Source organism: Pipistrellus kuhlii, unplaced genomic scaffold (assembly GCF_014108245.1).
Source record: "Pipistrellus kuhlii isolate mPipKuh1 unplaced genomic scaffold, mPipKuh1.p scaffold_m20_p_64, whole genome shotgun sequence".
Lineage (NCBI taxonomy): Eukaryota > Metazoa > Chordata > Mammalia > Chiroptera > Vespertilionidae > Pipistrellus > Pipistrellus kuhlii.
This window is the reverse complement of record NW_023425567.1, coordinates 675,283-934,084: the sequence shown is the minus strand read 5'-3', so window position 1 is coordinate 934,084 and position 258,802 is coordinate 675,283. Positions and strand designations below refer to the sequence as shown.

The 258,802-nt window shown below is 57.7% G+C and overlaps 7 protein-coding genes and 1 long non-coding RNA gene across 11 annotated transcripts in view; 5 read left to right on the top strand and 3 right to left on the bottom strand.

The window, feature by feature from the left end:
- Nucleotides 1-4,641: 4,641 nt before the first annotated feature.
- On the bottom strand, nt 4,642-33,501 carry KIAA0930 (KIAA0930 ortholog). 2 transcript variants are annotated; one of them, XM_045575101.1, is made up of 11 exons: nt 33,418-33,501; nt 33,046-33,196; nt 15,769-15,920; nt 11,796-11,927; nt 11,634-11,711; nt 11,420-11,521; nt 10,853-10,993; nt 10,337-10,528; nt 8,065-8,227; nt 6,076-6,234; nt 4,642-5,773 (listed from the first exon to the last, which is right to left on the bottom strand). In XM_045575101.1, the coding sequence occupies exons 2-11, from the start codon at nt 33,194-33,196 to the stop codon at nt 5,733-5,735; spliced, it is 1,311 nt and encodes a 436-aa protein (XP_045431057.1). In that variant the 5' UTR covers nt 33,418-33,501; the 3' UTR covers nt 4,642-5,732. The 2 variants fall into 2 exon arrangements, with proteins under 2 accessions (XP_045431057.1, XP_036276123.1); XM_036420230.2 differs by lacking the exons at nt 33,046-33,196; nt 33,418-33,501 and adding an exon at nt 31,684-32,033.
- Nucleotides 33,502-43,548: 10,047 nt separating this feature from the next.
- On the top strand, nt 43,549-53,270 carry UPK3A (uroplakin 3A). The gene is made up of 6 exons (XM_036420235.2): nt 43,549-43,697; nt 45,050-45,205; nt 46,505-46,784; nt 47,691-47,773; nt 50,871-51,003; nt 53,078-53,270. The coding sequence occupies exons 1-6, from the start codon at nt 43,646-43,648 to the stop codon at nt 53,235-53,237; spliced, it is 864 nt and encodes a 287-aa protein (XP_036276128.1). The 5' UTR covers nt 43,549-43,645; the 3' UTR covers nt 53,238-53,270.
- A 6,906-nt stretch (nt 53,271-60,176) lies between these two features.
- On the top strand, nt 60,177-80,037 carry FAM118A (family with sequence similarity 118 member A). 2 transcript variants are annotated; one of them, XM_045575082.1, is made up of 10 exons: nt 60,177-60,360; nt 66,490-66,545; nt 67,164-67,416; nt 70,160-70,381; nt 73,120-73,248; nt 74,482-74,767; nt 75,969-75,998; nt 76,495-76,572; nt 76,834-77,061; nt 77,232-80,037. In XM_045575082.1, exons 2-10 carry the CDS (start codon nt 66,499-66,501, stop codon nt 77,249-77,251), a joined length of 1,293 nt encoding a protein of 430 aa, XP_045431038.1. In that variant the 5' UTR covers nt 60,177-60,360; nt 66,490-66,498; the 3' UTR covers nt 77,252-80,037. The 2 variants fall into 2 exon arrangements, with proteins under 2 accessions (XP_045431038.1, XP_036276125.1); XM_036420232.2 differs by lacking the exon at nt 76,834-77,061 and having other exon boundaries at nt 60,255-60,360; nt 67,161-67,416.
- A 208-nt stretch (nt 80,038-80,245) lies between these two features.
- On the bottom strand, nt 80,246-126,230 carry SMC1B (structural maintenance of chromosomes 1B). The gene is made up of 25 exons (XM_036420261.1): nt 126,122-126,230; nt 124,117-124,305; nt 119,473-119,585; nt 119,181-119,384; nt 116,501-116,739; nt 114,992-115,247; nt 113,790-113,930; nt 109,530-109,612; nt 108,739-108,946; nt 106,424-106,609; nt 104,607-104,786; nt 102,845-102,991; nt 100,600-100,737; nt 100,191-100,307; nt 98,017-98,123; nt 97,013-97,154; nt 96,022-96,167; nt 91,973-92,126; nt 89,134-89,232; nt 87,542-87,698; nt 86,930-87,084; nt 85,767-85,918; nt 83,900-83,969; nt 81,413-81,523; nt 80,246-80,347 (listed from the first exon to the last, which is right to left on the bottom strand). Exons 1-25 carry the CDS (start codon nt 126,228-126,230, stop codon nt 80,246-80,248), a joined length of 3,705 nt encoding a protein of 1,234 aa, XP_036276154.1.
- A 179-nt stretch (nt 126,231-126,409) lies between these two features.
- RIBC2 (RIB43A domain with coiled-coils 2) lies at nt 126,410-138,276 on the top strand. The gene is made up of 7 exons (XM_036420260.2): nt 126,410-126,657; nt 127,398-127,479; nt 129,787-130,131; nt 132,819-132,937; nt 134,869-135,096; nt 136,925-137,091; nt 138,125-138,276. The coding sequence occupies exons 1-7, from the start codon at nt 126,544-126,546 to the stop codon at nt 138,201-138,203; spliced, it is 1,134 nt and encodes a 377-aa protein (XP_036276153.1). The 5' UTR covers nt 126,410-126,543; the 3' UTR covers nt 138,204-138,276.
- Nucleotides 138,277-165,257: 26,981 nt separating this feature from the next.
- On the top strand, nt 165,258-218,710 carry FBLN1 (fibulin 1). 2 transcript variants are annotated; one of them, XM_045575083.1, is made up of 17 exons: nt 165,258-165,477; nt 173,523-173,628; nt 178,267-178,399; nt 180,050-180,221; nt 182,968-183,027; nt 184,116-184,217; nt 184,725-184,862; nt 185,968-186,105; nt 190,038-190,181; nt 191,260-191,388; nt 191,850-191,975; nt 192,090-192,209; nt 192,818-192,949; nt 194,529-194,652; nt 208,733-208,875; nt 209,972-210,103; nt 218,364-218,710. In XM_045575083.1, the coding sequence occupies exons 1-17, from the start codon at nt 165,408-165,410 to the stop codon at nt 218,501-218,503; spliced, it is 2,109 nt and encodes a 702-aa protein (XP_045431039.1). In that variant the 5' UTR covers nt 165,258-165,407; the 3' UTR covers nt 218,504-218,710. The 2 variants fall into 2 exon arrangements, with proteins under 2 accessions (XP_045431039.1, XP_045431040.1); XM_045575084.1 differs by lacking the exons at nt 208,733-208,875; nt 209,972-210,103; nt 218,364-218,710 and adding an exon at nt 200,895-201,338 and having other exon boundaries at nt 165,260-165,477.
- On the bottom strand, nt 196,542-200,236 carry LOC123651595. Its single transcript, XR_006740415.1, has 3 exons — nt 200,152-200,236; nt 199,903-200,120; nt 196,542-199,752 (listed from the first exon to the last, which is right to left on the bottom strand). It is a non-coding gene; the product is annotated as an uncharacterized LOC123651595 (long non-coding RNA).
- Nucleotides 218,711-245,864: 27,154 nt separating the features above from the next.
- ATXN10 (ataxin 10) overlaps nt 245,865-258,802 on the top strand; it is a 110,865-nt gene continuing 97,927 nt past the window's right edge. Inside the window, exon 1 of the mRNA XM_036420242.2 lies at nt 245,865-246,109. Within this exon, the coding sequence (XP_036276135.1) occupies nt 245,994-246,109 (116 nt within the window). The 5' untranslated portion in view covers nt 245,865-245,993. The remainder of the gene's footprint in view (nt 246,110-258,802) is intronic.

Here is a 258,802-nt window from a genome sequence, read left to right as displayed (position 1 = left end):
CTGGTCTAGTCTTCGCAGCAGGCCTCCGGGCTTGGGCCTGGGTGGGTTTTCCAAAGAAACGAGTGCGGGCAGCTTCAGTTACTCAGATAAGCAACTGGAGTTTCGATCTGTGTTAGATCCATCTCAGCCAAAAGTCCGAGCTCTTAAGGACATTTTAAAACTAAGGACCAAAAGGATCAAGAAAAAATGTTTGGAGTCCCAGAACTGTCACGTTCCAGTGCTTTAGGAGACACCAGAAAGGCCTGACCGAGTTGTGTTTGGAGTCAGGTGCCTGTCCAGCCTGTTGGGCATGGGGCCGGACTGAGAGAGGTGCCCGGGGACGAACACACTGTCCAGACTCGCTCGCCCGCCAGTGCCTTCCCCGAGTGGGCAGCCTCCGGGGCGGTGCTGACTCTCGGGGGGGCTGGGCAGGGCACCGTCCAGTGCGGCCCTGGGTGCACAGCCGCCCGAAGGCCTGGGACACGGGGTAGCTCGCATTCTGTAACAGCCACTCTGTCCAGTCCAGCAGGTTAGTGTGTTCACAGCTGTGCGGCCTCACAGTGACGTGTTTGAAGATAACCTGTGGCCCACTCTTCGGGCACATTCCAGCGAGGGAGGGGGCGGAGGGCTGGCAGAGCCGTGGCAGCCTGGCACTGGCCTCACAGGAATGTAGCTGGCAGTTTTGCCTCTGGGAAGCCCAGCCCAGGCTGGCAGCAGCCCGCAGGGTCCATGCAGCCCAAGGAGGGCCAGACCCGCACGGCCCAGCCAAGGGCTCAGCTGGGCTGGTTTCTGGAACTGAGTTGCCTAAAATCCTTTGAACAAAAGAGTTTACCCAAAATACAGTCATTAAAGTTCACTAACAGCCATGGTTATTCACACAGAGCAATCGGATGGTTTTATTCAAGTTAGATTCCAAGATGAAGGGCCTTAGCCACAGACAGGGGGGACACCTTGTTAGCCCTGTTGGCTCCTGTGCGGCCGGGGTGGCAGGGAATCCCACAGGCTGTGGGCAGAGAACACACAGTCATCCCCAACACAGACACAAAGCTTCCCTTCCCACACGCGGGTCCCAGGGGTCCGGCTGCGCCAACAGCCACACACAGAGCACAGCGCGCTTACACACCACGACCACGTCTATGTACAACGGACGCAGGGTCGGATGGCCTTCATGTCCCCCTCCTCCCCGTGTGGCAGTCCCAAAGGCCCCCCCTCGTGACTGCTTTTCTAGGCAAGCGCACGACAGTGCTTCCTCAGAGGCCATCTGGGTCAGCATTAACCACAAGTGACCAAGCGTCAGCCATGCATAGCAACGAGGTCCTTCTAGGAGCTTCCCGGAGACTCAGCTAACCGTTGTCCGGTGACCGCTTTCCAGGGGCCTGATCACTGACCTCGTCTGTGGCGAGGGCGTCTGTGACCCCCCTCCCCCCCACCCCAAGCAGCCTCCTCCGTACCCACCATCTCAGTCCGCCCAGGTTCCCAGGCGTCACCTGGATGGGCTGCCCTTCCCCTTTCTAGATGTTTCCGGCCTGCGCCCGGACCCCGTTTCCCAGCCTATAACTCCCTGCAGTGTCTTAGCCCTCCGCACACCATGGCCTCATGACGGCCTCGTCTGACCCTGGAGATAAACAGAGGCTCCAGCAGCTAGCGAACGTAGTCCCGTGCTCAGTGCCAGCTTGAATCATCGCAGAGCAAGGCAGCAGAGAGCTGGGGTCAGAGACAGCTTCTCCAGGCCAGGGGCTGGGTGCGAGCCGGCCACTTCCCTCCAGGGCATGAGGCGGCGGACCTGCCTCTCTTGGACTTGGCTTTGCAAACACAGCATTTGACCGGACTGCAGCGGTGCACCGCCCTGGTGGGCCCTTCCGTCAGTGCCCAGCAACAGATCAAAATGCAGCTTGTTTTAGTACCGTTTTCCTGAAAATAAGACAGTGTCTTATATTAAATTTTTCTCCCAAAGATGCGCTAGGTCTTATTTTCAGGGGATGTCTTATTTCCGGGGAAACACGGCAGCTGTGTCAGTCCTCCAAATGGAGAAATCTTCGGGGCAAAAGAAAGTTCAGTCACCAAGTCACCACAAGGCTGTAGCATCCGCTTTTCACCCGAGACGCCCTAGTGGAGAACAGAAACGGATTCCGGAGAGGAAGACACGGGAGGAAAAATAAACGTAATGTTCGCCATACAAATCAACTTCCAACAGAAATGAGAGCCACGCAGGCCCGGCTGAGACGCGACTTCCGGGGTGCAGACGGTGCCGACCGGGAGCCTCCGACCTGCAGGTGTGGGGGTCGCCATCAGGTGGCTGCCTTTGCTAAGATGGACTTTGCAGAAATCACTTCCATGACGGCTTCAAAGTGAGAAAACCTCCACAGGTTTCCTTGTGGGTCTCAGCAGAGAATTTGTTTGGGAAGAAAGCCCAGAAGATGTGGATTTTCACCCAAATCGCCCCACCTTCTGTGACGTGGGGACCCAACGGGCCGGGAGGTGAAGGCTCTGGATCCGCTGCCCCAGGACGGGACGCGGGCTGTGGACACGCCCTCACGTCTGGCGACCTCCCCTTCGGAGGTTCTGTCTGCTGAACTGGACCGGCCCAGGCCACTCGGTGGTCAAGTGGTTTGGCTTCTGCGTGTGGGGCTCCAAGCTCTCCGGGCCGAGTCGGGGCGGCAGGGTCCAGTCCGGGTCACGTCCGTAAGGAAAAGGGAAGAGGACGTGACAGCGAGCACCTTCCCCCTCCCACAGGCGCTCTCTGAGGGACAGGCTGGAGCCCCGCCGCCTGGCTCCAGAGCACACGCCCAGGCCGGCCCTGACCTGGCAGGGGCTGCAGGCTCCAGGGCAGAGGCGCCAGCACCGCCCTGCAGGCCTGCAGCTGCGTCCCCCACGGTGGGTTCTTAAAGGGACACTTGTTTTATGGCTCCAAGATGAGAGGAGGCCTGGACAGGAAGTCAGTGTCATGTCAACAGATCCTGGTGTTTGAAGCTGAATATAAAACTAAGTTCTGGCTGAACTGGAAAGCGGAACAGAATATTTGTATGTATGTATGTATACGTATATTCCCAAAAAACGTACATACATTTCAACAGCTGCTAGCTCGGGTTTCTTTTCAGATTTAACTCACTGGAATGACTAATTATTCAAAGTGTGTATACTTTTTTTTTTGAGACAACTTGTATGTATGTGTGAAACCTATTGAGTCTCATTAAAAAGCTAGCAGACTTGTAACATGTAAGCCTTTAAAGGGTTTTGGACCGATTTAAAACCACCATATTATGATAATGCCGAAGATTTTTCAGGTCATTAGAATATCCCAGCTGTGTAGGGACTACCCCATGGGATGTGTTTTAATGGAAAAAAATCTTTTATTTCATTCTTAAAATGCCTCCTGACTAGCCCGGCCGGGGTGGCTCAGTTGGCGGGGCATGTCCCATGCACCGAAGGTCGCGAGTTCGGTTCCCCGTCAGGGCACAAGCCCGGGTGGTGGGCTTGATGAATGTGACACATAGGTTTCTTCAAAGAAAACTAGACTTTCAATTCCGATTCCCATTCAAGAAGCGTACGCACACGTCGTCATCCCTGCATCGCCGAGACGGGCGTGTCCCCGGGTATTAAAGATCCTCGGGGACGGGTTCCGGTCCTGCCGCTCATTCCGGAGGCCATTTGTCACTGCAAAACCAAACTCGGCGTCACAGCTCGCTGCGTAGTCCCCAGCGCGCGGAGTGGGTGTTCAGTTCAGTGCACAGGACCTTTCGGGTTAAAGACCAAGGTCAGCACCACCAGACGTCCCTCCGTCTGTCCTGGCAGCGGGGTCAGGGCTGTGGGGCCGGCGATGCCACGTGGGCCTCCTGCCCGCTGTGCTTGCGGTGCGGTCTTGGGCGGTTTCCTCGTCAGTGAGACGGGACGGTAACTGCTGGAGGTGCTGCCTGCCTGCGTGGGGACAGCCAGCCGCGGCCTGCGCGCAAGGTGTGGCTCAGAGCCCAGCCGCACGGGCCCCACCGCCCCCACCGCCAGTGTCCGAGTTCAGTAGCGTCTTCCTGTTACTGCTCGGGCCCTCAGGACCCCACGCCGTCCCCAGGAGCCTGACTCGCCTGGAACCAGGAGCGGTGGCCAGGCCTTAGGAGCTGGCCGACCGCTGGCTTCAGCTCACCTCTGAGGACGGGGGGCTGCCTCCCACACGTGCCAAACTAGCTCACCCCCCACGGAATCCACGTCGTGTCTCCAAGAACCGAGTTCCCGACGCCTGGGAGAGGGCGGTCACCGCAGAGCCACCTGGGACGCAAGCTCCACCTGCGATCGGCCCCCAACACCCCCACGGCGCCTGCAGACTGGCCATGGGGCTCACCCCGAGGCGCGGCTCCCCGCCCGGCTGCTGCCCTGCCACCCTGCGTCAGACGCTGCTTCAAACTCGAAATCGTGCAGAACGAGGCACCGCTGAGCACGAGCTGGGACCAGAGAACACAGAATGCTCCAACTCAACCCCATCGAACACTTCGGGGTGGGGAGGGGGTGACAGGACGACGGGAGGGGAGATTCGCTTCCAGACTCTGACCCCTGGCCCCAGAGGTGCAGAATGCCTGGCGATCGCACCTGACCCAGTTGTGTACTGGAACTTGGAGACGTCAGTGAGGTAGGTGGTATCAGCCCCATTTTACAGGTGGGCAAACTGAGGCAGAATGAAATGCAACAGCTCGCTTTTAATAACAGCATACAAAATGTAGAGAAAGCCCCAAGGAGTCCCTGTTCCGGAGCCAGCGCACACCCTGGAGCACAGAATGGAAACCGATGGAACAAGCCCTCCATTCCTTTCCTGCCCCGGGGCCTCTGCCGCCAGCAGGACCAGCACGTGTTTCCAGAGACTTTAGACTCAGCCACGCGGCAGCAGAGGCCAGTGACTGCCGCCAGGGCTGGCCGGCTCTCCCAGAGGGCTCGGCTCAGAGCACGTGGTCCTCACAGGCGGAGGTCCTGGCTGGCACCAGGCCAGGGCAAACCCGGGGCTCGTGTGCCACCCACACCTGACCGTACTGGCCGCATGGAAGCCGGTTCCCCTCGGCCTCAGTGAGCTGGTCTGAGAAACGGGCGGCCATCTCCAGAGAGCCCGAGGTGGAACCCTTCCTGGGGGCAGGCCACCCCCACCCACCGGCCACTCCTGCCGGGGCCGAGCCCCCCCCTGTCCGCGGCCGCGTTCTGGGCTCTCCCGGCGGGAGCGGTGGGCGGTGCTCTTTGGCTGGAAGCGAAGGCCGTTCTGGCGGGATCCGGGCCTGTCTGCCGAGCTCGAGGCCTCCCGGGAGCGGGTGTGGGTGACGTTCCCGGCCCAGGGGGCACCGTCCACCTCCCCAGGGGGCCCCGTTAGGACCACGCTGGGGAGGACAGACACGGGACCAATGTGGACGCTGAGGTTCATGGCACGGAACTGCAAAATCTTAGCTGCTTCCTTCGGAAGCGCGGACTGTGGGCACAGGGGCGCCCGCTGGGCGGTCTCCGCCTCTGAGCGGTCAGCGGGTCTGGACGCACTGGCCGCTCCTTGGCGCTCTCTGGCCTCGGGCGTCTGCGGTTCTTTGGGTGCAGAGGGCTCTCCAGGGTCGGGCTGGGCGGTGGGCGGGTGCAGGGCAGGAGCAGAGCCAGCGGGGAGAGGAAGAGGCACTTCAGTTTGGGCTGGTGTTCGTGGAGTGGCCCTGGCTCAGCGCTGGCTGTCGGACCCCGGTGCGGTGGACAGCGAGGCACTTGGCAGTACTTCCAGGGCCGGGCTCTGCGCGCGCTCCGCGCGGCTAGGTCATCAGGATGGGCTTCTGCCGGACTTCCAGGATGTCTGGGAGGCGGAGCACAGGACAGGAAGTCAGGAAGAAGGCCCGCCGCGTCCTCCCCAGCCTTCCCGCTTCCCGCCTCGCCGGCTGCAGGGCTGTCAGCCGGGTCAGGGCGGGGACGCGGGGTGTGGCCAGGCCCCGTCAGCGGGGACAGGGACACCTCTCCCAGAGGCCCCAGCGGGTGTGAACAGGGGCCTGACTTGAAATGAGGGGACAGGGTGGGTCACCCCTGAAGTGGCCTCAGGAACCCGGGCCCAGGAGTCAGCTGGCTGAGAGAAGTGAGGCCCGTGCTGCCCGGCAGGGGTACCTGTGAGGATCCGATGCAGCGGCAACATGACGTAGGTGAGGTGTGCATAGAGGAGGAAGTTCCCATCCGCTCTGTTCAGCTTCAGCCAGGACCCGACCAGGGAGCGCCCCGTGCCGGACAGGGACCGCGACCGCAGGTTGGTGGCGGTGTGCAGGTCCGCTGCGGGCAGGAGGCTGGGTCAGGCGTGGGACCCCCTGCGCCCTCTGCGGCGATTGATTACCCTGGCCTGCGGCCTCTGCCCCCCCCAACTCTCCCACCCCCTTCTCTGTCCGGGAGCCTCCTCCGTGGGGTCCTGCACCCCGCACACAGCTCCTCTGCTCCCGGGGTCCTGCCTGTCACTGGAATGAGGTGCCACAGGCCTGAAGGGCCGGGGCGAGGCTGGGATGAGGGGCACTGTCGCCCAGGGAGGACACAGGGCGGTCAAGGCCAGCGCTGGAGTCTCCGGGTCTGCGGGCAGGGCCACTCAACACCAGCCCTAGGCTCCCATGGCCACATGACTGCCCTCTGGCTGCACGGTCCCTGCCGGGGGCTGACACCACGGAGGCACAGGAGCGCTGCCAGGGACTGGAACTGTGTGGCCAAACCCAGGCCTCTGCCAGGCAGGCGGGAGGCCTGGACCCACTGAAGGCTCCAGAGCGGGTGAAGGTCTGGAAGCCACCCGCAAAGCCCCTGGGCCGGCCTTGCCACGGCACTGGGGGCGCGGTACGGAAATGCTGACCGAGCGCCGCGGCTGGTTCTCCTTTGCCGCAGGCTGACGTTTAAGTTCAGGGAGAGGGACCCTGTGCATGGCCCCGGAGGATAAAGGCTGCCCACCGGCTCTCGAGAAGGCTGAGGGGCCAGCGACAGCGCCGGGGGAAAGCCGTGAAGTCACAAAACGCACGGACGAGCCAGAGCCCACTCCCTCCTGCGGTGCGCACTTCCGGCCACGGTGGCGACAGACCATCGCATCGGCAAGCACAGGGACCCCTCGCACTGCACACCGGGACCCTCACACTGCACTCAAGAGACCCTCACACTGCACACCGGGACCCTCACACTGCGCTCCGGGACCCTCACACTGCACTCAAGAGACCCTCACACTGCGCTCCGGGACCCTCACACCGCACACACCCCTCACACTGCACACACCCCTCACACCGCACACTGGGACCCTCACACCGCACACCGGGACCCTCACACTGCACACCCCCCTCACACTGCACACCGGGACCCTCACACTGCACTCAGAGACCCTCACACTGCACACTGGGACCCTCACACTGCACTCCGGGACCCCTCACACTGCACACCGGGACCCTCACACTGCACACACCCCTCACACTGCACACACCCCTCACACTGCACTCAGAGACCCTCACACTGCACACTGGGACCCTCACACTGCACTCCGGGACCCCTCACACTGCACACCGGGACCCTCACACTGCACACCAGGACCCTCACACCGCACACTGGGACCCTCACACTGCACACCCCCCTCACACTGCACACCGGGACCCTCACACTGCACTCAGGGACCCTCACACTGCACACTGGGACCCTCACACTGCACTCCGGGACCCCTCACACTGCACACCGGGACCCTCACACTGCACACACCCCTCACACTGCACACACCCCTCACACTGCACTCAGAGACCCTCACACTGCACTCCGGGACCCCTCACACTGCACACCGGGACCCCTCACACTGCACACCGGGACCCTCACACTGCACACCGGGACCCTCACACCGCACACCGGGACCCTCACACCGCACACTGGGACCCTCACACTGCACACTGGGACCCTCACACTGCACACACCCCTCGCACTGCGCTCCGGGACCCCTGACACTGCAAACCGCCACTCGTCCTCACGTTCTGAAGACCCAGAGGAAGGGGCCCTGCGGCAGGGATCTGTCTGCTCAGCCCCTCCCCGGACAGGCACCCTTTAAGAGGAACGAATGAGGAAGGAATGATGAGCCGAGAGGCACCGGGGCCCGGTCACCTGCATCGTCGTCCTCCCGGAAGAACTCCTCGCTGTCGTTGGCGGAGTGCGACTTCTTCATCTCGGCGATGCGGCTGTGGGGCACCTTCCTCTTGAGGGACGGGGAGAAGAAGGTGGGCCGGTTGTTCCGCTCCGGCGTGGGGGGGGTGCTGAAGGAGGCCATCTGGGGACAAAGCCGGAGTCACAGCGCAGCCCGCCGACCAGGGGCCCAAAGCCACTCCCTTCCCCAACGAACCCGCCCCCGCGCTCCACGGGGAGCACCTGCCGGAGGAGGGGCCCGCCGTGGCACCGTACTGAGCCCACCCTCTGAGGCCCAGCGGGCACTAGGACATGGTTTCAGCTCAGGGGCCAGCAGGGCGGCCTGGCTGCCAGCTCTGCCCTCAAGCCCTGGCAGGGGCCGGGCTGAGTGCGAAGACTGGCCGATGACGCTGCTCAAGCACCTGCCACAGCACCTGAGTCCACGGAACTCCCACGAGACGGGCCCGGCACTGACCCCGCGGGCAAGTGAGGACACGAAGGTGGACAGCAGCTTTAACGGGACCAACGTGAACTCTCACAGCATCCGGAAGGATGACAGCCAAACGATGGCGACTCAGGTCCTCCCCCCTCACTCTGGCTAACGTCCCCCCACCCCCCGCATTCTCCCATACACTTGCTATGGCCAGGTCGCCCATGCTTCTGTCCCCTCCTCTCCTCTCTTCTAACCACTCTGTTCAGTTCACTAAACATTCTCACACCCACTTGGGGCCTGGTGGACGCAGCACTGAGCACAGACAGGCATGTTGTGACACTGGTCCCTGCCCTCAAGGAGCTCACAGTCTGCTGGGGGCAACAGACTCAGAGAGAGACAACAACAGCATGATGGCTGCTGAGACAGGTGAGGAGAGGCAGAGCATACAGGGGGGCACAGAGGCAAAAGCCCGAGAAATCAGGGAAGGCTTCCTGGAGGAGATGCCGCTGGAGCCGGGTCGTGAAGGACGAGTAGGAGTTCGCCAGGTGAAGAAGGGGGGGAAGGGCGTTCCAGGCAGAGGGAACGTGGCCCCTCTCCTCCCTCCTCCCCATGCAAACAAGAATCTGAGAATAAGATGAGCTGGGACCCAGACTTGCGGAGCCCCGTCAGCCTCTTCATCATGGCTCTGACGTCCGGCGGCCGCTGGCTCCAGGTGGTCCTCCCACAGTCAGGGAAGGTTTTTAAAAGATAAAAACAAACACCAGAAACCACAGAACACACAGAATCTGCATTTATCATCGCTGGTTACAGTGACCCCCTGGAAAAGGAGGGTAAGCAACAGTGAGCACAGAGGTGGCGGGGCCTGAAAGGTCCCCAGGAGGTCAGGCCCTGCACTCACAGCTGCGTGGCCCCGGCAAGTCCCTCCCCTGGACCCCAGAACCCTCCTGCTGAGAGAGGCCCTGCTGAGAATTCTCACCATCCTTACAAAAAATACTGATTATTTTATTCTGCTTATAAAACACATTCAAGGCAGAAGATGCACAACATGAAAGGTAGGAAGGAGATAAACAAAACGCCCTCTGGCTCCTGGAGGTGCGCCTGGTTGGCATCATTTGACAGAAGTGAAAGGACGGCAAACACTCTCCGCACCTCAGCGCACAAACACTGTTTACGTTCTTAGGGGTCACTTCCAAGCGGTCACCAGCGAAGCCACTGCAGTGGCCCCTCCCTGGACACCTGTGGGCCGAGCCCTGTGCAGGCGCTTGGGTGCAGCGGCTCCTCTGAGCCTCCCAATCCTGAGGGACAGGCGTTGCACCCCATTTCTGGGTGAGCACCCTGAGGCGGAGCAGCTCGGGAACACCCAAGCCGGAGCGGCCAGTGGGCAGCAGGGGAGACCTCCTCCTCCGAGCCCAGCCGGAGGCTGAGTACAGCCGCCCTGACCTGGGTTCCCGCCCGGAAAGGTTCCCAGCGCTGCAGACAGGAAGGCCCTGCCCGGTGCGGGCGGTCCCCGGGGAAACACGGGGCGGCAGAGAGCAGAGCTGATGCTCAGGGTATAGGACGAGGCAGCTCCTCACGTCCCCACCTCACTCCCGGGGAGGCTGTCCCCGGCCTGCGCTCGCCCAGCAGGTCCACTGAGGCAGGCCCAGTGCCCGGTAAACACCCGGCTGCACTGACCGCTCGGGAGCAGACAAGGCTCTGGCCTAGGCGTTACTTGCCCTCTGAGCCTCGGCCTCGGCACCAGAGAGTGGGACTGCAGCATCGGGGAGACGGTGGGAGGCAGAATCAAGGGGCAGCAGCCCTGCCCGAGCGGGCAGCCCTTACCCGCTCGTGCATGGGCGAAGCCGGGCTGGAGTCCTCCGTCCCGCAGGGGGACGTGTCGCCCGTGGACACACGGCTCACCGCCATCTCCGCGTGGCCCTTGCCCTGGGGCCCCTTCATGCGCACGAACTCCATGTTGTTGTACTTGTAGAAGCCGAAGGACATCTTCTGCGCCATGCGGGCGGCCACACTCACCTGTGGGCGGCGGGAAGGCTGAGCAGGACGGTGGGCAGGGGTCCTCCCTGGGACACGAGCTGCCTGGACAGTCCTCCCTCCCGGAGCAGCCGCAGCAGGCCCAGGGCCAGGCTGGGTACAGAACTGCAGCCCAGGACCCGGCCGGCCTCCCCACACCCACCAGGCTCCAAGGAGAGCGCCTCGGCCGCCCCTGTCCCTCAGGTCAGTCCTGGGAGTTCTGCTTGCAGGGGCCGTGGGAAGGTCACCAGGGCTGGCCCTGAGCTGGGCGCGGCAGGTGCTGTGAGGAGGGCGGCCCGGTGGGCGGGGCCCGGCCGCTGCGCTCACCCGGTTGTCGTACACCTTCTTGAGCGCCTCGTAGCGGATGGAGCCCTGGAAGATGACCCCTTGGAACATGTTGGTTTTGTCACTGGCCACCAGCTCCACACAGACCATCTCTCCCTCCCCCACGGTCATGTCGCTGAACACCTGGGGGGAGCAAGCGGAGAGAAGACGCCAACTATCAGCTGCCACCCCTCACTCGCCCTGAAAACCCCATTTAGCAGTGAGAACCTGCCATACCTGTGGCCACCCAGCCCTCCCACCCTCCGCCGACCCAGCGCAGCCCAACTCGGCATGGGTGGAGGCACGCGTTTAGTTTATGGCGATAATAACAACCCTCCATTCGGGCGCCCCTCTGACCTCCGACCCCGAGGGTAAGTAGGACGATGAGCACGACTTTACAGGTGGGAGAACTGAGGCTCCCAGCTGGGGGGCACCCTTGCTCCTCGCCCAACACCGGGAAGAGGGGGGGCCACATTGGTAGAGTCCAGACCCGTCTGCTCCTAGCCCTGCCCACCCGCCTCCCGCCTTTCTGCACGGGCGTGGCTGCGGGAGCCTGTGGGAGACACGCACCTCCTCGAAGCTGTCGATCATGAAGAAGATGTTGGGGTAGCTCATCTTAGACTCCTCCCCCTTGCTGTCCATGGGGTGTTTGCTGGGGGACGCAAACACTTGCTGGAAGGAAGGAGATGGAAGGCGCAGTGAGCCCCGCACCCAGGCGAGCCTGCAAACACACCTCCCCCAGCGCCGGGCGGCCGCGGCCGCCTGGGCCCGGGCGGCGGCTCACCTGGGACTTCTTCTTGTGGATGTGGATGTCGCCCCCCTCGGAGCGCGTGCACACGGCGCAGGTCACCATGTAGTCCAGCTGGAAGAGGGGAGGGTGCGTGGAGGGCTCGGCTGCCCCTCAGGCCACCCTCCCGGCTGCTGGAGCCCGCCCCGCCGCCCCTACCTTCTGGAGGATGAGGTTCAGGCAGACGCTCTCCTCCCAGTCAATGTCAGGGTCGCCCAAGCCTGGCAGCTTCTTGGAGTCCCGCCGGTACACCTCCACCTCCACCTCCACCTCGGCCTCGGCCTCGGGCGGCTGCGAGCGCAGTGCGGAGCGAGTGGGTGCCCCTGTGCCACCGCAGGGGCAGGTTCCAGCCCTGCCTCAGCCTCTAGCTGAGACCCTGAGTCCATCAGGAGCTGAACCTCCCAGGCTGTCACCCTTTTAGGGTGAGGTGACCAGACGTCCCGTTTTTGGCGGGACAACCCCAATTTTCAACAATGTGTCCCGCGGCGTTTTAAAACAGTCCCGATTTTTGGAAAGAATCTTTGTTAAAACGCCAAGGACGCGGGACACATTGTTAGAAATCGGGACTGTCCCGCTGGTCACCTTATTTTAGGGGGCTGCACGAGGGTGGGGGAACCCAGCCTCCTGTTCCGCCCACACTCTGCTCCCCAAACCACAAGCAGACAGCCCATCCACCCAGCCACCCTCCCCCTCAGCGCAGGTAGCCCGCAGGTTGCTATGGCGACTGGCCGCTCTGCAGGCTGCAGGATGGAAGGGGCGGAAGCAGCCTGGGCTTGCCGCAGAGGACACACACTGCGCAGGCGCCCCAGAGGCCCGCAGTGCGCAGGCGCCCCAGAGGCCCGCAGTGCGCAGGCGCTGCACCTGCCAAGCTTTTCTTCCCATTCTTTTGTGTTTTTTCTTCCTATTCCTTTGTGTGTTTTTTCTTCCTATTCCTTTGTGTGTGTTTTCTTCCCATTCCTTTGTGTGTGTTTTCTTCCCATTCTTTTGAATGGGGGGGGGGGGGCAGGAAGCCACCTGGGAAGCTGCCACCCGGTTTCCCCACATCCCCTCCCGCCCGCCCTGCACCCCCTGGGCCCATGGGGCTCCGATCGCTGCCCGCCCCTGCCCTTCACACACCCACCCGGCAGCCCCTCCCGCTGCGCGCGTGCGCTCCCTCCACAGGAAGGTCTCAGCTCCCTGCGGTCCCCGCTGTCCTACAACGCGGCGGAGGCCGCCTCCTCTCTGTGGGCCCCGCCTGCCACCATCGCAGCTGTGTCCCTGGCTACGCCCTGTCCCAGCAGATGGGGGCTCCCCAAGGCCAGGGCCAGGGCTGATTCACTCTGCACACAGCTCACAGTGGGTGGTCGATGGAACATTCTAGCACACGAACAGCTGGACACAGGCTCCCATGGACTCAGGCTCCCTCGCTGACCTCACACCCCCCTCCCCCCCATCGATTTTCAGGAGCGTTTATACCGGGCTCTGCCCCCTCCTCCACAGGCCAGCGCCCTGGCCGGCGGACCTCCCTCCCCTCATCCCACCTGGCCTCTCCCCTCGCCTCCGGGAGGGAGAATGGAGGCTGAGGCGGTCAAGAACACTCCCTGGGGGGAGGGGGCGCCGGGGAGAGGTCAATGGGGGAAAAGGAGACTTATGTAATACTTTAGACAACAAAGAATTTAAACATAAAAAGATAACAATAATAACAATAACGGGATTTACGAGAAAGCTAAAACCTGAATGCTAATCTTAGCTTTGCTGCCAACTAATTGGGTTCTTTCGTGTGTGAAACGGGACCTGTGCGACTGGACTGCAAAGGCCCGTCACCACGGCCGGATCTCTTCCTCTCACGGTTAGTCTCAGCTCCAAGGCCTTTCCAGCCCAACAACGGGAGAACTCCCGGGTGGTGTATGCAGCGGGAACCGGCCGTCACCTCGCCGTGCAATTCTGGAAACTTTCATCGCTGCTTGGGAACTGGACAGTATTCAAGGCCCACAGGCCGCACGCACGCACGCACGCACGCCCCTCCCCTCACCAGAGCTGGGGCCTCGCCGGCACTGAGATTCCAGAAACAGCGGAGTGTGTCAGGGCCTAACCTTCCCCTCGGCTGCAGCGGACTGACTGCCTTTGGAAAGACCCGTCTACAATCCCAATAGGGCCAGGGTGACCCCACCGCCGGCCAATCGCTCGTTGTCTCCTGCTGCTCCCTCCAGCATCGGGCTCCGTCCGAGGCCTCCTGTCTCCCTCCTCCTCCCACGGGCTCCCGGAGCCCAAACCTCTACCTCTGTCCCTGACCTCCCAGCCGAGTTTCAGACAGCGATCCAGGCACCTCGGACCAACTCAGACCGTCCAACACCACTCCCCGCCTGCAGTGAGGGCACCACGCTCCCCTGCCCAGTCCAGTCACCCGAGGCCCTGCTGGGCTGAGCCCACGTCCTGAGCGCCAGCGGACCACCCTCCACCGCTCCCTCTCCCTGGTGCAGCCGCCAGCACCCGCCCAAGCAGCCCTGCCTCTGCCCTATCCTCCCCCGGCCACCCGCCGCCGGGCACTTGCTGGAAGGACCTCTGACCGCATCCCTTCCTCTGTCTGCGCTCCTGGGCGTGACCTGCACGGCCCTGTGCCCGGCCTGCCCCTGGGTTTCCCGAGTCCCTCTCCTCCAGGCAGCTGCCCAACACAGCGGCCCCGGACGCCGGGTCTCCGCACTGTCAGGCCCCCTGCGCTGCCGGGAACACCTTTCCCTTCAAGACGCCTCTCACCAGGCTCTGCTCCCCTTCCCTCTGGTCACTAAACATGCCAACCACGTGTATGCGCGGTCCCGGTGACAACAGCCCACAGCCAGCTGCCTGCACGCCAGCCGAATGCCGGGGACCAGGCCAGCCCCGGGGTTAGCTCTGTGCCCCGCACGTCACGAAGCCCAGCCAGACCAGCTGCATTGGCGCCGGCGTGCGGAGGGCCAGCGCGGCAAGACGTCACCGTGTCTCCTTTGCAGGGGGTGCCAGCCTGTGCGTTTGTAGAAAAGCCTCCTCTGCACGCGTCAGGCCCAAGAGCAGGCACACGGCAGGGCGAGGCCTCCAGGGGCTCCAAACACACCCCGGCTAACGGGCCCGGCCCGCAGCGGGCAGGGCCCCGGACCCAGAGCCAGGCCGGCTGCCCAGGCCCGGGCTGCTCCCCAGCCTCCCCCGTCTGTGCTTAAAAGAAAGCCAGGTCTGGCGCACAGGTGGCTTCAACATTTCAAGACGAAAGCTTCCGAAAAGGGCAGGAAACATGCAGTTCGCTGCGTTAACCCCTCCACGCACTGAAACGCGGGGACGAGAAGCCTGGGGGAGTCTGGTCCTCGGAGCGCAGCTTCTGCCCGCCGAGGCGTGGGACGAGGCCAGGAGGCGGAGCGCTCCGCTGGGCGGCCCTGGCCTGGGCTCAGTGTGCGCTCATCGCCATCACCGCCGTCACGGGCCCGGCGCCTGTCCACGGGCAGGGAGGAGCTGGACTCTGGGTCTAAGCTTCGCTCTACATCTTATTCACTAATATGGGAGGCTGGCCAAGCCACTCGCCTCCGAACCTGTTTGCTCAAAGGTACAATAATGATAACACTGCTGCCGTTCTGGGTCACGATGACGGTTAACAATAATGCATACCACCCCAGCAAGCATGTGTGGCTGTGTCCCAGGGCTCCGCACACAGTAGGTGCTCAGTGACCTCCCAGGGCTCCGCACACAGCAGGCGCTCAGTGACCTCCCAGGGCTCTGCACACAGTAGGCGCTCAGTGACCTCCCAGGGCTCCGCACACAGCAGGCGCTCAGCGGACCTCCCAGGGCTCCGCACACAGTAGGCTCTCGTGAACCTCCCAGGGCTCCGCACACAGTAGGCTCTCGTGAACCTCCCAGGGCTCCGCACACAGCAGGCGCTCAGTGACCTCCCAGGGCTCTGCACACAGCAGGCGCTCAGTGACCTCCCAGGGCTCCGCACACAGCAGGCGCTCAGTGACCTCCCAGGGCTCCGCACACAGTAGGTGCTCAGTGACCTCCCAGGGCTCCGCACACAGCAGGCGCTCAGTGACCTCGTTCCCCCTCGGACATGCACGGGGACCGCCGGGACGGCCGCCTCGCTCGCCCAGAGCAGACCCTGCGGGACCGCGGCCAGGCCGGCGAGGGCACGCACCTTCCTCCCGTCGCCCCCGCTCTCGGCGCCGGCGAACGCCAGCCTCCGGCGCACGTAGAAGAGCATGTCGTCCTGCCGCGGCGCCCACTTCTCCATGAAGTAGGTGGAGAACATCCAGGTCCAGAAGGCGATGCGGTCATCCTTCAAGCAGCCTGCAGGGGGCCAGACGGCAGTGAGGAGACGGTCAGCCTGGCCCTCGCCATGTGACCTTGGCCAGCCCTGTCCCCGGCGCCCCCTCCCTGCCCCCTCCCTGCCCCCACCCTGCATCTCTGGACAGAAATCTGCCAGGGTCTGTGCTGTCCAGAGCCCCCTTCCCCTCCTCCCCATGGGGCGGCCACTGGGGCTCAGGGACCCTCCTGGAGGCCCGACTCTCCACCCAGAGGCCCAGCGCCCAGCCCACAGCTGCGCGAACTCCAGCCCGAGGGTCAGGGTGAGTCAGCAGCGCCGTGGTGGCCGGGAAAGACCAAGGAGAGGAACCGGCAGGGGCTGGGCTGCGCTGGTGCTGGCGCTGGAGCAGGAAGGCTCTGCAGGGAGACCTTCGTCACCAGACAAGCACCACCCTCATCCCCCCACCCCAGGCTGCGGCAAGCCCCAGAGAACAGATTTAAAGGAACAGCTGCCCCTTTGCCAAGGAGTCTCGGCTGCGGGCAGAAAGCAGCGAAGCCGTGCCCGGCCCCCACCCTGCGCTGCGGCCTTTCACCAGCCGGTCTGCTCCTGCCGGGCTTCAGGGGCCCTGCTCTCTGACAAGCACTATTTCTTGAAGGCAATTCATCTGTCACAATCATCTGCCTCTGCACAAGGAGAAACGCCCCTCTCAGAGGCGGGAAACCGCTCCACGCACTCCCCCTGCGGTGACAGCAGGCACACAGCCTGGCTGATGCCCAGGCCCCCGTGTGAGTGCGGGCTGACGGAGCCCTGGGCACAGAGAGAGAGGACCAGAGCAGGCGTCTGCCTTCCTAGACAGATGCAGGAGACGGCAGGATCCGCGCCAGAGCGGCCGCGTGAACTCAGGGCATCCTCGCTGCTGGTTCCTTTCTCCCTGGCCCAGCAGAGCCAGCCCCGTTGGCGCCTCGGGCCTACTCGGTGCAGGAAGGGCCTGACCTAACCCTGCACATACAGACGGGAACCATGCCACGTGGGGACCTCCCTCACCCTCACAGGCAGTGCAGTGGCCCGACCAGGACTGCAGCTGCCCTGGGGGTCAGCCACCAGGCTCTGGAAGGCTGAGCCACATGCAGAAACCCCGGCCTCAGTTTACCTCAGCCACAGCGCGCCAGTGACCCAGGCTCCCACCAGCTCCCTCCCCCGCAACTCTGCTCAGGGAGGAAACGAGGGGTCTTCTCGGGCAGAGTCTAGGTCAGCCTGATCAACATCAACGCAGCCTGTCAGCCGGGGGGGCGGGGAGCAAAGGCGGAGCCTCAGGCACCAGGGGGACCAGGCGGGCTGTCTGCACCACGGATCTGAAATTCCTGCCACATTTCCACAACAGGCAACGCCTGGCTCACGCCTCTGCAGACCCCTGCGAGGTTAAGCAAAGGCACTGTGCTTACCTATACATATAAAGGGCTAATATACAAAGTGTCCCCTCGGGAGTTCGACCTGGAGTTCGATTGCTTGCTATGATGTGCGCTGACCACCAGGGGGCAGCACGGAATGAAGGAAGGCCCCAGTGGCCCTGCTCGCCGGCCAGGCCTAGGGACCCTAGCCATACACGAATTCATGCCCTGCGCCTCCAATGCCTGGGTAAAACCCGCACTCCTGCCGGCCGGTGTGGCTCAGTGGTCGAGCACTGACCCATGGACCAGGAGGTCACGTTTCGATTCCCCGTCAGGGTACATGCCCAGGTTGCAGGTTCAATCCCCAGTCGGGAGAGTGTAGGAGGCAACCAATTGGTGTTTTTCTCTCTTTCTCCCTCTCCCTTCCCCTCTTTCTCAAGTTAATAAAAACATATATTTTTTATAAATGCAAGAAGAAACAGCACAAACATCAAGAGCTGCCCTCCTGAACATTCAAAGCTTCATGCCCAAGAAAGCAAAAGGAAGAGGGAAACCAACACATGAGCGAGGCCGTACAGAAAGAGGTCACATCACAGCCGTTATGAAAGAAAGTGCGTAACTCCCATGGACAAATGTGTGAACTGCCCACACAGGGAACAGACCAAGAGGGAAATACAAGTGCTTACCCAAAATGTGGGAAAATACTCATCTCCCGAGTAATCAAAATTTCATATTAAAAGAACAGGTGGTCATTTTAAGAGGGCAAATTTGATAGTATTTATTTTTAATTTTAAAAAATATATATTTTTATTGATTTCGGAGATGAAGGGGGAGAGAGAGAGAGAGAGAGAGAGAGAGAGAGAGAGAGAGAGAGAGGGAGGGAGGGAGGGAGGGAGGGAGGGAGGGAGGGAAAGAGAGGGAGAGAAACATCAATGATGAGAGAGAATCATGGATCAGCTGCCTCCTGCACACCCCACACTGGAGATCGAGCCCACAACCTGAGTATGTGCCCTGACTGGAATTCGAATTGTGACCTCCTGGTTCACAGATGGATGCTCAACCCCTGAGCCATGCCAGCCGGGCCCAATCTGGTGGTATTAGAAAACACCGCTCAGGAAAAGGGCAGATTCTCACAAGCTAACCATAGTGACCACCGATGTGCCCCCTCTAGGCGCTTACCCCAAAGAAATGAAGCCTGTGCCTACCACATGGGTACCCACACGTTCCTGAAAGCTTTGTTCATAACAGTCCTGAACTGGGAACCAGAACAGACACACGAAATGTGACACGGCCCACCCATGGGAGATCACGGGCAATACAAGCAAACCGCTGCCCCACCGCACAGCGGATAAACCTCAAACCCGTCCTGCTGAGCAGGGGCCCTCAAAGGCTGCGCACTGTCAGGTGGCAGCCAGTGATGTTCCGGAAAGACAGCCAGAGTGACAAGAGCACGGCAGCTTCTGATGGCGGTGGGTCTCACAGGCTCCCGCCGCCATCCCCCGGCTCCCTCTCCGGTGGGTGCAGTTATCTTACACAAACCAGACTCTACTGAAGGTGATAAAGCATGGAAATTATGGAAGCTGGCAAGGGGGCATGAGCTGGGAACTCTCATATGTGCAAGAGAACAAAAATCATTATATTCTTGGTGACAATCAAATGAGCACTCTCCTATTTCTAGGACTCTGTCTTATGGAACAGAAACAAAGCCCGACGCACATTTCTGCGTTATAATGACCGCGCCGCGCCATGGGTCCGGGACGGCCTGCCTGCCCCTTTCCGTGTCTCTGTCGGGGTGTGGCCTGCTTGGAGGCGGCCACTGGATCCCCAACTCCCCAAGGTCGCGTGGCGCAGTGACTGTGTGTGCATAAACACACGAGGGGTGACTGGACCCTGCGTGGCCTGGGAATCAGTGCTGTCTTTCTCCCACAGGTAAACCCTTCTCCGAGGCCTGACCAGCAGGCGGCCCCCTGGGGGCCGGCCCTGGAGCTGCCTCGCCGGCAGAGCTCCCCCATCTGCAGACGCCCTCTGCCCCGTCTGCCTGACCCCGGCCTCGGGCAGAGGGTCTCCTGGCCCCGGAGCCAGTGGGTCCAGTGGAGGACGTGGCCAGTCTGGACGCCGAGCCGCTGGCTGGGGCAGCACCATGGACAGCTCCACGCCGCAGGCCTGCCTCCCCGGCTGGCCCGGGTCCCAGGAATCAGCCTTTTCCAGTCCCTTCTCATTCCTGGAGGTTCTGTTGGATCACGTGGCCACAAAGGCTGCATTAGCCAACACCAAACACACCAGAGCCACGTGGAGAAATGCAGGGCTGGTTCCTTCAAGCCTCTGGTCACAGAATGCTCTGTCCGCCAACCAGCACGTGACCCGGCTTTCTGTGTGTCTGAACAAAGGCGCCTTCTTTAGCATCCGGCTGGCTCACTGACACCCAGCTCCAGCCAACGGCCATCACCGGCCTGGATGAGGTCAGCCGACCTGCATCGCCCCCACAAGCCCCTAGCAGCCTCGGCTTGCCGGGGGCCGGCCAGCGCCTTAGCACTGTGCTTGGGGCCGGTTCAAACGGCAAGTCACCGCCACAAAGCACACAAATGCACTAAGGCCGTGGTCGGCAAACTGCGGCTCGCGAGCCACATGCGGCTCTTTGGACCCTTGAGTGTGGCTCTTCCACAAAATGCCACGAGGGAATGTGAGCGCCACGAAGTCTGAATACCTTTCCTCTGCTTTTGTTCCCGGGTGAGTTCTCCGTCCCTAGCCCGCTGTCTGGCCCGCAGGAAACAGGAAGTCCTGGCTGGGTGCACGGATAATGAAGTGAGCTCAGTGATTAACCACAGCGAGGGGTACTGGCCCGTCATTACACTGATCAATGGGACCGAGAGTAAAGGCCAGAAATAGAACTAAAACACGTGGTCACCTAATTCACACAAAGACGCCGCGTCAGCTGGCTGAGAGGAAGGTGACTGTGGTTACTTCGCACTGGACAGCAGGGAACTGAGGAGAGAGGCTGAGTCCTGCTCAGGCCTACACAAACCCAAGGAGATCGCAACTTTTAAACGTTACGACTAAAACCATTTAAAAAATAAGCCATGAGTGAATGTTTCTATCCTCTCAGAGAAAAGCCTTTCTAGGTAAAGCACAAAAGCCATTAAAGAAAACAATGGTAAGCCACATGAGAAATCTCTACAGAGATAAAAACCCACACACCATGAACGGGGAAATGCGGAAACCCTTCGTGAGGGCTGAGCGCCTTAACAGCACCCCATTCCATACCACGCCTGAGAGCACGGAGCAGAGTGAAAGCAGAGAGGCACACGAGGGCTTTTACAACAGGAGCCACGCTCACCGTCCTACAACTAGAGAAATGTAAAGGAAAACTATTTTTCCCCCTCCCCAAACACCTGACCACACTCCAGGTTCAAGAGGGCGTGAATGGACTGGATGTCACACCTGACAGTGGAAGGTGGACTGATAAAATCCCTATGGAGCGCTAGCTGGTGTGGTTCAGTGGTTAGAGCACTGACTGGCCTGCACATCGAAGGGTTTGATTCCTAGTCAAGGGCATGTACGTGTTTTTCTGGGGAGGGAGGAGAAAATGGTGGTCAAATAGGCAGATCTTTCTTGCACCTTCTCGCAAGGACAGACTGGAAATGAACTAAAGTGGAGAAACACACACCCAGAATTACCAACTGAGGTCCAGTCTCTTCAATAAATGGTGTTGAGAAAATTGGACGGGTACATGCAAAAAAAAAAAAAAAAAAAGAAAAAAAGAAAAAGAAAGAAAGAAAGAAAGGAACTAGACCATCAACTTACACCACACACAAGAGTGAACTCAAAATAGATAAAAGACTTAAATGTGAGACATGAAACCATAAAAATTTTAGAAAAAAACACAGGCAGCAAAATCTCAAACATCTCTCATGGCAATATGTTCGCCAATACCTCTCCTAGGGCAAAGGGAACTAAGGAGAAGATAAACAAATGGGACCACATCAAAATAAAAAGCTTCTGCTCAGCAGAAGAAACCATCAACACCAGAAAGCCCACTGCCTGGGAGAACATATTTGGCAATGATATGTCTGATAAGGGGTTAATTTCCAAAATACATGAGGAACAGTCATACAACTTAACAAAAGGAAGACAAACAATCCCAATAAAAAATGGCCAGAGGGCCAATAAACAGACATTTCTCCAAAGAGGACATACAGATGGCCAAGAGACAGAGGAAAACATGCTCAAAGTCTCTAATCATCTGAGAGGTGCAGACTAAAAACAATGAGGGACCTATCTCCTCACAGCTGTCAGAATGGCTGTCATCAACAAACGACAAGTGCTGGCGAGGACGCAGAGAAAAGGGAGCCCTCGTGTGCTGCTGGTGGGATGCAGATGGTGCAGCCGCTGTGGGAGACAGTATGGAGCTTCCTTCAAAAAACTGAAAGTGGAACTCCCATTGGACCCAGTGATCCCACTTCTAGGAATATATCCTTAGAAACCCGGAACGCTACCAGAAAGAATGTACGCACCCGTGTTCACAGCAGCACACTTCACCATAGCTAAGATCTGGAAACAGCAGATGAGGGGTAAAAAGCTGTGGGACACTTACACAACGGAATACTACACAGCAGTGAAAAAAGAAGGTTCTCTTACTATTTGCAACAGCATGGAGGGACCTGGAGAGTATTATGCTAAGCGAAATAAGCCAGTCAGAGAAAGACAAGTATCCCATGATCTCACTCACATGTGGAATCTAATGAACAAAATAAACTGATCCAGAGACATGGGAGCATGGAACAGACTGACGAATATCAGAGGGAAGACGGGGTTGGGTGGGGAGAAATTAACAGGGGAACTTATATGGGTACTAGAGGCCCAGGGCATGAATACATGCAGAAGTGGGGTCCCTCGGCCTGGCTGGTGGGACTGGGCTAAAACCGGCTCTCCATCATCCCTTGAGGGGTTCTGGATTGCCAGAGGCCAGGCTGAGAGACCCCACCAATACACGATCGGGGGGGGGGACGGGGGGACGCAGGAGGCTGGCCAGCTGGGGAGGAACCGTGGGAGGCTCCAGGGCGTGTCTGGCCTGTCTTGCTCAGTCCCGATGGGCTGGACCCCAGCAGCAAGCTAACCTACTGGTTGGAACATTTACCCCCTGGTGGTCAGTGCACGTCATAGACACTGGTTGACCAGTCCACTGTCTGCCCCCTTGGGGTCAGTGCACATCATAGCAAGCAGCTGAGCGGCCTTAGCATATCATTAGCATAATACACTTTGATTGGCTGAATGGATAACTGGACACTTAGCATATTAAGCTTTTATTAGACAACTAGAGGCCTGGCCTGCCACCAGGGCCATCTTCCCCAGCTGCCCACAGCCAGACCTGCCCCTGCTGCCACCCACCCCGGTTCCCTGTCCGCCATCGGGCGATCGGTGCCTGAGGGCCGGGGGAAGGGACAGAGGTAGTCAGTGCACCTCGTAGTGACTGGTCCAGCGGTTGTGCTGGTCGTTCTGCTATTAGGGTCAATTTGGGTATTACCTTTTATTCATAGGATAGTGTGGTGAAGGCCTAGGAAGGACAGGTGTGCGGTGGAGGGGAGTCAATGGGGAAAAAAGCAAAGGAAACTTCTGTAATACTTTCAACAATAAAGGTCAAAAAACACACAAACAAACAAACAAAAAGCATGGGCCCCAGGTCATGGCCCATGGGGGAGGCAACCAATCTCTCTTCCTTCTCCCCCTCCCCACTATCTCTAAAAAAATTAATGGAAAAAATAAACTCGGGTGAGAATTAACAACAAAAATCCCTAGAGGGACTCTGCAACACCCACAAATGCGTACACCTTGACCCAGCTGTTCCACTCGGGCCTTCCCGCGTCTCACTCCCACTCTGAGGGCAGTTACGTAATGACCATGGCACGTCCGCAGCCACAAGACCCCACGCAACATGGACTCAGCGGGAACGCAAGCTCAGCAGCCAGAGGCCGGCCTGGCCTGGGCTTAGCGTGGAGAGAGCCTCTGGGCAGCGACCTCTCCCCCTGCCCTGCTGGCGGCGAGCCTGGGACGGAGGGAAATGTGAACTGGAAACTCAGGTTCAAGTCCGTGAAAACATAAATTCCTCCTCCACGTGAGTCTCAGCTAACTCCTCTCCCTGCGACATCTCAAGAACTCCACCTCCTCCAACAACAGACAGGGCCCGGAGGGCACCCGTGACAACATCGCCCTCTGAGAACATCGCCCTCCGACAACCTCACCCTCCGACATCGCCCTCCGACAACATCGCCCTCCGACAACCTCACCCTCCGACATCGCCCTCTGACAACATTGCCCTCCCACATCGCCACTCCCAGAAACAGGTTTGTTCACCCATCGCCCGGGGCGCCCAGCTGGCTGGAGCTGGGACCGGAAGCCGCTGGCCCACACGTCCTGCCAGCCGGGCACCCATCTGAATGCCACTGTTAGAGGCGGGCTCGGGCTGGGTGGTGAGGGGACCGGCACTAGCACGTCCCTGACCCTGAGTGCGCCAGCACGCAGGGCAGCGCCTGGGCCATGGCAGGAGCGCAGCTGTGTGCCCTGAGCCACATGCATGTCAGGGTGTCAGAGTGTCAGGGTGTCAGGGTGCCTGAGGAGGGGGTTCACTGAGGGCCCATAACTACCGGTTCAGTGGGCCCCGCGTGGGGCTCCGAGGCGAGGGCAGGCCAGGGCCCAGGGTGCTGAGCGAGAGCCGAGCTGGGGCCCACCCACCCGCAGGCCTCCTCGCTGGTGGGGGCCGTGTGGGGGTCTCAGAGGACTCGGGACCCTCAGGGTGTGGCGGGGAGGGCTTGAGGGAAGCCTCTGGGGTGTGGAGAACAGACGGAGAACCCCTGACCCACATAAGTAGGTGCCCGGTGCCTCCAGCCTGGCCCTGCACCCAAAATGGGGGTCAAGTGTCCTCTTTGGGGAGCGTCCAAGGCAGCGCTGGCCTTCCCGCGGGCAGCCAGGGCCAGTGAATAGGCCTCTGTGCCCCTCAATGGCCCTTTCAGAACCCGTGCCTCAGTGCCCGTTGCTGCCGCAGCCCCTCCCCCGCACAAAGCCCAAGGAGCGCCGGGGCCAGGACTGCCCGAGGAGGCCTGGGCGGGGCGGGGGGCGGGCCCCAGGGGTCCCCACGTGAGCACCCACAGGCCGCGGGTCCTCTGCGCCGGCCTAAGGGCGAGGGGTTTCAGCGACACAAAGTGGCAGAACCAGGACCAGCTCCCGCCCCTGCCGTGCCTGCCTTCTTTAGGGCAGAGTCCTGGCTCCCCTGCCAGGCCCAGCACTCCGGCCTGCGGGGGCCCAGCACCCAGGCCTGCAGGGGCCCAGCACCCAGGCCTGCAGGGGCCCAGCACCCACGCCTGCGGGGGAGCCGGTGAGGACAGGAAAGAGCCTCTCCACCAGCCCCCTGAACGCCGGGGGGTGCCCCAGGCTCCAGCCCCGCCTCCCTCCCTGACGGAGGCCCCGGGACCTGCCTGTGACAGCTCAGCTGCCACCTCCCAGGACGGGAGGGGAAGGGTCCCTTCCCGAGCCCTGCGCATCCTGTCCCCAAGCACTCCAGCCCTCCCCTGCTGGGCACCCGCCGCCTGCTGAACCTGCTTTCATCGTCGCCAAATCCACGCGATGAAATTACTACCTCCGTTTACCTGGTGAGGAAGCCGAGCTGCGGGCCTGAGTCACTGTGATGTCACTGCGGGAGCGGCTGCCCACACCTCAACCAAACCTGCCCCAAACCTGCTGCACGGAGCTCGTCACACGGTCCACCCACTGGCTCAGCGCCCTGCGTCCAGGTGACCTCTGACCCCGCCCAGGCAGGGCCACCGCAGGGAGCCCGTGGGACAAACATGTGACTGACACGTCCAGCTGTCCGCTTGCTCAGGGAGTGATGGGGCCGCTTCGAATCTCACCCCAGAGCCCTCACCAGCCCTCACCTCACCCCCACTCCGTCCCTCCATGCGCACGCTGCTGCGAAATTCCCCAAGTGCTCCCAGTCCTCGCCTCCCACTGGGATCTCCCTAATTAGCAAGAGGAGATGGGAGCGGGGTCAGGAGGGGTCAGGAATGCGGGCCGGTGCAGCCAGCACTGCCCAGCGCCAGGCCCTGCGTGAGGCCCCGGGCCCAGGAGGAAGCCGGACCCTGACCTCGAGGCTGCTTCCATGGGGAGGGGCTTGGGCCCCGGCAGGTTCCGAAAGCAATCCCGCAGACTCTGCAAACAGCGATGCCCGCCCCTGCACGGCTCCCTGTCACCTGCCAGTGTCTCCCGCTCCAAGTCCTCTCCTGGGAGCCCTCCTCCTGTGGCCCATTCACACTCCTGACTCACCGCTTCGCTCTGACACACCAAGGCCTCCAAAGAGCTGCTTCCTCCTGAGCAATCTCCGGCTTCCTCAGACACGCGCACTGGGGCCCCACCAGACAGGAGCGGAGACCCGGCCACCTCAACGCCCGCCTCCCCTCCGCTCCCAACTGCCTGAGGTCACCGGCCAGTCAACCTCCCGCTCCGCCCCCTTCACCGCCACGGCGAGTGGCAGGAGGCAGCTCGCAGAACCCCGGAAGCTGCAAGAGGTGCTGCCACCTGCTCATGGATGGGGAGACGCGGAGCCCCGTCAGACACTGAACACCACGCACTCATTTCTGCTCGCCTCCTCCCTGAGCCAGGCTTGGACCCAGCCCGACCCACCGCCCAGCTCTGGGCCCGCCACAGGGACTGCCGCCCTGCTCACTGCCTGCCTGGCACCCAGCGCCCGCGGGCTCTCGGGTCAGGCAGGGGGCGAAGCACTAGGTCCTCCCATCACCGGAGGGATGCAAGCTGACAGCACGCTGCAGGGAGCGAGGGCACAGCGCCCTGGCCAGGCACCGAGGACAACAGGCCCTCCGTGTGCTCCCTCCACAGTCACCGACATCCTTCCTCTGGAAACCAGACATCCCTACCCCCACCCCCAGAGGCTGCTCTCGCGCCCCCCCCCCCTATGAGGAACTGGGCCCTCGGGCCCTCGGCTGCGCGGTGGTCTCAGAAGCGCCCAGCCCCCACCCCCTCCACCCTCTGCCCCGCCGCCTCCTCTTTCCACCGCTACAACCTCCTTCCCTGGGAAGAGCCGGGGCTGGGGAGGCCGCACAGACGGCAAGGCGTCCTGGGCCAGGTGGGCAGGGGAGTGGGATGGACAGGCAGCTGCCACACGTGTGGGCCCCAGCCCGGCTCTGGGCCTGACTTACAACCTCAATCTCTCTCGAGTCTCATCGTCCTCACTGGCCAGCGGGCATGTGCCCTCGGTCACAGGGTGGCCGCGGGAAGGACACAATGCCAGGTGTGCAGTAACAGGAGGAGGGGCTCTCCGGCCCCAGCCGGCCCGGAGAGAAGCGGCCTCGCTGGGCTCAGGGCAGTCGCTGGGCTCAGGGCAGACGCCGGGCGCAGAGCCCCGGGCAGCACGCAGCTGGCACGTCTGGCTCTCAGGCTGTGCTCCGGGAGCAGGACCCAGGGACTGAGCAACAGCTAGTGCGCTGCTGGGAGGGTGGGAGGTGGGGGGAGAGAAAGGGGGCAGGAGGAACCTGCAATACTTAGCCCCACCTCCCTGGCAGGTGGCACAGCCTCCAGATCGCCTGGGTGGCATCAGCCATCACAGGTAAACGGGCACCGGGAGGACGGACCCGGGCAGGGCTGGGGCTCGGCGGGTGTGGACCTACAGCCCAGGCTGCTACAGGAAGCCTGCACTGCACAGACTGCAAATGAAGAGGCTTGTTGCAAAGGATTCTTAATAGTGAAATACTAAGCTGTTTCCCCAGACCCGACCCATTAGGAAGTACGGCTCATCCACCCGCCGCCTCGCAGTCACTTAGACGTGTGGAGGTCTGAACCACATGGACTGTGTTAGGAAGCCTGAGTAACAAGGCATGACTAAGAAACTATGCGTGTAGAATACCAAGGGTTTGTTAAACAGCTTCATAAAGACCGGAAAGCAAGATTTTGCAAAGTTCATAAGCAGTGTGCCTCTGGGTGATTGGAACTATGAGTAATTTTCCCCCCATTTCTTATATTTTCCAGTTTCAGCTATGTGCACGTGACTTTTTGAATTGGAAAAAATTGAGGGTTTTTTTTTTATAATGTATTTTTATTGATTTTAGAGAGGAAGAGAGAGGGATAAAAACATCAGTGTTAAGAGAGAACCATTGATTGCTGCCTGCACGTCCCCCCATGGGGACCATACCCTCCACCCAGAATCGAACCCAGGACCCCTCAGTCCACAGGCCAACGCTCTCTCCACTGAGCCGAACCAGGCAGGGCGAAATTGGGGGTTTTGAGGCTGTTTTTTAACAAGTGGCTCACAGCCTGTCTGATCTCAGGAGCCTGTCCAGCGCAAGAAGCGAGTTTACGTGGAGCAGGCCTGGAGGCCAGCCTGGGGGAGGGGGCACGGGGCGGTACCAGCACAGCTGACCACCGTCTCACCCTGCAGGGTGTCCCTGCAGCTGTGACCTTGTTTCTTGAAGGTGTGAGGTCTGCGTCCTCAGGTTTCCTGCTCCGGAGAGACCCACGCTGGCAGATGGAGCCGGAACCCAGAGGCCTTTAAATAGGCAGGAACCGAAAGAGGCCCCCTCCGCACCCACACTTCCTCCCCGGCCACTGGCCCGGAACCGCTCTGCCTCCCGGGGGCCCCAAACTGTCCCAGAGACGCAGAGCGGTCTGAGCTCGTGTGAATCCAGGCCTAGTTCCGGGTGCGGGCGCGTCTGGTGCCCTTTACGACGACAGCACCATCGGGGGGACCCTTCCTCCTCGGCTGCCAGGGGCTGAGCTGGCACTTCTCCACAACCCAGCAGCTCTAGCCGTCGCGTGTCCACTCCACTTTACAGGTGACGACACGGAGGCCTGGAAGGGCCACATGTCTGGGCCACACCCGCCGCTGCTACCCAGCGCCGCTGCACCCAGCACCAGGGCCCGGCCGACGGGGTGTCCTTTTCCCAGTTCACAGGGTGCTGGCAGGTGCTCAGCACCCAGGAGAGGCCATGGGGGGCAGTTCCCCCCTCATTCCTCTGGCTCACTCCATGAGCTCTGCAAGATGGCTCTTCGCACCTGACCGGCCTGTGGGAGCCTCCCGGCTACCTGCCGTGGTGAGGCACTGCCTCTGAAGCCTGCCTTTCTCATCCGCAGGATGGGTGAGAATGGACGCTCCCCGCGCGGGGACCTGCCGCAGACATGGAGCGGCTGGCACGCAGGCGGGCAGCGTCCTCGGTGCTCACGGCCCCTCTGATTCTGGACACCCTCAGGTTCGGTTCCGGTCAAGGGCAAATGCCCAGCGTTGCGGGCCCGATCCCCAGTTTGGGGCAAGCAGGAGGCAGCCAATCAATGATTCTCTCTCATCATTGATGTTTCTATCTCTCTCTCCCTCTCCCTTCTTCTCTGGAATCAATAAAAATACGTATTTTTTATAAAAAAGAGTGGAGTACCCTGGTACCTACCGGGTAGGGTTATTTTGAGGACAAAAGGAAGTAGTGGCCATAGAGCACACCTGCCCCACAGCTTTTCAAACCGAGAATCTCCGGGCTGCCTCACCAGAGGGGACAGCCCCGCAATGCCCACCTGCCCGGAGGCCCGCCTCACGCTGTGGCCAGGCCGTGTCCACGGGCCTGCTGCCCTGCCGGAAGGGAGCCGCTGCCCAGCACGCCCGGACTGACGCCCAGGCCCAGGAGAAGGCCAGCCCCCAGAGGGGTCGGGGACAGCCTCCTTGGTCCGATGTCTGCGTCGCATCTGGGCACTGGCCCCTCATGCTTCCCGGCTCAGGTCCCGAAGGCCCACAGAGCCCCCTCCGCCGGCCGGCGGCTCCCCGCTCCCCGGAATGACAAGCAGCTCCCGGTGGACAAACCACTGAGATCCGGCCAGCAGCGCCTTTCCTCCGGGGTCCCCTGTGCGCCTGGCTGCTCCCCGGCTCTGTGCCCTCCACCAGGCGGGTCAGGGCCAACCCCGCCCGGCAGGCACGCACGGGGCGAGTGCTCCAAACTGCTGTGCCGGCCGGCCGGGTCCGGTTGGCTCCACAAGGTGCCTTTCATCCTGGCGGCCAGCGGCGGGCGGCCTCCTCCGCTCACACACACTGTGACTCAGACCCACGGCCTGTCCAGCGCGTCCCCACCATCCTCCCCGACACTCCAAACCGCCCGCGGGCCCGGCGCGGCTCGGAAGGCCCTGTGCCCGCGGTAACCACCACCACCTGCGAGGAACGGAACAGGTGGCCACAGCTGTGGCGTGAAGACAGGGTTTCCTGAGCCACTGGACGCACACGTGGCTGGTCCCGGGGTCACAGCGGGTGCTCGGGCCAGCCCTCAGGCCCTCTCTCTGAACACCCGTCTCATCTGGAGAGAGCCGGGAACATGAGCCCTACGAGGGGGCTAGATTCCCTTCTCCTTGACCCATCCCCTTTGTTTCCCAGCCCAGAGCACTGTGCTGAGTGCTCACCGGGCCCCTGCCCTGCATGTGCCTGTGCGGACCGAGGAGGTGGCAGACTGGGCAGTGCCCGCACGGCCCCTTGCTAACTAGGAAGAAGCCACACAGAGACAGCGCCGCCAGCACCTGAGCATCCAGCGGACACGCACCCTGTCCCCAGGCGCAGGCGGTAGGGGGGTGGGGGGCAGGGAGGGGCAGAAGGGCTCCCCCAGGCTGGAGGGGAGACCTGAGGCGTGTGCAGGGCAGGTGAGCAGGGGTGGTCTTTCGGGCGGAGAAAACGGGAGGCCTAAGGGTGCAGCGCCTCAGAGCAGGGCCGAGTTCAGGCGAGTGTGGGAAGGGGAGGGTAAGACGGAGACCTGTGAGGAGGGAGGACTGGGACAGGAAACGGAGGAATAGCGTGACCAGCAGGCTCTGCCCTCGGCCTACGACCAGGGGCCAGTTCTCCCAGGTGCAGCTCAGTAGGTGCAGCCAGGCCCGGCTGGGACATGGGGGAGGGGGCGGGATCCGGGTGACTGGCTGTCCCTGGAACCTCAGGCAAGATTCCGGCAGCGAGCTGACAGCACACAGAAGGCACCTGGCACACAGTAGGGACTCAGCGAATGCCAGCTGCTGGAGCAAACTGTTACTGCTCTCCGGGGCTGGCCCTCGGGCTCCTGGGGGGGGGGGGGTGCTCAGGGGTCAGAGGGCAGCGGGAGCATGTGGACAGGGGTGAGGGGAGGGGCTGCCCGGAGCAGCTGAGCAAAGGGCGGAAGGGCTAGAGCAGATGGCCCCTCAGACCCCTCCCATGTCAGACACTCTGTGCCAGGTGACAGGTGGGCACACAGCCTGGCACACAGTAGTGCTCAGTGAACGTCCACTGAATGAATGAATGCAGATCCTTTCATTTCTGCTCAGAGCTCAGCTGTGACCCTTCTCAGAAAAGACACCTATGTCCGTGTCCACCGCCGCCCAGGACCTGCTCCCAGGGGAGGGCCTGGGGCTCAGCCTGCCCTCACACAAAGAACAGGCATGAGTCCTCTCCGTCCACCCTCCAGGGCGTGGCTGCGGAGGGCCTGGCCCCGGGGCTGCCGTGTCCCTGCTGCCCTGTGCCTCTAAGGGGAGGCGTGGGCTCCCGGGACTCAGTTTCCCCGGTGGTGAATGGAGGGTGTGCTGGCTCACGCTCCAAGGCTGACATTCCTTGGAGCCACGCAGAAATCCCAGCCCCGAGGCGGGGAGGGTGGGTGGGGGCGGCAGACGGCGTGCTATGAAGTCATTCCCGCAGGAAGAAGGGAGGGTCTTTCCTGAAGAACAAGGCAAACCCGCACTCAGGGGAGGGGGCTGCTGGGATCCGGCAGCACGGATGACCTCACCCCAGCCAAGCCCACCCACCCACCCCTGCAGCCCCCTCCCGCCGCTGCCCCTGGGGCAGCCGCTCCCTCTGCCAGGGGGTTTGGGGGGAGATGTGTGGGGGCGCAGACACCGTAGCCCAACAGGTCCCCCATCGGAGCGAAGGGCCGGACGAGGGCAGGACAAAGGCTCGGAAGCCAGACGTGTCCCGCGGGGGCCGTGCCCGGGGCACACCTGCCGGGAGGTGGGCCGGAGCCCGGGCCCGGGTCCGCAGTGACAGCCGGGGTCTCCCCGAACCCAGCGCCCGCTCCCTGCGGGCCCCGAGGCCCGAGGACTTCCTGGGGCGGGAAGGGCCGGCGGCGCCCGGGAAGGAAGGAGGAAGCCGCCGGAGAGGACGCCGATGACCCGGGAAATGAAAGCCGCTCCGGGACCGAGATCCGGGACGGGGACGGAGGGGCGCGGGGACCTGGGGGCGAGGGGGGCACACGGCCCGCAGGGGGCCGCACACACGGCAGGGACAGAGACACACAGTCAGAGACACACAGAGACACAGGCACCGAGACACGCTCCGGACGGAGACGCGCAGACACCGGAGAAGCGCCCGGCCCCGCCGCCCCGGCCCCGCCGCCCCGGCCCCGCCGCCCCGGCCCCGCCGCCCCGGCCCCGCCGCCGCACTCACCGAGGCCGCCGACCTCGCGGCGCAGGCTGAGGCGGCCGCGCTCCTCCGCAATGGCGCGCAGCATGCGCTGCAGCGAGCGCTCCTCGGCCTCGGCGCTGCCCGCGGGCTCGGGGGAGGCGGCGGCGGGCGGGACAGGTGGCCCGACCCGGAGCCCCGCGGGCGCGGGCGCCGAGGCGCAGGCCCAGCCCGGCGGCCGCGCAGAGGCCATGCCGGGCCCCGGCTCATCGCCCGCGCCGCGCCCGCGGGGACACCCGGCGTGCCCCGCCGCCCCCGCCCCCGCCCCGGCGCCGCCCGCCGCGAGCACCAGAGAAGCCACAACCGCCTTTGTGCGCGCCGCCGCCGCCGCCGCCGCCCGCTGAGCCGAGGCGAGCGCACCTCCGCCGCCTCCGCCCGCGCGCCTCACGGCCGCCGCCCGCCCTCCAGGCCCCGCCCCGCCCCGCCCCACGCCCCCGCCCCGCCATTAGGCCCCGCCCCTCCTCACGCCCCGCCCTCCAGGCCCCGCCCGGACCGCCAGGCCACGCCCACACCGCTTCCCGCCACTTTCGGACTCACCTCTGGCTTCCCTGACCCGCCCCTGATTCTCCAGGCCCCGCCCCTAATATCCTCCAGCCCCGCCCCACCCACAGGGCCCGCCCCCAGCCCCCGCTTCCTCCGCCCAGAGTCCGCGCCGGCCGGTCTCTTCCCCCTACAACCCTCCCGCCTCCTCCCTCTTTGGCCCCGCCCACTCCCACTCTTCCGCAAATGGCCCTCGTGATCCCGCCTCGAACCCCAGCCCAGGGTCTCCTGACCTTCCCCGGCCCCTCACGCCTGTGGCCGCTCACCTTCTCCAGGCTCCGGCCCCAGGCCCTCTCTGAGACCGCTCTGCTCCTGACCCCTGCGGCCGTGCGAGCCCGCCTGTCTCAGCCTCCTGCCCCTGCTCTCCTCCTCCTGCCCCAGCCAGATGGACTGTCACCCACCCACCCTGCTCCTTGTCAACCTCCCTCTCGCCACCAGGTTGCAAAGACCAGTTTCTCTGAGAACTTCCTCTGAAGAACCCAGAAATGGGTCCCACCCATCCCCCATGACGAGGTCTCAGGCCAAGTCCTAGCCACTGTCGCTCTGTGAATCAGTCCTCATACTGAAGGCTCCTGGGGTTCGATTCCCGTCAAGGGCACATACATTGGTTTCAGGCTGGATTCCTGGCCCTAGTCAGGGTGCGTGCAGGAGGCAACCAATCCGTGTGTCGCTCACACCAATGTTTCTCTGTCCTTTTTCCTTCTACTCACTCTCTCAAAAAAAAAATTAATGGGAAAATATCCTCAGCTGAGGATTAACAACAAAAAAAGGGTCTCAGAGCCCTTCCTGCCCACACTGACTGCCCACCTGGCACCGCGCGGGAGTGACGAAGGGCTTTGTGGGGGTGCGCGAGGGTTGGTAGGTAGGTCTGAGGGGGACGGAGGAGGTAGGAGGTCAGCTGGGCATGTGATCCGATGAAGGTCCAGATCCGGCCTGGCGTCCATCCATGTGCTGGCATCTGCAGACAGGAAGAGCTGGGTGAAGCAGCCAGAGGCCTCCCCCAGACCACGCCCCCGGGCGGCCCACTTCCAAGGACGGGGGAGCGGGGGATGGAGTGACCCAGCTGGGCCCCAGCCAGCTGAGTCTCCAGTCACCCCTGCAGGCACGCTAGCCTCCATTCCTGATCCAGCCGGCCTGCAGGCCCCACCCTGCCCTCCTCCCGTCCCTTGTAAAACTCACTTCCTCAAAGAGCCTTCCTGCTTCAGGCCTCGCCTCTAATTCTGTGCCCCTGTCTGGGTCCCCAGCCCTAGGCTTGGGGTGGGGACCTGCTGGGGGCGGGGCTTGCTCTGTAAAGAGGCGTGGAGTGAGGTGAGGCGTGAGGCGGGATTAGCACCATGAAGGATGGGCTGTGGGTGTATCTCTCTCCTCCAGGCCCGTGTCCCCGCCTGTCAAATGGGACTCTGGCCTGAGGGGTAAGGCTCGTTCTGAGCCTGCACAGCTGAGGCTGGAGCTGGGGCAGAGAGAAGTGGAAATGTCTGCGCGAGGCTCAGAGCCGGCACGCCCAATGGTCACAGCCCGCCTGTTTCCCCAAACTCGTGCGCCCTGTCTGTTCCCGCTTCCATCGCCTGGCTCCGGCTGTCCCCTTGCTCCACACCCTTTGCCTTCACTACTGTCCTCACTGCTGTGCTCACCATCCCAACCCGCTTTCCCCGAGGAGCCAGCTGATTGGGTTTGTCTGCTCACACACTCCCTCCCTGCACCCGCTCACCCCAGCGCTGCCCCCACAGACTCTGTGCCCCTGGACCAGGATCGAATCCACGAGCCTGCATTTCCCAGCCTCCGGCCCCGGCCGGGCGCCAGCACGTTTGCTGAGCGAATACGTGAGCATCTCTCGGGCTCCCTCTTTTCCCCTCCAGAGGGACTGTCTTCCTGTCCGCAAGCCTGGAGTCCTGTTTTGGATGCACAGAGGGCATGAGCAGGGTGCCGGGGGCCACGGGGCATGTTCTGCTTCTGGGTTTGGGTGCTGATTTCATGGGGGGGGGTCAGTTTGTAAAAATCAAGCTGCAACAGCGATTTTTTTAAATTTAAATTCTTTGTTGTTGAAAGTGTTACATATGTCTTCCTTTCCCCCCATTGACCTCTCCCCGGCCACTCCCCCCCCCCCCCCCCCCCGCCTGCAATGGCAGCTTAGGCACCTCTCCATACACAGATAGAAATGGTTTTGCCCTGGCTGGTAAGGATCAGTGGTTAGAGCGCCCGCCTGCAGGGTCTTGGGTTTGATTCCCGATGGAGGGTATGTACCAGGGTTGTGGGTTCACTCCCTAGCCCTGGTTGGAAGAGACAACCAGTTGGTGTGTCTCTCTCACATCAATGTTTCTCTCTCTCTCTCACCCGCTCCTCCCCTCCCTCCCTTTCACTCTCTCTGAAAAGCCATGGAAAAATATCCTCAGGTGAGGATTAACAAAAAATAAAATAAAATAAGATTTCAAAGCCTTGATAAAAACGCTGGCTTAGCCGTATTTGCCATGACGATGAAGATGTCCTTTCCTTCGAAAGCCCCCTGGGAGGAAAAGGGTGTCGCAGACTGATGGCCCCACGGTGCCCACCCCTCACTGAGGGCCCGGGGACCGTACGCCACCTTACCTGGCAACACGGGCTTTTGCAGAAGTGACTTGGGTTTGGCCTTTGAGATGAGACACGATCCTGGGTCGTCCACGGAGGCCCCGTCCAACCACACAAACCGTCCACCCTGGAGGTGGCGTCCCGGCCGAGGTCAGACAGAGGTGACGGCCGGAGGGGAGGGTGCGCTGGTGCTGGCCGCCCAGGTCACGGAGCGCGGGCGGCTTCTAGAAGCGGGAGGAGACAAAGAACAGATTCTCTCCCAGAGCCAGCTCCCCGCCCGAGGTCAGGCCGGGAGACCCGCCTGCAGGACCGCCAGGGGACACGGGTGTGTGTGTGTGTGTGTGTGTGTGTGTGTCAGGGCTGACTTAGTTTTGTGACAGAAAGCCAATTCCGCGAGCAGCCCTGAGATGAAGAGGGCACTGTCTTTCCCTCTCGCTTCCACTTCTCCCCCCACGTCTCCCTGGCCTCACCCCATTGGAGTGGAGGGCCTGGGGCAGAGCGGCCGGCCCAGCGGAGCCCGTGGTGTGGCTTTCCCTGCCTTTGTGGGACCCTTCCTCCACCAAGAATAGTACTAAAGCCCTAACCGGTGTGGCTCAGTGGACAGAGCGTCGGCTTGGGGACTGAGGAGTCCCAGGTTCGATTCTGGTTGAGGGGCATTACCTTGGTTGCGGGCGCATCCCCAGTGGGGGGTGTGCAGGAGGCAGCTGATCGATGTTTCTCTCTCATCGATGTTTCTAACTATCTCTCTCCCCTCCTCTCTGTAAAAATTCAGTAAAAAAAAAAAAAATAATATATATATATATATATAATACTAAAAAACAATTATCGATAGATTAAAGCTATTTTTACGACTGCTTTGATATACAATTATAGTAAAAACAGGTATGTCAGAGTTTTTGCTAGAATGTTTCCTTCTGCATAAAAGTCCATTCTTCTGACTCTTAGTTGTGGTGCATGCGTTCCCATAGAGCCAGCACCGCCCTGCTCTAACCGCCGCGGGGTGCCGCCAGGGGACGCCAGACACCACGCGCGGCCCCACTGGGCAGCTGGCAAGGGAGCTGAACGAGGGCAGCGCATCAGCAAGCAGGGTCCTGCTCTGGAGGCTCCGGCCCGCCCACTGCGGCCCCCAGAAGCCCACTCCATGCGCCTCGCGCCCCTCTGCCCCCTGCAGGGCCCAGCAGAGGTGCCGTGGCCTCCAGGAGGTCTTCCCGACGGCAGCTGGGAGGCGTCTCCCCTGGGCCCACAGCCCCGGGCCCTGCCCGCCGGTCAATGGGCATGGAGTCCCGGGCTGGGATGGGCCTGGGTCCCCAGGGCCCCTGGGAATTGTTGTCAGGTGAGTGACCCAGGGAGCGGGGAGCCCCATGCAGCCTTGCTTAGGGGGACGGCCACAGACGCTCAGTAATGGGGCTCCCACCCCTCCAATTCGTCCTCAGTCTGCACCCCATGAGGACCCCCATTCCTCTGCACCCCCTGAGGACCCCCCATTTCTCTGGAGGCTCAGGACGGGCCCTCCCAGCCTGCAGGAGAGATTCGTCGTCAGACCGTGACAATAGCAAAGTGCTCAGATGTTGGGAATTATTTCCTTACAGTCAGTGAGTCAGAGATTCCGTTAGCCCTGTAATCATCAGTTTCATGCCCGAGTTTTTATTTATTTCCATCACTAGTTATCCCCCATCGCCTTCTCCACTTCTGTCCACCCCCTCCCTCCTGTGTTGTGACCTTGTGGAGGGGTGGGCCTGGCCAACGAGGTCAGAGGTCGTGTGTCTGGCTGAGGTCAGAGGTCGTGTGTCTGGCTGGCAGGCGGTTTGGGGAAGGCTGGATGTGAGCACCCCGCCTCCTGCTCCCCAGGGCCCCCTGCTGGCCTCAGGCTCCAGGGGCACCGTGACTGTGGCTCCTGGCCCAGCCCGGGCTAGCTGTATGACCGGAGGAGAGCTCCCCAGCTGCTCTGTGACTCAGTTTCTTTGTTAGTAAAACGGACTAGGGGCATCAGAGCCGGGCCTCCCCCCATCCTCAGGGAGACTGAGGAGACAATGGCTGCCCAGCACGGAGCGGTGCTGGGAGACGGGCCCATGCCATCCTCCCTTTCCCTTTCGGGTTGGAAGCCGGGATTCTACTCTCACTGGCCCCTCAGCTTTCCCGGGGGATGCGCCTCAGCTGTAAACACAGGGCAGTGGGGACGCTTCCCCCAGGGTCGGCCACGCACACCATTGCCCCAAACCCCTGTGTGCCAGGCACAGCTCCAGGCACCGCGCTGCCCTCAGGGACACAGGTGTCACACCGGTAAGCCTCCGGCAGCCGCCAGCAGGTCAGGCCTGGAGCTCCGGCCCACGTGCTGGCTCGGTCCTTTCTCTGTGGGGCCGTGGCTCTGAGATTGGGGTTCTGCTGGAGCCGCTGCCCGTTCCCCGGGGCTCGGCCAGGGGGCTGGCTGGAGACTGCAGGGGGTGGAGTGGGAGCTCGGGCCCGGCTTCCCTCCTTTGCTGGGTGCAGCTGGCTTCTAGAAGATTCTCTCCTTGCCCCACACAGACCTGGGGCAAACGTGGGTGCTGCCTGCCCGCCAGGGGCCGCCTGCCGCGTGCTGGGCTCCTGACCCCGCAGCAGTCCCCAGGGATGTCTTTCCTGCCGGACCCCACCTCCCTCGGAGCCCGGCAGGCTCCCTCCCCGGCCTTTCCCGCTGCCAGAGAGGCCAAGCTGCTCTGGCCCTCGGAGCCGCTTAGCCGGCCGTGGCTTCCTGTGACCGTGCTGTGAGGTATTGACGGAGATCTCTCTCTCCGTTCCCTCGTGCACGGCGCCCTGCGGACAGGCTGCTCTCCCAGCTGTTGGAGGAGATGGTTCCCAGCACACAGACGGGCTCTTAGGAGGGAGCCCCTCCGTACCCCGGAGCCTGGGAACGGCTGGGGCCGAGCTGGGGTGGGGACCGAACGGGAGGACTCCCTTCAGAGCTGGGCTCCTGGCAGGGGTGCACGGGCAGGCCCTGGCGCCAAGGCAGGGCCAGAACCACCAGGTCAGAGCTGCTTCCCGCCTGCGCTGGGCGGGGAGGGGCAGGGACAGAAACGGGGCCAGGAACAGCGGCCCATGCCCCCCTGCGGGGCCTGCTGGCGGCTGCACCGTGGGGGCGGCCCAGGCTCACAGGGGCCCGCGGGTGGCTAGAAGCCTGGGATGGACAGGGTTGCAGGGAACAGCAGGAGCCCCAGGATCCAGCCACTACCCACGGCCGGGGGTGCCCCACCTGCCCCCTCTGTTTCCAGCGCCCACGGCCCCCAGCCCAGCCCAGAACCCCGAGGCCCACACAGACTGCAGCTGCCGAGGCAGGTTCCGGCCCTGCAGGAGTCGGGCAGTCACGTAGCTCAGAACCCGGTTTTCTCCTCTGTGAAGTGGGGTGGGGCCCGTGGCTCCCAGGCGGCTGTGGGTGAAGGGGAGGAGGGAGGGAGGACTGAGGGCTGACCCATCCAGTGGGGAGGAGGGCTCGGGGGTGGGGGGAGAGCGGTGCTGAGCATTCGGGGCTGGGCAGGAGCGGCCCCAGGCCCAGCCTCCTGATCACACAGATACGGACACAGATACAATCACACAGATAACGGCTTCATTCCAGAGATGGACAAACCGGTTTGCCAGGTTCAACTGGGAAGCCTCGCCTTCCCCCTGACCCTCCTCTGCCCTTTGGCCTTGACACGGGCCTCCAGGAACTGCTCCAGGCCCTGCTGTCGGTGCCCAGACAGCGGGCAGCACCGGGGGGCGCTCTTTAGATTCACGTTGTAAATGGGTCCCCCACCTCCTGCCACCGCTCGGGTGTCACCGGGTGAGAGCTGCCCCCATTCCACAAACTCCCAGAGGCTCGGGTCGGACAGGTCCCTGGTGGGCGCTCCCAGAGGGGAAAGCTCCCAGGGTCTGCCCGCTGCTCTGAGCTGCTGCACAGCTTGGCTCGGCTGCTTCCCTCTCCGGCTGCAGAGCCTCCACCGTAAGAGGAGAAACAGAAGGTCTAAAACCGACCTCCCGCCCGGCCGCGGCGGTCAGTGCTGAGCATAGAACTATGCACCGGGAGGTCACGGTTCGACTCCCAACTGGGGCACGTGCCCTGGTTGCAGGCTCCATCCCAATCATGCAGGAGGCAGCGGGTCAGTGACTCTCATCACTGATGTCCCTCTCTCTTTCTCTCTCTCTCTCTCTCTCTCTCTCTCTCTCTCTCTCTCTCTCTCTCTCTTTCTCTCTCTCTCTCGCCTGCTCCCTTCCTCTCTGAAATCAGTAAGAAATAGTTTTAAAGAGAGAAGCTACGGCGTTGTAAAGGGGCAGGGCCTGGCCCTGGGGGAGCAGCGGGTGCAGGGGGCATGGACAGCCGGCTGCAGCCGGGAGAGAGGCTGGCGGGAGGCCGCTCAGAGCTGGAGGGGGTGTGTGAGCTCGCGGGGCCAGGAGCCTGGGCTTGTTTTGTTTTGTTTTCAAGTGACTGCACCTCAAGGGGCAGAAGCACTTGGCTTCTGAGACTCTCTGACATGGCAAACGCTGAAAGCAAGGGCTTGCTGGGGGCGGGGGAGGGGTGCCCCACCTGCCCTGACTTCTGAGGAGACTCGTGGACAGGGGCTCAGGCCTCTGGCCCTCGGAGGAACATGTCTGGGTCAGGCATGTCCGGCCCACAAACCCGGGTCACGTTCCCGGAGGCCGGCGGCCGGGCTGGCACAGCCTTTCACACAGACGCGCCTCCTGCCCCGCCACCTCGGCCCGGCTTCTGGGCCAGGGTTCAGGGCACCAGGCGGACGGACCGAGACGGACAAACAGGCTGAAGTCACGCAGCTCCGGTCCTAGAGTCAACATTATCAAAGAGGGGGAGACAGTTTCTTGGCAAAAGCCTTTTGGAATGTCCGCGCGGGGGAGGAGCGGGGAGCAGGCCACCGTGGGGAACCCTTTCCAGGCGCCTCCCTCCCTGCTGCCCCCATGGGGTCTCCCAAGGAGCAGTCCCCCCATTCCTTTCTCCCCGATTCCTTTCTCCTGCGCGTCCCCCACGCCGTCAGCATCTGTGCAGGGCCCTTGCTTATAAATGCCAGACCTTATTTTTTTTTTTTTAATGCAGAATGTTTTGGGGCCTCAGCAGATTATTATTGTAACCCGGCTCCCCCCCCCACAGTGTTCCCCACATTTTTGGGTAAAGCCCTGGACGGAGGCCTTTCGCTTGTTTTCTCGTGGCTCTGCCGAGTCTCGGGGAAAGGACAGCTGGCTCCCTGCCGGCTCCCCCTCAGGAGCTCCGGCTGAGCTGGCAAGATCGGCTCTTCGGCCTCCGATAAACTCCGCTCACACGCGGTCGCAGGACCAGAAATGTCAGTCCGCACACATTCTCGGAGGAACGCCTGCCGTTTGCTCAGGGGATTCTTATCTCAGAGCCTTTTCTGTTCCCTGGAGATCGGATCTGATCTCCACGCCTGGCACGTCAGTCACAGAGGGGAAACTGAGGCGCAGAGAGAGGAGCTCAGAATCTCTCACTCCCAACATTTTAAAAAATGAAATGTTTTTATTGATTTCAGAGGGGGCGGTGGAGAGGGAGAAAGGGATAGAAACATCAATGATCAGAGCATCATTGATCGGCAGCCTCCTGCGTGCCCTCTACTGGAGATCCAGCCTACCACACAGGCCTAGGCTCGGACCAGGAATGGAACGGTGACCTCCTGGTTCACAGGTTGAGTTCAACCTCCAAGCCATACCAGCCAGGTCAACATTTTTATTTAAAAATTTTCGAAGCCATAGAAGCATCGGCAGAACAGCACAACGAACGCCCACATTCACCAGCTGCTGACTTCACGCTACGTTCGCTCTGCCGCCTGCTCCCTCTCCATCCCTCCATGTACAGCGCGTGCGTGCCGGCCACGGATGCTGTGACACGTCACCCAGCACGCTCGGCGGCGCCTCTTTCGTAACCACAACGCCAGGGTCATGTGTGGAAAACAACAGGAATCGATACTGTCATCCAGTGCGCATCCCGTCGTTGGGATTCCTCTCGCAGCCACCCCGGCTGTGCCAGTGTTTGTGACGGGAGCGGTGTTAGCTGAGGACGAGCCGAGGCCGCGGGTGCGGCTGGTTCTGTCTCCGAGTCTCCTTCCGTCCACAGCGTTTCCCTTGTCGTCCGGGACACTGACACTCTCTGCGCGCCCAGGAGCTGGCTGGCGGGAAGTCTGCTTCACGTTGATTCGGCTCCAATCGCACTCCTTGGACGAGAACAGCGCTTCTCAGAGCCGTGACCGCGGGAAGCCCCCAAGGCCAGCCGCCGACCATCCCTGTCCTGGTGACGGTAGGCCCATCTCATCAGGCGGGTGCCCCCAGATTCCCGCTTAGCTGGCTCCCCGCAATCCTCTCATCCTGTGGTTCACAGTCTAATGCGCCAGCACCGCTGACCCAGCCTGTGACCCTGCCAGCGCCCCGCTCCTTCCGGCTCTTCTCGACCTTTCCCGAGCCGGTCCTGGGGCCTCCCCTCTCCAAGGGGCCCTGGCGCCTCTCCCTGGGGGTGGGGTTTCGGATCCAAGCGTGCTCAGTGCGCTCATTCATCCCGGCCCTCTCCCCTCCCCCTGCAGACAGAGCTGGGATGTACTGATGTCCTTTTTCTCAGCGACACTTCTCACTAAGAACACCTACTCCCGGGTGTGGCTCAGGGGCTGGGCTGCATCCCACACGTCAGAGAGGTCACCGTGTGACTCCTGGTCAGGGCATGTCCGGCTGCACACTCAGTCCCCAGAAGGCAGCCAACGGATGTTTCTCTCTCATGGATGTTTCTCTCTCTCTCCCTCTCTCTTTAGATATCAATAAAAGTGTAGTTTAAAAAAACAAACAAACAAAAAACAACACAGCCCTAACCGGTTTGGCTCAGTGGATAGAGCCGTCGGTCTGCGACTGAAGGGTCCCAGGTTCGATTCTGGTCAAAGGCATGTACCTTGTTTGCGGGCACATCGCTAGTAGGAGGTATGCAGGAGGCAGCTGATCTCTCTATCCCTCTCCCTTCTTCTCTGTAAAAAAAACCAACACAAGCCAAAACCGGTTTGGCTCAGTGGTAGAGCGTCGGTCTGCGGACTGAAAGGTCCCAGGTTCGATTCCAGTCAAGGGCATGTACATTGGTTGCGGGCATATCCCCGGTAGGGGGTGTGCCAGAGGCAACTGGTCAATGTTTCTCTCTCATTGACGTTTCTAGCTCTCTATCTCTCTCCCTTCCTCTCTGTAAAAGATCAATAAAATATATTTAAAAACACACACACACACAAAACAAAAAACACCAGAGTCCTTCTCCTTCCTCCATCGCAATCCGCTGAGTGAGGCCTGGGTCCCAGCTTCTTCAGCGCGGCTCTGCCTCCCAGTCTGTGGCAGGGCCCCGTCCAGAGCATCTGCCCCAGGCCGCGCAGCACCTTCGCTGGGTCCGGTCCTCTCAGACCGTTTCTCCTCTCGCGTTCCTGCCCGTAGCCGTCACCCACGCAGCCAGGGCCTCCCTGGTTTCTGTCGGGTCCCGGGAACCTATGAAGGGCCTTTCCGGGAGGGCACAGCGTGTATGGGATCGCCCGGGAGGGACAGCTGCTCAGGGTCATGGACTCAGGCAGAACCCGCCTCCTGCTCTTATTGGGGGACAGGCGGCGGCATGTACGGGACAGGGAAGGGGAGCCGTGGGGGAGGCGCTTCTGCTGGTGCAGACAGCGTGGCACAGCGCCACGAGTTCGAACCCTGTTCCTGCCAGTCCGGCAGCCACGGCCCGGCGCTCAGTCACAGCTGCCGCCTGTGACTTGGCAGAGTTCTTCGGGGAGCGGGGGGCTCGGGCCCCCTCCACAGGTCATGCTGCCCCGTTTCCACATTCCGGGGCGTGAGGTCTGGCCCACGCGGGCCGTCCTCTCGGTGGCTGCTCCTCTGGGCGGCAGCTCTGGCTCCGTGGGCAAGGGGCCTCCTTGTAGCACCGTTCGCAGTGCCGGTGCTGCCCCCCCCTCCTGTGGGTCTGCTTTTAGAGCTAAGATGTAAAGTGGCGTCTTGGAGGTGCGCTCCGAGAGGGGCCCGGGTCCTGATTCTGGAAGAGCCGCTAGTCCAGGCGGAGGCTGTTTCCCCCAGAAAGGGGCTACGTCCTGTTCTGTTCGGGCCGAAGCGCCCTGCGTCCCACCAGCGGGGCCTTTGCGGGGAGTCCACGGGCGGCCTTGGCCTTGTGCCGAGCTGAAAGGGTCACGCCACAGATCGCCGGACCGAGCACCCACCCAGGACTTCGAGGCTCCCATCACAGCACTTTAAAAATAACGTCGTTAGAGGAGAGGGGAGCATCGATTTGTTGTGCCGCTTATTTTTGCATTCACTGGTTGAGTCTTGTATGTGCCCTGACTGGGGATCGAACCTGCAACCTGGGCCTGCGGGGATGGGGATGGGGATGGCGATGACGCTCTAACCGCTGAGTGCCCGACCAGCGCCCATGGCAGCGCTTTCACTGGTTAGCCTGGTTCATCTTCACAAGAGCCAGTGAGGGTCTGATACTTAGTAGGGTCTTTATGAACTGTTGGAGGAATTAGCGTCCCCCTTTTACTGGATGGAAACTGAGGCTCGGAGAGGAATGGCACCCCCCCTCTCCTCCCTCCTCAGGTATCAGGTGGGAGACACGCACGGCCCAGGCCTCTGCACTCAGTAGGCACTTTGGTAACTGAGGCCTGATGCCTTGCCCAGGGCACCTTGCAGCCCCGGGGCCCGGGGAGGGGCGTATGCAAATAGCCCGCCAGGCGGCCGCGGATTGGCTGGAGCGGGCGGGCGGGGCGGGGCGGGCGGGGCGGGGCGCGCCGGGAGCTCAGGGCCGGCAGGTGCGCGGCGGGAGTCGCGCGGAGTTGGTTGCACCGGCGCCGCTCCGTTGAGGCTGGTCCGGGCGATGCCTGCGCTCCGGGCCTGGCTGGCCCTCGGCTGCCTGCCGCTGTGCCTGGGTGAGCGGTGGACGGCGGGAGGGGGCCGGCCCCGGAGGGCGGGCAGCGGGGCCCCGGCGTGTCCTGCGCTGGACCCTCCGAGGAGTTGGGGAGGAGCCGGCTGGCCCGGGCGGCGGGAGGGGCTGCATTGGTCCCCGGGAACGCGCGGACCCTGCTCCTCGGGGGGCCGGGGCGGCCCGGGGCCCAGGACTCATCGGCCAGCACTGATGCACCAGCTCCTCTGGGGGCTCCCGGCCAGGACAGCGCCCTGCGGTGGGTGCGGCAGGAGGCAGCCGGAGAGGGGCTGTGGGGGGGCGGAGAAGGCTCTGGACTAGACTCGGGGCTGCCTGGATGGGGATGGAGGGATGTCCGGTGAGGGAGCAGCCCGGCGGCTCAGGAGGAGGCAGGTGGCACGGGCTCTCCTGGGAACCGCTGCGCTGTCCATGCCGGGGCCGGAGCGCGGGGGCCGGAGCGCGGGGGCCGGAGCGCGGGGGCCGGAGCGCGGGGGCTGGAGCTCAGGGGCTGGAGCGCGGGGCCTGGAGCTCAGGGGCTGGAGCGCGGGGCCTGGAGCTCAGGGGCCGGAGCGCGGGGGCTGGAGCGCGGGGGCTGGAGCTCAGGGGCTGGAGCGCGGGGCCTGGAGCTCAGGGGCTGGAGCGCGGGGCCTGGAGCTCAGGGGCCGGAGCGCGGGGGCTGGAGCGCGGGGCCTGGAGCGCGGGGGCTGGAGCGCGGGGCCTGGAGCACGGGGGCTGGAGCGCGGGGGCTGGAGCGCGGGGCCTGGAGCTCAGAGGCTGGAGCTCAGAGGCTGGAGCGCGGGGGCTGGAGCGCGGGGCCTGGAGCTCAGGGGCTGGAGCGCGGGGTGCAGGCTGTGCCTACAGGTGAGGCTGGAGGCCCTGAAGCAAGGCCAGACGCGCAGACCTCGCTGCCCCTCCGGAGCGGACTGCACTGGAGGGCAGTGGGGCAGGGCAGGGCCTGGCGCGGAGGACAGGGTCAGATGGGCACACCGGGCAGAGGATGGGCAGGGCTTGTTACCAGGGCTCAGGTGAAGGGGGGCTCCATGACTGGGCTTCCGGGAGGGGTGCTTAGGAGGGGCAGTGGGGTGAACGTCTGCAGAAGGAGAGGGGGCGGCGGTTCAGCTGGCCCAGCGGGGCCTGGCCAGAGTGGCTGGGTGGGGCAGGGGTGCTGCCCATGTCTGAGGCAGGCAGGTGCCTGGGATGGCCCTGGGGAGGGTGAAGGCAGTGCCTGGCACCCAGCAGGTGCTCAGTCACTGCGTGTGTGTGTGTGTGTGTGTGTGTGTGAGTGAGGAGGACGCTGAGGGTGCCTGCGGCTGTGGACAGTTCTGCGGGGTCAGGTCCTGTCTGTGCTGCTTCCCCCAGGTGTGGCCCTGCAGCCCCAGCTGGCCAGCGTGACCTTTGCCACCAACAACCCCACGCTGAGCACCGTGGCCCTGGAGAAGCCACTCTGCATGTTCGACAGCACGGAGGCCCTCAGCGGCTCCTACGAGATCTACCTCTACGTCCTGCTTGCCTCGGGTGCGGGCTGCTCCCCTCCAGGCTCCGCGGGGACCTGTCCGCGGGGAGGGGGGCAGATGGAGGGGTGCTCCCCCCGCCAGGCTCCGCGGGGACCTGTCCGCGAGGGGAGGGGGCAGATGGAGGGCTGCTCCCCCGCCACGCTCCGTGGGGTGACCTGTCCGCGGGGAGGGGGGCAGGCGGAGCGGTGCGCCCTCCCTGTGAAGCCACCCTGCACCTCACCAGCCTGCTCTGTGTCTGCCGGAGCCGGCGGGGGCTGGGCCTGAGGGACTCCCTGGGTGGGTGGGGGTTATAACAGCACCGGCCCTGGGCACCCACCGCATGCGGGTGCCACACCCGGTGGAGCTGGTATTCCGCCGCCCGTAGGGTGACCAGGTCCCTGAGCAGCAGGGTGGAGCTGCAGGGCCACCAGTGCGGGTTTTCCTCAGTGAACACCGAACTGTTCTCCTATGACAGCGCCTCCCTCCCTTTACTGTAAGAACACAGCCTAGGATCCCCACAACTGGCTGCTGCTGTTACTGATAAGGCTCCCTCCGCAGAGGCTATGGGTTAAGTTTCGGGGGTCGAACGTTATTTGCAGATTTGCCCCCGTGATTACGCCCACCCCCACATTGTCGGGGTCCCGGATGGCGTTGCCCTCCCGGAGCACAGAGGGGCGGCTCGCAGGGGTATGGCTCACCGGGGCCACCGGAGCCGGGCGGCGAGCCAGGCCCTGGTCCTCCGCCAGCTCTCCCGAGGCTCCAGCCGTGTTTCCTGGGGACCTGCTGGCTCCGGCCCGGCCTTCCCGTCACAGAGGAACCCAGGGGCCGCCGCTGACATGTCCACAGCCGGCCCCTCACCAGGGCACCGCTCACTCTCCGGCGAACACTGACGCCTGCCAGGCCCAGCGTGGGGCTGGCGCGCATTTCTCCCCCAGTTCCCAGGCCTCTGTCGCCTGCTGGTCAGGAGGAGGCTGGGAGCCCTCAGGTCTGGCTGCTCCCCTGGACCTGTGACCCTCCTTCCCCTTTCACACAGGTGGAATCAGGGCTCTGGCAAGGAAGGGACCATGTCTGTCAGGGTGGGAGGCTTACAGGCCTGTGACAGGATGGGGCGCATGGGCCCTGCACCCAGGCCGGCACCTCCAATGCACAGGAAGCCCTGGGGGGCGGGGGTGGGAGGGGACTGAGCCTGTAGGTGCTGGCGACCCAGGGTCCCGCACAGCACTGGCTCAGAGGGTGCTGGGGTGGGGGCGCGTTTGATGAATGGCTGAGTGAGTGACAGAGCTGGGTGGCTGGGACCTCACCCCCGGCACCGCCCCCACAGCCAGCTCCAGGAACGCCTCGGTGCAGGACGGTGCCCACACCCCGCTCAGCTCCACGTTCCAGCAGACGGCCGGAGGGAGGACGGGCCCCTACAGGGCCGCCGCCTTCGCGCTGACGCCCTGCAGCGACCTGCCCAGCCTGGACGCCGTGGGGGATGTGGCCCGGGCCTCAGGGATTCTGCATGCGTACCTGGTCAGGGTGGGCGACAATGGGACCTGCCTGTCGGACCCCAACTTCCAGGGCCTCTGCAACCCGCCCCTGGCACCAGCCACCGAGTACAGGTGGGTGTGGGCACCTGTGCCAGCCAGCGTGGTGCCCCGCCCCGCCTGACTCAGGAAGACCCGGGCTGGTGAAGTGTGAGGCCATGTGTCTGCAGAGCCTACTGTGTGCCAAGACCGTCTCCGGTCCCATGGCATAGGGGCTTCGGGGAGCGGCTGTGCACGGGCCCCAGCTCAGAAGGGCCCCCACTTGGCTTGAAAATTCTCAATTTTGTAACAAAGGTCCTGACTTCTCAGTTTGCACAAGTTGTGTTCCGGCCGGTCTCCCAGGTGGCAGTGCCCCACGCACCCCTTCCCTTGGCCGGAAAGAAAATTGTGGTCTGGAGCGGGAGGGCGCCACCTGGTGGAAAGCTGGGGCCCAGCACGACCCGGCAGCCTGGCTGACACCTCGCCAGCACCCAGCCACCCTCTGCTTTCCCTGCTCCCCCAGAGCACCTGGGTGGCCACGCCACCGTGGGTCCCTCAGCCATGCCCTCAGATGGGCGCTCAGCCCTGCCCCACGGCCAGGGCGCTTACCTGGTGCCACAGCCCCTCTCGTTACCATGGAGATGCCTAGCTGGGGGTGTCCGTACCTTCCAGGCTGCACGTAGGGCCAGGCCATCACTTACCTGCCATCCTGTCCCCTCCCTTCCTCTGGCCCCGGCCACCAGGCAGGACAGGCGCCCTGGCCCCTCTGCCCCTCAGCCCTCCCCGCTGCTGACCAGGACCTCGCGCTCAGGAAAGCGTCCGGGCAGTGAAGGAGCTGATGCGGAGCCCAGCCCCGCCCTGCTGCCCAGAGCCCACCGTGGCTGCCAGGATGCCTCTGGGAGTCCCCGCTCCGTCCCCGCTCCGGCCACCCGAGTCCTTCCCCCTCCCCGAGGCCGGGCTCACAGGATGGATGGGAGTCACCCGGGCTCCGTCTCCTTCCAGGTTCAAGTACGTCCTGGTCAATGTGTCCTCGGGCTTGGTGCAGGACCAGACCCTGTGGTCGGACCCCATCCGGACCAACCGGAGTGAGTGGGGGGAGTGGGCCGGGTGGGTGGGGCGGGCGGGAGGACGGCAGTGGATGGGGTGGGTGGGGGGGGGCGGGTGGACGGCAGTGGATGGGGTGGGTGGGGGGTGCGGGTGGACGGCAGTGGATGGGGTGGGTGGGAGGACGGCAGTGGATGGGGTGGGTGGGAGGACGGCAGTGGATGGGGTGGGTGGGGGGGCGGGTGGACGGCAGTGGGTGGGGTGGGGGGGGCGGGTGGACGGCAGTGGATGGGGTGGGTGGGGGCGGGCGGGTGGACGGCAGTGGGTGGCGGTGTGTATGGGGTTCTCAGGGGGACCCGGGAAAGCAGACTGGGGCTGTCACTCTGAGAGCACTCCCAGACACAGGCAGGCCATCGGGTTATGAGGAAAAAGCATTTTAAAACCATGGAACCTTCCCCACACCCACCCCCTTCCCTGAGGCCAGGGGCTGGGACACGAAGGGGGAGGGGCTGGTGTCGCTGGAGCAGTCAGCGCTTCCCCAGCCCTCACGGTGCTTCGGCCTCCATGTGAGAGCCCAGCAGCCCGTGGCTGCCTCCTCACAGCCATGGCTGCCTCCTCACAGCCCGTGGCTGCCTCCTCACAGCCATGGCTGCCTCCTCACAGCCCGTGGCTGCCTCCTCACAGCCCGTGGCTGCCTCCTCACAGCCATGGCTGCCTCCTCACAGCCCGTGGCTGCCTCCTCACAGCCCGTGGCTGCCTCCTCACAGCCCGTGGCTGCCTCCTCACAGCCCGTGGCTGCCTCCTCACAGCCGTGGCTGCCTCCTCACAGCCCGTGGCTGCCTCCTCACAGCCGTGGCTGCCTCCTCACAGCCCGTGGCTGCCTCCTCACAGCCCGTGGCTGCCTCCTCACAGCCCGTGGCTGCCTCCTCACAGCCCGTGGCTGCCTCCTCACAGCCCGTGGCTGCCTCCTCACAGCCCGTGGCTGCCTCCTCACAGCCCGTGGCTGCCTCCTCACAGGACGCGGCATCACCGTGCCCTCAGGGCGGGGCCTGAAGCCCGGAGGCGGTGGGAGCTCTGAGGCCCAGGATCTGCCCGGGTCCCGCCCTGGGCCACCCCCCCCAGCCTCCGTCCCAGTGCTCAGCACTGAGCACGCCTTCGGAATCCTGTCTTTGAGCCTGGGGGCAACAAAAGAGATCGCCCAGGGCAACTCTGATGACCCTGACTTTAGTTTATATTTTTTAAAATGTGTTTTTATTGATTTCAGGAAAAGATAGGGGGGGGAGATGGAACATCGATGATGAGAGAGAATCGTGGAGCAGCTGCCTCCTGCACGCCCCGCCCCCTAAGGGGGATTGAGCCTGCAATGCGGGCATGCCGGGGAATTGAACCAGTGACCTCTTGGTTCATGGACTGATGATGCTCAACCACTGAGCAACACCGGCCGGCAATGACATGTGACCCTAACTTTACAGCTCCCCTCCCACAACACCGTGGACCCCAAGATAAGGCTGCCTGGTCCCCAAGACGGGCCCGGTCCGCAGCAAAACGTTTTTCCTGTGGAGCTTCCCGCCACCCACAGAACCTTAGAGGCAGTCCGCGGCTCTGACAGGCGGCCAAGGTCACACGGCTAGTGAGCGCCACAGGCCGACCTGTGTGTGACCAGGGTGGCTCCCTCCTACTCTTGCTCCCTGCCGGTCCCCACTGAGGCCTGTCCATGCACTGGGGTCCCACCAGGACAACACTGCCCTGGCACCCAGCATCCCCAGTGCAAGCCCAGCCGCTGAGCCTCACGGCAGCGTGAGCCCTGCAGGACCTCAGCTTCCTCCTCTCTGGGCTCGGCCCGGCTGGTGTTGCTCAGTGGATAGAGCGTTAGCCTGTGGACTGAGGGTCCCAGAGTCAATTCCCTAGCAGGCACATGCCAGTATTATGGGCTGGATCCCCAGTAGGGGGCGTGCAGGAGGCAGCTAATCAATGATTCTCTCTCATCATTGCTGTTCCTTTTTTAAAAATATTTTTATTTTTAATTCTCACTTGAGGATATTTTTGCATTGATGTTTAGGGAGAGTGGGCGAGAGAGGGAAAGACAGAAACATCTCACGTCGATTGTTTGCCTCCTGCACATGCCCAGACCAGGGCCTGGGCTAAGGAGGAGCCTGCAACCCAGGTACATTTCCTTGACTGGAATCGAACCCGGGACCCTTTGGTCTGCAGGCCAGTGCTCTATCCACTGAGCCACACCGGCTGGGATTCATGGATGTTTCTATCTCTCCCTTCCTCTCTGAAATATATTTTAAAAATATATATCCGAAAATAAAAATAAAAAAAATATATATATATATCCGGGCTCTGCCTCCCCTGCAGGCTTCCTCTCTGGGCCTGAGGTCAGTCTGTGGGGACAGCAGCAGGCCCTTTGGGACCAGACTGACCTGCAGGCTTGAGGCTGGATCTGAGCGCCTTTGAACAGGAACTCGGCTCCGTGAGCGGCTGTGAGCGAACAGCAGAACGGGTCTGTGGGTCCACAAGGGAGCACAGCCGGGCATGGCCCCTCACGGGAGGGCCTGGGCGCTGTCTGACACTGGCCAGAGCAGGCAGAGCCCTGGGCACCTGCCCCATCGCCCAGGCCCTTCGCTGCTCCTTTAACAGTGTAATCTGCACCCCACCCACCTCGTCCGAAGGCTCAGGCCTGTGTAACGGGAAGCTGTGCACCAGGACAGTTAAGAGAGGGAGAGCCCAGCCGGCATGGCGCAGCGGTTGAGGGTCAACCTAGGAACCAGGAGGTCACGGTTCGATTCCCCGGAGAGCACATGCCTGGGCTCCAGGCTCCATCCCCCGTGTGGGGCATGCAGGAGGCAGCCGATCCATGATCCTCTCTCATCATGGATGCTTCTATCTCTCCCTCTCCCTTCCTCTCTGAAGTCAACAAAAAAATATTTTTAAAAAGGAGGAAGAGACCAGACACACTCAAGAGGAAGTTGGGAATTGGGATGTGGGGACAAGCACCTCAAGGCAGGGGGAGGCAGTCCCGGAACTGGGTCCCCTCGCCCCTGGGACCTGCTGCCACCAGGGCTGGGAGACGCTGTGCATCCTGGGAGGCGGAGGGTGCAGCGTCTGGGGGGTCACGGGCCTGTGTCCTGCCAGTCTCCCCGTACCTGGCGATCGACAGCTGGCCGGGCCGGCGGAGCGGCGGCATGATCGTCATCACGTCCATTCTGGGCTCCCTGCCCTTCTTCCTGCTCCTGGGCTTTGCGGGCGCCATCGCGCTGAGCCTCGTGTGAGTACCCGCAGCTGCAGGCCGGACGCGGGGACGCGCGGGCACGCTCCCCTGGGAGGGTCTTCTGAGGCAGGGGGAGCCCCGCAGGCCGGGGAGCGGCCTTCCACCCTGGGCGGGGTGGGGCCTGGGGGTGGGGGGCTGAGTCCTGGGGCTCCCGAGGCCACTGTCAGCCTGGTAGGAGGGGTTTGCCGGCAGATGGCAGATGGCAGGTCTGACACTCACCGTTGCACACTCTTGGGTTGTGCACTGACCACCAGGGGGCAGTGCTGAACGATGGAAGGCCCCAGCGCCGGGAAAGGGAGGTCCTGACCAGCAGCCAGCAGCTGGCAGCCGCTAGGGACCAAACCGTGCACAAACTTCATGTGATTTTATACAAGTTTATGTGTAAAATCACAGAGGTAGAAAAAGTAATTCCCCGAAGAAATGAGCTTGTTAGTGACAGAGGTAGAGGAGGTGTCCTAGGAGGTGGGATGGGGGAGGTAAAGGTGACTCACCTGGCTGGGGCAGGGCAGGGCGGTGGGGGGGAGGGGCGGGGAGGGAAGGGGAAAGGAAGGGAGAGCTCCCTGGGTCCCTGGTCCCGAGGGTGTTAAGGGTGGACATTTAGGGGAGGACCCAGGGCAGATCCTAATAGAATACCCGTCAGCTTCCAGGTGCCCTCTCAGGGTCCTGGTCCCCCCTGGCTGGTTGGCGGCACCAGGGCAGGGCCCTCAGGCCTTGCGGCTGGTCCTGAGGCTGCCGCGGGGCCCCTGTCTGGTTTTGCGGATTTTCTGGGCCTGGAACTGAGACACAGCTGAGGCCCCGATGTGATCTCCAGGGAGAGAGGTCAGGTGCTCTGAACCTGTGACCCCGGATAGGATTCAGGAGAAAAAGCCACCCCAGGGGTGAGGTCCCACCTGGTGACCTTCTGTGCCTGGCCCGTCGCCGCTGCTCTGCTCACGTCTGTCTGTCTGCCCACCACGCAGAGCCCATGGGGGGGTGGGCACCTGGAGGAGGGAGCGGCAGGCGCTCTGCCAGGGCGGGTGGTGGAAGTCAGGTGTGGGTGCTGCTCGGAGAGAGGGAGCCTGGGGGATGTGGGGATCAGAGGGTGCCCGTCCAGTGGGGTGGACAGCAGGTGGGACAGGTCCGTGGAGCAGGTGAAGCAGGTGGACATCAGCCAGGCTGGCAGGAAGAGATGTGGGAGGGTCAGGGATGGGGATGGGGCTGCTGAAAATCAAGGTTCCTTCTGACATTTAAATTAATAAAGACACAGCCCTAGCTGGTGTGGCTCAGTGCGTAGAGCATCGGCCTGTGGAGTGAAGGGTCCTGGGTTTGATTCCCAGTCAGGACATATGCCTGGGTTGCAGGCTTGATTCCCAGTAAGGAGAGTGCAGGAGGCAGCTGACCAATGATTCTATCTCATCATTGATGTTTCTCTCTCTCTCTCTCTCTCCCTCTCCCTCTCTGAAATCAATAAAAATATATTTTAAAAATTAATTAATGAAAACATAAATAATAGATGAGGTGAGCCTGGGAGCAGTCAGGAGGCGGGGTGCCCCTCCCTCCCTTGGGGCGACGCCCTAACTGGCCACGGCCCTGTCCCCTGACTATAGCCCCGTGTCCCTGCTGTCATCTCTGGCTCCAGCTGCACAGAGCTTGTCGCTTCTGCCCGGCCCCAGCCATTCCTGTCGCTGCCCCAATGCCTTCCTGTACTCTCCCTCCTCTCCTTTGGGGCCAGTGAACTGCCGCCTCCTCCAGGAAGCCCCCCTTGGCTCCCGCCTGGAACTGTCCCTCAGCCTGGTCGTTGCTGTGGTCTGTCTCCCCCTACAGTCTTACTCTTAGTCTTTAGGGACAGGGGCAGGGGCCTCCAGGGTCCCGCTCCAGGTAAACCCTGTAGGAGGCTCACTTAGTTCCCAAAGGGGGCGCTCTCCTCACCCCGGGCAGCACCCCCTGAGGGCCGGGGAAAGATGGCGACTGAACAGACAGGTGAGAAGGCTTCCTGAGAGCAACGCCTGAGTGGGAAGCCCTAGCAGCTCACGGGCCCGGGGCCCGGGCGTGCTCTGCGCCCCTCATCCCGCTCTCTCCCTCCTCTCCGCAGGGACATGGGTGGCTCGGACGCGGAGACCACACACGACTCGCAGATCTCCCAGGAGGCCGGCCCCAAGGCCCTGGGGACCGCGGAGCCTGCGTATGCGGCGGTGAACCGGGGGCTGCAGCTGGACCGGGCCGAGGTCTACGCCAGCAAGCTCCCGGACTGAGCCCCCTGGGGGTGGGTACTGCACCCAGCCTTAGGGCTCTTTGCCGCGGGGCAGGGCCCGTGGTCCAGCTGCAGGAGTGGTTTTGATAAAAGCTCCCCAAGAATTTGAGTTCAATAAAAATTTACAGAAAGAGTGAGCCGGTCAGTGAGTGAATGCATGTGTATCGAGTGCGTGGATGGTGTCTCCCGAGGGTGGGGCCTGATCTCCACTCACAGCGGAGGTGGTGAGGGCTGCATGGGGCTGGGGGCCAGGCGGGCCGCCCTCCCTGTGAGAGGACAGCCAGCCCCGCTGAGATCGCCTCCCGTGAGGTGAGGGGCCTGAGCCGGGCTGTGCGGGCGATGGATGTCCTTTGGGTTTGCTGGCTGCGAGGAGCTGGAAACCTGGAGCCGAAATGCGTCCTGGGTGCAGCCCCGCTGGCAGCTCATCTTGTTCCCTCTGCAGTCACCTCTTTCTCTCTGGACTCAGTTTCCTCATCTGTGAAATGGGCTGATGTAAACCTTCACAGCCTTCCAGGCCCAGAGGGAGGACAGCAGAGGCTGCAGGACACAGAGGAGGGCGCCAAGGTCACTCAGGGGTGAGGGTTTCTCCCGGTCTCTGCTCAGAGGATTCAGTTCTGTCTCTGAGCCAGGTAGCCGGCCCGCCCCCATCCTGGGAGGAGAAGGGGCTTGTCAGAGCGGGGTGGTTAGAGCAGGAGCACAGCCCGCAGGCTGACGGTGCTCGGCGGGGAGAGGGGGCGCGTGGGGCTCCGGGGCACACACACACAGAGGGGCCCCCAAGCTGAAGGGCAGGCAGCAGCGGCCTGAGGAGCAGCCTGGGGGCTGGAGAAGCCAAAGCAGTCGTGGGTCAGTCCGGGTCGGGAGCCACCGGAGCCCGAGGGCCAGTGCCTGGCCCCGGAAGAGGGGCAGGAGTGGTGGGTGCTGTGCCCAGACCAGCTGCTGCTCCTGCAGACCGCCTGGGGCCCAGGAGGCCGGCCTGGGCCCTGAAACCCTCCCCGGAGCCCGGCCAGCTCTCCTGGGGACCCCGCCGCCGAGGGAGGGCGGCGCTTCCTCCAGGTGGGCCCTCGTCAAAACTCACGCAAGCTGGCCTTCCCTTTCACAGCCGGTTAACGGGAGGTGAGTCACAGGACGTAAAATCACCCACTGAGAGTAAGCAGTTCTGTGGCATCGAGCACGTTCTCATCTAGTTCCAACGGTTTCCTCACCAGGAGGCAGTTCCTCCCCATTTCCCCCCAACCCCCCCAGCATCTGTGGAACCGTGTATGCCAACTCTCTTTATTATTATTTTTTATCCTCACCTGAGGGTGCTTTCCTATTGGGTTTTAGAGAGAGTGGGAGGGAGGAGGGAGAGAGAGAAACATCGATGTGAGAGAGACACTTGGGATTGTCTGCCACCCACATTCGCCCCGGGGCTGGGCATTGAAACCCACTTACATGCCCTGGATCAGGAATGGGACCTGGGACCCTTCGGTCAGGCCTGTGCTCTAACCATTGAGCACACGGGCCAGGCTCAACCCTCATTATTGTTCCTCCTGGCATCACCTCCCCCAGCCCTCAGCTGTAATTGTCTAAAGCAGCGTCTAGACCAGGGGTTCCCAGTGAGGAGTGCACGACACAGGGGGGCAATTTGGCATTCAAGGGGCAGTTCGAGAACGAGTTATTAGCAGTGAAGCTTTTGCATTTCTTATGGTTCTGGGGCCTCGTGTACAGCATGTAAATATATATCGTGACGTATTTATGCATTTCAGTTCTCTATTGTTTTGAAACTTTATTTGCTATTTTTTCACATCACTTCATACTACCCTGTTTCCCTGAAAATAAGACAGTGTCTTACATTAATTTTTGCTCCTAAAGATGCGCTAGGTCTTATTTTCAGGGGATGTCTTATTTTTCCATGCGCTAGGTCTTATTCTCGGAGGATGTCTTATTTTCGGGGAAACACGGATATTATTTTTAACAACTTCTTAGTGATTTTTCCTCAGGACTTCACTGTCCTTTCGTTCTTTTGCTTTTCTCTTCCTTGGAGCCGTGTTCTCCGGAAGCCTGTTCGGACCAAGCGAATGCCTCTCGGGAGCTCCATGAATAGGAGTCACTTTGAATGATGAGAATTCCGTGTCACGGCAGGGATGAGGGGACATCAGGACTTAGAGATGCTGGTGGGGGGGGGGCATGGCCAAGACGAGGCTGGGAACCCTGGTCGAGACTGACTGGAGGGCAGGTTCAAGGTCGGATCCTCTTCTGTGATACCTCCCCCACCACCAGCTCAGCACCTGCCATTAGCGGCAGCACCAGCCAGGCCTTCTCTGGCTCACAGGGTGTTTGAAGCCTGGCCCGGCGAGCCCCCTCAGGGTGCCAGCCGAGAGGGCAGAGCCAGGCTCCTCAGCCTCGGGCCTGGCAATGGGGACCCGAAGGCAGGAAGCTCCTTGGGTGACCCCTGACCCCGGCATCTGTTGGCTTCCTCAGACCCAGAACCTCGTTGCCCCTGAGACTCAGTGTCCCCCACCCCACCCCCAGCAGCCCCTCCAGCAACCACCGGTCCCTGTCGCTGGGGCTGCCACTCAGAGGGGCACCGGGAGAGGCGGCACCGCCTTCCGCAGGGGGCGACTGGGCCCTGGGCGGTGGGGAGGAAGCGGGGACAATAGCCTTTGCCGACTTCCAAGCAGCTGTAACCAGCTCTGCAGACTGAGCCAAGCTGGTGGGCGGTGGGTGGGTGGGTGCCAGGCTGGCTGCGCAGGAACGTCTAATTATAAACCCCACAGCGGCCATCGCCGCAGCTCCCGCCCAGGTGCTGAGGCCGCCTCCTCCCGTGCTATCCACTGAGCCAGACGGGCCGGGGCCTGACTCATTTCTTAAAGAAACTGCCAGATTGTTTTCCAACATGACTGCGTCGTTAAAAACAACAACTTGGCTTTGCAGTAGTGATGGGTTCGAAGGAGATTGCAGAAAGTGTGCGGGGGGCGGGGGGCGGGGGGGGGTTCGTGGAGCCTTCACCCCGTCTCCTGACTGTCAACAGTTCTCGTAACCGGAGCTTCAGCTCAGCACAACCAGGAAACCGACCGGCTGCCCACAGGCCTGCTTCCGAGTTCCCTGTTTGCCAACACGCGTGTGTCTCCCTGCAATCTTGCCGCTGTGGTCGGTGTCACCACCACAGGCAAGCACTGACTGGCCCTTCACTGCAAGGCTCACACCCACCCTTCCCCCAGCCCCTGTCCCATCACGGATCCGCCCCCCATCTCTACAATTTCCTCATTTCAAAACGTCACAGAACTGCGGTCACACCGTCCGCAACCTCTGCCCAGCTTCCCCGGGGGCCGTCGAGTGTCGCAAGCATCAGGACGACCTTCCTTTCACGGGTGGGTAGTATCCGGTGACAGACACGCCCGCCCGTGAACCATCGGCTACGGGACAGGCCGGGGGTCTCCAGTGTGGGGCGACCGTGACGGCAGCGCCTGTGAGCAGCCGTGTAAGGCAGTCAGGTGCACACGGGCCCCGTGGTCCTGGGACGGTCCCTGGTGCTGCGACGGCCGGGGCTCGGCACTTAGGAGGGAACTGCAGGCGGTTCCTGGCAGAGGGCCTTCTCCGCTCCTGCCAGCAGCCCCGGCGGCCCGCGGTCCGGCACCCTCACCGCACTGGGCGTCCTCGCTGCTTTGGTCTAGCCCCGTGGTCGGCAAACTGCGGCTCGCGAGCCACATGCGGCTCTTGGGCCCCTTGAGTGTGGCTTTTCCACAAAATACCAGTCTATGTTGAAGAAGTGGCGTTAGAAGGAGTTTAAGTTTAAAAAATGTGGCTCTCCAAAGAGATTTCCATTGTTGAACTGTTGATATTTGGCTCTGTGGACGGATGAGTTTGCCGACCGTGGGTCTAACCCTTCCAATGGGGGGTAGGGGGCCACTTCACGTTCCCACCAGCGGTCCCGCCCAAGCAGGGCTGGGGTGGCCAGACTCCGGCCTTGCAGTGTGTGTGCGAATCGCCTCCCTGGCGTTTAGGGTGCGGTGCCCCCTGTGTACCAACGTTGAGCCTCTTTTCGGGGTCTTATTTGCCATCCTAATGAGAGGGAGTTAGGTAAGCCCGTTGGATACACACACACACACTCACACACACACACACACACACACACACACACACATCCCCTATCACATTTCCGATGCTCCGGGGGCTGGGCAGGCGGCTGGAAGGACTGTGAGGTGGTTGCTGGGCAACAGGTGGGGGTGTGGCATAGCCCAAGGCTTTGCTGGTGGGAGGGGGGGGGGGGGCAGACTCTATGCCCCTTGGATGAGTCTGTAAATTCTCTGATGACTGTGTTCACAGTGTGGCCCGTTTTTACAGGATCGGCTGCCTGTAGTGTTACCCGTGAGGACTTTGCAAACATCTCCCAGGCTGTGTCTTGCCAGGCATCTCCCAAAAGTGTCCGTCCCTCACCCAGCTTTCTCTTTACGGCCTCATCATGCCCGGCACACGTGGGGACTGTGTGCCCCATCTCCACTGTCAGCTGCTGGCACAATGGGCGCTCCTGCCTGTGCCCGGCCTTAGCAAGGCGGGGTGGGGTGGGTGGGTGGGGCAGGCGGGTGCGGGTTGGTGAGCGGAGACCTCCGGGCAGCCTGCTGCAGACCTGCAGGCCCAGTGAGGAGGGCTGAGTTGGAGCGCGGGTGGGCCTGGTGGGCTGGGGTGCGGGCCGACCCGAGGTTGGGGGAGGAGGGCCAGGCAGACTTTCCAAGGGACACAGAGGCTGCCCTCCTCCCTGCCCCTGCCAGCAAGGCCGCTGCCACTTTGCAGCTGGGCCTTGGCATGGTCAGTCCTCTCTGTTCTTCCGTCTGTCCAATGGGAATAACAACCCCTATTGCGCCGAAACCGGTTTGGCTCAGTGGATAGAGCGTCGGCCTGCGGACTGAAAGGTCCCGGTTCGATTCCGGTCAAGGGCATGTACCTTGGTTGCGGGCACATCCCCAGTGGGGGGTGTGAAAGAGGCAGCGGGTCAATGATTCTCTCTCATCGATGTTTCTAACTCTCTATCCCTCTCTGTAAAAAAATCAATAAAATATATATTTAAAAAAACAACACCTATTGCATACAGTGAGGGTGAGGGGGAGGTAAGATGAAGAAGTTAGCACATAGTAGGTGCTCAATAAACACACACAGACACACACACAAGCATGTCATTCCACACACACACACACACACACACACAGCCTCTCTGGGCAGCACACACACATTCACTCTTTGTTCATTCAGGACACGGATAAGAGGCGCTTGTGCCAGCTGGAGGGGGGCTGGGCAGGGACACCTACACCCTCACATTCAGCACCGTGTGCCGCGGCCCCTTATCTCCTCGGAGAGCTCACGGCGGCCAGGTGGCGGGGCCTCTCGGTAATTTTCCACAGCGTGAGAGAAGCTGCGTCTCACGCGGACATGGGGGAGGGGGCGTGTCCCTCAGGCGCCCCTCTGCTGGCTTGTCCTCCATGGCTCTGGCTGAGTGTCTGGGGGAGGGTCAGCCTTCCAGCCTGCGCTGGGGCTGACCGGATTAACCTCCAGCTCTGCCACCTGGGCTGTGCCAGCGCCTGCCACGCTGGGCCATGCTCCCCGAGGCCCACGCGGCAGCCTCCTGCGGGTCTGGGGCCGTGACAGCACAGAGCGGGTGAAGACGATCTACAGTGTACGATCTACACAGCACTCAGGGCACGGCGAGCTGTGTGCAGTGGTGGGTAAATGTGGGGCTGCCTGGGCAGCCTTGCAGGGCCTCAGCCTCCTCCTGTCAATCGGAATAAGGCTGGCACCTTCCTCAGAGGGTCGTCCCAGGACAAAATGAAGGAACACGTGCCAAGTGCGAAGGGAAGAGCCTTGCCCACACAGGAAGCGGGTCTGCCTTGTTCACTACCCAGCCACTGCCCCCCTCAGGGTTCTGGGCTCCAGGCCCCCAGTTTACAGGCTGCCGAAGCTCCCCAGCACAGCTCCCCTCACAAACGGGGGGCTTCCGTGTGAGCTGGGGGTGTTAACAGCCACTTTGTAAGCCAGGCAGGGATGCATGTGCTAAGGAGACAGGAAACAGCCGCGTTCTGCTGGCGGGGCGGGGCGGGAGGGCAGCCCAGGCAGCTGGGCAGAGGAAGTGGCTTCTGATCCAGACCAGGAAGGGCTGCTCCAGGGCGGAGTGGGGGCAGAGGCAGCCACGAGGATGATGGGACCACGGGGCACACTGACCCACCTGCCCGCCCAGCGCCGAGGCCCTCTCCTCTCAGCCTCCGGGGAGGCGGGAACTTGGGCACTGATAGGCGACAGGTCATAGGGTCTGACGGGTCCAGACCCACGCTGACCCCATACCAGCCTGGGAGGGAGAGGATTTTCGAATGAGCGCTGCACACAAGGAGGACACTCACGCTGTCATAAACAGGCACCCGCCTGTGCTCTGCACCCATCCTGTGTGCTCTGCCCCGTCCTGGCCTCTGGGGACCCAGGGGTGGACTTGACGGACAAGATCTCGGCTCCCACTCGAAGGGAGAGAGAAAACCAGTGTACTGCATCCAGAGAAAAGACCTCTGAAAGGAAGGAACGCGGGCTGCGGGAGGGGATGGCAATGTGAGGAGGGCAGGGGTCTGTGGGCAGCCGGGCGGCGCGGGACGCTGCAGAGGGGCGCTCCGGATCGCAACTGATGCCGCCCCCCCTTTGCAGATGAGGAGCCCGATGGGTTGGGCCGGGGAGAGAGGGGGGACGTGGGGCTCACACGCAGGCTCAGACGGCGGGGTCTCTTCGCACGCGGGACGCACCTGCGCCTGTGTCCGAGGGGGCCGGGCGGGCGGCTCGGGGCGGGGCCTCACTGGGGCGGGGCCTCATTGGGCGGGGCCGGCGGCCGGGGGCGGGGCGCGCTCTGGCTCCGCCCCCGCAGGACCGTTGCTGGGGGCGGAACCTTCGCGCGGCGGGCGGACGCGCGGGGGAAGGTTTGCGGCGGCGCCACGGCCGGCACCGTGGGAGTCGCGGCGGAGGGCGGCGCGGCGTCCGCTCCGCGGTGCCCGGGTGCGCGCGCAGCCCCCACCGCGCAGCCGCCCCCGCGCCCCGCCCAGCGCCGGGCGTGCGGCCGCCGGCACCGCCGAGACCCGCCCCGAGGAGACCGGCGCCCGGAGCTGGAGGCGGCGGCGCAGGTGAGGCGGGCGGGGACCAGCCCGGGCCCGGGGCCTGGCTCCCTCTGCCGCTCCCCCTTCCCTCCGAACCCAGCCCGAGCCTCCCGGCGGCCGGGGCCCCCGGCCGCTCCGGACTCGTCGCACCCCGAACCCTGAGGCTTTCCCGAGACTCCGAGGTCCCGGACCTCCCGCCCGTCAGGGCCCGCGGTCCCCGGTCCCTCGGTTCCGGGAACCCCCCAAGGATGCGCTCCGGGCCCCGAGACATTCCCGGCCTCCCGGCCCCGCCCCAGGCCGCCCCGCCGCCCCGGGCTCGGACCCGGGCGTTGTCCGGAGCGGACGTGTGAGCCGGGCTTTGTGATGGAATAAAGGCGGAGGCGTTAATGGGTCACCCGGCCCCCGGTTACCCCGCGGGGCGGCTCTCGGGCCGCCTTTGCCTCCGTGTTTACAGTCGCCGGAGGAGGAGGCCGGAGTGTTTAACTTTTAATGCTCCTGGCGGGGCGTCCCGCCGCCCGGAGGAGCCGGTGAGGGCGTGAGGGTGCGGGAGGCGCCTCCTTTCCTCCGGAGCGAGCTTTGTGGCCGCCGGACAGTGGACTCGGAGGCAGCGCAGCCCCCTCGGGGCCTCTTTGGGGGGCGGGGGGGGAGCAGGTAGTTTTGTGCGGTGATGACGGTGCGGGGAGGGGTGGTCCTCCGGAGGCTGTGGGAGGGCTCCTGGGGGAGCGCGGGTAAGGGGTGAGCTGATGCCTGCAGGTTGCGGGTGAGGAGGTCTGCCGGGGCCCCCCCAGGCGAAGGGGACGGCGGGGCAGGGAGTTGGACACCAGGAAGGAGGTTCGGAGACGGCTCCATCCGGGGTGAGTGCCGGAGCGGGGTGGCCTCCCGAAGGGAAAGGTTCTCCGGGTGGAACTAACGGGGCAGCGTGGTTCCTGAGCCCGTGCCCCGGCCCTTGGTTGAATTGTGGCTTCTACCCCCTGAGCCGGTGGCAGGCCTCAGGGGGAAGGGAGCGGGCTGGCGTGGAGGGGCGAGGGAAGGGTCCGAGGAGAGGCTGCAGACAGGGTGCAGGGGGTGAGGTGGGCCAGGGAGCCAAGACCGGAGGAGGAGGGCTTAGGAGGGGAGTGACGATGGTTCTTGTGTTGTTAATCCTCATCCCAGAATATTTTCCATTGATTTTTAAAGATAGTGGAAGGGTTGGGGGGTGCGGGGTGGGGGACAGAGAGAAACATTTAAGTGAGAGAGAGACATCCATTGGTTATCTCCTGGACACACCCCAACCAGGGCCGGGGACCAGCCTGCACTGTTAGTGCCCTGGACGGGAAATGCACCGGACCCCTCAGCCCTCTGCCCAGCCCTCTGCCCACTGAGCCACGCAGGCCAGGGCGGTGTGGTGCTCCTGTCCGGGTGCAGGGGATGGCCGGAGGGAGCAGGCCCGGGAGAGGCGGCAGTGACCTGGGCAGCGGGGGCCTGGGCTTCAAGGCTCAGCTCAGCGCCAAGTCCGGACCGAGAGGGTGCGTCCTCTCCTGCCTGAGCCCGCAGCGCTCGGCATTGCCACCAGCGTTCGTTCCCCCCGGGTGTCTTTATGCCAGAGGGCCGCCCCAGGGCGACCCCTCACAGGAGGTGCAGGCGCCGGGCAGGGTCCTGAGGCTGCCGGGCCGTTGGGAAAGCCCCGAGGACCTGGGACGTCCCTCCGGAGGCAGGGGGACCGCTGGGGGGCCGGGAGCAGCGGCCGGTGTGGGGCAGGAGACGCCGTCGCCGCGGTGAGGGAGGGGGAGTGGGGTGCTCACGGGGGTGCTCCCGGGATGGAGCTGATGCAGGGCCGGGTCTGCTCCGCGAGGCTCTCACGCGGGAGAAATGTGACCAGCGTGGCTGGGAACGGAATTCTCAAATGCAAAGGGCTTGGGGGAAGCAGGCTGCTCTCGCCTTGTTCTTTTAACGTCCCCTCTTGGTGTCTCCGATCCTCCTGGGAGGGGCAGGGTGTCCGGCTCGTTGAGCTTCTAGGGCCGGGCTCTTTCAAGGAGACCCCACTTCCTGCCCCAGCAGCGGGGGGCTGGCCAGGAGGGCAGCCCCGAGTGCCATTGCTCCCGCCGGCCCCCTCAGTTGTCCCCTGCTGAGGCGCTGGCAATGCGAAGAGCAAACAGAAAACTGTCCGACGCCTCCCCCCTGCCAGCCCCGGGCCTTGCTCAGGTTGGAGAGTGAATGGGACCCAGGGCAGCCAGACCGCGGGCGAGCTGCCAGGTGACGGGCCCCAGAGCTGTCTGTGGGGCCGCGTGGTGGGAAGCGCGTCGGGGGGGCCGCGGGGTGTGTGGGAGGCGCCGGGACCAGGGATGAGTGCCAGCGTGGTGGCAGGTGGCGGGACAGGAGCGAGTGGCCTGACTCCTGGGGGACCAGCGTCCCCTCTGTTGAATGAGGGCAGTTGGCACCCCATCACCTCGGGCTCCGGGACATGCCCCTGTAAGCTGGGTCGGAGGGTACTGGAGCGGCTGAGTGCCGGCCTGAATTGCTGTGTTTGACCCTCATTGGCTTATCGCTCCGGAACGCGTCTGTTTGAACTGTGCGGGCAGAGCCGGCGGACAGGCTGTGAGCGGTTAATGATCTACCGCCTGGCAGGGCGCCTGGTGAACGCCACGGCTTTGTGTGCCGGTCTGCCCGCACCGCACCGGAGAAGCGCGTGGCGGCTCCCGCGTGGTGAGCACTCCCAGGTCCGCAGGGGGCGGGGAGGAGGGAGGCTGGAACCTGCTCAGCGCCTTCTCTTCCCTCCCGCAAGGGCGCCACGTGCCGTAAGCAATGTCGCCTTTTGAACTAAGCCGTGACCTTTACATTTTTTTAGTCATAATTTTGTTATTTTCTTGGTGTGAGCATTTATGCCCAAGCCACTGTGGAGGCACTGGTTTCCAGAAGCAAGTGAGCACATTTCGGTTCTTACAAGATGAGCCCCCCATCATAGTTCATCACTCAGTGACGGGTCAGCTCCGTAGCATGGGTTCAAATTAAGGTTTTGTGTTTTCTGTAAATTGAAGGGGTTACGTTTTACCAGGGCTGTGGTTAAATTTTTTAAAATTGTTTTTCCACCTCCATTTATTCCCCGTGTGCTCTTGCTCCCCCTCCCTCCCGAAAGCGGGTGAACGAGGTAATAGCAGTTCTGGTGACGCCGGAGTTGGAAGTTGGGGTGGGAAGCGGCTGCAGCCGAGGGAGGAGCAGCCGGAGCGGCAGGCGGACGTTTACCTTCAGCCCTACGTCTGCCCACCCGCGTCAGTGATGTGCGCGGCGGACTTCCCGTTGGACAGATTGGGAAACAGGTTCAGAGAGGCTTCCTGCTGTGTCCTCTGGCCCGTTAGCACCTGTTCCCAGCGCAGGTGCAGCCAGTCCTGCTGACCCAAGGCCCTGAAGCTATCCCGTGTCCCGGGGGGTGTGTGTGTGGGGGGGCCCTGGGGGTTGAGAGCGTGCTGGTCGGTGATTGCCGCTTCCGGGCCCCTCCCGAATGGATCGCCTGGAGAAGGCAGTTTGTGGGAATCCAGCCGAGGGATGGGGCGTGGTGTGGAGGCCTGCAGCGTCAGTTGGGGAGGAGGAGCTGCTGGGAAGTGCCTGCTCCATGGCTCCAGGCTTCCCGACCTGGTGGTCCAGTCCAGTTGATGGGCACGGCTCCTTTAAGGACGGAAGGTCACCGGTTACATAGGTCACACTTAAAACTGGTACCTCCCGTGCACATATACTGATAGCAGCATGTGTTCCTCACATGGGCCACTAGCGTGTGTTGACACTCTTGTCTTCCTTCCTCATCCTTCCAGGCCTCAGGGCTGTGGGGTGGGGTGGTGAGTGTCCCCGGCTGGTGGCTGGATGGGTGGTGCCGGCGGTCACCTCTGGCTCACCCTGCCCGGAGGGCAGAGAGCTTATCAAACTTGTGGTTTAATCCTCACCTGAGGATATTTCTCCATTTTTAGAGAGTGAAAGGGAGGGAGGGAGACACATTGATGTGAGAGACACCGTGGCTGGTTGCCTGCCTCCTGCATGCGCTCTGAACAGGCACATGCCCTTGACTGGGAATCGAACCCACGGCCCTTCAGAGCCCAAGCTGACACCTGGGCAAGGCGCTTACCAAACTCTTGCTTCCTTGCTGATGTCCCATTGGCCACAGAGGTCACCTGACCGAGCCTAGTCCGGGTGAGGGGCCCATACCAGGGTGTGGTTTCCAGGCGGTAGTGGTGAGCACTGGGTTAGGGCGTGGAGGGCAGGGCTGGGTTTTGCAGCTGTTACTGACAAGTCTGGGGTTTGTGGTTTACCCTTCTGCTTCGGGGCTCGGTTAGATGAGCATCTGTTTAGTGCTGGAGGCTGGGAATTCCAAGAATGAGGCGATCTTAGGCTGCTTGGAAGCTAGTTCTCAAATACTCACCTCACCAGTGACGCAGGAGGCTCCCTGTTAGACTTATTTGGCCTGAGTGGCTCTGGCAGGAGCTGCTCACGCCGATCTGTGCCGGCCGTGGCGCAGCCGGAAAGGGCCACTGGGTTCTTGGGGAAAGTGGGTTGCTATGATGCTTGGCTCTGGCCCTGCAAGCTGTGGTGACAAGAGGATCACCAAGGAAACCAGAAGATGCAGCTTCGGAAAGTCTCTGGAGGCTTCTGTTACTGTTATCTGGAATCCGAGGCCGAGAGCACTGGATAGGAGCCCATGGCTCGCTGTGCTTCCCGAACGTGGAGTGTCCGGCCCGTTGCGGGGGCGTCTCCTGCTTGGCCTTGGCTTGCAAACCGGAGGTTTGGAGGCTTTCTATGGAGACGCGGCTCTGGCATGGTGCTGCGGGAGGACAGGAAATGAGGTCATGTCTTTAGAGGCCTGTGGGGCGGACTTAATGCCTAAATATGGGCAGCTGAGCCGTTCGGAGCTGAGCTGCGGATAACGGTGCTTCACAGCGGCCCGGAGCCTTCCGGTGACGTCAGTGCGTGTCGGAGAGTCTGAAGCTGAGCCGGCTGCAGCCTCCAGCTCAGGCCCCGGAAGAGGTGGGAGCCGTGCCCCGCAGCCGGCCGGAAGCTCGCCCGCTGGGGGCTCGGCTCTTTTGGGAAACTGGGAATCCAGCCCGTCACAGTTTACATTGTTCGCACCTTTTGGCAGATGCTAAGTGCAGTGTTCAGTTTCTCAGTGTGTCATATAACCATGAATATTTAGACTCGCAGGGGTCCTCAAACTTTTTAAAGTGGGGGCCAGATCACGGTCCCTCAGAGAGCTGGAGGGCCGGACTATATGAACTACTAATTCCTACTGTAACACCTCGGCTGCGCTCACTGCCCAAAAAACCTGGCGGGCCGGATCAGACTCCTCTGCGGGCCGCATGTGGCCCGCGGGCCGTAGTTTGAAGACGCCTGATTTAGAGGATCTAAAGCAGTGGAACAATAATTAAAAGAATTAGAGACATTATTTTTTAATTAATCTTTTATTTTTAAAATCAATCACCTGAATATGTGTGTGTGTGTGTGTGTGTTTACTGATTTTAAAGAGGGGGGAGGAGAGAGAGAAACATTGATGTGAGAGAGAAACAGCTAGTGGTTGCCTCCCATACATACCCTGACTCTGGATCGAATCCATAACCTAAGTATGTGCTCTGACCGAGAATCAAATAAAAATAATTTAAAAACAATTAAATGTTTTATTGATTTTTTTTTTTTTTTTTTACAGAAAGGAAGGGAGAGAGATAGAGAGTTAGAAACATCGATGAGAGAGAAACATCGATCGACTGCCTCCTGCACACCCCACACTGGGGATGTGCCCACAACCAAGATACATGCCCTTGATCAGAATCGAACCTGGGATCCTTCAGTCCGCAGGCCGACGCTCTATCCACTGAGCCAAACCAGTTTCGGCTAAAAACAATTTTTTGTTGTTGATTTTTTAAGAGAGAGAGGAAGGGTGTGTATGTGGGGAGGGTGGAGAAAGAAACATCGATGTGAGAGAGACACATCGACTGGTTGCCTCCTGCATGTACCACAACTGGGGCCGGGCATCAAACCTGCAACCCAGGGCCATGCCCTCAACCGGGAATCGAACCGAGCCCCTGTGGAGTGCGGGCCAGTGCTCTCACCATGTGGCCACACTGGCCAGGCGGCCACAGAAACAGTTTTGGGCATTTTGTCCACCTGGGAACCGGAGCCGCCCTGACTGCCTTCTCTCTTTAGGGTTCACAGATGGATTCACTGGAAAAGACCACCCACCAAAGTGAACAGAAGTCCAGGTAAGCACAGTGGCTCCGCCTGTGCAGGTGTGAGGCTCTGTCGCCAGCAGGCGAGGAGCCGTGTGGGACGGAGTCGCAAGGGCTGTGCAGGCCTCCACTCCAGCGTCAGGGGGTCTCCCAGGAGCAGGTGAGGGGTCCCGGCAGACAGACTGGCGCAGGGAGCAGTGCCCGAGACCCAGGTTGGCCTGTTAAAGGGATTTGCTGGGAATTCTGTCTGCGCAGGGATTGTCTCGTGGTAATTGTTCACGAGCTCTGCCGCTTCGGGGAATTAAAATGGCCCAGCTTTTTGTTGAGAGACACACGTCACTCACATGGGCGCTTAACCCTGGGACTCGAACAAGATGCTGCCGTCCCCAAGTCCTCTGTGGAATAAGGACAGACAGAAAACAGTGCCTCCTGTTGCAGCAGTGGAAACGGGGAAACACGCCTGTGTGTGTGTGTGTGTGTGTGTGTGTGCTTGTGCGTGTATGAATGTGTGCACACACATGTGTGTGCTGGTGCGTGTGCCTGAGCACAGCCGGGCCGACGGGACCACGCGCCGTGCGGGTCTCCCCAGACGCGCCGCCGCTGTCCGGGCGGCCTCTCACCGGCCGGCTCTCCTCTCCCTCGGTCAAGCAGGAAGTTCCTGAAGAGCCTCATCCAGAAGCAGCCGCAGGAGCTGCTGCTGGTGATCGGCACGGGCGTCAGCGCGGCCGCGGCGCCCGGCATCCCCGCGCTGTGCTCCTGGCGCGGCTGCCTGGAGGCCGTCATCGAGACGGCGGAGCAGCTGGACGTGCTGCACCCCGGGGACGCCGCCCAGTTCCGCAGGAAGGTGAAGAAGGACCGCGACCTGCTGGTCGTCGCCCACGACCTCATCCGCAAGATGTCGCCGGTGAGTGCGCGCAGGGCCACGTGGTGAGTCCGCATGTCTCTCGGAAGGGCACTGAGGAGCCATCTCTCCCTCAGAATCCCGCCTCCGCGCGGGGGTGCGGGCAGCGTGGGCCCTGGAGCTGTCCGTGTCGCCGGCTGCTTGGCCGGAGCTTGTGGTTCCGGTCTCGCAGGGAGGGGTGGCCTGAGGCTCTGGGCCGGGCTGGCCCCGTGTCCGCGGGGACGGCGGTTCCCAGAAGCAAGTCAGGTGGAGCCTGCAGGTGGGCGGGACCGTGGAGAGCGCTGGGTGCTGCAGGAGGCTGCGCCGAGTGGTGGCCAGAGGCAGGGTCACCCTGCTCAGCTGTGTGGCCCGGTCACCATCATACGGGCCAGCTGCAGGGCCAGGGCAGGCTCCGCTCCCCCCGTGTCTATGGAGATGCACAGCTGTCATCTGGGAACTGGGTCAGAGGAGGAGGAGGACGAGGAGGAGGAGGAGGGGGAGGAGGAGGAGGAGGCCCGGCACAGGAGAAGGGGCATCAGGAGCGTGAGGCTGCTGTGGAGGGGGCCCAGCCACGGGCTTAGCGGGCTCACTCCTGGTTTCTCACCTGGAAACCTGCGGGCAGCCCGGCTGCAGGGCTGCTCCCCACGCCAGTGGCCACGCCCATTTTCCCAGCCTCCGGGGAGTGTTCCCAATAGTGTCTGCTGAATGTGGGTTCTGTGTGAGGGGCACCGGGGGGGGGGGGGGGCCCCCACTTTCTGTCTGAGCACGGCTCCAGGGGCCCCGCTGTGCGCAGAGCCCGGCCGTGGCCCAGAGCCCGGCCGTGGCGCCGGCGTGGCCCCCCTGGTCCTTAGGGCCAGTGGCCAGGCCTGTCGTGGGCAGAAGGGGGCACTGAGAGGGGCAGGGCTGCTGGCAGACGGGGCCGTCCAGGGAGGGTGCATGTGAGGCGAGGCCAGGTGGGCTGCTGCTGGTTTAGGCCGGGCGGTGAGCTTTATTCTTCTCTTCCCTTCACTTTTGAAAACTTCGTGAAGATTTACAGAGCCTGTGTTTCCAGCCGGTTGGGAGTCAGTTGGGAGTCGGGCTGGGGTTTGCTGGGGCAGGGGGTGGAAGCTCCTGCAGGAGGTGGTTGTAGTGATGTGGGATCTGAGCTGCTCCTGCAGAAGCTGGCTGGCGAGGGAGAGACAGGCCGGTGGGGGCAGGGGCCCGCCTGCAGGTCTGGATGGCTGGACGTCCTGGGAGCTGCCGGGGCCAGAGAGCGGGCAGGCGGAGGGAGAGGCTGAGCAGAGGTTCTGGAGAGGGTAGTGGTGAGGCTGGGGCAGTGGCCATGGTGGGATGGGCCAGCTCATGGCAGGAGAGATGGAGTGTGTTGAGGCCTGGGGCCGTAGAATCCCTGGGCACAAGCTGAAGGAGGAGCAGGAGGTGACAGTGACCGGGAGCCACCCACCCCCTGGGTCAGGGAGTGGGAGAGCCCGTTGTCAGTGGGGAAGGCGGTGAGGATGGAGGCGTGGGGCGCAGTGAGGGCAGACCCCCAGAATAGTGGAAGGGTTTTCAGAACTGGGGAGGGGGTCAGACAGGGGAGTGCCCAGATGTGCCGTGCCAGCACGGGCAAGGGTGAGCCTGAGGAGGGGCGGGAAGGATCAAAGAAGACAGACGAGAATACAGCGGGGGCCCGGTGGATCTCCGTGCTGGGTGAGGACAGACCCAGCCTGCAAGCCGAGGCTGTATTTTATGGTCAAGCACACAAAGCAAAACACCGGAAGTGGTCACATTTCACCCAGCTTTGGCAGCACCTGCTGCACCTCCCCCAGCCGTTAGTGACCCAGCAGGGAACTGGGAGAGCTAGAAGATTAAGCTTGCTTATGCTAAGAGGGCTGTGCCCTCCAGCCGGGTCTTGTTTGGGGCCCTGCCTCAGGTCAGTCCGAGGCTTGACCCTACAGCCGCTCCCTACCCCCGGAGCCACGGGACAGGAGATAACCCGAGTCTGACAGCTGACCTCAGCGGGCTCAGCGGGAGGGACAGGTGAATTCTGAGGGACAGCGGGAGCAGGAGGCGATGGAGAGGCGGGGGGGGGCAGAGGGTTCCGTACGCAGGCACAGCCCGCTCCATTGCCCGCGGCCACCCTGCGCAGGTGGCTGGCGAGGGCGGTCTTCCTGGGAGGGCACCCTCCTGGCCCACAGCACAGCCTTTCACGGCCTCGTTTGCTTTCCTGCCGCCAGCTGCTCGCTTCTCCCCACACCCATTCCACCGGCTCCGCTGCGGCAGCTCGGTCACGGCCACGCCACCCTTGGTGCCACCCCAGGGCCACGCGCCATCCTGGTCCTGTTGAGCCCTCCACTGCCTGTGCCACCCCGACTCCCCTGAGCGAGGAGGCCACCGAGACACCGTTTCTAGACCCCAACGAAGAGCACCCCGTGTGGGCGGCTCTGAGGGGAGCTCTTTACCTGGTCTCCCAGCCCCCCCGCGGTCTGGCTCCGGGTCAGCTGACCGCACCTGCTGACAGCCCCTCACTCCGGTGCGGGCTCCTTGCTCACCTGTGGACCCACCTGTGCTGCCACCTCAGGGCCTGCGCGTGTGCTCCCCTCGCTGGGATGTCTCCAGAGGCCCCTCTGCCAGATGCCCCCCAGCCTGCGGCCCACCTACCCTGTGCCCCAGCGTAGCTGCCCCGGAGCATGTAGTGTCACGTGCGGTCAGGGCCCCTCCCTTCTCCCGGAGTGCTGCTGTGGGCGCTCGGGCTGAGGCTGCTGTGGTAACTCCGGCCTCCTTTCCGCAGCGGACGGGCGACACCAAGCCCAACTTCTTCCAGGACTGCCTGATGGAGATCTTCGACAGCCTGGAGCAGCACCTCCAGCGGCCGCAGGTGCTGCAGCCCATCCTCAGCCTCATGGACCGCGGCACCATGGTGCTCACCACCAACTACGACAACCTGCTGGAGCTCTTCGGGCGCCAGCAGAACCGGCCCATGGAGTCCCTGGACCTGAAGGACAAGGCCAAGGTGAGCGAGGGCCGCCGGGAGCGACGGGGGGAGAGGCCGGGGTCAGCGCCGTGTGCAGAGGCCTCGCTGGGCCTGGCCATGCGCCGGCCCCTCGGCACGCAGCTCCCCAGGGCTCCGCCCGCCTCCCCGAGCTCCACCCGCGCTTGTCTTTGCCTCCGTCCTGCTGGGGTCTCCCTCAGTCGTTCATCGGCGTAGGAAGTCACTAAGGGAAGCAGAAGCACGCAGGCCTACTGCTGTGAATTTCAGTTAATTTGTTTTAAAAACCCCGCCAATTGGGATTGCAACATACAAAATGATCCTGATTTCTCCCCTGAATGGTATACTCTGAGCATTTTTCTGTCATTGGCTTTTTACATTTTGTAAATTAAGTAATTGTTTGCCTCTGAGGTCATATTTCTTTGGGGCATGGTCTCGCCATGGCGGCTGCTCTGTATCCTTGGCTCAGCGAGTCTGCAGGTGGCTCTCCGGCTGTGGCTGTGGAGTTGAGCTGTAATTTATATGTGGTCGTGGGAGGTGGCGAGCAGTGTTTATCTCCTCTGCCCTCCTGACCAGAACTCCATTAAGCTGTTTTTAAAAGCATGACTTTGAAGAACAATATAATTGTAAAACCAAAGTATAATTGCTGCATTCCTCTCTTACTAGAGTAGGGGTGTCGAACTCAATCAGAGAAGGGGCCAAAATCTAAAATCCAGCCTAAATTGTGGGCCGAATGGTTTACTGAACAGTCATAAACTGTCATTGTGATGGAAACGCAGCGGAGTGCAGTGATGACAGCGCGGTGCGGGCCACATTGCAAGGCCTGGCGGGACGGATTTGGCCCGCGGGCCTTGTGTTTGACACATGTGTACTAGAGTGTATTTCACGCTGGTGAATAATGCTGCAATGACGATCCTGTACTACTGTGCCACTGTTTATTTCTTCAGCATAAGTCCCTAGAAGAGGTTCAGGGTCAAAGGGTATGACCTTTTTTGTTAATCCTCACCTGAAGGTTTTTAATGTTGTTTTTCAGAGAGAGGCACGAGGGTGGGGGCAGAGAGAGAGAAACATCGATAGAGGGAGACCCATTAACTGGTTGCCTCCCCCATGCGCCCTGTCCAGGGGTGGGAGGGAACCTGCCAGGTATGTACCCTTGGCTGGGACTGGAACCCAAGACCCTTGGGTCAACCGCTGCCACTAACCACGGAACACGCTGGCCACGGGGGTGTGGCGAGGTTAAGACAGGTGACCTAAGTCACGGAATGGTTTTCTGCAAGGTCACCGGGTTCCGTCCCACGCTCTCCGCGGAGGGCGGGCAGACCTCACCCCTGCGCCCGGCAGGTTTGCTCTTTACCAGGTGAAGGCAGGGCCCAGTAGAGAGGACGACTCGCTTTATTGCGGCGCCGTGCGTGGGGGCGCTGTGCGTGGGGGCGCCGTGCCGTGGGGGCGCCGTGCGTGGGGGCGCTGTGCGTGGGGGCGCTGTGCGTGGGGGCGCTGTGCGTGGGGGCGCTGTGCGTGGGCGCTGTGCGTGGGCGCTGTGCGTGGGCGCGCTGTGCGTGGGGGCGCTGTGCGTGGGGGCGCTGTGCGGGGGCGCTGTGCGTGGGGGCGCTGTGCGGGGGCGCTGTGCGTGGGGGCGCTGTGCGTGGGCGCTGTGCGTGGGCGCGCTGTGCGTGGGGGCGCCGTGCGTGGGGGCGCCGTGCGTGGGGGCGCCGTGCCGTGGGGGCGCCGTGTCGTGGCGGCGCTGTGTCGTTGCGCGCTGTGCTATCGCAGCCAAACCCGCGGAACGTCCGAGGGACGCCTGGTTCTGTTTCTCGTATCTGCCGGTGCTAGTTACTCAGAAGCAAGAGGAATGCCCTCCCCCGTGGGCAGTGAGCAGGTGGCATGTTTGTTTCCTGTCACGCAGGCTGAACGTAGCCCGTTCAGCGACTTGTCCGGACGCCGTGTCCTTGGCGTGTGCGCAGGCTCACAGTGTGGCTGTGGCCAGGATGGCCGCTGTGCTGTCTGGTCGCTTTGGGAGGGAAGGGTGGGCCCCTCGTGCTCAGGAAGCTGGAGGTCTCGGCCCAGTCAGGCCTGAGCTTCCCTTTGGGGGCCTTTCTCCCCCAGCTGGGCCGAGTCAGTGGCCGGGCGGCCGGGCACCGGGGCTGGGCACAGGCTGACCGCCCCCGTGTGCTGCACCCTCCCGGTGCCCTGGCCCCTCGGGACAGACCACCTGCTGCGTCCCAGCCACCAGGCCCCCTGGCGGCCTGCTCGCTGAGCATGGTGTCTGGGATGAAGGAGGGCAGGCAGCGGAGATTGGCCGCCCATCGGCTCGTGCTGGGTCGGAGCGGTTACTGTCTGTCCGTCTGTCTGGGTCATCAGCAGTGCCTGCTGCGGAGAAAGCCCGGCACAGCTGGAGCGAGCAGGCCGTGGGCTGTCGAGGACCTTTGTTCGGAGCCCTGGGTGGACTCGCTGTGGCTGGTGCTCGTCGTTTCTCTGTTCACTTCTTTGGGGAGGGGACGGCAGGGCCAGGGCACGGAAAGGTCCCGGCCACAGAGCCGGGCCTCCGCGCCCGGCCCCGTCAGCCCTGTGTGACGAGGGGGAGGTGCTTTCTGAGGCGGAGGGCAGGGGACTAGCACACGCAGCAGAGTAGCGTCAGGCTTTAAAGGTACAGTCAGTGCGAACACCTCCCTCTTCCAAGTGGGTTGGGAGACCACGGATCCAGCTCAGCCACTTCCCTCACGCCGTTCTGTGACACCACTTCTCCCTGTCGCCATGTCTGGCAGGTCCTCCAGTGGGCACGAGGGCACATCAAGTACGGCGTGCTCCACATCCACGGCCTCTACACGGACCCCTGCGGGATGGTCCTGGACCCCTCAGGGTACAAGGACGTCACACAAGACCCGGAAGTGATGGTACGGCCCTGGGACTCCCGTGGCCGCGGCCTGGTCTCCAGACCTCCAGGCTTCCCTGCCTCTGGGACCTCAGGCTGCGGGGTGGGCCTGGCTCCCGCCTGTGCGGTCCGGGGCCTGGCCGGGCGGCCACGGCACAGGCTCGGGGGGCTCGGTGAGGGCTCATAACAGCGCCCACCCTGACCCCCCTTTCTCCCCCACTGTCCTCGACGCTGCTCAGGGACGCAGTTGAGTTTTTTCCCATTGACGGTGCAGGCCTGCAGGGTCTATGATGCTCTTCTCTGGCCACTGTTCCTCCCTCCCTTCTGTCCCTCCCCTCCTTCCCTCCCTTCCCTCCATTTCCTTCTTCCCTTCCTTCCCTCCCTCTCCTCCTTCCCTCCCTTCCCTCCATTTCCTTCTTCCCTCCCTTCCCTCCCTCTCCTCCTTCCCTCCCTTCCCTCCCTTCCCTCCCTCCCCTCCTTCCCTCCCTTCCCTCCATTTCCTTCTTTCCCTCCCTCCCCTCCTTCCCTCCCTTCCCTCCATTTCCTTCTTCCTTTCCTTCCCTCCCTTCCTTCCCTCCCTCCATTTCCTTCTTTCCCTCCCTCCTTCCCTCCATTCCCTCCCTCTTTCCCCCCTCCCTTCTCTCCATTCCTTCCCTCCCACTCTCCCTCCCTCCCTTCTTCCTTTGGTTTAAATATATTCTTGATTTCAGAGAGGAAGGGAGAGAGAGAGAGAGAAACATCAACGAGAGAGAAGCATTGGTTGGCCGCCTCCTGCACCTCCCACACTGGGCCTGGGCGCCCTGCAGGCCCGAGTGACTCCGTGCAGCCTTCCTTCCCCTGTGCCCACGCCCTGGGCCACTGTCACTGGCCGCTCCTCAGCACTGCTGCCCTCACTCCCCAAACCCTGGTCCCCTGGTGCCAGCCTCCTGGCCCCCGAAGTGTCTGTCTGTGATCCATCCAGACACGTTAATTCCAGGTGTGGCATGTGCAGATGTGAAGGGCAACATGTCATGTCCTTATTTTGTGTTTTAGAATTGTGCACGATTTAGAAAATGGGCAGTGAGTGGGCGGGCGCTCAGCTCAGAATTGGTGGCAGGGTGGGCCGCCGGCTGTGCCGACTTCGGCTCATGTGCCCTGGACGTTGCCGGGGCCTGGCGAGGGGCTGCCTCTGCCCGTCCTCAGGGCCCCGGGAGGCTCCGAGCGGGTGACTTGGGCGCAGCGGTGGGCCTTCCCGAGCTCGCCCCGCTGTCCGCAGGAGGTGTTCCAGAGCCTGTACCGCACCCGGTCCTTCCTGTTCGTGGGCTGCGGGGAGACGCTGCGCGACCAGATCTTCCAGGCGCTCTTCCTGTACTCGGTGCCCAACAAGGTGGAGCTGGAGCACTACATGGTGGTGCTCAAGGAGAGCGAGGACCTCTTCTTCAAGCACCAGGCCGACATGCTGCTGCACGGCATCAAGGTGGTGTCCTACGGCGCCTGCTTCGACCACTTCCCGGGCTACGTGCAGGACCTGGCCACGCAGATCTGCCGGCAGCGCAGCCCAGGTACCGCCTTCTCCGCGGGAGCCGGCCGGCCCCCTGCCCTTTTCTCAGACGTAATCCACATGCCCCCAATACAATGGAGGCTTTGAGTTCTTATTTTACATGCCGTTAAGTTCACCAGTTTTAGTATTTCCCCAACTGTCCCCTGCACTTCAGTCCGGAGGACCGGGTGACGGTGCAGTGTGCGGAGCCGACAGTGTGCGGGGAGCCGGCACACCGGCTCCGGCAGGTGCCACGCTTCGGGGGCCACGTCCGCAGATGCTGCCACCTGCCCAGTCAGATGGGCAGTGCGCCCAGGACGGTGGTTCCTTTCCCGTCAGCCTTCCTGAGCTCCTTAGCTGGCTCCCCTTGGCCTTCCCCAATGCCGGAGGGACCGAGGAGCCAGTGACTCTCGGTCAGCTCACACAGGCAGCTGCCAGCTTATAAGTCAGGGGTGACGGCGACTGTCACTGAAGGGTAACGGAGACCCAGGCACCGCATGGCCTTGGGCGCAGCACAGGGGCGGTGGCAGGTGGAACAGTTGTCAGTGGGGACTGGAGACGCCGAGACCATGGCAACGGTGCGGGCGGCACCGGAGTTCCCACCAGCCCTTTCCGTAGACAGCCCGCAAAGGGGCCACTGAGGGCGTCGCCATCGTGCCCGAGTCGAGCTGACCGCTGGGGAGTGGGTTTCCTCCCGAGGAGCAGGGAGCCGCGCTGTGGCCGTGCTGTGAATTGCACATTCATGGTGCTGCTTCCTGGTGGCTCACAGTCCCCATGCGGCCGGCAGCTGGCCGGAGCCGTGGCCGAGCTCAGAGTGAGCCGTGTGCCTGGCTGGCCCAGGCGTTCTGAAGCTGGAACGGGGTCCTGGACTGAGCAGGGCTCTGCTGGCTCTGGAGAGGGACGGTGTGGTCGCCACCTCTGCCCCTGCCCGCCGCCTTGCCTCCCCGTGCACAGGCACCGGGCACCAGGACCGCTGCACGCACTCGGCTCTGGAGAGCGCTCCCGGGTCTGTGCTCGCTGGTGCGGTGCCTCCCTGGCCAGGGAGGGCGGCACACGGTGATGACAGGAGTGACAGCCGGGCCCTCCGCTCCCCCGCAGGGAGATGGGGAGGAAGGACACTAACCGGCCTGGGGCTGGCGATGGCCGAGCCGTGCAGCCGCCTCGCATCCCCCCAGCTGGAGGGGTGCACGTGGCATGGCTTCTGACGTTTTCCTTTCTTCCAGATGCCGACCGGGCAGACAGCACCACGCTGGGTAAGGAGGGTTCCTTGTCTTCTCGCCGTGAGCTGTAAATCAGACGTGGCCTCAGGTGGACACTGGCCGGAGAGGACACAGCGGGGCGGGACAGGCTGCCTCTGGGAAGGGGGACAGCGCCCCCTGTGCCCGGAGCACAGTGTAGTGGCATGTGGCCCGAGGACACCGCTGGCCCCTTCGGAGTTTAACTGGAGAGGCTCTAAGCGTTCGTAGAAAATGGCCAATTTAACGTGTTTGACCTGGGAACAGGGCAGCCTCCCTACCACTGGGCTCAGCAGCCAGACGCGGGTGTGCCAGGGGTGGGCTCCATGCAGGAAGGAAAGCGGGTCAGGAATGGCAGCCCCGTGTGCACGGCCCCCTGCCCTGCGTGCCTGAGGGACACAGTTGTGCGGCTTCCTCCTCCCCGAGCACTGCCTCCTGAAAACGGGGAGCCCATGGACGCCCCTGGCCGGGCCTGGAGGGTGCCCGGGAGCTTCTAACAGACGTCTCCTCTCAGGGGGCGGCTGCCAGGACTGCGCCAAGAGGAAGCTGGAGGAGAACGGCATCGAAGCTTCCAAACAGCTCCGGCCCTCAGGTACCGGCTTCCCGGGGCGCCCTCAGGGTGCTGCTGTGTCCCTCCACCGCCCCGGGGACCCCTCCAGACACTGGTGCTCATTCTCATTCGCGTGCTGCTGAAAAACACGCAGAGAACATGTGAGTCAGCAGTGAATGCTCACAAGGTGAATGTACCATGTGTCCCATGCGGGGCACCCGCAGAGCGGTGTGGGGACCCCTCCCCCCACACTGTCAGTCACCCACCCACCACCCAAGGGTGACCGCCGTCTTAGGCGTCCAGGTTTCCTGTCCAGCATTGGTGCCACCCCGTTCCCAGGGCCGCAGCGCCCACCGCCTGCTTCTCCCAGCGGCTTCGGCCCGACAGGCCTCGGTCTCGTGGCAAGCGGGCCCCGCCCTGCGTGGGGTGCGGCCACCGTCATCTCGGCGCTGCTGGCCGTCCTGCAGGCGGGGCGCCATCACGCGGGTTCCGGCGGGTTCCACGGCTCCGCCAGAGCCCAGGGCCCTGGTGGTACGTGACCCACAGCCACTTCCGGACAGCGGCCACTGCTCCCCAAGATGGAAGCGTTTTCCGAGTCCTCAGCACCTGAGAAAAACTGAGTTTTCTGAAATAGAAATCTGATGGCAAATACTTTTCCGAGCCGAACCTCACATCTTGTATTCCTTTCTTTGTTTAAACAGACGATGCTGACACATCTTGAAATCTTTAAAACCAACCAAACCTGCAACTTGAAAACCAGCCTTCTGTGACCGCAGTGCCGCCCCGGGATGAGGAATGCTCGAGAACTCACACGGCCCCACGCTGCCGTCCTGTCACCTGTGGGTGCGGCCAGAGGCTGGGGAGTCCCATTGTGTGTCTAACTGTCGGGGTGAAGTGCTCACCTCGGACCCGCTGCCAGGACGGGCGGACAACTACCTCAGCCGGTGGCGGGAGGGAGCTCCCCAGCGCCCTGTCCGGTGGCTGTTCTAATAAAGGGACAGTGGAGACTGCAAGCAACAGTAGTTGCCAAAGAAAAGTGAGAAACTAGACTCTTAAATTTTGTAATTTTTATGCGGAAACATGTTACTAGAGAAGAAACTTTTAACGTATGTTGGTTACGTTGTTTGATAGTAAAGAATATTCGAGGTGTTGAATCTGCCAGTGAGAGTGACGTCTTAACAGAATGACTGGATCAAAGGGCTTCTTTGGAACGCAGTAGTTTCAGTGACTTAGTTCCAGAGAACTGCAGGTCTACCCCTGAGCATTAGAGCATCATCGCGAAGAACCAGAGGGCCTCTTTTTATAGAGCGTGAGGGAGGTGGGGAGAACAGCTGTTTGCCTTCTGTGAGTGCAATTAATAGGGACTGAACCTGCAAGCTTCTGGTGCACAGGATGGTGCACTAACCATTGAGCAGCCCGTCAGGGCAGAGGGCCCTGTCAACCGTGCTGTACAGGGTGGTCCAAGCCCGGCTTGAGGCTGATGAGAAGTTAAAAGTGGAGCAGAGCTGTTCTAAACTTAGAGTATCCCAAGCTTTCCAAGTCTCCCCTCCCAGCATTTTCCGCCATGGCACGTGATGGGCACAGCGTCAGGCAGGCAGGCAGGCAGAGGGCGTGGTGGGTGGCTGCTCTGTGGTGTGTTTTAGCGGCTGCCTACTTTCATGTGATGTCTCGCCAAGCACCATGACACTCCCCATGGATGGCGCTGGAGCTCCCGCAGGCACCGGGAACTAGAAGCGTCAGGTGGGAGGTGTGGGCAGAAGCTGCACCTGCTTCAGACCTGTCTGCTCTCCAAGCAGGAAACCAATCGTTTATGCTCCTCTGGCCGTGAAGTTTGAACTGCAGCTCTGCATGCTCAGTCTTTCTCTGTGATGATGAGGCTTGTTTTATTTCTGAGAATTCTTACCGTGAGTTGCCACTCAACTGTGAAATCCAGTGAGCACTTGAACGTGTTCAGTGTTTGAACAGCAGACAGTTTTTAAGGACTCACAGTGTGCGATCAGGGACGGATGTGTGTGAAGGCTGGGCAGCAGTGTGGCCACGTCACAGCAGGAGAGTGACGGGGAGGGAAGCCGGGAAAGCGTAGCAGGCTGCTCAGGACCAGCTCCGAGCGCTGCTGAGTGCCACGCCGGGCGGAGGCCTTGCTGTGAGGAGCGAGCAGTCTGTAGTCAGCCCCGCGCTTGTTTAAGATGCAGACTGAAAGCAGCGTGACAGGAGTGGGGAACAGTTCGAGCACACCTGATATGCATAACGCTCTGTCCCTGAGAAACCAGGTCGGGGACATCCTGGCCGTTGTTACTGCAGCTGCAATGCTCTGACGTTTTTAAATGGTATTTTAAGTGGTTATACGGGCACCTACACAATAGCCTCTGTGCTGCCTCACCAAAGCCTGAACTACTGTCTCCGCCATAAAGAGGTTGCTGACCTGCTAGTGAAGTAGGCGAGCTGTGCCCAGTGGGACAGCTGCACCGACCAACAGACACCTTGGGCCCGCAGCCCGGCACTGCCAGCGCCCTCAGACCCCCTCCACCCCTGGGCCCGGCGCCGCCCACTACACAAGCCGACTTCTGGGCATTTTCAAGATAAGTGCCACATGTGCTGTAACGTCTGTGTAGTTCTTAACGGGGTGATGAGTGTAAACCAGCTGTTATTGTTATCAGGTTCCTGCTTTGTTTTTGGAGTGTGGCGTTCCAACTGGTTCCTGTTGCTTGTGGTTTGCACAGAGGTGGTTTCAGGAACGCGAGGAAGCTGCCTTAGGACTGCCTTGAGTCCGAGTCCTGAGAGAACAGGCAGCCGGGAAGAGGAAGGGACAGGTCAGGTGGCACTGAGGGGACATTCCAGTGTTAAGCCAATGTCTTTCAAGGAGGGGAAGTCAGAGATTGAGGTGAGACTGCCGGCACGGAAACAAGGAACCAGGGAGACTGAGCGGCCTCTGAGCAGGGAGCGAGGCTGGGACTTATGGTGCAGCGCCCGTTTACCTGCGCTGTGAGTGCAGCTCGGGGGCGAGTCCGCTACATCCGGAGCTGCTCCTCGGTGCCACTGGGCCACCAGGCCAGCAGCCCCTCCACACGCGCTGTTCCGTCCTGCGATGGAAATAGGCCTGCTGACAACGCTGCACCTTCTGTCCCGCCCGGAACAAGGCTCTGAAGTGGAAAGCCCGTTGTTTGTTTCCTTCTTAACAGAAATGACATTTAGGAAAATGCAGATTGCATTGAAGCAGACATTCCTTTTCACCTTAAACTTTTTTGGTTTATAAAACTGTAAATTGGAAACATTTGAAATTAGAATATTTTTATTGATATTTTCATACTGACAAAATTTCCTCTGAAATAATTTCTCAAAACCAAGGTTCAGCACCTTACAATTAGCAATTCAGAAATCAAGACTGTCATTTAAATGTTCCTTAAATGGACAAGGCAAGACCAGAGGAAAGAGGATGTAGAATTCAACGTATTTCTGGCTGGGTTTCAAAATGGAACTTGAAACTATGGAAACAAAACTGTACCTTTTTAAAAATTGTTCAAAGCTAACTCTCCCAGGAAACCTTCCCAAACACCCCTCCCGGCAGTGAGCGGCCAGCGTTCTCAGACGGCACCCAGGCTGGCTGGCTCCAGAAGGTGGTCACTCAACAGTTTGAACATGAGAGAGAACTGAGCGTGGTGCCCTGACCACAGCTAACGATCCGCTCTGAGAACCTACAGCCACGCTGGCACGGACCCTAGCGGGCCTCGCGCTGTCTCCTGCTGCCTTCTTCGCCTTCCGTGTCGGGATACTGAGAAAGATCTAAAGTCAGAACTCGGCTGAACATGTAGTCATCTTGCTGAAATGGAGAGCAGACAGTCAGAAGTTAGTCCTTCTATGTAGAAAAAAAGTGCTATTAAGCCTAAAACAAGAGCCAGGAGTGAATCTGGATTTGCATTTAAAAGGAAACTTAGGGCCACCTCAGAAGCTATCAATGGTTGCATTTACATCAGCTTTCTTAGCTGATTCTCTGTAATACCTGGTACAGGGTATCAGGATGTGCCCCCCAAAGCATGGCTGTGGCATATGGACTGTGAGCTACTGAGATGCAGGAAAAGCTCTCAGCACTGGCCACAAGTCTTCCTTTTTGCATTCATCCTTCCCTGCTCTTAACGAAAGGCACCTGTGTGATCTGCAGAGCAAACCTGGTTTGTTCGCACACTTTCCAGGTCACCTTCCACCTAGGCGCCCCCCCCCCCCCCTTTCCTCAGGCCAGCCTAAGACTGGAGAGGAGCCAAGTGCTAGCCACCCTTTGGCTCCTCAGCCACGAGGCCAGTCTGACTCACAGGCCCCGCCAGAGCCCCGAGGACATTCAGATGGTTTCCCTCACACCGCGAGAGAGTTCACTGCTTGCTGCAGCCCGTTTCCAGGGGTCCCTCCCCCAACAATCTGCAGGCACAGGAAGGGAAACTACTTTTATCTTAGCAACTCATGTCTAGAAGTGGAATGACCAGGAATACTCCGTTACCTCGTGTGTTTGAATGGCTTAAGAAAGATTGTTCACTTTCTAAAAGTTACTGTACAACTGGGAACTTTCAGTCAATTTCTTTGTTTCTTCCCGCTGGTACTTTTGGAAGATGAATGGTTCCTTGTTAGTTCTACCACGTGCATTTGCTTTTGCCTAGAACCTTCCAACATTACAGAAATAATACAATAGTACAGCTTACTCTGTGTAAATATGTACTACTTTATAAAGAAAATTCTGTAATTTTCCATTTGCTTTTTCTGATCTTAAATCTCTTTGTACCGTCACAGAAAAACCCCTGAGTAGTTACTTTTAAGTCTTATTTCCTTAAACAACAATGTGAGCCTGAGCACTCCCGCAGCAGCTCGTCCCAGGAGAGACGGACGGGGTGTGCGTTACCTCTGGGTAGATGCCGATAAGGGCGTCAGCCTTGGCGTAGAACTCCTCCTTCAGGGAGATGACGATCATCTGAAACTGCTCTTGAGTTTGCTCTTTGATGTAACTTGCTACCTGGGAGGAAGTAAACAGCACACGTCACCCCAAGACAGGCCTCGGGTGACAGGCCTAGTTCCTGAGCCTGGGGAGTGATCCTGCAAGCTGTTTGCCCTTTTAGGTGACGGGCACTTACTAGCTCCCTGGGAACTTGGTAAACCCACTACAACCACAGAAATAGCTCAGATTCTAAAATAAGAGGTTAGGAAAGGTACCTCATTAAATCTATGATCTAAAACTTGAAGGATATTTTTAAGGATAAAACTCGACCTTATCTACAATGTGGTATAAACAGTCTTTATAACAGTATAAAACTATCACTCAGATATTTTATGAGGGTGGTATTTAAACTTCCAACTTCCTGTTTTGCCAACTCAGAGCCTGAAGGGGGGGGGACGATGGCAATGACATGCATTCGTAACTCAGTCGTCAGGTTGGAGGTCGTCTTCAGGAAGGCCACTGCCCAGGACTGAGAACAGAACCGTCTGCACAGAAGTGGCCTTAGCGAGCACCTGCTCAGAGCCTGAGATGCCATGAATACATCTGTCGATACGTTTGCCAGAAGATATGGACATGCTAAATGCCACTGAGAAGATGCAGTGCACCAAAATAAACTGCCCCTTCCTTCCCTCCCCTGAAACAAAGAGCAGGGGATACGAGGTGCCCAAGTTCACCAAAGGGGCAGTTTTTCTTATGAGTCCGGCCCGGGGTCCAGGTAGTCGAGGCAGGCTGGTTGGCATTGAGGGTGTTTTGTCCCAAGCATTCTATCCGAAGTCTGGCAGGTCACAGAATGTGGCGCCTGCCTGTCCTCTACCAGGTTCAGGGGCCAGTTTGTGGGGCTGAGGCTGTGCTGTCCACGGTGATGTGCTCAGAGAGCAAGCTCCCAGAGATGGGTGAGACGAGTGCCCCTTGGGAAATGCTGAGACAACCTCATGCCATTCAGGGGCCTCAGGCTGCAGCTCCTGAAAGTCCCACTCCCAAGCCTTTCACAGAGACTCGGAGAAGTCGGAGGTCAGCTCCAGACTCAACCCGAATAGCACCCCAGGATCAAATGCACCTCGCAAAGGGGGGCTCATTACTCAAGCTCACAAGACTCAGGTGTGGACCAAGACGCCAGTTTGCCAGTTACTGATGAGAAACTCATGGGACGGCAGGGCCAGGGCAGCCTCTGGTCAGTCAGAGCCGTAAAGCAAAGCCCAGTGTTTCTGGAGGAAGAGGTGCTGGGATCGGAAGCAGGAGTACCGTTCACCCAGGCTCAAGAGTGGGTTTTCTCTGCAAGAAGGCGTCTGCAGGCCAGAGACCACCCCCGCCCCCCAGGGAGTGATGGGTGCTGCAGCTTGTGCCTCTGTCCTGTGGCCGTGCTTCCCGGCTGAACCATTCTCATGTCAAAAAGTCAGGATGTGTGGCCGAGAGCCTCTTCCCATGGCTGTGTCTATGCACCGATCTTCTAGGCGGACCTGAGACTGACTCCCAGGAGCTGGCTGTTCCTTCGTCCCCTCATTGTCTAAACACTGACAACAGGACCCTGCACAAGGGCAGCCGCTGGACAAAGGTTAGGAAGTACATGGGAGGAGCACAGTTTAAACTTCAATTCCTCTGGAATTTTAGTTAGAGACGTTGGTTTGGGACTTTTTTTTTTTTTTTTTTAATATATTTTATTGACTTTTTTCATAGAGAGGAAGAGAGAGGAACAAAGAGCCAGAAACATCGGCGAGGCCGAAACTGATTTGGCTCAATGGATAGAGCGTCAGCTTGGGGACTGAAAGGTCCCGGGTTTGATTCCGGTCAAGGGCATGTGCCTTGGTTGCGGGTATATCCCCAGTGGCGGGTGTGCAGGAGGCAGCTGATCAATGACTCTCTCTCATCGATGTTTCTAACTATCTCTCTTCCTCTCTGTACAAAATCAATAAAAAATATATTTAAAAAAAATAAAATAAAACCCCCAAAACATTGACGAGAGAGAATTATCGATCAGCTGCCTCCTGCATCCCCCCCCACTGGGGATGTGCCTGCAACCAAGGTACATGCCCTTGACTGGAATTGAACCCGGGACCCTTCAGTCCGCAGGCCGACGCTCTATCCACTGAGCCACAACCGTTTCAGCAGGTTTGGGACTTTTATTAAACAACTAAATTGGTTCTGTTTGCCACGGCGTCTGTTAGTGACCCTCATGTCCCGACCTCTAGATCAGGAGAGAGGCCAGCACCGTAATCTTCTCTCGACTCCATGCAGACTCCCCAAGAACTCTGAGGCTCCCCGAGGCCTTGAATGAAACTCTCTTGTCTGTAGATATTGAATTTAGATTTGATTTTTAACCAACAGTTAAACAATTTTTGCTCAGGTACACTGAATCACAGGCATTCTGTGGGGAATTAAAAGCAGAAAGAAACTTACTTTGCCAATGTTAGTGTTGTCCAGGGCTGCATCCACTTCATCCAGAACAAAGAATGGAGCGGGCCGAAAACTGGAAAAAAGGACAAGTTACCACTCCCGTTGGTTTACAAAGATCGGAGGAGGGTTCACCGTACGCAGACACAGCCTCTGTCCAGGTCACCGATGACCAATTCTCAGTCCTGTTCCAAGTGTGCTTTGCAGGTAGTGCCTGGGTGGTGCTCTCGCCTGTTCCTCTGATGTCAAGGGTGACAGGGTCTCCCCCTCCCCCTCACTGCTCCTTCCCGGTCTGGCCTGCCACCTCCTGGCCTCCCTATTGAGCACTGCGGGACCATGGGCTCAGTGCTCAGAGTGCTCCTCCACCTGATTAGCTCCCGTGGTGGTCTCACCTGATCCCAGGTGTCAATGACATCCACGTGTGACAGCTCCCACATTCTCCCAAAGAACTCACTGCAATTACAGCTTACTCAGCAATTCCACATGGTGTCTAATGAACAGCTCAAACTCATCCACAAACTCCTCACCTGCCGCCCAAACCCAATCCCTTCTGTGGTGTCCCTGGCCTGTTCATGGCAGCTGTCATCACTCCAGCTGGTTAGGCCAGAACCCTGAGCCATCCTCACTCCTCCATGCCCCATGCCTATCTGACTCTTCTGTTCTCACCCTGGCCCCACAAGAGCTCCCTCCCCGTGCCTGCCGCTGCTGCAGTCTCCTCTACAGAAGCCAGGCTCACTGCCATGCTGGGCCTTTGCACTTGCTGATCGTCGTGTCTACAACATTCCTGCTCCCCTAATTCCCTTAGATCTTTGCTCAGCTGTTACCTTCTCAAAGAGCCTTCCCAATGACTCTAATATTGCAAACCCTTCCCTACCACTGTCACCATCCCTCGCTTTAATTTCTCTCCCTACAGCATTGGCTATTTTGTTCGTCTCCGCCTTAGAGAATTCATTTGTTAATCCATCCTGTTTATCATCTGTCTTCCCCGCCCAGGATGAAGTATCTTTGAGACGGATTTTGCTTTGTTCTCTGCTCTCTCTCCAGTGCACAGTAAATATATGATGCTTCTCTGTTGAATAAGTGGGTGGGGATGAGACTTAGAAACCATCTTATTCGGGCAAGATTTACTCAACACACGCTCCTCAGGCCCTGTGTGGCTTTCCCTCAGCCCCCTGCATTAACGGCATTTCTTTGCTGTGATGGCCCCTTCCTTTTCCTTCTGGAGATCAATAAAACCCGCTGTGGACTGTCAGGCCGCTCTTCCCGACTCGAGAAAAGCGGCAGCATCCTCTCCTGAGATCTTCACCGAGTGCTCTGGATGTTGCAAGCTAATTGCCTTCATGTTAGCTAACTTCTCGGTTTATTTTATAAACAGTACCACCACCACCAGTGGAAGTGAGAGGTGAAACATTTTTTTCAGGAGAAATAATTTGCTTAACATTCTTTACCAAACAGCCGATCTCTAAATGTGGACTAGGAAAATAATGTACAAGTTTCTTGTTTTTGTTTGGGGTTTGTTATTGTTTTTCTTGCAATTCTGATGTCACATCTGGCCATTCCAAGTATTTTTTCTTCTTTCCATAAATCTAAAATATCAGAAGCTACCGATAATAAAAATTTAATAAAAATCTGAATTTTCTGCCTAAATTGTTATAGACATAAAACATCATCTGAATTCTCTGACTGGAGAAAACAGTCTTGTATTCACATTGCTAAGCAAAAACAAGCAATTAACAGGATTCTGGAGGACAAGCATGTCAAACTCAAAGGCTAACACGAACCGGACAAACAAGGCACACGGCGTGGCAGGCCTGCGGAGGAGGCCCGCTCGGTGTCTGGCTGATGCAAAGCCCACAGCTCCCGGGGGCCTTACCTGTGCACGGCGAACAGGAGCGCCAGGGCTGCCACACACTTCTCTCCCCCCGACAGGTTGTCCATTGGCATGAACCGTTTGCCTGGGGCCACGCAGTTATAGCCAATCCCCTCCAGGTAAGGCTCTTCCGGGTTCTCTGGGCTAAGGAATGCCTGTAACACATGTTACTTCTTTAGCAAAACCAGAAAGGCAATTAGTAAATTCTAACTTGGATTTGCAACAGGCTTAGCTCCAAAATATTCTATTGGTTAGGCTTTCCTCCATTTTTTTGGAAAAATATCAATCACAGCCAACAGGGTTGTCGGGTGGGAGGAGAGGGAAAGCATTCTAACACGTGAAGAATCAGGCCTTCCCCACACGCCATTCCCGCCACGGAAATATGCCCGTCTTCAAACAGTCTCCATTCAGACCACTCACTGAGCCGTTCCTTCACCGCTTATGGAACACCTATTTGGGCCATGTACTGCAGACTCCGAGATGAATCCTGCCCTCCAAGAGTTAATGGGACTTTTATGGTCCTACTTTACTGACACTTAAGTAAATTATTTCTGGTTGGAATTTAAATATCTACTCTAGGATCAGCTGTCAGGCATAAAGGAACATCTTAAGAGTAAAGCAGGTACCTAAGACCCAATCTACACCTTTATTCCACATTCAGCACGGTAGTGTTTGCTGTGGATTTTGACAACGGAAGGAGTGTTTATAGCAGAAACCACTGTGACAACAGACATATCTGGATTTGAATCGGCCTTCTGCTCTTTCCTTCCCTTTGTTACTCAGGTCAACTTCCTAAGCCCAGATCAACCATCTACCAAGACCCCCACATTCCCCTGCCTACACTTCAGGGACCACTGGCAGCTCTCTAAAATTAGATTAGTACTAGCCAACAATTCCGGAAGTAAAGGGAACTTGGAAACCAAATGATTGAAGCCATTTTGCAGATGGAGAAACAGGGCGAGAGAGAGCCGGACGTGTCCAGGCTGGCGATGCTAGAGTCGGGGGAACCTAGCACAGCCCAATGTGATAACCAGTCTTCGTCAGCGGACTCTGTCCTGTCAGGGGGCCACTCCAATTATGTGGTGAGGAGTAGTTTCCCATCAGAAAAAAAAGCACTACCAGTAACACAAAGTTCTTACTAACATTTTGGGGTAAAAGATACATACTTGGGCACTGGTGTTTCTGCAGAGCTTCTTGTAGATTTGATCAATTGAGACTGAGATGTGCTCAAAACACTGGCTGAAAAGATCATATCTCCTTTTTTTCACCTGCTCAAACTCTTGCCTACATATTCTGGCTTCCTTTCTGCTGGCCTCAAAAGCTAAGAGAGAATCAGTGTTGTTTACTTTAGAGACCAGGGAGCGACTCTTCCAACTTAAAGCATACATTATTTTTTAAATTAGATTTTGATTGTCTTGAATAAAATCTACACGGAAAATAACTCAATTATTAACTCCATGAATATGGCTTTAAAAACTGACAAGCCCTTTTTCTGATAGGGGTGAATTTTAAAATAAAGACAGGTTCTAACACAGTATCTAATATGCCTATTATGCTAATATAAAATATATTACCTGTTCAAAAATAACCAATAAACTTGTTTTTAAATTAAAGTAGAACACTTTTCAAAAGGGAAGCAATTGGTGACTCAGTATTAAGACAACAGAGAAAAGTAGACACATAATAAAAACAAATGCACAATCCAGGGTGGGACTGCCGAGAAGTGCTATAGAAATCAGAGCCCAAACCCCTGGGAGTATGATCGTGCTGAAGTTCACCGTCTGTGGACTCCTGAAACTTGTCTCGAACAGTCTTTAGGTTCTCCAAGGCTCTGAGGTTTGGGGCCGCTGTCCTCAACAGGATGTCTTCTTGCGATGCTACTTGTTGCAGAAGGAGTCTAAGCTGGGCCTCAACTTCTTTATCCGATTGTAGAGCCTGTTAGCGGCAGAGAGAGCAATAGTTAGCACACCTCTTAGATCCCAGCTGCTCAGGGGTCAGGCAGAGCCCTGTGTGTGGCTTCCAGAATGGGCTGCGCCCTCACTGGCTTTAGCTGGTGTTAGAGACACTGCTCTCTTGGAATGTGCTTCACCTCCGTTTTTTTAATCTGCCGAGAAGGCACAATGCAGCTGCCACCTTCACATTCTCTTTCATTAAAGATACTGACCAGCTGTTAGGCACGAGGATGCAATGATAAAACCTTGCCCTTCAGGAGCTCACAGGGAAGTCGGACACCAGGCATCTACAGCAGTGTGAGGCCCTAGCAGGCAGCACAGGGACCAAAGGGCAGGGACGGGGTGGTGCAGGCATGGCCTTCCAGGAAAATCACCTTCCCCTTCAGAGGGCGTCAATGAATAAATGATACAGATGACAACTTATTGGGAGGAGAATGATTTGAAAAACATGGAGTAAATTGTTTAATTTAGGTACCTTGTTAAAAATAGATTATTTCATACCTTATGCTAAAATCAATTTCAGATGAATTAAAACCATAAACAGGAAAATATATTTATTCACTAATGAAGTGGGAAGGGCTTTTTAAATAATAAATCACTAAACAGACTATAGAAAAGACAAAAGCTTTTTTTTCTGATTTCCTGAAGATATCACAGTAGATTGGAGCACAACAAATGTAACAAAACATGAACACATGAGAGGAAAAGCTGTGGAGGATACTGCTCTCTGCATTCACCATGTCCCCCCTTCACAAGCCCACGGGGACCATTTCTCCCCCATAGGACCATGTACCGGGGGTTGGGGGGTGGGATGGTGGCTGGTCAGGAATGAACACGTGTCCCAATTCAGGCCACTGTGATGAGGGGACGATTACTGAAGCGCCGGAGGAAAAGCCTGCCAAGGACAGCGCCACTGCAAAAGGCCTCTCTCCTCTGAAGAATGGCGGCCATCGCTCTGTTCTCCTGAGAGAAGCAGCCTCAGGCCAGTCAGACGCCAGGGCAGAGAGCACATGCCCACAGGTGACTGAGCACCCAGCTGCTAAGCTAGAGGCCTGGTCTGTGCTCCACAGCGGGCAGGCGCCACCTACTGGGGAGACTCCGGGTGCGGAGCACGTGGCTCCTTTGGCCACCGCAGGACTCTCCAAGCCTCTCGGCTCACTGGGACCTCCGGAAGGGGCTGGCCTTTCACACAGCTGTGCCGCACACTCCTTTCTGCTTTGGCAGAATGGTTCACGGCGAGTGTCCTGCAGAGCATTCGGGGAGAGAGGCTGATGCACATTTAAAATGTAGCCCATCTCTACCACTTCATCAGCCATTAGGAAATCTCCCCTCCAGCACTATGCTCCATGGACTAAATTATTCCGCTCCCTTTAGATTTTCCATATTCTGTTGGCCACAGCCAAGGAACTTTGGATTACCTTCAAGTCCTCTCTCAGGGAGCTGTAGTCTATCTCAATGGCTGCCTCTCTTTCATAGATGTCCGTGGTGGCCTGGGTACTTTCCGCTTCAGTTCCCAACTGAAAGACACCGGAGCCGTCCTCTTACCTCAATGGTGGTCTCCGCGCAGTCTGCTCCCGCCCCAGCGGACGGCCCTCGCCCTCAGACTGGAAGCTGAGATCTGGATGAGGCCTCAGGCCAGTGTCCCGCGCTCACTGCTCCGGCCGCACAGGGCAGCTCCCAGCCACAGGGCCGGCCCGCTGACCTCCCCCTGAACACTGTCCCCGAGATCTGTGTCACTTCGCCACTCACCTACTTTCCAACCGCCTTTGCTTAGGCCACCAAGCCTCTCCATCTGAGATGCAAACCTCCCCACCAGTGCTCTGGATTCTCTTTCCTGCTTTATTTCTCAGCCCGCACCCAACACAGAGTGCTGTCCGTTTGCCATTTTGTGTGTGTGTCAGTCTGTCCCCCACTCGAAGGTGAAGGAAGGGATTTGGCATATGTGTTCACTGTGACTGCCTAGTGCAACCCCTGGCAACACTCACTCCAGTGTCAGTGTGTATTCCTCTCGGGAGGAAAAGAGGGAGGGAGGGAGGGAGGAAAAAGAAGGAACACATAAATGAGCACTTATTCAGCTGCAGGCTTCCTGTTCCTGTAATGCTGACACCAAACACGAAGATTCACAAATGAAGAGAGAAAACCTTTGTCACCATTTCTTTCTAGATATTCTCTGAAAAACAAATGAGACTATTTTGGGAATTATGCCTACACTTTATGTAACATGTTAAAATAGTTCACACAGAAGTTGAACCTGAATACAAAACGTGATGCTGAATTCCTGAATCTCTCCATCCATTATCTAACTTGACACTGAATTTTGTATTCAACTTCCATGAACCCTCTGGTGCCTGGCCACGCAAACCCTGGTCACAGGGCAGCGCCACCGGGAGCCATGACACCTGAGGCTCCTGCGCAACAAGCTCCCAGAACCCCCGGCACAGTGATCTGTGAGGCTCCCACAGCCCAGCACCTCCTGAGAGCCTGGCAGGCGCCGGTGACCCTCTGTCTGAGCACACGAGGGAAGGGCAATCAGGTCCTTCCTCACCACCGGACAAGACAATTCCTCCTGCCCAGGCTCCTGCTCCCCCCGGGCGGGACGGGTATGCTGCGTGCCTCTCCCGTGTGCAGCCACCACCAGGTGTGCTGACGACATTTAACCAGGGACTCGCCACGACAGTCGCCCATCTTTCTAGTAGAACGTGCTCCCCAGCTGCAGACACCGACTCTGCCTCCACCACAGCCCGTGTGGCCCTGCTCCTGTGTCAGACACTCCACTGAGGCCTGGCCTCTTCACTCTCCCGGCCACGTTCCTCTTGAAAAGCATCATGCTTTAACAAGGGAATGCCATACTCCAGTGTGGCCTGACCAGCACAAAGTGGGACAAAACGATCCCTTTTAGTAATAATTCAGTGTCAGGCCAGCTTAAGGTCCTCACACCTGCTCTGAAACACCTGTCACTGAACATGAGAGTGTCCAGCTAACACGGCGTCAGTGACCGCGCTCTCCTGGCCCCGGGCCGGCGCAGAGATGGAGTTTGCCAACGGAAAGAGCACCAGGACCCACTATCAGCGCTCACCAGAAGTTGGTCACTGAGTCAGCTCCCTCCTCCTGCTCTGTACCTCCTCTTCTGAAAGGACACTGCCTCTAAGCAGACTGCCTATTGCCTTCCGTCCGCCTGTTAGCAGACCCAGCCCTTCCCTCTCCGCACCCCTAGGAGTGACACAGGACCCGCAGGGAGCCTTTCTGAGGTCAGGAAGCTTCCTTCGCTCTGCCCAAAGCTCGTGGACACGCCGAGCCCCTGGGGAAAGCTGCCTGAGAGAATGAGGCCAACAGATGCCGAGCCAAGGCCAACAGATGCCGAGCCAGAGTGAGCTCTTGACGGTGCTTACATTCCCAGACTGAGTCACGCATGACCACACCCTTCTCCTCCCATCCATTTACCCCCCCACCCAAAGCCGTTGGAAGTGGGTTATGTCATCTGTGGCCAGAAACTGCTGTCTCCTTTCCTTAACTCCCACCTAAAATGTCCTCTCTGCTGAAACAGAGAAAAGACTCTCTGAGTCTATCAGCACCTCAGGTGTGGCTGTAAGAGTGGTCTGTATTAGTGAGAAGCATGGTTTTACAGATGCTTCATTTGGAAGATCCCCAAGGAGGGAGCCTCTTTTGGAGCGGAGCTGGATGGAACCGAACGGACTTGGTCTGAGGGCAGAGCAGAAGGGGGCTGAGGGGAGGAGTGGAGAAAGCGGAGCAGAGACGTGGTTCACTAACTTAGTAAGAACTCAGAGATGACTTAAGAGGCAAAACAAGTAACTATTTCAGTATCTTCTGGATGAGCTAATATTAAGGTAGTCACAGCCACATCTTTCCTAACATGGGAGATGAAACTAAGGTGCATACTTCCAATGACCCTAGAGTCCAGTGATTCAAATGCAGTGCGAAAAAAGCAAACAGATGGCCATCAGCAGACCTTGCTTTAGCTCCTGATTGCTTGGGGTCCATTCTTGCTTCCCTGCCCTCTCACTCTGTGCATGGACTCAGTGAGCATGTTCCTGTGAGAACCACCTGGAGCTGCTGGTGAAGGTGCACATGCAATGCTCCGAGTGAGGGAACTGCCCTGCGGAGGCCTGCGTGCTGCCTGCAGCCCCTGGGGAGTGGATCCCAGCTCTGCTAGAGTCCGCAGAGCTGGGATCCACTAAGCAGCACAGGCTGCAGGAAGTTCCACACCATGTACTCATTTAAAGCCACTGGCGAGGGTACCTCTACTTCAATGATGTCATCCAGTGACCCCAACAGGAGGAGGATTTCAATGTCTTGAACTTTGCAATCAAGCAGCATATTATGCTTTTCTAGCCGTTTCTGTTCCAGAGAAGACTGAACGGTCACAACTTCTTTTAGGCGTTTTCCCACTTCCCTGCAGACACACAGACATGAAAAAGTGATATTTCACTCATCATGGAAAGTTGCACCAAAGGGGAAAAATGTGTTATAAGCTTACATGAAATTACGTTTTCTATGAGTGCTATAAGTTCTCAAGCGATCCACTGATCCTAATGTGATTAGTTAATCCAAGGGAGAATATTCAATAATGAGTCGTCTTCCTTTAATCAGGCTAACAACACACTGTTTTTTCCTGCTTACTTTATTTTTTATTTTTATTTTTTAATATATTTTATTGATTTTTCACAAAGAGGGATAGAGAGTTAGAAACATTGATGAGAGAGACTCATCGATCAGCTGCCTCTTGCACACCCCCTACTGGGGATGTGCCCGATGTTTTTTCCTGCTTACTTTAATTCTAAATCTGTACAAATTCTCAAGCTGCATTTTCTATTTATGTATTTAATTGAATTTCATGGGGTGACAGTGGTTAATACAATTACGTAGGATTCAGGTGTACAATTCTGTATAACTGTACTGTGTGCGCACCACTCCCATCAAGCTGCATTTCCCGAATGTAAGCTCTGCTGAGGCCCAGGGCATGAAATTCCCTCAGCCAGGCCTGGCCCTCTTGCAGTCCAGGCCCCCTCGGGGGATGTCTGCAGTCCGACATCCTTAGGCTGCCCCAGAGGTGGGAGAGGGCCGCCACACCGGCTGTGCTTGCCGGCCTACTTCTGGCTGAGTGGTACCCCCCCTGTGGGAGTGCAGTGACCACCATGGCGCAGCTCCTGTGTTGAGCGTCTGCCCCCTGGTGGTCAGTGCACATCATAGGGGTTCAATTGATTTTCATATTAGTTTATTATATAGAATGTTTCTTTTTGTTGTTGTTAATCCTTTCCCGAGGATGTTTTTTCCCCTCATTGATTTTTAGGAAAAGTAGAAGAGAGGGGGAAAGGGGGGGGAAAGACAGAGAGAAACATCTATGTGACAGAAACACATCAATTGGTTGCCTCCTGCACAAGCCCAACCAGGGCCTGGGCTGGGAAGGAGGCTGCAACTGAGGCACATGCTCTTGATCAGAATTGAACCCGGGACCCTTGGGGCCTCAGGCTGATGCTCTATCTACTGAGCCAAACAGGCTTGGGCTAAGCTCTACATTTTAGAACCTCAAACCAATAAAGTCTCTTAGCAAGAGAAATCTCTTGCCAATTAAGTCCCTGCACAGCTAACAGCCTGAACTTTTTTACTAATGTAATGCCTTTTGTCTTTTTAAAATTGATTTCAGAGAGGAAGGGAGAGGGAAAGATAGAAACATCAATGATGAGAGAGAATCTCTCATCTGCTGCCTCCTGCACATTCCCTACTGGGGATTGAGCCTGCAACCCGAGCATGTGCCCTTGACTGGAATCAAATTCGGAACCCTTCAGTACACAGGCCGACACTCTATCCACTGAGCCATGCTGGCCAGATGTGCCTTCTATCTTAAATAAGGGCTTGGGAATTTCACCAGCTGAAACAATGTATGATTTTAATTTTTTTTAAATCTAGACTAGAGGATATTTTATTGATTTTGTACAGAGAAGAAGGGAGAGAGATACAGAGTTAGAAACATCAATGAGAGAGAGTCATCGATCAGCTGCCTCTTGCACACCCCCTACTGGGGATATGCCCGCAACCAAGGTACATGACCTTGACCGGAATTGAACCCGGGACCCTTCAGTCCCCAAGCCGATGCTCTATCCATTGAGCCAAACCAGTTTCGGCACAATGTATGATTTTAAAGAGAAGATAGAAACAGAACCAAAAAATGAAATAAGAATGATATGATTTTCAAGAATAAAACAACAAACAAAAACGTGGTTCTGTTTAAACTTAAAAATAAATCGAGAGTAAACAAACTTTCACTGCAACCAAGAATCTTGGACAAAAACTTTCTGTCTCTATTTGCGTGGATGAAAAGGGCTCACACACTAAACCTACAAGGCTGCCTTACAGACTCAGACTGAAGTAACAGGTTTTGTGCAGGCTGTGAAATAATTCACACCTTAAACAGAGATGCAGAGAGGAAGTTCATTTTACTTTCCGAAGGGCAGGTGCACTGCCAATCAATACAAGGGTGAAGAACAAAGCTGCTCCCTTTTAAAGCCTTGGCTGCTGCTGCTAGGTGACAAGGAAGGGAGTAGGATTGGGGACTGAAATAGAGCAGATATCAGGGAGTGGGTCTTCGTTAGTTTTTCAGGAGACAGTCCAGGCAGATGTCCTAGGGAGTGTCTTATTAGTATTGTTTCAAAGCTTGTAAAATATACTTAGATCAAAAGTTATGAAGAGTTTAAAAAAGGCTTGTTTGAAGGAGGAGGAGGGAAGGAACTTCCTACCAATTATTCCGGAATTGTACAACAACAAAAACAAAAAACCAGCAAGGAGGAGGATTATGCAAGAATGTAGACTTGAGAGTAATTTATCTTGTCTTGACTAGAGGAGCTATTTGAATTAGAGGAGCTAATAATCTTGAGTTTAATTACCAAGTGTTTTTTATAAATTGTGGAAGGCCACAGCAAAGCAAAAGAAAGGCTCCCCCCTCCCCATCATTACAGTAGCCACACAGGATGTCTGAAAATCAAATTCCAAACTAACAGTGCATCATGGCAGGTAGTCACCACCGAGGCCTATAGCATCCTTGACAAAAGTCAGTCTCTACCTTAATGAGCCGGTCTGTTGTCTTTTCACATCTAAGATAGCACCCCTTGGCATGTCAGAATGTGCCCCTTTCCTCTCAGGGCACAATCTCTACCAGAGCATGAGACCAAAGAACCCTCTTGTTACCCTGTTGCCCACATACCATCTCTGTGTTGTAAATGTTAAATATTAACTGCCCTATACCCACCAATGTAAAAGCATGTGTCTGTCCTTTTACTTCTATTAATCTCAGATATTTCCTTGCTTTGCTTTTTCCCACGCCCTTAATCTACCTCCAATGGATTTTATGTAACCCTCCTCTTCTGATTCCAATGTATAAAATAAGCTGTAAAACCGCTATTTTCTGAGCATTTTCTTCATCGGTTCAGATTTCACTTTCTAACAATTGTCATCAGTTTGGTTCAAATACTGGGTCAATCATACAGGATAGTTGATGTCATATTAGTACAATGAAGCCAACTGATTCAAAGTGTTATCATCATCATCATGGTAAATACACATATTGATCAGGTGGCAGGTACTGTTCTGAGAGCCATATAAACAATCACCCATTTAGCTGAAACCGGTTTGGCTCAGTGGATAGAGTGTCAGCCTGTGGACTAAGGGGTCCCAGGTTCGATTCCTGTCAAGGGCATGTACCTTGGTTGAGGGCACATCTCCTATGGCAGGTATGCAGGAGGCAGCTGATCGATGCTTCTCTCTCATCGATGTTTCTAGCTCTCTATCCCTCTTCCCTTCCTCTCTGTAAAAAATAAATAAAAATATTAAAAACAAACTAAAACCCCCAACAATCACTCAGTTAGTCCTACTATTGAGGTAGGCTCTAGTCTCCCCATTTCACTAGGAGGAAATGAGGACACAGTATTTCAGTAGCGGAGATGGGACATGCAGCCATGTAGTCACAGCCTCACCTGCTGTGCTGTGTCACACACAGACTAGCGGGAGACTCTGCAACAAGAAAACTCCAATGTCAAGAGGAATGTAGGCGAAGGGACTCTCTATGCAGCTTCATGTTTTCATCCACCTAAAAGAACTGCTCGCTATCAACAACTAAGACCTCTCTTGGTTTTCCCCTGAATTAGGATGTCTGAAAGGTGTCATGTGGGACCAAAGTAACAAAGGACACATATTCAAATAATGAAACGCCCTATAATAAATGTCCAATTCAAATTCATAGTAAACATCTTTAAAACTCTGGTATGGCCTTTCAAACTGATAAGCTTTTTAATTACCTGTCAATAGCGAGAAACTTCTTCCGCTCCTCCTCAGTCTGCGCGTGGATCTTCTCAGCACTGGCGTTCTGGGCGGCAAACACGTCCTGCAGCTGCTGCCGCTTCACCATGAGCTCATCCACAGCTTGCAGACAAGCTTCTTCAACCTGAACGGGTGATGTGCATTGTAGATTTACCACCTTTTACATCAATAATGTCAGTAACTCTTCTTCTTTTCTAAATAGCTCACCTTATCAATAACATCAAAACAGTCCTTCTGAGATCCAGCCTATCCCATGTGATTCCTGAAGCTCTCTCACGGAAGGTGACCTCACTGTACACTTCTTAGACATTGGCGATCACAGCCCTGCCTTTGTCCTTCTCTTCGGACTCAGTCCTCACTGACCTGCTTTTCTCTCCCCATCGTCTGGTGAAATGTTCGTGCTACTACGAACTCTTAATTAGTAAACTAGACAGACACAGATTTAACCTTTTAACTAAGTAAATTTTACTTTCATGACTTCCTCCTTCCAGACTCTCTGGGGCTTCAAGGATATCAGCTCTCCCCCTCTTCATAGCAATACATGTGGCCTTATCCCAGATCGCATCCCTGCTCCACTGCCTTCCTCTCTGCCTGGGAGTCTCAGCCACTCATATGTGGCTTCAGTTTACCCGAGACCCAGCCCAGCCTTCCCATTATCTGTGTGCTCTTTAACTAACCGACAGAAATTGCTACCTAGATGTCACATGACAACTCCAGCCCCGCAGGTTCAGAATTTTCTCTCCTTCCCCTGCTTTTCCTACCCACCAGTTGCCCAAGTTAGGACGTCATTTGTGGCATCTCCCACCTACCTTCTCTCCCACTTCAACATCTAATAATGCAGGAAGCTGTGCCTATTTTACTTCGTTATTTCTCCAGTCTGCCCCCGCACTCCATCCCTCTTAGGAGCACAAGATGCATTCAATGAAGGAAGTAATTATTCTGATGATGAGACACTTCATTACTAATTACCTTCTTCAGGTTATCAATGTCTTCTCTACCTTTCTGGATAGTTTCTTTTAATGTGTCGATCTTATTTAGTTCCTTCTTCAGCTGATTGCGACTATATTCTAGTTGAATATTAAGCCGAGTTTTTTGTTTTTCAAATTCTAATCTAGAGTAATAAAGACAAGCATTATAAGTAGCAAACATAGTCCTTCAATTCACTGTTTATTATGGGAAATTTCAAACAAATACAAAAATAGAAGGAGTACTATAATGAATTCCCATATAGCTATCATCCAACTTTAATAATTATCAATTCATGGCATATTACCCCACTCATCACTCCCTCCCCTCACTGGATTATTTGAAGCAGATTTCATACATGTAATTTCATCTGTAAATGTTTTAGTATGTACTATTGTAGTATTTCTAGAGGGCAGAAAAAGTATCTGACAAAACTCAGCACTCCATTATAAAACATTTTAGCAAACTAGAAATAAAACTTCAATTTTTATAGAAGATGCATCTCTCCCTCTTCTGTACTATGAAACAGTTGAACTATTGAAGGGTTTCTTAAATATTAACTGTTGACGTTCCCTATGTCTTTAAAGTTCACTGGGATGTCCTCTGTGGAACCATATGTCCTGGTGAACGTGGGGATGGGAGTAGGTTTTTACTTTCTTTTCTCAGGTAACTGATCTCCTTAGAATTTTCTATCTTAGAAATATATTATTTCTTGAAAAGTACCAATTTTATCTACATATATAAATATTCAGAGAAATAAGTAAATTAGTGTCTTATTATCCTTTTGATAAGCACTGTGTTATTATGTTCCCATTCTCTTATTTTGCATATTTTGTTCTTGCTTTGAAAAATTCTGAAATGAAAGAATTAGATCTCTTTATAAGAATGAGTATTTATTAGCTATTTCTTGACACACTGAAATAAAGACCTCAGGCATCCTTTGAATTATGAAATAATAGTTATTTATATGTGTATACTTTGTTCCCCAACATTTTAAATAAAAATACCTTTTTTGATCAATTTCTTGTTGCTGTTTAACATGTTTTTTCTCAAATTCACGAATATTTTCCACACCAATTTCTTCACAGAAGTGTTGAAAAATATCATCTTCAACCTTTTACATGATTTCAAAACAATTGGTTTAATAATTAATTTTAAGAAAGTATACAGACAATGCTTAAATCTAAATTTTCTCTCCAAGGTTTTCCTGGATTAGGCAAAAACTAACCCAACAAGCATACTGTACTCTGAGGAGCTGTGCTTTCCTGTTCTTCAACTCCATAAACTATACCCATCTATTTTCAAGTCTCTTATTCTAAAGACTAAACAAGAATGTGCAAGATTAGTTTCAAGAGTTTGACTTCATTAAGTGTTTAAAATGAAAAACATTTCAATTACATTAGCCATACCAAAATGTAATTATTACACATAAATATTCTTTTTATGAGTAATACCACGGTGTCTTAGGCAGAATAAAGCCTGATTAGAGAAGATAATTAAGACTAAAAAGATTTGGAAAAACTAGAATAAGCCAAATCCAACAAAATAACATTTAATTTCAATATTTTTAAAGCCCCGCATTTATGTAAAATTACACAACAAGCAGACCTATTTTTTCAGCAAGGCATGTTTAAAACTTTCAGATGTGGGTTGACTATAAGTGAAATATGAACGTGAGTGATGGATGCAATGGTGAGCTGATTTACACAGATCATCATCCAAACCATGAAAGTGACAACTCTGTGTGTGGTGTTCCAGGTGCTCTGTACGGGCAGACAGGGCTTGGACATTATGCTTGTCCTGGGCATTGACAAATAACAGAGCACCCAAGAGGATGGCTACCAGAACTGGTTTAACCTGGAAAGGAGACATTAAGGAGCTGTATGAGTATGACTTCAAATCATGTGATGAAAGCAATGGGTGAAAATTACTGAGTGTTGGTGTGACAACTTCCTAAGGATTGAAGATAAGCAACAGGAGAATGAATTAAATCAGAAAGTTCCTATTAATAAACAGAGGCTAGATGACCAACACCTTGTTTCCCCAGAGCCAACCACTGTGCTGACAAATAAAATAAATATTCCAGAAATAATTACCAAGCAAGTCTTTTGGTTTAAAATCCTCACTCAAGGATATGTTTTATTGATTTTTAGAGAGAGTAGAAGGGAGAGGAGGAGGAGAAGAGAGAAACATCGATGTGAGAGAAACACAGACTGGTTGCCTCCCATACCAGGGATTGAACCTGAAACTTTTTGGTGCACAGAATGATGTTCCAATCAACTGAGCCACCGGTCTAAATAAGTAATCTTGGGAGGGGCGGCAATGGTAAAATATGTACACACATAATAATTTAATTAAAAAAAAGTAATCATTAAAAAATAACCCGAATGGCCAGTACCGGTTTGGCTCAGAGGACAGAGCGTCAGCCTGCGGACTGAAAGGTCCCGGGTTCGATTCCGGGCAAGGGCATGTACCTTGGTTGCGGGCACATCCCCGGTAGGGGGTGTGCAGGAGGCAGCTGATTGATGATTCTCTCTCACTGATGTTTCTAGCTCTCTGTCCCTCTCTCTTCCTCTCTGTGAAAAATCAATAAAATATATATTTTAAAAAAATAACCCGAATGAAGAAGTTCTTTCTTTCCTGATGGTAATGGCAGTGGCAGAGAGAAAGAGGCGGTAACTTTTACAAGGAACAGGAAAGCTGGAGAGCAGAGAGAGTAAATATGCACTGGTCATTGTCCCTTCAGATGGGCAATAGTGGCTCTCAAAAGACCAAGAAAATCAATTTTGCAAACAAGTAAAACTTAGCCCATGTTCAAGAAGCTCTAAATCTGGCAAAGAACTATATTCTACATGCCACTTAATAATAAATATATCGGAAACCAAGATGGCGGCATAGGTAAATGCCTAACTGCAGCCTCACACAACAATTTCAAAAAATACAACTAAAATACAAAATGGACATTATCCAGAACTACAGGAAAGTTGATTGACTGGAAATTCTACAACTAGAACATAAACTGTGCACCTATGGATGAGGACAATGGGGGGTGGGGAAAGGGCAGAGGGGTGGGGTGGAAACCTGGTGGAGGGGAGCAATGGAGGGGGGGGGGGAATGAGGAACATTTGTAATAATATGAATAAAGATTTATTAAAAAAATAATAAATATATCATTCATGACCTTATCTATCTTTTCTTGAAATTCTTCAATCCTTTGTTGCCATTTTTTGATTCCTTCATTCAACATAGAACATTGAGAGTCAATATTTAGCAGTTCACTTTGTAGCTGAGATTGTTCCTAATTACAAGAGAAAAAAATTCTTTTTTAACATGGCTATTTTAGCTTAATATAGTGAAGCAAAAAATGTGACAGGTATCTTTTAGAATAAAAGGGGAATCATGCGGTTGGGTAAATTCAGGTACAACTGTATAAGATCAACAACCATAAAAATAAATTAACTAAAGGACTATAATATAATCTCAAATCATGAAGTAGAGTGTAAAAATCACATGGAGCTATATAAATGTAACTCCTGAAACTCTATGTCCTGGCTCTAATTTCCATAAAATTTTATGTAAGTCTGTATTACCCGGTAAAAGACAGCAAGGTGCTTTTTTTTCATCGTCTCTAGTTCACTTTGTGAATATTTGAGTCGTGTATGAGTTCCTTGTACTAGAGTCTGTATTTGTTTCAAATCTGCTTCCTTTCGAAGCAGCTTCATTAAATCCTAAAGAGGAAGAGGAATATAATGAGAGCATTTTACAGCAGAAAAAGCACTTTCCCTTCCCAAAGTGCTTTCAAAAGCCATACTTTCACTGATGTTTTACATATGGCCACATCCACATTCCATCTTCCCTTCTTCCGGGCTGTTAAAAATATAAGCCGTGTGGAGTAACCAAGATGCCATACAGCATGCTCAAAAACTTACTCACTTCCTAAGAGGAAACGGGAATGAAAATGGCGGAATGGGGTGTGGATTCTACCCAAGGCACATGAATGCAACCTCACGACACATGGTGCCTGGCGTTTAGTGCACCCTGTTGTTCTGTTTCCCTCACCCACTGCCTTCTGCCTTCACTGACCCTCTTACTCAAATTAACTGCCTGTTGTATGTTCTTCTGGATTTTACTCCAACGCCTTACATGAACATGTGTATACATATCTTCCTATATGTTTTTTTCCTTTTTATTTTGCAAATTAGGAATCATATTGAACATGCATTCCTGGCTCTTGCTTCTCTCATTCAGCTACTCATAAGAGTCAACTTAGATAAAGCTCTAAATTCATTCATTCTTTCTTTTTTTTTTTTTTAAAAAATATTTTTTATTGATTTTGTACAGAGAGGAAGGGAGAGAGATAGAGAGCTAGAAACATCGATGAGAGAGAGAGTCATCGACCAGCTGCCTCTTGCACACCCCCTACTGGGGATATGCCCGCAACCAAGGTACATGCCCTTCACCGGAATCGAACCCGGGACCTTTCAGTCCCCAAGCCGACGCTCTATCCATTGAGCCAAACCGGTCTTGGCCTAAATTCATTCTTTCATTAGCCTCGTATTATTCCAGAGTGAGTCTGTACCAAAATTATTTAACTATTCCCTAAATAAGGGCATTCACTTTGTTACCACAAACAACGCTGCGACAACATCCTTATAAATATGCCTTTAAGTACTGGTGCTTCTATTTCCATGCAATAGACTCCCCAGGGTGAGACTGATGGGCCAAAGGCATTCATGTTCTTAAAAGCTGGTACCGATCACTTTCTCCAAGACCGTAACAATTTACATTTCTTTTTTTTTTTTTTTTAAGTATATTTTATTGATTTTTAACAGAGAGAAAGGGAGAGAGATAGAGAGCCAAAAATGTCGATGAGAGAGAAACATCGACCAGCTGCCGCCTGCACCCCCCCCCACCGGGGATGTGCCTCCAACCAAGGTACATGCCCCTGACCGGAATCGAACCTGGGACCTCCTTCCAGTCCACATACCAACGCTCTACCACTGAGTCAAACCAGCCTCAGCAACAATTTACATTTCTATAAGTAATGTATCAGCTCATGTATATATATTTTTCCAAGTCTCTTTGATAGGTATAAAGTAATCTTAATTTAATTTCTATTCCCCTGAGTACTATCTATAACAATGAAAGCATAATGTGCTAATTAGACTGGACGGCTGAATGACCTTCTGGACGAAGCCAGGGCTGTGAGGGCTGAGTCCCTTGCATGAATTTCATGCACTGGGCCTCTAGTTTCTATATTGACATTGTTTCATGTGCATTAGCCATATGGCATTCTTCTTTCTCTGAACTGTTTGATCCTATTCTTTGCCCAGATGTTTCTATCATAATGCTGTTATTCAAGTCAATTTGAGGATGTGAGGGCGATCTGGCTGCGACATCTGTCACCCCATTGATCGCCAGGGTTGATTCGGCTGATCTGGCTGGCTAGGCGGGTGTCCCCCTCCTCCCTCACCGATCCATGTGCGTCCCTCCCGAAGCTGCGCGCTCGGTCGAAGAGGACGACTTTCCCCCAAGAGGAGAGGACCGGTCTTCGGTCAAGGGTATACGAGTAGCTGCGCTCCCCTGCTAGAACCTCCAAACAAGCTCTCAAGTCAATTTGAAAGAAGTTCTTTGATAGTACGGAACCTACAGTATTCATTTTAAACATTAAGAAAACATATATGATGGCTCTTTATCCTTATTAAATTTTAAAAAAATATTCAAGTGGTTTAATCTATCTGAAATTCATTTTTGTATGTTATAATATAGTGCAAATTAGTTTAAAAACATAATTATTCTACTTAGTATTCTATAACTTTCATAATATGGATTTACCTTTAATTCTTGCAATAGATGGGTTCTTCGGTCTCTTAAATTCTTTATCTCTTTCTCATCCCAGCACCGGGCCTTGTATTTTAAGTCACTTGAACCTCCAGAGATCACCCCAGATTTTAAAAACAATGTTCCATCGAGAGCTACTGTCTGTAAAATTGAAAATATTTTACATAGGAGAAATGTACATGAAGAAGATAAAAGTAGGACATAATAAGGCAATTTTTACAGCTGCCTAAAGGGAAAAGGCATCTTTTTTTTTTTTTTTTTTTTTTTTACAGAGAGGAAGGGAGAAGGAGAGAGAGCTAGAAATATCGATGAGAGAGAAACATCGACCAGCTGCCTCCTGCACACCCCTCACCAGGGATGTGCCCGCAACCGAGGTACATGCCCTTGACCGGAATTGAACCCTGGACCCCTCAGTCCACAGGCCGACGCTTTATCCACTGAGCCAACCGATTTTGGTGGAAAAGGCATCTTATGTGAACAGATATAAACCATTAATATTTGTTAAATGAAAGGAATAAACACAGTCTTATCTTCATGGGAGTTCTTTAAAATGACCTCATACATCTTCAAAAATCAATTTTATAAAATATATTTTACAAACATACAAAAATAAAATGTAACATATTTAATTAGGTAGCAAAATAAAGAAGAAATCTTAGCTCATTTATTCCAACTGCTTAAATTTAATATGTAGAAATCAATGACAGCGATTCCTAAGACTGTGATCACATCATCATTAAAATTATTACTGATAGGAGTACTAAAATATGTGAGAAATTATTTGTTAGCCAGTCAATAAAAAACTAAACATTACTATCTTTCATAGTAATAGCATGTTTTGTGTTCATTTGTAATACTGGGCACTCCAGATCAAATATTTTAATTTACTAGTAAATAAAAAAAATGACTAAGATTTCTTGAGAGTTATTTGCCAGGCACTATAATAGTATTTTACATGTTATTACTTAATTTAACCCGTATAACTCTAATAAAATCCTGAAGGTACTGTTATTTCCCCAATTTTAGATGAGAAAACTAAAATTAGAGGTTTAGAAATTTGTCTAAAGTCACATCATTAATTCCTAAGCAGCATCGCTGGTTCTGCTTCATGGCTTATGCCCTAAGGCACTGTATAAGCTTCATTAGAGATTCAGTTTTTTAAAAAAGTATGTCAGATAATCTGAGAAATGAAACATTGTTAACTAAATACAAACTCTATTCAACTGAGATTAAAACAATATTTATTTTTAAAACCTAAATTTCCTTGAAAGATATTTAGTACCCTAATTTTAATTGTGCCATTTCTATAACTTCAAATGTGTAAAACCTTGAATATGTAAGAGTTCTTCCATTAAACTATGGAAGAATTAACCCAGAACATAAAATAAGCACCTACATTTTTTCCTGATTCTCAGAAATACATGTATTAATACTACACAGTTAAATGCAAGGCATATCAAGATTCAGCTGGAACATGTATTGCATATGAGCAAAAAAATAAGCTGCCTTGAAAGTATTATTAAAGTAAATCTAATTTCCAAAATGTAATTTAGGATATAGGGAAATGCTACAGAAGTGAATTTTTTGAAAACTCAACTAAACATTATAAAAACTACTGAAGCCATAACCATTTTAGGTTCTATGTTAGTTTCCTTATTGAAAGAGTAATATGAGAGCATACGTTAATATTTGTGTTATATATTAGTCTTACAAACACTGCTTCAGATTACCCTCAAGTACAATCTAGGCCTCTCACCTTCCGCCTTTCAGGCCCATCGAAGGCAATACGCCTGGCTTCCTCCACAGTCTCACAGACGAGACCATTTCCGCACACAAACTGAATTACTTTCTTCAGTTGAGGAAACTGAGTCTTTATGACATCGATCACCATTTTACAGCCTTTAATCTCCCGTAACCTTTCATTAATTGGCTTGATCTAAAGGGTTTAAAAAAATATTAGATAAACTAAAATAAAAAACCAAGTACAGTACTTAGTACATTCTTTCTCGAAAAGCATATATAAGCATGACAGTAAGAGATTAACAGTTTATACTTATACACAATAAAAGTTTGACAAGCCGGGACCAGTTTGGCTCAATAGATAGAGTGTCGGCTTGGGGACTGAAGGGTCCCAGGGTCGATTCCGGTCAAGGGCATGTACCTTGGTTGTGGGCATATCCCTGGTAGGGGGTGTGCAAGAGGCAGCTGATCGATGACTCTCTCATTGATGTTTCTAACTCTCTATCTCTTTCCCTTCCTCTCTGTATAAAATCAATATATTAAAAAAAAAGTTTGACGAGAACCTGTCAAACTGTATCCTACCATTAGCCTGTGTACTATTTTTTAAAAATACTTCATCAGCCCTCCCCAGTTTTTTTTTAAAATTTTTAATTAAGGTGTTATTTGTGTACATATCGCCCTCCCCAGTTTGCTCAGTGGATAGAGCACAGGCCTGCAGGCTGAAAGGGTCCAGGTTCAATTTCGACCAAGGAGGACACATACCTTAGTTGCAGGCTCAAGGCAACCAATGTGTTTCTCTCTCTCTGTCTCTCCCACTCCTACTCTCTCTCAAAAAAAAAAAAAAAAAAAAAAAAAATCAAAAAATCCTTGGATGAGAATTTAAAAAAAATACACTTCATCAAAATCCAGATTAAATTTCCAGATTCAACTGCATCACTAGCCAGCTGGGACAAAGTAATACATGGTAAATACTCCATGTTTTCACAATCATAAAATCCAGTGAGAGATAATGCCCATTTATGTGTGTGTGTGTCAAAAGAGTGGCACAGCATTGTGGAGCTAAAAAAAAAATAAGGAAAAAGTCACTCTAGGTTTAAAGGATCAGGAAAGCCATCAGACCTTCTTTGACTTTTGAGTCTACCAACAGCTTAAAAAAAAAAGTACCTGCAATGTACTACTGGAAACCAGGAAGAATGGTCTCATTTTTATAAAACACACACACCTGGAAGTGTATGTTTATATACAATGAGTGTTCGTTGGTGCTTCTTGTACTGCTCTGCCCGGAGCTGGGAGCTGCAACCTTGGCACACAGACTGGGGCGATGCTCTCACCAACCGAGCTGCCCGGCAGGGAAAGACCGATCTTGAAATGACAGAGTTGAGTTCCTGCCTCAGGATTTAGACTCGGGTACTCAAGGCCTCTCACACATGCCCCAAGGCTCCACCCTCGCCAGCTCTACCAAGACTGTGCATATTTACTGGATCACGTTTACAATTGAGACTCTGTTTGGCATTCTCCAACAGACCTTATGTCTTACCATCTCTTACACTTTGCTTTTGAATAAAAACATTGCTGTCTAGTAGGCGAAACAATGTCCTCAAAATCATCAAGACAGAGTCATGGCAAACTAGCTATGGGAGAAACGATGTGAAGTCAGAGAAGACAGCACCCATTGATACCATCCCGGCCTGCCAATACCTGCCCACCACCCATCTGAACGACTGACTGGCACACAGGCTGGTTTTTTCAATCACTACCATGGTGTTAGGCAATAAAGACATACTTTAAACACGATTTTATCACTACTAAATACTAACATTATACATTTCTTACATCAAGGTAATCTAGAGCAAGGAACGTCTCAGGTTCGGCTCTTTCCTCCTTCAGAAATCGAATACAATCTCTTGCTACCTTTTCAGAGGTCACAACAATGGCGACTATGTACCGGCCAAAAAGCTTAGTAACAGCCAGCTGGTACTTCTTATGAATAGGATGACACAGATCAAGCAGTCTTCCAAACTTATCAGGTTTCAAAAAAGGAGAGCAAAAAATACATTCATGAGGAACATATAATTCATTGTTTTCTAATGTAACAAAGCAGCATAAACCAAAACTAATCTTATAAAATTATAAACATCAGATTTTCATGGAGTCTCATTTAAATGGACATAGGTTTTGTTATGAAATATTCATTTAGGTGTGCCATATTTCACTTAAAAGAAGAATAATGAGGGGGGGTAGGCTTACCAAGGTATTAAGATATTTTTTACAAAGCCACAGTGATTAAATGGTATTCATCCATTCCCTCATTTACTAAGAAAGAATCCTGAGGACCTTTATTTCATCAGCATATGCAGGTACTGAGCTAGGCACTGAACAAAGCAGATACATTCTGATCTCACAGAGCTGTCAGTCTAGTAGGGAAGATGAATAATCAATGACTAGACACATGTACAAAATAGACTCATAATAGACACTGTGATAAAGCACAGGATGCTCTGAGAATGTATTACGCGGACTAGGTTGACCTGAGATGTCAGGGGTGGCTCCCCACAAAGTGCTATTTGCGATCTGAAGGGCGGTCAAGAATTAATTAGATTCAATTTAATAAGTTTTCTTAAAAATGTCAGAACATCAACCATACTATAGCAATGCTTCCTAGACTATCTGAAGATTCAATTTTGTGTCTTAGACTCTTTTTTCATTTGCTTGGTTCTACTTCAGGAATACTAATTTCTTTATGATAGATCATGATTGTTAATACTTAGTATCCTGCTCTTTGTTTTTTCCTTCTCCTTTCACCTTTTGACTATTAAAAATTCTTGCAGTACACTAGTTGAAAACTGTTGACCTAGAGGGTCCTATGCTAAGTGAAATAAGCCAGTCAGAGAAAAGATAAATAACATACGCTTTCACTTAAGTGTGGAATCTAATGAACAAAATAGAGAGCAGACACATAGAGAACAGACTGACAGCTGTCAAAGAGGAGGGGTCTGAGGGGCTGGGTGAAATAGGGATAAACAAAGAAACCAAACCTCACAGACACAGGCAACAGTAACTGATTATCAGAGGGAGAGGGGGTGGGCAGGTGGAATAGGATAAAAGGGGATAAATGGTGATGAAAGGAGACTGGTCTTTGGGTGGTGAGCAAACAATGTATGTGCAGATGACATATTGTAGAATGTACACTTCAAACTTATATAATGTTATTGACCAATGTAAGCCCAATAAGTCCAATAACAAAAATAAATGCTTTTAAAAGATATACTTCAATTAAAAAATCCTGGACTATGACATTTTCTGAAGTTTATGGCATTAGATGTATATGAGCCTTTGTTGGCTAGTTTTTGCTTTTTTTTAAACTAGTTTTTGTCATTTTGTTTGATACTGGGGGGAAAATTCTATGACCAGGACTTACTTCTTCATCATTATCCAAAAGTTAAGACCAACGATTAAAAGTGAGAAAGTAAAAAAGGATGACATGAAGGAGAAGAAGCTGGGGTGGCCAGAGATAGGAGGAAAATCATGAGACTGGTATCACAGAACCAATGGGTAGGGGTTTCAAAACAGTGCAAGTGGTGAACAGTGTCAAGTGCTGAAAACAGGCCATCATAAAATAAGGACTGGGCAGTGAACACTGGTGTCAGGGACCAAAGAGTGAAATGCCAGACCCTAATACCAAAGCAATAATTTCATGAAGTTGACACTCTAAGCACAGATTAGATATTGTTGTATTTGGACTAATAAAATAATAGCAAAACTGGATGCAGGTCAGATTTAGTAAGTGAAAGTTCACTGTTACAAAAGTATACCAATGATGTCTACTGAAAATATAATTAAAAAATCAAACCAGGAAGAAATGCGAGCTGTGCTTTGGGGAGAGAAACTACCTCATGGCCACCAAGTCCGTGGGGACAGTGGCCAGAGCGTGGGCTTGCTGGTGATGTGCTCATGGAAATGTTCCTCCCCAAATCACTTCTCTGCAGACACTACTGGAAGTTGTTCACATTCCTACCCCAAATATTTACTACATTTTAAAAATAAAGAATAAAACAAAGATTTATAACTTTTCTTTCAAATAATGGTAACATTTCAATCCCAAATAAGAAAGCTTAGCCTTTTGTTTGAATTAACTGTGCATCCATTACCACAGCTTCTGGGAAAAGTTTTTTAAGGTGCTCCAGGATCTCTGCTCTCTTTTGCTGACGTCTTCCCTCGTGGTTATCAATCCCAGCATTCTCCAGTTCACTTCTAATAAGACTCATCTCTTCATTAATTTCCGAAATTCTTGATTTTGTTTTTTCAATTTCATCAACTAGTATTTCCTCTTGCTGTTTTTTCTCTTTCAAGCAATCTCTACATAAAATAGCAAAAATAAATTATATAGCAAAAAGTAAAACAAAAAATTTAGAAATTACAAGATACAATATACTCAGGTCTGGAATTGCAGGGGAATGGAATAGTGCTCTATCAATTTTAAGTGATAAAAAATGCAATAAAATAAACCTAGCACCAAAGTTGGGCAAAAGAGATTTTGATCATTCTTTATTGATTCAAAAGATACATATCTTTTCAATATCTGGATATTGAAAAAGATAGATCAATATAACCAGAACAATCATCATGAACTTAATAATAAGTAAACACCAATTTAAAAATTTCTTAGAGGGAGAATACTTAGATTGTACTACTTTTCATGACATAACTCTTGTTTTAAAATATTAATACATACTAAAAGAAAGTTTTAAGTTTCACTACTGATAAACATTTATATTTTCAAAACTTAAATATTTTATTTATGTGCTAAGGAATAATTTTTAATTATAAACAATGGGAGTGTGAAAACATGATACAATGAAAGCATTTACTTAATGAATATACCACAAGTAAACCAGACCCCTGAACTATGACAGCTGCAAAAACCTTTAACAATACCCACATGCATGTTTTAGTATACTCCTCCAACTTCTCTATTCGCTTTTTACGATCTTCTATTTGTTCTTTTACTTGTTTTAGATTTTCCTAAATTAGGAAATGAAAACTAAAGTCAATTATAGCAACTCCAAACAAAATTGATTATTTTTCATGATCTGCTTAGAACTTACTGTAATATCCTTAGTTGTACTGAATTTGAAATATATCAAATATAACCACATGAAAATACTCATAAGAGCAAATTTTAATTATGAAAAGGCAGGCTGGTATAGGCTTTGAGGTTATAAGAATCAGGATTCAAATCCTGGCTCTACCCTTTACTAAATATATGATCTCTACAAAGTTTGTTCTGATAAACTCAAATCCCCTCCAAGTTATTATTTTCAAACTAGAGGCCCGATGCATGAAATTCACGCAAGAGGCTTGGCCCTTGTTGCCGAGGCTTTGTCCAGAAGGTCATCTGGAAGGATGTCCAGTCTAATTAGCATATTACACTTTTATTATTATAGATGATATACAGTTCTTTTCTTTTTCACATCTCTGGAATTTTTTTAGTTGAAATGTTTTAAATTAGTACCAAACTGAGATGGAGTAAATAGGTCATCCACAGAGAACTAAAAAACAATGAAATAACACTAGAATCTAATCTTGAATATTCAACTTAATTAACAACTAAAAGAAACTAAATCTCAGAAAAATAAAAACAAGGTGTCCCTCTGAGCAATTAATAGATCATCCTGCACTATAAAATCAGCTCATAAATGAAAAGGTGCCATTTGATGTTATATGATACAGTATAAATCGAATATTTCATGAGAATATCAATAATTTCTCCTGGGACTTCTGCTTTAATAGAAACTATCTGTGCTTTGTTATATATAATGAATTTTTTAAAATTTACTTTTCAATTACAGCTTACATTCAGTATTCTTCTGTATTGGTTTCAGGTGCACAGCCACGCTGTTAGGAAATCATGTACTTTACAGAGTAGTTCCCTCACTGCTTCAAGGACCCCCTTGGTCTCATACACTCTCATCCCAATATTACTGACTATATTCCCTGCTCGTGCAATAAATACTCACTCACTGGCTACCATGGCTAGGAACTGGAGATACAAAGAGCAGGACACCCGAAGGGATGCGAGACAGAGGGGGTCAGTGGGGGAAAGGGGACATCTGTGACACTTTCCACAATGAAGACAAATAAAAGAACAGGACAGTCTCTGCTCTCGAGGACCAATGCCTCGTGGGAGACTGTACTCAGTAAGTAGCCCCGCAGTGGCCCAGGCTGCAGCAGCACAGGACATAGAAGGCAGCTACAGGCTGTGGAGGAGAGCTTCGCCAAAGGCTTGCTCCATCCATATGCTCGCTAAATCTAAGCACAGTGGCGGTCTCCATTAGCTCACGTCTTTAGCCTCTCCCCTGACTAATTCATCTTGTGCGCCACTCAGCAGACTAATCTCACTCCATTACTAAGTAATGTAAAGCCAGGAGTGTGCAAAAATCAAAAACACAAATCCTTTCCAGTGTACCACACCAGGAAAAGAAGAAATACGGAAGTTTTTGTTTTTTTTAATTAAACTATTATCTGTGTCGGAAGTTTTAAGTGGAAAGGAGCAAACATATTCTTTGAGATGCTGATCTCACTGTGTTCACGTATCACTCAAATTCACTGAACAAACAACTATGCTAGGTGCCAGAGCTGTAAAAGTAAGCAAACACAGCTCATTTTTCTCTAGGACACCATCATTTTTAAATTAGAGCTCCCGTATTGAAATATTAATATCTCACTTAAGAATTCCGTGCAGAGAGACAAAAACAAGATTACTTAACAAAGAACACAAAATTCAGTCAACTAGGAAACCTGCCTCTGCCTTTCCTCTGGCCTCTGCCAAGGTCTGTGCCATGCCAGAGGGTTCCCTGGGTGGGGGCGCTGAGGGATCACTCCGTGACAGAGCCCGGAAGCAGCGTCAGACATGTTTGGCTGAGGAACAGGCTTTCGTGGAGGAAATGGGAAAGACCAGGTCATCACCCCACAGGGAGGGGTCAGGTACTGGGAGCTCTGCTGGACACATAATGGGGCCCAGGCCACCTTGCTAGCAGGCATTCTGCATTCGAGATGCCAGCTGACTGTGTGAGTGTCTGGAAAACCAACTGCTGCCCAGCAGCTGGCCATCTGGTATCTGGAAAGTTACAGCCTATGGGCCACTGAGTGTGAGCACCTATTTCTCCATCGTTCTCCACCTCAATCTATTTCTTCTGTCAGGGTTTTCATATTCAAAAGACAAGAGCAATTCAACCCAAACTTACTGACATGTACTAAGTACAAAATTTATGATGGACACCATTATGAATCCTGCCTTTAAGAAGCTTCCAGTCCAGTAAAGCTGTACAAACTAACTGTACTTTGCCTTCAATCAGATAAAACTCTTTAGATAAGAGATTAAGAATAATGAGTGATTAGATGCAGAAGAAATTATTCTCAGTTTGTATGTTTTTTGTGGGGTAGGGAGAAAAGGCAGGCTAGGTAAGGCTTTGTGCTGTCATAACCATAGAATTTAATATGTAGTGATAAGTTCTTTCAAAATTAGCATGCACAAAAGCAGAAGTGTGCAATGAGAATTTATAGCAACCAGTGTACAATTTTATAATGCAATACAAATTATTCAAATATCTTAAAAGTAATTACTGCTATGTTACTACATTTGCTGTTTTTAAATTTTATTTTAATCCTCACTCGAGGATATATTCATTGATATTATTGCCTCCTGTACACCCAGAGAGGATCAAACCTGTAACCTAGTGTGTGCCCTGACTGGGGATCGAGCCCGCACCTTTTGGCATACGGGACAATGTTCCAACCTATCCACCAGGCCAAGCCTTTTTTCTTAATTAAAAAAAAAAAAATGATTTTAAAGAGAAGGGAGAGGGAGAGCGAGAGAGAAACATCGATGTGAAAGAAAAACATCCATTAGTTGCCTCCCATACACACCCCAACCGGGGACTGAACCCACAACCTGGCTAAGTGCCTGACCGGGAATCAGACTCTCAATCTCTCCATGTGATTACCATGTACTATACCACGAGGCATTAAAGGAAAGATCAGATGCTTGGGGTAGTGTCACACCCCTTTTCATTTTATTCAACCTGCCCATCACTATGAGGTAGACATACCTATCCTCACTGTACAAATGAAGATACCAAAGTCCAGACAAGTTAAATAATTTAATTACCAAGATTACACAGGTCAGTGATAACAAGACTAACTGGAAGCCAGGTCTGTCTTACTCTAAGGCAGACAATTAAAATGCTATTTAAAAAAAATATATTTTATTGATTTTTTACAGAGAGGGATAGAGAGTTAGAAACATCTATGAGAGAGAATCATTGATCAGCTGCCTCTTGCACACCCCCACTGGGGATGTACCTGCAACCGAGGCATATGCCCCTCACGGGAATTGAACCTGGGACCCCTCAGTCCGCAGGCTGACGCTCTATCCACTGAACTAAACCGGTTTTGGTTAAAATGCTATTTTGAGCCGGGACTGGTTTGGCTCAATGGATAGAGCGTCGGCTTGGGGACTGAAGGGGCCCGGGTTCGATTCTGGTCAAGGGCATGTACCTTGGTTGCGGGCATATCCCCAGTAGGGGGTGTGCAAGAGGCAGCTGATCGACAACTCTCTCTCATTGATGTTTCTAACTCTCTATCTCTCTCCCTTCCTCTCTACAAAAATCAATAAAATATATTTTAAAAAAATGCTATTTTGAGCTTTGCGCAGTGGCAGTCTCGTACCAATGAGGTCTATTGGAGGCGCAAGTATTGCTAACAGAAAATAAATAAAATGCTATTTTGATGGCTACTTCCCATGTAGTCTATTACACTTCTCTTGGGCAATGGCCTTCATGTTTCCAAATAATTTTGCATTTACCTCTATTTGATACTTAACTTTTTCCCTTTATCTACCCTCCTCTAACCTCACTGGACTTTGTAATACATATAAGAATAGAGGCTGTATCATCTGTCCATCCCCATCACTATACAGACGCACAGAAAATGCTTTCTGACTATTCGAATGAAAACACTATCTGTACCTTAGACCCTAAAGTGGCACCTAGATGAGACAAGCAGCATAACAGGTAACCAAGAATTTGTTGATTAATCGCTTATGTCTGATGTAAATCCACTTCCACATTGAAAAGCTTATAAAAAGCTAATAAAATTTCACAGAAAATATTTGTAAATCATGAGAGTACAAACCAAGTACCTGAACTTCCCCATGTCTTCTCTTTTCAAATGCCAGTCTTTCTTTCTCGGCCTTCTGTTCCCACTGCAGTTTTTCCAGCTGTTGGGTCATTATAGCCACCTTCTTCCTTACCTGTTCCTTAAGTTCTTTGTAACGATCCAGCTGTGTAAAGAGCATTTAAACATGGCTAACTCCAAGCAGCATGAGAGGAAAGTCTTTATGTGATAGCCTTTACTAACAGATATTTAATCTCATAAAAAGTATGTTTTACATAAATTAGATCAGAATTGGCCATCTTCCCCAGATAAGATATGAACACTAAGTGAATGTTTTACTTAAAACTGTTTAGATACACCAATAAGCTATTCAAAATCAGCTCTATCAGGTCTTTGTAAGAAATGCTTAAAAGAGCAGGGAGATTAAACCTCATTAAATCCAAAAGAAGAACTCAGAGAAAATGATGTACTTTTTCTATTTATATAGTCACAAACTTTTAGCACATATATTGTAATGTTAGACTATTATAAAGTTAATAAAAAAGACAAATGATAAAAATGTAGTGGAATGTTTAAGAACTCTGAATTACAAGGGTTTAAATATCTACCATCAATTTATTGTACATAAACTTTATATACTAAATGGGATATTAATTCATCACTTAATATTTTAAATTATTAATAATCAACTTCCCTGTCAATTAAGTGATCATCTCTCTTCAAAGCCATCTGTATCTGACTTTTAAGGTTTTATAATATTCATTAAAAAGTTATTTTAAAAGCACAAGAATTGCCAAGACCAGTTTGGCTCAGTGGATAGAGTGTCGTCGGCCTGTGGATTGAGGGGTCCCAGGTTCGATTCCAGTCAAAGGCATGTATCTTGGTGTGGGCACATCCCCAGTAGGGGGTGTGTAGGAGGCAGCTGATCAATGTTTCTCTCTCATCAATGTTTCTCTCTCTCTCTCTCTCCCCCTTCCTCTCTGTAAAAAATCAATAATAACAATAATAATGTATATAAAACAAAAACCACCACAAGAATTACCTGATATTACAAAAAGTAGCCTAAAGATTAAATTTAGATTCCATATACAGGCTGAAAATTTTAAATATAATTTAGATTCTGAGGACAATCTCTTAAAGAATCAGAGAGGTCATTCTTCAAACTTTTTTTCTAATTAAAAGATGAAAGACTAGAAATGAAAGATTTTCCACGTGCTGAATTTTCACCTGACTGGCTTCTAATTCAATGTCTCGCACTTTCTGTAGGACTTCTTCCGAATGCTTTTCAAAACTTTTCCATGCAATATCTAAATCAGCCAGCTCTGTCTCTAGGGCTTTTATGTCATCTTCCTGTTTAGAACATTGTTTTTCACTATCCTTCACGGATTTCTTAGCCATATCCAATTTCTTGAGATGGTGAGAAGTGTTTTCTTTGGCTTTAATATATTGGGGCCTCTTCTGACTTAAAAGTGCTTCAAGAGATCTAAAAAGAAAAATCAAGTCTGCTTTAAAGGAAATTAAATGTTGTGATATATAAAGGGAAGTTCTTTTGATTAAATCACACACTTAAAACCAATTTCTAAAAACTCATTTCCAGAGACGGTAAGCAGAGCAGTCGCTGCCAGAGTTAGGAGGAGGGTGGAATAGGTGAACCATAAGGAAACTTTTTGATGGTAAAATACTCTGAATGACACTGTAATGGTGGACACAAGCCATCACACATGTGTAAAAACCTATAGAACTTCACAGCACCAAGAGTGCACTTTAATGTTTGCAAATTTAAAAAATCACTTAGAGGCCAAGACATCCTAGATGTAATATAGAAAATGACAGAGGAATCTAACTGTATTTCACATGCATTAAACCACCTTACTGAAGAGGTGGGATAAAAAGTGCTAACCTAAGTAACGTTAGAAATGAGTGGAATCTGTAAAACTAAAAGCAAAAGAAATTGTACATAAGCATCCGACTCTAGTTGATAAGGGTGCTTCCTAGGAGGGTATGGATGAACAGTTCTGATGCTGCCATACGTGATTACTAGAATAGAACAATTAAGCAAATGACTGGCATTTTGTGAAAGGCAGGTTGCTCACTGTTGGAGTGGGAGGTTATAGATAAGCAAGAAAAGGTCAATATCAAAAGTGATGTCAAGTTGATATGATACATTAGGTATGCCATATAACATCTATGATCTGTTGACATCCCCGATATATCTGATGGGAATGACATTTTACTGCTGTGGTCTTCTTTCCCAAATTCATGAACCCTGTCTAATTATGAAAAACCTATCAGACAAATTCCAATGAAGGGACACTGTACAAAAAAACCCCTGAACAACATGCCTCAAAACTGTCAAGGTCATCACAAACAAGGAGAGTCTGAAAAACTGTCACAGGCAAGAGGAGTCTATGGAGATGTGATAACTAAATATAATACAGTGTTCTGGATTTTAAAAAAGGACAATAGGTAAAAACTAAGAAAATATGAATAAAGCATGGACTTCAACTAATAGTAATGTATCCGCATTGGTTTGTTAATTCTGACAAATGTGTCATACTCACAATGTAAGGTGTAAGTAGGGGAAACCAAGTGTGGGAACTCTGTACTCTATAATTTTTCTGTACATTTAAAGTATTCCAAAGTAAAAAACTTAAAATAATCAACTTTCAAAACATCACTTTTATTTTCTCTATTGATCTACATAAAACCAACTGTTAATTGTCTTTAAAAACTCACTTTAATTCTTTGTCTGTTTGTTGGAGCTGTCTAGTTAGCATCCCATGCTCCTTTTTCTGGGCTTTCACAATGTTTTCATGATGAGAAAGAGATGCTTTTGTGTCACTCAAATTCCTATTCACATTCTCTAACTCAGTGTTCAGAAGTTCAATATTTTTCTCATTATGATATAGCTTGAAAAGCTGCAGTTGAATCTTGTTTATTTTAAGTTCTTCAAGGAGAGTCTGGTAACGTTCTGCCTATGACACAGTATAATTCAACAGGAGTTAAAAGGAAGCATATTTAAGTTGACTTTTCATAGACTCAGCTATAATGCCAACAAACGATTTCATGAAACAAAAAAATCACTAATAAGGAACACATCTACCTCTTATTTCTTCAAATACTTCTTAATTGCCTACTATGTACTAGGCCCTGTTCTTTGTGCTGGGTATAGAGTTAAGAATAAAAAAAATAGTCCCTGGTCTTGTAAATTTAAAATATAGTTATTCTAATGGGGGTTGGGAGGGAAGAGGAGTCGTTGAGTAAACAAGGTATCATATAGAGATATATGCTATAAAAGAAACAAAATAGAGGAATGCATAGCACCAGGGAGTGGGCGCTAATTTAGATGGGGGGCATGGACAGCAAATGCCTGCCTAAGAAAATGGCTCCTTATGAAAACTTGAATGAGAGTATTTACCATGCAAACATCAGGCTTACAATTATCTAGGGCGCAGAGGAACTAGCCAAAGCCCTGGCTAGAATGGAGAGTGGATGTTCAATAGTAACGTGGTAGGAGAGCAGAGGAAGTTAAGGCCTGAGAGGTGAATGGGGGGCCAAGTGAGAAGGCTGGATAGGAGCCCAGGTTCTCAGTGTGGTGGGAAGCACTGCACTGGAAGAGGTGCTCTGGCAGAGGAAGATAAAATCCGATTTGCATTTTTAAAAGATCATTCTAAACACAAACAATTATCAACCATACATCTAGCACTCTACTAGGCATTGTGAAGGGCACCAAGAAAATACCACAGAGAAGCATTTTCAAAGTGTGGCCATGGTTTCTTAGGAATCCCCCCCACTAGTTTAGGGAGTCCCTGAGGTCAAAAGTATTTTCAAAATAATACTAAAACTTGCCTTTTTCTTTGTGTTTAAATCTGCACTGATTGATAGTGCAAAAGCCAATGTTGAATCAAGCTGCTAAGATGTAAGAATTCATGTCTTTTATTAAGCTAGGTATTAAGATTATAAAAATGTAAAACGATGTTACAGTTCTAATTATTAAGTTTTAGAAAAAGACTGTTTTCTGGTGGGAATGTAAACTGGCACAGCCACTATTGAAACAGTATGGCAGTGCCTGAAAAAACTAAGAACAGTTACATGATCCAGCATCTCTCTTCTGTGTATCTACCCGAAAACTTCAAAAACATTTATTCGCAAAAATATATGATCCCTATGTTCACTGTAGCATTATTCACGGTGGCCAAGACATGGAAACAACCAGTGTCCTTCAATAGGTGACTGAAGACACACACACACACCCTATGGACTACTACTCAGCTAGCTATAAGAAAAGATGAAAAACTGCTGCTTGCTGGATATACCTTGAGAATATTATGCTAAGTGAAATAAGTCAGTTAGAAAAAGCTAAGAGCCATATAATTTCACTCATGTGTGGGATATAAAATGAAACTCATAGACATAGACTGTAACAGAGTGCTGGTTACCAGGGGGAGATGAGTGGGGCGGTAGCAGAGGGTAAAGGGGGCCAATTATATGGGGATGGAAGATGATTTGACTTTGGGTGGTGGGCACATAATGCAATATCCAGAATCCTGTATGAACCAATGTCACCCAAATAGAAAAAAGGGGAAAAATGCAGTTTTTCACTAAAATGTTATTTGTTAACATCTAATACATTACTTATACGTTTTTTATTAAAATATATATTTAAAATGTCCGTTTTAATTTGAAATACAATAAATACTGGTAGATAGGTAGGTAGATAGGTATGGACAGAGAGTCTTTGCAGTCTCCAATACGTTTTTTAAAGTCTCATCCGAGGACATGTTGGTTTCTTTTAATTGATTTGAGAGAGAGAGGAAGGGGAAGAGGGAGATAGAGAGAAACATCTGTGAGAGAGAAATATCCGTCGGTCGCTTCCCATATGCACCCTAACTGGAAATAGGACCTGCAAACTTTTGGTGTATGGGATGATACTACACCCACCTGAGCAACCCAGCCAGGGCCCCGGTAATTTTTAAGAAGATAAGGGAAAAAGAAGCACAAGTTTGAGAACCACTGCCATGTAAGGTATAAAATCTTGATGCTTATTTTTAGTTGGGAAAATAATTTTTCTAGTTCACATTGACCTATTTAAGAAAACAAACCCACCCAAATGGTGAAAAACATATAGAAAGTCTTATTTTTTTTTTAATGTTTTTTACTGATTTTTTAGAGAGGAAGGGAGAGGGAGAGAGAAAAGTAGATGAATCTATCGGCTGTCTCCGGCACGCCCCCTACTTGGGACCCAGCCGCAACCCTGGCATGTGCCCACCAGGAACTGCACTGGTGACCTCGTGGTGCATGGGCCGCCACTCAGCCAGAAAGCTTCTCTTCAGTGAACATCGGGCTTTGCTTGTCTGACAGCACTAAGAGTCTCATGCTACCTAGCAATGCTGACAGTTCTATATCCAACACTTACCTCATCCTTCTCTAATTTTGCATGTTTGCGCTCTGCAGCTATGTTTTTTTTCTTATTAAAATTAAACTGTGCATCCTCTTCAGCTTTCAGTAACTTCTTTTTCTTCTCCTCATATTCTCTTATAAGCTCTCCTGAAGTGCTGATTTCCTCAAAAAACTGGGTTCTTTCTTTGGGTTTTTTCATTGAAATCGATTCTACAGTTCCCTTTTAAAAACAGTAAAGCACACCAACTTGTAAAATATAGTGATGTATTTTCAAAATCATGAATCAAATAAACTTTACAACTACTTACTTGAAAAACTAGGCAGTTCCGTGCTTTGACTATTATACCTATCTTTTCCAACTCTGCTATATAAGTGGAACGACTTACAGGATTATCATCAAAACGAAATTCTGAGCATCCCCCTAAAGCAAGTATAAATGTCAGACATATATCAACTGCTTAAAGTTTTATAAAATTATTTTTCTTATTAAAATGCCAGTTATGCAATAATATATGTTAACACATGCATTTAGTCAGTCAACAAATACCGTATACTACATACCAATGAGTTCCCTACAGCAGTCAACAAAACAGACAAAAGTTTGACCTCAAAGAGCTTACATCCCAGTAATGGAGACAAAAACAAGATATGCAAGTAAAATAAATATGAAAGAAATTGGTAAGTGCTATAAGTTAAATAAAATAGAGTTGGGAAGAAGGTAGAAAAGTTTCTGTATGCTGGAATCATGGATTTGCAAATTTAAATAGAATGGTGCTATGATCTGAATATTTATGTTCCTCATAAATTCGTGTTGAAATCTTAACCCCAAAGGAGATGGTATTAGTATCGTGTTTCCCCGAAAATAAGACATCCTCGGTATATATGGGAGGGGGGGGGGCAATGTTAAATTATGTACACAGATAATAAATAAAAAAAATGGGGGGGGACACACATCCTCCAAAAATAAGACCTACTTACAGGTTTCCTTCTGAGTGAAATATAAGGCCCCCCTAAGCTAAACATGAGAGATTTGGTCCACTGATTCTGAAAGAAATGGATTCACAAGAAATTCACCAGGAAATTCAGGAATTGGATTGTTATGATGATGTTCCACAAGGTGATGACATGATTGTTATTGAATAAATGAGTAAATTCTGGATACTGTAGGATTCTCAGTTTGTCTGGTTTATGTTGACAACTACTGTACTACCGTACTGTATACAGGTAATAAATTTCCTTTATTTTCATTTAACAATAAATGTGTACCATATTCTTCTTCATGGAAAAATAAGACATCCCCTGAAAATAAGACCTAGCACATCTTTGGGAGCAAAAATTAATATAAGACACTATCTTATTTTTGGGGAAACAGGTAGGTGGGGCCTTTGGGAGGTGATTGGGTCTTGATGGTGGAGTCCTCATGAATAGTATAGGTGCTCTTTTTTTGTTTGTTAATCCTAACCTGAGATTATATATTTTAGAAAGCATGGGAGGGAGGTGGGGTGGGGGTAAAGAGGGAGAGAAAGAAACACTGTTGTGAGAGAGACACATCAATTGGCTGCCTCCCACACTCGCCCTGACCAGGGCCAGGGATCAAACCTGCAACTCAGGTACGTGCCCTTGCCTGGGAATCGAACCCGTGACCCTTCAATGCGTGGGCCAACACTCTAACCACTGAGTACACCAGCCAGGGCTATGTAAGTGCTCTCATAAAAGGGCTCTCATAGAACTCCTGTGTCCCTTCCTATATGTAAGAATTCAATAAGAAGTCTGCAACCTGGAAGAGAGCGATCATCATGACCATGCTGACATCCTGATCACAGACATCCTGACACCAGAACTATGAAAATAAATTACTATTGTTTATAAGCTATTCCTTCTGTGATATTTTGTTACAGCAGCCCAAATGGACTAAGATGGGCATGGAATAAGAACAAAACTGGAGGAGACATCACACTTCCTGATTTGAAAATATATTACAAAGCTACAGTAATCAAAACAGCATGGTACTGCATCCAAATGAACATATAGAACAATAAAATGGAATAGTGTGTCCAGGAAGAAATTTGTACATCTACTGTCAATTGATCATCGACAAAGGTACCAAAACATATAATGGGGGAAAGATGGTCTCCTCAATAAACAATATTGGGAAAACTGGGTATCTACATGCAAATAAAAAGAAACTGGACCCTTATCTCACCTGACATATGAAAATTAACTCAAGATAAATTAAAAACTTGTAAAACTACTAGAAGAGAATACAGAGAAGGGCTTTTTGACTTTGCTCTGGTCAGTAATTTTTTTGCATCTATCAAAAGCACAAGCAAGCCGAAACTGGTTTGGCTCAGTGGATAGAGCGTCGGCCTTCAGACTGAAAGGTCCCGGGTTTGATTCCGGTCAAGGGCATGTACCTTGGTTGTGGGCACATCCCCAGTAGGGGGTGTGCAAGAGGCAGCTCATCGATGATCCTCTCTCATCGTGTTTCTAACACTATCCCTCTCTCTTCCTCTCCGTAAAAAAATCAATAAAAAAAAAAAATATTAAAAAAAATAGCACAAGCAACAAAAGCAAAAGTAGATAATGGGATTGTATCAAAATAAAAAACGTCTGCACAGAAAAGGAAACAACCAACAGAGTGTTAAACAAAATTGATAGCATGGAAGAAAATCTTTTCAAACCACATATCTGACAAGGGATTAATATCCAAAATATATAAGGAACTCATACAATTCAGTAGCAAAAAACCCCCCAAAATATTATAACCCATTTTAAAATGAGAAAAGAACCTGAATAGATATTTCTAAAAAGATTACAGGCAAATAGCCAACAGGTATATATGAAAAGGTGCTCAATATTAGGAAATATTAGGAAAATGAAAATCAAAACTACAATGAGATATCACCTCAAACCAAAAAGGCAAGTATTGGTGAGGATATGAAGAAAAGGAGAACTTTGTATATTGTTGGTGGGAATATAAATTGGTATAGCCATTATAGAAAACCATATGAAGATTCTTCAAAATTAAAAACAGACATACCTAGCTGGTTTGGCTCAGCAGATTAGAGTGTCAGCCTGTAGGCTGAAGTGTCTCAGGTTTGATTCTGGTCAAGGGCACATGCCCAGGTTGCCCACTCAATCCTCAGTAGGGGGTGTGAAGGAGGCAGTCAATCAACGATTCTCTCTCATCAATGATGTCTCTCTCTCTCTCTCTCTGAAATCAATAAAAATATATATTAAAAAGAAAACAGGCCGGTTCCGGTTTGGCTCAATGGAAAGAGCGTCGGCTTGGGGACTGAAGGGTCCTGGGTTTGATTCTGGTCAAGGGCATGTAGCTTGGTTTCGGGCATATCCCCAGTAGGGGGTGGCAAGAGGCAGCTGATCGATGACTCTCATCGATGTTTCTAACTCTCTATCTCTCTCCCTTCCTCTCTGTATAAAATCAATAAAATATATTAAGAAAAGAAAACAGAACTACCTTGTGATCAAGCAATCCCTTCTGAGTATATATTCAAAAAAAATAAAATCAGTAATCTTGAAGAGATACCTGTACTCCCATGTTCATTGAAGTACTAGTCACAATAGCTAATAATCTAAATGTCTATCAACGGGTAAGTAAAGGAAGAAAACATGAGAATATTATTCAACTTAAAAAAAGGAAATTTTGTCATTTGCAATTTCACAGAGGAATCCAGATGACATTATGCTAAGTGAAATAAACCCATGTACAGAAAGAAAAATACTGCATAACTTTACTTATTTGTGGAATTTAAAATAGTTAAAACTCACTGAAGCAGAGAATAGAATGGTGATTTCCAGGGCTGGGGGGAGAGGAAAATGGGGAAATGGTCAAGGAATGCAAGATGGTAAGCTCTGGAGATCTGGTGCATAGCAATGTGACTGCAGTTACCAATACATATTGCACAAGATGCAAGATGGTAAGTTCTGGAGATCTGGTGCCTAGCAATGTGACTGCAGTTACCAATACATATTGCACACTTTAAATTTGTTAAGAAGGCAGACCTTAAGTGTTCTCACCATACACACAGAGAAGAAAACAGTAACCAAGTGAGGTGATATTTATGTTAGTTAGGTTGATTATGTCGCCTATTTCACAATGTTTATTAAAACATCAAGTTGTATAGCTTAAATATATATACATTTTATCAATTGTACCTTAATAAAGATGGGAAAAATAAATTTATGATGGCTTATTAAAGAGAGTAGACTAAGGACTCCTTAGTGAAGTGGGAAACTTGAGTAAAATCCAAAAGAAAGTGATCAAACTAATGAAGATATTTAGGTAATAAAGTGGTGAAATGCTTAAATTAGATATTAAGGTACAAATATATAAGTATTTCTAAAATTACCTGTGATTAAATTTGGGGAAATAAAACAGCATTTATATATTAGAATATTAAAACCAAATTCTAGTAGGCCAGAATGAAAAAAGCAACAACAAAACCCACCAAGAAACACTTATAGAGGCTCTGTAAACTCCTAGCTTATACATATTACTCAGGAAACAGGGATTTCATGAGTAAATCACAAAATACAAATTCAAATATTTCACTGAAGTTGCTTTTCGATGGTAGAAAAAGCTTTCTATACAAACCAAAAATATGCACATAATTAGTTCACCATTAAGAAAAAGATGAATTTGTGTAAATAACCCCAGGAAGGACTTTTATAACTTCTCTATCTTTAAGGTGGGCTCTCTTTTATTTTAACCTAATAACCAGGTAGAAAAATGCTATTCGACAATGGAGAAGTTTGAACAAATATATCTGCTTAAAGAAGAGTCCCAGTGGAGAACCAAAGAGGTTCTATTACTTGTGAGAATTGTTATCCAAGAGAAAAAAAGACTAGTTCACTATGTTAGTTGAACAGATAATCTGACTTAACTCTGGAAAAATCAAGTAACTCATAAGCAAACATCTACAAAAATATACCTCGAATAATTCTTGCAAATGTTTTCTCTTCTCCATTGTCCTCCACATATACAATTTTTACACTTGCAAAAGAAGAAACAGGCTTTCCAATATGTGCTCCATGAATAAGTTCTTGAATATGTTTCACTCTTAAATTAGCTGTTTTCTCTCCCATTACAAAACTAAGAGCATCCATTACATTAGATTTTCCTGGGGACAAAAAGAGGGGAAAGGAGAGGAGAGAGAGGAGTTAAGTCGCTTAATGATAAAAACAAAAACAAAAAAAACCCCACCTTGTCCAGAGGCAAAGAAGCTAGGCCGCCAAAGGAAGTGAAATATAGCCAGTACACATCTAAAGAGTGCTGTCTTGTCTACATTCAAATTGCATGTGACGGAACTTGACGAAGATCACTGGTTTCTTCCATGCAGCTATGGTCAAGTATTAAGCAGTCTAAATTTAAGAATCTTAATGTGAAGATCTAAACCCCAACTCTCTCCCATTTTTTAAGCATTAAGCCACGGCAAATCATTTAACTTCCCTAACTTCAGTTATACCCATTTTATAAATACCAACTGTCATATTTTTTAAAGGGCTAACTATATCCAGGTTTCTCCCCAGCGCTAGACGAAGGCTGCTAGGAGATTTGTGACTGGTTCGAGTTGATGGTCAAGGAACATTATATCTAAAGTCAGAGGCTGCGGAAGCCAGTTGGGCTCAGTGGATAGAGTGACAGCCTGCGGACTCAAGGGTCACGGGTTCGAATCCGGTCAAGAGCGTGTACCTTGGTCACGGGCACATCCCCAGTAAGGGGGTGTGCAGGAGGCAGCTGGTCGATGTTTCTCTCTCATCGATGTTTCTAACTCTCTATCCCTCTCTCTTCCTCTCTGTAAAAAATCAATAAAATATATTAAAAAAAAAAAAAAAGGGAAGTCGGAGGCTGCCATGCTCTGACAGGCCTGTGGGCACCTGGATTTGCATTGGGGAGGGTTTCCACTCTGACAAGGTCTCACTGTGCCCACACGTGTGTCTAAACATAAAAGCTGTCGGAACGTTTCCGTGATTTTAAGGTTTAAAACAATGACGACAGGCGTTCAGATGAACGTCAGTGGGTCGTCGCTCAGTGAGTTGGGGAAGGGGTCACACCGAGTTTGGGCCTTCACAGGGCACAAGGCGCCCAGCTCCGGGGGACCCCGCGGTGAGTAACCGGGCCGGCTGCCTGCCGGGAGAGGGCCCTGCAGGCTGCACCCACAGTCCGCCACCCGCTCGTGGGTGCGGAAAGGGGTGCAGCCTCCCGGGGATGGGGCCCGGGGGTCCGGGTAAAGGTGTTTTCGCAGTGACCTCAGGATAGGTTGTCAGCTCGCAATGTGCGGTTCGAACTGCGAAAGCGCTGTTTTCTCAGACCCGCCATAACCCGCGCAGGCCGCGCTCCCGCGCAGGCGCCGAGGGCCGAGGTGCGTGTCCCGGGCCGAGGCCGGGGTCCGGCCACCTCCGGCGGCGGGTTCCCGGGGCGAAGAGCGCACAGGGCGCGGCCGGCGGGGGCGCCCCACGTGCCGCCGCTCAGGCCGGGGCCGCGAGGCCCGGGAGCCGTCCCCTCGGCGGCCTCAGCGGTAAACAGGCGGCCACACAGCGGCCTTCCGTGAGGGAAAGCACCGAGGCGCCGGGGTTCGGCCAAAGCGCAGCGAACTGCGTCACCGCCGCCATCGTCCGCGGGACCGGCCTCCCGGTCCGCCCGCCCGCGCCTCCGCGTGAGGAAGGCGGGGCCGCGCGGGCGATGGCGGCGGAGGGCGGCCTGCGGGCCGGGCCGGGGGCCCGGGGTGGGGCCCGCCGGGCCCCGGGGTGGGGCGAGCTCAAGGGTTGGGCCCTGAGTGCTGCTCAGGCCCGGCAGAACCGTGGGGCGGGTGAAGGGGAGGTAGGGGTGCGGGGGTGCCGGGCTGAGACCGAGGCCGGGCCGAGCAGCCCCTCAGGTCCCCTCAGGCCACGGAGGCCCGGACGCCTCGGGCGGGCGGAGGGGCCGGGCCCAGTTACCGGAGCCGTTGGGGCCGATGATGCAGGTGAACCTCTTGAAAGGGCCGATGAGCTGGCGGCCTCGCCAGGACTTGAAGTTCTCCACGAGCAGCAGCTCCAAACGGCCCATGGCTGCGTCCTCCCTCAGCGCCTCAGCGGCGTCCGCACGCGCTCGGCGGGAAAAGAGCGGGAAGGACTTCATAGCGTCTCGCGAGAGGAGAGCGAGAACACGGGGAGCCACGCCGTTCCTTAGCAACCGGGCTGTTTACGTTGCCGAGGAAACGTGGTCGCAGAAGGCTGTGTGGGAGCCTGAGAGCAGGTTCATCACCTCCTAGGGAGCCAGTCTCGATCGACCGATCGGGCTGCAGTTGTTCGATTTCCGTGGTCTTCTTTTTAACTCGTGCGTTTTTAAGGCTCTTAGAGCTTCCTGAGGATTCCCAGTCATGGATATAGTGCAGGACGACGACCTGGCACAGTCCTTTGGCTTGGCCAGGAGGAGACATGCGGAGCTGTGCAGGCAGAACCAGATGTTCAACGCCAGGAACAGGATCCTGGGGGTAAGACGCTCGCTTGTCCCCGCAGGGAAAGGGACCGGGGGGGGGGTGGGGGGCAGGGACTGGGGACGTGGAGGGGCAGGTGGGAGCGAGAGGGGGGTGTGGGAGAGAAGAAGAGATGAATCTCTCGAATGAAACTTGATCCAGGCCCAGCTGCAAATGGCAGCAAGCTGAGGATACATTGACTTTGCTGAAGATGAGAGAAACCTCAATAGAACAGTTATTCTCCCTACCACTTGCCAGACAGGCAAATGGAGTCCTGCAGTGGGAGGGAGTTGCCTGGAGTTTGTGGCCAAGGAGAGACTAGAATGGAGCTCTTCTCTCTCTGGGCCAGATTTTCTACATTGTCAGGGGCTCCTTCCAGTCCATTCATTTGACAAAATTCCCATTTTGTGGCAAGCCTGAGCTAGGGCCCGGAGATGAGGAGTAAGGCAATTCTTGACCGTCAGGGTTTATGGCCCAGTGGAGACATTAAATGTAGTGAAGGAGGGGAGCACAGACTGGGGCTGGAAGAGGGAATCAGAGAGGGCTTCCCAGAGGAGGTGATGTGCTATGAGGATGAGTACCTGTTAACTATGGTAAGAAGGAAGGAAGCTCTGAGGAAAGTTAAGAAGACATGCTGAAAAACCAGCTATAAGCAAAGGCATTCAGGTATGAAAAGACCTGGTGTGAAGCTAAGACAGTGGGGCGAGGATAAAGAGGTAAGTAGGATTGTTAATAATGGGATACATTTTCCGTTCCAGGGAGATAAAAAGACCTGGGATATTCAGGTGTGTGACCAGAAGATAAGAGAAGCAACTGAAAAAGCCAGACATGAGACGTTTGGTGAGCGTTGCCTGAATGTCTGTCTAGCAGTGTAGGGCCTTGTGCCTCAGACTCCAGCCCTCCTTCACCGGTGTGGAAGTTGGTCATTTTTACTCTCTTCCTCCTTTAAAATTTCACAATTGCTTGTGCTCAGCTAACCTAATGCACCAATTCTTCCTCTGTTAAAAGAAAATCAGCTATTGAATTCTTTGTGAGCTCTAAAAATATATATTTTGAGGATGAAGTATGTCTCCTCTCTTAAAAAAAACACAAAACACCCCCACACCAACTGGATATGAAAAACCTTAAACACAAACATTCTCTTCCAAGAGTTCAAGGTCTTCTGCCAGGGACAGCCCTTTACACTAGATGACACACTCAGACTCCCAGCTCGAGCCCCCAAGCTGAGTCAGAAGTAGACATAGTTCAGATAATGGTATTCTAGCTTTTAGATAAAATTTTCACAGCATTCTCATCATGTGCAACACTTTTGAGTTTATTTTAATAAAGCACTGTAAGAATTTTTAAAATAGGGAGAAGAGAGGGCCCCATGTTCTTACAGAACTCCCATATATACATAAGTAATAAATTTGGTTATTTTTTCCTGTTAAAAAATGGGGGGGGGGGAAGGGTACAAAATTTTATATACAGTGGGTACTCAAGTTTTTAAATATATGAAAGATATGCTTAGAAAAAGAAAGCAAATATGCCGAAATGTTGTAATGTGGTAATGTTGGGGTGATTAAATTAGGAGTGAAGTTTATTTTCTTTATACAGTTCTATGTTTTCTTAATATTTTACCTTTTATATTTTTAGTTTAAAAATAAGTCAAACTTACAAAATGATGTGACACACACATATGCACCAACCACTAGATTAGATGTTATCTTTTTGCCAAATGGGCTTTAGATATATTTTAAGAATGTTTTTAAAAGATATTTGTATATTCCCCACCCTGTCATTCTGCTCTTCTCCCCTCTTCAGAGGGGCGCACCATGCCCATGCCTGTGTTTTGTACTGGTGCCATTTATGTATGTACCCACGACCATCAAAAAGTTTTTTGTATGTGTTCACAATTTTACATAACTCATGTAATATTGAATGGATCCTTTTTAACCTTTAAAAATATTCAATTTTGTATTTTTTAAAATCCTCACTCAAGGATATGTTTTTATTGATTTGGGGTTTTATTTTATTTTTTTAGAGAGAGAGGAAGCGGGAGGGAGGGAGGAAGGGAGAAACATCAATCAGTTGCATCCCAAATGAGCTGAGCCCCCACCAGGCTTTGAATCTGAAATCTAGGCATGTTCCCAGACCAGGCACTGGACTCAAAACCTTTTGGCAGTCTAATCAATGCTTCAAACCTCAGAGGGTAGGGGAGGGCGGAGGTAAGGGGAAGAGATCAACCAAAGGACTTGTATGCGTGCATATCAGCCTAGGCAATGGGCACAGACACCAGTGAGGGCATGAGTGAGGGGTAGGGGGGGAGGAAATGGAGGGATACGGACACATATGTAACACCTTAATCAATAAAGAAATTAAAAATAAAACATCTTTTGGTGTATGGGATGACCTTCTAACCAGCCGAGCCAAGGCTTAGTGTTGTATTTTAAAATGTAATCCATGACCTGCATTTTGAATATTCATTTTAATTGTTCTCTGATATTGTTTTATATGAATTAAACAGTTTCTTTGTCCTTTCCCCCCATGGATGGCTGATTTAGATTTATCCTGTTTTGTTGTTGTTGTTGTTTGTTTTTATGTGTGGGGTTTTTTGTTTTTTTGTTTTATAATTGCAAATACCGCTGCAATGACTACCCATGCGTATGTCCCTGGGTACCTGGCTGAAGGGACCTGGGAAGTGAGCTTGTTAGGTCACAGGATAAACGTGTTTTCATTTTTATGGGATATTGGCCAATGGCTCTCCAAAGTCATCAATGAACCAGGTTACACTCCCACAAGCCGTGAATGAGGAATCTCATTTCCCCACATGCGGATACATGCTATTAGCGTTTTTAATATTTTGCCAATTTTGGGGTGTTTCTAACCACCATGTAGAGCTGGTCATCTTTTCACAAGTTTATTGATTATTGGAGTTTCTTTATTTGCCTGTTCCTATCCTTCGCCCATTTTTGGTTGGGCTGCATGCTTTCTCCTGTTGCTTTATAGGTGCGCTTGGTACGTTCAGGATTCTAATCCTTGAGTGGCTGTTACGCTGCAGGAGGGTGGTATTCCTTTTAGGATCACTAGAAACTATTTTTTAAAGTGGAGTCCAATAGATTTTTCCCACCGAACCTGACGCTCGCGGACAATCTGTGTCTCTTCCAGCTGCCGAACGGAGGCACGACGACAAAGCCACGTGCATCCTGGAGAGCCGGGAGCAGAGGGGGCGGCGGGGCCTCCGCAGGGCGCTGGCGGACTTCCAGCGGGGCTCGCAGCGGCCGGAGACGCGCCGGGAGTTCGACCTGTCGGACCCCCTGGCCCGCAAGGGAGAGCTCCCGGCACGGCGGCTGGACAACGACGTGCGGAACTCGGTGTCGGGGATGCAGCGGTTCCTGGGGGAGGATCTGCACTGCCGGGAGCGGCGGAGGCTCCAGCAGGAGCAGAACCGAGAGTGGGCCCTGCAGCAGCGGAGGGCGCGGGAGCAGGCCCGGGCCGACCAGAAGCGCGCAGGTGAGGGAACCGAGCACAGGCGCCGATTTCCACGCAGACCCGCTCCCATTTCTGTTCTCTGAGTTTTACCGTGCGCTGCTGGGGCCGTGGAGGGAGAGAGGCGCCAGGACCTGTGGTCCAGGGCGGACACGTCCCCGGCCACTCGGCTGTCACGCAGGACACACCGCCTGAGCTCCTGGGGGTGCCGGGCCCCTCGTAACTCCAAGCCAGCCCCTGCCCTCGGGCTGTTTACCGTCTGCAGGGAGACCGGGACCCACAGGGTGCAGCCTCTGTCAGGGCGAGTCCGAGTGCGCACCTGGCCTCCCCCCTCTGCCCACGGGGAGTTCTCACACTCGCCCAGGCCCAGCCCCGTCACCTTGACTCTTCGTTACCCCAAAGGCTACCTCGGGCCCAGCAGGCCGCCGCCCAGATCTCACTGCCTTTCCCACCTCAGGGGCCAGCCGTCCCAGCCGGAGTGCTGCCGTGGCCTCTGCCCTCTCCCCGCTGCCGTCCCCTGGGGACCTGTCTCTCCAGCCCCGCCCTCCCACCCCTTTCCTCCTTTACCTCCCACCGCGTTGCTCAGGGCAGGCGTCTGGCTGTGCGTGTGCCATTCCTCTCCCGGTGCCATGTCCCAAGCGCCGTGAAGGCGGGGCTGTGTCGGTTTTGCCTCTGCTCCTTCCTCAGCGCCGGCCCATCGGTAAATATCTGCGGGAATGATGCTCACAGGGCCGTGGGAGGCCCAGCCGTCCCCAGGAGCTCCCTGCGGCCATCTCCGGCTGGGCCTTTGCCTCCGCCTTGGGCCTGGTCCTCGAGCTGGACCCCGGGGCACCACAGCGCACCTCCCACACCCTGGGGACAAACCTGCGTGTCCCCGGACTCCTCCCCCTTCCTCCCTCACACAATGACGCCCCCTCCCTTTAGTCACACAGAGCCTGGGGTCCTCCTGGACCCCGTCTTGTCTCCAGGGCCTCCTCACTGTCCCTCCTCACCTCCCGCAGACATGGACTGTCCACATCTCCCAATCTGCTGTCCCCACGGCCGTGCCAGCCCGCCTCCCTGCCTGCAGGGACCTCACCGAGGCTTTCTCGTTCCCTTCCTGCCTTGCTCCTCTCTGTGCATTCTCACAGCGGAGTGCTGCTTCCTAACAGTGTCCAGCGGACGGTGTCCCCCAGGCCCTCCGCCCGCTGACACCCTCTCGTGGCTCCCACTGCATCTGGAATAGAAGGCAGAGTCTGCCGTAGCCTGCAGAGCCCTGCACGTGGCCCTCCGCCCAGCCCTCTGCTGTCACCTCCCCGGGTCCCAGCCTCTCCGGCCGACTGGCACTTCGGGTCCCGACCAGTGCCTTCCCACTCCCGCCCCTCCGCGCCAGCTCCGTCCCTCAGGGCTGAGCAGTGCCGCCGCCTCCGAGAAGCTGACTCTGCCGTCCACCGCCTGTCCGGGGCTCCCCCGCCCTCCCGGTGGCCTCTCCCTGGCTCGGTAGCGCTGAGCAGTCGGCAGTGATGCATCTGTTCCGGCGCTTGCTTGCTGGTTCCCTGGCTCCTCTCCTGGGCTGTAAGCTCCCGGATGGCACCCCTCCAGCCCGTCTCCCCGCGGGTGTGGGCGGCCCAGGGAAGGGCCGGTGACGCCGGTGAGGGGGGAGCCGGCGGAGAGCCGAGGCCAGCGTTCACCAGGGAGTTTGGTCCTTTTTCCTTTAAGAGAGTTTGTTGGGAGGCCCCAGTGAGGACAGCCAGGTAGGGCTCAGGGGCACAAGTATAACCCATCGCCTGTAGAGGCCTTTGTTTCTGGAGATGCAGAGACCCTCGGGCACACACCGTGGGCAGAACCTCTTTATGACCGACCTTTAAATGTAACAGCCCTGCAGGCAGCACCGCCTGCCTCACAGGAGAGTCTTCCTGGACGGTTGGCTCCTTTTCCTCCTCATCCTCCTCATTGTCCAAGTGCTGCTGCCCCGGCACCCTCCTCCGGAGCCCTGCTGTCCCTACGCAGACTCCCTCTTCACTGGGCTCCCGTCGCCCTGCGGCTGTGAGGAGGTGGTGGCCCGAGACGTGGAGGCCCAGCAGCCCGCTGCTCCCTGTCCAGGACCACAGCCCACACCACCAAGCCACCACAGGCACTGCCCGTCCACGGAGGCGGTGCCCGTCCACGGAGGCGGTGCCCGTCCACGGAGGCGGTGCCCGTCCACGGAGGCGGTGCCCGTCCACGGCAGCCGGTGCCCGTCCACGGAGGCGGTGCCCGTCCACGGAGGCACTGCCCGTCCACGGAGGCGGTGCCCGTCCACAGAGGCGGTGCCCGTCCACGGAGGCGGTGCCCGTCCACGGAGGCGGTGCCCGTCCATGGCAGGCACTGCCCGTCCACGGAGGCACTGCCCGTCCACAGAGGCGGTGCCCGTCCACGGCAGCCGGTGCCCGTCCACAGAGGCGGTGCCCGTCCACGGAGGCGGTGCCCGTCCACGGAGGCGGTGCCCGTCCACGGAGGCGGTGCCCATCCACGGAGGCGGTGCCCGTCCATGGCAGGCGGTGCCCGTCCAGTAGTGCTGGCAGCACTCGGGGCCAGGCACTGAGGGGGAGCTTTACTGAATGAACTCCTGGGGTGTCCCTGGGCCGCAGGCACCGGGGTCTGTGGGTGCGGGCGGATGGGGGGCGGACACGGGCACCGCACCCCCGGGGGCAGTGGGGTGGAAGCAGCCGCAGCTCTCCGCCTGCTTGCAGAGGAGCTGTACACGGAGACCCGGCTGCAGTTCGACCAGACGGCCAAGGACTTGCAGAACCAGGAGCTGGCTGCCAGGAAGGCGGTCTGCGCCGCCGTGAAGGAGTTCAACAAGATGCAGGTGACCGGGCTGGGGGGCAGCCCCACCGCCGCCCAGCTCCCCTGTCCCGGGCGCAGCCCGTTCACACAAACCGGAACCCGACAGGAAGGGGGCGCCCAGCCACAGAGACGGACTGGGGGGCCTGTGCCCTGGGGTGGTGTCAGCTCATCTCGAGGGCGGCGACCTCTGCCCAGACGGTGCCCGCGGGCACTGCCCGCCCCGTCTGGTTCGGTTCTTCCCCAGCCTCGGGTCCCTCCTCACCAGCAGCAGGCGCACAGCACTCGGGAGGGGGTCTCCTGACAGCCCCTCGCCCTCAGCGCTGCCAGATCCTCACAACACTCCCCTCCCCGCCTGCCCCATGCTGAGGGGCTTCGGTTCTCCGTTCCTTTTGAAAATCAGACTTCCCTAAGGTTTTCTTTTCTTTTCTTTTTTAATTGATCTCAGAGAGGAAGGGAGAGGGGGAGAGAGAGAAACATCACTGATGAGACAGAATCATGGATCGGCTGCCTCTTGCACACTCCCCACTGGGGATCGAGCCTGTAACCCAGGCAGGTGCCCTGACCAGGAATCAAACCCGGGACCCTTCAGTCCGCAGGCCAATGCTCCATCCATTGAGCCACACCGGCTGGGGCCAGGTTTTCTTTTCAAACGCAGCTCTGTTCCTGGGTGGGAGGGAGGATGAGCTGCATGAGCAGGCCGCCGTCTGCAGTGGGACATGGGAGATGGTCCCGGCAAGAAGGAGGGGGAAGCGGAGCGCTGCTCACATGGATTCTCAACTCGTCTTTTAATCTGTTGTTTGGTTAAGCCTCACCCAGTGAGATTTTTTCAGTGATTTTCAGAGAGGGCGGAGGGGGGAAGGGGAGGGAGGAAGAGGAGAGAGAGACACGTCAATGTGTTGCCTCCAGTACATGCCCAAGCCAGGGTGGGGCTTGAACCTGCAACCCAGGTATGTGCCCTTGGCGGGGATTGAACCCGAAACTCTTCGGTGTGTGGGCTGCCGCTCTAACTACTGAGCCATGCTGGCCAGGACAACCTGGTCATTGTTTTACACGTGTGTGCACGCCTGAGTGTGATTATGAAGCACAGGCTAGTTTATGGTCTCCTGGCACCGTTCTGTAGACGGGAGGGGGTGGGATTAAGCCCGGTATCCTGGCCACAGGCAGCTGCCCTCCGTCACTGTGCTCAGCAGCCCTGCAGAGGGGCGGGCCAGCACACGCAGCTGAGAGAGAGGGTCTTGGGGGGCCTGCCTCGTAGGGAGCCCAGCACTGATTGGGCCTGCTCTGGCCAGTCCGGACACGGGCCCCCAAACCAGCAAGCCCAGGGTCTGATCAGCCTTCCCTGAGCAGCAGGTGCTCATGTGGTGCATCCAGCTGCCACCTCATGGGCGCCCCCCGCCCTGCCGAGTGCCCGCCTGCCCATCACCGAGAGACCTGGTAACGCTGAGGAAGGTCCAGTCCTCCTGATTGGCAGAGAAAGGACGGCAGCCCGGAGTGGGGAGCGGCTCCAGGTGGCAGGGCTGCCCGGCCCCTCCTTCCGAGGGGAGCAGGGGTCTGGCCAGGCGCTTACAGGTGCCCGGGCCTGTGGTGGGCCGCGCCGGGAGTTCTGAGGGGGCAGTGTGTGTTCACCTTTGAGGCACTGCTGCTGCTGGCACTCAGGGGTGTTCTTTGTGGCCTGTGGCCACATCAGGGTGACAGGCCACAGGGTGGGGCTCAGAGCCCGTCCATTGAGTGAGGCCCAGCCAACGTGCAGCAGAACAGTGCAAGGCCTGAAGCAACTCTGCACACGACCAGCAGGTGGCGCCGCTGAGCCAAGCCCGCAGGCCTAGTGCTGGCAGCATGTCCTGTCCCTGCTCCCTGGCGCCTGTAGCTGTCCTCCCTGCTTGGCCCCGGGGCCATGGGCGGTGCCTCTCCCTGGGTCACTCGGAGCATCTTCCCTGATGTCTCCCCGCCCAGGCCTTGGAGTCAGCGGAGAGGAAAAGTCTGGAGAAAAAGCAGGAACAAGAGGACGACATGGCCCAGATCGTCAACCTGCTGCGCGGGGACCTGCTCTCCGAGGACCCGGAGCAGGCGGCCAGCTCCTTCGGGCCCCACCGCGTGGTCCCCGACCGCTGGAAGGGCATGAGCCGGGACCAGCTGGGCCGCATCCGCCTGGAGCAGCAGCAGCAGATGCAGGAGAAGATGGTGCTGCCTGGCGCCCCCTTTTTCCCCCCAGCCCCTCCCTCTCCCCCCCAGCCCCTCCCTCCTCCCCTGTCCCCTCTCCCCCCAGCCCTTCCCTCCTCTCGTCCCCTCTCCCCACAGCCCCTCCCTCCTCCCCTGTCCCCTCTCCCCCCCAGCCCTCCCTCCTCCCTGTCCCCTCCCTCCTCTCCCCCACAGCCCCTCCCTCCTCCCCTGTCCTCTCTCCCTCAGCCCCTCCCTCCTCCCCTGTCCCCTCTCCCCCCCAGCCCCTCCCTCCTCCCGTCCCCTCTCCCCCACAGCCCCTCCCTCCTCCCCTGTCCCCTCTCCCCCACAGCCCCTCCCTCCTCCCCTGTCCCCTCTCCCCCACAGCCCCTCCCTCCTCCCCTGTCCCCTCTCCCCCACAGCCCCTCCCTCCTCCCCTGTCCCCTCTCCCCCACAGCCCCTCCCTCCTCCCCTGTCCCCTCTCCTCCACAGCCCCTCCTCCCCTGTCCCCTCTCTCCCACAGCCCCTCCCTCTCTCCCACAGCCCCCCCCACCCCACCCCTTCCCTCCCAGGTGCCAGCACAGCTGCCCTCCAGGGGTTCACGTTGCAGGAGGGCGGTGACAAGGGCCAGATGCTAGGGTGGTGGGTGCTGGGGAGGAAGTGAGGCTGGGAGCGGGCTGCTGGGCCCAGTGGGTCGCCAGGAGCCTGAGGGGTGACACTGGAACGGAGACCGGAGTGGGAGGAGTGAGCGAGCCATGTGAACTCTGGGGAAGGACACCGGGCAGCTGAGCGGCCGGGGCCAGGGCCACTTCCACAGCCCAGCCGCCTGGCAGGAAGGCGGCCACTGTCCTGAAAGCAGCAATTTGCACTGATTTCTGTGAAAAATGGGCAATCAGGAAAGCACAAAAGGGAAAACACACACGTTAAGTCTCACCACACAGAACACCCCGCCCCAGCCCTCCGCCCCTCCGCAGGGAGCTGGGGGTGAAGCGTCTGAGCCAGGCCCCGGGCGGGAGTGGCCTCGTGCAGGTGAGGGAACAGGTGCAGTGGCCACCGTCCTCGCCCTGCGGCTGGCCACGCCGGGCTCCGCCTGCCTCCGTCCCTGGGGGGGCCTGGGCCCTGTGGCCGCGGACCGCCCTGCCCCTCTGCAGGAGGGGCCCCCCGAGCCTAGGGAGGGAGGAGGGCTCGCTGCAGGCCCAGGTCCCCCAGCCCTTGCCAGCGGGGCTGACGAAGTAACTCAGGTTGGCACGTCTGAGTGCAAACCAAGCGCAGGGTTTGGCACCCCCCAGCTGCATTACCAGTTTCCTCTCCTCGGAGCCAGTGGGCCTTAGAGAAGGCCTGGCAGGCAGTGAGGAATGAGAGCCCTCGCTGGTGTGGCTCCGTGGATAGGGAGTCAGCCTGCGGACCCAAGGGCCCAGGGTTCGATTCCTGTCAAGGGTACGACCTCGAGGCAGGCTCCTCCCCAGGCCTGGGCCCTCATTATGGCTCGTTTAGGAGGCAACCAATCGATGTTTCTCTCTCTCTCTCTCCCGCTCTCTAAAAAGCCATGGAAAAATGACCTCGGGTGAGGATTAAAGATAAAAATGAGCTAAGATTCAGAAATTTACCCCTGAGGTCATGATCTCATTGTAGCTTCAGAAAGTTCTAGAAGCGACCAGGTGGTCCCAGTGCTCAGCCAGGAGCAGCAGCCCGCCCACCTGTGTGCCTCCCAAGTGTGGGAAGGGCCGGGCACCTGGGCTGAATGGGGGAGGGCAGCCGCCCCGGAGCCTCAGTTTCCCCGTCTGTCCAGTGAGAGGCAGTTCTCCGGTTCCGGGCCCCCTGGGGACGGTGGGAACGCCTCACCTCTCTCCAGCGGCTCCAGGAGGAAGAGCGCCAGCGGGACGAGGACTGGGACCGGCAGAGGGTGGAGAAGGCCCGCGCCGACCTGCTGTGCGAGCGGCAGCAGCTGCGGCAGCAGCGCCTCCTGCGCAGAGCCCTGGACGGCAGCAACCGCAGCCTGGCCGCCGAGCAGCGCCTGCAGTGGGTGCCCGGCTGCAGGGCGGGGTGCCGGGCGGGGCGGGGGGCAGGGTGCTGAGCAGCAGAGCATGGAGCAGGCTCTGTGCTCCCCGGGCTCCTGTCCCCCGTCTCCTTCCCCCCCCCCCCCCCCGCCCCAGATCTTTCCCCAGAGGGTCTGGGTCTGAGATGCGTCCTCCACAGGAGGCTCCTGGTGGCGGTGGCAGCTTGGCTGTGGCACGGCCTCCTGGCACAGAGTGCCAACCGCAAGGGGGACAGGCCCAGAGCGGAAGCCAGAAATTCAGGGCTTGGGAAGCACAGGCCCCACAGACCATCCTGCCGACACCCCTCCCCGGGGTCCTCGCCTGGGCCCGGGACCCCCGGTGGCTGGCACAGGCGCTGGTGATGGGTCCTGGGAGGGTGCCAGGAGCCCAGGGCGGGGTGCTGGGAGAGTCTGAGACATGGAGGAGGCAGTGCCCGCCGCCCACTGAGGGGAGGGCTCCTCTGGGCACAGACAGGCCACGAGGGTGGCTCAGGGACTGTCCCCAAACCCAGTGCCGATGACTGGTCTCTGCCCTCCACGCTCCTGGCTTGCACTCAGAAGGGACCCCGCCCGTGTTCCTCCAGTCAGACCTGGGGGTCCCTCTGTCGCTTCTGTGGCTGACAGGGCGGGGAGACACGTGCTCCCCAGCCACGCCGTGGAGAGGGGACCCTGGGATCAGCGAGGGCCCATAGTCTGGATGCTCCTGGATGACCAGACGCAGTGGCAGCCAGCCCGGAGGCAGCCTGGGCTTAAAAAGAGGGTGGGCTCTGCCTTAGCTGGGTTTGCTCAGTGGTTAGAGCGCTGGCCCTCAGACTGGAAGGTCACAGGTTGGATCCCTGTCCCAGTCCAGTTGGGGCGTGTGCAGGAGGCAGCCAGTCTGGATGTCTCTCTCACATCGATGTTTCTCTCTGACTCTCCCCCTCCCGCCCACCCTCTCGGGGTGAGGATTAACAAGGGCGGCTCTGTCACAGAGGGGGCGCCAGGCCTGTGCTGAGGTTCCCCCTGTTCCATCACCAGGAGGCAGTACATGAAGGAGGTCTGTACGAACCGGGCCTCGGATGACTTCTTCACCCAGTTCAACACCCGGAGTCGATGAGAAAGACACCCCCCCCCCCCCCCCCGCATTCATATAAACGCCGTCACCCTGGAGAGTCGTTTATTAAAAAATACACTCGTTGCCAAAATCGGTGTGGCTCAGTGGATAGAGCGTCGGCCTGCGGACTGAAGGGTCCCAGGTTCGATTCCGGTCAAGGGCATGTACCTTGGTTGTGGGCACATCCCCAGTGGGGGGTGTGCAGGAGGCAGCTGATCGATGTTTCTCAGCGATGTTTCTGGCTCTCTATCCCTCTCCCTTCCTCTCTGTAAAAAATCAATAAAATATATATTTTAAAAAAACACACTCACCCTGCCAGGTGGCTCGCTGGGTTGGAGGGTGGTCCCGTACCCCAAAAGGCTGCAGGGTTGACTAATTGTCAGGGCATATACCTAGGTTGAGGGTTCGATCCCTGATGTTTCTCTGGTGTTTTTTCTCTTTTCTCTCTCAAAAAATAAAAACAATCCCAGGCGAGGGCTAGCAAACACTGCTTTTCCAGAGTCCCCGTAGCTTCCCCTCCCTGCCTTCCCCAGGAGGGGGGAGCGATGGTTCGGGTCAGTGCGGCTCCGAGCTCCAGAGCGCGCTGGGCGAGGGGAGCCGGGATGGGCGTGGCCTCCCCCCTTGGGGCCCCTCCTTGGGGGCCCCTCCCCGGGAACCCCTCCCAGGGGGGCCCTCCCTAAGGACCCCTCCCCGGGGACTCCTCCCCGGGGACCCCGCCCTGGGGACCCTCCGTGGGAGCCGGACAGCCCGGGGTAGGACCGGACTCCCCCGCGCTCCAGGGGCGGAGCCGGAGATGCGTGTCGGGTGATGGCCAAGCTCAGGCCTCGCGCTGCGGGGCCCTGGGGTGAGCCCTCCACCCACCCCACCCACCCCTCCCCGGTGACACCACAGCGGGAGCGGGTCAGTTTCTGACCCCCCAAGGGGAGCGGCCACCGCCCCGGGAAGGGGCTGCCCGCCCGGGCGCTCGGCAGCAGGGAGGATGAGGGGTCTGCCTCCCGCGGTGAGACCTGGGCAGTGTCCCTTCGTCACACCCACTGGCGGCATCCCGTCACGTGACCGCGCCGCGGTGCAGGCTGGGAGACCGCCGCGGTGCAGGCTGGGAGACCGCCGCGGTGCAGGCTGGGAGACCGCCGCGGTGCAGGCTGGGAGACCGCCGCGGTGCAGGCTGGGAGACCGCCGCGGTGCAGGCTGGGAGACCGCCGCGGTGCAGGCTGGGAGACCGCCGCGGTGCAGGCTGGGAGACCGCCGCGGTGCAGGCTGGGAGACCGCCGCGGTGCAGGCTGGGAGACCGCCGCGGTGCAGGCTGGGAGACCGCCGCGGTGCAGGCTGGGAGACCGCCGCGGTGCAGGCTGGGAGACTGCGGGCAGCTGCCCCGACAGTGAGTGTGTAACGGGGTGGAAGATGGACGAGTGCATTTCAGGGGACCACTAGCCGTGGCTAGTCCTGAGGAGCGACTTGGGGTTTGCCAGAGGGCGGGGAGGGAGGTGCTTTGCACTGGGGTGTGTGTGTGTGTGTGTGTGTGTGTCTGCAGTAATGGGGGGCGGGGAGGGAGGTGCTTTGCACTGGGGTGTGTGTGTGTGTGTGGGGTGTCTGCAGTAATGGGGGGCGGGGAGGGAGGTGCTTTGCACTGGGGTGTGTGTGTGTGTGTGTGTGTGTGTCTGCAGTAATGGGGGGCGGGGAGGGAGGTGCTTTGCACTGGGGTGTGTGTGTGTGTGTGTGTGTGTGTGTGTCTGCAGTCATGGGGTCTCAGCTCCAAGGCCCAGGATGACTGGGTTCTGCCGGGCACCTCTCCTCCACGGGTTCCTGAGGGCCCGCAGGCACAGGGCTGGTGCCTGGGACAGCCGATAGGCCAGTGCTGGCCACTCAGCGCCCCACCCCCTGACCCCATCCCCATCCCCCATCCTCCCACCTCCCCACCCCCGTCTCAGCGCCGCTCTGGTCCTGCCCTGCGCACCCCCGGGCGCTGGCCGGGCCTGAGGGGGGAGCACAGAGACGCTGAGGCCGCTGCGGGCGCCAGGAACCCCGTCCCCCCGGGATCCCCGGACCCGGACCCGGGATCGTTGGCCGGCTAGTGGGGTGAGGCTTGCTGCCCCCGGGAAGGTTGCATCCTTATAAAAAAGGCTCCAAAGGAAAGCCAGGCTTGAACACCGGCCCTCTGCGAGGCGCCCCCTGCTGGTCACTGAGGTTCTGGGCATTAAACCCCCGCCCAGGCCGGTGCTGGGCGGCTCGGCCACTCCGGGAGGGACCGCGCGTGGCTGGCTGCAGAGCCGGCGCCCGGTGTTCGCCCTCCCCATCCTCCTCGGGTCGCCCCGTTACGGTTTGACACAGACACGCCGCCCAGAGGCTCCGTTTGTTTCACTTTTTATTTTTTACATTTTATTACAAGAAGTTTCACTCCTACAGGAAAACGGAAAGAATCGCACAGTCTATGCCCAAACACCCACTCCCCGGATGGCGCAGTGAATATTTGCTTCGTTGCTGTCTCTGCAGACGGGCCCCTTTAAGATTCCAGGCATGCTCTGCTTACAAAGGACGCCTAAACCAGTGGTCGGCAAACTGCGGCTCGAGAGCCACGGTTTGCCGCTCTGTTGACTAATGAATTTGCCGACCACTGACCTAAGCAAGGCGGCACAAAATCCGTGTTTCCCCTCCTTTCCCAGGAGGAGGCTGGAGCGAGGGCAGTTCCTGGCTCCGAGGTCACGCGGCTGGGAGTGGGGCTGATTTACAAGGAGAAACCGAGTCCAACCCCGTTCATCCCCACCCCCAGTGAGCACCCCAGCACCCGCCAGCCAGCCCCATGGCAGGAATCAGAGACAAGGCGCCTGCCCCCAGGCGCACAGGACACTTCTGTGGGTGCCGCTGAAGGGCTTGCTGGGACCGGGTGGGGGGCTGACTGCATGGAGCATGAGGTAACTCGCAGGGGCCGATGGGGATGTGCAGGAAAAAGCACAGATGCTTCCCCCATCCCCTCACGAGTCCTGACAGCAAAGGCCGGCCTAACACCCCTGCAACCAGCAAGTGTCTCTGCCTGCCGTGCCCTCGTCCACCAGCAGGTGGCGTCTCCGCCTTGCGTGCACCCGCCTCTGAGGCCCGAGTCCCAGCCATCCAGCTTGCACGGGCGCCTCCGGCTTCTGCAGGCGGAGAGGAGGCCTGCGTGGAGGAGGCTGTAGCTGCTGCCAGGGCCCCGAGTGTCCTGCAGGGAGGCGGCCGGGCCCACGCTGCTCTCATGTCACGTGTGGGGACATCGGGTGGGGTGGGGTGGGGGAATGGAGAGTGCATTTTCCAGAAGAGGCATCTCCCCGCCATCTGCACCGATTTGGGTCCCAGAAGACTGGGGTAAAGGGAGCTGGAGGAAGCCCAGGGGGAGGTGGAGGGAGAGGCGGCAGGGGGCCCTCCCCTCTGGGCTCACCCCGCCCAGCAGCGGCCCAGGCCTGCCCCACGCTCTGCCCACCCCTTCCCCAGGTTCGTGCTGCCCCCTCGCTGAAACCTGGCCACCCCGCTGCCGGAGCTGGCATGTCCGTGTCACCGTCCTGTGCCCAGCGGCCCGCCTTCCGTACCTGCTGCCAAATGAAGGAGGGTGACCTGAGCGCGGGCAGCTGGGGTGCCGCCATTCTGTGGGCCTTTTTGTCTGGCCTCTCATGCACCCGCCTCTGCCCTGGAGAGGGGGCAGGAGAGACTGAGCTGAGCACGTCTGCCCTGACAGGGCCAGAGGACCCACCGCGACCCACCCCTGGGGATAGGGCAGCCCAGAGCCCCCGGGAGAGTGCCTGCCGGGCCCTCCCTCCAGCGGAGGAATCGGCCCAGGTCCCGGGGCTCAGCAAACACTGGGAGGACAGGCCTGGCCCCATGGGCCTTCCAGGGACGGCCCGCGTTCTCTCTCACTCTGGGCCGTGCTGTCTTCGGCTTGCTCAGCTTGTGTTTCTCTCACTTCGACGTTTCTCTCTCTGTCTCCCTCTCTCTCCCCCACTCTCACTAAAAGTCAATAGGTAACCGCCCTCGGGTGAGGGTTAGTGATGGGGTGGGGGTGGGGGGCCTCAGCGACACCCAGCAGGCCCAGCCCCTGTGGCAGCGGCTCACCGCCCAGCTCCGGACTCTGTGTGCCTGTGACCGAGCCCAGCTCTGCGATGTGCCATTGCCCCTCTCCTCCCAGACGAGGGCCGGAACGCAAGAACAGAGCCACCTTTCCCACGGAGCCGGAGCCCACCGGGCTCAGAGAGCCCAGGGCATCTGGACAGCAAGGGGCCGGACCTGGCCCTGTGATGACGGAGGAGCTGCCAGGGAGAAGTACCCGGGGGCACTGTCAGTGGAGGCCTCCGGGGCCTGTAGTCGGACCCGGACCTGGGCCTGTACCAGGACCCGCCAGACAAGCCAGCCCGGGGGAGGGCAGGATGGGGCGCAGGGGCTGCGGGAGATGGGGAAGGGCATCGGTGTCGGCCCTGGGCTTCCTGCAGGGACGCAGCCGCACGTGCTCAGTGCCCTGCCCCTCTCCAGGGCCCAGAGCCATGCTGGCGCAGCCACAACCTCACCGGGGTCCGCAGAGGCTCCGGGGCTGGGACTGCCGGGACCGGACGGAGACCTGCTTGTTGAGGGTCGAACCCTGGGTTCAAAATAAGGCCACCGGAGGCCGATGGTTAAAAAGAGCAGGCAGGGGTTCATTGGACGGCCAGGACGGTCGGGAGAGCACCACACGCAGGTGGAGTCCACACGGCCGCGCCGCCATGGGGAGGCAGTCCTTTTAAAGGCCCAAACCACAGGAATTCTCCTTTGTTCCAAATTCTAAATTCTGCCGGACCTTGGACTGTGGCCCTATCTTGCGATAGTAGATAGCACGGAAGCAGAGCTCAGCGGTTAATCTCTAAAGGTTATCTGCAGTTCCTGCTCCTGGAGCTGCTGAGTCAGAGGGAGTCAGTCTCCTGTGGTCCCGGTCCCAGGCCCAGGAAAACTGCCTTAGCCTCCGGGTCTCCACCTGGAAGCTGAGGCATCTACCCTATTGTTTAAGCGAGTCAGCGAGTGCCGGAGCCAGAACAGCGGGTTAAAATTCAAACAGCGGTTTTTACCTCAGTCTGCTTGCTACCATACTTCACTGCAGTCTGTCCTCGCTGTGTGTCCCATGCCCGGGTGGGGCGGGGCCGCAGAGGGAAGAGCAGGCCGGGCCTGGGGGGTCAGAGGGCAGAGTCTTGCACCCTCTCCCGCCCAGGCTCGGCGGGTGGCCCTCCCCGGACGGCAGACAGGCTTTTCGTTGGTGAGGCTTGTTCCCCCGCTGTGACGGGGCCGTGCACTGAGCTGCCCTCAGGGCTCCCGGGAGGAGTGGGCGCGTGGGCACAGGTAGGGGCCCAGCCCAGCAGCCTGGCTCGGCTCAGAAGGACTCAGGAATCGTGGGCAGGGGTGCGTGGCCACATCCCGGGCCCAGCTCCCCGCTCTGCCCTCACTAGCTGTCTCCCGAGGCCCCATCTCCACGTCTATAAACCGGGGATAGTAAGAGCATTCTCATCCCAGAATCATGAGAATTAAACGAGATAATTGGTTAAAGTGCTTGGCATACAAGATGACCTTCCTAAATGTCCACTACTCATGTGCAAACGATGCACATTCGGGGCCACCCAGGACTCCCGAGGGGAGAGCCCTACCCGGCAATGTTATCCGAAAGGCTCCAGGCCCCGGCGTGCACCCTGCCCCGGGGGAGGAGGGTGCGAGCCGCTCCAGCGCAGCTCAGAGGGGCAGCTCTGCGGGGCGTCTCCGTTCCCGCTCAGAGAAGCCTGTCGCCGGGACACCCCGGCCAGTGAGGAAACCTCGTGTGTCGTCCTCGTGACACTCGGCTCGTGACATCCCCTCACCCATGGGTGAGCTCCGTCCGTGAGCCTGGCCGGAGGGGCGCCCGGGGCTTTGTCCCTGAGGCTTTGTCCATCAGGAGGCCCTGGGCCGTCCCTCGGCAGGCCCCGTGGCAGGTACCCAGTGGCCGGCTCTCCGCCCCGACCGTACTGAGAGCTCCCGGGGGCCAGCGCTCCGGGGGCGGCCACAGCCAGTTCTTGGAGCCGTGACCAGCCGGGCGGCTGCGATCCCTCCGCTGAGCCAGTTTCTCTCCGGGAGGCTGAGGGCTGATGCTGCATCTGGGTGAGCAGTGGGGTAACGAGAACCACATGTTGCCGGGGGAAATGACTGGAAATTGCGCCGAGGACGAGAATGTGGGGTTTTGAATTGCCTCCTGGAAGGCAGGCCGAGAAGCAAACACAGGACGTCCTGCCATAAATCTCCCCGGTCGATGTTGCAACACTCGGTCTCCCAGCCCCTCTCCAGGCCCCTCTCCAGGCCCCTCTCCAGGCATGGGGGCGGGGGCAGGGGAAGGGGGGGGCGGGGGGAGCTGGGGCAGCAGCAGTGAGGCCCCCAGCACACCCCTTCTCCGTGCGCCCCTCCCGCTGCTGGAATCCCCACCTGGATGTCCTCGGGCATCGGGACTCAGCGTGCCCGAACTGCTCTCACATCTCCCCGCGCCCGCTCCCCGCACATTCCACCGCGAAGAGAGGCCCCACCGGCCTCAATCAAGTGCGGACCCTTCTCCCCTGAGGTTCTGGCATCCGCGTGCCGGGCCCTGTCCCCGTTCCGGGGCCTCCTCCGAGTCTGGTCACTCCCAGCGGCCTCTTGCCGCCCGCCCCAGATGGCCCACTCCCCTCCCTCAGCCGCTGGGACCCGGAGAAGCCAGCGCGCCCCCCCCCCTCCCGGGCTGTGGCCCGTTTGGGGCCTGAATTGGAGCCCAAACCCACCATTTCTCCACCGAACTCCCCCTTTATTTGCCAAGAAAACGCACATAACAACAATGTAAACCCAATCTAGGGTCTAGTGAGAGGAGTGACCGCCCAGGGCCTGCCCGACAGCAGGGCATCCGGTGGGACTGTGCCCCTCCCTCTATCCACCTCCTCCCGGTCATGAGACTGAGGCGGCCAAGGCCGGAGGCATGGAGGTGACTCAGACGCAGCCCCAGCCCTGGGGCTCTGAGGTGATAGTTAGCAAGGAGAAGGGAACGTTACCAGCAGGAGGGACGGGAGGGGCGGGGCCCCCAGAGGAGCACCCTGAGCCCAGGGAGGCCCGTGGGGGGCGGAGCCTTCCCAGAACCACGGTGGGCACAGCCGGGCATTAGGCCCCTAAAGCAGGCCCCACGCTCCCCCGCACCTGTTCCAAAGGCTGGGAATCCCGATGGGGGGACACCCTGGGTGCACCCCATCACCGGGGACGGCGCTGGGCCCAGGCACCTCTGTGTGGGCGGGCGGCGCTGGGAGGCCGGCTGGGCCAGGGCCGGTGAATGGCAGTCAGTGTGTGTTTGCTGTGCCCTCTCTGCTCCTCCGAGGCCCCGGGAAGTAAACATTTGCTGGGTGAGCGCAGACGCTCCTTTCCCTAGCAAAGCACCCCCTAGCCTGCCCCTTCCCTAGCACAGCGCCCCCCAGCCTGCCCCCCATCCTGCCCATCAGCCTGCCCCCCAGCCTGCCCTTTCCCTAGCACAGCGCCCCCCAGCCTGCCCCCCAGCCTGCCCGCCAGCCCCCCAGTCTGCCCCCAGCCCGTCCCGGGCGCCAAAGGGAGCACTGACAGCGCTCAGCGGGCATCACGCTCCTCAAAGGGCATCAGCGGGCATGGGCTGGCTGTGTCCTGCTCGGCCCTGTAATCCCCACGCCGGGAGCTGGTCAGCGGGGACCAGGCAGGGCAGGCCGAGCACATGTGAGTCCTGTGTGGCCTCCAGTGCAGGGAGTGTGCGCTGCCCATTCTCCTGTCCCAGCCCTGCAGGCCCGACCTGAGCCTTCCTCCCTGGGACGGAGACTGCATGGGGTCACAGGGCCCAGCAGGAGGTCACGGGGCCCGGCAGGAGGTCACAGGGCCCGGCACGGGGTCACAGGGCCCGGCAGGAGGTCACAGGGCCCGGCACGAGGTCACAGGGCCCGGCACGGGGTCACGGGGCCCGGCACGGGGTCACGGGGCCCGGCAGGGGGTCACGGGGCCCGGCACGGGGTCACGGGGCCCGGCAGGAGGTCACGGGGCCCGGCAGGAGGTCACGGGGCCCGGCAGGAGGTCACGGGGCCCGGCAGGAGGTCACGGGGCCCGGCACGGGGTCACAGGGCCCGGCAGGAGGTCACGGGGCCCGGCACGGGGTCACGGGGCCCGGCAGGAGGTCACAGGGCCCGGCAGGAGGTCACAGGGCCCAGCAGGAGGTCACAAGCCTGCCAGGTCGGGATCCTCGGGCACTCTGCAGACTTCTGCTGAAAGCTAGGATGCGCATTACACAGACCCCGACCGTCTCCCCGCCCCCCAATAGCTGCCCTCCCCAGAGCCGGCACCAGGGCCCTGGGTGGCACAGAGCCGTGCCTGGAGGAGCAGCCTCGCCCCCTCTCCATGTGCTGTGAGCGGACCCTCACCCTTCCCTAAGCTCACACGGGCTCCGCTCCCCGGGCAGTGACTTCTGGGACACCCAGGACACGCTGGGACCTTCCCGTGAACTCAGGATAAACGGTGGGTTTGTGTGGGGCAGGCAGGCGCGGGCGCAGGCGGTCTCCGGGCGCCCCATCCCCTCTCCCCTCCCCCGTTCACAGAGCAGCCTCCCGGCCCCGCGGAGGCCCGGGAGGGGTGTAATTGGTTCTGCATGGAGCCGAGCTGGTTTATGTCCACGTCCAGGAAAGAATGCGGGGAGGCCCGCAGGCGGGGATCACGTGGCCCTCCCCGCGGACGCCCCTCCACACCTGGTCCCAATTAGGCCGCTTCCTGCCACCAAACCCCGGCTCCGCCATGGCGGGCCCTGCTCGCGCTTCCTTTGTGAACGTGCACCCAGCCAGGCCCTGGAGGCGGGGGAGTGCGAGGCCGGGGGGGCTGGGGGCCGGGGCTGGGTGGACTGGAGGGCTGGGGGCCGGGGCCTGGGTGGACGGGGAGGGCTCAGGGCCGGGGCCTGGGTGGACTGGAGGGCTGGGGGCCGGGGCCTGGGTGGATGGGGAGGGCTCAGGGCCGGGGCCTGGGTGGATGGGGAGGGCTGGGTGGCCGGGGCTGGGGGCCGGGGCCTGGGTGGACGGGGAGGGCTGGGGGGACGGGGAGGGCTGAGAACACTGAGTCTGTCCCTCCGCACCTCAAGCCTCGGCGCCAGGCGCCTGGGTTTATGGGGCGACACCCCCTCAGCGGGCGCCTCCGGGCGACGGGCCACCTGGATCCAGAGCCGGCGGGTGCCCTGGGCCGAAGCCGTGTTTTCCTCGGGCCGGGCGGGCAGGCGGGCGGCGGGAGCCAACAGACGGGCCCGCGGCTATTTTTAGGCTGAGCCTCTCCGTCCCGGGACCCTCCTCTCCCTCCGGCCGCGGGGCCCGGTGTGCTGTTTCCTCGTTCCCTTTGGCCCAGGAGCCTCAGGCACTCACACCCCGAACCCACTCTTCCCGCCACCGCCGAGTCTCATGGTGGCCTTTCGGGGTGTCGGCTCTGTGCCTCACTAGCGGCCCCCGAGGCCCGTTCCCCCAGCTCCGTGGCCGGAGTCATCGCCGCCCAGGGAGACGGGCACAGGCTGCAGCCCGGCCAGGTCGCAGGCTGGCTCTGGGTCACTGTGGTGACACCACGGGAGTGGATCTCGGCTCCTCTCTGGTCTGGCTGCGGCCGGTGGGGTCTGGCACAGGCGGGGGCATGGCGGGGGCACCGGGAGGGGAGCCGGTGCGGGGAAGCTGGCCACACGGCGTGTAGACGCTGTCCCTCCCTGTGCCCTCACGGGGGCGCCCTCCGTGCCCCTCCTCTTCCTATGAGGACGCCGGGCAGGGCTGATTCAGGTTCCCCCCAGGAGGCCCCCCCCCCCCCACACACACACCGCGCCCGCTGAGGTCCTGGGCTGGGGCCTGGGCTGGGGTGGGGTGTCCAGCTCAGCCCCGACCAGAATGCATTGCAGTGTGAGGAGGGCGAGTCCTGAGAACCCCAAAACCCCGAGAGGCGACGCTGGACATGTGTCGGGATGCAGGGAGGGGCTCTGCTGGGGCTGGGGAGACGGGGGCAGAGATGAGAAGTGGAGCCCCAGGCGCGGGGGAGTCGGTCCAGGAGAGGGGGTGGGCGAGAAGAGCAGAGGTCCAGGACCAAGCACCCGGAACCCGACCTGGGGAGGGGCAGGAGGGGGGCCCGGGGAGCGTGGGTCCCCCAGGGCCTCCGGGAAGGGGTGGCATGGAGCCCAGGGCATGGCCTCCGCCTGGGGGTGCCTTTTCCCATCGGGGTGACCCTGTTTCTTGATGCCGCAGGACAGCGGGCGTCGGACTGGAGGCTTCGCGATGCTCTGCCCGCGTCCCGGGCACCACCCGGGCGGGTTCCGGGTTCGGGCGCGGAAGAGACAGGTGGGTGAGAATCTGTCTCCAGGAGTCAGCCGCCCTCTGGGATTAAGCACGGTGACTGTCCTGTGATTGCAAAAGCCTGCCCCCCCCCCCCCCCCCCGCCAGGCCCACAGGGGGGAGCGAACACCGGACGCCCGCCCGCCCGCCCGCCCGCCCGGACGGGGAGCAGCCGCCTGGCGTCTCGCTGGCTTTGTCTGGCTCTGGACGCGGATTGGCGGGAGGATGATGCTTTCCAGATGGGCCTCCCCGCAGCCAGGGCCCCTCTCCTGCGGCCTCCCCCCCTCTGCTCGCTTCCTGCTGGGCCCCGGGCCAGGCGGAGGGGCCCGGCCCTCCCTCCGGCTCCAGCATTCCACATGTGCTGGGGCGTGCGAGGCCCTGAATCAAAGCCAGGCCCGGAGCCCCCCACTCCCCTCCCTCCCCCCAGCTGCCCGGCTCCCCCCGGCCAGCCGCTCTGAGCCTCCAATTTGAAAAGTGCTTCATAATCTTCAGAAACACCCACGGGTCTGTCCAGGCTGCCTGCCAGCCCCAGCTCTCCGAGTTGCTGCGGGGGGGGGGGGGGGGGTCCGCTGCTATTGGTTCCAGCTGCCTTGATACCCCTCACGGGGAGGCCAGCACGAACCCCCAACACACCACCCGCCCCCCCCCCCCCCCCGATCTGACCCCCTCCCCCGCCCGCCCCTGCCTGTGGGTAAACACCCTCCTCGGACGCTGATACTGGAACAAAGAGGTGGGACACTGGGGGAGATACTGATGTTGTGACTTCGCTTGACCTTTGAACTGCAGCGGTTCAAAGGTCAAGCGAAGTCACAACATCAGTATCTCCCCCAGTGTCCCACCTCTTTGTTCCAGTATCAGCGTCCGAGGAGGGTCCGTTTCCGGCCAGAAGTCCCTTCCCTCTCCTCCCTCCGGCACAGCAGGAAGTCTGCACACTTTGTACAAAACAAATGGAAGAAGGTTCTGGAAGGCGGAGAGAAGCGGGTGGGCTGACTCCAGGCCCTCAGAGCGGGCTCGGGGCGTCTGGGGTGCCCGCTGCCCCAGGGGGCCGGTCGGGGGCTGAGGACCTGCTGCCGGGCGCCCGCAGGCGGGTGAGCAGCAGCCGGGGGCCCCGGGACGGCCCAGCGGGACCCTAGCTCAGGACAGCTTCGGGGCACACACAGGAGGGCCCCATCCCCTCCGGGCAGGGTGCTGCGTGGGGAGCCGGGCGCGCGGCCCCTCCCCCACGGCTCAGCAGAGATGCGGGGGAGGGGAGACTGTACCCAGCGTGGCCGTGGCACCCCCACCCCCACGGGGTCAGCGGAGGCCCAGGTCCCCGAGGCCCAGCTGTCACCTCCCCTGCCCGCGGTTCAGGTCGCAGCAGTGACAAAGCACTTCTGTCTCTCCCGCCGGGGGTCAGGGGGCCCCTGGGGGAGCCAGACCCCACCTCACCCCACCCCTCCCGGAGTGCAGCGGCCGGAGGACACCCGCCTCCGGCGTCCCCGCAGGAGGCAGGGCCGCGTCCGCCAGAGCGCGGGCGGAAGAGGGCCAGGGGGACCGCGTCTCAGTCCTCGGAGAACGTCCGGTCTCGGCGGCTAGAAATCACTCATCGCACCGAGGACCGGCAGGTCTCCGCCGGAGGGAATGGGACAATGAGCAGACCTCGGCGGGAGGACGGCGGGAGAGGGTCTGCCGGACCGAGACCCCGGAGCAGCCGCGGGAAGCTGGGGGAGAAAGCGCCAGTCTCAGGAGACCCGGGAGAGGAAGCGGGAGAATCCGTGCGCCCAGGATGGAACAGCAGGAAGTGCTGCCCGCAAACAGCCCGGACACAACCCCGGGGAGAAGGGACAGGGCCTCGGACCCGGCCACAGCCTGAGAGCCGATGTGTGTGATGTCAGGCTCTGGAAGGAGGCAGAATGCGGTGGAGCTGGAAGCAGAACAAAAAACTCCCGAGTTTGGCGAAAGACAGAAACCTATAGCGTCGAGAAGCTGAGAAAATCCCAAGAATCATAAACCCATTGACCCCCCTGACACCTCAGAGCCCAAATTCCGAACACGAGAGACAGAATAAAACCCTGAAAGCAGCAAGAGAGGGGAGCAGTGATGGTGACAGCAGATTGCTCCTCGGCAATCCTGGAGGGCGGCAGGAAGTGGTGACATTTCACCAGGGCTGGGGGAGGGGAACTCAGACTTCCAGACTCGGAAACTCTCCTTTAGAGAATAAAAGGAAAGCAGGCACATTATCACATTAAGGGAAACGGAGAGATGTTGTCAGTAGCTCTGTCCTTAAAAATTACTAAAGTTTTCTGAACAGAAAGGAAACAATAAAAGAAGGAACCTTATAAGTCAGGGAAATAAGCAAAAATATGGGGAAATTGCCCTAGCCGGTTTGGCTCAGCGAATAGAGCGTCGGCCTGCAGACCAAAGGGTCCCAGGTTTGATTCTGGTTTCGGGCTCGATCCCCAGTGGGGGGTGTGCAAGAGGCAGCCAATCCATGATTCTCTCTCATCATCGATGTCTCCTCTCTCTCCCTCTCCCTTCCTCTCTGAAATAAAATAAAAAAATACGTAGCCCGGCCGGTGTTGCTCAGTGGTTGAGCGTTAACCTGGGAACCAGGAGATCGCTGTTCGATTCCCAGTCAGGGCACGTGCCTGGGGTTGCGGGCGTGGTCACACAGTGTGTGGGGCATGCAGGAGGCAGCCGATCCATGATTCTGTCTTGTCAGTGATGTTTTTATCTCTCCCTCTCCCTTCCTCTCTGAAGACAGTAAAAATATATTTTTTTAAAAAAGAAAGAAACCACGCAAGGAAAGAGGGAGGCAGACAGCGCACACCCTGTCCCTGGAGGCTGGGAATGCCTCCACGTTTTGGAACTTCCCACCCAAAACTGTCAAAATGAGAAAAAGAGGGCCCGTTGCTGGCAGGACGAGCCTCAGCCTCGGGGAGAAATCGGGTGTAGCGGGAGGCCTCCCGCGGCCGCTCTGTCCGGCTCAGGGGCCCGGGCCTCGGCCGCAGACCGCCTCCAGGACGCCGGCTCCGCAGCCCCATGAGCCCTGTGACCGGGAGCCAAGCCGCTGGGCCCTCCGCAGCGCACCTCTCGCACGGGCCGTTTCCTCCTCCCAGCGAAGCGTAAAGAGGGTTTTTGCGTTTCCCCGGCCCCACGGGGGTCGTAAGACCCGGGCATGGCCAGCAGACGCGCCGGCGACCGTGCGCGGGGGGCGGCTTTCCCGCGGGGCGGGGGGGGGGGGGGCCGTGCCCGGAGGAAGGTCAGCCGCGTGGGGCGTGAGCAGCACCCGCCGTTCCGGGGCCCCTCGGACTGGGCCTGGGGCTCAGTTTTGCTTTGCTACAGACCTTCCTACGCACACACATCCCCCCTTTTTAGTGGGGCCTGTTTCCCGCTGGCTCGGCCTCTGTCCCCGCCAGGACGCTGAACTGCCAGAACCGAAACCTGGGAAACGGCTTCCCTTGAAATGAGGCGTCGAAGGAGGAGCTTGGATGCCAGTTTTGTGTCGTGCATTTCGGATCTCCCTGGTTCCAACGCTGCTGTTTACATTGCTTTTGATTTATTTATTTTAATATGTGTGTGTGTTTTATTAATTTCAGAGAGGAAGGAAGAGGTAGAGAGATAGGAACATCAACAATGAGAGAGAATCATTGATGGATCGGCTGTCTCCTGCACGTCCCCCTCCTCCCCCCGCTGGGGATGGAGCCTGCACCCCAGGCATGTGCCCTTGGCCAGAATCGAACCCGGGACCCTTCAGTCTGCAGGCCGACGCTCTATCCACTGAGCCAAGCTGGCTAGGACTAGACTGCTTTTTATTGATCAGAGAAGGAGAGAAACATCGATTTGCGGTCCCACTTATGTATGCATTGAATGGTCGCTGCTTGTGTGTGTCCTGACCCGGGATCCGACCTGCAACCCTGGTGTCCAGGGGGAGGATGCTCTAACCACCAGACTACCCGCAGGGCCCGTGCTCTTTCATCAGGACGATGAGCCCCTCCCGAGCGGGACAGGCTGGGCGAGGGGAGCGGGGTGGGGAGCCTGTGGTGCGGTCAGCCCTGCGGGGAGGAGACAAAGGAAGGTCTTTGCAGAAGCCCCCGGCCCGCGGGGGCCCAGATCCCTCTCAGGAAACACCTCCATGGCGGTCAGCTACAGGCTCCTCTGGGGCGGCCTGGCGGTCAGAGGTGTGACACTGACGGCTCCCGGAGCCCGGCCCGCGCCTCCGGGCCAAGGATGCCGCCGCCCGCCTCCGCTTCCAAAGTCAACCGCGGGGACTCAGCGCAGGGCCGGCCCCCGAGCCAGGAGCTGCCTGCTGCAGCCAGAGCCAGAGCCGGAGGAGAGGGCTCTGGGCTGTGCCGGCGGGCGGTGCCTCCTCCCTCTCCCGCAGAGCTGGCTGGGGGCCATGGCTTCCCAGGGGACATTCTGGGGAGTCCCCAGCAAAGGGGCCTTCTGCTCTGGGGGCCCCGGGCTGCCGGGCGGAGGGGGCAATCTGGGGGGCATTGGTGGTGTGGGTCGGGGCACCCTCTCTCTGCCCAGGTGACCCTCACCCGCTCCTCAAAACTCCAGGCAGAGGCTTGCTGTGGGAAGACTATACTGCTCCCCAGTATTCTGCACCCCACTCTTCTCTCCTCCTGTGGGTCTCCTTGTCCCCGTGTGTCCACCTGGCGTGAACTCACCACAAGAAAGGCAGCTCTGCCAAAACCGGTTTGGCTCAGTGGATAGAGCGTCGGCTTGTGGACTGAAAGGTCCCGGGTTCGATTCCGGTCAAGGGCATGTACCTTGGTGGCGGGCACATCCTCAGTAGGGGATGTGCAGGAGGCAGCTGATTGATGTTTCTCTCTCATCAGTGTTTCTAACTCTCTATTCCTCTCCTGTTCTCTCTGTAAAAAATCAATAAAATATATTTTTTTAAAAAGAACGGCAGCCGTTTTGTTCCTCGCCTGTGAGCTCCCATGGGAGGGACCGTGTCTGAAGCATCTTCGTGTCCCTGTGGTGTCCTTGTCCCCACGGCGCCCCCCGCCCTGCCTGTGCCCCCCACCCCAGGGCCACCCTCGGGTGGGGGCTTTTGCAAAGTTTCTTTGAAGAGAAAGCATTTTCCTCACCCCCCTCCCACCCGCAGCTGCTTTTAAGGTTTTCTGTATGTTTGTTTTTCTGCTCGTCTGTGCTTAAAACGCGGTTTTCTTTGTGTTTATCCTGTTTGGGAGCAATGGAGCTTCTTGAATCTGCGGGTTGGCCTCTTTCATTGTTTGGGGAAAATTCTTGGCCATAATCTGAGTGTTGCTTTTGTCCCCTCTGCACCTCTTTTTCTGAGGCCACGATGATATGTATCCCAGTTAGGCCTTTTGATTATGTCCTACAAGTCTTTTAGCCTCTGGTTGTAGTTGTTTTTTTTAATCCATTTTTTTTTTCTTCTGTTTCAAGATACACACACACACACACACACACATATATATATTTAAATATATTTTATTGATTTTGTACAGAGAAGAAGGGAGAGAGAGAGTTAGAAACATCAATGAGAGAGAGTCATCGATCAGCTGCCTCTTGCACACCCCCTACTGGGGATGAGCCCGCAACCAAGGTACATGCCCTTGACTGGAATCGAACCTTTCAGTCCCCAAGCCGACGCTCTATCCATTGAGCCAAACCAGCCTCGGCGAAGATACATATATTTTTATTGACTTCGCTTTGAGTTCATTTTTCTTGTGTTCTGCTGTGTCTGAATCTGTTGCTAACCCTCTCCACTGGGTTCTAAATTTTTCATTTCTGAAATGTCCGTTTGGTTATTTGGTTCTTTTTTCTCTGAATATTCCAATTTCCAATTGGAAAAAACTACCTTTCATTATTTTGCTTACACTTTCCTTTATTCCCTTTGACATATGAGTCATTATTATTTCAGAGCCTTAGTCTGCTCACTGCAGCATCTGGGTTGGCTGTGATTGTGCATCCTTCCTGTCTTTCTCTTCATCACTTGTCATAGTTCCTAGACTCCTTTCATGTCTAGTAATTTTGTTTGAACGCTGGACATTGTGCACAGAAAATGGGAGGCTTCGGTGACCCTCTTCCCCTCTGGAGCTGGTACTTCCTTACCTCCTGAAAATATTCCCGCTTAAGTGACAAAAACCTAAACACAACACTGTCCCCGTGAATAAATCACTTGAGGGGCTTCTCATCTCAATGCAACCAGAAATGCAGTGGGGGAGGGGCTTGGTGCAGCTACAGGCATACTTGTCTGTCTCTGGGGCACCCCTGTCCCCAGGTGTAGAGAGGGTCTGGGAAGACCCCTGAGCTGATTGTCATCTGAATGCAGCGGTGCCCAGCAGAGCCATACCCTGCAAACACACCTTGCCAGAGGCAGGTCTGTTGTCAGCCTGACCTTCAGCTCGGTCGCCGGAGTGTGTGTGTGTGTGTGTGTGTGTGTGTATGTGTGTGTGTGTGTTTCATAATCTAAATCCAGCCAAGCACCAGGAACAAGCACGATTATCCAGGCCCACCCAGAAGTGACCATTACAAAGAAGTCACAAGATTGCACATAATCTCCTTTATCTTGACCTTTAGTAAAACTTCCTGGTTTTTGCTGTGTAAAATAAACGTGCTGTATCGGCTGGGTCTCTGTCTCTCATCCGTTTTCCTTCTATCTCTGTGTCTGTCTCTTTCTTTCATTTTCTCAATCCCCAGCCGCCCCTTACTCAGGAACTGGACTGCTCTTCAGCCACGCTGGACCTGGAAAAGAGAGAAATATTTATACCCGGACAGTGCCCTCCTGAGCTTTTTATTGAGAACTTGGGGGGACTTGGTTTCCTCATCCCTGACAGAGGAGAGGAGAGCCAGCTCTGTCCTCCAGAGATCCCCCCTGGCTCTCCCGACTCCTGTCCACGTAGCTTCAACATCTGGCAGATATATGGAGAGGCAACTGGCCATGGGTTTGAGGCAGGTCTCCTCCCAGGCTGGTCTCCTGTGCCTGAAGCCCCATTCTGCCTTTCTGCCGTCCCCCTGGCTCCCAGGTCCCTGCACAGCACCAGGACCAGCAACTGCGCCCCCAGGAACAGGGGCCGTGCGTCCGGACCCCCTCTTGTTCCTGCCACACTGCCGTGTGCCCACATAGGTCACTGCCGCCTTCTCTTTTCCCGGCAGAGGCTCCTGGCCCAGAGCAGCCCAGGCCTCAGCGCTCAGAACAAGCCATGGCTGGAGGGTGTCTGCTCAGCTCAGGGTCATCCCACACTAGAATGTCGCCTACCCTAGTCCCAGGTGCCTCCACAGCTCTGTGCAGCTGTAACATAGGGTGTTTGCCACGGACCCAGGTTTATCTAATGGATAGGACGGGAATATTGACCTGGGATGGGTGATCTGCTGCTTACTCCAATTTGAAAAGTAGGAAAATGCCCTCACCGTTTGGCTCAATGGATAGAGCGTCGGCCTGTGGACTGAAAGGTCCCAGGTTCGATTCTGGTCAGGGGCATCAAGGGCATGTACCTTGGTTGCGGGCACATTCCCAGTGAGGGGTGTGCAGGAGGCAGCTGATCGATGTTTCTCTCTCATCGATGTTTCTAGCTCTTTATCCCTCTCCCTTCTTCTCTGTAAAAAAAATCAATAAAACATATATATATATATATATGTTATTTTTTTTAATCTTTTTTTAAGGTGGGTGGCACCATCCTCGTGGTTTTGCTTCCTTTTATGTGATCACTGTGAGGTTTACCGCATTTCCACAAACGTCACTCTGGAAACCCGGGCCTGCAGAGCGGTGTCAGGTCCTGGTTGAGGGGCTACTGGCCCCTACTCCCCACTGTGCACCCTGAGTCACCCCCGTGATGCCCTGCTCTCGAGAGAGTCCCACACCCGGGCTGGCCCGCCCGGCCCGCCTCCCTCCTCGCTGAGGTCTTACACGGGAGGTTTAACCCGGACCCAGGCCAGCCTCCCGGCCACTCCGTGCTTCAGCGGGCTGAACGCCAGACGTGGAGCTCGGAGGCCGGGAGGGGAGCAGGCCTGACCTCAAACCTGCCCCCACGGCGTCAGGGCCGTGGGAGGCCTCCGAGCGGGTCTGCATTGAGCCTGGCGTCCCCGGTGTGAGCCCACGGCGGCTTCGGGAGCCAGGCCGCTGCTGGAGGGACACGCGTGTGGCCGGGCAGGCCGTGATCTGATCAGACACGTGCACGGGGCAGGCCTGCAGCATTCCCCACGCGTGACCGGGACACCCTGTGTGGGTGCACACAGGACCAAGGCGCTCCTTCCCAGGCGAGCCCAGCTGGGGCCCGAGTGGAAAGGGGGCCTGGCTGAGAGAGAGAGAGAGAGAGAGAGAGACGTGCGAGAGCCGGGGAGAGGGCCCGCAGGGACCAGACGGGCTGACGGGAGGGGAGGCCAGCAGCCGACGTGCCCACAGACCACCCAGCCGGGCCCGAGGGCGGGAGAGGTGTCGGTGATGGGAACACGAGAGCAGGGAATGTGGTCCCGCTGAAGTCAGCCTCGTAAACCGAAACCCAAGACACGGCCGCCCTCCCCGGCTCAGGGGCACCTGTGCTGAGAGACCCCCGCTCCCCCCGCCCCCCGATCCAGCCCCAGAACGAGGCCCAGAGCAGGCGAGGGACCGGCCTACGGTCCCCGCCGGAGCAGAGGCTTCTGAGGGCTGAGCTCAGCCACCAGGAGAGCCAGGGGCCACCCAGGAGGCGAGGCCCTGGCTCCGTGCGCACAGGGAGGCCTGGTCAGGCTCCTTCGGGTGCTCACGCCGGCCTGACCGCACCGCAGGCCCCCGTCCTGCCCGCTCCTTTCCTGCCGCCGGGCGCACTCCCACGGCCACACGGAGAGACCAGCTCCCGCGGCCCTCGGCCTCCCTGGCACCGGCCGGCCGGTGTCGTCTCCCCGACTCTGAGCTCCTGGAGGGTCTGCCACCTGCAAGTCTCTTCCCTGCTTTGGGACACGGTTTTCTCTCGTCTGTAGAACGGGGCCACGTGAGGCCCAGAGCCACGGGGCACCCCATAGACTCCCGGTGCCGCGCTGTGGGCGGAGGGCGGCCCCCAAACCCCAGTCCGGGAGGCCCGGCCCGCTCCCCGCGAAGCACAGCAGACGCTTCGTCAGGCTCCCAGCGACGCAGACTTTCCTAAAACATGACTCAACGCGAAAGACTGCGAGCTCCTCCTACAAAACACCGCCCCGGGGCCTCCCTGCCCGCCTGCGCTTCACAGGGCGGGCGGCTCCCGCCGCCTCAGGGCTGGACCGAGGGGCCTTTGGCCGCTGGGAGAGCCCGGTCCATCCAGGAGGCCGGTGGCTGAGCGACTGAGCGACTGAGCGAGGCGCCCCGGGAGCCGCACCTGCCCTCTGACCCGCTCGCCCCACTCCGGGACCCGGTCCTAAAGGAATGGCCCCAGTGGAGGGGCTCAGGACGAACACACGGTCCGGGCAGCGTTTCCTCTGAGGACCCTGAGCGCACACCCTCTCCCGGCTGCGCAGAGGCCCCCCGCCGCTGGGTGATTTATCGGCCCCGGAGCAGCTCCTGGCCGGATGTCAGGGACGAAGTCGGGATGCTGTGGGCCCTGCGTCAGGCTGTGTGACGCTGCACGTGTAATACCGCGACTCGGCGGCCACGGCTGCAGCTACGGCCGAGGACCGGGTGACGGCACCTCGCTCTCCCTCCCCCGTCGGCTCTCCGCACCTGGTTACGGCTAAAAGCGGGTCAGACGCCCCACGGTGGGAACAAAGGGACGACGGCCGGTTGTACAAACGCGCTCTGTGCGGCCTTGGTTAGATCCTTTTCCCTGTACGAGCCAGTGAGGCTGGCAGAGAGCAAAACACACGCAGGCGGAAAGGTCAGACCTTCCCCTCCCCACGGACTCTGCCTTCTCCCACCCGCTCCGCTCCGCGCAGTTTGTGTTTGACCAGCGCTGGTCTTCGGCGACGCTGCGCCTCGCTCTCGTTGTTAGTTTGTGGGGGAAACAAGCACCTCTGAGGCCACAGCCGTCGTGTTTACGGATGTGAGGCGAGACGGGACATTCCGCCCAGGGCCGGGCCTTCTGGCTCCTCCGCGTCCCTCCGCGTCGTACGCTAGCTGCTGTGTTGCCACGGGCCTGCGTGTCTCCGTCATAAATCTCCGGGCGATACATGGAATTGTACACACAGCACCCATGGCCGTGCACAGAGTCTGGAGAATCTTCTAGCTTTCCCGTCTCCCAGCATTCACAGCTGAAGAGAACGGATGCTCCATTCACTTACAATAAGAAATAGAAAGCGCTTAGGACTAAATAAGATGCAAAAGGTCTGTACTTTATTTTTAAAAATCTATTTGCCCTAGCTGGTGTGGCTCAGTGGATAGAGCGTCAGCTTGTGGAGTGAAGGGTCCACGGTTCCATTCTGGTCAAGGGCACATACCCGGATTGCAGGCTCGATCCCCAGTAGGGGGAGTGCAGGAGGCAACCGATCCATGATTCTCTTTCATCATTGATCTTTCTGCCTCTGACAGTCTCCCGTACGCCGGGGCCCTCAGCTGTGAGCACCGGAAACCGCTCTGCAGCACGTAATCGGCAAGAAGCGTCCTGAAATGGCGTTGGGCAGCCGGGAGCGAACTCGGGAACACTGCAGACCAGGCCTGGACCTGGGCTAGCACAGGGGTGTCTGGAGGAGCCAGGGCCACAGCCCAACTCAGGCCACAAAGCCATCTGGTGGTACCACTGCCACGTGCCACGTGCCACTCAACACCGATGCCACGGCTTGCTCGGCCGCCAGCACAGACCCCGGGAATCCCACGTGTTGGCTGCCGTTGCTTCTAACCAGCAGCAAACCGATTCGCCACCGGCCCTGCCTCGGGCGGTCACCGCTCCCTCTCCGCAGCCTGCGGCCAGCGCCCGGGGGCCGGCCAGCGCCAGGGGGTGGAGGAGGGAGACTCTGGATTCGGGGAGGCTCCCAGGCGGGAATTCTTCACACAGAGCGGGAAAACGGGGAGCCGCTCACTGTCCGTGTCGGCTGTCCCCCGGCCTCCTTCCCGCACGCTGGGCGGACACCGGAGGGAAGGGAGCGAACGGGAGCCCAGACACACGTGGCCGTCCCCGCCCCGGGCTCGGGCAGCGTCTCCGGAACCAGAGCAGAGGGCTCTCCTTCCGTCAAAACAGCGTGACTCTCCCTTCAGCTATGCGACCGTTTCTTCTCCTCACCCAGGAGCGCCAATGCTTTCCCTAAAAAAAAAAAAAAAAAGGGTGTGTGTGTTTAATTGATTTCAGAGAGGGAGGAGGGGACAGGGAGAGAGGGAGAGACACATCCATGACGAGAGAATCATGGATCGGCTGCCTCCTGCACGCCCCACGCTGGGGATCCAGCCCGTGACCTGGGCCTGCGCCCTCGACTGGGAATGGAACCCTGATCTCCTGGTTCATGGGTCGGACGCTCCGCCCCGGAGCCACGCCAGACAGACGGTGCTTTTCACCTTTTTGTCAGCCACGTTTGCCGTGCCCACGGGACTCAGGACAGCCGAGCCGTGTGCCCTCCCCGGGTCAGCTCCACCCACGGCCGCCCCTGTGGGGAGTGGAGGGGGCTGGCTCTCAGCCCTGGGCCAGCTCTGGGGCCGGCAGAGGGCAGGGCCCGGGGACACCTGGGTGCCGGGAACGGCTGGCTCTGCCCTCCCTAAGCCAGGCTCCTCCGAGGGGGTGTGCGAGCCCTGCGCTTGTCACTGCACCGCCCGCCCGCACTCCACGAGGACAGCTGCCACCACAGGGGCGGGGACTGCCCTTCCCCCTGGCAGCCCAGAGCCCCGGGGCTGAGGGACGCCAGCTCCTTAACAAAGAGAGAGAGGGCCCTGGCACAGGCAGCCGGCTGGGTGTCCGGGAGCCGTGGCAGGCCTGGGGCTGCCCGGTGAGCCGGGGGTGTGGGTGGCACGGGCCAGGGCAGCCCCTGCCCCGAGGACCACCCACGGCGCCGCAGCCGCACACCGAGCCCGCAGGAAGCCCGCCCCCCAGGCGGTGGCACCACAGCCATTTGTCTTCTGGGGAAAAACAGGCCCCGGAGCCAAGAGCCAGCCTTCACACAGACAGAGGCTGCTTGTCCGGAGGCCGGCGGGGCCCCGGGGAGAGGGGCAGCTGGGCTGTCACGCGGGACGTGACGGACGGCCTCCTGCTCGGAAATGAAGCCGAGGCCCGGGGGGTCCCCTGGCCCCGACCGGGGTGCAGAGGGCGGGGGCCTCTCTGAGCATCAGTCCGCCTCTGCACACGCAGGCAGAGGGGCCTCGAGGCTCAGACTGCCACGCAGAGCTGCCGAGGCGCGGAGCCGGGGGACCCTTGCACCCAGGGAATCAGAGCACGATTCACCTTTGGCTGACAAGAGAGTCAGGGTCAAGTTTGGGCGCAGGAGCCCTCTCCCTCCCTCAGCCTTCTGGTCCACATATTCCTCCCGTCTCAACTGCTCCCCAGAAAAGAAGACATGAAAGAGAAAACGAAAAATTTCACCAAACAACACCCACTGCCATTTAGTTCCTTTTGATCTTTTTATTTTTATTTTTTAAAATATATTTTATTGATTTTCTTTAAAATATATTTTATTGATTTTTTACAGAGAGGAAGGGAGAGAGATAGAGAGCTAGAAACGTTGATGAGAGAGAAACATTGACCAGCTGCCTCTTGCACACCCCCTACCGGAAATGTGCCCGCAACCAACGTACATGCCCCTGCCCGGAATCGAACCTGGGACCTTTCAGTCCGCAGACGGACGCTCTATGACTGAGCCAAACCGGTTTCGGCTTTTATTGATTTTTTACAGAGAGGAAGAGAGAGGGATAGAGTTAGAAACATCAATGAGAGAGAATTATCAATCAGCTGCCTCTTGCACACCCCCTATTGGGGATGTGCCCGCAACCACTGTACATGCCCTTGACTGGAATTGAACCTGGGACCTTTCAGTCCGCACACCGATGCTCTATCCACTGAGCCAAACCGGTTTTGGCTGATTTTTTGTTTTTTAATATATTTTTTATAGATTTTTTTACAGAGAGGAATGGAGAGGGATAGTTAGAAACATCGATGAAAGAGAAACATCGATCAGCTGCCTCCTACACACCACCTACTGGGGATGTGCTCGCAACCCAGGTACATGCCCCTGACCGGAATCGAACCTGGGACCCCTCAGTCCGCAGACCGACGCTCTACCACTGAGCCAAACCAGTCAGGGTCCTCCTGACCTTTAGTTACAGGAATACGGCTCCTACCGTGACCGCTGTGTGGACCCGTGCACTCATGTGCCGTTTTGTTTTCCTCTTTTCTTTCTGTTATTTTTCTTTCCGCGACATCAGGTCACGAAGGTCATATTTCTACTTCGGCCTCCTACTCTGTCTTTTCCACAAGGGCCCCATCGCACGGACCGCAACCGGCCATGGCTGGAGCGGCTTTTTGTCTTCTGTTTGCATTTCCCCTGCGATAAACAGTGCTGCTGTTATGGAAACACACGAGTGCAGGTCACGAGAGAATCACAGAGACGGCGAGGCAACCGCTCACAGGCGCGTGGGGAGCGCGCGGGCCGCCTGGGCGGCGATTAACGAGGCGCTGGAGCCCCGAGACGCCTTTCCTTTGCCCGTGAAACGGCCCAGATTAACCGGGACGCGGCCGGGAGCCGGGGGAAGGCGAGGGCCGCCCGCCAGCGCGGCGGGCCAGTCCTGGGCAGCGGTTCTCCGGGCGCAGCCACGCCGGGCGGAGCGGAGCTGGGCGCCTGAGCCAGAGCCGGAGCCGCAGCCCGGGGCCGCAGAGCCCGCCTGCGCACAGCTCTGGTGCGGTCCCCGGGCCAGGCGTGCAAGGCCGCCTCCTCACGGACGGGGGACGTGCCTGCCGTGGGGTCCCTGACGAACAGAGCCCCCACAGGCGCCCGGGACCGGGAGACCCACGTCCTGGACTCAAACCCCAGGTCCGCCCGTCGTGAGAGTCTGCCCGTGACCTCGCCTCTCTGAGCCCCGGTTCCTCCCCTGAGAGGGTCACAGGCCTCCGGGAGCCGCGTGCGTGCGGAGGACATAAGGTCTGAGCGCCTCCCGCTCCCTCTCGGACATGCCGGCCTCCTCACTGGCCAAAAGCACAGCTGACAGCCGGCACAGACAGTCTGTCTCCATCCCACAGCCAGCTGCCCGCAGGGCCTCACCCCCCTGGGACCCTAGGCCACACCCCACCCCGTCACAACGGCCCGCGCTGCCCGGGGCCTCTGCCACCCTCCCCTTCGCAGATGCTGTTCCCTCTGCCAGGAAGCCCTTCCCGCCCTTCTGCTCGCCTTCAGGGGCCAGGCGGGGCCTCCTCTTTGGGAAGCGCCTCCCCCCAGGAGGCAGGTAGCAGGGCGCCCCAGAGGGAGCCCCGAGGTTCTGAGGCTCCTGTGGGGAGAGGAGCTGTTTGTCTTTGGCTTTGGCGGCTGTTTTGTTAATCCTCACTCGAGGGTATTTTTCCATGGAATGTTCGGAGAAAGTGGAAGGGAGAGAAGGAGGGGGAAAGAGAGAGAGAAACATTGATGTGGGAGAGGTACATGAGTTGGTTGCCTCCCTCCACCGGGGCAGGGATCAAACCTGGAAACCAGGGCGTGCCCGTGACCAGCAATCTAACCTGTGGCCCTTCCGTGCGCGGGGCGACGCTCTAACCACTTGGCTGCACTAGCCAGGACTTGCCTTTGATTTTTAAATCTAACATGCATCCAGGAAAGGGCACTGCGCTTCCCGGGTTTCGGGTTCGATCTCCAGTGTGGGGCATGCAGGAGGCAGCCGATCCATGATTCTCTCTTCACTGACGTTTCTATCTCTCCTCCCTTCCTCTCTGAAATCAATAAAAATGTATTTTAAAAAAATAAAAAGAAGAGGGATAGCCCTAGCCGGTGTGGCTCAGTGGATAGAGCGTCAGCCTCTGGACTGAAGGGTCCTGGGTTCGATTCCGGTCAAGGGCATGTACCTTAGTTGCGGGCACATCCCTAGCAGGGGGTGTGCAAGAGGCAGCTAATCGGTGATTCTCTCTCATCGATATTTCTAACTCTATCCATCTCTCTTCCTCTCTGTAAAAAATCAATAAAATATATTTAAAGAAGAAGAAGAAGAAGAAGAAGAAGAAGAAGAAGAAGAAGAAGGGGGACATACCATATGTGAACAGCTTGATACATTCTCAATGGTAACCAACAGCCAGAGTTAAAAAGGACAGACCCTAGCTCCTCCTCTCCCCAGCTTCCTTATGCAGGTCAACCCAGCCACGGCCACACTGCGCTGGCGTGGCACCTGTCTGTCCTCAGAGACGGAATTCCACTGGGAGTTCTTTCTCGCGGGCTGTGCGGTGACACGGAGCCTGAGGGCCACGCTGAGGCTGTGCGGGGGGAGGAGCTGTGGCTCCAGAGCCGTGGGCGCTCCGCGGTGCGTGCCGTGAGCCACCGAGGCCCCGGAAAAAGCCACTGCACCCGCGGGGGCTGTCCAGTGCCGGGTGCGAGGGGAGGCCTCGGGGAAGGCAGTGGGGGGGGGGGGGACAGCAGCAGCGGAGTGAGTGTCTGGCGCGACGTCTGGGTCCCAGGCGGGTCCAGGCGGGTCCACAGGTGGCGGAGGGTGGGTCTCACCTGCCTGTGGGGGGAAGCCGGCTGAGGTCGGGGTGCGCCTGGGGACACAGCCTCGCTCCAGCGTGGTTTGGGGCGTTCCTGTCACACCCCAGCTCAGGCCTGACAGCCCTGGACACAGTGACTCCATGTTGGAGCCTCCGAGGTGTCCAGGAGGCCGCCCCGCTCTCGCTCTGCGCAGTGTCACTGCCTGTTTTCCTCCTTAATTTGTTTTCACTGATGTCAGAGAGGAAGGGAGCGGGAGAGACATCAATGAGGAGAGAGAGAGTCACGGCTGGGCTGCCTCCTGCACACCCTCCACTGGGGATGGAGCCCACCACCCGGGCCTGTGCCCTGACCGGAATCGGACCGGAAGGCTGAGGCTCTGTCCACTGAGCACAGGGCCGGCTGCCTCACCCCACCCCGCCCCGCCCTCCCGCCTCCACCCCACCGCCTGACGCTGGGCCGGGGGACACAGTGTGAGCGCCTGGGACAGGCCCTGCCCTCCTGCACTCGCCGCCTCTCTCCGGCCGGGGACCCACACATTGGGGGGGGGGGGGGGCTCCTGTGGGACACACCCCTCACTCCGCACCTTCACTGCACTCCTTTCCTGTTTGTGTGTTTTTAAATAAATCTGTGCATGGCCTCACAGACGTCACCCCCGGAGGCTGCAGCCGTGGATTCCTACCCAAAGCAGTGGCCCTCCTGGGTGCCAGGCAGGCTGCTCCCTCACCAATGCAGCCCTTTTCCCGCGGGCGGGGCTCCCCCCGGCTCCTGGGGGTGTGCCAGCCAGTCTGCCTGCCTCTCCGGGCACCGTCCCACCGTCCGTCCAGGGAGCACCTGGGGCCCCGCCCTGCAGACCTGGGGCGATCAGACCTGGGGCGATCAGACCTGGGGCGATCAGACCTGGGGGCGATGGCACAGGGGCCGGGGGCGGGAACCAGCAGACACAGACGGGGTGCGTGAGGACCTGTCCTGCCCTGCGGGGAGCCCCCAGGGAACACCGCCCCTATCCCCTCCCCAAAGGGCGCCTCCACCCGGGACCCGCCCTTCCCACCAGCCCCGGTGCTGACCTTCGACCGGAGGGTGGGGGCTGCACCGGGGCGGGGGGGCCTCCTCAGTGCGTCCCCCCTTGGCCCTCCGGGAGGAAGTTTGGGGTCCTCGCCCCTCCAGCAGGGCCCGCGCCCCTGGGCACCGGTGGGGGTGCGGGGGGAGGAGGGGCCGCCCGCAGCCCCGCCCCGCCCGCCTCCTCGGGGCGGGATAATTGAACGGCGGCTCCGGGCAGGAGGCTCCGGGAGGAGTGAGGACCGCGCCGTCCTGTCCCCGCACCGTCTCCACCCCCTGCGTCCCCGCGCTCAGTCCCCGCTCAGTCCCCGCGCCGCCCGAGCCCGCGCCTCCGCCCGCCGGCCCCATGGAGCGCCCGGCCCCGCGGCCGCTGCTGCCGCTGCTCGCCGGCCTCTGGCTGCTGGCCGCCGCCGCAGGTAGGAGGGGGGCCGGGAGCGCCCCTCGTGAGTGTCCCCCAACTCAGCCCGCGCCCTGGGCGGTTCCGGAGCTGCCGGCGCCCAGCTGGTGCGCCCTGCGCGGTGCCCTGCGCGGTGCCCTGCGCGGTGCCCGGGCCCCTCCCTCCCCACACTCACCCCAGCTCTTCCCCACACCCAGCTGTCTGAGGGGCACCCCCTCCCGCAGGCCAGCTGGCACCCACAACGCCCACCCTGTGCCAGTGCCACCCACCGGCCGGCTCGGAGCGGGTGGGGAGAGGAGGCCCAGCGGGTTGCCCGCGCCCTGGCTCCCTGGGTGCCAAGCTCTCGGGGCTGGAGGGCACGAGGCATATCTTGGGCACTGCGCCCGCCTCCACCAGCTGAGGGCGGTTGTACCCAGTTTGCTGATGAGAACACTGAGCCGGAGGTGGAGAACAGGGACATGTCCAACTGACGAAACCTGTGTGTGTGTGGGTGAGGGGGGTAGAGGTGACGGGGGTGGGGGTGGGGGTGGGTGGAGGTGACAGGGGGTGGGGGGCGGGTGGAGGTGACAGAAGGGGCCTGAAGACGTCAGAGAGGAAGGGCGATCGGGGGTGTCAGGGTGACAGCTGTGTGTGGGGGAACCCCCGCCCGCCCTCCCTGGGCACCGCCCCAGACGGAGGCTCTGCCAGCTCCCTCTCAGCCCGGCTGGCACCTGATGCCAAGCCCACGCGACGCCCGTGGGTGGCGTCTCCAGCAGCAGGCCCCTGGCTCAGAGGCCCCCAGGGCGGGCACCCTAGGGATGGGAGCGCGCTGCGGTGCCCTCATCTCTCCTGGATTCCTCTAGGCCTCGCTCCTGAGGGTAGGGGTGGGGGTGGGGAACCACCCATCAGAGCCATGACCTCTGACCTCTCTACTGAGTTATCAGTGATCAGCCAGGCCTGCCTCCCAGCAGCTTGTTCCCGGAGCCAGGCCCAGGCCGTCCCCGCCCCCCACCCCGGACCAGGCCCTTATCTCGGGCTCGGACCCAGGCCCCTTATCTCGGGGGCTGAGCTGTGGGGCTCTGGGGGCCGCCCCAGCCCTCCCGAGTCAGAGGCCACCGAGTCCCAGAGTCCTCACTTCTGAGTGTGCCGAGTTCCTTGTAACTCTCAGGTGACCGCCCTGTCCTAGGTCAAAGGTCATTGGCCCCAGCTGTGCTGGCCTGGGGCGCAGGGAGGGCTGGAGGGGGGACGCTTGGCAGGAGTGTCTTGGCTCACTAACTGTCCGACCTTCGACCTCTGGGAGCGCTGGCTGCTGGGCACCAGCTCCGCCCTGGGCGTGAACTGGGCAGCTGCGGGGGAGATGGCGCAGGAGGAGCCAGGCAGAGCCGTCCGGTCAGGGGCCTCTCGGAGGAGCCGGGCGGGCAGGCGTGCGCGGCAGGCGGGCAGGCGGGCAGGCGGGCAGGCGGGCGTCCGGGACCGCCGGCTGCAGTGATGCACACCGGGCGGGGCTCGGATTGGGGGCCCCGGGAGCCTCCAGTGGGAGGGGGAGGGGCCTGAGGCGCCTGTGTTACAGGCGAGGCCCCGCCTCCACCGCCGCGCCCCTGCTGCGGTGCCCGGGCACCCCCGCGGCCTGGCCGTGCCCGTGCGGAGGGCACAGGCTCTGAGGCTGGGGTGGCACAGTGGCCCTGACCTCCGTGGGCAGGGAGCCCTCTCCGTGGCCCCCATGAGGACCCCTGGCTGCTGCCGCTGTGCCCCGGGGGGCGGGGGGCTCTGTGTTTAGAGGTGTGCGCTGGCTGGGGGACAGGGGGCACTGGGCGGCCGGGGACCGGGCCCCATTCCTCTCTGAAGCTGCAATCGCGGAGCTGGGGGGGTCCCGGGGCCTGGGAGGGGCAGGTGACACTGTCCACGCCCCCCCTCCCTTCTCCCCCCCCCCCCCCCCCAGCCCAGAGCAGTTTAAAAGCAATCGCAGGCAAAGCCAGCAGGTCTGAGTCCTTTTGCCCATCTGCTGAGACTCATGGGTGACCTGGCCACATGACAAAGGTCATGCCCAAGGGCACGAGACTACCTCCCTCCCCCTCCCCCCCCCCCGCTCCTCCTCGTGGGGATTTTCCCAGAGAGAGTGGGTGGGAGGGAGGGGAGGGGGGGGCTGTGCTTTTTCCAAGACTTTCCTGGCCTTTGGCCCCACTGATTACAGAGCAGGTCCTTAATCAGCGCCGGGAAGGAGAACAAAGGAGCAGGGCCTGGCTCCACACACGGGGCGGCCCCTGCTGATCCTGGACGGCTCCCGGGGGGGGGGGGGTGGCGAGCGGGCCGTGGGTGCCCCAGGAGCACCGAGTGCATGGAGAGGAGACGGGGCCTGTGGGGCAGCCCAGGATCTCTGCTGTGAGGCTCACAGCTCCAAGCACGCCCCTCCCGGCACTGCCCGGCCTCCCCAGCTGGGGACTCCGGTTGGGGGAGGGCATGGCTCCCCTGTCCGGGTGCTGGCGGGCACCACGGGGCGGTTTGGAGGTTTTCTCTGGTTCACGGAGAGGAAGGAAACTAGAGTCACAGGCAGCCTGGGCAGGAGGGGACGGGGGTGCCGCCCGCCTGGGGCCGCGTTATTATTCCGCTGTGTGGTCCCCTTTCCTGGGAGGGGAGCGTCCTGCCCCCCAGCTGGCTCTGACGGCGCTCACACTGACCTTCTCCAGCCATGAAAAGAGGCCCACGGGCCACTGAACTGGCAGCTGTCAATGCCACAGCCACACAAAGCCCCCCTGTCGCTAAATACCCACCGAGGACCAGCTCTGTGCCAGACGCCATCCTAGGTCTAGGGCCGTGGTCAGCAAACTGCAGCTCGCAAGCCACCTGCAGCTCTTTGGCCCCTTGAGTGTGGCTCTTCCACAAAACACCACGGCCTGGGCCAGTCTGTGTTGAAGAAGTGGCGTTAGAAGAAGTTTAAGTTTAAACAGTGGCTCTCCAAAGAAATGTTCATCGTTGAGCTGTTGGTATTTGGCTCTGTGGACGGATGAGTTTGCCGACCACTGGTCTAGAGCACATGTGTCAAACACAAGGCCCGCGGGCCAAATCCGTCCCGCCAGGCCTTGCAATGTGGCCCGCACCGCGCTGTCATCACTGCACTCCGCTGCGTTTCCATCACAATGACAGTTTATGACTGTTCAGTAAACCATTCGGCCCGCGATTTAGGCTGGATTTTAGATTTTGGCCCCTTCTCTGATTGAGTTCGACACCCCTAGTCTAGAGGATGAGCAGGGGAGAGGCCAGGCCTGGCCCTTCCTCCCAGGGGCGCATCCAGATAATTACAAATCCAGTCTAACTGGCTTGTCAGGGAGGACTTCCTGGAGGAAGCAGCCTGCCAGCGGGGGTGTGGGGAGCAGAGGCAGTGGCTGGGTTGGTGGGTAGAGGCGGGAGGAGGGTGCTCCAGGCAGAGGGGATGGCATGGACAAAGGCCCAGAGTGGAGAGAGAGAGAGCGTGGGACTCCCGGAAGCTTCCAGAAGCTCTCCCCCTCCTGAAGCCCAGGGAGCACTCAGTGCTGAGGGCGGCACCAGCAGCCCCTTCCTTCAAGGCGTTGGGTGAGCGATGGGTGCGGGCAGCTTTGCCGGTGAGGTTTTATGGAGCCAGTTCTCCTCGGGGCAGTTACTTTGCCAGTCAGTGTGTTTCGTACAATGAGAGCTTTTCCAGCCCTGACCGGTGTGGCTCAGTGGATAGAGCGTCAGCCTGCGAACTGAAAGGTCCCAGGTTTGATTCCGGTCAAGGGCATGTACCTTGGTTGCGGGCACATCCCCAGTGGGAGGTGTGCAGGAGGCAGCTGACCGATGTCTCATTGATGTTTCCAGCTCTCTACCCCTCTCCCTTCCTCTCTGTGAAGAACCAATACATTATATATGTATAAAAAGAAAGCTTTTGCTTTTGCAAAACAGTGAACTATCAGAGTTTCATGAACAAGTGCTCTTGTGGGTGGTATGGCTTCTGGTCATGATCAGCAGTGTGGCCGCAGAATGCAGTGCGGGGAGGGCACCCGTTTTGTCGTTTTTCTGGGACCCGAGACCCCGGGGGGAGCTCAGAGGAGAGGGGGTGCGGCTGGAGGCTAAGTCATCAGTCCCACGACACTCGGTGCCGCAGGTAGGGGGCCAGGGCTGGCGTCTTCTGGCCGCCACTCCCCCCCCGGCCCGCCTCCTCCACCCCCAGGGGCCTCGGCCGTCCGAGGTCCTGCACTCCAGGGGCTGGAGACAGCCACTCTCAGGGTGACGGGAGAGAGCCTGCCCTCCCCACGCCCTCTGCTCCCGGTTCCTGGGACACGGAGGGACCGTGCTCCGTGCGGGGATGCCAGACAGCCTCGGCGGTCACCCGTGGGCTCTCGGCGCCGCCGGAAGCAGGAGCACGGCCTCTCCTTGTCACAGGCCCCGACACCGAGGCCCAGCGTGTCACACAGCTTCCCGGCCACCGCGAGGCGAAAACAGGGACCAGGACACGGGACCTGGGCTCCTGAGCCGTGGCTGACAGCACGTGGTCCCACCGGCCGGGGGGCTGCCTGCGGCAGCTGGCCTGGCGGGTCTCCCAGGGTGGCGGCACCTGCCGGTCCTGTGCTGGTGGGAGGGCGGCTGGCGGGGCATCCAGCCCGGCACTGGGCTCGGCCTGCCTCTCCTCAGTGTGGCCTGGGGCGGCCCTCCTCGCTGCCGCTTGGGGCGGACCAAGCCCCCCACCCTCACCCCAAGGACCCGGAGGCTGCAGTGTGCCTCCTGGGCACGTGGCCTCCTGGGCACGTGGGCCTCCTGGGCACGTGGCCTCCTGGGCACGTGGACCTCCCGGGCATGGGCCTCCTGGGCACGTGGGCCTCCTGGGCACGTGGCTTCATGGGCATGTGGGCCTCCCGGGCATGTGGCTTCATGGGCATGTGGGCCTCCCAGGCACGTGGCTTCATGGGCACGTGGGCTTCCCGGGCATGTGGCTTCATGGGCATGTGGGCCTCCCAGGCACGTGGCTTCATGGGCACGTGGGCCTCCCGGGCATGTGGCTTCATGGGCATGTGGGCCTCCCAGGCACGTGGCTTCATGGGCACGTGGGCTTCCCGGGCACGTGGCTTCATGGGCATATGGGCCTCCCGGGCATGTGGCTTCATGGGCATATGGGCCTCCCGGGCACGTGGCTTCCTGAGCACGTGGGCCTCCCGGGCATGTGGCCTCCCGGGCACGTGGCTTCCTGGGCACGTGGGCCTCCCGGGCACGTGGCTTCATGGGCATATGGGCCTCCCGGGCATGTGGCTTCCTGAGCACGTGGGCCTCCCGGGCACGTGGCCTCCCGGGCATGTGGCTTCCTGGGCACGTGGGCCTCCCGGGCACGTGGCCTCCCGGCACATGGACCTCCCGGGCATGTGGCCCCCCGGGCACGTGGGCTGCTGGCTCTGGAACTGCCCACGGGTAGAGTCACCCTTTCCTGGCGCCTCCGTGGAGAGGGTGCGCTTGGCCGTCAGGGTCCGGGTGCAGCAGGGCCGGCCCAGCTCCTGATGCAGACGCCCGGGTGTTGCTCAGGTCTTGTTCCTGCTCGTTCCTGGGGACGGGCCCCGGCCCTTTGCCCTGAGAGGAGGGGCTGGGACGTGTGCTGTGCGCGACGGCCAGCTCCCGGCCACTCCGCGGGGACACCATCGGGCAGGGTGGAGGCCGGGTCCTGGTTCGCGGCAAAGACCCCAGAACCAGCCTCGGGGCCCAGGGGCCCGGGTTCGTGGCGGCAGGAGGAGCACTTGGGGGGATGACTCCTCTCTCGGGATTCGACACGGAAGACCAGCGGCCCGGGGGAGCGGAGGGAGCAGAGGGAGCGGAGCGGGGGCGGCCAGGGGCTGAAGCGTCGGTGAGACCGTGGGCTGCACGGGAGCACCGGGCCTCACGCAGGGAGGAGTCCCTGGCCTGCGTGTGGGTGGGTCCCAGGGAGACGAGAAGCAGAGGGAGGCCCCGGGCCAACAGGCCCTGGCGGAGCGGCAGGGGGGCCGGTGAGGAGTGGGCAGATCTACTGGCGGGAGAATGGGCAGGACATGCCGAGGGGCTGGGTGTGGGGGTGCGGAGGGGGAGGAAGGGTTCAGGCTGACCCCGCTGTTTTGGCCTGAGCGCTGGTGGGTGGTGGCCACTGGTTGCGTTTCAGGCCTCCGCCGGGAAGGGCTGGGCGGGTGGGCTCATCAGAGCTTCGTGGGGACCCTCAGCGTGGGGACCCCCGTGGGGACCCCCGTGGGGACCCCCCCGGAGCTGTGCTGCTCTCATGCGTGCTGACTCTTCTCTGTGCTGGACCCCGTCTGCCTGGGGCAGGTGCCGGCTCCCGGGTGCGAGGGCCCCGCGCCTCCGACCCCTGCCCCCTCCTGGGTGCCCTCACGTTAGGCCTGCGAGGGATGAAGACGCACCAGGCACAGCCAGCGCTGATGGCCCCGCGTCTCCCTGGCCGGGCTCCCCGTCTCCGCTGCGTCCCTCCCCCTCCGAGCCTGGGGCTGTGAACGGACGGGAGCCGGGCAGCGCGGGGGGTGGGGCGCGGGAAGGCCCAGGCTGGCCCGCCGGCCGCCCAGGCTCTGCATGCCGCCCGGTTCTGTTCGGTTAGGCTTTCCCGTCGGCATCTCTGGGTGTGGTGCCCCGTTGCCTCTCAGGCCTCCTGGCTGTGTGGTGCTGGCACCGGGGGGGCCCTCTGGCTTTTGGCTGCCGCTTTAGACAGTGCTCCGTGGGGCAGCGGGGGCCGGAGCCCGCAGGACACGCCCTCTGGACACACGGGTGCAGCCACTGGCCCAAACCCAGCCTGGCCTGGAGGTCCGAGCTGGAGCCGAAACCCCCCAGGCGCTGGCCGTGGTCTCCGGGTCTCCTCCACCCGAGGGACCAGCCGTGGCGTGGACCGCAGGGGGTCCCGGCCAGGGCTCCCGGGGCTGTGCCTCCTGCTAAGCCCAGGAATGACCCTCCTCCGGGGCCACCCGAGGGCCGGGCCTCAGAGGACAAATGGGCCCCTGGCAGTTCTTGCCCCTCGTCTCTCAGAGCCCGGGGCCCCCTGACCGCACAGGCTGCGGTGCCAACTGCTCCCCCGCTCCTCCCCGCACGGTGGGGGCGGTGGCCCGAGGGGGCGCAGAGCCGGGCTGGGGGCCCGAGAGCCCTGTCCCATCGCCGCCAAGTCCTGGTCCAGCCGTGAGGGCCGTCCTCCATTGTCCCACATTTTGGCACCAGCCCCGCTGGGCCCCCATCTCTCCCCTCCTCCATTCTGCACCAGCCATGTTTCCTGGCACGGACCATCTCTGGCCTGGAGGGGGCCAGTCGTGGGCGGCTCAGTCAGGCCTCTGTCAGCGGCACCCGTCCTCCTCGCCCTCTGGCCGTGGAGCCAGGGCCCCCGCCCGGGCAGGTCCCTGTCTGCGTGTCCAGCGTGTGGGCGGGGCCCTCAGAGCCGGGTTCGGGAGGTCCTAGTTGGGGTTTAGGCCTTTCAGGGAGGGAGTGGGGGGGGGGGTGCTTCTGGCCGGGGGTCCAGTGTGTTTCTAGTATGAGTTGTCGAGTGACTAAAGAAATGGACATGGCCCTGCTGGTGTGGCTCAGTGGTTGGCACGTCCTGTGAATGCAGAGGTCACCAGTTCGATTCCCAGTCAGGGTGCATGCCTGGCTTGTGGGCTCAGTCCCCAGTAGGAAGCGTGCAGGAGGCAGCGGTCAATGATTCTCTCTTCTCAATGTTTCTCTCTCTCTCCCTTTCCCTTCCTCTCTCTAAAAATCAGAGGAAAAAGAAGAAAAAAAAGAAAAAAAAATAGCCCTAGCCGGTTTGGCTCTGGACAGAGCTTTGGCCTGTGGACTGAAGGATTCTGGTTTTGATTCTGGTTAAGGGCACTTGCTTGAGTTTCGGGCTCAATCTCCAGTGGGGGGCATGCAGGAGGCAGCCGATCCACGGTGCTGTCATCATTGATGTTTCCATCCCTCTCTCCCTCTCCCTCCCTCTCTGACACCAATAAAAATATATTTAAAAAGAGAGAGACATGGACGTGCCACGGCGTCTCAGAGCAGCTGGTGCTGGCGTGGGGACTGGAGGAGCCTCCGGGGGGCGCTGTGGGGGCCGCACGGGGTGGGGGTCTTCACCAGCCCCTCTCCCCGCAGCGCGCGCAGATGTCCCCCTGGAGGCCTGCTGTGCGGACGGACACCGCACGGCCACACAGCACCGGGACTGCTCGCTGCCCTACGCCTCCGAGTCCCAGGAGTGCAGGTGCGTCCTGGGGAGGAGCCCACCGCCCCCGCCCGCCCCCGCCCGCCCCCGCCCGCCCCCCCCCGCCCGACGGCCTCGCTGCCCCCTGCACCCTGTGGTGTGTGTGTGTGTGTGTTTGTGTGTGTGTGGTGTATGTCTGTCAGGGTGAGGGTGTGTGTGTGTGTTGGGTGGGGAGGTGTGTGTGTGTGTGTGTGTGGTGTGTGTGTTGGGGTGAGTGTGTGTTGGGGTGAGTGTGTGTGTGTGTTGGGGTGAGGGTATGTGTGTGGTGTGTGTGTGTGTGTGTGTGTGTCAGGGTGAGGGTGTGTGTGTGTCAGGGTGAGGATGTGTGTGTGTCAGGGTGAGGGTGTGTGTCTGTCAGGGTGTGTGTGTGTGTATGAGTGTCGGGTGAGGGTATGGTGTGTGTGTGTGTGTCAGGGTGAGGGTGTGGTGTGTGTGTCTGTCTGTTGGGGTGAGGGTGTGTGTGTGTGTCTGTCTGTCGGGGTGAGGGTGTGTGTGTGTGTCTGTCGGGGTGAGGGTGTGTGTGTGTGTCTGTCTGTCGGGGTGTGTGTGTCTGTCAGGGTGTGGTGAGGGTGTGGGTGTGTGTGAGGGTGTGTGTGTGTCTGTCTGTCGGGGTGAGGGTGTGTGTGTGTGTCTGTCTGTCGGGGTGAGGGTGTGGGTGTGGGTGTGTCTGTCGGGGTGAGGGTGTGTGTGTGTGTGTGTGTGTGTGTGTGTGTCTGTCGGGGTGAGGGTGTGTGTGTGTGTGTGTCTGTCGGGTGAGGGTGTGTGTGTGTGTGTGTGTGTGTCTGTCTGTCGGGGTGAGGGTGTGTGTGTGTGTGTGTGTCTGTCTGTCGGGGTGAGGGTGTGTGTGTGTGTCTGTCGGGGTGTGTGTGTCTGTCTGTCGGGGTGAGGGTGTGTGTGTGTGTCTGTCTGTCGGGGTGAGGGTGTGTGTGTGTGTCTGTCTGTCGGGGTGAGGGTGTGTGTGTCTGTCTGTCGGGGTGAGGGTGTGTGTGTGTGTGTGTCTGTCTGTCGGGGTGAGGGTGTGTGTGTCTGTCTGTTGGGGTGAGGGTGTGTGTGTGTGTCTATCTGTCGGGGTGAGGGTGTGTGTGTGTGTCTGTCTGTCGGGGTGAGGGTGTGTGTGTGTGTCTGTCTGTCGGGGTGAGGGTGTGTGTGTGTGTGTGTCTGTTGGGGTGAGGGTGTGTGTGTGTGTCTGTCTGTCGGGGTGAGGGTGTGTGTGTGTGTCTGTCTGTCGGGGTGAGGGTGTGTGTGTCTGTTGGGGTGAGGGTGTGTGTGTGTGTGTCTGTCGGGGTGAGGGTGTGGGTGTGGGTGTGTCTGTCGGGGTGAGGGTGTGTGTGTGTGTGTGTGTCTGTCTGTCGGGGTGAGGGTGTGTGTGTGTGTGTGTCTGTCGGGGTGAGGGTGTGTGTGTGTGTCTGTCTGTCGGGGTGAGGGTGTGTGTGTGTGTCTGTCTGTCGGGGTGAGGGTGTGTGTGTGTGTGTGTGTGTGTGTGTCTGTCGGGGTGAGGGTGTGTGTGTGTGTCTGTCTGTCGGGGTGAGGGTGTGTGTGTGTGTGTGTCTGTCTGTCGGGGTGAGGGTGTGTGTGTGTGTCTGTCTGTCGGGGTGAGGGTGTGTGTGTGTGTGTGTCTGTCTGTCGGGGTGAGGGTGTGTGTGTGTGTGTCTGTCGGGGTGAGGGTGTGTGTGTGTGTGTGTGTGTCTGTCGGGGTGAGGGTGTGTGTGTGTGTGTGTGTGTCTGTCGGGGTGAGGGTGTGGGTGTGGGTGTGTCTGTCGGGGTGAGGGTGTGTGTGTGTGTCTGTCTGTCGGGGTGAGGGTGTGTGTGTGTGTCTGTCGGGGTGAGGGTGTGTGTCTGTCTGTCGGGGTGAGGGTGTGTGTGTGTGTGTCTGTCGGGGTGAGGGTGAGGGTGTGTGTGTGTGTGTGTGTGTCTGTCGGGGTGAGGGTGTGTGTGTGTGTGTGTGTGTGTGTCTGTCGGGGTGAGGGTGTGGGTGTGGGTGTCTGTCTGTCGGGGTGAGGGTGTGTGTGTGTGTGTGTGTGTCTGTCTGTCGGGGTGAGGGTGTGGGTGTGGGTGTCTGTCTGTCGGGGTGAGGGTGTGTGTGTGTGTGTGTGTGTGTCTGTCTGTCGGGGTGAGGGTGTGGGTGTGTGTGTGTGTGTCTGTCGGGGTGAGGGTGAGGGTGTGTGTGTGTGTGTGTGTGTGTCTGTCGGGGTGAGGGTGTGTGTGTGTGTGTGTGTGTCTGTCGGGGTGAGGGTGTGGGTGTGGGTGTCTGTCTGTCGGGGTGAGGGTGTGTGTGTGTGTGTGTCTGTCTGTCGGGGTGAGGGTGTGGGTGTGTGTGTGTGTGTCTGTCGGGGTGAGGGTGAGGGTGTGTGTGTGTGTGTGTGTGTCTGTCGGGGTGAGGGTGTGTGTGTGTGTGTGTGTGTGTGTGTGTGTCTGTCGGGGTGAGGGTGTGGGTGTGGGTGTCTGTCTGTCGGGGTGAGGGTGTGTGTGTGTGTGTGTGTGTCTGTCTGTCGGGGTGAGGGTGTGGGTGTGTGTGTGTGTGTCTGTCGGGGTGAGGGTGAGGGTGTGTGTGTGTGTGTGTGTGTGTCTGTCGGGGTGAGGGTGTGTGTGTGTGTGTGTGTGTGTCTGTCGGGGTGAGGGGTGTGGGTGTGGGTGTCTGTCTGTCGGGGTGAGGGTGTGTGTGTGTGTGTGTCTGTCTGTCGGGGTGAGGGTGTGTGTGTGTGTGTGTGTCTGTCTGTCGGGGTGAGGGTGAGGGTGTGTGTGTGTGTGTGTGTGTGTCTGTCGGGGTGAGGGTGTGTGTGTGTGTGTGTGTGTGTCTGTCGGGGTGAGGGTGTGGGTGTGGGTGTCTGTCTGTCGGGGTGAGGGTGTGTGTGTGTGTGTGTGTGTCTGTCGGGGTGAGGGTGTGGGTGTGGGTGTGTCTGTCGGGGTGAGGGTGTGTGTGTGTGTCTGTCTGTCGGGGTGAGGGTGTGTGTGTGTGTCTGTCGGGGTGAGGGTGTGTGTGTGTGTGTGTCTGTCTGTCGGGGTGAGGGTGTGTGTGTGTGTCTGTCTGTCGGGGTGAGGGTGTGTGTGTGTGTGGGGGTGAGGGTGTGTGTGTGTGTGTCTGTCTGTCGGGGTGAGGGTGTGTGTGTGTGTGTGTCTGTCTGTCGGGGTGAGGGTGTGTGTGTGTGTGTCTGTCTGTCGGGGTGAGGGTGGGGGGGTGTGTGTGTGTCTGTCGGGGTGAGGGTGTGTGTGTGTGTGTGTCTGTCTGTCGGGGTGAGGGTGTGTGTGTGTGTCTGTCTGTCGGGGTGAGGGTGTGGGTGTGGGTGTGTCTGTCGGGGTGAGGGTGTGTGTGTGTGTCTGTCTGTCGGGGTGAGGGTGTGTGTGTGTGTCTGTCGGGGTGAGGGTGTGTGTGTGTGTCTGTCGGGGTGAGGGTGTGTGTGTGTGTCTGTCTGTCGGGTGAGGGTGTGTGTGTGTGTCTGTCTGTCGGGTGAGGGTGTGTGTGTGTGTCTGTCTGTCGGGGTGAGGGTGTGTGTGTGTGTCTGTCTGTCGGGGTGAGGGTGTGTGTCTGTCTGTCGGGGTGAGGGTGTGTGTGTGTGTCTGTCTGTCGGGGTGAGGGTGTGGGTGTGTGTGTCTGTCGGGGTGAGGGTGTGTGTGTGTGTGTCTGTCTGTCGGGGTGAGGGTGTGTGTGTGTGTGTGTGTGTCTGTCTGTCGGGGTGAGGGTGTGGGTGTGTGTGTCTGTCGGGGTGAGGGTGTGTGTGTGTGTGTCTGTCTGTCGGGTGAGGGTGTGTGTGTGTGTCTGTCTGTCGGGGTGAGGGTGTGTGTGTGTGTCTGTCTGTCGGGGTGAGGGTGTGGGTGTGTGTGTCTGTCGGGGTGAGGGTGTGTGTGTGTGTGTGTGTGTCTGTCGGGGTGAGGGTGTGGGTGTGGGTGTGTCTGTCGGGGTGAGGGTGTGTGTGTGTGTCTGTCTGTCGGGGTGAGGGTGTGTGTGTGTCTGTCTGTCGGGGTGAGGGTGAGGGTGAGGGTGTGTCTGTCTGTCGGGGTGAGGGTGTGTGTGTGTGTCTGTCTGTCGGGGTGAGGGTGTGTGTGTGTGTGTGTGTCTGTCTGTCGGGGTGAGGGTGTGTGTGTGTCTGTCTGTCGGGGTGAGGGTGTGTGTGGGTGTGTCTGTCTGTCGGGGTGAGGGTGAGGGTGTGTGTGACTGTCTGTCGGGGTGAGGGTGTGTGTGTGTCTGTCTGTCGGGGTGAGGGTGAGGGTGAGGGTGAGGGTGAGGGTGTGGGTGAGGGTGTGTGTGTGTGTCTGTCTGTCGGGGTGAGGGTGAGGGTGAGGGTGGGGGTGTGGGTGAGGGTGTGTGTGTGTCTGTCTGTCGGGGTGAGGGTGTGGGTGTGTGTGTGTCTGTCGGGGTGAGGGTGTGTGTGTGTGTCTGTCGGGGTGTGGTGAGGGTGTGTGTGTGTGTGTCTGTCTGTCTGTCGGGGTGAGGGTGTGTGTGTGTCTGTCGGGGTGTGGTGAGGGTGTGTGTGTGTGTGTGTCTGTCTGTCGGGGTGAGGGTGTGTGTGTGTGTGTGTCTGTCGGGGTGAGGGTGTGTGTGTGTGTGTGTGTCTGTCTGTCGGGGTGAGGGTGAGGGTGAGGGTGTGGGTGAGGGTGAGGGTGGGGGAGCCCCGGCAGAGCAGTCCAGCGCCCTCTTGGCAGGATGGTGCGGGAGCAGTGCTGCCACAGCCAGCTGGAGGAGCTGCACTGCGCCACGGGCATCAACCTGGCCAACGAGCAGGACGGCTGCGTGGTGCCCGCCGCCAACGGCAGCCTGGAGGCCGTGTTTGTGAAGGTGAGCCTCCGCCCGCGGGCCCCCGCTGGGCGCCGTGCCGTCAGCGGAGGCCGGGCACCCCACACCCCCGCCGCGGCCCCCTCTGGAGCAGCAGGGACCGCCCGGGAGGGAGGGCCCAGCCCGGCTCCCGGCAGCGGTTGGGGGGACCGGCTTGCCCTGAGGACTAGTCCTGGGCCTTCAGGCAGAGGCCGGGGTCACCGGGGCTCCGGGCCTTCAGAACCTCCTCTCAGTTCTAGGCCGTCCCCTCACCCCCCCCCCCACGGGATCCTCAAGCTTCTGTCCCTCCAGCTTATGGCCCAGCGCCCTAACGGCCCCCAGGCGGCCTCCGATAATGTGACCTTCGTAACCACCGGAAGAGGATACTGAGGGTCACAGAGGACCACATTCCAAAGGCTTCTCAGCCCCCGGAGGGCTGGTGAGGCAGAGCGGGAAGGGGTCCCTCAGGCCCAGAGGGCTGGCGCTGAGCGGACACTCAGCTGGGCGTGGACGTGGAGACCTCCCGGGCTGCAGGCCGGAAGGGGCACCTCTGCCTGGGCTGGGCGCTCCATAGACGAATGCTGCCCAGGCTGCCCCCGCCCTCCCCGCTCCCGAGGGTGGGGCCCAGGCTGGCCCTGAGCTGGGCTGGGGAGTTGCTGGCCAGGGGGCACGGCTGGAGTGCCCGGGGAGGAACTGAGTGCCCTGGAAAAGGCATTTCCTGCTCCCCGCTAGGAGGGAGGGGTGGGGAGCCAGCTGGAAATGGGGCCTGCGCCCGCGGGGAGCTGTGTGGGCCGCTGCACACGGACTGGGCCGGCGCCCCTCTGTCCGCCCAGCCTGTCGGCCCCGCGCGCTTTCCTGGGCGGAGGCTCTGTGTGAGGGAGGCGGGGGTGCGGTCTGGCCGGGCCCTCCCGGGGCAGGGCCGTCTGCCTGGCAGATGGAGGCAGCTCGCTGTGTCCCCAGACGGAAAGGGAGGTCCAAAGAGAGCATGGAACATTCTAGCGGGAGCGGAACAGGCCGGCTGGCGGATGAGGGATGTGTGTTTCTGGGAGGGTGATTGACGCGGCACCAGGTGGAGGAGGGGCCGCCCGTCTGCGGGGCCCCCCCCGCCCCCCCCCCCCCCCCCCCCCCCCGCTGTGGAGGCCCCGCCCCTCCTGGAGGCCCCGCCCGCCCCTCGTGGGCCTCTGGAAAGGGGCTCCTCTGGAAGTGAAGACTGAGGGGCCCTCCCTCCGTCAGGGGCCTTGTCCCCGGGCTCAGGTGTGACTCTGGCGACTCTGCCTCTCCCCTGACGCTTGTTTGGGTTCCTGGGCTTTTCAAATGAGTTGCTTCCTGCCCCCCCCCCCCCCCCCCCCGGGAGACGTGCACATTCCCGCTCCGGCCCCAGCTCCGGCCCAGGGGAGATCTCAGACCCTCAGGAGCTGCGGGAGCCCCGTGTGACCTCTCCCTGGAGGCGTGGGGCCAGGGAAGCAGCCTGGGTGCAGCCCCGTGAGGGTCCCTTTCAGGAGGGGGCCCGGGAGATGTCTGGGCTCGGCCTGCCTCACTGTCTGCTGCCACTTAGAAGAGGTGGTCAGCACGTGCCCTGCAGCCCGGGAGGGGCATGGGAACGGGAGGGGGGGCACCAGAGGCCGAGAGGACTCGGTGTGGGGTCTGACTGCTCCTCCGTCCCGCCCTTTGCAGAGGTGCTGCCACTGCTGCCTGCTGGGCCGGGCGGCCCAGGCCCAGGGCCAGAGCTGCGAGTACAACCTCATGGTCGGCTACCAGTGCGGCCTGGTCTTCCGGGCCTGCTGCGTCAAGGGCCAGGAGGCCCCGGACGTGGCCCCCGCAGACAACGGGCACCTCCAGGACCCAGGTAACGACCCCTGCCCTCGCCCCGCCAGGGCCGCCAGACGAACAGGCGGGGGTGCGTGTGTGCGTGCGCAGAGGAGAGCGAGGGAGAGGCTGAGTCACTGCCGGATTGCCCCGCTCGGCGTGGGCGCGGGCGGTGCCGGTGCAGGGGGGCCGAAGGCAGGCACCCGGAGCGCCGCTGGCCATGCAGCTCAGGTCCGAAGGCTGCCGGCCGGCAGAATTCCCTCTTGTGGGGGAGGCTAGGCGTCCCCTATGTCCTTCACCTGATGAGACCAGGCCCGCCCACGTGACAGAGAGCCATCTGCTTTACTGAACGTCTGCCCGTTTGAATGCCAGTCTCATCTGGAAACACCGGCACGGTGTTTGACCACATACCTGGTGTCACGGCCCCACCGAGCTGACACATACAATGAAACGTCACTGTAGGCTGGGTCCGAGCACACTTCTCCGGTGCCTGTGACTCCGCGGCAGACAGATTAGGTTGTCCGAGCCGGATCATGTTTGTTTCCTCCTCTGAGACCCCCTGCCCTGCCCTGGAGCAAGACGGCGGGCTTGGTTTTTAGTCTCTTTTTCTGTAAGTTCACTGTTGGTGTATAGAAAGGCTGTAGATTTCTTGGGGTTATTTTTGTATCCTGCTTCATTGCCAAATTCATTTATTAAGTCTATTAGTTTTTTGATGGAGTCTTTTGGGTTTTTTATGTACAATGTCATGTCATCTGCAAATAAGGACAACTTTATTTCTTCTTTTCCAATTTGGATGCCTTTTATTTCCTCTTCTTATCTAATTGCAATGGCTAGTACTTCCAGTACTATGTCAAACAGGAGTGGTGAGAGTGGGCATCCCTGTCTTGTTCCTGTTCTTAGAGGGAATGGTTTTAGTTTTAAGACGGAGGGCTTGAGATCGGGTTCATGTCCCTGTCCTAACCTGCATTTTCAGCAAACTGCTTTCTCTGGTCTCAGTTTCCTCATCTGTGAAATGGGGACAACGACAGCCCCGCTCCCTGAGGCTGCTGGGAGGAGGAAAAGGGAGAATGTGCCTGCCCGGCTCCATACACATTGGCTGTCACAGATCTCCCGGCCCCTCCAGCAGCCCGGGGCAGGGGGAGTGGCCGGCCTGGCTCTTGTTTCCCGGGTGAGGACCTGATGCTCAGGGTCACGTGGCCGACAGGCAGAGGAGCAAGGACTGGCCTCTCCCTCCATCTGGACGCGATGGACAGGCCGGGGTGCCACTGGCCAATAGGCTGTGCTCTTTCAAATGACAGACACGCACTCGGTGGAGGGCCAGTGAGCAGGGAGCAGCTGTGAGGGGGCTCCCTGCCCCATGCCCACCGGTTCTGTCTCTCCGCCGGCCATCCGTCCCGGCCAGGCAAGCCCTGCTGCCTCCGCCTGGAGCTGCCTGATCTCTTCCTGATGCAGTGATTTCCCGGGAGGCGAATGCCCAGACCGGCTTCCTTCTCACCCTGAGCCCCCTCCCCCGGGCCCCAGTGAGAAGTGGGAGAGGCAGGAAGGAGGGAGGAAAGAGGACTCAGCCCAAGGACGCTGACTGGGTCACCCATCGCTGGGCTTTCGGAGCCTGCGGCCCGGGTGCTGGGAGACAGGCCTGTCTTCCATTCTTACGGGGCAGCGGGTTCCTCTCTCCTCGCTGCCCGGGGCTGATCTCCTCGTAAAGACAGACCGCATTCCAGCCGCTCCCTGGCTTTTGAAATCAGAGAGGACTTTTTCCTTTAAACCGGAACCCTTCCTGGGGGGGAGGGGGGGATTCCTCTGGCCTCTGGGGAGGCTGTTGTTGGTCTGAGTCTCGTTTCGATAAACATCTCCGGCTCTGCTGCTGCCCCAGACGGCCCCCGTCTCTGCGCTCAGCGCCGGCCCCAGAGCAGACGCTCAGAGCCCTCATTGCCTGAATCGAGGGGGAGGCGGGTGCTGCCCCCGGTGGAGCTTTGCAGGCGGACGGCCGTAGAGGAGTCTCCATGTCCGGGACGGCAGTAACCGCGCCCGGCGTGTCTCCCTGTCTGTGTCGTGCCCACACCCCCTCTTTATGAGGCGCAGTCGTTGGATTGGGGCCCACCCCAGCGACCTCATCCTCCTTGGTCATCGCAGAGACCCTTCCCCAGGGAGTCCGCTCGGGCGGGTTAGGGCTCCGGCCCCGGGGCACCGTCCCCGCAGCAGTGGGCCGAGGTGCCTTTGCTGGATGTCCCAGTCATTTGGACAGCGTGACAGGCGGCGAGCTCAGCGGGAGGCCCAGGCCCTCGGCCCATGCTGCTTCTGGGGACAGCTCTGCTGGAGATCTGGTCGCCTGTTTGGCCAAATCTGAGCGCCATTCCCTCTCTCTCTCTCTCTTTAAATATATATTTATTGATTTCAGAGAGGAAGGAAGAGGGAGAGAGAGAAAGGAACATCAATGATGGGAGAGAATTATTGATTGGCTGCCTCCTGCACGCCCCCCACTGGGGATTGAGCCTGCAACCTGAGCATGTGTCCCTGACCGGAATCGAACCTGAGACCTTCCAGTCCACAGTCCAACGCTCTATCCACTGAGCCAAACCAGCCAAGGCTGCCATTCTCTTTTTAAAGGAAAAAGTGAATACTGAGCTGTTATGGGTGGTACCGAGGGGCGTTACTGCCTGATGTCTCCAGAAGACAAACTTCTCAGTGTCTGAGAGAAGGCGGGCCGCTGGGGTGGGTTAACGGGGCGCTGGGGCGGGTTAACGGGGTGCTGGGTGGTCACGTGTCTGTGCCTGTCCTGCCCGCAGCTAAGCTCACGGAGGCGGAAGAGGAGCAGGAGGACCCGTACCTGAATGACCGCTGCCGAGGTGAGCCGTCCCCCAGGCCGCATGGCCGGCCGGCGAGCAGAGCCAGCACAGTCTCCTGAGGAGCTGACCCCGGGCAGGGGCGGGGGGAGGAGGAGGAGGAGGGGTGCTGGGGTTAGAACCCTCCGCCCACGGCGCCCGCCTGCACCTGAGCCACCTCCCAGGTCTCAGCAGGCGCAGCAGGCACACAGCTGCCCTGAGGCTGGGAGCCCTCCGGGGAGCGGGGTCCCTGGGCCCCGCGGAGCCATCGCTAGCACCCACTTGCCTCCCGGGAGACACTTGCAGACTCAGAGCTGCCGGCCGGCCGTGCAGGCTGTTTTCCCGCTGCACGTGCTGTATCCTCTCTCCTGGACCGTTAGGCAGGTCGCCTCCCGGCTCACACAGCGGCAGCCCCGAGGCCGGGGCGCTGATGAGGGAGCCAGCGCACCGCCAAGGGGTGCAGTCTCTGTACAGGGGTGGGGGGTGGGGACCGGGCCCCAGGCAGCCTGAGATCTGCTGGGGGCATCGGAGGGTCTGGAGGGGGAGCTGCTCTGGGTGAGGGTAGGTTAGAGGGGAAGGAGCATCGCCAGGGGGCTGGGGCGTCGGCGTGGAGACGGGTGGGGGAGGCTGGCGCAGTGGTGGCCCCAGGTGCCGGGCAGTCAGACGTACGGGACCATCTGTCCCTGGTCCAGGGTCGTCCTCAGGAGACTTGCTCTGGGGCCTCCTGCTGGCGGAGGCGGTCCGGGCTCAGGGCTGGGGTCTGACAGCGGGACTGAGCTCAGGGGGGTGGGACCGGGGCCTGGCTGGCCTCGGAGATGTGGGGGCCTCTCCAGGGTCCGCCCCCTGTGTGGCCTGGGCCCTGGATATCCTTGCCCGGGGTGGGGGGCCAGTGCCCCCTCTTGTCTGCCCTGCCCCTCCCAGCTCTGCTGCAGCCACAGAGCCTGCCCTGGAGGCACCTGGGCTGGGACCTGGAGCAGCGGCCTGGGGGTGCCCAGAGCCAGACCCCGGGGTGCCCCGTGGGGAGGCGGTGGCTGCAGTCTGCCTGTCTGCCAGGCGCCGAGGGCAGAGCTGGGAGGCGGGTCTGGCTCGGCCGCTCAGTCTGTCCGTTGCAGGCGGCGGGCCGTGCAAGCAGCAGTGCCGGGACACGGGCGAGGAGGTGGTCTGCTCCTGCTTCGTGGGCTACCAGCTGCTGGCCGACGGCGTCTCCTGTGAAGGTAACCCTGCCCGGGGCCTCTGCTCCTCCCACACCCGGCAGGTCCCACTCTGCAGCTCAGGCCGGGCCCGGGGAGCAGCCCGACCGGCTTCCCCGCATTTTACCACGTGCCAGGCGAACATCAACCCCTGCTGGGAACGGGGTTGGTGTGGGGTCTGATCAGGCTCTGAATCTGGGTTCTGTCAGCCCCCCTCAGCCCCCTGCAGCCCCCTCAGCCGCCATTACCCCCCTCAGCCTCCCACAGCCCCCTAGCCCCCCTCCGCCCCCCAGCCTCCCTTAGCTCCCCCCTCAGGAGCCGGCCCCGTCTGCGGTCTGAAGGCGCACAGGCCACCTCCTGGCCTGGTCTTTGCTCAGAACTCGCCAGGGAGGACACGGCTTTGTTCCGTGGGGTGGGGGTTCCCGCTCCGAGTGCAGGCGTGGGGACTGGGTGGAGGCGGGGACCCCCACACGCACTCTGCCTCCTGGCACTTCCTCCCTGCCCGCCGCTGACCGGCGCCGTCTCCCCTAGACGTGAACGAGTGCATCACAGGCACCCACAGCTGCCGGCTCGGCGAGTCCTGCGTCAACACCGTGGGCTCCTTCCGCTGCCAGCGCGACAGCAGCTGCGGGACGGGCTACGAGCTCACGGAGGACAATGACTGCAAAGGTGCGGCTCGGCCCGTGGCGCCCCCTGTCCCGGGGCGGGGGGAGGGGGGGGGCGGGGGAGGGGGGACGCGGCCCTGGGCGCCCGGGGCCGGGCTGGGGTGCTGGGCCCCGGGTCACCTCCTGGCCCTGGCGCTCATGCGTCAACGACAGCGCCCGGGTTCTGAACCCGCTCAGCGCGCTCCCCTCAGATCAAGGCCAGGGGTGCGTTCCAGGCGCTCACATGTGCTGGTTCCCAAGCCCGAGCCTGCCTCTCCCCGCAGCTGGCTCCCATCTGAGCTCGGGCTGCCTTGAAGTTCAAAGCACCTCCCCGGGAATAAAAAACATGACATTCCTGGCCGCCAGCCTCCCCCCGCGGAGCGCAGGCTTTGATGGGGACCTGCCGGAGCATAGTTTAGTGCTGAGGGCTTCCAGCCCTCCAGACGGCAAACCGCGTGTGTCAAAACGGCGGCTGAATTATGAGGGCGGCTCAAAAGCGGGGCGCGCCCTCCCGGATGGAGGCGGAGGCCGCGGCCCCCTGGAGGCCGCCCGCCCACGCCACCCCCCTCCCCCCCGCAGGCGCGCTGGGTGGCTCGGAGCCTGAGAACCCAGGGGCTTGGCCGGCTGGAGCACACACTTCTGAGCGTTTGACAGCCTTGAACTTCAGGGGAGGGCAGCCAGCGCTCAGATCCCGAGCCTCCCCATCGCTCATGTTTGTCATATTATGACAAGCCCGGGATGGATGGGCGCGGAGAGACGGTGTTTATTGCCACGGGGATCATCGCGTTATGATCTAAGCAGAACATGTGTGCAGCCTGAAACGAAACCAACGGCCACATGTGGCCAGGAGGGCGGCCGGGCTATTTATTCTGTAACAGAACGTTTGTCTCCCAAGGGCCCCAGGGAGGCAGCGTTTCTTTAAGCCCTGAGCCGAGCCAGCACCGCCTGGCTGACCCCGGCCCTTGTAGCATGTGACCGACCGCCCTATCGGAATGTCCCGGGGTAGAGCCTGAGTAATGAGCGTTTTTGTGTGTGTGTTTTTTTTAAACTTGCTTGTGATTTTAAAGTGTTTTGTGAGATGCTTCTGGCAGGACTCTTGCTAACCATTTCCTTTTTTTATGACGCACCAGATATTGACGAGTGTGAGAGTGGTATTCATAACTGCCTCCCCGATTTTATCTGTCAGAATACTCTGGGATCCTTCCGCTGCCGACCCAAGCTACAGTGCAAGAGCGGCTTTATACAAGATGCTCTAGGCAACTGTATTGGTAAGACTGCCGCCAGGCTGCCGGGGCCGCAGGCGGGCGAGCCACCGGTGCTGGGCCCCCCGAGAATGTGGGGGCTCCGGTGGATAGCACAGAGGTCGGCCGGCTTTGTCTGGAAAGGGCCACGTGGCAAACGTGTCCGGCACTGCAGGCCAGACTGTCTCTGCTGCAACTGTGGGAAAGCAGCAACGCATATGCCAACCAAGGGGCAGGGCTGTGTCCCAATAAAACTTTATTGTCAAAAGCCATTGTCCGTCTGGGCTTGGCCCCAGGGCCAAAGCACTTGAGTTTTAGAGTCAGGTTTGAACTAAGGCAGTGGTCAGCAAACTCATCGGTCCAAAAAGCCAAATATCGATAGCACAACGATTGAAATTTCTTGGGAAAGCCACATTTTTTAAACTTAAAACTTTTTCCAATGCCACGTCGCCAAAATAGACTTGCCCAGGCCGGGGCATTTTGTGGAAGAGCCACGCTCAAGGAGCCAAAGAGCCGTGTGTGGCTCGAGAGCCGCAGTTTGCCGACCACGGCGCCAAGGGACCTGAGTCGCTTCACTTTCTCCCTTCGACCCTCCATTCCTCCTGGGTCACATGGGGGTGATGGTGTCTGGCTGTGGCGTGGGGCCAGGCCTCAGCAAGGTGGCTGAGCTCTGCAGCAGACGCTCTGGGCAGTGTGGCCAGAGGGGCAGCCCATGGGCTCCCAAGGTGCATTGTGGGTACAGGAAAGGTGGCTGAAGGTCTGGTCTCTTAAAAAAAAATGTTTAAAAAATCGTCTGCGTTCATCGTCAGATTCAGAGACGCGGGGTGGAAGGCGGGGGCTGGGGCACAGTCGCAGCCGGGGACGGTGGTGGTGGCCTCACAGCAGTTGTTACGTGTTCAGTGCCACCGCCCTGTGCACTCAGACGTGGTGAAGTGGTGCCTGTTGTTACGCGTGTTTCACCAGGAGAGAAGCCCGTGCTGCTATCGGGCGAGACGCGGGGGGCATGCAAGGCGATCCGTGCGAGCTTAGAGCGAGGAGGAGGAGATGGAGAAGCTGCGGGGGGCGGAGGGGGGGGAGGAGGGAGGAGGGAGCGGGGGAAGAGGCTGCTGAGCCACCTGCCCAGGTGGACACCCGCTCGGTCACTGTCGGCACCTGAGCCCAGCTCGGCTGCCTGCCCTTGGCTTCTGCGGGTCGGACCCTGCTCCCCTATCCGAGCGCAGACGCCGCTGGTCACAGCCCACCCCCGGCTGCCCCTTCCCCTGAGCGAAGGCTGCACGTCTGGCTCACTCCATCCCCCTCCCTGATGAAGCTGAGCCGGTCGGTGTGGGAGTGGTGGTTTGCATGGAAAGCCGTTTTATTTCACTGCCTTCCCCTCCGGATGTGTCAGGAAATGGAGCGGCAGCCCCTTAGGACAGGGCCTCCCGGAATCCGGCCCGGTCGTTCCGAAAGCTCCCTCCCTCCTGTGGGCCCCCGGCCAGTCCAGCTGTGGCGGCTGAGGGGGTGGGAGAGGCCCCTCTCCGGGGCGGCTCCAGGGTGGAAACCCTGACTCCGGCAAGGCCAGCCGAGTCCCACAGGGCAGGGTCTGTCCGGGGCTCCGCGTACCTGCTTTCCCTCCAGGGAGCAGCGCGGTCCAGGGGCCGGGGGGCGGTGGGGGGACAGTCACGGGGGCGCCCGGGCGAGGGGGCGCAGAGCCTCGCAGGGCCCAGGGCCCAGGACGGGGCCCAGGCCCCAGGTTAGCATCCGTTTTAAAACGGTGTTTTATGGTGACAGCCGTGTGCACGCTCACAGACCAAAGAGCAAGCCCGCCCGCAGGAGGGCGGCTGCTCTGTGTGTGTGGGACGGGCCAGCGTCCGCACGTGCTCCCCGTGGGCAGGCTGGGCGTCCTGTGTCCGGCCTCCGTCTCTCACAGGGGACGGAAGCGCCAGCAAAGCGCAGAGGTTTGGAGGCCCTGAGCCTCCTGCTCGCACACCCCCGCCCACGGCGCTCCCTCCCCTGCCCCGTCAGTGCGGCCACGGTGGGAGCATTGGCCTCTTGTACCCACAATGCATCCTGGGAGCCCATGGGCCGCCCCTCCGGCCGCACAGCCCAGAGCGTCCGCTGCGGAGCTGGGCCCGCGGGCCAGGGCACAGGGCGGGCGGACAGCCCTGGGGAGCAGGGGCCGCTTTCCCTAGAGCAGAGCCTAGAATGTTCTAGGACCGTGAGGCTGGGTCTCTGTGGGGTCGGTCTCCTTTCCTTCCCGGCCCTCCACACGCTCGCCATCTGTCTCTGCTCCGTGAGGCGGGGGAAGGGCCGGGGAAGGGGCCGGGCAGGCGGGTCTCTGATGGTCCTGGATCCGGGGGGCGGGGTGGGGAGAGAACAGAGAAAGGCTCCAAGGTCTTAGGGTTGAACAGAGTGAACAGGCCCTTTCCCTCTGAGCCTGGGCCTGGGGGGAGGGAGGGGAGCGGCAGAGCATGCCGAAGCGGCTCAGATGTTTTCCACGTGTCGGGTCTTTGTTCGCTCACTCTCCCGCTCACTCACTCACTCGGGGGCCGCCGGGTCCTCTGTCCTGGAGCTCACAGGCTGGGACCCCCTCTCTGGGGCACGCGACGCCTCTAGGGGCACCCGGGTTCCATGGCACAGGGTTTGGGAACGGGAGGTGTTGCTGGAGAGCACAGGCTCAGCAGGGAGGGAGCGCTGTCATTGCTCAGCGTGCTCTCCTCCTTCCACGGGCGAGGCCACGCTGCTCCGGGAAGGCCTGGGTGGTGGGCACCAGCCTCCGGGCAGCGGAAGCTGGGCTGTGTCCAGTGCGGGCTGAGACCCCGCCCCAGACTGCCGGCTCCAGCCTCCACGGGGAGCTTCCTGTTTATGCGGCGCTGATAAGGGAGGGCCAGCCCTGCCGTGTGCAGGCTGTGTGGCCGCGGGCAGGGGCGGGCGGGCTCCGTGCAGGCTGCCCGAGGAGGCTGCCAGTGGGCAACAGCCAGCTGTCTGTCTGTGGAGGGGGCGTGGCTGGGCTGATCCCTCTCTTTGCCTTCGGCCTGGGCGCCCTGGCCTGTGAGTGTCTGCCTGACACTGACAAATGGAGGGCCTCTGAGAAGACCCCAGGGGGATGCCCGGCAGTGGGTCTGGCACTGATCGGAGCTGAGGAGTGAGCGCAGGGGTATGTGTGTGTGTGGCCTCCTTGTTTGTTTGCTGCTGCATCTCTGCTGGTGGCTTCAGCCCAGGCCAACAGCCCAGGTCCCTGTGGAGGTGTGTGTTCAGCCAGGAGGGAGTCCACACACACACACACACACAGGCGCGCGCGCTCTCCTACACACTTATACACTCACACACACTGTCACACACTCACACACTCACACTCACAATCTCACACACACTTTGATACTCTCACACTGTCTCACACACTCACACACAAATACACTCACGCTCACACTCACACAAACTCTCTCACACACACACATTCATACACACACACACACACACAGGTGGGGGCGGGCAGGAGGTGTCTCCTTCGAGGTGGCACCGAGCTGGGCAGCCAGGGAGGTGGCTTCCTGGGCGGGGCCTGTGAGCATAGAGGCGCAGAGGAGGGATCGTGGGAGGCGGTCCAGGCCGGTCGCCGGCCGGAGCACAGCCTCCCCAGGGCCAGGGTGCTGGTGCCGAGGGGCTGGCCACCGTCTCCCTTAGCCGCGCCCGCTCGGGGGGTGCGGTACACCCGTGGAGTGGGACACGGGTGTCATCAGATGGGCAGGCTCACAGCAGGCCTCTAGGGGCCCTGGCTCAGAGGGGTGCTGAGGAAGAGGAGGTGCCGGGGGGTGTGGGGTGGAGTGTGCTGGGCGGTCCAGGCCGGCGGAGGCCGCCGGTGTGCAGGCGGCGTGGCACCTGGCTGTGGACTGCAGAGGGGCGGGCGGGGGGCTCCTTCGGCAGCCGGCGGTGGTTCGGGGAGCGCTGTCTCACGCGGCTTCTCTGTCTGTCTCTGCCCGCAGACATCAACGAGTGTTTGAGTCTCAGCTCCACGTGCCCCCTGGGGCACACATGCATCAACACGGAGGGCTCCTACGCCTGCCAGAAGAACGTGCCCAACTGCGGCCGCGGCTACCACCTCAACGAGGAGGGCACCCGCTGTGTGGGTGGGTGCCAAACGGGCGGGCTGCTGCTCCCGCTCAGCCTCCTCCTCCGGGAGGGAGTGGTCCCCGAGGCGGCCACTGCCTGCCCTCCGGCGCTCGCCGACCTCAGGCTCAGGCCTGGGGCGTGGCCTGGCCCGCCGCCCGCGCTCCAGCTCCGTCCCTCCCACGCCCCTGCCCCTCGCGGCCCGCCCCCAGGGGGACAGAGGACACGGTGCTGCTCAGCTCCATCCTCCTGGCAGCCCTGACCTCACGCACAGGCCCGTCCGGACTGTGGGTCCTGCTGCTCCCAAACAGGCTCCCTCCGCCCACCGCCCCCACCTCCCGGAGCCAGGCCCGGCCCTGCTGCCAGCGGGGCCTTCCTCCCCGTCACCCCGGGACTCCCTCAGCGTCTCCCGTCATTGCGACCCGCGTCCCTGCGGGCGGGAGCTGTCCCCCCGGCCTGGGCCCCACAGTAGGTGCGCGGGAGTCGGGTTGAAGCAGAAACAGTGCTGCTTTGTAATGTACCTTTCCGTGTCGTGTCTCCGCCCTCTGACCATCTGGGAGAGCACGCACACACACACACACACACACACACTCTCAAACACGCGCACACACACACACACACACTTTCAAACACGCGCACACACACACACACACACTCACACACACACACACACACACACACACACACACACTGTCACACACACACACACACACTCACACACACCACATCACACACACACACACACCACACCACACACACACCACACACACACACTCACACACACACACTCACACACTCACTCACACTCACACACACACACACACACTCACACACACACTCTCACACACTCACACACACACTCACACACACTCACACACACACACTCACACACACACTCACACACACACACTCACACACACTCACACACACACTCACACTCACACACACACTCACACTCACACACACACTCACACTCACACACACACACTCACACACACACACTCACACACACACACACACACTCACACACACACACACACACATACACACACACACACACACGTGCTCTAAAAATGTTCGCCGTGTCTCTCTCTGCAGACGTGGACGAGTGCTCGCCGCCCTCGGAGCCCTGTGGGCCGGGCCACCTGTGTGTGAACTCGCCCGGAAGCTTCCGCTGCGAGTGCAAGGCCGGCTTCTACTTCGACGGCATCAGCAGGACGTGTGTGGGTGCGTGGGGCCCTGGCCAGGTGGCACCCGCAGAACCAGCCCCCCTTCCCAGCGTCAGCTCCTCAGAGCAGCCCCCGCCCGCCCCCTCCTGAGCCGGTCCTCCACACACTGTCCCCTCAGACCCCCTGGTGTCTGCGAGGCTCCGCCCCGGGATAAAGGCCCCAAACATTAGTCATTTCCTGGAGATCCACTCTCCGAACGCAGGGCCGCAGGCCCACAGTGGGGCGCCTGGCAGCCAGGGCAGGGAGAACGGACAGCATGGCCATGGCCTCCAGGAGACACCCCAGGGGCCTTGGTCAGAGTCCTGGGCCCGCCCTCGGGGCTCCGGGGTAGAGAACTCGGGGGGCACCCCCCAGAGGAGCGAGGGAGGGCCCAGTGGGGGGCAGGCCCCCGTGTGCTGGCCTGGCCCCCCTGAGAGGGGAGCTGAGGGGCGCCGTGCCTGAGCCGCCGCTGCCCTGCAGACATCAACGAGTGTCGGCGCTACTCGGGGCGCCTGTGCAGCCACAAGTGCGAGAACACGCTGGGCTCCTTCCACTGCAGCTGCTCCGCGGGCTTCCGGCTGGCGCCCGACGGCCGCTCCTGCGAAGGTGAGGCCGGGGCCCGGGGCGGCTGACGGTCCGTCTGAGACGGCTGTGCGCTGGGGCAGCGCCTGTGTGCAGCCCAGGGGCGGGCGTGCTCTGAGCTGCCCGGGCCTCTTCCAGACGTGAACGAGTGCAGCAGCAGCCCCTGCAGCCAGGAGTGCGCCAACGTGTACGGCTCCTTCCAGTGCTACTGCCGCCGCGGCTTCCAGCTCAGCGACGCCGACGGGGCCACCTGCGAGGGTGAGGCTGCGGAGCGCGTCCGGGCGGCCCCTCTGCCCGCCCTGAGGGGGGGAGTGGGGAGAAGCTGAGCCACTCGCCACGGTTGTCCTTAGTAAACACGTGACGGTGGTGATCACCCTGTGTGCCGGGACCTCTCGGGGCCCCCACAGCCCTGACGGTTGAGGCCCCCTCACCGGCTTGGGCCCTCCCCCTCAGCATGGGGTGCATCCCACACTCCCCAGCAGTCCGAGGATGAACCCGTGACGTGTCAGAAGCGCTTCCTGTAGCGCCTGGCACGGCGAGGGCGTGAGCCGTCCCGGGAGGGTCGCCATCGGCACCTCCACAGTGACGGGCACCAGGGCCCTGCCCGCTGCAGGCTCCTGACCGGTGCCCGGGCTCCTGCCCCGGGTCCTTCTGACGCCCTGCCTGTCCGTCCGCCCGGCCCCCGTCCCGCCTCCGTCCCCATTGGAGCTCGCTGTGTGGCCCCAGGCTAGTTCCTTCCTCTCTGGGCCTGTCTCCCCTCCCGAGGCGATGCTGTCCGAGCCACCCCAGCCCGGCACTAGGTGGGCTCCTGTGTCCCGCTGGCCGGCCCCGGGCCCAGGGCGCTGAGCGGGGCTTTGCCTTTGCAGACATCGACGAGTGCGCTCTGCCCACGGGCGGCCACATCTGCTCCTACCGCTGCATCAACTTCCCCGGCAGCTTCCAGTGCAGCTGCCCGCCCACGGGGTACCGGCTAGCCCCCAACGGGCGCAACTGCCAGGGTGAGCGAGCTGGGCTCCGCGGGCGTGGGCACGCTTGGGGCCGGGTGTCGGGCTGACGGGCCACCCCTCCAGCGGGGTGCATTCAGGAAGGGGAGGGGAGGCTTCTACAGGTGCCCTGGTCCCCCACACCTGCCCCACCCCCAGCACCGTGTCCACAGAGGGTGCTGAGCACTCCGCCCTGCCCTCGGCGCCCCAGGCGGGCCAGGGGCTGGCGGCCTGTAGGCGGAGGCCCGCCGGGAGGAGGGGGGAGTCCTCGCCAGGACTCTGTCCCTCAGCAGTGCCGTTGGTGGCGCCCACGCTCACTCGTTCGGCAAACCCTCGCCGAGGGCCAGACCTTGCTAGGCGTTCAGGGCAAACGGTGCGCAGAGGGTGGAGCTGAGTGCGCGCCCTGCCCCGGCCGGGGAGGGTGTGGTCTGGCTGTGTGGCAGCTCCAGGACGTTGGGCTGTGAGGGTCCATTGGGCTGGGGGGTGGCTCTGGCCTGGACTAATCGCGGGGACCCTGGGCTCCCACATGTGATGCGCTCCCAGGGTCAGCCTGCGGACTGTGCCCGTCCTTTCGGTAAGGGGTGCAGAGTAGCGGCCTGCAGGGGTCACCACCTCACCCCTGAGATCGGCCCCGAGGCTGAATCTAGAGGTCAGACCTGTCCCGCCCCTCCTCCTGAGCCCCCATGGGCTGGCGCCCCAGAGGCTCCGGTTCTGCAGATGCCATGTCTGCTGGTGAAGAAGGTGACTCTGACCCAGGCAGCAGCTGGGCCGGGCTGTCCGCCCGTTTCTGAGGCCCCATCGCAGCCCGGGCCCTGCCAGCTGCAGCGAGCACACTCCTGAGCCTCCCCCACTTTCTCCGCTGAGCCAGGCATTCGGCCCCGTGAGGGATGTCCCCGGGGCCCGCCATCTGGCTGCTCCAGAGAGTGGTGGGGAGGGGGAGGGCTCCCCATGACCTGCCCAGACATCGCGGACCCTGGGCACTGGGCACATCGCAGTAGAATCGCACCGGGCCTCGGTTTCCTCACCTGTCCCACGGGGCTCGCAGCCACTGCTGTGTCCTCGCGGGGGTTCTGAGTCAGGGGAGGTGAGGATGAGGAGCCTCGGGAGCTGCGGAGAGGCCGGGGGTCAGAGCATGGACCTGGCGCCAGCCTGTCCGCTCCAAAGCTCGACTCCACCACTGACAAGATGTTTGACCTTAGGCCAGCCCTCCGCCTTCCCCCTCAATGAGCGGAGCAGTCCTTGCCTCAGTGAACTGTGGGAGAATTAAGAGATCTCGTTGGAGCATTTCCAGGCCCTCAGTGTTAGCTATGATCACTGTTATGCTCATTCCGGGGTTGTGAATGATCAGTAAACGCTGTGAATTAAACGTGCTGTAAATAAAAGAGCCGGCACAGGGCGCTGCTCCGGAGAGCGGTCAGCAGGGGGCAGGGATGTCCCGAACCCCACCCCGACCCCTCTGGAGAGCGGTCAGCAGGGGGCAGGGATGTCCCGGACCCCACCCCGACCCCGGCCGGGGAGGCCCCAGCGCCCCTGTCGGAGGGTGGGGACTGCTCGGGCGGCCTTGCCTTCACTGTGCTGCCTGGGTCTCTCGCAGACATTGACGAGTGTGTGACCGGCATCCACAACTGCTCCATCAACGAGACCTGCTTCAACATCCAGGGCAGCTTCCGCTGCCTGGCCTTCGAGTGCCCGGAGAACTACCGCCGCTCCGCGGACACGTAAGTCCCTCGGCCATCGTTGTCTGTCTGCGCCGGCCTTCCTGGGGGCCGCCTCCCAGCCTGGGCAGGCGGTGGGTGAGCTGTGCCCCCCCATGGGCTCCTGGGAAACTCAGGACCCCAGGTTCTCCCGGACACGGGTCACGGAGACCGAGGTCTCCCGGGAGCTGAGGTCAGGGGCCTGCTCTCCAGCAGCCTGAGTGTGGAGCCAGGCAGGACCAGCCCCCTGGTTTCCCAGTGGGAAACTTGGCCTGGGGACGGCTCTCTGGGCCTCAGTTTCCTCATCTGTAAGACACAAACGTCAGAAGGCTCTGAGTCAGAGGAGGTGGCGTGCCGCCGGGTGGGCCCACGTGACAGGTGGGGGTGGCGTTATTAGGAGAATCTGTCCGAAAGGCGGACTGTGTCCGGCCCAGGGACTGTGGGAATCGCGTGGAAGATTCCGTGGCCGCATGTCACTGTCAGCTCGCGCGTCCCAGGCCCCCGGGCGCCGGCGGGATGTCAGGGATCCCCCTTCCTCGGGAGTGAGGCCGGGGACTCCCCGCACACCCTCCCCCTGGTTTCGTTGCGTCTCGGTCAGCACTGGTCCGTGGTTTGGGGAGAAGCTCCCGGTGGGAGACAGTCTCAGGATTGTGCAGACGTGAGCCATCCTCCCGCCGCTGGGCACGGCTCCAGCCGGCACCCAGGCAGGCTGGCTGTGCTCGGGGCCCCTTCACCTTGAGCCCGCCTCCCGCTGCAGGATCACTGCCTTCTTAGATGGTGCTCCAGGCCCTGCATCCGCTCGCTCGGCCCCGGGGCCCTGGCTCCTGGCGCTGGCCCTGCCGCCAGCGTGTTGAAATCCTGAGCAGGTTCCAGCCAGACCCAGACAGCCAGTCCCTGGCAGCCGCGTCCTCCCCAAGTCTGCTCTGTGCCCGGCGTGTTTTGTCTGCTTTCTTCCCGGGCTGGCGAGTGTGCGGCCTTCCCAAGAGGCTGTGGTTACGCGATGGCCAGCGGGCGGCGGGGGCCTCCCCCCCAGTCAGGAAGCCCGTGTCCTTAATGGAGGCTGGGCCGCCCTTGGTCATGTAAGTCCCCTCTTCCTCAGCTCGGTCTGCCTCTGCTGTTTGCCGCCGGCCCTAGCTCACAGCCAGGAAAGCGAGAGGCAGGAGGCTGCCCCATGCGGGTCTCCCGCCTCCTGGCCGCGGCTGGGCGGGTGGGCAAGGCGTGCCGACCTCCCCCCAGCTGCTGTGTGCTCCCCACGCCCTCGCCACCCTGGGTGCAAGAGGAACTTCCTTACTTGCTCGGCCTACTGTGTGCAGGCACCTGGACTGGGAGGTCCCCAGCCCCTGCCCACTAGCAGCACAGCAAAACCAGCGCTGGCCGGAGTTCAGGAATGCTGAGGCCACGGAGGGCCCATGGCTGGGGTGATGTCAGGGGGCACTTGGCTTAGGCAATGCTTAAATGAAGCAGGAAGAACTGAGTCAGGCAGAGGGGGAGGAGAGGAGGGCACGGTCACTGTGGGGTGTGGACACCACTAAACAGAGAAGGAAGGAGCTCCCAGCAATGAACTGAGCGCTGATGCCTGAAGGCCTGGTCTGCCCCCACCTCATGGAGTCATCGCTTGTTCCTGGGCTGGTGGGGGGGGGGGTCATTCTTCATGAATGAGGGCAGGATGTGGCCCACCCGCTGTAAAGGCCAAAGGGCAGCAGGCACTCCCGGTGGCTGCTGTATAAATGCCCATTCCTGCTCACTGGTGCCACCCAGTGGCTCAGGTGGAGAATGGAGCTGAGACCTGAGCTGAGGAGGCCAGGCAAGGCCCCTGGCTTCTCCCCTCCTTGGATGCTGATACGCTTTATCGTCAGGCAGGCCCCTTGACCTTGACCCAAAGCAGGTCCCCTCGTGTCCTCCGTGTCCTCAGTGGTACAGGGAGTGGGGATGCCCCCTCCTGGGCTCCTGTAGGATGACCTGTGACTGTGGGGCAGAGCCCACTCCATACAGCTCGCCCCAGTTCACCTCTTGCGGGGTGTGGGTGGGCACCCCAAGACCTATTTCACTGCCAGTCTGTGGCTCTCCTGTTCCTCGGGGCAGGCTCTCGGCTGCATCTGTCATTTCTGCTGGGCGAGGCCTTGGGGACTAGTGGGCACCGGCAGGGACGAGCCCGGGGGCCTGCCTGGGCAGTGCTGGTCTTAGAGCGAGGTCTGAACCTGTCCCCATCCTGTCACCCGCCGCGGTCTCCTTCGGACCCAGCGTCGAGCAGAGGCTCTGCGGCCTCCCGCAGCCTCGCTCCGGGGTCAGGCCGGGAGGTCGCTGGGTCCCTCGGCCCTCAGACGGGAGGGCGGGGCGTGGCTCCTGCAGGGCCACCTGGTCACCGGGCGCCACTGCTGCTCCCGGAATCTGTCTGGTGACAGTTCCCTCCCGTTTGGGCCCCTCTTGAGGAGTCACTGACCTGCCTGGGGTCCAAGCCCAGGGCTGCCCGGTCGGTAGGGGACTTCCTCGGGGGCCACAGGAGCCCCGATCCTTAGTGGGCTCATAATGACAAGTAACTGGCAAGCGACGTTTCCTGTTTCACAGCCCAAATTCTTCCTCCACACCAATCCTCTTAAAGAACTGGCGCCATGACCTTGAGAACTCGGTTCTGTCCCCACCTCATGGATTCTTCGCTTGCTCGCTGGGCTGGAAAGTGGGGGGGATCATCATTCTTCATAAATGAGGGCAGGAGTGGGCCCACCCGCTGTAAAGGCCGAAGGGGCAGCGTTCAGCGAGAGGGGCTTGTTCAGGCCTGGCGGGCAAGGTCGGAGCTTCCCTGGCTCCCGCTGGGCCTCCTGCGCAGTGTCCCTGTGGCCAGGGCAGTGGCTGGAGCGTGGCCCAGCAGGCTGGCCACAGACCACAGGGCCGGGTCTTGCGGACCGATCAGGCTGTTCAGATCCTGACCACACGGTCCCCCCTGCCGCGGAGGGGTGTCCCCGGGCCCCGGAGCCTGGGGTGGAACTGGAAACCCTCTCTCCGCAGCGGACCCGGCTCCTGAGACTTGTCTCTGGGCGTGGGAAAGGCAGGGGCAGCGGAAGCGTCAGCCTGAGGTGGCCAGAATGGCCCTGTGTCCCGGAGAAGGACTGGGTTGAGGACCGTTTTTCTCTGGCCTGTGGTGGCTTTCCAGATGACTTTTTCACAGCATGTGCAGTGTTGTGACTGAAAAACGGGCACATTTTCCTCGTGTGCGCGGTGAGGTGGAAACCACGGCGCGGGACCAGGCGCCGGCTCTCCTCTGCTCTGTGATCGGTGTGGACAGACCCCCCAGTCTGGACCCACGTGTCCTCCCCGCCTGCGGGAGGTTTGCCAGAAGCCGCCGCCGGTGTCCCGGGCGGTTCGGCACGCCCAGGTGCCACTCCACAGGACGGTGGTGTTGGATCCGATCAGGGAACCGGGCCGTGCTGACGGTGCGCATTTCTCAGCACACAGGAGGGGCCGGCCCTGGCCTGGGTCAGAGTCTCCGAATCAAAGCCCTGTCCTGGGAGACACAGGTGGGAAAGCCTGGTCACATGAAGGAGACTAGCGCCACCTGCTGGCCAGGCTCACTGGGCCCTTTCTAAAGCAGCTGCGCCTGCCCTTGTGTGCATGCGTGTCTGCGTGCACGTATGTGTGCACGTGTGGGGGGGGTGAGAGAAAGAGGGGGGGGGAATGTAAAGTCTTCGAACTGGGACAGGCTGGCCCCTAAGCCACTGACTGCGGTGGAGTCACGCCGTGCTGAGCTGTCTCCGCCAGCAGAGGGAGGAGAGGATGCGGCAGGAGGGAGCTGCTGGGATGCGCTGCATGAACCACCCTGCCCTCAGCTGCCCCCGCCGCCTGGAGCACTCCCCTCGGCCTGGCTGGGCTGCCCCTGAGGCCACCTCCTCTGCTGCTTCTCCTCTGCTCCGTCCCCTCCTGCAGCTGGCTCCTCAGGGCGCCGATCCTCACGTGCCCGCAGCACCTGGCCTGCCGCAGGGCGGGCCTTCCCTCGCCCCAGCTGGCCAGGCGAGAGGGCTGCTATCGATCCTGATGGGGAGGCCGGGCTGAGTGGGAAAGGAGACCCGCTCCCGCTCCATGCGAGTGCACAATCAGCCCACGTCACCTGGCACAAGGGTGGAACGTACAGGCAGGTGGGGCCATGATGGCAGACGAGGGCAGTAGATGCTCCACCGGAGAAGTTAAACAGTCCACACGGCGCGACTTGCCGGGCGGTCGGCCAAGGCCTCGGGGCTCCACCTCCACTCCGGTCCCTGAGGCAGCTGTCTCTCCGGTACCATGGGCCTGAGCAGGTGGCAGAAGAAACCCCTGTCCCCATCCTGTCACAGGAAGCTTTAACCTGCCCCATCCTGTCACAAGAAGCTTTACCTGTCCCCATCCTGTCACAGGAAGCCTTACCTGTCCCCATCCTGTCACAGGAAGCTTTAACCTGTCCCCATCCTGTCACAGGAAGCTTTAACCTGTCCCCATCCTGTCACAGGAAGCCTTACCTGTCCCCATCCTGTCACAGGAAGCTTTAACCTGTCCCATCCTGTTACAAGAAGCTTTACCTGTCCTCATCCTGTCACAGGAAGCTTTAACCTGTCCCCATCCTGTCACAGGAAGCTTTAACCTGTCCCCATCCTGTCACAGGAAGCTTTACCTGTCCCCATCCTGTCACAGGAAGTTTTAACCTGTCCCCATCCTGTCACAGGAAGCTTTAACCTGTCCCCATCCTGTCACAGGAAGCTTTACCTGTCCCCATCCTGTCACAGGAAGCTTTAACCTGTCCCCATCCTGTCACAGGAAGCTTTAACCTGCCCCCATCCTGTCACAGGAAGTTTTACCTGTCCCCATCCTGTCACAGGAAACTTTACCTGTCCCCATCCTGTCACAGGAAGCTTTACCTGTCCCCATCCTGTCACAGGAAGCTTTAACCTGTCCCCATCCTGTCACAAGAAATGAGAACCTGTCCCCATCCTGTCACAGGAAGCTTTAATCTGCCCCATCCTGTCACAGGAAGCTTTACCTGCCCCCATCCTGTCACAGGAAGCTTTACCTGTCCCCATCCTGTCACAGGAAGCTTTAACCTGTCCCCATCCTGTCACAGGAAACTTTATCTGTCCCCATCCTGTCACAAGAAGTGAGAACCTGTCCCCATCCTGTCATAGGAAGCTTTACCTGCCCCCGTCCTGTCCCAGGAAGCTTTACCTGCCCCCATCCTGTCACAGGAAGCTTTACCTGTCCCCATCCTGTCACAGGAAGCTTTAACCTGTCCCATCCTGTCACAAGAAGCTTTACCTGTCCCCATCCTGTCACAGGAAGTTTGAACCTGTCCCCATCCTGTCACAGAGAAGTTTTAACCTGCCCCCATCCTGTCACAGGAAGCTTTAACCTGCCCCCATCCTGTCACAGGAAGCTTTAACCTGTCCCCGTCCTGTCACAGGAAGTTTTAACCTGCCCCCATCCTGTCACAGGAAGCTTTAACCTGTCCCCATCCTGTCACAGGAAGCTTTAACCTGCCCCCATCCTGTCACAAGAAGTGAGAACCTGTCCCCATCCTGTCACAGGAAGCTTTACCTGTCCCCATCCTATCACAGGAACTCAGAACCTGTCTCTGTCCTGTCACAGGAAGCTTTAACCTGCCCCATCCTGTCACAGGAAGTGAGAACCTGTCCCCATCCTGTCACAGGAAGCTTTAACCTGCCCCCTCCTGTCACAGGAAGCTTTAACCTGTCCCCGTCCTGTCACAGGAAGTTTTAACCTGCCCCATCATGTCACAGGAAGCTTTAACCTGCCCCATCCTGTCACAGGAAGTGAGAACCTGTCCCCATCCTGTCATAGGAAGCTTTACCTGCCCCCGTCCTGTCACAGGAAGTGAGAACCTGTCCCCATCCTGTCGCAGGAAGCCTGGTGTCAAGGCCTCGAGGGGAAACAGGGCATAGACCTCCCGCCCAAGCCTGAGCCTGGCTTCCTCACCCTCACTTTGAGGAGGCGCTGGCTCTCCCAGCCTCAGTTTCCCCATTTGGACCATGGCACCGGCTGACAGTGAGGAGGGCAGGTGTGGCACTTGGCAGATGGCCGCGGCCAGGGCTGCTGGGGGGCAGAACATCCTCCCCGGGTCCTCTCTCAACCCCCCGGGAGCGCTGGTGCTCAGAGGGGCTCTGCCCGGGAGACGGGGCACCTCTCCCCTCCGCAGGTGAGTGAGGGCCTCCTCCCGCCCGCCCCCGCGCCCCGCTGCCCGCGCTGCCCGCTCCCGGGCCGGCCCTAACCGTCTGTCACTTGTCTTGCAGCCGCTGCGAGCGCTTGCCTTGCCATGAGAATCAGGAGTGCCACGCGCTGCCTCTGCGAATAACCTACTACCACCTCTCTTTCCCCACCAACATCCGAGTGCCCGCCGTGGTCTTCCGCATGGGCCCCTCCAGCTCCGTGCCCGGGGACAGCATGCAGCTGGCCATCACCGGCGGCAATGACGAGGGCTTCTTCACCACGCGCAAGGTGAACCCGCACAGCGGCGTGGTGGCCCTCACCAAGCCCGTCCCCGAGCCCCGGGACTTGCTCCTGACCGTCAAGATGGACCTGTACCGCCACGGCACCGTCAGCTCCTTTGTGGCCAAGCTTTTCATCTTTGTGTCCGCAGAGCTCTGAGCACGCGCTTTTGGGGGGCCCCCTTCTATCGCTTCCCCCCCTCACCCCCCTCGCCGGTTCAATAAAGTTCCGCAGGTCACCCCGCCGCATGCCTCCGAGCCTGGCTTTATTCCGTGTGGAGCGTGTCTGGGGTGCAATCATCAGGGTGAGCGGGTCCCTGCCCTGGCCTGGGGGTCCCGGGGCGACTGGGGCACCGCGTGGGGGGGCTGTCCATGGCGATCATTCCCCCGGGAGCCCAGCGAGGGCGGAGGAGGCGCCGATGCCCTTGCAAACGAATGCTCTTGCCCCTCTGAGCCCGGGCTGATGGAGAAGGCCCCTCAGAGCCGGAGTGCTGAGCTCCGTCCCCTCTCGTCTTACGAATGTGGAAACTGAGGCCCAGGCAAGGGGAGGGTCCTGGCCAAGGCGACATGGCCTATTCGTGGCCAGGCCAGGCTCAGGCTCTGCTTGGTGTCCCGGCTGGGCCGCCTGGAGCTGAGCAGGAACAGAAGTCGGGAAAGAGCGTGTCTGGTGGGGGCGGCCTGGCGGGCGTCCTGTTTGTCCGGAGCAGCAGCCCGGCCGGAGGGGGAAAAGCCTGGACTCGGCTGCACATCTGGACGCAGCTCTTGCCTCACCTCCCGCAGAGCACATGGCCTGCGTCCGGGGGATGGGGGGGCGGGCAGTGAGTGCGCTGCCCATGAGGACACCGGTTGCATCAGGTCCCGGCTGCCTTGTCTCCAGCCCTGCCAGGCGGCCTCATCCTCAGGAGGCACAGAGAGGGCGAGTGACTTGTCCAAGATCACACAGCCGGTGCTTGAGTCGGTTTGCTGACTCCGTAGCTCTGTGCCATTCTGTCACAATCCGCCACCGTGGGCTTTGATCCCCATGCCCCCCTCTCCCTTCCCCGTGATTCCCGCCGAACCGCTGGCACCACGCCCCATGGGTGCCTCAGGCCCTTTGCACATGCTCTGCTGCCTCAGGCCCTTTGCACATGCTCTGCACCTCGGTCTCAGTGTTGGTTAAACTTCAGCTTAAGCGTCCTTTTCTCGGAGAGGCCTTCCCTGACCCCTCGGCTCCTGCTTCCTTCAGGCTTCCTCGTGGTACTTCCTTCACCACGATGATCGAGGTCTGCAGTTGCCATTTCCCCGTTTCCCGTCTCTTCCCCGCTGTCCAGGAAGCTCACGACGGCGGGGCCACGTGGGTCTCTCTCAGCCCCTGTCCCTCGCTCCCAGCGAGACGCCCAGCACAGAGCGGGGCTTCGGTCCACGGGTGACCGTGGCGGTGAATGAGGCTGCGCCCGAGGCCATGTCTGGTTCAGGGCGGTCATCCACCTGCTGGTTTCCTCCCTCACTGGGAAGGGTGTGTGTTTGGATCTTGATACAGACAGGGCGTGAAGGTGCAGGGGGTTGGCCATATGCAAGGTCATTGGTGGGCAGCACTGCCATCCCTTCTGGCCTTCACTGCACTAAGCCGAGCTCCTGTGGGGAAAGGATCCCAACATACCATCATAGAAATCTCTAAGGAACTAACGCAAAACGAATACTAAGAAATGACAACTCAAGAAACTTGACGTAACATTTTTTTAAAAGTTGAAATTCCATATTACATGCCTGGATATACCTATTCAGAGCAACCAGCATCAGGACATACATAGTCCAGGTCTCTGAGGCTGCCCCCGAGTGGCAGCCACGAGCCTGCTGCCCAGAGAGCAGGCAGCCCGGCATGCAGGCCGTGGCTACTGAACCCGAGAGAGAGAGAGAGGGGTGCGTCATGCGGGCGGCCTACGTGACGCCTGTGTGAGAAGTTACCACGAGGGCTTGTGCTCTCGCTGTGTCTGACGAGGCGAGAGCCTGCTATGAAGGCGGCCATGACACTGCTCCAGAGCCGCCCGGAGACCTGGCTTCCTACCTCCTGCCATTTTTGCAACAGGCCAAAGAGCAGGCGTGGACTTTCCAAAAACACCAGTACCACCTGCTATTCTGACACCGACCAGGTGCTGGTGGGCCCATCGGACGGTTTACCTTGGGTTGTGAGTCCCATAGCCAGCAGCATTGCCGATACAGGGCTCATTGTCCGCCTAGGACCGTGGTCGGCAAACCGTGGCTCGCAAGCCACATGCGGCCCTTTGGCCTGTTGAGTGTGGCTCTTCCACAAAATGCCACGGCCTGGGCGTGTCTATTTCGATGAAGTGGCGTTAGAAGAAGTTTACGTTTAAAAATTTGGCTCTGAGGCCGAAACCGGTTTGGCTCAGTGGATAGAGCATAGGCCTGCGGACCGAAAGGTCCCGGGTTCTATTCCGGTCAAGGGCATGTACCTTGGTTGCGGGCACATCCTCAGTAGGGGGTGTGCAAGAGGCAGCTGATCGATGATTCTCTCTCATTGATGTTTATAACTCTCTATCCTCTCTCTTCCTCTCTGTACAAATTCAATAAAATATATTTTAAAAAACTTTGGCTCTCAGGGGAGGATAGGGAGATCTGGGGGAGATAAGAGATCAACCGAAGGACTTGTATACATGCATATAAGTACAACCAATGGACACAAAACTCTGGGGAGGGAGGGTATGTATGGGGGGGCAATGTTAAAATATGTACACAGATAATAATTTAATAAAAAAGAGAAAGAAAAAAATTTGGCTCTCAAAAGAAATTTCAATCGTTGTGCTGCTGATATTTGGCTCTGTTAACTCATGAGTTTGCCGACCACTGGCCTGGGAGATGCGCTGGCTCCAGCGGTTGAAGAATTGAGACAGGTTGGAGAAGTTTCTTCATCTGACTGGTTTTGATGTCTGCCTCACCTTCACTGTAATGGACATGCTATCAAGCTTTTTAAAAAGTATATATTTCGCTGGCACCGGTTTGGCTCAGTGGATAGAGCGTCGGCCTGAGGACTGAAGGGTCCCGGGTTCGATTCCGGTCAAGGGCATGTACCTTGGTTGCGGGCACATCCCCAGTAGGGGGTGTGCAAGAGGCAGCTGGTCGATGATTCTCTCTCATCGATGTTTCTAACTCTCTATCCCGCTCTCTTCCTCTCTGTGAAAAATCAATAAAATATATATTTTAAAAATATATATATTTCTTCATTGATTTCAGAGAGGAAGGGAGAGAGAGAGAGAAACACCAATGATGAGAGAATGATTGACCAGCTGCCGCCGTCCGCCCCCTACCGGGGATGAAGCCCACTCTCCAGCCTGTGCCCTCGGTCGGAATAGAACCTGGGACCCTTCCGTCCGCAGGCCGGCGCTCTATCCACTGAGCCACACCAGCTGGGCACGCCATCCATCTCTAGACCACAGCAATACTCGTGTCGTTAAATTTCTAACTTCCCTGAAGAAGGAGTCTCCCGGCACCGCTGATGGGCAACTGGATGGTTATCTTTCCTCACAGAGACGGGCTGCCGCAAAAATGGTTCCGCTCGCCACGGTCCCTGTGGAGTTAGTTCCTGCAGCCACCAGCTCTGCAAACAAATGGCCCTGGGGTCCCTGGAGCCACGGAGCGCCCCCTGGTGGACAGCACAGCCGGGCCGCAGAACGAAGCGGATCCTTTTTGTTGTGAACAATAAGGAAGACTTATTTCTTCACGTTTTTTTATTTCTTTGCCTTGAGCGTGGGGAAGGTGACATAGCCTAGTAAAAATAATCCAATCAGGACCACCACTAAAAATAACGTAGTTAATAGAATTACTGGACTTGAAAGAAAAGAGAAAACAAACTATGGGCATCTAGGCAAAAAGCAGCAACTAACTGCTAAGGGAAAAATTACATCATCATCAGGCTTTTTCACAGAAAGACGTTTGGCAGAAAAAAATATGAAGAATTAGAATGCTCAGGAAAACAGAAGGCTGGGACCTTATGTCCAATATAAACTGTTCTGTGTACAGAGAGTGCAAACTACTATCAATATGCAAGCCTTAAAAACAGTTACTCATAGGCCGAAACCAGTGTGGTTCAATGGATAGAGCATTGGCCTGCGGACCGAATGGTCCCAGGTTCGATTCCGGTCAAGGGCATGTACCTTGGTTGCGGGCACATCCCCAGTGGGGAGTATGCAGGAGGCAGCTGATCGACGTTTCTAACTCTCTAAAGTATTTTTTTTTTTTTTAAAAAAGAACTAGTTTAAAAAAAATAAAATTAAAATAAAAAAATAAAAAGGTACTCCATAGCACTACAGCAAGATGGTGTTACTGGGAAAAGCACAGTAGAATCACTGTGTGCTCAGACAATGCAGATGTAGCACATTTATTTAAAATTCTTGGGTAGCTGGAGAGAGCATAGTCCCCAAATATGCTTTTTAGGTGATCAGTGGAGGCGACTTTACTACTGTTATTCTGAGACTGCTGTGTGGAAGGAACTCAATAACTAATTTCAGGACTGTCAGGCCTGTGTTCTGAAGAGCCGGGATTCTGATATGGAAGAGCAGATTTCTTTGTAAAGGGTCGAGTTTAAGGAAAGTAACCCTGGGCCTTGTTTTTGAGTCAGAAGTGTCAGTATGAACTCCTGATGTACTTTATCTTTTACAATGTGCACTGCAGCCCTGGCCGGTGTTGCTCAGTGGGTTGTACATCTTCTTGTGCACCAAAAGTTGACCAGTTGGATTCCCGGTCAGGGCACAGGCCCGGGTTGTGGGCTCAAGCCCTAGCAGGGGGCGTGCAGGAGGCAGCTGATTGATGTTTCGCTTCCACATCCATATTTCTCTCTTTCCTTCTCCTTTCTTCTCTCTAAAAATCAATAAAATAAAAAAAATCTTTTTTAAAAAAATGTCCACTGCAGAGGCCTAGAAACTGACCTGCTCGGTGGCATTGAGTATCCGGATTCTGAGGTTGAAATACCATTTCCACCAAAAAAATAGAAACAGAATTAAAAGCCAAACTTAAGACTTCTTGGAGAAATTGCTGGGGCGACACGGGCACAAGCTGAGCCGGGCACCTTGTCACAGCAGAGCCTCACGTTCTCCCTCTGCCCGGAGCCCCTGAGCCCCAACAAAAGGCAATCACTGCGGTGGGTTGAGAGTCATCGGATAGCTCAAGTCCTTGATTTCACGCTGATGTCCACGTCGCCCATTGTAACACCTGGGTGGTGGCCGCTGGCCTCACCCTGAGGACTGGTCCCCGCGGGGGAGAATCAGGCACAGGACAGGTCTGGCTCCGCGGACCACACTCCCCAGAAGCCGGATCGCATCCGAGGGGAGCGTCTCATGGTGGGAGTTCCCCAGCCACTCCCGCAGGAGAAACACCTGGTCCAGCAGGTCAGCGCTTCCCAACCCCCGGTGCGTCCGTGGTCTCGGCCCTGAGCACGCACAGCGGCTGATGTCACGGACAGGAAGGCGGCAGGCGACACGTGCCCCGATGGGAGACACGCCACCCACCACCATCTGACAGAGGCCTGGGCCGGGGGCAGCGGCCAGCGGGCGGCTGTGCGGGGCCTGCGAGGCACGCCAGGCCCAGAGGCCGCGGTCGGCAAGGCCTGACGTTGGAGGCTCTGCGGCTCGGACACTGCTGGTCCTTAGCACCGTGGGCGGCAGGCTGCGGCTCGCGAGCCACGTGCGGCTCTTTGGCCCCTTGAGGGTGGCTCTTCCACAAAACACCACGGCCTGGGCGAGTCTATGTTGAAGAAGTGGCGTTCGAAGAAGCTTAAGTTTAAAAAATGTGGCTCTCAATTGTTGTGCTGTTGATATTTGGCTCTGCAGACTAAGGAGTTTGCCGACCGCTGTCTTAGCAGATAAGTCCTGGGAAACAGGGATGGAGAGGAAGCCTGGAGATTAAAAAGGACTTAAAAGACAGACACCTTTCGCCCTGGCTCGGTGTGTGGCTCCGTGGGCTGGGCATGGTCTTGTGCACCTGAAGGCTGCCATTGGATTCCCGGTCAGGGCACACGCCCGGTTGCAGGCTTGGTCCCCAGTAGGGGGCGTGCAGGAGGCCGCTGATCAGTGTTTTGCTCTCATTTGATGTTTCTCTCTCTCTCATCTCCTTTCTCTCTAACAAATCAATAAAAAAGAAAAAAAAAGACATAAATTTTACCGGACAAGTCCAGACGAGGGTGTCTCAGGTGCACACTCGTGTGATAGAAACGATGGTGAAACCCGGTGGGCGGCGCCGGGGGTCAGGGCGGGGCTTGCTGGGGGCGCAGGAGGGGGCCCGGGGTGCGGGGGGCCTCAGGCGGCCGGCGAGGCACCTGTCGGTGGCCTGAGTGGGGACTAAGCGTTTGCCTTACGAGACTCACTCAGTACAGCTTCCCGTTGTGTGTCATCACGCTGGTGTTTTATTTTACACCGAAAAGGTTTTAAAAACACGCCCAGCACGAGGCCTGGAGCATCAGCCTGGAACACTCCGCGCCTCTCCTCCCTCCTGCCCTCCGTGAGCACCGAGCTGGTTTATACCCGCTCCCGGGTGTGGGCCCCGTGGCCTGCCTGCTGAGGGCGCCGTGGAGCAGGACTCCCTGGCACCGGCAGGCCCTCCGAACAGACTCGCTGTGGGAGTGAATGAAGGTGTGTGTATGCTGTTATAGGAATGAGCTTGGTTCATAAGAGCAAAGCCTGGCCCTGGCTGGTGTGGCTCAGTGGATAGAGAGTGGGCCTGCGGATTGAAGGGTCCCAGGTTCGATTCCGGTCAAGGTCATGTACCTTGATTGTGGGCACATCCCCAGTGGGGAGTGTGCAGGAGGCAGCTGATTGATGTTTCTCTCTCATCGATGTTTCTAACTATCCCTCTCCTGTCCCCTCTGTAAAATATCAATAAAATATATTTAATTTTTTAAAAAAAGGAGCAAAGCCTGGCTACCCAGAGTCACGGGGCGTGGCTCTGCCTTTTGGGGCCTGTCCAGGCGGTAGGAGGGCCCCGAGGTGTCCTCATGGAGCAGCCGGGCTGTGGAGGCCCTGATGCAGCGTCTGTGGGCTCACGGCCCACAGGGCCCCGGCCGCCCCCTGGCCCCGTCTCCGAGAGGGCTGTCCATCCTCCGCGGGCTGTCCATCCTCCGAGGGCTGGTCCATCCTCTGCGGGCTGTCCATCCTCCGCGGGCTGTCCATCCTCCGCGGGCTGTCCATCCTCTGCGGGCTGTCCATCCTCCGCGGGCTGTCCATCCTCCGCGGGCTGTCCATCCTCCGCGGGCTGTCCATCCTCCGAGGGCTGGTCCATCCTCCGAGAGGGCTGTCCATCCTCCGCGGGCTGTCCATCCTCCGCGGGCTGTCCATCCTCTGCGGGCTGTCCATCCTCCGCAGGCTGTCCATCCTCCGCGGGCTGTCCATCCTCCGAGGGCTGGTCCATCCTCCGAGAGGGCTGTCCATCCTCCGAGAGGGCTGTCCATCCTCCGAGAGGGCTGTCTATCCTCCGCGGGCTGTCCATCCTCCGCGGGCTGTCCATCCTCCGAGGGCTGTCCATCCTCCGCGGGCTGTCCATCCTCCGAGGGCTGTCCATCCTCCGCGGGCTGTCCATCCTCCGCGGGCTGGTCCATCCTCCGAGGGCTGTCCATCCTCCGCGGGCTGGTCCAACCCCCGTCCCTCCTGTGCCGCCCTCAGGCTCCGCCGGGAGAGGACGGACACCGTCCGCTGCTTCAAGTCCTGCCGCCCGCGAGACCTGCGCTGCCTGCAGGACCCGGTGCACACCGTCTCCCACACCGTCGTCTCCCTGCCCACCTTCCGCGAGTTCGCCCGCCCAGAGGGTAAGCAGCACCCACCGCCCGAAGCTGCTGGGGGTCCCGGGGAGGCCATGGTCTAGGGAAGCTCCCTGTGGGTTTGGAGTTTGAAATGTGGCCCCCTCCCCGCCCCCACGCCTCCTGTGTGTCCCCAGACGACACGGCCCGGGCGGCCCACCCCCGCCCTCCCCGGCTCTCATTGGTCAGTCACTCAGCAAATAGCGGTGAAGGGCTGATTCGGTGCCAAGCGCCGGGGAATCTGGGAGGGCCTCCAGGAGGAGGTGACTTTCCCTCTGGGGCCGGAGTGGTCACTAGGAGGGAATCAGGTGACAGTGGAGAGGAGGGCGCTGAGCAGAGCGGAGCCTGGAACAGTCTGTGGTGAGCGGGGAGTGTGGGCGCCTGAGGAACCCAGCCTGGTGTCCTGGCTGGAGCCGGAGGCTTGGCAAGGCCTGAGCTGCAGGGCAGGGGAGCCTGCCAGGGACCCGCCCTGGATGGGGGGAGAGGGGCTGGAGCAGCTGGACGGGTCCAGGGAGCCAGTGGTCCCATGCCCACCTGCCCGCAGGGAGCTCCTGGCCTGCCCACCCGGTCACTATGCCCAGCAGACAGAGTGCGGCCTGCTCTGTACCCTGGCTCTGGGGGGGTGACCCACGTGCCCGCGCTGGCATGGTCTCAGCCACCCGGCCTCTGCAGTGTCCGTCCTCGGCCTCCGAGGGCTGTCACTCAGCAAGCGTGGCCCAAGCCTCTGTGCTCCCTCCACACCGTGCTCCCCACCTGTGCTCCCCCTCACCGTGCTCCCCCACATGTGCTCCCCCTCACCGTGCTCCCCACCTGTACTCCTCCTCACCGTGCTCCCCACCTGTGCTCCCCCTCACCGTGCTCCCCACCTGTGCTCCCCACACTGTGCTCCCCCACATGTGCTCCCCCTCACCGTGCTCCCCACCTGTACTCCCCCTCACCGTGCTCCCCACCTGTGCTCCCCCTCACCGTGCTCCCCACCTGTGCTCCCCACACTGTGCTCCCCCACATATGCTCCCCCTCACCGTGCTCCCCACCTGTGCTCCCCCTCACCGTGCTCCCCACCTGTACTCCCCCTCACCGTGCTCCCCACCTGTGCTCCCCACAGAGATCATCTTCCTCCACGCCGTCATGCCCGTGCTCCCCGACAACCACGCCGACTTCGTCTTCGAGATCACGGAGGGGAACCTGCGGGACTCCTTCGACATCATCAAGCGCCACGTGGACGGCATGGTCGTGGGTGAGTGGCCGAGACGCGGTGTCCCCCACCCCCAGCCCCAGCCTGTGTGCTAACGGCGCAGAAGCTTCTGGACCAGCTCAGCTGCCCGCTGAGGCCCTTCCTGAGGCCCTTCCGCCTGCCCCTCAGGGCCCGGCCGGCACCCTGACCCCAGCCGATCAGCACTCATTGGGCGCCCAGGTGGCAGGGCCCGCCTCCCTGGGGCGTCTCACAGCCATGCATGTCAGACAGGTCAGGGGGAAGGGCTGTCCCAGGCTCGGCACAGGCCCCCTCCCTGTGAGCGATGTGGTTTATCTCGGGGTGCTGTGCAGGGGGTCAGGCCTGCGCTGTGGTTTCACCTGGACCTGGCCAGCCTGGCCGAGGTCTGTGTGTCCGTCTGAGTGTGCGGCATGGAGCCCCCCAGCGTCAGGGCCGTGGGCGCAGGAAGGAGCAGGAGGGGGGCGGCTGGGGAGGGACGGCAGGGAGGCGGCAGCAGCGGCAGGAGGGGGCCCCGTGAGTCTGGGAACCCCGCTCTCGGTACCTCCCGGACTGTCACGTTTTACAGAATTTAACGGTCGTAGCTGCCATTTGGGCTTAGAATAAGGTGGCCAGATGCCCCGCTTTGGGCGGGACAGTTTTGGGACGTCTGGTCCCCTTAGCTTGGAAGAGACTGAACATTTTCAAAGCAGCTGAGCACACAAAGGCTCGGCCCTGCCCTCCCCTGCGCCTCAGTTTCCCCAGGGGATCGGGGAGGACCAGGGCTTGGTGGTCTCCAGGCCCCGGACCCTCTGGGCGGGACAGAACCAGCCCCGCGGCGGCGGCCGGCAGCGCTTCGGGCCGTGGCCGCCAGGTGGCGCTGTGGGACCGCAGACGCGGCGGCCCGGCCCCAGCCCAGCCCCAGCTCGGCCCTGCCAGGAACGGCAGTTATGCCCGTTGCCAAAGGGCCGTTTGCAGCAGCTTTACAAGCTCCTCACCGGCCCGCGCTGTAAACACGCCTGAGTCACCGGGGGCTCCCCACCCAGCTCCTCCCCGCCGGCTGGCAGCAGGTGTAATTAGTTAATTACAATTAACGTCCCATTAGCCTCGGAGCCGGGGGCGGTGCAGGGCCCTGTTAGCCGGCAGCAGCTGCTGCCCGGAGCCACTGCCGGGCCTCAGTGTCCCCCATGGTTGAGGGGGAGACCTGGGGGCCTTAGGCACGTGGGGGTGAGGACAGGCAGGAGGAAACGGGGTCGGGTTTGTGCCGCCCGCCCTGCGTGTGTGCTGGGGGGGGGGGCACCCTGAGGCACACCCAGGAGCCCAGGTGGGCTGAGGGCAGGCCGCCCTGGGGCAGTCCCAGCACCGGAACCTTAGGAGTCCGAACAGAACCTCCGTGAGCCCTGGCCCTAGGCCCTGGACTGGGCATTGTGGATGCAGAGATGGGTGAACCCCACTGGCCCTGCCCCTGAGGCTCTCGGTCCAGCAGGGGGCGGAGCTCAGGCAGGCGAGAGCAGAGATGAGGCTCCTGGCGCCCCTGGGTGCGGGTGGGGGTGTCCCTGCGCTGCGCCGGCTACTGAATCCTCCCCGGGGTGGCCCAGCCTCCGGGGACCGCCACTGCTACCTCCTGTGCTGTAGAGGGGAGACCGAGGCCCAGAGAGGTCAGAGGGCTCCCCGGTTTTCCCAGGGTGATTCGGGGCGAGTGGGACATGGGACTGGGCCCCAGTGTGTGAGAGGCGACTGAGGGCCAGCCCGCTTCCTGGGAAGGGAATGTGGGTATGACCCGAGGCAGCGGGCAGAGAGGTGTCCCTCAGGGTGCCGGCCGAGTGCCTGGGCCGTGAATTCCGGGCTGGTCCCGGCCGGTCGGGCTCAGGGAGCTGGCCCCAGGTCACCCCCAGGTGGAGGACCGAGGCGGGGGCGGAGCGGGGGGACACGAGAGGCAGGGCCCTGAGCTTGCTGAGGAGGCTGGGCCGGGCGGACCAGGGTACGGGACGGGCCTGTGAGGGCGGGTGTCCGCCGAGCTGCCCCTCCGCGCCCCCCATGCCAGGCCTCTGGCCTGGCCACGGGCTTGCTTGCCCAGACCCCGGCGTCAGGTCCCCGCCAGGCGTCCAGGGCGCCGGGCCCAGATCCGCTCTTTAGGGCCGTGACCTCCTAAGGGGTTAACCCGCGCGCTGACCCCATCCTGCCTCCGACAGAGCTGGGCAGAGATTCAGAAATTCCACCTAAAACAACACGCGTCCGCCCCTGCCGGGCGCTGAGTGACGCCCGTGCCCCGGCTTTCACGGCAAATCCGGGGATTAGGGGCTCCCTCCTCCGCGGGCACAGCCCCTCGCCCCGGCCGCACCCTGGCCGGCAGCCAAGCGTTTCCCGCAACAGCTGCTGCCTCCAGCCGGGATGGGCCGAGGCTGACTTCACCTGGAGGCTGGCCGTGCCCTGGGGGGTGGAGGGAGGTAGAGGTCAGCGGGGTCTCAGAGGGGTGGGGGGAGACAAACCCCTCCTGCTTCCGGGGGGGCCCGCGGAGCGGGGGAGGGGTTGCAGGTGGCAGGCCCATGTCCTGTTGGACACCAACCCCCTGTGATGGCAGCTATTGTCCCTCCAGAACCCCTCACAGATGCAGGAATTCTCAGGGGTCACCCCAGGCCCACATCTGATAACTCCCAGGCAGCCCCCCATCTGATTTGGACTCTCAGAGGACGTGGTGGGGAGCAGCCCTGCTCTGGAGCCCCTGAGGGAGGCACACAGGCCCGGGGAGCAGAGCTGGGCGTCTCCGAGCTCCTGCCCGGGAGGCCCCCACCCCCGGCCCAGCTGCACCCGCAGGTGCCTGAGCAGCATTCACACAGAGCCCAGGGCCTGTCTCCTCTGAACGTGAGCCATGACCTCCTCTTCCTCTTCCTCCTCCTCCTCCTCCTCCTGGTAAACTCCTAGCCATCCCTCAAAGCCCAGGTCAGCCACCAGCCCCTTCCACGCGCTCCCCCGGCTGAGGCGCAGCCCGTCCTGTGCCCACGGACCCCTCTGGACTCTCCACACTCACGCCCCCGGCAGCCGCGTGTGTCCTGTGCGGACAGGCCGTCCCTGGGCCGGACAGCACGGACGCCGCTTCGTTCCCGAGGGCAGGAGAGACAGGAAACGGGTCGAATGTGTGCACGGCCTGCGGGAGGAGAGTGCTGTTTAGGGGGCCGGAGGGGAGGAGGGGGAGGCATGATGTGCAGACGTCGAGGGAGCAGCTTAGGTCTGGTGGCCGGAGACGTTTGTCGGAGCCCCGGGGGATGGGGGGTGGGGGGAGGGAATGGAGGAAAAGGCACGTGCCAAGGCCCTGGGGCAGAGGCGAGCTGGTGTGCTGGGATTGCAGCCAGCAGGCCGGGCAGCCAGAGCCGAGGCAGAGGCAGGGACTGAGGCTTTCCCGCCGAGGGAAGCGGCAGATGCTGTAAAGGCCGCTCTGGGTGCTGGGCCAGGAGCAGGGAGGCCCTGCGGTGGCCGCGGTGGCCGGCTGGAGGGGTGACGGCCCCGCCGGGGCTCCGGCAGGCGGGCGGTGAGCAGCCGGCAGGCCGGGGCTGTAACTGGGAGGCAGTGCCTGGTTTTGCTGGTGGCTTGGGTTTGGTCCAGGGTGACCCTGGGGTGTGGCCAGCTGGGACAGGAAGGCGGTGACGAGGCAGCCTTGGGGAGTCCCAAGTCCACGTTGGCCACGAGGTTCGTGGTGCCTGTCAGACCCCCCCCCCCAGGAGGCGGAGGAGACCGAGTGGGCCTGGGAGCGGCGTGTGGATGGTCTTAGAGCCGCGGGCGGTGAGCTCACCTGGGGTGCGGGCCGGAGGGGCCGGAGCGGGTGCGGGGGTGGGGGTGGAGGTGTGGGGGGGGGAGGAGGGGAGGCCCAGCTCGGAGCCCTGATGCCTGAGGAGGAGGTGTCGGGGGGAAGCGGAGTGGCCACGCCGATGCGGCTGGGGGTCTGGTCAGATGCCACTGTGTCGCCCTCAGACGCAGCAGCGCCCCCTTTGGAGGGCGGACAAGAGGGGGGTCCGGGAGGGCAGGCGCCGGGCGGGGGCGGAGCAGGGAAACGCTCCGGCCTCGGGCGGGTGTGTGGTCATGGCCATGAGTCTGAGCTGGACTTTCTCTCCCACTGACTGCGTTCCTAGAGGCAGGAGCCTTCGGGGTTCATGTGTGCTCACTGTCTCTCCCCCCCCCCCCCCACCAGCCCAGCACCCAGGCTGCAGGGAGGCACTGCTGACTTCAGCGTCGCCCGGGTTCCAGCCAGCCCAGCGTTCCCCGCGGTCCTCGGTGTCCAGCCCGCTCCGTGGCCCTGCCCGTGGCTGTGACCTCCCCGTGGCTGTGCCCTCCCCACCGTGGTGCCCTCCCCGTGGCTGTGCCCTCCCCGTGGCTGTGCCCCCCCCCGCCGTGGTGCCCTCCCCGTGGCTGTGCCCTCCCCGTGGCTGTGCCCTCCCCGTGGCTGTGCCCTCCCCGTGGCTGTGACCTCCCCGTGGCTGTGCCCTCCCCGCCGTGGTGCCCTCCCCGTGGCTGTGCCCTCCCCGCCGTGGTGGCCCTGCCCGTGGCTGTGATCTCCCCGTGGCTGTGCCCTCCCCGCCGTGGTGCCCTCCCCGTGGCTGTGACCTCACGGCTGGGGCTGGGCGCTGGGCGGTGCAGAGAGTTTTGGGCAGAGCCACCGCGGACCCAGGATCGGATTTGTGTTCTAGAAGGGGGACTCTGGCCGCAGGGTGAGGGCGAGGCGGGTGAGGGTGCGAGGCGGAGGTGGCATAGCCACCAGGGAGAGTCCGTGAGGCTGGTGGGTGCGGAGCAGAGGAGACTAGACCCTCTGACGACAGAACTCAGCGGCCTCGTGGGGCTGCGGTGAGGTGGGCGCCCCGCGGCCCTGAGGGTGCTCCCAGCTCTCGGGGCGGGAGCCTGTGTGGAGGAAGGGGGTGATGGAGTGCCAGCTGCCCGTGTGGGGCATCAGGAGGGATGAGTGGGCTGATGCGGTTGGTCTGTGGCGGGAGGAGCAGGGGGTGGAGGGGCTGGCACAGGCGGGGGAGATGGAGGGAGATGGAGGGGGCGGGGGGGGGGGGAAGGGCTTCCCCCCCAGCCACCCAGCACCATGCATGAAGCAGGTGCACCAGCGGCGGCTCCTCCCAGTACTGCCCAGGCTGCCTCCTCCGTGCGGCCGTGTGGCCTGGTGGTGGGCGGAGGCCCAGGCGCCCACCCCCCGCGGCTGGGCACCCACGGCGCACCAGCTGTGTCCTCGGGCCTGACCTGCGGGGAGGCGGGGAGGGGAGGGGAGGAGGCACCCGGTGCCCGTGGGAGGAGGCGGGTCGGTGGGAAGCTGACACTGGCCTCCGCTCGAGGGGACACGTGGACTCGGCTGCCTCCCTCGCCCCGTCTGGTCTGCCCTCGGAGCGGCGTGCGGGGGACACGTTTATAACGAGGCCGGGGTGAGCTCTGCCGGGACACGCTGTGACGGCGGCATTCTAAGTACGCGCCCCCCCCCCCCCCCGCCTGCCGCCTGCCCCGCGCGGCCCCCTCCCCGCCGGTTACCGCCGTGATCGCGCCAGCGTGACTCCGCCGAGGGCAGTGGGTTCTGGAAGTTTCCCCCCCACCACGTCACCCCGAGAGGAGGGAGGAGGCGCAGAGGGAGGAGAGCCGGGCTCTGGGCCGGGCTCTCGGTGCCCGGGCAGCCGTGTGGCCTGGCCGGGGGCGCTCAGAGGCTCCCTCCTCGCTGTGGCAGGGGCGCGGGCCCCCCGAGGCGCCCCCTCCCAGCCCCCGGCCTCGTCCCCGGGGCTCTGCCCTGTAAGCTCTGTGCTCCCGCTCCGTGGTCCGGGCTGCCCCCGGCCTGCGGACCCTGCTGTCTCTCAGGCAGGTTTGCCGAGGGCGCGGGGCGCTTCGGTAACGCCCGGTTGGCCTCTGGTCCGTTCTTCACCAACACGTCCTTTCCGGCGATGGTTTTTCAGCCTCTCCATCTTCGCTCTGTGCTCTGATAGAGTTCACTCATTCCCTCCACAGCTGCCGGTCTCCTGACTCCTATGTGCCAGGCACATCCCCTGTTTCCCCGAACATAAGACAGTGTCTTATATTAATTTTTTTCTCCCAAAGTTGCGCTAGGTCTTATTTTCAGGGGATGTCTTATCTTTCCATGCGCTAGGTCTTATTCTCGGAGGATGTCTTATTTTCGGGGAAACACGGTAGTAGGACTGATGACCTATTGTGTGCCCAGACCAGAAATTCAAGCGTGACCAGGAGAGACAGAGCTATTGGCCTCTGGCCGTACACGACACGGGGGGAGTGGCGGTGGTGGGTCCCGTCCTTTTTACGCTGCCAGCGTGTGGCCTCCGGCCCTGCCTGTCCTAACGCTAGCCTCCGCCTCTGAGGAGCTCAGCTGGTCCCCCTGCACCCGGCCTTCTTTGTTAGAACATGGACGCCCCATCCACACCCTTACACTTTCCCGGTCAGAACCCGCGCCTTTCCAGGCGGAGGCTGGACCCCAGAATGGACGGCCACTGGCCCGGGTCACACGGGTCAGGGAGGACGTGATCGGTGTCCCGTGTCCCAGGGGCCGGGCTGATCTCAGCGCCTGCCAGACGGCCACTGCAGCCTCCGTGGCAGGAGCCTGGGGGTGGCTTCCGGGCCCAGGACTCAGCCACGGACCCCAGAGGCGACAGCGCCCCCCGCTGGCCCGGGGTGCCCTGTGCGGCTCCGGGGCCCCCCCCACACATCAGCGGCAATTTTCCAAGCAGAGACAGACAAGCTGAGTTGCCTGGGGGCCCACATTTTTCAAAGGGAAAACACGCTTAATTATATCCTAAGCGGCACAGACAGCCGAGGAGTCCCAGCGCGTCTGAGGCCGGAGCAGGAATGCCAGCTCGAGGGCTGGAAGGCGAACACGGTGAACTCGGCGCCACGGCCTTTCCCTGTGTCCTGGGCGCTGCAGGCGGGGGACGCGCCCAGCAGGCGGGCGGACGAGGCGGCATGCCCACGTGCCCACTCCCTCCCATGGTCATTCCCGGGCCTTCTTCCTGCCTGAGGGGGGCTCCAGGCCTGATGCCCCGTCTTCCCTTTCTCTTCCGCCCCTTTCTCCCTCTAGTCTATGTATATGAAAGCCTGAGCAACTGTTGGACTGTTAGACCATTCAACTGGTAGCTATGACATGCACTACCCACCAGGGGGCAGACACTCAGTGCACAGGCATGGAAACATGGAACTGAGTGATGAATCGCAGAGGGGAAGGGGGAGGGGAAGGGCAGGAAGAGATTAACCAAAGATCTTATATGCACACTAGAGGTCAGTGCCTGGTTTGTGTGCTGGTGGGGTCTCTCGGCCTGGCCTGTGGGGACTGGGCCGAAACCGGCTCTCTGACATCCCCTGAGGACTTCCGGACTGCGAGAGGGCACAGGCCAGGCTGAGGGACTCCCCTGTGCATGAATCCATGCACCGGGCCTCAAGTATTTTTCTAATGAAGTATTATTTGTATTCAAGTACAAATTTTATGTAGCTGTATACATTTTGTATTTATGATTATACTATATCTTTACGTGACCATTACCTGGCACATTAAATATAGTGATAACATATAGAGATAAGCCCCTCTTTCCATTAAGTTCCCTCCGTCCCTCTGAGCCTGGAGTCATGGTAGCATTGTTTCTGCCCCTGAGCTGAGTGAAGTCAGGGGTAACCGAGGCACCAAGGCTGGTGGGCACCATGTGCACCTGAGACCGGGGGAGGGAGAAGGTGGTGCTGAGGGGACACAGGCGCAGGGGAGCCTGGGACTGCCCCAAAGGGGCCCCAGGGGAGCCCACGCCAGACTGTGCGGGGGGGGGGGGGGGGTAGTCATCAGTCATCAGGGGATCTCAGGACCTCGGTCCCCACAGGAGTCCTGAATATGACGGGGAAGAGACCACTCCTGCTTTATAGCTCCTGAGGGTCCGGACTGGGCACAGTGGGCAGGAGGGAGGGGCATGTACCCCATGCCAGCCCCTTTTCTGGGCTCGTAAATCCTCTGTGGGGGAGAGAGGGAGAGGAGGAACCTGGGCTGGGGGAGAGCAGGAGCTGGTGTGGCCCCAGAACCGTCTGACTCCGAAGCCCGCCACCCAGATCCCACTCAGCCGGAGCTGCGCACAGTGGAAAGGCTGTTGCGCTCGCTGTCCCTCTCCCTGGGGGAGGAAGCAGAGCCGGGTGACCTGGAGGAAGATGCTGTGCAGGGGACCATCTGGCTCAGAGTGGGATGAGATGAGGTCCAAAGCCCCTTCAAGTTCTCAAAATCCTCAGGGGCAGGTCCTTCCCCAGACCTCCGTGTTCCTACAGCCCCTGCTGACTTCCCAAACACCCTCTCCCCCAGGTGTGGTGCGCCAGGTGCGGCCCGTCGTGGGCCCGTTCCATGCCGTCCTGAAGCTGGAGATGAAATACGTGGTCAGTGGTGTGGTGTCCCAACGCAGCATCATCAACGTCCACATCTTCATCTCTGAGTACTGGTTCTGAGGGCTGGTCCAGGGCACAGCCACGTCTGCACCTCCAGGCCAAGTCATTGCTGCCGACGACTGTTTGTACCACCCAGACATTTCTTGTTTTATGTATTTGTTTGTAGAGGTGGGCTGGCACGGATTAACCCTGGCCAGATGAATACAGCCACCGGTGTATTTTGGTGCTGAAATAATGAATGCAATTACTCAACTGTTTGGTTGAAAACCTTGCTTATTTTTTAACGCATATGTCACATTTTGCTGCCTTTACTCCCCCTGTGGGCTGGGTATTGCTAAGGACCAAGGAAAGAGGGGCACTTTTCAGGGGACAACTCCTGAGAATGCCGAGGAAAGACCAGTTTGCCCTCATGGCATCTGGTACTCCCATGCCAATCCGATTCTGTGTGCCCCAGCCCAAGGACACGCTGCTGTAGCCTAGCACAGTGGTCAGCAAACCGCGGCTTGCGAGCCACATGTGGCTCTTTGGCCCCTTGAGTGTGGCTCTTCCACGGCCTGGGCGAGTCTGTTTTGAAGAAGTGACGTTTGAAGAAGTGGCGTTTGAAGAAGTTTAAGTTTAAAAGATTTGGCTCTCCAAAGAAATTTCCATCGTCGTCCTGTTGATATTTGGCTCTGTGGACGATGAGTTTGCCGACCACTGGCCTAGCAGGTTCACTAGGTCCTGCCAGAAGCAGCGGACACAGCGCCCCACAGGACACCGGGAAGGTCAGCTGGGGTTCTGCTCGGCCAGAGAAACGCTGTCGGTAAAGACTCGGCCATTGGGTCCTGGCATGGCCCCGGCGCGTTCACGGGGGAAATGGCAGTGTTCTCTCTGCTCCCAGCACCATCATCTTCTCTGATCGCAGGCGGGAAATGAGCAGTTCTGTGGTTCTTCCGATGGACCGCGCCTGGGAGCCCGTCAGAAAGGGGGCTCCCACTAGCAAAGGGCCTGAGGGTGGCCCCCTGGTCTCCTCAAAGAGCCTCCTGCCTGCCAAGCGGCTGGGGCGGGCCCTGGCCTGTGTATTGGAAACACTTCCCACGGACCAGCCCACCGTTTCCGGTCCCGCGGCCAGCCCCACGGGCCCTCCCGGCCCTCCAGCTTCCCAGTGTCCCTCCCGGCCCCGCTGGCGCAATGACCGTCCTCTCCAGCAGCGAGCTCCGGGTCCTGCCATTGGCAGGTGGCCACCCAGCGAGGTGGGCGTGGCCGTGCCCGATCAGAGGTGAGCAGATTGGGTTCAGAGAGAGGAACTCAACTGCCCAAGATCGCAGAACTTTTTAGAGACCAAGATGGAATTCAGATTCCGTTGATCAGACTCCAAACCCCATTCTCCTCGGAAACCCTGTGCCAGACGAGAGGTGGACAGGCTGGGTTTATGGGGTGTCCCAACACCACACTCAGCCAGGGGGTGGGACCCTGAGCACCCTAACCCCGAGGCCCACTCTGACCCACAGGGACTCAGCATCCAGCCCTTGGTTCCCACGCAGCAAGCTTCTCCCCATCTGACCCCACACCCATCCCACCTGCTCCGGTGCCATTCGCCCCCGGGCCTCCCTCTGCCTGTGCCCACTCTGGCCTCGCTGGGGTCTCGGGCTGGGGTTCTATCACTGAGGCCTGTGGAAACGTGTCTGCAGCCACTCGAGTGAGCCCCTCGTCCATCAGAGCCAGGCCTGGGCCACCGGGCACAAGGCCTGCTGGGGCCTGGAGGGAGGGGACCCAGTTCCTGGGACGGGGGCCCAGGGGCCATTGGAGCAGCTCCCTGCCAGCGGCTCGGGGTCTTGGCAGGGAAGGGGTGGGGGGCCTCCGGTCTGATGGTAGAATGGAAGCCTGGGAATGAGGGGGAGGAGAGGGGGAGGTCCTATGGGGCTCCAGTTCCCCTCCTGCAGCTTGGGAGGCAAGTCTGGGGCCCAGGCCCTTGCAGATGGGGTTTCCGGAAGCCTCCTCCTCCCCGAGGAGCGGCCTGGACTGGACCTCAGTGCGGCGGTGGGAACACAGACGCTCCCCATGCTCCATGGGCGTCAGGGTGGGAGCTGCCATTGGCGGCAGAGCCAAGACCCCTGCCGTGGATTGGCTCTCGGGCGAGCACGTGACCTAAGGTGGCCAATCAGCCCTTCCTGGGGGCGGGCGCTGGGGCGTGGGAACGCTGGGCGAGGGGCGGCGTGGGCCTGGGAGCAGCGGTGCCCTAAGAGGCCGGAGCCCTGGCACCTGCTGCCGCGGGCGGGCCTGGAGGACGCACGCCCCGTGCCGTGACCCGACACAAACAAGGTGAGTCCACTTCGGCAGGACGCAGAGGAGTCACCTCCGCAGTGACAGAGCAGGGAGGCGACCCCCGGGGGGGGCCGGGGGGGAGTGTTTCTTGGGTCAGAGTTGCCATGTGGGAAGAAGAGAAAGTTCTGGAGATGGCGGAGGTAGTGGCTGCACAGCAGTGTGAGTGAACGTGTGCCATTGGACTGCTCTTAAAAATGGCCAACATGGCGAATGTCACAGAACACACATCTACTGCCATGAGAAAGGTCGGCCTGGCGCGGGTTGAGCATTGACCTATGACCCAGGAGGTCAGGGTTCGATTCCCGGTCATGCCCGGGTTGTGGGCTCCATACCCAGTGGGGGGCGTGCCGGAGGCAGCTGATCAGTGTCTCTCTCTCATCACTGATGTTTCTCTCTCCCTCTCCCTCTCTGACATCACTAAAGAAAGACTTTGAAAAAGGCGCCCCTGGGAATGGACACAGACCCTGTGGCCCCGCCTCCGCTCTCTCCCTGGTGGAGGGGCAGGTGGTGGTTCCGATTGGCTCCCGTCCCTCCGGCACCGGAACTGGGAGTGGGCCTCTCCCAGGGGCTCCTCCTGCTGACTCGCGGCCGCGCAGCCCCTGGCCCGCCCGCTGGCCCCGAGCACAGGGGCATCTTCAGGGCAGCGGGGACCTCCCAGCCCCCACCGCCCCCCGCCGGCCCTCGGCGCTGGGGAGGGCACCATAAATGTGTCTGTCAGCAGCCACTGCCACTGTCATCACCGTTATTTTATCTCCGGCCTCGGGGCGTTCGCACTGCCGCCCCGTTATTAGTCACATTATATCATCAGCCTCAATTTCCTTGTCAGCGGTGGGGAGAGAGCCAGCTCTCCGGGGAGGAAGGGGAGGAAGGGGAGAGGACCCCGTCCTGTGCCGCAGCTCGGCTGGTGACAGACGGCGGGAAAGGCTTCCTGTGGCCGGGCCCCGCTGACCGGTGCCCGCCTCGGGCTCTCCCGAGCAGGAGGGGCCGTGGCCACCCTGAGGCTGGGCAGGAACCCTAATGACAGCCAAACTGCATGGGAAGAGCTCAGACTGAAGAGCGGGCCGGCCGGCTCTGCCACTGACATGCTGTGTGAGGTGGACAGGTTGCTACACCTCTCTGAGGCAGATGCGGACACAGGACAGGACGCTGCCCACGACAGCTCCCAGCAGGCTGCCTGGCACCCAGGCCCCTCCCCCGGAAGGGGCATGAAACTCATTGGAGGTTGAGGTGGGAGAAAGGAAGCGGGGGTGGATAGAGCACCGGCCTGCGGACTGAAGGGTCCTGGGTTCGATTCCAGTCAAGGGCATGTACCTTGGTTGTGGGCACATCCCCAGTGGGGGGGGTGCAGGAGGCAGCTGATTGATGTTTCTCTCTCATCAAAGTTTCTAGCTCTCTATCCCCCTCCCTTCCTCTCTGTAAAAAATCAATAAAATATATTTTTAAAAAAGAGTGCAGTGATGGACACACGCTTCTCCTCGGTGGGGCCGGGTTGTCGGAAGGAACGCTTACAGCTCGGAGACGGTGTGATGCGGGAGCCCTGTGGCGGGTGGCGGGGCAGGCTGAGCCCCGGGCCCTGATGTTCGCACGGGGCTGTCTTAGATGCAGAGACAGCGCCAGGCCCTGAGGGACCGCTGGCCTGTGTCCGGGAAGCCGCCGCGGACGTGCCTGGCTCCGTGAGGCGCTGTGTGCAGGCCGCCCGTCCCAGGTGCGTCTCTGAGGTTCCGAGGCCGCCACCCGGGCTGCCCCGGGCTGGAGGGGCCCCGTGTGTGGCCCCTTTTCCGGCCACGCCCGGCCCACTAGAGCTTGTGCACTTGATTTACGCCCTCCTAGCTCCGTGGTCGGCAAACTGCGGCCCACGAGCCACACGCGGCTCTTTGGCCCCTTGAGTGTGGCTCTTCCACAAAACACCACGGCCTGGGCGAGTCTGTGTTGAAGAAGTGGCGTTCGGAGAAGTTGAAGTTTAGAAAATGTGGCTCTCCGAAGAGATTTCCATCGTTGTGCTGTTGGTATTTGGCTCTGTGGACTAGTGAGTTTGCCGACCACTGAGCTACTTACTAACAACAAAGAACGGTGTGGACCTCGGGCCCAGAGGACGGTGTTCAGTGATGGACTTGGTGACGGAATTTTGCCCTCGTCCCTCACACGGATTGCCCCAGTGACGCCGGAGACAGCTAAACACCCGTCCCTGAGTCAGACTGTGGAGGGGTGAGCATGGGGGAGGGTCACCTGTCCACTCATTCACGTGGTTATTCTGCAGCGTGTCCTGAACCGAGGACAGTAACTGAGCCACATTCAGTTAGAGTCACCTGAGGCCCCCAGTTATAAGTTGGAGGGATGAGCCTGGCCAGCGTGGCTCAGCGGTTGAGTGTGGACCTAGGAACCAGGAGGTCACGGTTCGATTCCTGGTCAGGGCACCTGCCCCGTTTTCAGGCTCGATCCCCAATGTGGGGCGTGCAGGAGGCAGCGGATCGAGGATCTCTCTCATCTTTAATGTTTTCTCTATCTCCTCTCCCTTTGTCTCTGAAAACAAGAAAAGTTGGAGGGATGAGAGGAAGGAAGCATGAGCCTGCCAGCCCAGCACAGGCTGGAGGGGGCGGGAGACTAGGCCTGGAGCTCCTGGGAGGGGAGGGGCAGCTGGGACGGAGCAGGCAGCGCTGGGAGCTGGTCCTGAGGACTGATGGCGCTCAGTGCTTCCTGCCCAGGCTCCGGGAGCACCCCGAGAACCCCAGAGGGGGACCCCACGGCGGGGGAGGGTAGTAAAGGCAGGGTTCGCTGTGTTGGAGGCGGGCTGCGACCTCCGAGTTAGCCAGGGACACGGAGTGGCGTGGGCACAGGCAAGGTCACGTGTCGCCAGGCCTTGCGGCCACACAGACACGGCAGGGGTGCTGCTGCGGGGCTGGGACCCACGTCTCCCGCCTGCCAGCCAGGGGGTGAGCAAGCTAGTCTGCTCCCTGTTGCCTGGCAACACAGCCACAGAGGTTCACGGATTATAATGAACAAGCCGCATGCAAATGAGGCAAATTGCAATTAGCGGGAATGGCACCCAGCCCGCCCTGGGGGAGGCACTGGGGGGGATCCGCAGCAGACAAAGGAGGAGAGGGGGAAGGCGGGCTTGGTGTATGGGAACGTGGGGGAACACCACCAGCCTGGGCTCCTGCGACTGGGGGTGCCTCCAGCTCGGGGTGGGGGGCAGGGGGGTGGGGAGCGCCTCCCAGTTCAGACCCTACAGCCGCCGCACAGGCTGGGGGGACAGGGCGACCTCCTCAGGGACTCGGACCCTCTCCTTTGGGCCCATCTCTCCGGGATAAACCCAAAAGCTGGCTCCCAGGCCCGGCAGCCACCCCCTCCCAGGTGGTAGCATCTGCCTCCTCCCCCCCAAATTCTTCTCCGAGGACCCACCTCCCGTCTCCTGACATTTGGGAGCCGGACCCCCAGATCCCTCCCAACAGACGCGGGATGCGGCCCTGCCCACTGCCCCCTGCCCCCTGCCCACTGCCCACCTGCCCACTGCCCCCTGCCCTCTGCCCACCTGCCCACTGCCCCCTGCCCCCTGTCCCCCTGCCCCCTGCCCACTGCCCACCTGCCCAGGGCTCCGTCAGCTGGCTGAGGCCCCCGGAAAGGTGAGGACCCCCAGAACAAGGACGCGGAGGGAGCCTCTGGCCCTGGGACCCAAGCAAACCGATAGGAAACAAAGGCCCTGAGACGCGGAGGGTGAGGAGCGGTGAGCTCAGAGGCCACGGAGCTCCCAGGGTGCTGAGGGCGGGGAGAACAGAGGCCCTGAGCGTGGCGAGGACTCGAGGGCTCGGACGGGAGGCCGTCACCCCCTCTCACCCCCCCACCCCCACCCCTGTGAGCAACAGCCAGAAATAGAGGCGCTGCTTGTTTCCTAAGAGGGAAGGAGGGAGCTCCAGGTGGGGACAGTGAGGAGCAGCTTGATTGCTGGTGCCGCCCACAGGCCCTGGGAACGGACAGCCCCCCACTGGACAGACCCGGTCCTGCCACACGACTCCTGGCCATCCCCAACACCAGCCGAGGGGGCAGCCGCTCCCCTCCCCAGGGCCAGGCAGGCTGTTCACCGTCTGGGTAGCCCCACCTTGCACATGACTCTTTAAACCCGAGTGCAGGGTGCAAACAGCAGGCGAGGCCGTGCTCAGGCCCCCAGGCCTCAGGCCCCTCCGAGGGGGGCGGGGGGCGCCCTGTGTATTTCCCTAACGGGAGACAGCTGGGAGCCCCGACTTCCTAGCGGGGAGACGGCCTGGGAGCGCGCCCCGACTTCCCACCGTCAGGCAGGCATGCGCTGCTGCTGTTCTGTCTCCGGAGCGCCTTGGCGTGCAGTTCGGGGCGGCCTGGAAAGTTCTAGTCACAGAAACTGAGACGCCGGGACCCGCGAATAGCGCCTGGGGATCACCCTCCCCAGAGCGAGTGCCGCCTCCGACGGACTAGGCCCCGTGACGGACTGACAGAGGCTGGAGTCACACCAGCCCAGGCCACCAGCATGCAGAGCCCACGTCCTACAGTGCAGCCAGCGGAGGGGAAACTGAGGCATGGAGGGGCTGCGTGATGGAGCTGAGGTCCCACACCTGTAGCAGCAACACCAGGATTTGGGGGGTTGGGGCTGGGGTGGGGGCCCTCGGGCCAGACTCTGTCCCCACTCCTGTGCTCCAGGCCCTCTCCCCACGTGAGGAGGCGGGTCCTCGGATGGGCTCAGGGGAGACGCCGCACGGAGCCCCCCGCTGGGGACGGGGGCCGCTCCCTCCTTCGCTCCCGGTGACGGACAGGACGGGGCCCGGAGGGAAAGAGGCTCCGGAGGAAAACGGGGAAGTAAACGCGGTGGCCGAGCCGCCCAGACAGCTGGGGCGGCAGCCCCGAGCGCGCGATGCTGTCGGCGGCAGACAGGCCCTGCGGGAGAGGCCGGGCCCTCGTGCCTGTGTCCCTGCAACCGCACGGGAACCCTCCGAGGTCACCTCTTCCATCCCAATCAGCACAGCGGGAGGCGAGGGCTGTCCTGCCCCGAGCGTTCCGGGCAGCCGTCTTTCGTTTTGTTTTAATATATTTCTACTGATGTCAGAGAGGAAGGGGGAGGGGGAGAGCGATGGAAACATCAATGAGAGAATCGTGGCTCAGCTGCCCCCACTGGGGACTGAGCCTCAACCCGGGCGGGCGAGTGCCCTGAGCGGGAATCTGACTGTGGCTGCGGGTTCATAGGCCAATGCTCACCCTCTGGGCCCGCCGGCTGGGCCAGGCCAAGGCCTTGGTTCTTCACAAGCCCTTCAGCACCCTGCAGAGCCTCCAGGTCAGAAGCTGGGGCCGTGGTTGATTCCAGAAGCTTCTACACTTTCCCAGGCCTCGCTTCTTTGCTCAGAGGCCTGCGAAGAAGGGCGACTATTCCGGCCCCGCCCGCCGGCTCTGAGCCCTGCCGTCCGGCTCCTGGGGCGGGTAGGCGGTGGCCAAGGGAACAGTTGACAGATATCGTCGGCCACATTTTTCTGGAAAACCTGAGCGGATGGCCTCACGCTCCCCTCAGATACAGGCTGGCTGGGCTCCGCCCACAGAGGTCAGGCTGCAGATAAGTGAGCGCCAAGGTTGGTAAAAACAAGTGGAAAGTTTCTGTGGTGTCTCAGGGCATCCACCGGGAGATTCTAACATCCCCGCCCCACAGCTCCCACCTCCCGGGACTCACATTCCCATTCCTGCCCCACAGCTCCCACCTCCCAGGACTCACACCCCCCTCGACACAGCTCCCACCTCGGGACTCAAATCCCCCCCCTCACAGCTCCCACCTCGGGGACTCACATTCCTGTTCCCCCCCCACAGCTCCCACCTCGGGGACTCACATCCCCCCCACAGCTCCCACCTCGGGACTCACATCCCCCCCCCCCACAGCTCCCACCTCGGGACTCACATCCCCCCCCACAGCTCCCACCTCGGGGACTCACATCCCCCCCCCCCACAGCTCCCACCTCAGGGACTCACATCCCCCCCCACACAGCTCCCACCTCGGGGACTCACACCCCCCCCACACAGCTCCCACCTCGGGGACTCACATTCCCCCCCACACAGCTCCCACCTCGGGGACTCACATCCCCCCCCACAGCTCCCACCTTGGGGACTCACATCCCCCCCACACACAGCTCCCACCTCGGGGACTCACATCCCCCCCCACAGCTCCCACCTCGGGGACTCACATTCCCCCCCACACAGCTCCCACCTCGGGGACTCGCGGAAACACCAGCTCCTGGCTGGCTGGGAAACGGGTCGTTTCTTTCTCTTTAAAAAAAAAAAACTTTATTGTTGATAGTATTACATATGTTCCCTTTCTCCCCTCATTGGCCCGCCCCCGGCCCCTGCCCAGGCCTTCATCGCCCTGTTGTCTGTGTCTATGCATTGCCCTCTGAGCTAAACGGGCCATTTCCAAGTTCACCTTCCTTTTCCCGCCGTGACCTCTGAGCGGGGAGCTGGAGGGTGCCCCCAATTGATGGTCCGGACACTCACGACCAGCTGGCCGGTGTGTGAGCGCCTGTCGTCCTCCAGGCTGTGAGGACGGGAGGAGCGAAGGGGGCATGCAGGGACCTGGCCAGGGGTCTGCGCGGGTGGTCTGTGCTGACATGGCGAGGGGCACGGGGGCCCGTGCTGACACGGGGAGGGCAGGTGGCCTGTGCGGACACGGGGGGGGGGGGGGGCGGGTGGCCCGTGCTGACACGGGGGGGGGGGGTGGCCCGTGTGGACACGGGAGGGGCGGGTGGCCTGTGCGGACACGGGAGGGGCGGGTGGCCTGTGCGGACACGGGGAGGGCGGGTGGCCTGTGCGGACACGGGGAGGGCGGGTGGCCTGTGCGGACACGGGGAGGGCGGGTGGCCTGTGCGGACACGGGGAGGGCGGGTGGCCTGTGCTGACACGGGGAGGGCGGGTGGCCTGTGCGGACACGGGGAGGACGGGTGGCCTGTGCGGACATGGGGAGAGCGGGTGGCCTGTGCGGACATGGGGAGGGTGGGTGGCCTGTGTGGACATGGGGAGGGGCATGATAGGTTGGAGTCTGAAACTCGCCATAGAGCGATGTCTTCTCCCCCTCCTTGCCAGGCCTTGCTCACCCCTGCGTCCAGGTAGCGCCTTTGCATACGCCCTGGGCCACGGAGCCCACTCTCTGTGCTCCTCTCTGTGACCGCACCTGGTGAGCGCCACCTGCAGCCAGCCACCGGGACCGGGCTTCCCAACCCAGGTACCTCCGAGGGCACCCTCCTTGGGGCCAGGCAAATGGCTCCTTCCTTTTTTTTTCTTTTTTTTCTCACATTTATTTTTATTGATGTCAGAGAGGAAGGGAGACGGGGAGATAGAAACATCAGTGATGAGAGAGCATCATGGATCCGCTGCCTCTTGCACGCCCCCTAGTGGAGATCGAGCCTAAACCCGGGCCTGTGCCCTGACCGGGAATGGAACCATGGCCTCCTGGCTCACTGGTCGCCGCTCCGCCCGGAGCCATGCGGCCGGCAGTGGCTCCCTCCTTGAGTGGCCTTCCTGTGACCCTGCTTCTCCGCTCTGCGGCAGCAGCCGCTGCAGAAAGGGAGGCACACAGACACCCCGAGGCCTCACGCACCCCGGCTCCGCGCTGACTCCGGGCGGGTGCCCCTTGGGACACACTGCCTGTGCTGCTCGCTCCTTCCCTGCCTCTGCCCGTCAGACCCTGTCCCCCGGGACGTGGCAGAGCCCTCGCCCAGGACGGCCGGGCGGCGGGGGCCAGAGAACGTGGCTGCAGCCGGCGCGGCTCTTCCTCTCTGAAGTGCCTTCTCTGCAGTCCAGGCCGCCGGCCCGTCTGGCTCCATCCCGGTGTGTGTGTTTGTGCGGGGAGCTCCGACCTGCTGCCTCGAGCCGTTGTGGGTGAGGGAACTCGTGACTCTGCAAACCCAGAACCTTCCACCTCGGCCACCGGCCCTTTGCGAGCTAACTTAGCTGGCGGCTCGGCCGCGCACAGGCCCCGAGGCTGCGAAGGGCTTAACGGAGCAAACATGTCCACATGCCGCGTGCCTGCAGGAGGCGGCGCACATGTGTGCGCACACACACACACACACACACACACACACACACACACTGAGGGCGCACGCGGCGGGCGCGGGCTGTTTGGCTAAGGGGGCCGTCGGGCGGCCGGCCGGGGGCTGGGTGTTGACTCAGGAGGTGTCCCCCACGTCAGGTCTCAATGGCAAAGGGAAGGAAGAGGGACAGAGAAAAACGGCCCCTTCAGGACGTCTCCATCCATCACCTTCCCTTCGGCAAACACCGCGGAGCCGGAGCGCGGAGAGGCCCGCGCCCTCGGGGAGCGGTTGCTAAGGAAACGCCGTGGCTTCCGAGCAGCAGAGCAAACAGACATCTGCGGCGAGTGAGCCATTAATTCGTTAATATTCTCGGTGTTTCCCTCCTTTTATCCGCGTCCTCGAGCCCCCTTTCAGCGCCGAGCAAACACTCAGGGCCACTCCACGGCCATTACCCCGCTCCCCACGCGGGTCCTAATGGATCAAAGAGGACGGGGCGCCGGCCGGGAGGGGGCCGCGGTCTGGCTGTGCTTCTAAGTGGCGGCGGTGGTTTGTGGAGAGCGGAGAATGCATTAAGGGCAGTTTGACTTCGACACAAAGCCGCTTCGGGTGGGCAAACAGGTCTCGGCGAGGGCAGGCCACGCCAGTTGGCCTACGATTTCGTGGCGCGGGGGGGGGCGGGGGGGTCGCCACCGCTGGATGCCGGGCCGGAAAGCTCCTGGGTGTCGACAGGGACAGGGCGCCCAGGAGGCCGCCGTGGCCACAGGAGTGGGTGTCCCGGGTTTAGGTGACCTGGCAGAGTGATGGGGACGTGGCCTGTCCCCGCGGGGCTTGCTCTGGCCCTCCACAGGGGCCAGGCCATCCTCACATCCTTAGTGAGGGACGTGGAGAGCCAGGTATTCTCCCTCTGCACCCCGAGTTCTGCCGCTGCTCCCAGTGGGTGCTCCCAGCAGCTCTAGCTGCCCCCCCCCCCCCCCCCCCCCCCCCGCAGCCGCCTCCCTCTCTCGGGCCGCCAGCGCCAGTCTGGAAGGTGTCCACAGCCCCGCTGCCGGGGAGCGGGAGGGGGAGTGGTGCTCGGCGTGGCTGAGGGCGTTGGCTGGTGCTCATGCCACTTGGGCTCCGGCCCCACCTTCTGAGCTGTGTGGCCTGTGCCAGCTGCTGGCCCTCTCTGGGCCTGGACTCCACCCCATAACCAGCCAGCCACTGCTCCTCCCATAAAGCCCGAGGGCGGCAGGGCGGGAGGATTCACCTGCAGAGGCCCCGGGTGGGGCTGGTGGGCGACGGAGCCACTCCCTGGCCCTGCATAGGCAGTGTCCCTCCCTGGGCCCGGAGCGTGATCGGCCTCCTCACCAGCAGGCCCAGAGGCCTGCCCCCGGCCGCTCCTCGGCTGCAGGCGTGGGGAGGACCGGTGCAGTGCAGGCAGGAGAGACGGCACAGAGTCTAGTGGCTGATAGACTGAAGCTGCTGGGAAGGGAGGCAGGGAGCACGGCCCACGGCACACGGCACACGGAGTCAGAGCTGCCGGGCACCAGCGGGAGCAGAGGGGTGTGGGCATTGCAATTCAAAAGGTGGGACCAGGAGGGCTTCCTGGAGGAGGTGGCCTTTGAGGTGAGTCTTGAATAGAGAGCAGCTGGCAGGGACTAAAGATCCAGGGAGCGAGCCCACCATTCACACCTCGGTCCTTGGAGGTCTGGGAAGGCCAGGAGAGCGCTTCCCTGCCAGGTCCTGTGGCCTCTGAGGTGAGCCCCCCCTAACCCTAACCATAACCCTAACCCTAACCCTAACCCTAACCCTAACCCTAACCATAACCCTAGCCCTAACCCTAATCCTAACCCTAACCCTAACCCTAACCCTAACCCTAACCCTAACCCTAATCCTAACCCTAACCCTAAACCCTAACCCTAACCCTAACCCTAACCCTAACCCTAACCCCTAACCCTAATCCTAACCCTAACCCTAAACTCTAACCCTAACCCTAACCTTAAACCCTAACCCTAAACTCTAACCCTATAACTAAACCCTAACCCTAACCCTATAACTAAACCCTAAACCCTAACCCTAAACCCTAACCCTAACCCTAAACCCTAACCCTATCCCTAAATCCTAACCCTAACCCTAACCCTAACCCTAACCCTAAACCCTAACCCTTACCCTAAACCCTAACCCTAACCTTAATCCTAACCCTAACCCTAACCTTAAACCCTAACCCTAACCCTAAACTCTAACCCTATAACTAAACTCTAACCCTAACCCTAAACCCTAACCCTAACCCTAACCCTATAACTAAACCCTAAACCCTAATCCTAACCCTAAACTCTAACCCTAACCCTAACCCTAACCCTAACCCTAACCCTATAACTAAACCCTAAACCCTAACCCTAACCCTAAACCCTAAACCCTAACCCTAACCCTAACCCAGGGCTGGGCTGGGGGCAGGTCTGTGGGTGTCTCTCCTGGGGCGCTGGGGGCAGCACCGGCCCTCGGGGTCCGTCGGTGACATGGCCTCTCGGACCTGTGGTCCCTGGTCCCGAGGGGCCTGTCCCAAGGGCAGGGCAGGGTCAGTGGGCAGGTCCTGGGGCCCGGCAGGGGGAGGGGGAGCTTTGGGGAGGGTCCCCGTGACCCAGGGGAAGGGGGGGCCGTGCCCGAGTTTCCCTCCTGCACCGCGGCTCCTGCTCTGAGACACCCACACCTGCCCCGGGCCTGCAGCGGGTGCCAGGGGCTGGGAGGCCCTGGGAGGACAGGGCACGGGCGGGGCTCTGGGTCCAGGTGTGGAGCCACATGGCTGCCTCCTCTTTTTCCCCCGCACCGGGCGACGTTAAGAATAAAGTCCCTGTCACTTGCTGCCTGCTCAGCCCTTAGGTGGGCCTTTTTCTTCCGGGCTGTAGACCCTTCAAAATCATCAAATAATAGGTTCAACGTCAAAACCCGCCCCTTTCTCCCAGGGGGCGTCCGGTCTAGACTCCCGTGGGGACGGAAGTGGGTCGGAATGCACCCTCTCCTCTCAATGAATCGCCTGGTACTCTGCCTGCTGTCTTTATGTTTTTATGTTATTATTTTTTTAAATAATTTTTTATTGACTTCAGAGAGGAAGGGAGGAGAGGGAGAGAGAAACATCCATGATGAGAGAGAAGCATGGATTGGCTGCCTCCTGCACGCCCCCTACTGGGGATGGAGCCTGCAACCCGGGCGTGTGCCCTGACCGAGAATTGAACTGTGACCTGGTTCCTAGGTCAACCCTCAACCACGGAGCCACGCGGCCGGGCTGCCTGCTTTCAGAGTCAGTGTTTCCATCCTCCTGCTCATCAACGGAACAGATGCGATCTGTGCTGACTTTACGAGCAGACACTCACCTCAAGGGGCGGGACCCCGGTGATTCCGGGGGCTGGAGAATGCCTGCCTGCCGGGTGAGGGGTGGAGGGACGGGGTGGTAAACGAGGGGACCCCACCCAGTCCCCCAGGGGTCCCCACATTCCACCGCGCTGCCCCCGCGCTGTTGACAGCTCCGAGCAGATTCCTTCCCCCGGGAATCGGCCCGGACACGCTGTGAGCACGGCTCCTCGCGGAGGCTGCATTCTGCCTGACAAATTGGACAGCTTCCCCGGGGCCAGGCTCCTCGCCGTCACTCCCGCAGAAACCTGATTTACAATCTGCTCCTCTCCCAGGAATGAGGGCCTCTGCGCGCAGAAGCAAGGGGTCCCCTGCTCCCCGGAGCCCCGTAAGGCGCGCTCCCGCCTGCGGGGCCAGACCAGGTGCCGCCCGGCCCCCGCCCGTGAGCTCATCCGTGCGGCAGTGACGGCGGAGGAGCCGCCGTGTACCTGAGGGCTTTCTACTCTGCAGGGAAGACCCAGGGGCTGGCAAGGGGGCTTTATTTCCTCTCTCCCAGCTTATAAAACCAACCGTGTTTGCTGTTCCGTAAAAACGACACCGGCGCCTGCAGAGTGAACGTGTCGGGTGTCGGGGATCCACCTGCCCCTGAGCCAGGCCGCCTCGGGGGTCCTCTGAGACCCGAGCACGGAGCCCAGGGGGTCCTCTGAGACCCGCGCACAGAGCCCAGGGGGTCCTCTGAGACCCACATCCAGAGCCCAGGGCCCGCCAGCGCTGGTTGGGGCACTGGGCAGGGCGGTTTGGTCTCCGGATCCGGTCGCTGGGCAGCCGCGGCCCCGTATCCCGGAGCTTCCTGAAGGGGCAGCCTGAGCACGTGGAAAACGAGCCCGGGTGGCAGGGGGGCAGGGCTCCGGCCCCAGAGGGCATGGAGGACCGGCCGCCTTCTGTGTCCCCCTGCTCCCTCCCTCTGCCACGGCCGTGGCTCAGAAAACGTATTTATGTGGCAGCGACGGTTCCAAATGGGATCTGCCTGGTGGGAACGGTCATTGTACCCGACACCTTCACGTGTGGGAACAACACGGGTGTTTCTACTGCTGCGTGTCCTGTGCTGCGTGGCCGCACGTTGGCGTGTACGTGTTCTTTGCTCAGAGCCGTGAAGGACAGGCCACCGGATGAAGGGATGGACTCTCCCCCAGAGAGGCCTCCCGTGGGCCAGCCCCCATGGTCAGGGCCGGGCTCAGGACCACAGCGGAGGCAGCGACCCCTGGAGCGTGTCCCCGAGGGGCTGGGTGTGGGGGAGCGGGGACTGCCTGCAGCGGCTCCTCAGGCTCTGTGTGTGCCCTGGGGCGGGGCTGCCTGAGCGTCCTCGGAGGCTGGGCATCCTGGTCTCTGCCACCAGGTGTCAGCGGCAGCCTCTCTGCTCCTGGGGTGGCATCCAGAAGCTCCCAGACCAGGCCGCAGGTCCCCTGGGGGACAGACGTGTCCTGGATGGAGAGCCACCGCCCTGAGGAATGAGGAGGTGGGCGCAGTTAGTCCCGTAGGTCAGTGTCTCCGGGAACATAGAAGCCGTTTGCTGGCATCGCATTAACACAAGCGGCTCTGAGTGGCTTCAGAAGGCTGAAGAGGACAAATGGGGCAGAATTGTAGAGGCCAATCTGACTAACTCACAGGGAGAACTTTCTGGAAGAGCCGTGCAGCTTCCAGGCTAGAACCCTGGCCCTTTCTCCCGGCAGATCTTTCTAGAGCTCCCTGCCGGCAGAGCCCTGTGCTGGCTGTGTGGCATCCTGTGTCAGGAGCAATCTGAAGGCTTTAAGGTGGCCTCCTGCCCCGAGCAGCCAGCCGTCCTGCCAAGGCGCCCGATTCTGCAGAGGGCGGCCGGAGCCCAGGGACGCTGGGGCAGGAGGAGGAGCCCCCCCGACAGTTTTTGGCCTGAGGGTGCCCAGCTGTCTGTGCCAGGACTTAAAGCCAGGGTTGGCCCTCCCCCTCCTCCGGGGAGGCAGGCGAGCTGTGCAGGTGAGCGCCGCGCCCTGCCCAGCCCAGGAGGCCGGAGCCCCCCGCCTCTGCGCAGCAGCCTCTCCCCAGGTGGCCGCTAGGTGTCGCTCTGGGGTCTCGAATGGCTGCTTCTAAGGACAGCGTGGCTGTTCTTCCTGCTGCTTCCCCCAGACTTACTCTCTCCTCCCTCCGCCTGCGGCACAAACATTCCAGTGTTCTCCTCGACAGATAGCTTCGTTTTCCTGCTAAATGGCCTTCCCTACCCCCCGCCCTGCTCCTCCTGCGGTGACCTCCTTGCAGGTGGGGGGTGCTGGCAGGGGAGGGGTGCTGGGGGGGAGTGTGTGCTGGGGGTAGGGAGGTAGGATCCATGGGAAGCCCCTGTGAGTCCCCCGGAGCCTGAGCAGGGCCTGGGGACCATTGCCTGGGACCCAGGTCTCCTCCCTCTCCCCGGCCGGCATCACACCTGGCTCACGGCCTCACCTTCTGGGTGTCGAGCCCAAATGGCTCCCACTTCCTCTTCCCTGCACAGGGCAGCGCCCAGGGTCGGGTTGCTACCGCTCAGGGGAAGGAAAGGAAAGGAAAGATTTAAACCCGGAGCCAAGGAAACATGAAAACCAGCAACAGTCCCCGCGTGGAAGGGAGGGAGCCGGGAGAGTGTCTGGCCGAGGAGAGAGGAGGCTGGGGAGGGTGGAGAGCTTGGGTGCGGGGTGGTGGAGAGCGCCCTGGCGGGGAGAGGCTGTGCTCTGGTGGGGTGCTGCGGGGGGGGGGGGGGTGTGGAAAGGAGAGACAGAACTTGCACGGAGCACAGACAGTAGCCAGAGATTCCTGTAAGCTGTCAGAGCTGCTCAGACCCGCTCCCACCAGGGCCTCGCTTGCCCTCCCAGGTCACCTAAAGGCCCCCAGAGCCGAGGTGGAACCGCCCAGACCACCGTCCCTCTGCTGCTTGCAGGCGGCGCTGCCAGTGGGCGGGACAGGAAGAACAGACAGCACAGCGGGGGCCCTGACAGAGGACACCGCCGCCCTCTCGTGCTGTCCCTTGCCCTCTCCCCTATCCTGACCCCCAGGGAGGGTCACCCTGCAGAGTGCCTAGCGTTGGGGGCCTTCAGCCTGGGTCCTTCCTGAGAGAGTGACAGAGACCTCCGTGCCTGCGGGGCGTTTGGGTAGTGGGGTGAAGGCATAAGCTCGCACTTACTCTGTGCCAGACACTGTGCTAACCGTGTCCCAGGCCCTCAGGCGCCCGTCACCCAGCGAGATGGTTGCCTTATGTGTCCTGGGCACATGGCTGGCAGGGCCACGGGCACAGGCAGCCAGCCTCTGGGACTCCCTCAGTCGCAGTCCACCATAACGAGCCTGCACCCTGACCGTTCCGAGCGATGTGAGTGAAACAGCATTTGAGGGACAGCATTCTTTGTGGGCCTGGACCACCGGGTTCATGTGGGCAGCAGTGCCTGGGCGATGACTTACTAAGTTACTTGAGACGGAAACATTGCCATCTGCAAAGCATCTGCACATCTATAACTGTCCCGGAGGCCCGGGGATGTCTGACTGATGGCTTAGGCCCACTCCCTGCCACCACTGCTGCCCTCGCCAGCTGTGAACCCAGCTTCTGGCTGAGTGGTGCTCCCCCTGTGGGACTGCACTGACCACCAGGGGGCAGCTCCTGCATTGAATGTCCTCCCCCTGGTGGTCAGTGTGCATTATAGCGACTTGTCATTCTGCAGTTTGGTCAATTTGCATATTACTCTTTCATTAAATAAAACTGGATTCCCAACAGTGGGCAAAGCAGATGAAGAAACGGAGGCTCCGAGGCCAGCTGGGTGACCAGTGAGGGTGCAGCAGCCTCACCCTCCGTCCAGCGGGTGTGCCTGCAGCCGGTGGCTCTACTGGAAGGGGACCAGCATCCAGCAGGTGCCAACTGTGTGCCAGGCCGGCTCACAGCTGATTTCAGCGCGTATTGATAACATCCCTGTTAGGGGTCGTTTTCCTCCATTCACTGAGGCTGAGAGAAGTGACTCGTCGAGGTTCCCCCTGAGCTGGCCTGGAACCCCCATCTGTCTGTCTGTCTGGCCAGGACACGTGTGTCTGGCTGCGAAGCTGTGCTGTTTCTCGCCCACCGGAGGGCTTCTGCCCCCGGCTCCCGGCACCCACCCCAGACTCAGCCTCGCCTTCCCGACCTGTGCTGCCAGCTCCGGGCAGGGCTTTCGCTCTGAAAACGGAGCCCAGGGGCTTTGTTGAGCGCTGTGTTTCGGACATAATAATTCTTGAGGATTCATCGCAGACACGCTGATGGGACCAAACCAACAGCACAGGAGCGGAAACGAATGACATTAAAATTGGGGGGTTGGGCAGACAATGATAGGGTGGTTAGGAAAGGGCAGGGTTTGGTATAAGGAAAATGAGTTCCGTTTGAGGGCTGTCTGGCCATCAGTGGTGGAAGCCTGGTTCGCGTGTTAGGTAGAAGGAAAACACACAGGAACTCGGGCTGGGGGGCGGGGGGCCTCTGTGAGTCATCTGGAGGACAGACTGAGCCCCCCCAGAAACCGGCCCCAAGGCCGGAGACGGGAGGAGCTGCCAGATGTCTGTCCTCCCCACACCTCCTCCTCCCCGGTGACTCTCACCTCCGCTCCCCTCCGGCCGCCCACACCAGGTCACCCGTGGACAGTTCCAGCTGCACCCCACGGTCCCGCTCCCTGACCACAGCTTCCGACGGCGCTGCCAGGCCCCTCACGCCTCCGGCCCTGCCCCTGTGACCTCATCCTCCTCTCCTGGCCCCTGACTTCCCGATGGGCCCGCACCTCCTGTCCCTGCCTCCGGCCTCCAGGCCACACGGGCCAGGCAGCGGCCATTCTCCGACCAGGACCCTCGCTGCGCTGCCCCTTCGTCCTTCCGCCCTGCTCCCCCGCCCGCTTTGCCCGGGCACCTGTCCTGTCCGCCCGCCGGGCCCCTGCGCCCAGAGAGGAAATCCCACACAAGGATGTGCGCTGCCCACAGCCTGCTGCCCAGGAAGCTGCTCCTCCCGTGGCTTCCCCTCCCTCCCTCCTCAGCACCCTTCCAGGCCCCCAGTGTCCCCAGCAGGTGGCTCTGCCCCCGGCTCACACGGGAAATGGGAGGGCACGGATGCCGTGGGCTCTGCAGCCCGGCCCCACACACGCATGCTCACTGTGGCATCACGCTGTGCTGTTACCGTGCTCCCCATTGCTCCTTGCAGCAACCCCTCTGGTCTCACTGCCAATTGGGAGCCAGAGGCTCAGTGGCCACTCCCGGTCCCACAGCCTGGAGGCAGAGCGGGGGGAGGGGAAGAAGACTGAGTGTCTTCGGAAGTGCACTCTGAACCCAGGGCCGGGTGCTATGCCACAGGCTAAGGAGAGCATGGGACATGAGGTAGGCGAGGATCTCACCCTCCAGAAGCTTACATGTTAAAGGACCGACACCATCACTAAGTACATGGCTACCTGAAATAGACATGGGCAGTAAAAGTGCCAGCCAAGGGCGGGTCCGTGTGAGGTTAGAAAAGGGGCTGAGATGAGGGAAGCCGGAGCCAGAGGGAGAGCAGCGTGCGGAGGACTCACCCTTCAGCCAGGGGCTGCTGGCTCCGAGGACGCAGAGGGCCACAGCCAGGGCGCACAGTGGCCTCTAAACGAGAACGGGCCAGGAGCTGGGTTCTCCCCTAGGGCTCTGGACGGAACCCAGGCCTGCCTCTGTCAGCATCTCGTTTTTGCCCAGTGACTTCCATTTCAGCCATCAGAACAGCGAGACACTGAGTCCCTTCAAGCCACGCAGTCTGTGAGGATGTGTGAGACTTGTCTGTAAGACACTGTCTGCGTTGTTTCAGGCAGCTGAGTTTGTGATTTGTTGCGGTGGTGGCCGGCAGGAACTAACGTCACACCCAGCAATCCCGCCTGTGCCCCAGGCCGGCCAGTGTCCCTGGTCCATCAGATTGTGAGCGACACCCATGTGTGTGGCCAGAGGTAGTGAGCGCTTCGGGTGTCACACGGGGGTGTCATAACCGGGTCGCTCGCTGGTGTTACTCACGGCTGCCCCTGGCCTGCTGGTGCTCGGTCCCAGTCCGGCTACTCCCGTCTCAGGGCGAGCTGCTGCTGCATGCGAGGAGGGTCTGGAAGAATCCAGCTCATGATGGGCAGCACTGGCCTCATGTGACTTGACATCATGGTCAGGTGCTTCCTATCAGCAGGGCCCAGGAGCATGCCAGGCAGGAGCTTTTTACTTTAATACATATATATATATATATATATATATATATATATATATATATATATTTTTTTTTTTTTTTTTTTTTTTAAGAGAGAGCGATAATAGAAACATTGATGAGAGAGGAAGGTCATTGTTCGGCTGCCTCCTGCATCCCTCTTACTGGGGATGGAGCCCGCAACCCAGGCATGTGCCCTGGACCGGAATCAAACCTGGGACTTTTCAGTTGGTAGGTCAATGCTTTATCCACTGAGAAAACCAGCTAGGGCTATTTTCCCCTTTGAATTACCTTGGTGCTTTTGTCAAAAACGAATTGACCATATAAGTGTGGGTTAATTTCTGATCTCTCTATTCTGTTACATTCATCTCCACTGTCTTGATGACTGTCACTTACAAACCTTGAAATAAAATACTTATGGTAAGTTCTTCATCCATCTTACTCAGAGGTAATCTTGTTGCAAATTGGTCCACAAAGAACACTTTGAATAGCATTGATCTAAACCACTGTTAGGCCAATGATAGTTACGTTCAGAATGGCATTTCTAAGTTTCTCTTCCATAGTTTTCTGCCAAATGTTTATGATTAAGGGCTCAATGTCAGACAATGTCAATGCCAGTGGAGAAATTCCAAGTTCAGGCAGGGAAGGTGGGAGGAGTGCTAATAATATCTGAATATTGTTTGGTACTGATTGACTTGACAAAGCTCACTTCATATAAAGCAATTCTGGCCTTTGCAGATTGTTCTCAATGAATTTCTCTTTTCTGCCAATAGATTTCTTCCTTCTTTCCTTCCTTTCTTTTTTTGGGAGTGGTCAGTCTTTTTATCTATTTATTTTTTCTTGTTGATTAAGGTATTATATATGTGTCCTTGTCCCCCTAGATTTCTTTACTGATTTTCAACCTTCTGTGATCTTAGCTGCTGGGAAGTGTAAAGCAGAGGAAGTTTCCAGGCAAGAGATACACCTGGGCCTAGCCTGTGCCTTTTCTTCCTCCAATTTTTACACTTGTAGTTAATATACATAAAATAAAGTTTTTCTATTCTATCTTAATCATTTTTAAGTATACAGTTCAGTGGTATTAAGTGCTTTCACAATGTGCAACCATCGCCACCATTCATCTCTATATTTTTCCATTTATTTTTAGAGTGAAAGAGAAAGGGAAAGACAGAGAGATATCAATGTAAGAGAAACACATCGATTTATTGCATTCTGCAGGAGCCCTGACCAGGGCCCGGGCTGGGGAGGAGCCTGTAACCGAGGTATTGAACCCAGGACCTTTCGGTTTGCAGGCCGATGCTCTATCCACTGATCCAAACTGGCAAGGGTTTTCCTGCAGTATTTTTAAAGTTTTTCTTATTCAAAGGATTGCTTTAAATAACCTAGCCTGTCATTATTAGAAGTGAAACATTTTCCATCTTGTGAAACTTCTTGTGTAAGACAGAGATTATATCTTGTGTTGGGTAGAATTCAGATATAAAACCAAGCACTTAGGCCATTTTTCTGGAATGTACTTTCATTTTTTTTCTTGTCCAGTGTACATCTAAAGATTCAGCTTAAATGTCTTCTTTAGTAATCCCTTTCTCATCTCCCAGTTTCCTAGCTCTTTGTACATCCTTTCTGGTATTATTACATTTTTTTCATCAGTATAAGTTTATATTTCTGGATTCTCTAATAGACTGAGATCTGATTGATGGTTGAGGCATTCTGTTATTCATCTTTGTAATAGTAGATTCTAATATAGTTCATGATAGATGCTTAAAAATGTTGGCTAAATTGAAATACGAAAATTACATTTAAAATGGATTGGTAGCAATAATAGGAAATTCGGTTGCTATCTTTTTTCTTTTCTTTTTTAAAAAAATATATATTTTATTGATTTTTTACAGAGAGGAAGGGAGAGAGGTAGAGAATCAGAAACGTCGATGAGAGAGAAACATCTATCAGCCGCCTCTTGCACACCCCCCACCGGGGATGTGCCCGCAACTAAGGCACATGCCCCTGACCGGAATCGAACCCAGGACCCTTCAGTCCGCAGACCGACGCTCTACCACTGAGCCAAACCGGCCTCTGCTCGGTTGCTATCTTTACAAATTATATAACAATCATTGATCCTTACAATGCAACCATTACTAGAAAGATCAGAACTATTGCTTAAATACCAGCAGTCAATTGTTGGTCACTTACTACCAATTATACCTTGAGACAAATTAAGTAGGTATTAGTACTGCTTCATTTTACAAATAAAAGAAAAGGCTTAAAGAGATGTTTTCTTGTCCAAGAAAAGAGAGCAGGATTCACACCATCTCATGCTCTTTACCAGAGGTTGGCAAACCTTTTCTACAAAAACCCAAATAGTTAATATTTTAGGTTTTCTGGGCCATACAATCTCTGCCACAGTTACTCAATTCTCTGACTGTAGCATCAAATAAGTAATATGAAGTAAATGACTGTGACAGTTTCCAATACAATTTATAAAAATAGGTAGTGGGAAAGATCCGGCTCACAGGCTGCAGTTGGCTGATCCCTGCTCTTAACAATTACACTATTCTGTTACTTTTTCCTTTAGGCTCCAAAGTTTTCGGTTCAATACATTATATATATATTTTATTTTTTTAATATATTTTATTGATTTTTTACAGAGAAGGGAGAGATAGCTAGCTAAAAACGTCGATGAGAGAGAAACATCGACCAGCTGCCTCCTGCACACCCCTACCGGGGATGTGCCCGCAACCAACGTACATGCCCTTGACCGGAATCGAACCTGGGACTCTTCAGTCTGCAGACCGACGCTCTATCCACTGAGCCAAACCGGTTTCGGCCATTTTTAAAATATATTAAAAAAAATTTTTTTTACAGAGAGGAAGGGAGAGGGATACAGAGTTAGAAACATCGATGAGAGAAACATCAATCAGCTGCCTCCTGCATACTCCCTACTGGGGATGTGCCCTCTACCAAGGTACATGCCCTTGACTGGAATCGAACCTGGGACCCTTCACTCAGCAGGCTGATGCTCTATCTACTGAGCCAAACAGTTTAGGGCATCAGTACATTTTTATAGGATAGATTCTAAGTGCAAGCCACTGAGCTTGGTCCTGGATGAAATGAGGAAGACAAAATCCCTGACTTGAGGGACTTCAGATGCAGGAAGGTGGTATATAAACACATTGACAGCCCAAAGCTGTCTTTGAAAAGTCAGAGCCAAGAGAGGTCTAGACTGACCAGAGCTTTGCCTGATTGACACATGATTCATTGGTGGCATAGGCAGCCATGGCATAAGCTTTCTAAGTGAGAGAATCAAAGTGAGATAGAGGAGCAAGCACAAGCAAGAAGTTTTCTCTTCATCATTCATTTTCCATTCTCTTTAACAGTATTCTTTCTCTCTTTTCTGTACAAAAACCATATACACTTTGGTCCAAATTTTGCTTGCACCTCACCTTTCTCCTTTGCTTTCTATTTTTCCTTTACTTTCTTTTTATTTACTTTTACTTCTTGACTACTGGATTATTGCTGATCTAAGTCTTCTGAAGCAGGCTCAGGACAAACTGAGATCACAGATTTCATCTGAAGTTTCGTTCAGGTGCATCAACATGATGGCATGTTTACCTAAGGCGATGACTTTCAACCTTTTTCATCTCATGGCACAGAAACTAATAACTAAAATTCTGCGACACACCAAAAAAGTTTTTTTTTTTTTTCCAATCTGACAAAAAATAGATATAATTTTGATTCATTCACATCAGATGGCAATTGTGTTGGCTGTTGTAATTTTTTAATTTGACAATCTAAAAAGAAGTCAGGGCCCCTCACTCAATAGTCACATATTGCATGCTTTGAAAACTCTTATAGCACCCTGGTAGAAAATTGCTGATCTAAGGTAAACAATTACATAAGATTACATAACATTAAAAAAATGCCTTTTAGCCCAAGTGAAATATTAACCTATTCTTGTCAATTCAGTCAAGGTTGAAAATCCTCCAGCCGATTCCTGGCAGTAAATAACACTCCACTGTTTAACCAATTTAGTGTTCTTGTTTCTCCTCCTTGCCCACATTTCTAGCCTATCTCTCTCTTTTAATCTTCCTTATACTTTTTGTCTTCCTGTCCTCCAACCTTCCTCTTTCCTGTACTCTTTTTGATTGTTATTTTCTTTCTCCTTTCTGAAAATATTTTTTATCTTTTTCCATAGACTGTAGACCCCCTTTGTGACACGGGTTAATCAACCCCCTTTCTGGGCCTTGATTTTCCTCAGAGAGAAGTCCAGCTCCTTGCCCGCCAGCACACAGCCACCTGCAGCACAGCCACACTGGCCTAGTTTTGAAGCAGTGTGTGCAAGAAGCTTGCCCTGCTAGAACTGTTCTCTAGAAGACTGCTGATTGTGGCATTCTTTCCGCTTTCATCATATTCCTCCTCAATTTTCTTCAAATGTCTCTTCATCCTTAGGAGTCAATTTGACCCGTCTTGTGGCCCAGAGACGGGACATGACGGGATTCGTACCACTGTCTGCCCAGTGTGCTGTCAATGAGCAGGATGCAATTCTTTACTCGGGCCTTGTGTGGACCAGTTCATTGTTAGACGCACTGTAGACAGCATTAGTAATTCTGGTTTTGCATGTACAACTCCAGAGCCCTAGGAAAAGTTGCCCATATCTAGCCTCAAGGTACTGTACTTTTTGCTGTTTCCTCGCACTCTGACTGTGTGTATTCAGTGGATGCTGATCTTACTGTTGGCAGCAGGGCGACCCAGCTTATATAATTGCTCCCTCTCATAGGGTTTTCTCTTGCCCCCCATCTGTGGCACTTGTGCCAGTTGTCTTGAGAGATGCCCATGGCTTGGTGCCTACTGGGAAGAGAAAATGCAAAGTCACAGTCCTAAAATATATCCTTCAAAAATGTTCTTTGTTCATTAATTCAACTAATATTTATTGAACAATTACCTTATAGTAGGTCCTTTTCTAGGTGATGGAGTAAATTCTGGCAGTAAACAAAATAGATAAGTAACAATAAACTAATCCACACTAATAAAGGAGTAATATGCAAATTGTATCTTCACAACACCCACCAGCCAATCAGGAGTGAGTATGCAAATTAACCCCACAAAGATGGTGGGTTAATTTGCATACACAGGTGCCGAGTAATTGAGAGTTGGGCACTGATCATCCAAAGGAAATGGTGTTCAGACAGGTGGCAAGGAGATCGGCTTGTGTCATTGTCTTGGTGACAACGCAGGCATTCCACACCACCCCAGTTACTTTGGGCCTCTAGGCAGCAAGGGAAGGCTGAAAGGCGGCTCCAGCCAGAGTGAAAGGTGATGCCGGCAGCTAGGGGAAAGGAGGCCCATTATTGCATGAATCTTTATGCATCAGGCCTATAGTTAGAAATAAACTATGACACAGAAAGTATTCAGTGCTATGGAGAAAAATTCCTGAGGATCAGGAATTTGGGTGGTGTGTTACTGTTACAATTTTAAAGATTGATAAGGGAGCCTTGGTCAGCATGCTCAGTGGTTAGAGCATTGGCCTGTGCACCAGATGGTCTCTGGTTTGATTCCAGATCAAGGGCTGATACCTGTGCTACAAGTTCAATCCCCACCCCTATCGGTGTGTGTGTATGTGTATGTGTGTGTGACAACCAACTGATGTGTCTCTCTCCCATCAATGTTTCTCTCTCCTTCCACCTGTCCCCTCCTTTCTAATTTCTTTAACACTCAATGGAAAAAATATCCGCACTCCTCAGGTAAAGATTCAAAAAAAGAGATTGATAAGGGGAACTCATTAGATCCTTTGAACAGATAAGGAAGCAAATCCTGCAAGTATTTGACTTGCATGTTTAAAGGATCTAGAATATTGGGAGGCAATAGAAACAAAGAAACCAACCAGGATTATATTGCAATGATCTAGGCCAGTGGTTGGCAAACTCACTAGTCAACAGAGCTGCGGTTTGCCGATCACTGATCTAGGCTAAACTTTAGGGGAAATATTTTCTAAGGATTGTTAAGCATTTTGAATTGTCTTAAGACATTGCTAGGTGATCTAATGCTTGACACATAGAAATATTAGTCGAACGAAATGATTATGTAGTCAGTTAAATGGGTAAGGCTGAATTACAAGACCAAGTAACTTGCTTGTGCACGATTCATTTCTCCTGCATACTCTGGGGGTGCTTATTATTGTGTCTACATTTATTTAGGAAAGAACATAAAAAAACACCACATGATATAAACACTCCTACTCTTCAAATGAAATCGTAGGGGGCACGTATCTATGTCTTTTAAGTGGTTCCACAGCCATTTGTACAGTCCCCTACAGTCCTTAACTGTACTCGGTCACGTCTGCCTGTCTCCCAATAGTCTGAGTTCCTTCAGGGTTGGGATCATCTCACCTAGCACAGTGCTTGGCAACAATGCCTGTTGGAAGCATACATGATATGATCAAGGACATGGAAATAAAATAGATGAGTTACAAACACCCTCCAGAGAATCTTGTCTGATTCCTGTAAGAAATGTTCATTTCCCTTAGGAAAAAAATAATTTTTAGCCTATGGCTGTAAATTTAGCCCCTTGACTTCTAATTGTATTTTAAGCCCCTGATGAGCTGGAACAATGTATTCTGGCCCTGTTTGAAGTGCCTGGTAAACGTCTGGGGAAGCGGAACTGAGCTTTCAGGGCCTGAGCCTTGCAAGGTGACAGACAGCTCCCAGTAATCTGGAGTCCGGCACTGATCTCTTCACCCAAAGGAAATGGTGTTCAGTCTGCTCCTTAGAGGGAGCCTATGCACAGGCCCCCTCATCCTCCCCAGACTGCCCTTTCACCCCTTTCCCTCCCCCTCAGGTGAACCTGTCCCCTCCCCCTCCCTCTTCCTCCCCCTCAGGTGAACCTGTCCCCTCCCCCTCCCTCTTCCTCCCCCTCAGGTGAACCTGTCCCCTCCCCCTCCCTCTTCCTCCCCCTCAGGTGAACCTGTCCCCTCCCCCTCCCTCTTCCTCCCCCTCAGGTGAACCTGTCCCTCCCCTCCCCTCCCTTCCTCCCCTCAGGTGAACCTGTCCCCTCCCCCTCCCTCTTCCTCCCCCTCAGGTGAACCTGTCCCCTCCCTCCCCGCCCCTCAGGTGAAACTATCCCCTCCCCCACCCTTCCCCTCAGTGAATCTGTCCCCTCCCTCTCCCTCCCCCTCAGGTGAACCTGTCCCTTTCCCCTTCCCCACCCTCCCCCTCAGGTGAGCCTGTTCCCACCTCTCCCTCCCCCTCAGTGAACCTGTCCCCTTACCCCCTCCTCATCAGGGTGAACCTTGAACCCAGGCTCCTCCTCTCAGACCTGCTTCCCCCAGCCTCAGGCACAACTCCGCTGGCGCCCCTTCCCCTTCGGCCGCACTTCCGCCTGCGCCCCCTCCCCTCGGGCCGCACTTCCGCCCGCAACCCCTGCCCTCGGGTCGCACTTCCGCCCGAGCCTAGTCCCCTCGGGCCGCACTTCCGCCTGCGCCCCCTCCCCTCGGGCCGCACTTCCGCCTGCGCCCCCTCCCCTCGGGCCGCACTTCCGCCGCCCCCTCCCCGCGCGCACAGCCCTTCCGCCGCGGGCGACCCGGTCCGGCGCGCTCTCCCTGAGGCCGGGCTGCGGCGCAGGAGCGGCGTGGCCTGAGGTGCGGGCGCTCCTCCCGCCTTCCCGCCCCGCTCCGCCTCGGCCGCCGCTCGTCCTCGTCAGCCCCGGCATCGGCAAGATGGCGGCGCCCAGGCCGCCGCCCGCCGGGCTGTCCGGCATCATGACGCCCGCGCCCATCCCGGACCTGGAGGCGCTCCGCGCGCTCACGGCGCTCTTCAAGGAGCAGCGGAACCGGTAACGCGGCGGCGGCGGGGCGCGGCCTGGCGGGGGCGGGAGGGGAGGCCCGGGCGGGCGGTCGGAGCGGCTCGGCCCCGGGCCGCCGAGCCCCAGGCCGCCGAGCCCCGCGCCTGCCCTCGGGGCGCCGAGCGGGGGGCGGCGCGGAGCGGGGCCTGAGGAGCCCGGAGCCGGTGCCGCCCGCGGCCGTGCTGGGGACGGAGCTGAACCTGCAGCTGCGGGGCTGGGGGCCGGGAGCGGGGACAGGGCGCGGGTCACAGGGCACGTCGGGGTCACCGTCAGGCACGAGGCGGGGGCCGAGGCTGGCACCGCCTGTCCTCGCTGCCAGCAGGCCTGGCCACCCGGGGCGGGGCGGGCGGCCCTGGGAGAGACTGGGCCGGACACGCTGCCCCTGGGCACCACAGCCAGGCCAGCAGGTGCCCAGGCGCCCGCAGACCAGGATGTGCTTCCTGGCCTTGGAAGCTGCGTAAGTGACGGATTTCTAGAAGCCTCGGACTCCTTTCTAAACCAGGGGAGTGGACACATCACTTCGTCGGGACAGAGGAATATATTGCATTTATATTATAGGAATAATGCTGTGCAGTACTATCCTGTTTCCCCGAAAACAAGACAGTGTCTTATATTAATTTTTTCTCCCAAAGTTGCGCTAGGTCTTATTTTCAGGGGATGTCTTATCTTTCCATGCGCTAGGTCTTATTTTCAGAGGGTGTCTTATTTTCGGGGAAACACGGTAGTACCTCCCTGGTGGGATTGTTGTAAGGGACATATGAGATTATGCATTAAACCCTTAGTACATAGACTAGACCAGCGTTTTTCAACCGCTGTTCCGCGGCACATGTTGCCTGGTGTGCCGTAGGTGCAGACAAGACAAGAATTTTATAATTTTTTCACTATTTTGTTTACTTAATATTTCATAATAAAGTAATTATAAAATACTTTCTTTGTGTTTATTTGATTCCTATTCAAGAGAATTACTTTATATATAGTCAATATAGGCACAGAGTTAAATTTTTTAACATTTTCTAATGGTGGTGTGCCTCGTGATTTTTTTCATGAAACAAGTGTGCCTTTGCCCAAAAAAGGTTGAAAAACTCTGGACTAGACACTTACTAGCTGTACCGGTTAGTAATGGCGGATTTTGTAATAAAAGAAAACATGATAATTTCAAGAGAAACATCAAAAGTGCTGTCTTCAAAGTAATGTCCATCGCTAGCTACACATTAGCCCATTTTTCAGGTAATTTGTGGATACCGTCCCAATAGAACTTTTCTTTTGGGGCAGAACATTCAGGGGCCCAATTTTCCTCTTCTTCATACATTTTGAAGTGCTGCTCAGAAAGTGCGTGTGCCATCAATCAGAGCAAGTGGTCTTCTGAAGAAGCAGGGTCTGGTGAATATGGCGGATGGGCTAATACTTCCCAGGCAAGATCTTTTAACGTGTCTTTAACTGGTTTTGAAGTGTGTGATGGTGCGTCATCATGAAGCAAAATTATCGTGCTGTGTCTTCTAGCCCATTCTGGTCGTTTCATGATCAAAGCGTGGTTCAAATTGATGATTTGTTGTCAGCAATCAGTATTAACGGTTTCACCTGGTTTTAGAAGCTCATAATACATCACACCTTCCTGATCCCACCAAACACAGAGCACTGTCTAGTTTCCAAAGCCATTTGGCCTTGCAGTCAATGTTGATGGTTGACCTGGATCAGCTCATGATTTTGCGCATTTGGGATTCTCAAAATAAATCCACTTTTCATCGCCAGTCACAATTCGATGCAAAAAAGACTTTCTTTCGTGCTGTTAAAGCAACGTTTTACTGATGACTTTTCAGTTTTCCATTTGTCTTTCGTTCAGTTGATGTGGCACCCATTTTCCTTCCTTTAAAACACTTCCAGTTGCTTATAAACCATTGGGAATTGTTTGCTGAGCAACGTTTAATCTTTCTGCAAGCTGATTTTGAGTTTGACACCCATCTTCATCCAATGTTTGTAATTGTTGGTCTCCAAACTTTTTCTGTTGACCTAGATGTTCTTTGTCTTTCACATCAAAATCATCACTTTTAAAAGCGTGTTTAAACCAGCGTTCACAAATATCTTGAGATGGAGTATGTTCACCATAAGTTTCCTGAAGTATATGATAACTGTCAGCAGCCCCTTTAAAAAAAAATTTTTTTTAATTAAATCATTATCTGTGTACATATACCATTGTGGCCTCTCCCCCCCCCCCCCCCCCATGCCCCCAATCAGCAGCACTTTTCTTCAAAATAATTAATTAAAACTTCCGGTAAATGCTTTTTTTTTGGTAGGAAATTGGACATTTTTAAGCATAAAAATATCTATGATGTTAACACCTTCAGCAAATTTGACATATGAAATTTTGAAGCTTGTTGTGAATACAACAAAATGGCGCAATATCAAATCACATACGTACAAATATGTATAACTTCATCTATTGAAAAAAAATCCTCATTGTTAACTAGTACACCTACCTAGTAGTACTAAGTAAATGGTAGCTCATCTTGTCACTTCATATGTTTGTGTTCCCCAAATGCCAGGTTTTGTGAAAGGTCCTGTTCTGGGAAGCCAGCGGACCGTTGTGTAGCCATGGGCTGCACACACAGGGTAGAGCGGGCACACAAGAAAAGGGTGATGGAGGTGGGTAGGCCCAAATGCTCCCTGGAGGTCCTTAAACTGGACGCTGTAGTTGGAGCACTCCTGCCTCAGCTCACAGTGGTGGGTGTCCGCTGAGAGAGTGCTGGATGCTTTTTGGGAGGTCATGTTAACTGATGTGGCACTGATGGCAGATGTGTTGGCTGAGTTAATGCCTCAGATCTGAACCAGATGAACCTCTGGTTAGTTGCCAACCATTTTGAGCACCCATGTGAAACAGGTTCTGTGCTGGGGGTCAGGTACAAAGGTGAAGGTGACATCCCTTTTTCCAAGCATATTAGGCAAGTTGCTGTGTAAACAAACTAATGGGAGGATCTAGGCAAGAAGAGGTGGGGCAGGGGACCATATGGGTTGGTTGGATCATGGACGAGCCAGGAAAGGTTTTAGATGACATTGGCTGCCTGGCTGACAGGGGAGAGGGCTAACTAGGAAGTACAGTACATGCAGAGGGACCACAGACTGATTTTGCACGGTTCCCAAAAGGGTTAAATGAAATAACAGGGAGGTATCTGGTACAGGAGACATTCAGCCTTTACACTCCTCTCTGTAACTGGATAAAACCCAAGACCCAGAGTCAATGTTCAAGGCCTTTTCCTATCCTGCCATTGTGGGGAGTTAATGGGGAACAGGGAAGGTCCCCTCCAGGGAGTGGCATGGTAAGATCTGCGTATGACAAAGAGCTCTCAGGCTGCCCTTGTCAGCGCTAAATTAGAAGGGGAGGCTGGAGGCAGAGGCCTCTGAAGGAGTGCTGCAGAAGCCCCAGTGAAAGAGAACAGTGCTGAATCAGGCAGGGTCTGTGGGGAGGGACAGGATAAACGTTGAAAATATTTGCAAGTTGTATGGACAGGGACCAAATGGATTATTAGGGGAGAAGCAGGACACAGGTGCTGCCCACATTGGCTCGAGTTCTTCTGGAGCCTGTCCTGTTCCAGGCGGGGTTTGGAGACCAGGATGTGAGCTGATGTGCAGGTCTTGGGCGGGGAGGCGGTTGTTGTTGAGGCACAGACTTGATGGGAGTTCCTAAGGACGGACTTCTGGTCCTTGTTCTCCACTGCTTCTCTGTGTGTCTTTGGACAGATCGCTAGCTGCCTTCAGGGGGGTCTCCTGCTTTAGACCATATCCAGTGCTCTGAGAGGGTCCCTCCACTGCAGAGGAGCCCAGAGGAAGGACGGCCTCAATGCCAGGAGCTGGATGGGAGAGGTGAAGCACAGTGAGGCCTCTAGTAGCAGATAGAAAACCTCAGACAAAGAAGAAACAGACGGAAGGAAGTAATTGATGGGACAAGATTTGCATGTTAGCTAAAAAAATGTATTTTGTGCACCTTTGAAGATTTGATGCTATAAAACTACCTTCTGTCTGTGATAACTGGAGTGACAGAGTGTGCTGTAGTGGAAAGAATATTGACTTGGGAACCAGGTAGGACCTGGGATTTTCTGTCTCTCTGGACTTCTTATTTTTCTACTTGAAAATGCGGTTGAGAAGATAAACCAAGATGGCAGCATAGGTAAACGCCTAACTGTAGCCTCGCAAAACAATTTCAAAAATACAACTAAAATACAAAATGGACACTATCCAGAACTACAGGAAAGTTGACTGACTGGAAATTCTACAACTAGAAGGAAAGAGAAAACCAGAAGGAAAATCAGAGGAGCTGTAAAAGCCTAAGGTACGGAGACACGGTGTTCACGTGTGGAGAGGACAGAGCCGGAGAGGAGGGAGGCTGAGTGCCTGGTTAATGTTCCCTAGCAGGAAGGAGATAAAAGCTCCGGACTGTGCTGAGCCCCAGTTCCGACTGCACTGAACCCCAGTTCTGGGCAAGACCCTGGGAACCCAGGCTCATACAGAGGGATTCTAGGCTGTAAGGTGGAAACTCAGGGGAACAGCGAAAGGCAGAGCCCCGGAGGTGCACACATTGCACACAGATGATGGACTGTAGACTGTGCCACTGGATTGCCCTAGCGGGAAGGAGACAAAAGCTCCGGGCTGCACTGAATCCTATCGGGTCTAGTAATAATTAATGTCGTTTTTAAACATTCGTTAAAAATCTTGCTTGGTGTTGACTTGTATTGACATAACCTTCAAACACGTGGTATCTACAGAACGTGTGAAGTGCAATTAACAAGTTTTGCTTGAAAAAGTTTGTGTTTGGTTTGGTTTTTGTTGCAAAACTAGGGCTAAGAAGATGGCGGATGAAGAGCATATTCGGCACTGCATGCTTTACGAGTTCCAATTAGGAAGAAAAGCAAGTGAGGCTGCAAAAACATCTGTAGTGCTCTTGGTCAAGATGCAGTTAGCGCCAGAAAATGCCAGCGTTGGTTTGAGAAATTTCGCGAGGGAAATTTTTCGTTAGATGACAAGAGTGGTCGAGGCCGTGTGTCCAATTTTGATCAAGAAGCTCTTCAAGCTCTTTTGGTGCAAAATCCTCAAATTACCCAACAAGAGCTTGCGACAACTTTAAATTGTTCACAAAAAACAATTTCCAATCAATTGCGTGCACTTGGCAAAGTCCAAAAGTTTGGAAAATGGGTTCCTCATGAGTTGACCGACAACAACCATAATCAAAGAGTCACAATTTGCAGTTCGCTCCCCTCTCGTCAAAACTGTTTGCCGTTTTTAGAGCAAATTGTTACAGGAGATGAACAATGGGTGCTGTATGTTAATTTGAAAAGGCGGCCTCAATGGTTGGACAAAAATGAGGCTCCGCAGCCCACGCCAAAACCTGACTTGCATGTGAAAAAAGTGATGTTGTGTGTTTGGTGGAATTTTAAAGGAATTCTTCATTATGAACTTTTACCATCTACCCAAACCATTACAAGTGCAGTGTATAGTGCCCAATTGGAAAGGTTAGCCCAAGCTTTAAGAGAAAAAGAACCTGCGCTGATTAATCGGGAGGGCGTAATTCTTCACCACGATAATGTACTACCGCATACTGCAAGAATCACTGCTGAAAAACTGCGCCAGTTGGAATGGGAAGTTCTCCCTCAACCTGCATATTCTCCTGATATTGCCCCTTCCGATTACCATTTGTTTCATTCTTTGCAAAACTTTCTTCTTGGAAAAAAATTTAATAATGAAGAATGCCTCAAAAATGCATTGACTGAATTTTTTGCATCAAAATCACAAGAATTTTACAACAGAGGGATTAAAATGCTTCCTGAGCGTTGGGCACAAGTAGTAGAAAACAATGGCAACTTTATTGTTGATTAAATTTTGTTGTATTGTTTAAATAAATTCGATTTAAAAAAGTATTAGAAAACGACATTAATTATTACTAGACCTAATACTTCCAACCCCACTTCCAACTGCATTGAACCCTACTTCCGGGCTCATTGGGGGAGAGACTAGACTGTCTGGTAGTGTGCAAAACTCAAGGGCACCTTTCAGAGGTGCTTGCAGCGAGTACCAAAGGACACTGAGGAACACTGAGACTCAGGAACTCATAGGGCAGGGCTGACAGGAAGGCAAGGCTGTAGGCTCCACCCTGAAACTTCGCCCCATCCAAGCTGAACACAGAGGCTTTTGCAATTTTCCAAGTCTAGTCGAATAAGGCTGTCTCCTGGTATAGACACAGCTGATCCTCACAACCGATTGGCCTGGAGGTCATTTCCTCCCAGCGATACCAACAACAATCAAGACTTAACTACCACAAGGCTGTACACACAGTCCACAAAGGGGTGCACCAAGAGCGTCCACTTCAGGTAACTGGGTGGCTGACCCATTGAACAATTTAGGACACCTTAGCACACAAAGCCACCCTACCAACTCAGGGAAGCTGGGGAAATGCGGAGACAAGGAAACGAACACAAACGAAAGAAATGGAGGACAACAAGCAACTGAATATAGATTTCAAAACCACAGTTATAAGGTTTTTCAAGAATTTTCTAGAGAAGGCTGATAAATTTAGCGAGGCCCTTGGGTATATGAGAGAGACCCTCGAGGATATGGAAAAGGACCAAGTAGAAATTAAACATACACTGACTGAAATAAAAATATTATACAGACACCCAACAGCAAACTAGAGGAATGCAAGAAGCAAGTCAAAGATTTGGAAACAAAGAGCCAGAGGACACTCCTTCGCAGAAGCAAGAAGACAAGAGAATCCAGAAAGTTGAAGATGGTGCAAGAAGCCTCTGGACAACTTTAAGCGAACCAACAGAATTATTGGGGGGGGGGGGGGGGGGGGGGGGGGGGTCCCAGAAGAAGAGAGAGAGCAAGTTACCGAAAACCTATTGCAAGAAATAGTGACAGAAAGCTTCCCCCACCTGGTGAAAGAATTAGACTTACAAGTCCAGGAAGCGCACAAAACCCCAAACAAAAAGAATCCAAAGAGGACCACACCAAGACATATCATAATTAAAATTCCAAGAGCAAAAGACAAAGAGAGAATATTAAAAGCAGCAAGAGCAAAGCAGGTAGTTACCTATAAAGGAGCACCCATAGGATTGTCAGCTGATTTCTCAACAGAAATGCAGGCCAGACAGAAATGGCAAGGAATATTGAAGGTGATGAATAGCAAGAACCTACAGCCAAAAATACTCTACCCAGCAAAGCTATCACTCAGAATCGAAGGCGAGATAAAGAGCTTCACAAATAACAAAAAACTAAAGGAGTTCATAACTGCCAAACCAGAATTATATGAATTGCTGAAGGGGGTTCTTTAGGAAGAGGAAGAAAATAAAGATAAAAATTAAGAACAACAAATAAGTAACTATCAACAAATGAACCTAAAACCAAGGGAATTAGCCAAAACCGGTTTGGCTCAGTGGATAGAGCGTCAGTCTGTTGACTGAAAGGTCCCAGGTTCAATTCTGGTCAGGGGCATGTACGTTGGTTGCAGGCACATCCCTGGTAGGGGCTGTGCAAGAGGCAGCTGGTCGATGTTCTCTCATGGACGTTTCTAGCTCTCTATCTCTCTTCCTTCCTCTCTGTAAAAAATCAATAAAATATATTAAAAAATAAAATAAAATAAAAACCAAGGGAATTAAAAAAATCTGATGAACAATATTAACTGGTGAATATAATAGAATCAGAGATATGGAAGGGGAGTGGACTGACGATTCTTGGGGAAAAAGGGGAGTGGGGGGTGCGGGAAAAGACTGAACATAAACTGTGCACCTATGGATGAGGACAATGGGGGTTGGGGAAAGGGCAGAGGGTGGTGTGGGAACCTGGTGGAGGGGAGCAATGGAGGGGAAAAAAGGAACATTTGTAATAATATGAACAATAAAGATTTATTTAAAAAAAAAAAAAGAAAATGCGGTTGACACTTCTCACTTGTAGTTACTGTGAGGATCTGTAACACTATGTGTAGCGCGGTGTTTATGCCTGGTACGTGCCATTTAGCGCCTGCTATTAGGTAACTGGGCTGTAAGCGACCAAGAACCCAGTTGTGCTTAATCTGCCTTTTAGAAAGCAATGGATGCTATTAAAAAGGTGATAATTCTAATTTTGGGGTTTTCAGGGAAACCTGCTATGGTCATAAATTACTAGTATTAAGATCTTGCCCACTATTTCTTCTCAGAAGCTAATTATTTTTTTAAACTTACTTTGTATTATACTTTTTTTTAATTTTTCTAATTTTTATTTCTTAAAATATTTTTTATTGATTTTTTTTACAGAGAGGAAGAGAGAGGGATAGAGAGTTAGAAACATTCATGAGAGAATCATCGATCAGCTGCCTCTTGTACATCCCCCACTGGGGATGTGCCTGCAACCAAGGTACATGCCCTTGATCGGAATCGAACCTGGGACCTTTCAGTCCGCAGGCCGAAGCTCTATCCACTGAGCCACACCGGTTTCGGTAGTATTATACTTTTTTAAAATGTACATATCTGCATTAAAAATATTTTTTATTGCTTTCAGAGAGGAAAGAGGGAGAAACATCAATGATGGGAGAGAATAATTGATTGACTGCCTCCAGCACGTCCCCTTCTGGGGATTGTGCCTTCAACCCCGGCATGCGCCCTACCCTGGAATGGAACCATGACCTCCTGGTTTATAGGTCAAATGCTCAACCACTGAGCCACACTGGCTGGGCTATATATGCTTTTTTAACATTTAACAAGTGATTTTTCTTGCTGTGCTCTGAGTCTTTGCAAGTCTTTTTTTTATGATTAATATTTTTTTTAAATATATTTTATTGATTTTGTACAGAGAGGAAGGGAGAGAGATAGAGAGCTAGAAACATCGATGAGAGAGAGTCATCCATCAGCTGCCTCTTGCACACCCCCTACTGGGGATATGCCCGCAACCAAGGTACATGCCCTTGACCGGAATCGAACCCGGGAACCTTCAGTCCCCAAGCCGACGCTCTATCCATTGAGCTAAACCGGTCTCGGCTCTTTGCAAGTCTTAATAAATTCTTTTTGGAATGAAGTAAGATACAAATGTATTAAAAAGTCAATTTTTGGCTTTTTCCTAGAAGTACTATTTTCCAACTTTTTATTCACCTTTGTGATATATCCCTGTCTCTACATTATCTATCTTATGAAATACATCCAGATAACACATTTTATCCTCTGGGTTAAAATGTGGAACCAGCCGAAACCGGTTTGGCTCAGTGGATAGAGCGTCGGACTGAAGGTCCCAGGTTCGATTTCAGTCAAGGGCATGTACCTTGGTTGCGGGCACATCTCCAGTGGGGGGTGTGCAAGAGGCAGCTGGTCGATGATTCTCTTTCATTGATGTTTCTAGCTCTCTATCCCTCTCCTTTCCTCTCTGTAAAAAAATCAATAATATATATTTAAAAAAATAAAATGTGGAACCAAGTGAGGTTGGTTGTCATACTCTGCCTCTGCTGTACATTAAGTAGCCACTAGCTACATGTGGCTATTTAAGTTACAATAATTAGAAATAAGTAAAATTAATTATTCTGCTCCTTACTTGCATTAGTCACTTTTTAAGTCATCATTAGTCACACGTGGCCAGTGACTACCTCATTGATATGCAGATATAGACTATTTCCATCATTGTAAAAAGTTCCGTTGCATAGTGCTGCTCTATAATTTTTTCTATAGATATTATGTTCCAGTTCTTGAATATTCATGAAATCATGTAACATTTGGATTCTACTTTCTATACATTCTTCTCATGCTTAACTGATACCTTCTTTGCTCCTCCATCAGCTAAGTTTCTGAATGAAGTGAGCATTTCACATTCCCTGTATGCCTAGCATTTACATGGAGTCTGATAATTGTAGGTACTTAACACATTCCCATGGAATAGCTTCTGTTTGTATAACTTACTACTCATTGTGTGTGATTGGCCTTTTTCTTCCATACCCATGTAGATAATAATTTTCTAAGCCTTTGGTCAAGATGGCTTGTTTTTCCTCTTCTGTCTGTGTTTAGTTAAGATAATTTTTCTGTTTACTTTCTTCAAGGTTTTATACATCCTATTTAATAGCATAGGTACTTCCCTCTACTTCTGAATCCCTTTACTTATACACTCTATTTTTCATTTTAAAGAAAGCACTTATTACATTCTAATGTACTATCTAATAATTTACAGCATTTTTTAATTCTCTATCTCCTTCCAGAATGGAAGGCCCATCAGGGCAGAGATGTTTGGCTTTTTCGTGATTATCCTAGTTGGATAATGCTGCTTGATTTGATGTCTTCTTTCAGTTTGGAAAATTGTCAGCCAGTATTTTTTCAAATGTTGTTTGTCTTCTGTTCTTTTATTTCCTTCTAGGACTCCAATTGCACATATGTTAAACCTCTCAGTCTACTTACAGGTCCCATAGGCTCCTTTCTTTAGTTCCTGTTCTCTCTGAGTTTCTGTTTGAAAATGTTGTACTAATTTGCTGTAGTTCTCTAATCTTTTCTGCATCTTATTTGCTGTCATCTATTGTGTTCTTAGTCTCATGTGTTGTATTTTTGAGTCATTGTATTGTAGAATTTCTGTTTGATTTTAAAAATAGGTTACACTGTTGAATTCATTTTGTCATTTACCTTCTTGAATGTACTAGTATTAATTATAGTTTAAGAATGTGCCTGATAACTTTCTATTGTCGGTTTTGTCTTCTTGTATTTAGTTATTGGTTATATCTTTTTTTTTTTTTTTTGAATGCTGAATGTTGCATAAAAAAATTGAGGTCAGTTTCAGGTATCTTCCCTTTGCAAATATTTGAAAACTCAAAATCAAAACAATATAAAAATGACTTAATAGCTAATGGGATTAAAGTGAATCTTGACCCCACATTATGCACCATTTGCAAAAAAATATTTCACCATGGGTTATAGATCTAAACATGAAAACTAAAACTCTAACGTATGTTTATTATTATTATTATTATTATTCTTCTTTTAGAGCTATAGGAAGGGAGAAGGATATAAAGAGAGAAACATCGATTGAGGAGAAACACCACTTGATTTCCTTCTACATGCCCCCTACTAGGGAGTTGAGTCTGCAACCCGGACATGTGCCCTGACCAGGAATCAAAGCAGTGACTTCTTGGTTCCTGGGTCAAAGCTCAACCACTGAACCATACTGCTGGGCCTATAACATGTTTAGAAGAAACATGGGAAAATATCTTTGTGGCCCTCAGTGTAGGCAAACATTTATCCAGGACACAACACTAACCATGCAAGAAAAAATGGACTTTATCAAATTATATTTTATAAAACTAAAGACGTCTGCTCATCAAAAGAAATGAAGAAAATGAAAAGGCAAGCCACAAAGTTAGAGAAAGTATTTGCAATACCTATATCTGACAAAGGACTTGTTTTAGAATATATAAAGTGCTCCTACAACTCAATGATAAAAAGAAAAAAATTGGACAAAAAACTTACATGATTTATAAAGAAAGATATATAAATGGCCAAGAAAAACATGATAAAAGTACTCAATAGCATTATTAAGGAAATGCAAATTAAAACAATAGTGAGATACCACTTTATGCTCTTAGGATGACTAGTACCATAAAAAGGAAAATAGGTTTTGGTGAGGATGTAGAGAAATTGGAACCCTTCTGCATTGATGGTGGGAATGTAAAATGATGCTTCTATTGTGGAAAATAGTTTGGTGGTTCCACAATGAGCTAAACATAGAATATGACCCAGCAATTCCTAGGTATATGCCCAAGACAATGGAGAGCAGCCACTCAGATGCTTGTGTGCTAATGTTCATTATAGCAGTATTTACAACTAGAGACCCGGTGCACAAAAATTTGTGCACTCGGTGGGGGGTAAGGAAGGTCCCTCAGCCCGGCCTGCACCCTCTTATAGTCCAGGACCCCTTGGGGGATGTCCACATGCCAGCTTAGGTCTGCTCCCCTGGAGATCAGGCTTAACCTGGCAATCAGACCTCTATGACTGCCTGGGAGCCCTTTTGGGAGGTCCGACTGACAGCTTAGGCCCACTTTCTGTGCGGAGTGGGCCTAAGCCATCAGTCGGGCATCCTTAGCACAGCTGAGGAGGAAGGAGAGGCTTCTGCCACCACTGTTGCCCTCATAGCTGTCAGCCTGGCTTGTGGCTGAGCAGAGCTCCCTTGGTGTGAGTGCACTGACCACCACGGGCAGCTCCTGCATTGAGTATCTGCCCCCTGGTGGTCAGTGCATTGTAGTGACCAGTTGTTCTGGTCATTCTGTGTTAGGGTCAATTTGCATATTACCCTTTTATTATATAGGATAGCCAAAAGATGGAAACAGCTCATGTCCATCAAAGATGAATAAACAGAACATGGAATACAGTGGAGTATTATTTACTCACTAGAGGCCCGGAGCATGAAGTTTGTGCATGGGTAGGGTCCCTAGACCTGTCCGACAATCAGGGCTGATCTGTGGGGGACCGGTGGGGTGATCAGGGGCCCCCGCTGGCACCTGCCTTAGCCAACCTGGAGCCACCCTCAATTGCCCCGCTGCTGCTGCTGGTCACCTTCCTTGGCGGGGTGATCAGGAGCCCCACTAGCACCTGTCTTGACTGGCCTGGGGCCTGCTGGCTGGGGCAGCTCCTGCATTGAGCGTCTGCCCCCTGGTGGTCAGTGTGTGTCATAGTGACCAGTCGTTCACCTGTTGTTCTGTTGTTTGGT

Bases quoted from the DNA above. Each gene is read 5' to 3' on its own strand.
- KIAA0930 (XM_036420230.2), bottom strand. From the start codon at position 31,891: ATGGCCTCTGCGCGGCCGCCGGGCTGGGCCTGCGCCTCGGCGCCCGCG. The intron at 15,921-31,683 runs GTGAGTGCGGCG...GGCCCCCTGCAG, and splicing joins CCGCGAGGTCGGCGGCCTCG to GCTGCTTGAAGGATGACCGC. The intron at 6,235-8,064 runs GTGACCGGGCCC...TCCTGCCCGCAG, and splicing joins CCGGGAGGACGACGATGCAG to CGGACCTGCACACCGCCACC.
- UPK3A (XM_036420235.2), top strand. From the start codon at position 43,646: ATGCCTGCGCTCCGGGCCTGGCTGGCCCTCGGCTGCCTGCCGCTGTGC. The intron at 46,785-47,690 runs GTGGGTGTGGGC...GTCTCCTTCCAG, and splicing joins GCACCAGCCACCGAGTACAG to GTTCAAGTACGTCCTGGTCA. The intron at 47,774-50,870 runs GTGAGTGGGGGG...GTGTCCTGCCAG, and splicing joins CCCCATCCGGACCAACCGGA to TCTCCCCGTACCTGGCGATC.
- FAM118A (XM_045575082.1), top strand. From the start codon at position 66,499: ATGGATTCACTGGAAAAGACCACCCACCAAAGTGAACAGAAGTCCAG. The intron at 73,249-74,481 runs GTACGGCCCTGG...CGCTGTCCGCAG, and splicing joins CACAAGACCCGGAAGTGATG to GAGGTGTTCCAGAGCCTGTA. The intron at 74,768-75,968 runs GTACCGCCTTCT...CCTTTCTTCCAG, and splicing joins CTGCCGGCAGCGCAGCCCAG to ATGCCGACCGGGCAGACAGC.
- SMC1B (XM_036420261.1), bottom strand. From the start codon at position 126,230: ATGGGCCGTTTGGAGCTGCTGCTCGTGGAGAACTTCAAGTCCTGGCGA. The intron at 96,168-97,012 runs GTAATTAGTAAT...TCACCCGTTCAG, and splicing joins ACATTGATAACCTGAAGAAG to GTTGAAGAAGCTTGTCTGCA. The intron at 87,085-87,541 runs GTGAACTTCAGC...ATTCTCTCTTAG, and splicing joins GTTTCAGGAGTCCACAGACG to CTTTTGAGGCCAGCAGAAAG.
- RIBC2 (XM_036420260.2), top strand. From the start codon at position 126,544: ATGGATATAGTGCAGGACGACGACCTGGCACAGTCCTTTGGCTTGGCC. The intron at 135,097-136,924 runs GTGCTGCCTGGC...ACCTCTCTCCAG, and splicing joins AGCAGATGCAGGAGAAGATG to CGGCTCCAGGAGGAAGAGCG. The intron at 137,092-138,124 runs GTGGGTGCCCGG...TTCCATCACCAG, and splicing joins GCCGCCGAGCAGCGCCTGCA to GAGGCAGTACATGAAGGAGG.
- FBLN1 (XM_045575083.1), top strand. From the start codon at position 165,408: ATGGAGCGCCCGGCCCCGCGGCCGCTGCTGCCGCTGCTCGCCGGCCTC. The intron at 184,218-184,724 runs GTAACCCTGCCC...CGTCTCCCCTAG, and splicing joins CGACGGCGTCTCCTGTGAAG to ACGTGAACGAGTGCATCACA. The intron at 191,389-191,849 runs GTGCGTGGGGCC...GCTGCCCTGCAG, and splicing joins CATCAGCAGGACGTGTGTGG to ACATCAACGAGTGTCGGCGC.